Source organism: Vulpes vulpes, chromosome 15, assembly GCF_048418805.1.
Source record: "Vulpes vulpes isolate BD-2025 chromosome 15, VulVul3, whole genome shotgun sequence".
Lineage (NCBI taxonomy): Eukaryota > Metazoa > Chordata > Mammalia > Carnivora > Canidae > Vulpes > Vulpes vulpes.
This window is the reverse complement of record NC_132794.1, coordinates 72,306,493-72,592,886: the sequence shown is the minus strand read 5'-3', so window position 1 is coordinate 72,592,886 and position 286,394 is coordinate 72,306,493. Positions and strand designations below refer to the sequence as shown.

The 286,394-nt window shown below is 48.3% G+C and overlaps 3 protein-coding genes, 2 long non-coding RNA genes and 1 other non-coding gene across 16 annotated transcripts; 3 read left to right on the top strand and 3 right to left on the bottom strand.

The window, feature by feature from the left end:
* Window positions 1-41,822: 41,822 nt before the first annotated feature.
* Window positions 41,823-45,960, bottom strand: LOC140595662 (uncharacterized). The gene is made up of 2 exons (XR_011997448.1): window positions 45,874-45,960; window positions 41,823-43,459 (listed from the first exon to the last, which is right to left on the bottom strand). It is a non-coding gene; the product is annotated as an uncharacterized lncRNA (long non-coding RNA).
* On the top strand, window positions 45,931-46,037 carry LOC112918342 (U6 spliceosomal RNA). Its single transcript, XR_003234669.1, has one exon. It is a non-coding gene; the product is annotated as a U6 spliceosomal RNA (small nuclear RNA).
* A 2,317-nt stretch (window positions 46,038-48,354) lies between these two features.
* LOC140595661 (uncharacterized) lies at window positions 48,355-67,131 on the top strand. Its single transcript, XR_011997447.1, has 3 exons — window positions 48,355-48,467; window positions 48,965-49,024; window positions 67,061-67,131. It is a non-coding gene; the product is annotated as an uncharacterized lncRNA (long non-coding RNA).
* LOC140595660 (uncharacterized) lies at window positions 59,799-71,147 on the bottom strand. 4 transcript variants are annotated; one of them, XR_011997445.1, is made up of 3 exons: window positions 70,730-70,832; window positions 63,874-63,911; window positions 59,799-62,943 (listed from the first exon to the last, which is right to left on the bottom strand). XR_011997445.1 is itself a non-coding variant. In XM_072738970.1 (3 exons), the coding sequence occupies exons 1-3, from the start codon at window positions 71,145-71,147 to the stop codon at window positions 62,552-62,554; spliced, it is 777 nt and encodes a 258-aa protein (XP_072595071.1). In that variant the 3' UTR covers window positions 60,648-62,551. The 4 variants fall into 4 exon arrangements, 2 of the variants coding, with proteins under 2 accessions (XP_072595071.1, XP_072595070.1); XM_072738970.1 differs by having other exon boundaries at window positions 60,648-62,872; window positions 70,730-71,147; XM_072738969.1 differs by lacking the exons at window positions 59,799-62,943; window positions 63,874-63,911 and adding an exon at window positions 68,057-68,196 and having other exon boundaries at window positions 70,730-71,147.
* Window positions 68,142-105,991, top strand: ANP32A (acidic nuclear phosphoprotein 32 family member A). 3 transcript variants are annotated; one of them, XM_026013940.2, is made up of 7 exons: window positions 68,142-68,272; window positions 98,493-98,642; window positions 98,827-98,949; window positions 100,783-100,981; window positions 102,141-102,238; window positions 104,407-104,470; window positions 104,726-105,991. In XM_026013940.2, the coding sequence occupies exons 1-7, from the start codon at window positions 68,219-68,221 to the stop codon at window positions 104,785-104,787; spliced, it is 750 nt and encodes a 249-aa protein (XP_025869725.1). In that variant the 5' UTR covers window positions 68,142-68,218; the 3' UTR covers window positions 104,788-105,991. The 3 variants fall into 3 exon arrangements, with proteins under 3 accessions (XP_025869725.1, XP_025869644.1, XP_072595069.1); XM_026013859.2 differs by lacking the exon at window positions 68,142-68,272 and adding an exon at window positions 71,320-71,559; XM_072738968.1 differs by lacking the exon at window positions 68,142-68,272 and adding an exon at window positions 89,409-89,692.
* Window positions 105,992-143,730: 37,739 nt separating this feature from the next.
* On the bottom strand, window positions 143,731-276,676 carry CORO2B (coronin 2B). Of its 6 annotated transcripts, none has more exons than XM_072738965.1 (13): window positions 269,636-269,951; window positions 216,634-216,765; window positions 208,719-208,919; window positions 167,818-167,934; window positions 158,300-158,449; window positions 157,495-157,659; window positions 155,487-155,603; window positions 155,260-155,364; window positions 154,693-154,789; window positions 151,226-151,338; window positions 150,784-150,874; window positions 150,443-150,582; window positions 143,731-145,701 (listed from the first exon to the last, which is right to left on the bottom strand). In XM_072738965.1, the coding sequence occupies exons 3-13, from the start codon at window positions 208,917-208,919 to the stop codon at window positions 145,570-145,572; spliced, it is 1,428 nt and encodes a 475-aa protein (XP_072595066.1). In that variant the 5' UTR covers window positions 216,634-216,765; window positions 269,636-269,951; the 3' UTR covers window positions 143,731-145,569. The 6 variants fall into 6 exon arrangements, with proteins under 6 accessions (XP_072595066.1, XP_072595067.1, XP_072595068.1 ...); XM_072738966.1 differs by lacking the exon at window positions 216,634-216,765 and adding an exon at window positions 265,948-266,062 and having other exon boundaries at window positions 269,636-269,820; XM_072738967.1 differs by lacking the exons at window positions 216,634-216,765; window positions 269,636-269,951 and adding an exon at window positions 276,544-276,676.
* Between the last annotated feature and the right edge of the window lie 9,718 nt (window positions 276,677-286,394).

Sequence of the window (286,394 nt, the reverse complement as noted above, 5' to 3'; positions counted from 1 at the left end):
ACCATCACAGCTTGGAACTATATCTTTTTAGTATTTGTGCTTTATCTCAATTTATTTTGTGCTTCTGTTAACAAGATGTGTCCTAAGGTATCAGAGAAGCCTAAGAGAGGTTATTTTGGGGGGCACAGAAAACTCAAAAAATTTTCAGTATAAATGAATGGCAATTGCTTCTCTTTAGCCATTTGCATTTATGAAAGGTATCAGGAATACTCTACGTTTGGATAAATGGGGGCAACCTGTATTCCTTCTTTGGCATCAGTTAATATATTTAAACCCAGTGATGTATCTAGGAGCAGACAATGCTTTTGTTTGGGTTTTAAATATATTAAAAGACATATTCCAGCAGCACATGAGAATCCAGCCTTGCTGGGCTCTCATTAGATGCCATGGCTTCTCTGTGAAATGTCTGGTGAACCCAACTCTGATGCTCTCCCTCCAGTGAGTGGTCCTCTTCTCCCCTTCCACCCATGACAAAATCTACCTTGTCTTTATTTCTCCATCGTTCATTAGTTCTACAGACATGTGAGTGTCATTTACTTTTTCTGTTTGTGAATTGATTTTTTAAAATATTTTTGAACTTTAGAAGTACATTTTAAAAGTAAAATAAATAAATAAATAAATAAATAAATAATAAAAATAAAAGTAAAATCAGTCAGGACTTCACTTATAGTAATTTAAGAAATTGGCTTTCCTAGTTTTAGAATAGTGCATGTAACAGATATCAAAATATACTATTAGTGAAAATTAAGTGATATTAGCTTGCAAAATATGAGATAGGCAACATATTCACTAAATAAAATGCAAATGAGTCCATCTCTTATTTGTTAATCAGGAACATAGGGAAGAAAAACTAACATCTATTTTTACCTCAAAGAAAACAGCAAAATTGAGCAAACATATATCAAGACCAAAGGAATTCAAGTTTTGGCAAAATTGCTCTTTCTAGATCGGCAATAAAGAAGGAACTTCAGGTCTTGATAACATTATAACTTTACATACTAATAATTGTGTAATATAAGAATTATTCAATATAGTGCTCAAGCCACAGAGTTGTTATTTGGGGAAAAATAATTTAGATCTTATTTTTATACCTTATGCCAAAAAATGTCTAGGTAGAATGAAGAGTTGAATATATAAACATCAAACCGTAAATAGAAAAGAGAGTTGCATGTCTATCAGCTTCCATTTGTCAGGAGAATATCTCTCTAAATGGGGAATAATTTTCTAAGTTGAAGAGGAGTGTTAGAAACTCAAAGGAAAGTGGCAGCAGGTTGGGCAACATTAAAATTACACGAGACTATAAACATAATTAGAAAACTAACTAGAAGCTGGAAAAAAATTGCAACAAATATGATAAAGGGTAATATCTTTACCAAATAAAGATTCTACCCCAGGTGTAGAAACAAGAAAACCATCAAGGATCAAACAGAACAATGGCAAAAAGTATGAATACACAATTCTAAAAGAAGAAACAAAAATAGCTAATCAATAAGCAAAAAGTACTCTTAACCTCAATCGTATTTAAATTAATGCAATAACAAATACTATCCTGCCTAATTCAAATAGTGTACATGATTTAAAATGGATTATTACAAGCAATTCTGGTCGAAGTGCAGTAAGGCAAATTCTTGCTCACTATGGTGAGTGTACAAATACTTAGCTTTCTGGAACTAGTTCAATCATGTATATAAATAATCTAAAAAGGGATAATATTCTTTGGCGTAAAGACAACTTTAGGCTAATTGCATTCTTGATGGTGTTTAACATGTTGTTGGATCCAGTGGTTGATTAGATTCAGGATCAGTTGTTTTTTCTTTACTAGACAGGGGCACTGCATATATGGTTCACTCTGCATTCACCCAGAGGACATATCATAACTGCTTGACCCATCTTTAGTAATGATAAGTAACACAGAGTAAGCAACTCGGGCTTTATATCCAGGATGTAAGTCTATTTCTTTTTTATGAGTGTAAAATTATCAAACTCAGATAAAAATTATCTTAGAAAGAAGCTTTTTTTTTTTAAGAAAGAAGCTTTAAGTATAAGCTCCGTTAATAAAGTAAGGAGGGGAGGGGAATGTTTTTTTCTAAGGTATGTTGTAAAAAAAAATGTTTTTACTGCTAGGCATGTAGTTAGTTATATATACTTTTTGAATACTGCAACTTGCAATGTAGTTGATTCAGATTTGGTACTATTAGAGTGCCATCCAGAGAAGCCTTCTTTCAACTTTCTATGCCACATGCAAGAACCATCATTAAAATGAGTGAACTCAAGATGCTTCTAAAAACAGAACTGTAATACATTGGACTTTGGTCTGATTATTAGTCCAGGAATCTTCCAACACCAAACTCTGCCACTCAGTCTAAGGAAGAACTCCATCCATGTGTTCGGTTTATTCTCATTTACTGTCAGTAATAGGAGTAAATTTTTTGGCTCCTAGGTCACCCTCTCCAGTCTTTGTGCTACATGAAATGAGCTGTTTGCCTATGGTTAGGAATGCTGAATGAGAGATACCCATACAAAAGTTGGTAGGATTTTAATGCATCCTCTTCTGGGACCCACATCATATAAGCTGCATGGTCTTAGATGTAATTTTTAAAGTGTACTTGAAGATGTGTATTTACCATCAAAGAGAGTACAAGTATGAGACAATACCTCTAGGGTTACTGTGTTCCACAGATTCCACACACCATATTAAATTATGGCATTTGTGAGGGTCAACAAATCTCACCCTCTGGCTAGGCGACAAACAATGGATGGAATTTGGGGATAGTTAAATAATTTTAGGGCATAAGATGGCTAAAACGTTGCTAGAAATGCTTGGTTGTCTGATACAAACCTATTTTGAACTATTGACGTTGTAACTTCAGCCTTTAAAGTCCACTCCTTCCCCTTCCCCTACTAATGCCATATATTGAAGGAGCAGAAAGTCCCATGAGCATATTCATTAATATTTCACACAAGAGGGGTGCCTGGGTGGTTCAGTGGGTTGAGCATCTGACTTGATTTCCACTCAGGTCCTGATCTCAGGGTTGTGAGATCAAGCCCTAGTCGAGCTCCATGCTCAGCAGGGAGTCTGCTTGAGATCTTCTCCCTTTGCCTCTCTCCCTCTCTTAAGATAAATAAATGAAATCTTTAAAAAATATTTCACACAAGGAGTATTAGCCTTCTGCGTGGGTATAATGAAAACATCCTGAGTTTTTAAACAATTAAAATTTTTTTCTTACCTGAATAAAATTAACTTGAGTATGGTACTATTTATTGAAAATTTAAAAATTCTCCATTTGAAGTCATTAAAGTCTCATGACTTTTTAATAATAAGCTTAACTTGTTTTAATAAATTATATTTTTTGAAGCTTAAATTGTCACACCTTAACAATGGTGGTTCAGTGCAATATCAAAAATCTTATCTGAGTTTATTTATGAAAGTTGGTAAGCTGAGTCAAAAATGCAACAGGAGGGACGCCTGGGTGGCTCAGCAGTTGAGTACTTGCCCCTGGCTCAGGGCGTGATCTGCGGTCTAAGGATCGAGTCCCACTTCGGGCTCCCTGCCTGGAGCCTGCTTCTCCCTCTGCCTACGTCTCTGCCTTTCTCTCTGTGTGTCTTTCATGAATAAATAAATAAATAATCTTTTTAAAAAATGCAACAGGAATATCAAACGTACAAAAGTGTCCGGGAAATCTTTTTAAAGGCACTGAGGAGAGATTTGGCTTCCTAGAGAGCAGAGATACTATAAAAATAACAAAATTAAAATCACGGGGTACTTTAAGAGCAGTCAGAAAATAGAATGCTGGTTTTCATGGGCTGGGTGGAGGAAGAAATGCTGAATTATCCTTTAATGGATATAGAGTTTCAGTTTTGCAAGATGAAAAAAGTTCTGAGATGGTTGTGATGATTGCACAATATGAATGTATTAAATGAAACTGAACTGTATACTTAAAATGGTGAATTTTATGTTATCTATATTTTACACAATTAAAAAAATCTTTTTTTTTTTTAGTAAACTCTACCATCATTAGGGTGCTTGAACTCATGACCCCAAGATCCATAGTCCCATGTTCTACCAACTGAGCCAACAGGCAACTCCTACACAATTAAAATTAAAAAATATATATATTAACAACAAAAATCATGCAGTACTATCAAAAGGAAATTACAGTAATGGAAACATGTATATTAGGCCATGTATATAGTAGCCTTCATACTACCTTTAATGTTGAGGCTTGCCTTAAGCTCCACACAGCCTGATTTGTCACACACACTTTGAACACCACTGAATATTCTGGGTTAGAAAGGCTAGGGGCAGATTAGCCCCTAGAATAGCTTGAGAAGTGTTCTGCTTCTCTGGGCCTCACTCAAACCTGGCAAGCTTTTGCTTCTCCAAAGATGTCCTATAAAGTACCTTGTGTCTGTCAGGATTATGGGGGGGGGGGGCACAAGATAAAGAGACTTCTCCTTCATTCTGGAGCAAATATCCAACATGACTCAGATGACCGGACACCAAAAACTATACTGATGTGGTCATTCCCTGATTTTTCTTGGGATTTATCTTCCATCTTCAGCACACAAGTGTCTTACCAAGTCAGTCAGGGTGCTTGCTCTTTCCTGCTTATCAGGCCATCTTAGCACAATGACATCCTTGCAGAGACCAGGACTGTGTCCTATGGGTTGGTGAGATGATCGAGGTTTCTAAGTACATGACTGAAGAATGAAGCCATGGAGTTGATACTGAGAATGAGGCAAGATGTTGAGAACATTCTACAGTCCCCGCCATGTGAAAGCAAACTGCATCATTGTTTATTGGGATAGAGAAAGAGGCACTGGCCAAATTGATAATGACTTATCAGGGGTTACAAAAGAGACAACGTCTGTAAAAGCAGATGCAATGAAAGTCACTGTCATTCCATTCTCCAAGTTCTTCTAAACTATGCATCAGCCCACATTGTCAGGTAAATTGTAGATGTGATAAAAAATCATCACTCCTGAATCTCAAGTTTTTGATGTTGGCACTAATTGCTGCATTTCTTCCAGGGATGCAGTATTACTTTTTGGCTTGGTAAAAAGGGGGAAGTCTGGGTTTTCCCACCATAATAGCTTTCATTCTGGGGATTAGAGGTCCAGAATGAAGATTCTGTCGATTTCTAAGTGTATCATTTTCAACTGTACACTCAGGAACTTGGGAAGTAATTACTAGATAGGTTCAAAATACCTGATTCCAGAGGTTGATTCCATAATTTTAAGTAAAACAGAAGTTGACCAGCTTCTCTCACTCTCTGCTTTCTCTCTACATACATGTGAGAACAATTCTATGGGATGATTTCTAAAAGTAAGTTTGCTGGGTCAAAGGGCAAATACTGATTTCCATCCCATAAACATAGTAATAATTTACCACTCAGCTTGGTAAAATGGGTATCTTGTTTTGATCCTTATTTCTTTCATTTGTAGTGATGCAAAGAACTCTATGTAGTCTTCTCTTCCCCACCCCAGACATATTCAGAGTTCATGTCCCAGTGAGCCTCTATGAGATTGATTCATATCTAAGCTTGATTCATTCCCCTGACCACTAGGCTTCCCACCCTCACTGATGGACCACGGTGCTGGCAAGCTTTTTGTATTTCTCTTTTCTCAGTGTATAATTACTTAGCCAAAGACCACTCTCTTTGGGGAAGTCTTGGAATAAGATTCTCAGTTCACCTCGTAGTGCCGTTACTGAGTTCTTCTTCAAGGGTCCCAGCTTCCTTTCCCTTCTGGATCTGTGCATTGATTCAGATCTTGGAATCAGCAGTGGGATTATGACCCTCTATAGTGATGGTTCAAGGCAGGACCCCATTTACTAAACCCAGACTGAGGTTCGTTGTTGTTGTTGTACAAATTAGGTAGAACCTTAATGCCCATTTCATGGTTCATGGCACCAGATGGGAATAGTTAAGTAACTAAGATGCACCAACCATACTATGAAATACTAGCTAAAAATAATGAGGTGTATCTAAATAGACTGGCATGTAAAGTTCCATATTGGAGTGAAGAATAAGAGTTGAAGAAATGTTCAGAATCATTTATATAAAACACAGAGACCAAAAAAAAACCCCACTATATATTTGTGTATGTACCTATCTGTACATAAATGCATAGATAAGGTTCTGGGAAGATCCACACCAAACTGGAAATAGTAGCTCTATCTGGGGAAAGAGATGGGATTGGAGGGGAGTTGGAAGTGGTAAAGGGAGGCTTTGATTTTTTTTTTACTCTTTATGCCTGATTTTTTGCCAAAGTGTTTTCAGGTATGGTTCATATAGCATTAAGAAATAATAATACTTTTTAATCTAGAAAACTGAGGAAAGGGGCCCTCTCCCTTGGCCCCCAGTATGCTTCATTCCACGGTGCTGCAAATATTTTGGGCAATGATTCTGTCCCAGAGCCTGGATCCTGCTGATAAAATTGATACCTAATTACACAGTAATTTAACGTCATATATATATATATATATATATATATATTGTTCTTGTGATGTGTTTGTCTTGTTTTCATGGTGGAAAGTTCTCATACTTCTGTGTCCTACCCAGCACCTAGCAACATGATCAATACGTGCTCAGTAAAGGCATCAAATAAATAAAGCCTTGTGTAATTCTTTTCTGAAGGAGAAGGACCTCCCTTCCCCACCCCTATGCCAAATCTAAGAAAATCTAATTAATTCTTTAAAATTTGTTCAAATGGCATGTCTTCGGGGAATCTTCTTCACACAGTTCTCCAATTGCAATTTATTGTGCTCTTCCTTTCTTTTCATAACACTTTTAAACACATATTCTTATACCTATAATAAAATATTTAGTTCATTATAATCACTGTATTTGAATTTGTAACATGTCAGCCTGCCCTTCTAGACTGCACTCCCGGGGGCAGGGAGGCAGGTGTTACCATTCTCATTATAATGAAGTTCTTCATCCGTACCAAAGCCTTGGATCAGCAGGTACTCAGTAAGAATGTTGAATTCAACTGAATTAAAAGGATGGGAGAGGTTGTGATATTGAAATTTTTCTACACGCAAACCTGCTTTTACATAATCCCACCTGGAGTGATCAATGGTAACTCAGCCACTGACAACCTCCCACACAATACTTACTCTTCCTGCCTCAAAAAGAAACCTCTCCTCCAGAGGGGCTAGGATCCTATTGTTTAAGGGCAGCCATGCTTACTTTCTTTGCTGGACTTTCCACATTATCTATGCCCACAGTTCTCCAGGGTAACTTCTTAAGAGTGAATTTGCTGGATCAGAGAGAAAAATTTCCATTCTCGCCAGCACTGTGTATTATCTACCTTTGCCAATCAGCTTGATAAAATATGGCCCCTTTTTTAAAAAGTGTCATTTCTTTGATTTTTCCATGTTCCCTCTTGTCTTCCTCCTGTACTTTCCTCACTCACACTCCTTTGTCCCTAGGGTCAACACTTCGCTACGTTAATGTTTTCTCGATGAAATGAATAAGTAATCATCTTTGGTCATCCAAGGATATGCTTGTCCACTACCTAGAGAGGAGAGCAGAGTCAGATCTAGGAAAGCCTACGTGCAACGTCATGGGCCGTTTGCAATTAATTGGGCAGTTCAGTCCATCACCCTGACCTAGTTAACTCCAACTAACTCTTCAGATCTCATTTCAAACGTCCATTCCTCAAGTAATCCTTTGCTAACCCCCAGATGAGCTCAGGTTGCCCTGTTCTTAGCTGTTATAACTATCAGAGAACTGTGTACTTATTTTATTAATATCTGTCACATACATGAGGAATGAGGACAAGAGACTGACCTTTTTTCTGTCATCATCTCCTATCACGTGCTTAGCATCTAAGAGGAGCTCAGTAGAATTTTGTGAAGTGAATCAATCAAAAAAAAGCCCATCAATCAATAATTCTACATGAAATCTCCTTTGCACAATGGTTCTCAGCTGTGCTTAAAAGTAACCAGTGAAAATTTGTGGGGTTTTTTTTTTAAACAATTTTAGGGTCCATCACTACCACAGACTTTTTTATTTTTTATTTTTTATTTTTTTTTATTATTTTCTTTTCCACAGACTTTTTTTAAAATGGACTTTCTTTGGGCTGGGGGAAGCAGTTTTAGGTTCACAGCAAAATTTAGAGGATAGTACAGAGAGTCTCCATATACCATTTCACTTATATAAGTTAATATACACGAGCATTCATAGTCAAATACATTATTACTATTACTGTCTTGAACAAACTGTTATCTGTTAGATCAATTAAGAATAAGAACCAAGGTGTTTTGTCTTTACATGATACTTTGATGCACTTCTTTTCTTAATGTCGATCCAACTTTCTGACATATATTATTTTCATTCTCTCCAAATAACTTTTTAAACATTTCTTAGGGGCCCTGGGTGGCTCAGTCAGTTAAGCGTCTGACTCTTGATTTTGCCTCAGATAATGACCTCAGGGTTGTGAGATAGAGCGGGCATGGAGCTCCATGCTCAGTGGGGAGTCGGCTTTTCATCTGTTGCCTCTCCCCCAACTCTCTCTCTCTCTCAAATAAATAAATAAATATTTTAAAAATTTATTTTAAAAAAGTAAAAAATAAACATTTCTTGCCAGGTAAGTCTACTGGCAACAGATTCCCTCAATTTTTGTTTATCTGAGAAAGCCTTTATTTCTCCTTCTCTTCTGAAGCATGATTTCACAGGGAATAGGATTCTAGGTTGATGGTTTTCTTCTCTCAACACTTTAAATGTTTCTCTTGTTGCTTGTAAGCTTTCTGAAGAGAAGTTGGATGTGATTTTTATCTTTTATCCCCTGGTTTCTCTCAGGATTTTTTCTTTATCTTTGATTTTCTATAATTTGAAAATGATGTGGCTAGGTGTAGGGTTTTACTCCTCCTCCTCCTTCTGCATTTTTTCTGTTTCGTTGTTCTCTGAGCTTCTTGGATCTGTGGTTTGGTGTCTGACATTAATTTGGGGGGAATCCTCAGTCATTATTGTTTCAAATATTTCTTCTGTTTCTTTCTCTCCTTCATCTCCTCTGGTGTTCCCATTACATGTATGTTACTCTTTTTTAGTTACCCCACATCCTTGGCTATTCTGTTCAATTTCTCTGGTCTTTATTTTCTTTGCTTTTCAGTTGGAAGGTTTCTACTGAGATATTCTCAAGTTCAGAGATTCTTCCCTCAGATATGTCCATTCTGTTACGCATATCAAAGGCATTCTTCATTTCTATGTAGTGGGTTTTTTTTTTAACTTCTGGCATTTCTTTTTGATTCTTTATTAGGTTTTTTATTTCTCTGCTTACATTGTCCGTATGTTCTTGCATGCTGTCTACTTTATCCATTAGATCCCTTAGCATTTTATCATAGTTGTTTTGAATTCGCAGTCCAGTGATTCCAACATTCTTGTTATGTCTGGTTCTTCATATATATATATATATATATATATATATATATATATACTTGCTCTGTTTCCTTAAATTTTTGCATTTTGGTATACTTTGTAATTTTTTCTTGGTAGTCAGACATAAAGTACCAGATAAAAGGAACTGCTATAAATGAGCCTTTAGTAATACTGTGGTGAGGTGTGAGGCAGGGAAAGTGATCTATAGTCCTGCAATTAGGTCTCAATCTTTTAGTGAGCCCATGCCTCTGAGCTATGAACTTCACAAGAGTTTTAATTCCCTCCCTTCACGTTAGGTAAGAAAAAATAGCTGGAATGGTTTGGAGTTGGATGTTTCTGTTCTGGAGTTAGGTATCTCCCTTCTCCTAGGTCAGTTAGGCTCTGATACTATCCCAACAGGTTAGGTTCTGCTTAACTAGTTTCTCTTGAGGGCTGGTGTTAAGAAGAACAAGTGCTCTGGCATATTTCAAAATGACTCCTTTTCTCTCTACCCCTGCCAGAAGCACAAAAGGATTTCTCTCTGATGTTTACTATGGAAATCTGGTCAAGCTCATGAAGGTAAATCTCACCATATTGTAGGGTTACCCCTATGACTGGATCCTCTTAGAGTTTTAAATTCTAAGTTGAGCTTCCAGCAATTCATCCATTACACAGCTCAGGTTTTCCCACTCGGGACTGGTTCCCACAGCGCTTTCTGCTCATGAGGCTCTGCTCCATCAAGTTGTTATTCTATGTAATCACCTGTCAGTCTCTGACCTAGGGGGCTGAGGTAGCAATTTGCCCTGTCCTCACCTCTCTTAGGGATTCTAGAAAGGTGTTGGATTTTTCAGTCTACTCAGCTTTTTCCTGGTTATTAGATCAGTATGGTGGCTTCTAAGCTTCTTACATGAAGAACAGGAAACTGCAAGTCCCATAGACCTTTTAAATCAGAATCTCAGGGTGATTCTTAACACGAAGCCAGGGACAAGAAACTGATGGCCAGTGCCAATAACCTCTCTAAGAGGCCACCAGGCGGCACCCAAACAACACCAATGGATCCAGGAACATAATAGCTACCTACTTGGCACTTGGTAAGTTTATCTCTTGCTTGAAAAATTTAGAGAACAGCGGCCTGTTTTTCACGTTTTGTTTGGCACACACACACTAGTACTTTGAATAACAAATGCATCAAAGTTCATGTTGGCTATGTGAATAGTGATGCAAAAATAAAAAATAATAGAGAATAGTCCTCTCTCCAAGTGAGATTTGCTTCAGTCCAGAATATCTAAACAGACCTTTTCTGTTTGCCATTTTCTGTTCAAGCTCATCACCTGCAGTGAGGCTGAAGATGGGCCTTGAGCTGAAACTACTTTGTAATATAAAAAATTGGATGCAAACAGTGGACGCAGCTGTCTCTGGTGGCTGCTGCCCCTCCTGGGTGAGGGAACATTGAGGTTTTAATCCTCTATTATGGAATATTGAATGTGCTTTGTGGGCTGCATTGTTTAAAGATGTGGATGGTGGGAACGACTTGTTGTTGGGGTGGGTAGGGGTTACAGTGGACAAACACTAGCCTCAAATCTCTTAGGACAGGCCTAAGAGGCAGAAGCCATCTTTTCTTTGACTACCCCCAAGTCAAATTCCAGTGTTCAGTCTTAACAACTTGGTCTCAAAGTTTAAGGCAAGTCCCTCAATTTGTCACCTACAAGTGACAGCTCTACTCACAAAAGTCTGTGTCCCAAACATTAGATATTGCTTTGCTGGCAGAAGTATTGTGCCCAAATACCCAACTTTGTGTCTGAATAGTCAACCCTCATAGCTTCAGGGCCTTTTGTGGGCCAGGCCCCCTGCTAAGGATTTGAGTCTGTTTGCATACTAACTCCCAAGATTGTAAATACCATCCTGCTAAATAGTTAGCACTATCCTGTTTTACCAATGAGGAATATTGAGCTCAGAAAACTTAAGTAATTTCCCCAAGGGGGCATATGCATCTTCTAATTCTGAGGCCATGCATGTAGCCAAGTCAGACAGACCTGGGATCAAATCCCAACCACACAACTGATAGGCTGTACAAACATCAGCAAATCATCTTCCTGAGGTTCCATTTCCTTATCTGTAGGATGGATTGTTCTAGAAATCAAACAATGTGCAGGAAAGCAGCCAGTAATGTATCTGAATACAGTAGGCCCTTCATAAATTTGTCTGTCTCTTTTTCTCTCCTTTCTTATTCTTTCCAGCAGGAGTAAGGTGAGTAACCAGATATTAGTTCTAAATGGGAGCACTGCCCACAATTCCACTTCCTTTTAGAATACTTCGAGCTCTGGGCATTCACTGCTGGGTGCCACTACTCTGTTCCTGGGCAGATAATCAAGGCCTTAAGCATACCTTTACCTAGATTAAGTATAAAGGTGAGTATTAGGAGAATTTCCAGGTGGTAAATGCACAGAGATAATGAAACCTTTTACCAAAGGAGGAATGTTTTCCCAGGAAATCTACAGTTCCTCAAGTGTCTGGCAGGGCTGGAATGCCCACAGGCAGGAGATAGATTAGGACAGCAGGAGGTGAGGGGTCTTCACCAGTGTTCTGCTCATGTACACCCTAAAAGAATTTTACACTTTTTTAAAGTTGATCTCACAATGTTTTATCATGTTATTTATTGCACATCACAGGAATTTACACCTTTTAAAAAAGGTTCACATCATTCTTTTAAACCTACACCATGGAAAATAAATAGTATGCAATTTGATTCCCATTGCAGTCCTTTAAAATGGATATGAACGAGGTGCCTGGGTGGCTCAGTAGGTTAAGGGTCAAACTCTTGGTTTATCTCAGGTCATGATCTCAGGGTTGTGAGATCAAGCCAGATGTTGGGCTTTCCTCTGGGCACAGCATCTGTTTAACTTTCTCTCTCTCTCTCTCCCTCTGCCCCTCCCTACCTCTGCTTGCTCTTGCTTACTCTAGGGGAAAAAAAAGATAAAGTACATGAACTAACTCATTTAATAGCCATTTTACATCATTCTTTTTTTCTCCTTGAATTTTATATAAAAATATATCTTTACATAAAAGTATATCTTTATATTTCAAGGTTTCTTTATTGATTACCCTATCATCCTTATCTGCAACTAAAATATAGGAAAATTGATTTTCATTTTTTAATTTCATGTGATCATGAAGGTCTAAATGTGAAAAAGATTCTAGTTGTTATCATTGCAATTATTATTGGTATAAAATTAACTAAATCATAATTATTAATTTTTCTTTTTTTTAATTTAAGATTTTATTTATTTACTTGAGAGAGAGCAAGAGCTAGAGAAAGTACAGAGCAAGAGGGAGAAGCTGACTCCCCGCTGAGCAGATAGCCTGACACGGGGTTTGATCCTAGGACTCTGAGATCATGATCTGAACTGAAAGCAAACACTTAACTGACTGAGCCACCGAGGCACCCTTAATTTTTCATATTTCTTAAACATAAAATTTTGGATTATATTAAATATATTTAAATTAAATTGTGGATGTATTTCTTAATGAAATGGCTGGGGCTTTTGTTTTTCAGTTAGTTCATATATCTATGATAAATACTACTTATTGTTCAAATGAGATGTCTAACTAATGATAAACACAAAGCCTTGCCTTCTATTGATGGTGTCTTGATTAATATTAATGATTAGTATTTTGGAATACCTTTTGGTGCTCCAGAGGCAAATAAGCACTGTAGGAAGTGAAATGGATGAGATGCTCTCCTTTTGTAAAGGAAGAGAAACAGAATTATAAAGGGGGGTGAGGGATCCCTGGGTGGCGCAGCGGTTTGGCGCCTGCCTTTGGCCCAGGGCGCGATCCTGGAGAGGGATCGAATCCCACATCGGGCTCCCGGTGCATGGAGCCTGCTTCTCTCTCTGCCTGTGTCTCTGCCTCTCTCTCTCTCTCTCTGTGACTATCATAAAAAAAAAAAAAATTTATAAAGGGGGGTGAAAGGAAACACTTCATGATGCCTGGGCTTTAGGCCCATCACCAGGCAGCATTAGGGGCTCCCTATAACCTGTGATTGGAAGCTGGGTTGGTAATATGGACTTGTAATAAGTACAGCAAAAGTGGACAGAAATGGTCTTGTAGTATATAAAGCACAAGTGGACAGAATTTTAAGGATAACTAGACAAATCTGTAATTACAATGAAATATTTTAATATACTCATCTCAGTAATGAATAGGACAAGCAAACAAAAAATCAATAAGGCATACAGATTTGAACAGCATGAATAAAACATTTGACATAATGCACACACATAGACCTGCAACAACTCTCTGCAAAATGTACATTCTTCACATCACCCTTGGAATATTTACAAAAACTGATTGTACAGTAGTTCAAAAAAATCAAATCTCAACAATTTCAGAGGATTGGCCATAAGGCAATTAAGACAAAAATCAATAATAAAAACAATAGAAAATCCATTTTTCTCAGTGACATATTGAGAGAAGAAGCAGAGCTGACAACTTCAGAGATGTCAAAGCTATAACTTCTTCCCATTGGGTCATATTGGATCCCATTGGATTATACTAGGATTCCAGGGTATCTGTCCACTTAGAATTCCAGAATTCTTAAGTAATCCTCAATCCAAATCAGTAAGAAAAAGAAAAGTCAATAGAGAAATGGGAAAGTCTTGAGGAAGCATTTCTTAAAAGAAGAAATCCAAAAGGCCAATAGACATATAAAAAGGTTCTATATCAAGAAAATGCAAAGTAAAACCTAAGATACCACAAACCCTAGTCAGAGAGGCAAAAATTTTAATGTCCATCAACATTAATTGGAGAAGTCGGAATGACCACTTCAAACCCCTCTTTAATGCTTTCTGGTAAACTTGAAGTTACCTATAACCAATGATTTGACTCTTTTCAGCCCCAGAGAGCAACTCATGTACACATGCCCCTGGAGACACATATAAGGACCTTCCCAGCAGCATTGTTCACAATCACTCCATACAAGAAACAACTAAACGTTTATCACTAGTATAAGAGGTAAAAGAAAAAAATGTAGTGCAACAAACGATAAAATGCTGTGCTACATTCAAATCTGTAAATGCATCTTACAAACAGAAAGTTAAAATGAATCAAAATATTTTTCTGTAGACTCTGTAGAAGCTAACATACTATAGAGAAGGACACAAACTTTCATTGTACCGTATCCAAGAGTCTATTTTATTTTTGAAAAGGAAATATATTACTCCATTAGATGACGAGTTTCTCTAGAGCAGAGATAACTATGTCTTCTACTGCTTGTGTCCTGAACACAACGCTTGGCCAGGAGGTAAGCTCTATAGAGTTTGGTGAGTGAGATACAGAACTCTTTGAATTGGTGTCATTAAATCAAAAAGAAGATGACATTGGGTAGAGGGGACTTTACTATGGCTGCATTTTATTTCTCTTATCTGTTTAATAATAATCCCTTATATTTTCATCATCTTTTGACTGTACTAATATGTTCCACATCCCCTGTCTCATTTCATCCCCATAACAATCCTAGAGGTAGATCAAGCATGTATTATGTACCTCTCGGTCATACCTGTGGAAATTGAGACTCAAAAAAACTAAAAGTTGGGCAGCCCAGGTGGCTCAGCAGTTTAGCGCCGCCTTCAGCCCAGGGCATGGTCCTGGAGACCCGGGGTCAAGTCCCATATTGAGCTCTGCATGGAGCCTGCCTCTCCCTCTGTCTGGGCCCTGGCCTCTCTCTCTCTCTCTCTCTCTCTCTCTCTCTCTCTCTCTCTCTGCTTCTCATGAATAAATAAATTAAATATCTTAAAAAAAAAAAAAAGCTAAAAGTCTTGGCCAGGCACCTGGGTGCTGGATGGGTTGAGACGAGGATGCACAGGTGTCCTTGCTTTTTAAGGCAGCATTCTGTCTCCTACATGACACTGAACTGGGCAACTGGGCTGCAGGGGGCTTCTTCTAGCTTCAACATCCCAGGATGTTTTGGAGTCACAGACTCCACAAAGGAGTGTAAGAGGGCCTACTTGGGACCAGAGGAAGACAAATGAGGCAGGAATGGTATATAGCAGTCCTTGACTAAATTACACTCATGGGCTTGGGAAAACCTCCTGGCAGTCTTCTTTTTAGTGTCGATGTATTTTTCTGAACAAATTTTTTGACATTTTATTTTTTGAGTGAAAATGTATTAATTAGATACAGTTTATTATGTATACATTATACCTCAATAAAGTTGATTTTTTTAAAAAAATGGTGGATACTACTGGTGGCCCCTTGGGTGGCTCATACAGTCTGGGGCCCTCACATTGGCTCAGCAGTGGCCACACAATGGCAGACTTGAGCTCCAGGGCAAAAGCCAGGAAATGGGAACTTTATAATACCCCTGTAGGACACAAGAAATACTTGACCAAATGGAAATTTGCCACATGCATGAGAAGGATCAAGCAATATGTCAAATATGTGAATTTTCCTTAGGTTAACATGGTTTTTCTTTTTAATCATCTTTGTATGTGTATCTGGAGAGACTGGTTCTAATTTTTTTAAAATTTTTATTTTAAGTAGGCTCCAAGCCCAACCTGGGGCCTGAACATCCTGAAAGAGTCAATGATCTACCAATTAAGCCAGTCAGGTACCTCTCCAATTTTTTAACAGAGAGACAACAAAGAAGCAATAATAGAAGAATTCTGATAAAGATAATCAGTGGGGGAAAGATGTGTGAGTTAACAAATGGCCTTGCAACATCTGGGTAACCATCTGGGAAAAATAAAGTTACCACCCATGTCTCACAATTTGGATAAAGACAAATGGCAAGTGATTAAAATTTATGTGTAAAAAGTGCAGAGGCCATAGAAGTACTAGAATAAATAAGGGTGACAAAAAATCTCAATATTAAGAATCCTTTTCCATGACGAAAATCCAGTAGCAATGCAAAAAGGAGAAAAACTGTACACACACACACACACAATACTATGAGAAAAACCAGAAGACAAATGCCAGAAATATTCAAAGTGCATCCTAGGGGACATACAAATCCCAAAGAAGACAGATAACTCAATAGAAAAATGGGTAAAGCATTTGAATGAAAGGTTTACCAAAAAGAGAGAAAAATGCATCTTGGACATATGACAACATGTTCAGCTTCATTCTTATTAAGGAAAAACAAATGGAAAGCCCATCAAAATATCATTTTTAACCTAGAAGGCTAGTAGAACTCAAGAAGATTAATAATACACAAGGATGACAAAGATTCAAGAAAATAAGGCCTCTCACCCCATCCTTGTGGAACTGAAAATTGGTATATTTGCGGTGGGCAATTATCTATGAAAGCCATGAATATACCTTTGACCTAGGATTTTCTTCTCAGAATTAATCCTACAACCCTACATTCTCATATATGACAATTACATTGTACCAGGTCATTCTGTGCGACATTGTGTTATCAGAAGTTGGGAAAACAACTAAATATCCATCAACAGGTGGCTGGCTAAACAAGTTATGATACATGCATCCAGTGAGAAATCAGGCAGTTGTTAAAAATAAGAACAAAGCTCCTAATGAAGACATCTTCAAGACAAATTAGGGGAAAAAAGTACAAGACCATGTATATGGTATTTTTTATTAGTGTGTGACAGGTAGAAAAAGGAATCCATGCTTGCAGAGTGACACACACACGTATGTATGTAATAGAGATAGTACAAGGCTCTGACAGTAATAGTTGCTTCTGGAATGAAGGACTGAATGAAGGGTGGAAGGCGGGGAGTTTTCACTGTACATAACCTTTGCTTGCTTTTGAATTCTGGAATATGTCATTGTATTACCTGTTTATAAACATTCCTTTTTAATTTTTTAAAAATATTTTATTTATTCATGAGACACAGAGAGAGGTAGAGACACAGGCAGAGGGAGGAGCAGGCTCCCCACAGGGAGCCCAATGCGAGACTTGATCCCAGGACCCCAGGATCATGACCTGAGCCTAAGGCAGATGCTCAACCGCTGAGCCACCCAGGTGTTCCTGTTTATAAACATTTAAATACATAAAAATAAATAAAAGAGAACACAGGAGGTCAGTGGGCAGAACTGAATTAGCAAAGGCCCGACCAGGAGCCCCCACACTAGACTGAGGCTTGGTGGCAGACCACAGAGGGTCCTGTGCCAGGCTCGGGTGGGAGGGGGCTCTCCTGGTGAGTGGTTCAATGTCCCTGCTCTGCCACCAGACCCCTCAGCGGAGAAGACACAACTCACTGCCTCTGCCACCCACAATACAGGAAGCTGTGGGTCTGATCATCCCTCCCTCCACAGCACCTGCCACATTTAGGAGTGGCGGGCTCCCCGAGAAGGCCCCTGACATGCAGGTGGGCCCCTTCCCACCAGCTCTCTGGGCTTCTCCTGTACAACAAATGCCTCCAGGAAGATTCTGCATGGGAGGACTGCCCTTCTGGACCAGCCTCTATCATTATAGCCTCTGTCACTACCTCCTTCCCTGCTAAGGCCACCCATAAGGGAGGCCCATTTGTTTTTCATGGTGAGAACATTTAAGATCTAATCTTAGCCTCCTCCCAGCTGCACTTCTGCAATGGTCTCCAAGGAGCTGACACTTGGTGGGGCTCCAGCGTACCCAATCATCGAGCAGATGAGAGATGACTCAGTCTCAAAGGCTGTCTTGTTCAGGATAGATGCAGAACTGCCTCAGTTTACTTCCTTCAGGAGATAAAGCAAAATCAGATCACCTCTCAGGATAGCCCTGGCCTGACTCACGAGTCCCGGAGAGCTGCTGAAGAACGGGTTCTCCAACATCAAAAACGCTGCCCCCTCTACTAGAAACAACGGAGTCCATCTGTAGATGCTCTTAACAGATTTGGTCCTCAGATTTCATCTATGTCACCAGGCCCTAAATTTATTTTTCCCCTTTTTCTTTTCTTTTTTTAATGATTTTTTTTATTTATTTATTCATGAGAGACCTACAGAGAGAGGCAGAGACACAGGCAGAGGGAGAAGCAGGCTACCCACAGGGAGCCTGATGTGGGACTTGATCCCAGGACCCTGGGATCACACCCTGAATCAAAGGCAGATACTCAACCACTGGTCCACCCAGTACCCCTATTTTTTATTTAAGATTTTTTTTTTAAGAGAGAGAGTTTGTGCACATATGAGTGGGGATGGGGGGAGACAGGGAGAGGGAGGGAGAAACCCAAGCAGGCTCCATGCTCAGCGTGGAGCCCAACATGAGGCTCAATCCCATGACTCCAAGATCATGAGCTGAAATCAAAAGCCAGACACTCAACCAACCGAGCTATCTAGGCGCCCCTATCAGTGCATTTCTTAGCAGAAAACTTGCTGGCCAGGAGAGGGTCGGGTGATACATTCAAAGTGCTGAAAAGAAAAAGCTAGTCAAGAATACTTTATCCAGCAAAGTTATCCCTCAAAAATGGAGGAGAAATACTTTCCCAGACAGAAGCTGAGGGAGATGATCACCATTAGACCTGCCATAAGAAATGCTGCAAGAGGGAACCCTGGGTGGCGCAGCGGTTTAGCGCCTGCCTTTGGCCCAGGGCGCGATCCTGGAGACTCGGGATCGAATCCCACGTCGGGCTCCCGATGCATGGAGCCTGCTTCTCCCTCTGCCTATGTCTCTGCCTCTCTCTCTCTCTCTCTCTCTCTCTCTGTGACTATCATAAATAAATAAAAAAAAAAGAAATGCTGCAAGAGTTCTTTCAGCTGAAACAAAAGGATTCCAAATAGTAATATAGAAACATGAAAACACACTTTTAAAGGGAAGTAAATGACAATTTCAGAATTCTCTATTACACTAATATAGTGGTATGTTAGCCACTTAACTCCAGTATAAAGCTTAGTGGACAAGACTTAAAAATAACTACAGTGACAAAAACTATAGTGGTAATAATTTGTTAAAGAACGCACAACATAAAGGAAGTAAATTGTGACATCAAAAACTAAAAACGAAAAAAAAAAAACTAAAACTAAAAAAGTGCGGCACCTGGGTGGCTCAGTGGTTAAGCATTTGCCTTCAGCTCAGGCCGTGATCCCAGGATCCTGGGATTGGGTCGCACATTGGGCTCCCCGCAGGGAGCCTTCTTCTCCCTCTACCTATGTCTCTGCCTCTCTCTGTGTCTCTCATGAATAAATAAAATATTTTTAAAAATGGGGGGGGGGGGTGTAAAAGGATAGAGTTTTCATATGCGACTGAAATTAAATTATTAGCATAAAATAGACTTATATCTTATATAAGATGTTTTGCCCATCAAGCAAAAAACTTTATCTACTGATAAACAAAAGATAAAGAGAAGGAACCTAACAGACACACACAGAATATGTCATCCAACAGCAGCAGAACACATTCTTCTCCAGCGCCCATTGAGCATTCTCTAGGATAGATCATAGGATAGTTCACAAAACCACCTGAGCACATATAAGACTGAAATCATACCAAGTATCTCTTCTTCCCACAATTGTACAAAACTAGAAATCAGTAAGAGGAGGAAAGCTGGAAACTCCATAAATATGTAGAAATTAAACACAACCCGAGAAACCAACGAATAAAAGAAGAAATAAAAAGGGAAATAAAAAAATACCTCGAAAGCAGTGAAAACGGAAACAACATATCAAGACCTGTGACATACAGCAAAAACAATTCTAAGAGGGAAATTTATTGCAATAAATGCCCACATCATCAAGAACAAAGAAAGTGCTTAAATAGATAACCTAATTTATACTTCAAGGAACTAGGAAGAGAAGAATGAACAGAGCCCAAAGATAGCAGAAGGAAGGAAATAACAAAGATTAGAGCAGAAATCAATGAAGGAGATGCTGAAAAAACAGGAGGGCAGATAAAAAAAACTCAGAGTTGATTTTTTTTTAAAAAGATTTTATTTATTCATTCATGAGAGACAGAGGCAGAGACACAGGCAGAGGGAGAAGCAGGCTCCAATGCAGGGAGCCCGACATGGGACTTGATCCCAGGTCTCCAGAATCACGCCCTGGGCCGAAGGCAGGCGCCAAACCGCTGAGCCACCCAGGGATCCCTCAGAGTTGATTTTTTAAACACAGAAGCAAGACTGAAAACTTTGGCGAGACTGAAAAAAGAGAGAAGACTCGAATAAAATCAGAAATGACAGGAGAAGTACATTTGATACCTCGAAACATAAAAGATCGTAAGAGAATAGTATGAACCAAGACACCAACATATTAGACAATCTAAAAGAAATGATAAATTCCAGGAGGCAGACAACTTCCAAGACTGAATCATGAAGACACAAAATCTGAACAGACCAGTAGTGAATTAGGAGACTGAATCAGTAATCAAAAATTTCCCAATAAGAAAAGCCCAGGACCAGATGGTCTCCCTGGTGAATTATGCCAAACATTTAAAGAATTAACACCAAACCTTCTCAAACTCGTCCAAACAATAGAAGAGCACTGCCAAATTCATTTTACCAGGGCAGCATCACCCTGATACCAAAGCCAGATAAAGACACCAGGAGAGAAGAAAACTATACAGGCTAATAACTGAATGATGAATATAGAAGTGATGAATATAGAAGCAAAAACTCTCAAAAAAAAAAATACTAGAAAACCACCTTGAATAGCACATTAAAAGGATCATACACCATGACCAAATGGTGCAAAAAGTCAGACAGAAAAAGACAAAGACTGTTATCTAATATCTGATATACTGGTATCACTTATATGTGGAATCTAAAAATCCAAACTCATAGCAACAGAGTAGAATAGTGGTTGCCAGGGGCTGGGGGTGGGGGTAGGGGTAGGGGGAGATGTTGATCAAAGGGTACAAGCTTCCAGTTACCAGATGAATAAATCCTGGGGGTCTAATGCACAGCATGGTGATTCTAATTAACAATCGTGTGTTATATACTTGAGGGATACCGAGAGAGAAGCTCTTACATGTTCTCACCCCCAAAAAGCAATGGTCGTTACATGAGGTGATGGAGATAAGTAATGCTACAGTCCTAAACACTTCATCATACAGAAGTGCATCAAACGAACACACTGTACACCTTAAACTTACATAATATTATATGTCAAATATATCTCAATAAAGCCAGGGAAAACGTTGACTGTAAAGATTTATTAAAAGTGGTCATATATAAGGGGGTGCCTGGGTGGTGCAGGGGGTTCTGCAACAGGTTCTTGGTTTCTGCTCAGGTAGTGATCTCAGGCACAGGAGATCCGGCCAGGTGTGGGGCTCTGCGCTTGGGGGGGGGAGTCTGCTTGAGGATTCTTTTTCTCCCTTTCCTTCAGTCCCTCCCCCTACTCTCTAAAATAAATAAATCAATCTTGTAAAAATGTAGTTGCCTAAGGGGGGAAAGGGAATTGAAGAGGAGCTGAAGGGAGAGGTGAAAAAATGGAACAGACTAGGAGCTTTGCAAGAACAATGTGAAGAGTCATGAACTGAGAAGAGGAATTATCGGGATTTTGTGTAGTTGGGGTTAAAAAAAAGGTTTTAAATATAATATAGTGTAATGTGGCCCAAGCAGGCCTAAGAGATCTTATCGAGGTAAAATTCCTAGTATATAAGATTCTACTAGTTTCCCCACATTGCATTTTTTTTTTTAAATAAGAGTCATGTTCCTATGGAAAGGAAATTTTGATTCCCTTAAAATATCCCTTGTATTTCCTTGTTGGAATGTGTTTTAACAGAACACAAATCTCTTTCATTTCTCAAGTGGAGATATTTAAAATGCAAATAACCTTGAGATAGCCCACAAACTAAATTTGTAACAAGGAGTAAATGATTGATATTAGATTTCCTTGTTACATATGTGTTGAGCAGGAGGCTAAAGGAGCAGGATTTTAAGTTTCTTGATCTGGTGTGGGAACCCTCGGTGGGAACCAGGATCCCCTGGTTCCCACCGAGGGGATGGAGAAAGAGGAGCCCAGGCAGGTGCATTTAGTACCAAAGACGGATTGGATCCCTCATTATTTTGATTAAAATTCATGCTCATAACAAATTTTACTTTGTGGTTGAAACAAGAAAGCATTCACGTTGCATTTATGACAATTTAGTTCTCTTGAGTTCAAGGTACACCATAGAGAGAATCCCACCTGTTTAATTTTCACTGTGGTTAACAACTAAATAAACATTAATTTACTTCCTAAAACTATATGTATATTGAATAAGCATACATATTTATGTGATAGTCTATTAAAAATGCAAAAGGATGATAAATGTACAGTTGAGAATAATGGTTACCTGATGGGGAGGAAGGAGAGGAGCTTATAGGTAATGAAAAGTTACTGGTGAAATTCTAGTTGCTACGCGAATGCATGAATAAATACGAAAAAAATGGCCATGAGGGGACTGATGGTATTGGTGCCATATTAACTAAACATTATCGCTAAACAAATTCTGTACATCTGAAATTCAACAGAAAAAGGGAAAAATAGGGATGCCTGGGTGGCTCAGTGAATGAGCGTCTGCCTATGGCTCAGGGCGTGATCCCGGGGTCCTGGGATCGAGTCCCACACCAGGCTCCCCACAGGGAGTCTGCTTCTCCCTCTGCTTGTGTCTCTGCCTCTCCCTCTGAGTCTCTCATGAATAAATAAATAAAATCTTTAAAAAAATAAAAATAAAGGGATGCCTGGATGGCTCAGCGGTTGAGCATCTGCCTTTGGCTCAGGGCATGATCCCAGGATCTGAGATTGAGTCCTACATTGGGCTCCCTGCATGGAGCCTGCTTCTCCCTCTGCCTGTGTCTCTGCTTCTCTCTGTGTGTGTGTCTCTCATGAATAAATAAATAAATAAATCTTTAAAAAAATAATAAAATAGAAAATAAATCCACTGACAGCCTTATGGAAGTTCCCTTGTAAGTTACAAGATTCTCTTCTCTTGCTTCTTTTAAGATTGTCTATCTGCCTTTGATTTTTGTTTTGTTCACATGTGTCTTGAAGAGAATCTCTTTAGGCTGAGTTAGTTTGGTGGCCTATGAGCTTCATGAACCTGGATATCCAAATCTCTCCCCAGACTTGGGAGTTCTCAGCCACCATTTCTTTAAATAAGTTTTCTGACCTCTTCTCTCTTTTTCTTTTCCTTCTGGAACTTCAATAATTTGCAAATTGCTTCTTTTGATGGAATCCACAGTTTCTATAGGCTTGCTTCATTCTTTTTCTTTCTTTTTTCTTTGTTTTCCTGTGATTGAATAACCTCAAACTTCCCATCTTCCAACTCACAGATGTTTTTTCTGATCAATCCTTTCTGTTGGCGATGCTGTCTATTGCATTTTTTTTCCGTTTCACTCATTGTAATTTTCAGCTCCAAAATTTCTATTTGGTTTTTTGTTATGATTTTTATCTCTCTTAAATTTCCTATTTTGCTCATATATTGTTTTCTTGGTTTCATTTAATTGCTTTCTGTGCTTTCTTATAACTGATTGAGTTTCCTTAAAAACGGTTATTTTAAATTCTTTTTTATTTTATTTTGTTTTGTTTTATTTTATTTTTTAAAAAATTCTTTATTGGTTAGATCACCCATCTCTATGTCTTTGGGATTGCTTATGGAAGATTATTGTGACCCTTTGTGGGTGTCATGTTTCCCTAATTTTTCGTGTTCCTCGAAGCTTTGCATTGCTGTCTTCACATTTGAATGAGGAACCACCTCCTCCAATCTTATTAACTGCCTTTGGGACAGAAATACCTTCCATCAACCCTGCTGGGGATTTTGAGGCTTTCTCAGAACTTCTGTGGATACATTTGCTCCATGTTTCTTGCTCCCTCTTGTGGCAGAATTTTAAAGCTTGTATGACCTCTCTCTATTCTGAAATGCTCCAGGCTGAGCTCTGACAGCCTCTTTTTTGCTTTCCCAGAGGTGGTGCTAAAGCTCAAGTTTGTAATCTCTCCTTGGCTTGTAGATCAGGGAAGGCTTTTGGTAGGTGGTTGCTAAGCTGTCTGACAAACCTTGCTCTCACTGGCACCATCAGGAGCGCCCAGGAGCTGGCCATGGGGGGTGTGTGTGGGGTGTGTGTGTGTGACTGTGTCTGTGTCTGAGACATACAGAGTGCTGTGGGTGCCCATGGGTTAGTTGGGAGATTTTCGAGCAAGGTGTCCCCCAGTGGCTTGTATGCAGGTTTCATGACAGAGTCTACAACACAGTTGGTAAGATCCACATCCTCAAATGACCTTGAAGAGTCATATCTTCCATTCTCCCAGCCTCTTCCTGCCCACCCCCCACACACCCCCAGTCATGCAACTCATGATTCAATATGCTGGATGTGGTGAGAGAGAAATGAGCTTCTTTGGGAGCATCCTACACAGCTGAGGAAGCCAGGTGCTCATTCACATGCTTTTTCTTTTCCCATGAGAGAAATCACAGGCCAAGAAGATCTCTCCTGGCCCTAGGTTGTCACCTTGAGGCAGGGATGATTCAGGTAAAGTCAAACCGTTTCCTCTTGCGTCTCCAATGCATCCAAAACTTTTTTTTTTTCCTCTAGCAGTATACTAGAAATTATCCACTGGAAACCTGGACTTCCATCCGTGGGGGATTGTCTAAGAGGCTTCCATATCGTGGCCAGGGGGAGCTGGAGCCAGTTCACCGCCACTTCTAGGGTCTAAACTGGGACTGAGATCTATATGTCAATTATGCAATGAGACTCCTCCCAGGTCCCTTGGTGGATAGTGCTGGATCCCATAGACTCCACAAAGGCACTTTTGTCCGTGGATGGGTGCCAAATTGTTGTCGGGGGAGGGGACCCAGATGAGGGACGTCTTGTTCAGTCATGATGCTGATGTCATAATCTTTAATCTTTTTTTTTAAGATTTTATTTATTTAATCATGAGAGACACAGAGAGGCAGAGACAGAGGGAGAAGCAGGCTCTCTGCAGAGAGGCTGATGCAGAATTCGATCCCAGGACCCTGGGATCAGGACCTGAGCCAAAGGCAGACACTCAACCACTGAGCCACCCAGGTGCCCCACGCCTTGAATCTTTTAAACAGACATTATACTACTGTTGCAAAACTTATTTTTACTCCTTATTATGTTAATAAAATTTATCCATGTGGTTAATGTTACCATGGTACCTTCATTTTCTTCATTTTTTTGTGTTTTAAAAATTATTGAAGATTCTAAGAGTTATGAAAATTATATGAAAGTTATATGTATTGATACCGTATTAGAAATACAGTTTGTGGGCAGCCCAAGTGGCTCAGAGGTTTAGCTCTCCCTTCAGCCCAGGACCTGATCCTGGAGACCCAGGATCGAGTCCCACATCGGGCTCCTGCATGGAGCCTGCTTCTCCCTCTGCCTGTGTCTCTGCCTCTCTTTCTCCCTCTCTGTGTCTTGAATGAATGAATAAATAAATAAATATCTTAAAAAAAAAAGAAATAAAGTTTGTGAATTTAAAAATATTAATTGATTTTACAATAACAATAATAACCTATTGCATATTACCACAAACTATGTATTTTATGAAAAATAACTGTATTTTCAAAAACACAAAAAAGAATTAGTGAGAAAACTAAGCCCTTACTTAATTTTTACAAATCTCAAGATCCGGCCTAATAGAAGATCTTATTTCTCATTTCTTATTTTCTCAAGATCTCATTTCTGCTTTGGCATTTAATTTATTGTGATATGTTAGTTGGTAGAAATATTTGAAGATAGTCTGATTTCATATAGATTTGTAATTAGATAAAAGAGAAATATTTCAATAGCCTTTTCAAGTCATTGTGATTTTTTTAGGTTAATTGCAATGCAGAATTTGAAACCATAGCAATAAACCTTTAGTATGCTGTTACATTAAAATCCATTGGTCCTCCCTGCAATTTGAATGGATTTTTACCCATGCATGATTCTGTAATACAGGCTTACCTCAGAAACGTTGTGGGTTCAGTTCCAGACCACTACAATTTATTAGCTTTAGCTAATATCACAATAAAATGAATCAAGTGAATATTTTGGTTTACCAGTGAGTATAAAGGTTACGCTTAAGCTGTACTATAGCCTACTACATGTGCAATGGCATTACGTCAAAACATACAATGCACATGCCTTAATTTAAAAATACTTCATTGCTAAAAAATGCTAACCATCATCTGAGCTTTCAGTGAGTCATAATCAGTGATCACGGATCACCATAACAGGTATGATAAAGCAAAAGTTTGAAATATTGCGAGAATTACCAAAATGTGATAGAGCCATGAAGTGAGCAAATGCTGTTGGAGAAATGGCACCCATAGACTTGCTCCACACAAGGTTGCTCCACACAAGGTTTTTTACAAACCTTCAATTTGTAAAAAAGCACAATAGCTGCAAAGCACAGTAAAGCAAAACACAATAAAATGAAGTGCTTGTAATCAGACTGTCACTAGGGCCCTCACCTCAACGTAGGACAGGCACATTATCCAGGGGAAGCCCAGGGAGCTGCGTGATGAGAGGTGGCTCCATGACCCGGATCAGCTGACAATGGTGCCCTTGAGAGACTCCTCTGTTCTAGCTCACAGCAATGCACTGAAAGTTTACAGGCACGAGGTGACATGGATTTACAGACTATATTATCTCTTTTAACTTAACTAACCCTCCCAAAATGTTGGAAAAATTGGGCCTTTAAAGGGATCTTGGATCAAAGATAACACTAATAAAGCCAGCACAATCGAACAACTAAAAAGGGTAAACCTGATATATCTCCTGCCAATTTACAGTGTTGAAAAATAGCAGCCATTAAATGATCATGTCTGACAAAGTTAACCAAAAAGGCTTGAATTTATCAAGGAGACTATTAGAGATATATTATTTACACACACACTATTATGAACTACCAACACCATTCAGGTATACACTAAGCCTTAAGATATTAGGTATAACAGTATAAAACAAGACATTTAAATGACTCTATGTGTGTTAGTTTAGGAAAGAAGCATCAGGGCACCTGGGTGGCTCAGGGGTTGAGCATCTGCCTTCGGCCCAGGGCGTGATCCTGGGGTCCTGGGATCGAGTCCCGCATCAGGCTCCCTGCAGGGACCCTGCTTCTCCCTCTGCCTGTGTCTCTGTCTCTCTATGTGTCTCTCATGAAGAAATACATAAAATCTTTTAAAAAGAAAAAAGCATCAAAGAAAATTTTATTTTGTAAAGAAAGTTCAAAATATCTTTGCTATCAAAAGAAAATAGAAATTATTCAATTATTTTTTAAGTAGGCTCCATATGCAATGTGGAACCCAATGCAAGGCTTGAACTCACAACCCTGAGATCAAGATCTTAGCTGAGATCAAGAGCCCAGCGGTTAACCACCTGAGCCAGGCAGGCACCCCCATTCAAAATTGATCACATTTGACTTAAGTGTATACAAGGTGTCATATATAGATTGTTGATCCAAGTTACTGAATGTTTCCGAGAAAAGTTAGTCAACAAAACAAAACAAAACAAAACAAAAAACCATGCATGCGCACACACACACACGGTAGAAATAGTGAATGAGAATTAATACGAGGGTGTTCTGAGTATCTTGCATCTGCTTTATCATTAAGAGACAAAAGAAAGGCTGCATTCAACTCTCAAAATGTGGTGCCAATATTATTATGTCCAATCATATACTTAGAACACCCATTTAGCACATGATTTATAATAAGTGTATAGTTGTTTATTACTGTTCAACGCCAGGCCATGAGCAGAAAGTGGTAATGGTAAAGATTATATGGTTGTTGTTTTGAAGAGTAGTCAGAAATTATCTGAATTACTTTTTTTTTTTAAGATTTCACTTATTTATTCATGAGAAACACACACACACACACAGAGGCAAAGACACAGGCAGAGGGAGAAGCAGGCTCCATGCAGGGAGCTCGACGTGGGACTTGATCCCGGGTCTCCAGGATCATGCCCTGGGCCGAAGGCAGGCGCTCAACCGCTGAGCCACCCAGGCATCCCTGAATTACTTTTAATGTCTCCTTTTATAAAGGAAAAATAGAAATACAGTCTATTGCTATTTTTAGGATTTAAAACCAGAAAACAAATTTATCTGGTAGATAAATTATATATTTAGGAACAGCTTAAATCTCAGAGTTGTGAAATATCTTAACAACTTTCATATTTGGCCTGAATAAAATATTTTGTTGTTCATGGAGCTGATCAGCTCAGTTTAATACGACCAGATATTGCCTGCTCCTCCTATTCAGCCCGCCAAGGTAGGAATGATGACTCCTTCCTTGCATGCTCATAGCACTTCATACATAAATGCAGTATGGCACTGTCCACCAGAAGCCATAGTCATGGCTCATATTGATATGCAATTGACTACATGAAATTCCTCAAAGGGTGAATCCATTTTCATTTTTTCCCCTGCATCTCTCAGAGTGACTGACATAATGGACATTACTAAGTATCTATAAAATTAATATATTTTACTGAACCATGTGTATCATTCCTGAAGTTCTTTAGATTTCAGAGGCTATATATTCTATATTTGGGTGTGATGCTTCCACCCATCCACCAAGTAATCTATAAGACTGAGTTTTAAGTGAGGCTCTGAATAAGAGCAGATTATATAGTGAGTCTGGGCTGTGGCTCTGAGTCTGGGCTGTGGCTCTGGCCTGTGACCTAATAGAACCAATGGTACTCAAAGTTTTGTGGAACAAGAAAGTCCCAACAAGAGAATCACAGCAGAGTCCCACAGAGTTTTGAAGCAAAGCTGTGCCTTTCTGAGTGAATAGCTATTCTCCCTTTGAGAAGAAGGCTCTGGCATGCCTTGAGGACTTCATAGAGTCTGGATGCTTAACTGTATGTCTCGTTCCCCAGGGGCCAACTCTGAGATGGAGATTGATACACAGTGAACATACTAGGGACTGCACCTGGAAGCAACCACTGTGAGAGAGTCAGAATTGGGCAGAAAGAGACGTTGAACTGTGATCCAGTTGCAACAGCCTCAGCTGATTGTACAGAGAACTCTGGGGTTGGGATATCCCTATAGAGTTGTGTTGCCTTGAAGAGGAAAGGGAGCCAAGTATTGGCACATCAACCAGGTATTAGATGCAGGATTCCCCCAGGGAAGAGGCATAACTTTGAGCAATGCTGCTTCTATGGCCTTCGGAAATTTCCAGAGGGGGTTTAACTGTGATCATGCCCCTGGTAACTAGGGTAATGAGTGTCTCAGTCCTGGATTGGCAGATATAGGGAGGGGGCCACCGTATTCACTATCCCATGGACTATGAGTGACTATGTGGCTTGAGCTCCCCATCATGAATTGAGCACTTTCTGATCCACTAAACCACAAGGGTTGGTGTATGCAGAGATAATCTCTTATCCAATGGAAGCAGTATCCATGAGATCAGATTCAAGGAGATCTGGAAGGCACAAGGAAGTTACACCTATCACCTTCTTCTTCAATGCTGGTCCTCCTGCAACTCACACCTGTGCCCTGGTGAGGACCTCTCATTGCTGAGTTGACAGACAAAGAAAGAATTTATGCATGGTTTATAGATGGCTTAGCCAGAAGTGGATGCTGCTGTAGTACAGTCCCAATCAGGCATGGCCCTGATGGACAATGGTGAAGGAAATTCCAACCAGTAGACAGAGTTTGGAACAATTCGTATGGTTGCCCACTATACATGGAAGAAGAATGACCTGAGAAACAGATCCACACTGAGTTTTGGGCGGTGGCTAACACCTGGTTAGAGACTTGGAAAGAAGAAGATTGTAAGATTGGTGACAAGAAAGTCTGGATAAGAAGTATGAGGAGGAACATCTGAAATAAGCTGAAAGTGCCTCAAGTTAATGCTCACTCAAGGGCAACTATTACAGAGAAAGCTCTTAATACTAAGGGGCCACATCAACCAAATGCAATTATGAGTCTAGATTGGACCACCTAACAGCAGAAACCAAGGCTGGGTACTATTTCCTAAGAAGACCAGCCAATTACCCACTAGCAACTATGTTACCTTGGACTCATCCATTAGTCCCAAATAGGATAAACTCTTATTTTGGTACATCTGTTGGTCTTCCCTGTCTACGAGGCTTTTGCCAGTATACTATTTGTGGAGTTACAGAGAATCTGTCTTTTTTTAAAAAGATTAATTGATTGATTGATTGATTGGAGAGAGAGAGAGCAGAGGGAGAGGGAGGAAGAGTCCTAAGCAGACTCTGTGCTGAGGGTGGATCTCATGACCCTGACATCATGATCTGAGCTGAGACCAAGAATCAGATACTGAATCAACTAAGCCACCCAGGTGCCCCATCAGAAAATCTTATTTTATCAACATTAAATCCCAAACATTTATTTATTTATTTTTTATCAAAGCACTCACTTCATAGGAATCAAAAGGCACCAAAAGGCTCCTGCCTGTGAAATTCACTGGTTTCATCACATAGGCCATCACCCAGAAGCAGATATCCCGTTAAACAGACTTGCTGAAGACTTTTATTTTTTATTTTATTTTTTATTTTTAAATTTTTTTTCGTGTCTACCTAGAGGCAATACATGAGGTTAGAGTGCTGCCCTAAAGGGTCTGGGAACTAAGATGTAAACTATCAGTCACTCGAAGAATTCTGTTTCCCATTTCCAAACCTTGGGCTCTGCTCGTTTTGTCATCTAGGTCCTCAAGAAAAGTATTATTCCTTCAGGAGACACTATAATGGTTCTATTACACTTGAAGTTGAGTATGCCATCTGACCATTTAGGATCCCTCAGGGCACTGAATTGACAGGTTGAGAAAGAAGAACTGCACTTTCTAGGATTATTGGTATCAATTATAAGGGAAAACGACCTTGCTGCTACACATCTGCTGTGGGAAGAACCATATCTGTGACCAAAGGGAGCCACTGGGGTGCCACTTAGAATAGAGAAATAGTTCAAGAATAGTAATTGCATTCCAAAATTAAAGGTCAATTAAAGACTAAAGCAACCGAATAAAGCCATAGAATAACAAGGACTCAGATCATTCAGGTACAAAGGTATTTTTCACCAAGTAAATAATCCCAACTAGTGAAGCTATTAACCAAGGACCAGGGTAACATGGAATGGGTGGTGGAATAAAATATCAATGATAAAACAATATGTTATCATTGATAATATATCAATGATAGCCTTGTGACTGGTTATAGAAATGAGAACTGAAGGATCTATACATACTTTGTGTGTGTGTTAACCCTTGATATCTCCCCCCCCCCCTTCTTTCCCTGGTATTTTTATATGAGGAATGTTGTTGGGGCTTAGTTTCACAATGAGTTCACTAGACAATGAGATGCCACGTCTACACTAAATGGAGAGGACTGAAATTCACCTGGAAATCTTCGACCCAAAATGACTGTGATAGCTGGTGGGATTTGCAACTCCTCTTGTTAGAGGGAAGGAGAAAGTATTTGTAGGAAAGAGGTGTTTCAAGTCTGAAGTTGTTAAAATAGGTGGAAAGGTGAGAATGAATGCTTGAGTAGGAGTAAAGGAGTGGATTGTATTGGTCCTGGGTCGGTTTCCATCAAATCCATTCTATCCAGAACCTCTTCCCCAGTTCTGCTCTGTGTCTCAAAACTGATCCTTGAAGACTCTTCCCCATGGCCTTAGATGGATTTGGCCAAGGAGAGGGTCTGGAAAGAGATATAAGGTGGGAGAAAGGGAGAATCCAGTTTTCCCCCCACCCCTCTTCATCTCCAGTGGCATCTCCAGAAGTAGCTGAATTTCCTCCATGGTTCTAGCTCCCATAGGAAAGCTCTGCCATGACTCTGGCTTCTATTGGGTGACCCTGGCCCTGAGTTCTGGTTACATTGCCATTTCCCTCTTTCCTTACATCTAATGGTGGTAATGCCTTCTAGCTGTTGCTAAATAATTGGGTAACCTAATTCCCAATTAAAATAACTAAATAAACTTGATTTCTCAGTTTTCCTATCACCTTTGTAATCAATTCCCTGCATTAAATTCCTTCTGTTTTAAGTTCTCATGTGGTTTGTACTTCTTTATTAGACCCTGACAGGTTAACTGTCCAAAAAGAGGGAACTGGTTAAAGAATGATAATAATCACCATAGTTTACATTTATTAATACCTCACTAAGATCTAGGCCCTGTGCTTAGGATTTTGTATTCATTAACTCATTCAATCTTCATAATAATTCTAAAGGTAAATCCTCTATTTCCATCTTATAGAGAGGTGGCACAACTTACTTGAGGTTACACAGTCAATGGCTCAAGTCTGTGTAACACCAAATTCCTACTCCTTATAATCATTCATTACTGCAATGCATATTATACAAACATCAAAACAATATTTAACAAAATAAATATAGGGACGCCTAGGTGGCTCAACAGTTGAACGTCTGCCTTTGGCTCAGGGTGTGATCCTGAAGTCCCAGAATCGAGTCCCACATCGGGCTCCCAACAGGGAGCCTGCTTCTCCTTCTGCTTCTCTCTCTCCCTCTCTCCCTCTCTCTCTCTCTGTCTCTCATTAATAAATAAATAAAGTCTTTTAAAAAATAATAAATATATAGAAAATGCCCATGATATAATTTTTTTAAAAAAAAAAGATAGAGGCACACCTGGCTGGCTTAGTTGGAAGAGCACACAACTCTTGATCTCAGGGTTGTGAGTTCAAGCTGTATGATGGATGTAGAGATTCCCACCCCCCCCCCAAAAAAAATAAGATAGAAATCTCATCCTGTAGAATCCTAAGAGGTTTTAAAATTTAATATGTATCTATTTATCTCATAAATGATACTGGGTATGTCAAAACAATCTATTTCTGGGTGGTAGGATTACAATTCATGTTTATTCTCTTCTGTATGTGCCTATATGCTGTTCTGAATTTTTCCCACTTTTAAAAAATCATGTATCAATCAGAATTAGGTGTGACACCTCCAGGAATTCATCAAAGACTCAGACTTATGCTCTCTTTTGGCTCCATCAGGCATGGTGGACCACCTCAGGGTCTTTCCATTCCCATATCAGCAGCAGGAAACAGGAAAGGAGCTTCCATCCTGTTGGAGGGGACACCCCAGAAATGCCAAATACTCCTATTTCCATAGCATTGGTCAGAAATTAGTCACGGGGACACCGGAGGCTACACGGGAGGCAGTAAATTCAGCCATTGAACTGAGCACCAATGTAGGTTCTGTTAGTAAAGAATGGATAATCAGGCAGTTGGTATTCTCTTCCACAGACCATTACAATCAGTATAAAGTAAAAATAAATTATGTTGCTTTAATTGCTCAATTCTATTATACAGTATCTAACTAACTGGGACCACTTATATCCAGATAGAGATGTTTGACCTTCTGGCTTTTACATAGGGTATAATATATGGGGTAATGATTTTTTAAAAAATAAACTTTTAATTTTGAAGTAATTTTAGACTTAAAAAAGTTACAAATATAATGCAGAGAACTCCTTGTTTATCCAGTTTCAGTTTTCCCAAATATTATCTTCTTAATTACTATGGTACATTTGTGAGAACTAGAAAGACAACACTTGTACATCATCATTAAGAAAATACTAGATTTTATCAGCTTTCACCAGTTTTTCCATTAATATCTCTTTTTGGTTCCAGGATCCCACATCACATTTAGCTATCATGTCTCTTTAGTCTCTTCTGAGCTGGGATGGTTTCTCAAGTCTTTGTTTGTTTTTGAATGACCTTGGCAGTTTTGAGGAGTACAGTTCAGGTATTTATAGGATATTCCTCAATCTGGGTTGGTCAGATGTTTTCTCATGGTTAGACTGGGGTTATGGGTTTGGGGTGAAGCACAGATGTGAAGTGCCTTACTCATCACATCTTACCAGGGGGTACCTGATATCTACATGACATCACTGGTAATATTAACCTTCATTACTTGATTAAGGTGGTGTTGGCAAGGCTTCTATAATGTAAAGTTATTATATTTTCCCTTCCTGTACACTACTCTTTGGAAGTGAGTCACTAAATATAGGCCATAGTTGTAGTAGGAGGTAGGTTATCTACATATGTTAGTTGGGACTCTTCTGTAAATAAGTTGCCTATTCTCAATAGGGGGGTACATTTTTAAGTCTCAAAATGCATTGCTTTTTCTTCAAGACAATGAACAAGTGATGAGAACATTTTATAGGTACCTCCAGGAGGAAATTACCAATGAGTTTAAATTAAGTATAGTTTGTCTAGTTAAGTAAATATCTGGAGAGCTCATTAACAATTATCTTTTAAAAAGGATAAAAAGCTGGTTTGTAGACTATAGAACTCTCTCCGTGTTTGGTTTGCTGGGTTTGAAGTGGGAACACTTGGTAGACATTTGGATATTCTGATGTGGGTCCTGGGAAGAGGAAGGAACTTAAGAGACAGATTTGGAAATCTCTCGGGGTGAAGGTGGGGGGATCAGGGAGGCCTTAAGAGTGCTTAAGGTCTTTAAGCACTTTAAGAGAGCATGAAGAGTGGGGTGGCAAAAGGAAAAAAGGAAAGGATACAGGGTTCTCCCCAGACACAAACTCTAGTAGCAGATCAGGGCAGGCAAAGGCACGTACCTCCATTACACTATGATGCAAGACCACATTTACTGGCAGGAATGAAATATGGATGGATGGAAATCAGCCTGCACCCAATCTCAAAGCCAGTATGCTAAAGAAGGATTTCTGAATAACTTAATGGCTGTGCTGATGGATTATACAGAGCATGACTTCTTTCTATCTCCCTGAATCCTTGTGATAGGCTCTTCATGAAAGATTAAAACCAAGGAAAGATGGATGTCTTTTTCTTAACTTTAGAAAGTTCAGGTATATGTTTGTTCTTATTATATATTACACCTGTTCAACATAGAAAATAAATAAAATTAAGAAACAAGTAGTAAAAATTATTCATAATCCCACCTCACAAAATTAGCTAAAAGTTTTATATATGAATATACACACACACAAATAAATATCGTAATAGAATATATTTACATGGTGGAAAAATTAGAAATGATAAAAAAATTATATATAAAAATTAAAGCCAAAAAAAAAAATAAATAAAGCCAAATACATAGCCTCCTGAATTTTTTTTAATACCTATGTTTGCATACCTTTTTTTAAACCAAAAACGGGAATCACACTATACACTTTATTCTATTATTCTCCTCTGAAAATAAGTTATCATTAATTATCATTATTCGCATCATGAACTTTACTATTTATTGAAACACATACTTTTAGGGAGGTAACTATCCCCATTTACAGATTAAGAAATTGATAATGACGAACATTAAATAAATTGTGATCTGGAGCAGTTTTAACTGAGAATTGTAGAATCCAAACCTGTGTGTACCTGGGGGTCTATGTCAGTAAATCCTCAGAATATTTTTTTTAATTAATTGTTCAATTTATTAAAGTTACAAATATAAAATTCTGGTTCAGTGTACAATGTTAATCATTCTCTTATTTTCCTTATAAATGTAGAAAATTTAATAACTATTAATAAGGAGTTTTATGAATTTTGGCTCCACTTACAAATTTAATTAAATGCTTTAATTATTTCAAATTAAAATTTGAAATTTAATATAGTCAGCTTCCTTTTTAAGTATTCCAATATCTGATTTACAGAGAAATCTCTCCAAAGTATCTAAGTAATATTTGTAAATTCAGTCAATTAAACATAAACATGATGAGGCTAACATGCCTTTAATTGTTCCCATACCGTTTATAAAATAAGTCAGATTTAAACATTATATGACACATTTTAACCACTTATTCAATTACACATTATAAGTGAGAATTGCAAACCTAGCATGCTAAATTCTATTAAACAGTACAAACTCCTAAAGGGCCAAACAAATTCATTAAGACATAAGTATTAACACTGCTTGTTCTTCATCTTCATAGTTAATTCTAAATATTCTTGAATCAAAACATATTCAGTTCCAGTTGGTGTAACAGAGTAGCAGCCTGTATTAGATTAACCCTCTTGCCAATAAGAATTATAAATCCTGGACAAAACAGAAAAAACAACTCTGTGAAGGCACTGGAGAGCAACCCAAAGTAGGGAGGAATAGAAAGGATATTATCCTTGAAGAAAGGAAGCTGACTGTGTGAGGTCCACACTGAATTGGATTTTCCCCTGATGGCACTTCATAGTTTACTGCAGGGCCTGGGGAAATAAAGCTCAAGCAGAGAGTAACAGTCTTAATAGGCCGAAGAGACAGAGTCAGAGTTTTAGGAGTGATCCAGACATATTGGAAATGGGGGTGCGTAGGGGAGAATCCCAGAAAGAAAAAAGCCGCGAAAGAAGGAGATAAAAAATTTCCATATAAATTTCCCTTAAATCCTGACTGATTCCTAAATTATGTATGCATGGAAGAAACCCAGCAAAAAGAAGGAAGCTAAAGAACTGAACTGAGATTTTAGCAGCTGTCCAGGACTCATGAGTTCAAGTTTGGCATTTAAGTCCAACCAAAATAGAGGAGTTTGGTAAAAAGCTTGGGCTTTCCACTGACAATCCAGGAGGGCCACACTTTATGGGTAAAGACCACATCTGAGGACCAAGGACCAAACTGAATATAGCTTCTCTAACAAAGACCAAAAGTAATCCTCTAAGAATCAAGGTGGAATACGATATTCTTTACAAGAAGATCACTCAACCCAGAGTTTTTACAACATATTCCCAATGCCCAATATGCAATAAGAAAATTATTACATTAGCAAAGAAGCAAAGAATATGACTTGTAATTAAGAGGTCAGTAGAAGCAGATCCACAAGTGACTCATGTTAGAATTAGCTGAAAAGGACCTTAAAATTGCTGTAATAAATATGATAGAGAACCTACAGGAAAATTTGGGCAAATGGGTGAGCAGATAGCGAATTGGAGGGAAAAATAGGAACATTTTTTTTAAGCATCAGAAATTCTAGAAATTCTAGATGCATAACCTAAATGTAATCATGAGAAAATATCAAAATATCCTTCGGTAATGAAGGGGTAATCAAGACATTCTCAGATGCAGGAAGACTAAAAGAATTTGTTACCAAAGACTGACCCTAAGATAGTGGATAAAATTCTTCAACAAAAAGGAAATGTTAAAAGAAGCAAACTTGAAACATTAGGAATGAAGAAAAAATAACAACAATAACAAAAAATTAAAATGTGGGTAAGTATAAAAGATTTTCCTTCTTTTGAGTTTTTAAAAATACATTTGATGGTTGAAGAAAAAATTAAAATGCTGTGTGGTATGGTTCTCAAAGCCTGTGAGTAAATATTTAAGACAATTATATGGAGGAGGGTAGAGAGACCTAAATGTTTCTACATTTCACTCAGAACGGTAAAATGTTGATACCGGTTGTCTTAGTCTGCTTGGGCTGCCATAACAAAATACCATGGACTCTGTTTAAACAATAGAAATTTATTTTCCCACAGTTCTGGAGGCTAGGAGACTGAGATCAGGGTTCCAGTTGATTCAGTTCCTAGTGAGAGCTCTCTTCCTAACTTGTAGATGGCCTACCTTGCTGTGTGCTCACTTGACCTCTTATTTGTGCTTGTGTGGAAAAATAGGGAGATCTCACTTCTTTTTTATAGGACCACCAGTCCTATCCAATTAGGCCCCCTATGACCTCGTTTAGCTTTAATTACCTCCTACATAGCCTATGTCAAAAATATAGTTATATTGGGAGTTAGTGCTCCAACATTTGAATTTGGGAGGAACACAATTCAGTCCATAGCACTAGTGAGCTGTGATAAGTTTGAAAAATCTATAAAAGAAATGCCTTCAAAAACACTGTAGAGGGGGGCCTGGGTGGTTCAGTAGGTTAGGTATCTGCCTTCAGCTCAGGTCATGATCTTAGGGTTCTGGGATCGAGCCCCACATCAGGCTCCCTGCTCAGCTGGGAGTCTGCTTCTTCCTCTCCCTCAGCCCCTTCCCTCATGCTCTCTCTGGCTATCTCTCTCACTCTGTCTCTCAAATAAATAAATAAAATATTTTTTAATGCTATAGATACAAAGAAGACATACAAAAGTCTAAAGGTATATGAAAAGGTGACCTACATCATTAATAATGAGGGAAATGAAAATCAAAACAAGAGATCCCTTTGCACCTATTAGAATGGCTATTATCACCACACACACACACACACACACACACACACAACCTCCAAAACAAAAGATAACAAATATTGGTGAGGATGTGAAGAAATTGGAAACTTTATACACTGTTGTTGGCATGTAAAATGATGCAGCCACTGTGGAAAACAGTATGGAGGTTCCTCAAAAAATTAAAAATAGAACTACCATTAGATCCAGTAATCCCCTTCTGGGTATTTATCCAAAAGAACTGAAATAAGGATCTTTTTAAAAAACATTTATTTATTTACTTATTTGATAGAGAGAGAGTGAATGAGCACAGAGAAGGAGAGGGAGAAGAAGACTTCCCACTGAGCAGGGATTCCCAGGACCCTGGGATTATGACCTAAGCCAAAGGCAGACACTTAACTGACTGAACCACCCAGGTGCCCCTGAAATCAGGATCTTGAAGAGATATTTGCAGAGATACCATCTTGAAGGCATTATTCACAATAGCTGAGATATGAGAACAGCCTAATGTCCATTAACAGATGAATGAAGAAAATGTGGTATGTATGTGTAATGGAATATTATCCAGCCTTAAAAAAGAAAGAAATCCTGCCGTACATGACAATATAAACAAATTTGAAGAATACTAGGCTGAGATAAGCCAAGCCATGGAAGGACAAATACTGCCTGATTCCATTCATCTGAAGAATCTAAAGTAAACTAATACGAACAGAAAGCTGAATGGTGGGTCCCAGGGGCTGGGAGGAGGGGAATGGGGAGCTCTTAGTCAACAGACATGAAGTTTCAGTTAAGCAAGATGAATAAATTCTAGAAATCTGCCGTATAATGTCATGCCTATGACAATACTGCATAATACTCTTAAACTTTTGTTAAGAGAGTAGGTCTTAGGTTAAATGTTCTCACCCCAATAAAACAAAAAGTCATTACCATGAACAACAGCAACAAAGCTACAGTAAGAAGGCTGTACTCAGAAGCAGGGCCACTCAAAATAAAATAATCTAGTACTCTGGGGGGAAGACCCCAGAATAGATAAGAAATTCTAACATTCAAGGAAAAGCCAAGAGGCAGCACCTTGGGCAAGGTTCCAGGATACAAAATCAACACCCCAAAATCAATCGTATTTTGATATGCTAGCAACAAACGTGCAAGACAAAATTTAAAACTCGGTACCACTTATAATCACTCAAGAACAAATAAAATACCTAGATACGACTCTAACAAAATGCGTACAGGGTCTGTATCTGGTTATGCATCTTTGGCAGGAATATCACAAGTGACATTGTGTTCTTCTTGAATCTTCTTAGGTATCACAGGGTTTCCGTTGGCCCCATTATTGATGATTTTCACTTTGATTGGTTGATTAAAGTGTCGTCTCTCAGGCTTTTCCACTGTAAAGTTACTCCTTTTGAAATTGTTTAAATTACAGAAAATTAAAATATAAAAATTGTGTCCAGTAGAATTCACCTCTTCTTGGCGCACGGTTCTGTGAGTTTTGACAGGTACATAGAATCATGTAACCATCACCCTAGACTAGATGCAGAACAATCCTGTCACACCAGAAAACACCGCTTTGTGCTGTCCCTTCTTGGTCAAGCCCTCCCTCTCCTAACACTTGGCAACCACTGATCTGTGCTCCACTCTGCAGTCTCACCCTTTCTGTAATGTCGTGTAAACGGAATCATACCGTAGGTAACTAAAGTTGCTCTTTGTCCTTTGCAGTTAATATTTATGGGGAAGCAATTTTAAACTGTATAATATCCTGCTCCTCATCACACTTTCTACTTATTTATGTGTTTATTTATTTTAAAGATAGATTTATTCATTTATTTATTTATTTATTCATGAGAGACACAGAGGCAGAGACACAGGCAGAGGGAGAGGCAGGCTCCCTGCAGGGAACCTGGTGTGGGACTCAATCCCAGGACCCCAGGATCACGCCCTGAGCCCAAGGCAGATCTCAACCACTGAGCCACCCAGGCACCCCATCTTGGTGGATTTTAAACTCTCAAATTTGTCTCCACATAAACAAGAGATTGCCAACATCTGTGCTTAGCTTTTTAGCCCGTTAGCAACTTTCTGTTCATTATTCTTGGAAGCCCATAGGTTCAACTTAGGGTGTAAACAAATGTCTTGGGAGGGGATTATAAAGAGAATTTGAGGCTCACTTTGTATCTGACTTTTTTTTCTGGAATCTTCACTCCTCAACTCCAGTGTTTGCCTCCGTAGCCAGGAAACTGGCTGCCCCTTCTCTGCTCCTACTTCCCATTCTGTTGCCTGGACCATGAACTGAAAACTGCCACGAGGGAGCAAGTTACTGAAAATATAGATCACCATCAGCACGATTCTCTTGGCTTTAGGATTTTGGTCCTTTAAATCCTAGCTTACTCTCCACTGCAGTCAAAAAAGCAGCTTTTTAAAATCTAGTTTTCATAGTGGTTCTCAGCAGGAGGATAAATCTGATACCACCTACTCTGACCTAGCTAGAAGCAGACCTTTAGTTTTTTGTTTTGGCTTTCTGCTAAGTGTTCCTTTGACTTGGGAAGTCAGTGGTTCCCTTTATGATTTCAGCGGAGTGGGAGGATTGGACTGTGTGTAGACCACCATCCTTCCAGAATCATTGCCTACTTAGGTGCTAGAGGAAATCAGGTATGTATATTCTGTTCCTCTCTAGAAAGAACATGAAACCAGCCAGCCTATCAGGTTAGTGTTCTCTGTACCCTGAAGGGCTCACAGGTGACTGGAAACTGTTGTTTCTTAGTAGACAGCCCCTTTCTTCTTTTATCAAGTCTGTGTTATAAAATATGGAAATTTCAAACTAGAGTTCCAACACTTAGAGCATATTTTAAATGTTTATACATAATGAACGTGACCTTCCTAAAAATACAAAATGTGCAATTGTTTACCTTTTGTGACATATTAGATATCTAGAAGAATTATAAGGCTATAAATGAACAATGCACTATCAGCACTGGTGTCCAGTAAAGGGCCACAAGTTTAAAATTGTAAGAAAAATAGCTTTTCCTCTATTCTTGTCAGTGCACCTTATGAGCAGAGATATAATCTCATTAGGGCATAACATCCATGTTCTAAATGTGAATGATGTTCCGGGAAATGTGAGTCCCTGACCATGGGAAGCTCTGACCAGGGGAACTGCCCCAGAGAAGTGGAGGTTAAGGGGAAAGGCTTAACTGTGGATTTGCACCTAGGCATAAACACTGAGAGGAAAGGACGAAAGTATATATATATTTTTTTAAATTACCAGTTTTAAAAGTCTTTTACTAGATTGGGGGCACCTGGGTGGCTCAGTGTGTTAAGCATCCCACTCTTGATTTGGTTCAGGGCCTGATCTCAGTCAGGGTCATGGGATCCAGTCCAGGGTTGGGCTTTGCCCTGAGCTGACAGTCAGCTTGGGGTTCTCTCTCCCTCTCCCTCTGCTCCCCACCCTCCCATGCTCACGCAGGTGTGCACACTCTCTCCATCTCTCAAAAATGAATAAATAAATAAATACATAAAATCTTTAAGCGCGGTTAAGAAAAAAGTGTTTTACTAGATTGTCTTCACAACAAAATGCATGGAGTTAGTTACATTAGGTTCTGTGTCTCAAGGCAGTGCAGCCTGGCAGGCAGGGCATGGACTCTGGGTAGGACCAGGATCTAAATCTGGGCACCACCCACCATCCACTAACTGCCCGACCCCAGGTGGTTGTTTAACCTATGTGGTGATGTTTCCCCGGAAGTCACAAGAAATTGATATCCATCTTGCTCGTTTGGGAGAATGAGACGAGACAATGGTACATGAAAGCACTTGGCACATAGTAGTGACTAATTTTAGAGACTACTTTCAAAGATGGTTTAAGATTTCAGTGATTGCTAAGCCTGTGTAAACACATCTCGATTCTCTGCTCCACGTATGGGATACTCTCGGTTTCCCCAGTGGCTGGTACCAGTTCCGTGAGAACGCCTGTACATAATACATATGTGGAAATAGTTCTCATGCACGTGAAATGATAAAGATCTAGAAGACTCTTCAGCATTATCCTGGTTGAATCTCTTCATTTTGTAGAGGAGGAAACCAAGACGCAGGAGGTAAAGGGCCTCACCCTAGGGATCCTGCTGGGTTACTAGCAGAGCCAGACAGGCTTATGGGGGCCCAGACAGCCAACTCTCCTCTCTTCCCACTGTGTCCACACTGATCATGTTTACTTGGTGGCCTAGGGTCCTCACTGACCCTTTTGTCTCTTCTCATTCATTTTTTTAAAGATTGTATTTATGAGAGACACAGAGAGAGAGAGGCAGAGACAGAGGGAGAAGCAGGACTCGAAGTGGGACTCAATCCCAGGACCCGGGGATCATGACTTGTGCCAAAGGCAGACACTCAACCACTGAGCCACCCAGGTGACTCATGCGAATGGCCAGAGCAAGTGGTGTGGCCAGCTCAGATTCAAGGCTGGGGAAATGATGGTGTGGAGCTGCAGAGTCACATGGCACGAGGCGTGGACACAGAACAGGGTGAAGCTGAGAGTCTCCCAAAAGGCCAATGTCTTCCACGGCCCTGATCTTTGCTCTGTGCCAAAGTCACCATGAGTGCCACGCATACTTTTCTTAAGTTGAATTTAGAATTCAATTCTTAAGCAAGAATTATGCACGTCTTTGGACTTTGCAGGCATCTGCACGCTGTGGCAAAGACTTGGGGAGGCGGTTCTATGCCTGAGTGCCCACGGCAGCCCCAGCAGCCGAGGTGGGCAGGAGGCCGCAGTCCGCAGGACACCATGATCTCGCCCCTGCAGGCTCACAAGCAAGGTAAGATACACCTGGGGACAACCACCAGCTAGGTGAACGGCAGTGCACAAGCGACTCAGTCTGGGCACAAAGGGTGAGAGTAGCTGGCTGACCGCCAGGACAGCAAGCTTCCTTAGGGACGTGACATTTACAGCAGGCCAGGAAGGGCGGCTAGCACTTAGCTCCCCAGATGGACAGAGGGCAGGGGGTCTTACCTGCGGGAAACGACTGGATGGAAAGGGGACCATCGGGGCGAGCCTGAGTCGCTGGGAAGGCAGATAATAGCAGCCTTCCCTTCAGGATGGTTGAGACACAAGGAGGTGGCGTTGCTGCACCTACAGGTCTGTGAGGCAGGGACGCGGCAAAGCACGGATCTGGTGGTGTCCCTGAGGCAGGGCAGAGAAAAAGGGAGAGCCCCTATCAGCCCACCTGCTGGTGCCTTAGGGCCTGCGGCTGAGAATCTAAAAGGAAGAAAGCCAAGGCTTGCTCTGAAGGGAGAATTTGGGACATTTATCTCCCTTGCATCCAGACACTCATGGCAAACTGCGTTATAAGCTGGCTTAGTGTTTAATGATTTTGAACGTATATGTGTAAAAACTGGAGGTCTTTTCATCCCAACTGTTATTGCCACTCTTTTACCCTAAATGCAAAGATGTTGGTCATGTGGTATGTAAATAATATTTTTTCAGCTTATGTTGTTGGCCCCTGGGGGAAGAAAAATATCTAGTGCCAAAGCAAATGTATGTATTAGGAAAGTTCAGTTTTGAAAATTTTGTATTTGATACCAGTCATCTGTAGCACTTAAATCTTTTTTTAAAGGTGTTATTTATTTATCCTTGAGAGACACAGAGAGAGAGGTGGAGACACAGGCAGAGGGAGAAGCAGGCAGGGAGTCTGATGCAGGACTCGATCCAAGGACCCAGGGATCACGACCTGAGCCCAAGACAGAAGTTCAACCACTGAGCCACCCAGGTGTCCCATCGTCTGTAGCACTTAAAACCAACTCTATTTAGATTCAATAATTCAGCATTTATTACTTTAGACCTGCACTGTCCCACATGTAAGCCACTGGTTAAGTATATGCAGTGTGGCCAGTCCAAATTGAAATGAGCTAGAAGTATAAATTATGTACCAGACTTCAAAAACAGTACAATAAAAGAATGTAAAATGCCTTTTAATGACTTTTATATTGATGACTTATGGAAGTGATGTTTTGGATGTATTGTTTTAAATGAAATATATTATTAAAATTATTTTTACTTTTTAAAAAAACTATTAAAAATGTAAAATTGTATATGGGTTTACATTTGTGTCTCACATTACATTTCTTTGGGCAGTGCTATTTTAAAAGCTTCATTTGTCTAGAAATATTATGTTATGGAGTGGCCCATCCTGCAGCTAATGACATTAACAGGTGGAAGGGGTTTGCATGCCCAGTGAAATGAAAAATTGTTCCATACATTTCTATTTTCTTCCAGGCTGAATCTGTGATTTAGTGATAAATCATACAAAATTCTTGAAGTGCATGCTATATTATATGCTTTCAAGGACAGCCATTTCTGTGATTATGATTTCTTTTCCCATAGGGGGAGAATACGATAGAGAATTGCAATAAAACTTTCCATTCATTAACAAGTTTTAAAAATAAATATTTTAGTTTTATCACTAAAGCATGATAAATAATGTTGCCTGCATAATGTTAGCACCCATTTACAAAATCTACGTGCAGCCAGCAGTAGACCCTTACTGAACAAGTGTGATGTTTTGTTCTCTTTGCTATTATTTAATGAGGTTTCTTAAGTGTCTTTTAATCTACAGCAGTCCCTTGCTGTTGTTTCTTTCCCCTTTTCTGTGGCCTTGACTTTTTGAAGATTTGCGGTCAAGTACCTTGTAGAATATTCTACATGGTGCCCTTTAACTTGTCCCACTATCCCCTGAATCCCCAGAAAATGAAGAGGGGGTCTAGAGAAGGTTGATTACATTCAGGCCACACATTTTTAGTAAGATTCATTGTGTACTTACTATTGCATCATATTAGAAAGCACATAAGTCAGGTTTTTCTATGATTCATGGTGTTGAACTAATCACATGTTTAAAGTAGTAATTGCCAGGGACTCCTGGCTGGCTCAGTCGGTGGGGCAAGCGACTCTTGATCTCGGGGTTGTGAGTCTGAGCTCCACGTTGGATGCAGAGATTACTCTAACTAATTAATTAATTTTTAAAAAGTAGGAATTGCCAGATTTCTCCATTGCAAAGGCATAGGTTTCCATTTGCAATTAAAAGTAATACAGGAGATGATATGATACCAGTTCGTAATAATTGTTCACTTAATGGTTGTAGCATCTATTACCAAATCCTTGCTTGAACCAATTATTTCATTAGGAATTGCAAAATGGTGATTTCTAAATTCTCTAGTTCCTTTTACATTTATTAGCTAACACTCTTCTGTAAAGAATCACCACTTTCTCTCCTTTTTATTACCATGAATTCATGGATTGTTATTTATACAATATTTTACAAGTATAGTCATTACTAATTTTGATGCTCAAGTTGTCCCAAATTTGGCCAGTGACCTTTAGACACACCCCATCATTGAGCATTTCCTTGCTTTCTGGTACAATGAAATGTCCCAGGCTCACCTTGGAACTTTCTCCACCCCAAATTGGCTTTTTTTCTTTTCCTTTTTTTTTTTTTTAAGTGATGAAAGATGCTTAGAAACCAAGATCTGGACATCAGGTGTACTCAGTGCACAAGGGTCTCTCAATGAATAGTTTTTAAAATTGAGGTATAATTCACGTACCATATAATTCGCCCTTTAAGAGTGAGTAATTCAAAATGCAAATTGAAACCGCATTGAGTGCTCACTTCAGCAGCATATACACTGAAATTGGAACAATACAGAGAAGATTAGTATGGCCTCTGCACAAGGATGACATACAAATTCATGAGGTGTAAAAAAAAAATCCACAATGAGATACCATTTCACAAACATTAAGATGGCTATCATAAGGGACACCTCGGTGGCTTAGTCAGTTAAGCATCTACCCTTGGCTCAGGTTATGACCCCACAGTTCTGGGATCAGGCCCTGTATCAGGCTCCCTGCTCAGTGATCTGCTTTTCCCTCTCCCTCTGCCCGCCACTCCCCTTGCTTATGCTCTCTGTCAAATAAATTAATTTAATTAAATTAAAGAGATGTCTATCATAAGAAAAATAATTTAAACAGAAAATAACAAATGTAGATGAGGATGTGGAAAAACTAGGATCCTTGTGTATTGCTGGTGGGGATGAAAAATGGGATAGCTACTATGGGAAACAGCATGGCAGTTTCTCAAAAATTCAAAATAAAATTTCCATATGACCCAGCAATTCCATTCTTAGGTATATACCCCAAAGAATTGAAAGCAAAGTCTCAAAAAAAAAAAAAAAGGGTATTTGAACACCCATGTTCATAGCAGCATAATTCACAGTAGCCAAAAAATGGAAGAAACCTAAATGTTTGTCAACAGATGAATGTATAAATATCATGTGATATATATACAATGTTATGTATATTATACATAATATATATATAATAAAATATAATCTTGCCTGGAAAAAGAAGGAAATTTTGCACATGCTCCAGCATGGATGAAACTTGAGGATATTATGCTCAGTGAAATAAACCAGTCACGAAAAGATGAAGACAGCATGAGTCCATTTTTGTGAGGAGCCTAGAGAAGTCAAATTCATTCCTAGGAGAGGAGGGAATGGAGAGATATTATTTAATGGGATATGGAGTTTTGGTTTTGCAAAATGAAAACAATTCTGGAAAAGGATGGTAGTGATGGTTGTTCAACAATGTAAATATACTTAATGCTACTGAACCACACAATTAAATATTATTAAAATGATAAATTTTATGTATATTTTACCACAAGTTTTAAAAATTCAATGATTTTTTGTGTGTTCAGAGTCATATAGCCATCACCACTTCTAATTCTGGAACATTCTTTGTCACTCCCACAAGAAACCTGGTATTAGCAATTACTAACAATTACTGCCAGCAATCATTCCCCAGTCCCTGTTTCTCCTCTGTCCCAGATCTATTTTCTATCTCTATACATTTGCCTGTTGTGGACATTTTATATGAATGAAATAATAAAGTATGTGGCCTTTGTGTCTGCTATTTAGCATAGTATTTCCAATTGTTGTAACATGTACCAGTGTTTCACTTATTTTCATGGCCAAATAATATTCCACTGTGTGGATATATCACATTTGCTTATTCATTGGTTTGTTGGTGGATATTTGTATTGTTTCCATTTGTGACTTGTAAGAATAATGCTGCCATGAATGTTAGTGGACAAGTTTTTGTGCGAGCATACCTTTCTTGGATATATACCTAGGAGGGTAATTGCTGGGTTATACAGTCCCTCTATGATTGACTTTTAAAGATTTTAAAAAATTTTTAATTTTAAGCAATTGCTATAGCCAAAGTGGGACTCAAACCACAACCCTGAGATCAGGAGTCATGTGCTCTATGGATTGAACCAGGCAGGTACCTCTTTATTTTTTTTATTATTAATTTTTGAAATTTTTAAGTAACACGCTTAACTTTTTGGAGGCACTGCCTGCCTGTTTTCCCCAGTGGCCGCAGCATTATACATTGGTACCAGTGTATGAGGGGTTCCAACAGTTTTTTGAGTAGTTTTATTAATATTTTCCAATCTTTCTAAAAAGGATCTATAAATTGGCTTGAATCATACAGCTCCATAAAAAAAAAAAAGAGTCCTACAGCTCCATGCTGTGTTCTGCTTTGCAAAATTGTAATAAAATAAGCTGGAAGTGCCTCACACGTGCAAAAAAATGAGCTATTTTAATAATAAAATGTGTGCTACCAACCACCTCTGTCACCCCTAACCGGAGTGTCTTTCTGTTGGACCCTAACACCTGTGGCCTCCTGACTAGTCGCGGGGCTCGGACAGGTGAGTAGGAGGGAGGGTGATGCTGGAGAGGCTCCCGGAGCACCCCGCATCCTGTCCACCCCTTTTCCGCAATGCAGAGCAGCCGCGAACTACATTTCCCAGAATGCCCCGCACCTGGAGGTTGGGAGTTTGCAGGAGAGGAATTGCGGGGGGGGGGGGGGGGGGGAATCTGGAAGGTAGAGACGGGCGAGGGGCTCGGTGGTCCTGCAGAGGCGGTGGCGGCCGCGACAGTCGCCGAGGCTGCCCGGCTTCGGGCTGAGCGCGCCTGCGGCCCCCGAGCCCCGGCGGCGACTTCCCCCGCGCGGCTCCCTCCTCTGCTCCAGCCCCCGCGGGCGCTGCTGCAGGGTCGCACCCAGGACCCAGAAGACGCGGAGTGGCTTGTGTTCTGCGGCACAAACCTTGACTAATACATGTGTCTGTGGGGCAGAGGTACCATTTAACGTTTGATATATTTAAAATACAAGGGGGGCGTGGCGTGCGAGGGAGGGGGTGTGTCTAGAGGCGGTGTTTCTGCACCTGTGGGAAATTCTGTTTCTCGGAGGCAAACCGGAGCCAGCCCGGCTAGTCTTCATGCATCGTGGGCATTAAAAAAAAAAAAAAGTGTCATTAAAACCTCACTTATAAGCTCCATTTAATGGTAGAAGAGTAATCCATCGAACAGGTATCCTGTGATTTGACGAAGTGCAGTCCCATAATGTTGGCACTTAGGCTACCGTTTAAGACCGTCTTTTGGCAATTATGAATCATCCCGAAAAGAGCGATTCTTAACGATCACGTCCTTTAGGCAGCCTCGAAAAAGTGATATTTCTGGTTCAAAGAGTATACACATGGGAAAGGCTGTGAATACACGTTGCCAGGTTGGATTCCAGAAGTGTAGCAATTTGCACTCCTACAGGTAGTGACCCGGAATTTGTCTTCCCTGCCAGGACAGCCCATGACTGCCATCACATACCAGAATGTGACTCTGATGCTTGCTGATTTGCCAGGTAAAATTTCAGGCTTGGTCTTTATGCACTTGTTGATTAGCCAAGATTGTGCTCTTTCTCTGTCTCTTCCTTCCCATCCTAATTTCTGTCCTTCTCCTCCCCCTTCTTTTTCCTTCCCCCTCCCTTCTGCTCCTCTTCTCTCTCTTCCCTTACCCTCTTTTTTCCTTCTTTCCTTCCTTTTCCTCTTGCTCTCCCTCCTTCTTTCTACCTATTTTCCTTCCTTTCTAGAATTCACATGCTTTGCCTGTAAGTCTGTCAAATACCATGTTTTTATAAATTCTCCCAACGTCTTGTTGCATTTAATTTTGCTTGCATAGAGTCTTATTATACACCTTACTGCTTTTATGTAAGCAAACATCTATTCCTTTCGAATTCCTAACATTGCTTTCAATATTAGTTTATTTGCCATTCGGAAATAAGATAAATACTAACCTCTATTTTCTGTTATTTGTGGCTTGATTTAAAATTACGGCTTGATTTTATACATTACCTCTTTGACTTACCTGAGCTTTTTGGGGGGCATATATTAAAGGAAGATCTAACTTAATTTTCCCCTGAAACAACTAGTTGCTTGAGCATCCTTTGGACAAATCCTACCTTTATGTAATTAGATTTTTAGATTCTAGGGATGCCTGAGTGGCTCAGTGGTTGAGCATCTGCCTTCAGCTCAGGGCCTGATCCCAGAGTCCAGGAATTGAGTTCCACATTGGGCTCCTTGCGAGGAACCTGCTTCTCCCTCTGCCTATGTCTCTCTCTGTGTTCCTCATGAATAAATAAATAAAATCTTTAAAAAATTATTTTTAGATTTTTTTTTAAATTTTTTTTATTTATTTATGATAGTCACAGAGAGAGAGAGAGGCAGAGACACAGGCGGAGGGAGAAGCAAGCTCCATGCACCGGGAGCCTGATGTGGGATTCGATCCCGGGTCTCCAGGATCGCGCCCTGGGCCAAAGGCAGGCGCCAAACCGCTGCGCCACCCAGGGATCCCTATTTTTAAATTCTAAATGTGGCTCTTTAATTAAGACATGCATGTTGAAGAAAGTTCAAACACTTCAGAAATACATTTCCATATAATGTGGAAAATGAAAAAATCTTACCCCTTAAAGGTGACCGCTGCTGATGATTTAGTGAATTTTTTTTTAAATTTAGCTTTTTATTTTTTATCTTATTTTTTGAAGATTTATTTATTAGTGCACACCTGAGCATGGCAAGGAAGGGCAGAGGGAGATAGAGAATCTCAAGCAGACTCCTCGCTAAGCACTGAGCTTGGAGCTAGAAGCTGGGCTCCATCCCACAACCCTGAGACCATGACCTGAGCAGAAATCAAGAGTCTGATGCTGAACTGACTGAGCCACCCATGTGCCCCTTTTTAAATTGAGTTTACAAAAAATAATATGCATAGATTTTAAATGTACAGTTTGATGAGTTTTGACAAATATATATGCCCATATAACCATCAGCCAATCAAGCTACAAAATATTTCGGCACCCAAAAAGTTCTTTCTTGCCCCTTTCTGGTCAATCCCCATTTCCCCAAAGCAACAGCTATTCCAATTTCAATCTCTTTGGTCTTGTTTTGACTGTTCTTAAACTTCATATAAATGGAATCTTAGGGATCCCTGGGTGGCGCAGTGGTTTGGCGCCTGCCTTTGGCCCAGGGCGCGATCCTGGAGACCCAGGATCGAATCCCACGTCGGGCTCCCGGTGCATGGAGCCTGCTTCTCCCTCTGCCTGTGTCTCTGCCTCTCTCTCTCTCTCTGTGTGACTATCATAAATAAATAAAAAAAATTAAAAAAAAATGGAATCTTAAGTATAAACTCACTAAATGTCTGGCTTCTTTCACTCAACATAATTCTTTTGAGGGTCATCCATGTTATTCTGTGTATTAGCACTTCTATTTATTGCTGAATAGTTTTCCAGTGCATGGATAAATCACAGTTTATTTATCTGTTCACTTATGATGGATGTAGGAGTTCTTTCCAGTTTGAGGTTATATCAAATAAATCTACTAAGAACATTCTAGTACAAGATTTTTTGTAGGCATTTCTGGAGTGGAATTACTGGGGCATAGGGTAGGTGTAACTTTAATTTTATAAGAAACTGACATACAGTTTTTCAAACTAGTTGTACCATTTAACCATCCACGAGCAGTGTGGAATAGCTGCTTCACATTCTCACCAAAACTTGGTATTACCTTTTGTCTGTGATTATATTTCTAATATATTTTGTTAAAGTTTTAGCACAATCACACAACTGGCAAGTACAGTATAAAGAACATTTTCCTTCACCATTTTAGAATAAGTTGCCAACCTGATGCTCCATCCCTGCCTCCCTGCAATTCTTAAGTATGTATTTTATACATTCAAAGACATTCTCCTACATGATGATCAAAATTAGGAAGTTAATCTTGGTGCACAACAAACATAATCCTCAGACAGTATGCACTATTTAACAATTTTCCTAATATTATTTCTAGTAAAAGGATCCTGTTGCATTTAATTGTCAAATTTTTTTAGTCTCCATCAAAGTGGAGCTTATCTCAAGTTGCCTTTTTTATTTTTATTTTTTTAATTCTTTTAATTTTTATTTTTTATTTCTTGAGAGCAAAAGTAAGAGTGGGAATGGGCAGAGGGAGAAGGAGAGGGAGAATCCTAAGAAGGCTCCATGCTGAGTGAAGAGCCCAATGTGGGCTCAATCTCACAACCCTGAGATCATGACCTGAGCCATAAACCAAATGTCAGACATTTAACCAACTGAGCCAGTCAAGTACCTCAATAGGTTGCCTTTTTTAAAGATTTCAAGCCAATTTTATTGTAAAATGACCAAAAGTTTGGGGCCATTTGATGTTTCTTTGTAATTGTATCCAATGTACACAGCTTTGGCAAGATTATCATAGAAGGTATATGACTTTAATTTGTTCCCTTACTGATAATATTTACTTTGATCATTTGAATAAGGTGGTATCTGCATGGTTTCTCCAATATAAAGTTACTCTTTTCTCTTTGTAGTTAATATTTTTGTGGGGAAGTACTCTGATATTAGGTAACTATTTAATTGCTTCCAAATCTTTTAGTTTGTTCATTTACTAATTTATAGATATGGACTATGGTTTCCTATGTTCTTCAGGGGGCCAATAATCTATTACTATCGTTTATTTTGATACTCAAATTGTACCTATTTGGCCCTTGCTTATGCTCTAATAAGCTGGCTACTCTGTCCTTTTGAAATGTCCCATCATTCTTGAAACAGTTCTCTAATTTCTGGCACAAGAACATTCACTATTGCCTTGAACTGAGAATGAGCCATTCTCTGAAGAGCCTTAGTTTCTTTTAATGGAGGATGGTATTTAGAAACCAAGATTTAGGCACTTGGTGTGCTCATTGTTATTCGCATGTCACTACTCCTAGTGCCTGTCTCAGGAGAAAACTAGGGAATATGTGGATGGATACACACATACACCAAATGCACACATTTACATCTATGTTTATTTTTCCCTTTTTTTGAGAAAGCGTGCATGCATGTGTGCACAAGTAGGGGTGGGGTTGGGGAAAGGGCAGAGGGCGAGGAGAGAGAATTTTTAATATTTATTTATTTGTTTGTTTGTTTATTTATTTATTGAGAGAGAGAGAGAGAGAGAGAATCTTAAACAGGCTCCACAATCCTGAGATCATGACTTGAGCTGAAATCAAGAGTCAGACTCTCAACTGACTGGGCTACCCAGGCGCCCCAATCTATGCTTATTTCTATACCTCTTTATATTTTTGAAAACCATAAGTCTACATCAGTACTTCAATTCCAGCCCAACTCCTATGGTTCACTTTAGTTTTCCCACTTTCCATATTTGTAACTCTTTTCTCTGACGTGTGTTATCCTTATATTTATTTGATCAGCACACTGAATGTATCCAATCTCCCATGTCCACTGCTATCTCCTCCCCAGTGTGGTCACCCTCCTTACTATACTTACTCTCTGATACTCCACTCTAGATTACTCTTCTACCAGGACACCCTCCTCTACTTGCTCAGGTTCTGAAATCCTGCCTTGGTCCTCTTGTTCAAGTGGATGTTCTCCTTAGGTCACTTAGGCTCTGATTCTCTGGGCCACCTTCACATGTACACCTTCTCTTCTCACTCGTTCAGGCTCTAACTCCCCATGTTGGGCTATCTCCCATATGGACTCTCTGCTCTTCCTGTTCAGGCTCTGACATCTAACTCTGTGTGAGCACCTATCTTACCTTGCTTATGCTCTAATATGCCATACAGGACTGCCCTTAAACAGGCTTGCTCCCCTCACTCTGCTGGAGTTCTGATACACTGTTCTAACCCATTGTGGCTGCCTCTTCCCCCATATCTCCATCACGTGGCACCCACTTTGCTCTGCTCCACATAACGGCTTTAGGACTGAAGTCATTTGGGAAGCAAAGGGAAAGAGAAAGGGATATGGATCTATTGTCATTCCTTTAAATGTTAGTTATTCTAAAGGGTATGACATAGTGTCTCATTATGTTTCTAGAGTGCTATCTTTGATTAATAATGATTAAGAGCTTCTTTTATGTGCTTATTGGCTATTTGTACTTCTTTTCATAAATGTCTACTTGAGGGTTTTTTTTTCCCTTTGCCTTATTGATTTGTAAGGATTCTTCATATATTCTGGATTCAAGTCCTTTTAAAATGTATATATCGAGGGTGTATTTAACCACTCTATGGCTTGCCTCTTATTATCTTAATGGTAAAATTTTTACTTTTTATGAGGTTCAACTTATGAGTTTTAATTTTACGGCTAGCGTTTTGTGTCCTATCCGAAATCTGCCTACTGCAAATTCAGGAAAATCTTTTTCCGTTTTTTCTTTTAAAAGCTTTAAAGTTCAGCCTTTATAGTTAGGTCTCTGATCCTCAAATTAATTTTTCTTTATGCTGTGAGACCAAGGCCAAGGTTATTTTTTTCCATGCAGATATCCAGTTGTACCAGTACTTTCTGTTAAAAAAGGATTTTCATTTTCTGATGAATGACCTTGGATCTTTTTGTCAAGAATCAATCATTGTATACATGTGGATTTATTTCTGTAAACTCTATATGTGACACTTACATTTCTGTATTCTCTAATGTAATACTATTACATCGATTTGTCCTCTACTAATACATCAATACCCCCATTATACTTGATTACTGTACCATTATAATCAGGTAGTGTGAGTCCTCCACTTTTGTTCTTTTTCAAGTTGGTTTCTGCTAGATCTTTTGGGTTCCCATACAGATTTTATAGTTTTTCCTTCTTTAAGATTCATTCATTTATTTATTTATGATAGACAGAGAGAGAGAGAGAGAGAGAGAGAGAGAGAGAGAGGCAGAGACACAGGAGGAAGGAGAAGCAGGCTCCATGCTGGGAGCCCAACATGGGACTCGATCCCGGGACTCCAGGATTGCATCCTGGGCCAAAGGTAGGCACCAAACCGCTGAGCCACCCAGGAATCCCCTCCATACAGATTTTAGAATCAGCTTGTTGATTAGCTACAAAAAATGCTGCCTGGGAATTGGATTAGGAGGATGTTAAATATATAGACCAAACTGGGGCAAGTTGCCATTTCAATAAAATTGAGTTTTTTATTAAATGAATATTATATATTTCCATTTATTTAGGTCTTTCCTATATTTTTCCACAATGTTTATCATTTGCAGTATACAGGCATACCAGAGATGTTGTGGGTTTCATTTCAGACCACCACAATAAAGTGAAGAAAACAGTAGAGTTAAATGAATTGTTTGGTTTCCCAGTGCCTAGAAAAGCTATACTTACCCTATATTCTATTAAATGTGCAACAGAATTATGTCTAAAAAACAATGTACATACCTTAAGTAAAAAATGTTATTGCTAAAAAATGCTACCTAGCATCTGAGCTTTTAATGAGTCATTATCTTTTTGCTGGTGGAGGGTCTTGTTTGCTGTTGATGGCTGCTGTCAGATTTGGGTGGCAATTACTGAAGTTTGGGGTGGCTGTGGCAATTTCTTAAAATAAGACAACAGTGAAGTTGGCTGCATCAACGGACTCTTCCTTTCACGAACTATTTCTCCGTAGCACACAATGCTGCTTGATAGCATTTTCTGCATAGTCTTCCAAACTGGAGTCAATGGTCTCAAACCCTGATTCTGTTCTATCAACTAACTTGATGTCATATTCTAAATCTTTTGTTGTCATTTTAACAGTTTACACAGCATCTTCACAAGAGTAGATTCCAGCTCAAGAAACCACCTTCTTTGCTCACCCGTAAGAGGCAATTCCTGATCCTTTCAAGTTTGATCATGAGATGGCAGCAATTCAGTCTCACCTTCAGACTCCACTTGTAATTCCAGTTCCATTGCTGTTTACACCACATCTGCAGTGACTTCCTCCACTCAAGTCTTGAACATCTCAAAGTCCTCCATATGGACTGGAGCCTACTTCTTCCAAACTCCTGTTAACATTGGTATTTCATGGCCCTTAATCCCAGATGTGACCTCTCTGGGGTCTCTATTCATGCCTACATATCTATGAATGTTTATATGTTCTACACGAGGCTGGGCCTCACCTCTCATGTCTCCCATAATTGTGCAACCTCTGAAATCTGTTCAACTTTCAGCCTCCCAGAAACTTCCCTGTGGGGTCTCCTGCAGTCTTGCCCTGCTCATACACATCTTAACAGTGGGCCAAGTACCAAAGGGAAGTTTTCATGCAATTTTAGAGGGTTCTGTCTCTGCAGCCACCTCCTCTAAGGCACCTTGCCCTCTGAACCCATCTGTGTTAGCCGGCCTGTGCTCTGAGCTCTATTTCCTCTGCCCAGAGACATGCTGTTCCCTCTTTGGGCTCCATAGCCCCGTGATGAATGCAGGGTTGACCTCATGTGCTTCTTTTTTCTGAAGGATAAGAACCCTACCTTGGTTTCTGTTCAATGCCTGCAATTGTTGTCTGTTCAAATGCCCACATTTGTCTAGCTTTTATTGTTTACAGCAGAAGGTGAGTCCAATGTCAGGCACTCAATCATAACTAGAGCTGGAAGTCAATAGATTCATCTTTTAAAAGGAATTAATTTAAAGAAGCATTATGTTTATTCTCAGACTCTAGCTGTAGTGCCAGGCTAAACATAAAGAGCCTCTTACCAAATTTTCTTGGTCAAATTCAAATCCCAGATTGAAAGTCCTATATTTTTATAGGGTTCTGTTCTTTATTTCCACACCTTCCATAAAAGTGAAGAGCTTAATAAAATGTACTCATCCCAGTCTTTGCTAAATTTCCTTTTCATATAATTGGAGTAAACCTAAAACATTTATATCATATTGATTTTTATAGACTGTGAGAGGCAAAAGTTAGGTTTCTTTGGTCAAATATAGAGCATGGAAGTACAAGTGCTCAGATTTCCTTCAGTTGTTAGAGAGGAATGAAATGGGTGAGCTTTGTCATCTCATTCCTTCTTTTTAATTTTTTTAAGTTTTATTTATTTATTTTAGAGATAGAGAGCACATGAGCAGGAGGGGCAGAGGGAGAGGAAGAACCTCAAATGGACTTTCCATTGAGTGCAGAGCCAGAGCTAGGGCTCGATCTCATAACCCCAAGATCATGACCTGAGCCAAAATCAAGTCATGTGCTTAACTGACTAAGCCACCCAAGTACCCCTCATTCTTTCTTTTTTAAAAAAAATCTAAAAAAAAAAAAAATAGGGACACTCAGCAGGGAGTCTGCTTGGAGATTCCCTCCCTATGCCTCCTCCCCCAAGCTTGCGCTTATGTACACACATTCTCTCTCTCTCTCTCTCTCTCTGAAATAAATAAATCTTTTTAAAAAGCTAAAAAAAATATTTTTTACATCTAAACTTTTTGCCATTTGTACTGAGATATAATTAACATATGACATTGTATGAGTTTTAATAACATAGTTTTTTAAAAAGATTTTATTTATTTCAGAGAGAGTGAGAGAAAGAGAGCATGAGCAGGGGGAGGGGTAGAGGGAGAGAGAGAAGCAGACCCCCCACTGAGCAGGGAGCCTGATGTAGGGCTCCATCCCAGGACCCTGGAAGCATGATCTGAGCTGAAGGCAGACGCTCAACCGACTGAGCCACCCAGGTACCCCACTAACATGATAATTTGATATATGTACATATTGCAAAATGATTACTACAGTCAGTTTAGTTAGCATCCATCACCACAAATAGGTATAATTTATGTGTGTATGTGATAAGAACTTTCAAGATCCATTCTCTTAACAACTATTAAATATAGGATGCAGTAATAACTATAGTCACCATGGTGTACATTAAATCTCCAGAACTTATTTATTTTATAACTGGAAGTTTGTACTGTATGACCTTCACACACTGTGTCCAGCCCCCAACCCCCCTGCCTCTGACAAGCTCGGTAACTGTGAGTTTGGATTTTTAAAATTCCACATATAAGCGAGATCATGTAATATTTCTTTTTCTGACTTACTCCATTTAGCATAAGTTAGCATATCCTCAAGTTCTGTCCATGTTGTTGCAAACAGCAGAATTTCCTATTTTTTGTTATGACTGAGTCATAGGTAGATTCTCACATTTTTCTTTATCCATTCATTCATTGATGTATACTTAGGTCCAGTCTATTGTAAATAATGTTGCAACGGACATGGGGGTACAGATATCTTTTCAAAATAGTGATTTCATTTCGTTCAGACATATTCCAAAAGTGGAATTGTGGGATCATATGGTAGGTAGCTCCATTTTTAATTTTTTCTGGAAACTCCATACTGTTTTTCATAGCAGCTCAACCGGTCTACATTTCTGACACTGCACAAGGGTCCCTTTCCTCCACATCCTCACCAACACTTGTTATCTCTTGTCTTTTTGACGATAGCCATTCTAACAGGTGTGATGTGATAGCTTCTTGTCGTTTGGATTTGCATTTCCCTGATGATTAGTGATGTGGGGCACCATGTACCTGTCCGCCTTTTGTATGTCTTCTTTGGAAAATGTCTATTCAGATCTGGCTATTTTGTTTGTTTTTTGTTTTCAAGATTTTATTTTTAAGTAACCTCTATATGCAACGTGGGGCTTGGACCCCCAACACTGAGATCAAGAGTCACATGCTCCACCAATTGAGCCAGCCAGGAGCCCCCCTCTGCTCATTTTGTTGATCAGATTGCTTGTTACTGAGTTGTATGCATTCTTTATATATTTGGGATATTATCCCCTTCTTGGATATATGATTTACAAATATTTTCTTCCATTTTGTGCCTTTTCATTTTGTTGGTGGTTTCCTTTGCTGTGCAGAAGCTTTTTAGTTGATGTAATCCCACTTGTTTATTTTTGCTTTTGTTGCCTTTGCTTTTGGTGTCAAATCCAAAAAATCATTGCCAAGACCAATGTCAAGAAGTTTATGCCCTGTGTTTTCTTCTAGGAGTTTTATAGTTTCAGGTCTTTGAGCTTTGTCATCTCATTTCTTCTTGCTTTTTTTGCTGAACGCAAAATCCAAAGGAACAAAAGATGTGTACCCTCCCTAAAATTGGCATAGACGCAAAATCAGAGTTAGTGAGCTCTGTAATTCCCATCTCTCTTACAAATTGCCTGTAAGACAGTTCAATCCTGGGTAGGAACCTAAAATAAAAGGCAAGACAATTCCAGGGTAGAAGTCTAAAATAAAATTTTTATAGTAGGAAAGCTTCTGTGTTATGGTCATAGAAACAAGGATTTATTTTTGTTTCTCTCATGTTGGAAAGAATAAAGAAGTTACTTAGCAATCCCTGTTTCACCAATATCCTATTGCTATTTACTTGACACTGAAGAATAAAGTTATTTAAATGTGTCAAAGGGACTTTTTAAAAATAGGGTGTCCACCATGTTCAAAACATTTACTTATTCACAAAGTATGTATTGAATATTTGATGTTCAAATAAGCCAGGAGTAACAAAAACAGGTTAAACATTATTCTTATCTTCAAGGATTTATTTTGGGAGGGGTAAAAAAAAATAGCACCTGGAAGCACTGGCCTCCTGCTGCCCATTATAGTGTTATGGAAATCAAGGAGAGGAAAGATTTTGTTTGTTTGGGTGGATCAGAAAAGGTTTCATAAAAGCAGTGGCATCAAATTTGGTCTTAAATTTTGGGTAGAATTTTGACTGGTAGGGGGAAAAAAGAATACATAAGCTGGGAAAAAACACATAGTCAAAGATAGAAAAGAAGGGAATAGCGGAAGGTCCAGTTTGTCTGGAAACTAGAGGTAGCAATGGGAAGGTAATGTGGGGTCTTCTTGTTGGGAGTTTAAATGAAAGGCTGCGGGGGTGGGTGGGGGGGGTGGGTGGAGGGGAGCCACCAGAAACTGAGAGGCTGTTGTTGATCATAGGAGCACTGTTACTGGAGCTCAGAAACATTCCTCCAGCCACAAAAGGATGTTAGGACGAGTGCTAGCCCACAGAAGAGTTTCCAACTACTTGAGTAGAAAGTCTTGGACCCTGTAGTGAGTTTGCATAAAATTAAATATATGTAATGTAAATGACTCACCTATATTCTGAATCTGAGTCCTCCTTACATGACCATGTTTTTAAAAAGATTTTATTTATTTATGAGAGAGGGAGAGAGAGAGAGAGAGAGAGAGAGAGAGAGAATGAGCAGGAGGGGCAGCGGGAGAGGCAGACACCCTATTGAACAGGGTGCCCAATGCAGGGCTCCATTCCAGGATCCTGGGATCATGACCTGGCCGAAGTCAGACACTTAACCAACTGAGCCACCCAGGTGCCCTTATATATTACCATTTTTAAAACAGTCTATAAACAAATAAATGATAAATGCCCATGTTTATTGCAGCATTTTTTTACATTAGCCAAGACATGGAAACAACTTAAGTGTCCATCAACAGTAAATGGATAAAGAAAATGTAATATATCTCAATAGTCTATATATCTCAGCCATAAAAAAGTTTTTTACCTGGCAAAAGTAAAAGTTGGTGATGCTATGTTGGTCCTTAAAACACCTTTTTTTTGGAAATGTTACTGGTGAAAAAAAAAAAAAAAACCCAGAGGCCTGAGTACTACTGTCACATTGGGTCAATGTGGACGCGAGGGAGGTTAGAGCACTCTTAGAGCAGAGAAAGTGGGCTGAAGGGAGCAAAGATATTTGGGGAATAAAACTTAGAAGATGAGGTGACTCTTTGGCTATGTGAGTCAACAGAGAACAACTCCAAGGGTGCCACTGATAAGAATGGGAGAGGAGGAGCATGATGGTATTTTGGTGCAGCCAGAGCAGAGAGAGGCTGACAGAGATTAGTTTGGGGAATGTTCTGTGGATGTTCCTGAGGAGAGCTGTTTGGAACTGCCTCATGGGCAATGGAAATGTCAGCCTGGAGCTTGGGAGGGAGGCTCATTTATTGATGAGCCAACAGACATTTATTTCACGCCTACTATGAACCAAGCACTAACTGTGAGAGAAAGAGATATATTTGTGTGTCTCTTCTATAGACTCTCTTACAATTATCTTTTCTTCGTTAAGTCCTTGTGACTTCATATGATTCTTTTATGACTGTTTTATGGTGCTTCTGAGAACTTATAATTCAAAGATATACTGCAAATACAATAATAAATATTTGAAATATGCAATTCATCTACAAAATCATAAATGGATAGAAAACTAAGACTGGAAACACAACTTTATTAGTGTATTAGTTAGCATAGGTTGCAGTAATAAATCAAACAGGTATTGGCACTGTACCATCAAAGTTTCTCTCTTGGTCACCGGTTGTCTCTTGATTAGCAAGCGAACAGGTTGGTGGTCAGGTTCTCTTTGGACACTCAAGCTGAGGCAGGTTCCATCCTCAAGAATAACATGTGGTTCCTCAGGTTCTTTGTCACCTTCAACTCAGCAGGCCAATACATTGGAGGTTTAAGGCATCAAAGCAGCAAACGTCACTTCTAGGAACACTTCATGGCCTAAGAGTCATATGGCCTGACCTAACTACAGGGGCAGTAGGGAAGCGCAATCCAGCTTTGTGTCCAGGAAGAAGAGGAAATAGATCTTGTTGAATAATTAGTAGTCTGCCACAATTTGCATTCAGTCATCTGAGTACAAAGTTAAATTTAAATAAATTACTAAAACTGTCGGTCATGAAGAGCCTGCCTGCTTGTGTGTCAATGAACAGAATCTTTAGCACTGCATGTCTGGAGAGAAGTTATTGCCATTTGTAAGGAACTTCTATTCATGTAACAGTTTAATAGTTATACCAATCAAACTCACAAACAGTTGAATTCCTGTAACATTGTTCAGAGTCCTTGCAAGCATTTGCTTTTTCTAGCTGAAAAGCAATCTGCGCTAAGTGACCTGAGATGATGGGGGGCAAGAGGAAAGAGGATAGTACCCCAGGATTAATATGTTTTCTATAAGCAGATCCTTTATGGCCTTCCTCTCTGTTCCCAGGAATATGGGCCTCTTTGATGTGTTTGTGGTTTTGACATTTCTTTCGCCATCAGCATTTTTTCCTCAAAATTGTCCTTAAAGTGACTGCATCCTTTTATGATCCCTTACTTAGCCTGTGACCACTTGCCTACTCCCAATAAATTTTTACAACAAATCTCATCCACTTCAGCTTCGTCCTGCACTTGAGCCTGAACGTGTTCTCAGAGTGGCAGATGGAAACCCATCAGCAGTAATAAATACATCACTACTCAAGATCTTCTATTGCTTGATATCCAGAGATTGCTGCCTTTACTCACGAGCTGGAACAGATTATTAGATATAAGAGATTATTACTATCTTCAGTGTATGCCTCAGGACTAAATTCTTTGTGACTTAAAATCAGATATCGCTACTGGAGAGCCTTCTTCTCAAAGTCTTAAAGTTATGATCAGTTAAGTATTCCATTGACACCAACAATAATAGATTGTTTATTATGGCCTGGGATTTGGAGAGGGAATCATTTGAATTAAATTAAAGATTTCAGGTATTAGCTCTGTTTTAGGTTGATCCCAGGTAGATGATGCAGTCTTGTCTGGTTGGGCTGCTATGACAAAATACCAGATGGGGTGGTTTCTAAACAAACAAGGCATTTATTTTTTTTCACAGTTCTGGAGGCTGAAAGTCTGAGATCAGGGGCCACCCTCTTCTGAGTTGTACTTCTTGCTCTATCCTCATTGGTAGAAGGACAAGGGAGCCCTGAAGGTCCTCTTTAATAAAGGCATGAATCTCCATCCTGAGGGTCCAGCTTCATGATCCAGGCACCTCCTACTAGGAGGCCCCTACTAGTAACATCACCTTGGGGATTAGGATTTCAACATGTGAATCTGAGGGGTGGTAGGTGTGTGTGCAAATATTCAGACCATAGCGAGTCTCTTCCTGGTAAGTAGTAGGGAGGCAGAGAAGAGCTAAGAGGGGAGTAATTTGGATTACTAGGAAACCTTCACAGTATTGTTCAATCAGAATACTTTAGTGGATTTTACCTTTGGTCTCCTAGCATCTCTTTGGGCAGAATCCTAAAATAGATAGGCAACAGGGTCACACATTCCGCTGTAGAAACTAAAGAGGGCAGATAATCATTTTCCCTCACAGCTGGGGCATCTGCAAATGTTCCTGGCAAGAGCTTTGAACCTTGAAGGAGTGACACAAAAATGGAGGCTCCTGAGAGGTCGCTTGCAGCAGTGGAGGGGTGCAGCCACAGTCCAGAGATGACTTCTGAGGTTGGGGTTGCGGGAGGTGGTGTGCTGTCCTCTGCAGACCATACAAGGAACACCATCTTGGCAGCACCAGGTTGTCCAGCTTCCCCGGGTTCCTGCTTTTTTCCTGGGCCTTGTTCTTCTTAGGTTCTGTGATTGCCTTGTATGAAATTGCTTTCTGCTTGCATTGGTCAGGGAAAACTTCTGTTGTCTGCAACCAAGAATTCTAGCTGGCACAAACATCCCCCAAATCTGCTATACTTCTATTGCCATTTAAAAAAACTAAAAAAAAAAAAAAAAAACCTTAAAAATCTTATTGCAAAAATTATCAACTATATCAACTACTATTAATTTTTAAAAATCGCATGACTGTCTTCATCCAACAGTGCTTTTTCTCCATGTCCAACCCACTGAAAAACTTAGAAAATATAAGCAAAAAACACTGTAACACTCTAACCCAGAGAAACTTTGTAAAAAAAATTTTTTTGAAACATATTCTGGTGCAGACTCTCCCCAACTTTTTCCTGGGCATATGAATATATTGTTTCTTTCTTTAGGTATTACAGAAAGCTCTACCACACTGCAATCACATGCTTGCTATTTGCCTGGTATTATAATAGCTTCATCTATAGCATTTCTTCTTCATATGAACATTAACACAGGCATGAGGAGTTGGTCCAGCCTAGTAAAAAATATTTGTCACACTTACTCAAGTTTCTTTTGAATAAATATATGTAGAAGTGAAAGCATATAAAATGATTTCAGGTACATTCTTAGGGCAGAACTAATCCAGGAGAGCAAAGCCTGTGTTCTGTGCTGGGTAAAAGTCCTCCTGCACCTACCATGGCCACCTTAGTTTGGTCATGTGCAAATGGAGGCATCATTTTTATATTCAAGTTGCTAGGATTCAGGATTTCCATAGAAAATTTAGGCTATAGATATACTCTTCCGAGGACCACTATTTCAACTAGGAATTCACTTAAAAATTACTAATTTCTCAGAACGCATGAAATTGATCTCTAATTCAAGATGAGCTGTAGGATTTATATTTTAAAATTGTTACTTATGTGTACAAATAACTGCTGCCACAAAGTAGGTAACCAGGACCATTTTGGGCTTATAATTAGAAATACTACTTGCCAAATAGTAAATATATTAAAAGTTCTTGGAAAGTCTGTTTTCTATCTCTTATATTTTAATAGACTTTAGTACCTTTTTTTCTTCAGAGGCAAACTTCAACTGCAGGTAGACTAAAAAAAAAAAAAAAAAAAAAAAAAGAGCAGGTTCTAAATTAATTGCCTTTCTGTTTTTTCATCCTTGCTTGCCTTTAGCCAGTCTTGTTTCTACTGGCTCCTCGTTCCATTATTTGCCTTTAAGGTATCTATTTTTTAACCTTTATAAATCATATCTTAATTCTAGAAAGAAGAGCGTATAGCTCTGGTTTTCTTCTTGGTGAATGGTCATCAAACTTTCTTTTATCGCTACTCCCAGATTATTGTGAATAAATATATTTAAGAATTGGATTCAAAACATTTCTAGGGATTTCCAAACTAGTGTGCAGGTGATAGTTGTGGTTGGGTTTTTTTTTTTCTCCCCTTTTCAAAATAAACCATCTTTAAGCTGGTGTTAAGATTTTTTGCTATTTTTAAAAATTGCATGACTTTTCATCTAACAGTGCTTTTTCTCCACGTTCAACCCAATGAAAAGATAACTTCAATAACTAACTAACTAAATAAATCAAACCAAACCAAACCACCCAATGCTGTATTAGGTAAACGAATTAATAGTTAACTTTTTAGATCCTGGACCTCAAAGTTCCTTTGCTATTCAAATCAAAATGCAGTAGTCTTCACATTTGTTAGCAAGGATTTCAAAAGAATAATCTACATTTCTAAAAGCTATTTATATAGAAAGACAAAAGAGAACATAATTAAGCTGGAGCCTTTCCACAGCATTGTCTTTTGGGGTCCAGGCAGCAGAACCACGATGTAGGTGAAAAAGTACTATGGCCAGCTTCCAATGTATGTGATTCAAGCTGAAGAACAAAAAGTTGAACTGTGAATACATTAGCTCAACTCAAAAAATGAATGCTACCCAGAGGGTCTCCATCTTTGGAGACCAAACAAGGGCAAAGAGCTTAAATGGCAGCAGCAGCATCATGGTGGGTTATTTATGAAACAGTCCTTTGCAACCCATATCAAGAAGCTAAGACACCCATTGCTCGTGCTTCTTAGAGAACAAAATAGGACGCTTGTTTGTTTGGAATGGTTCTTGAAGGAAGATATTCTGGAATATCCTGGAAGGCAGGAAGAGAGCTTTCCTGACTTGAAGGCTTTCTCCCAGTGGGCTCAAGCCTTTGAATTGTATCTCATTTATTCTTCTCAGTGTGAATCCAATCCAGTTCCAGAAGTTACGGACTGCAGCTTTCATAACCTAACTCCCATTGTAGAACGGGCTTCTCTTCTTACTCTATCTTCTGATATTCGGACCCATTCAGAGCATTTATTTACTACTAGAATATGCAACGAAATTCTATTTAAGAAACAAATCTGCAAGATAAGGAATGTAAGAGCGGTTTGGTCTTTTTTTTTTTTTTTTTTTTTAACATTTGGTCAAGTAGCATGGGGAAAAAATGGCATCGCTTTAGCTGAATTCAATTCCGACTTCCTTTTGATCAGAAATAGTCAAAATTAATACAATTTTCTTAGAAAAAAACTACAAATATATTTGTAAGAGTGCGAGGAGCTCTGCTTTTTCAAAGTATTTTTGGAAAGATGCAAAGTATTCAATTGGTTATATGTACTTTTTGGATATTTCAACTTCTGTAAGATTGGAATCTAGTGAAGATTTCTTTCGGTTTTCTAACACCACTACAGAATGTTATCAAAATGTATAATAATGCTTCTAAAAACAACTGTTAAGTTTAATGCTTTTGGTTTAGTGGTCAAGCCATAGTTTTTTTCAATTCCAACCGTAATTTGTTCCTGTACACCCTCTTTAGTGGGGGTCTGGGCTTCCAAGTCATCCTCTTCAGATCTTTATAAGATGAGCTTTACTTGCTGCTGTTTAGCAGAGCTGGATCAGGAACATCTCTGCATTTGATTGGTTGGCTTTTAAAGGATTACTCCTCTTGAAAGGCACTGTTCTGTATCAGATTGCTAGCAGTGTGGACTTATTTGTGGTTGATAATTCAAATTGAAGACAAGTATTTGCCGTCAAAGAGAAGGTAAACTTCAGTACTCCTATGTTGCATAGTTCCTACACCTCATATTGACCTAATGTGTGTGTGATGAAGAGCTCTGTTTTAAAACAACCTTAAATGCCATATCCAGAAATAACAACCGACTCTGGCAAAGAGAGGTAATTTGGGGTCCCTGTATGTTCTATAACAAGGCCAATACAATTTAAAAATAAATGAATTCCAACTACACAAATTGAGTTCAATAAGATTAACAAAACCGAGGAGGGTAAATATGTCGGCTAAATCAACAAGTCCAATACATCATACTATTTATACCCAGATGAAATAAAACAATGACTTTCCATTTTTATTTGCATTTCCCAGCTACTCAGAGTAAACATTATCACTTTTCAAATCCCGCCTATCACTTTATGGGAAAGAAAAATTCACGGAGCAAAATGCTTAGCTGTAGGATTTTACGTTTACAATCCATCAGGTTACAATATGAAAGTTAACTTCGGTTTCTTCCCTTGCGTGAGCACTCTGTATGTGCGTTTTATTTACATTCTGTCACTTTATGTCTCCCACTAAACTTTATGTGCTCAAGAATGAAACACTGTATTGGTGTTATGTAACAATATTTCGAATTTGCAACATACATATACTGGTTTCCCTCTCCCTTGAACCCATGTACCTGAAAAACAAACACAATGTATCTCCCTCAATTAAAAAACAAAAAACCAAAAAACAAAAAAACACGGTGTGCATAAGGAAAGGTGTAGAAGCACTGAACAACAGTGTGGAAAGGTAAAGATGTATCTGTCCTTGTTGACAACAATCCCCAAGATTTATTAACAGCCCCAGGCAGCCAACTTAGTAAATGACAAGGTCCGAGGCCTGGCCTTAAGGAGTGGGTAACCCAGTGGGAATGCAGGCTTTTAGGTTTTACAACTAATGTGATTAAAAAAGGAAAAGAAAAGAAAAGAAAAAAAGAAAAGAAAAAAAAAGAGAGAGAGAAAGAAAGGAGAAAGAAAGAAAAAGAAAGAAAGAAAGAAAGAAAGAAAGAAAGAAAGAAAGAAAGAAAGAAAGAAAGAAAGAAAAAGACCCCAAAGCAAGCAAACCGTAACACCTGGAGAAAGTGCTCCAAATAGAGCCTCTTTGGCAACCCAAATTGAACCAAACCATTAGATTAAACTGTGCGCCGTTTTCTTTCCCTAGGTCTACAAAAACCCATAAAGGATGTCGGATCCAGAAAACCGGGAGTTCTTAATTGGCACCTTCCTTTCCCACTTTTTAATATTCGGTATATTCGGCAACCATCCTTAATCCGCGGTCTTCATTCATTTATTGACCCAGCAAGGTCCTGGGTGTCTCCTGGTGATCGCTCCTTCCAGGCTGACCTCATGTGACGGCAGATGGAAAAGCCCCTCCGTGGAGAGGGGGTCACGACCGCGGGGGGAGGGGGAGTCATCCAAAGGTGGACGCATCTTGCTTTCATGTGCTCGTTTATTAGAGGGGCGGCGATGGCCGCGGCTGGAGGAGGGAGGAGGGCGGAGGGCGCGGGGCGCGGGGCGCGGGGCGCAGCCCGGGGGTGGGAGGCCGCGCGGGAGGCGGAGGGCAGCAGCCGCGCTCCACCGGCTCGGCCCGCGGGACCCAGAAAATGACCAGCCCCTCCCCCGCTGCACCCTTGACCCCTCCCCCTCTTTGCAGGCCTCCCATCCGCCCGCCCGCCCGCCCGCCCGGCCGGCGGCGGCCCCACGGCCCCACGGCCCCACGGCCCCCCGCCCGCCGCCGCCCCCTCTGCAGCCCGGCCCCGCGAGGGACCCCGACCCCGACCCCGACCCCTCCGGCCGCGCCCCTCCCCCCCAGTAACGCACCTGCGGCCCCGCCCCCGGCCACACGCAGCGGCGGCAGCGGGCTGGCGGGGCCGAGCGGCTCGGCCCTCCAGGCGCAGTCACCTTCCCTTCCCCCGCCATCCTGCCCACCCCCCCAGCTCCGCCGCCGAGCAGCCGCCGCGCTCCTCAGCCGCCCCGAAATCTAAAGGGGTCCGTCTCCGGCACCACAACCAAATGGCTGAGCCTCCCTGGCCGGCTGCGCAGCCCGCCCATTGGTCCCTTCCCCCCCCGCCGCCGCCACCATTGGCTGTTGCCCGGAGACCCTGGGCGGCGATTGGCTCCCGCCGTTGCCGCTCATCCGCCGGGCCGCAGGTCCCGCCTCCACCGTGATCAGGTTAGTGTGCGCCGCGGGTGCTGGGGGCTCGAGAACCGAGCGGAGCTGGTTGAGCCTTCAAAGTCCTAAAACGCGCGGCCGTGGGTTCGGGGTTTATTGATTGAATTCCGCCGGCGCGGGAGCCTCTGCAGAGAGAGAGCGCGAGAGATGGACATGGACAAACGGATTCATTTAGAGCTGCGGAACAGGACGCCCTCTGATGTGAGCATTTGCCAAAAATATCTCTGTCGGTCCATTCTCCTACTTTGTGTGTGTGTGTGCGTCGGGGGGTGGAGGGGGGGCGGAAGGCACTTTTTTTTGAGGGGGGGCGCCCGGGAGGCGTGGGTTTGGGGGTCGGGACTGCAAATGAATTGCAAGGTTGGGGGGTTGCAGTGCCATCCGAGCCCGTTCCGGCTGCCGCCGCCGCTGCCCTTGGTGTGTGACTACCTGTGCGTGTGCTCCCGCGTGTGCGAGTGTGGGTGCGAGTGTGCACCCCGGGAGGCCGGCGGGCGCACGCGTTCGGGTCGGAGAGAGCGAGGCGGAATAAGCCCCCGAGCTCGCTGCTCCCGGACTCGCGTCTGCTGGGGGGTGGGGGGGGGGAGATTAGCGAGGGGGGAGGAGGAGGGGGGCTGCCTCCCGCATCTAACAACAACAACAAAAAAGGGTTTTTTTTTAATATTTCATAAATGAGTCCCCTTCCGCCCCCCTCCCTTTCTCCCCTCTCCTCGCTCGCTCGCGCACACACACGCACACACACACACACACACACACACACACACACAATAAGTTTTGGGCTCCGCGAGTCCGGTTTAGTTTCTGATAAATGTGGGCCGAGGCCCCCGGGGGGAGCGCGTGGGGAGGGGGCGCGGCGCAGTCGGGCAGGGCTCGAGTTTAAAGTGCGTCTTCGTTTCTTTGCAGTGATGAGGCGAGAGACGGGGGAGCCATATTTGTAACTTTGTAGTGTTCGTGAACGCGCCCTTTCTCTCCCTCCCTCCCTCCCTTTCTCTGCCTCCCTTCCTCTCCTCCTCTTTCCCCCTCACTCTTTCCACCCCACCTTCGGGCCAGATGCTGAGGTTCCTTCCTCTCCTTGGGAAGGGAGGATACGCGGGGGGGGGGGGGGGCGGGGAGGGATTTCGGAACGTGCAGAGGCACCGGCCGTCCCCGCGCCTCCCCGCGCCTCCCCGCCTCGAGCGATCGCTGTTGCAAGTTACCCAAAGGCGACGTCCCGGAGCCCCCTCGCCCCTGCCCCCCGGCCCCGCGCCCCCGGCCCGCCCCTCCGCAGGGCGGGCTCGCCGGCAGCCCCTGGGCGCCCGGGGGTCCGCGGGCACCGGAAACTTTGTCCGCGCCGGGTGTCGGCCGGGCGCGGAGTCGTGCGGGCCCGGGAGGCTCGCGGCCCCGGGATGGGACCGAGCCTCCGGCCGCCGTTCTGGATCGGGCAGCGGCGGGAGTGCGGCCGGAGGAAACTTGCACGGATGCGAGCCGGGAGGCTCGGGCGCAGAGCCCACCCCCGCGGAGGGCAAGGCCGGGCCGGGCTCCCGTCCCCCTCTCGCTTCCAAACAGTGTTTTATGGGAGTTGGCGGCTCCGCCGAGGAGACCCCGGCTCCGGGGCGGGGACCAGGGCGGCGCGGGCGGGAGGGACCCCCCAGCCCTTCCTCCTCCTCCTCCTCCTCCTCCCCCTCCCCCGACAGCCTGGGCAGCCGGGGTTCCACGGGGTTCCACGGAGTTGGGAGTTTGGGGAGCGCAGCGCGCAGCTGACCTGTCGCCCCTCCAGCCCGCGAAAGCCCGAAGAATCCCTGCCCGAAAGGCAGGCCTTGCTGCTTCCTCTTTCCTCTAGTTCCTCCCCCAAACCTGAGTGAGACTTTTGAAAACAAGATCCCTTTTTGTGGCCCCCCCCGCCCCCCGTCATAACGCAGCTGTGCACTGGAGACGTGCAGCGCCTTATGGCGCGCAGGGCGGGGAGGGCGGGGGAGGAGGGGAGGGGGCGCCCGCCGCCCGCCGCCCGCCGCCCGCCGCCCGCCGCCGGGCAGGACTTTCCGCGGACCCTGGCCGGCGGCCGGCCTTCCTCGACCCCAGCGGAGGGTTCGGGGGCTGGGTGTGGTGATGGGGGAGGGGGCCGGAGCCGCGGGCTTCCCGCGTACTTTCCGGAAGCCCCCGGTGCGGGGGGGGGGAGGGCGCGCGGCCGGGGAGCCCGGGGCCCGGGGGGCCCGGGGTCGGGGTCGGGGTCGGGGTCCCCCCGGCGCGGCGTGCGGGCGCGCCCCCCCGGCCCCGGCCGCGGCCCCGCGGGGCCGAGTGCGAGCGAGCCCGGGAGCGGGTCGAACCGGCTCTTTAAACTTCCCCGAGTGTGTCTGGGGGAGGGGCGCGGCGCGCCGAGCCGAGCCGAGCCGAGCCGGGAGCGGTTCTCACGCTTCGCCCCCTCGCCTCGGAGCGTCCCTGCCCACTCGCCGGCCCGCGGCCTCGAGGCGGGGTGGGGCGCGGGAGGGGACGGAGGGGGCCCGGGCGGCACCGCCGGCGACGCGCGGGAGCGAGAAAGCGAGCTAATGAGGGACAAAAGGGGTGGGGGAGGAGGAGCCACGGGGCCGGTGCGGCGTTTCTAAGCGCCCTTAAGACCAGCAGCTCCGGGAGGGCGCCCCGGCGCCCCTCCCCGCCGCGGCCGCCCCCCGGGGGCCCCCGCACACCCACCTTCGGAGCCTCTCCCAGCTCGGATCCGGGGGCTGCTGGCCACGCCGCGACGCCGAAATAGGACGAGCAGCCATGTTCCCGGGCTGCCGGCCCGCCCCGCCCCTCCCCCACGGCGCGGCGGGCGCGGGGCGCGGGGCTGCGAGTGCGGGCGCGGGGCGCGCGGGGCGGGGGGCGCGGGGCGCGGGGCGGGGGGGCGCGGGGGCCTCCGCTTCCCCGGCCGCTTCGGAGCTCCGGGGGTTTTGTTATCGGGATTTCCGTGCAGGCCAGGCCCGCCGCAGGCCGAGCCCGAGGGCGCCGAGGCGTTACCGGGGGGCCGGGGCCCTGCTCGCCGGTGGCACGACTGCCGGGCGCCGAGCTGCCATTTTGTCACCGTGGCTGTTGCCGCCGCGGGGGGTGGGGGTGCGGAGTCTTGCGCCATCGCCCCGACGGCCCCGGACGCGGAGCAGCGGGGGAGGCGGGCTCCGGGGACCCCCGGGGGTGCCCTGCGCGGCCCGAGGCTCTCCTGGGGGGCGACGGTCCCCCCGCGCGCTCCCCGCACCCCCCTGCGCGCTCCCCGCCCGCTCCCCGCCGGGGTCTCGCCCTTCCTCCCGCCGCCGCTTCAGACGTCGTGGAGTGTGGCCCTAAAGCGTCCTGGCCGCCCCGGTGCGCTCTTTCGGAGGAGCCGACTGGCGGGGAGGGGGGCGATGAGACAGGCAGGAGGCGTCTTGCTCGGGAGGGGCGCGCGCGCGCCTCTAGGGCCCGCCTGGAGCCGAGGACAGCGGCCGCCCGCCCGGGAGGGACGAGCTGTCGGTGCTGGGGAAACGCCCTCCGGGGCTGGGCTCTCCGGGAAGGTAGGTCGCGCCCCGGGCTCCAGGTGGGTGCTGCAGCGCCCTGCAGCCGGCTAGGGGCGCCCCTCCTGCCCCCAGCCCTATCATCTGCGCCTCCCCCTTTCACTTTTGCCTGGGGGAAGGCCGTGTACTGGAGTAGATGTGACCCCAAACCGACAAGAGAGTAAGGTTTCCTCTTTTTTTTTTTTTTTTTTTTAATTATCTTTTTTTTTTTTTAAGTAAATGATGTCTTTCTGCCGACCGCCTTTCTGCGTCACGTCTCTGGCTTCTCTCCGGGACTGTTTAAAAGCCGATGTCAGTGCTGGTTAAGCACCTCACTGGTTGGACTCTGGTGTCTGTAGGAGACTAGCTTTTGATGGCAGTGTCTGGCACAGGCCGCCCAGGAAGCCAGCTTTAACTTTGACCTTTGGAACACGTCGCGTGATGTTTTCCAGGCTGACTTACTGCCTAATTGGGTTCACGTAGCCTGATATTAACTGCGGTTGATGCAGGCCAACCAAGGGTCCACAGGCAGAGGACTGAGCTCCAGCTCCCTACGTAGGGTCCTGGCTCGTTGGGTTTTGTTAACGGGTTGCTGCTGGTGGTAGTTTTGAGTCTGGGGGCCTCCACGGTGAAGCTGAGGTTTGGAGCCCCACGGGCCTGAGTTTGAGTTCTCCCTCCTAGGAAGAGGCAGGATATGGTAGCCTCCTGGTTGCACCTTAGTCTCCTCACCTGGGGAAGGAGAATAGTGATCTAGTGTAATGAATAAGTGACAGAACCGGCTCAATGGACCTGGCCCTCAGGTACTCAGTGTGTGCTGGTGTTAGCTTTGGAGACCTAACTGGGGTGCGATGAGGCACAGCTCTGAGCTCCTCTCTGGTTCTGGACAACAATAACAACAATAATAATAGCAGATGCTCACCCGGGACCACACTGTGCCTGGCACAGTTCTAAGTGGATTAAACGGTTCAGTGACTCTAGTCCCCATAGCAGCACTGTGAGGTAGGTACTATTATTATCCTCCTATTACATACACACAGGGAAATTGAGGCATAGAGAGCTTCTCACAGCCAGTCTCTTACTCTCTGTGCCGTCCCCTGAAGCACCCTTTTCTTGTTGGACACTGAGGGGAAGAGCCTTTTCTTCTCTGGCTTTAAAACAGTGCCACCTTATGAGAGATTGAGTTTTCTGGTCATTGAAGGTACTGACATGAACCCCCTAAATGGCCTCAGGGTTGAAGATACTGAGGTGGGTAGTCAGGACCAGGGGCTCCGATAAGGGGGAAGCCATATACTTTCCGAGTTTGGTTTAGAACATCATAATCTGTTTAGGCTGACATAAGTCTGTCCTTTTAGGTGTTGGGGTACACATTTTGGGTAAGGTGAAGACTCTTAAGCAGTGGCTTATGGGATGTTGCATGTAACGCATCTTCCGTTTTTATTTGTCACCACCTACAGCCAAAAAACTGAAGAGAGTTGGTATGCCCTCTGTACCTAAAATGTGGTGTACTGGTAACAACTCATGGATCAGCTCCTTTAATCCGCCTTAACAACTTGTTCAGGGCATGCCAAGCAGTGTGATGATCCTCCATGTTGTGAGGGTGGTTGTGGCATGCAACAGAGTTAGGTTCTCCCACCGTGAAACCAGCGGCCCCCTTGGTTGGGCAGTAGGGACTTTGAGAGATTTAGTTTTCTGGTCATTGAAGGTACTGACGTAAACCCCCTAAATGGCCTAATGAGAGTATACAAGGTCCCAGACATGGCCCTTCATCAGAATCACCTGGGGAGTGTGTAAACTGCAGATTCTCCGCACCCCTGGACATTGGTTTAGCACAAGGGTCGTCAAATTCAGGATGAGTGGCCTGTTTCAGTATCATGAGCTAGGAAGAATCTGTACATAGAAACATTGCAATCAATTTGATGAAATGGAACACTTAACTTTGAATCTGAATTAAGAGAAATATTATCCCCCCAAAAGAATTCCACTCGTCTCATTAGATGGTTGTTACCCTTCCACCCCCCCCCCCCCCCACCAAACTGTATTTGTTAATACATTTTGAATTTTGTCAATAAAAGAATTGTGGTAATGTGTTTCCTTGTCATTATAAAAGTGCCTGTGTAGAATTGTTAGTTTTGTCTCTAAGTAAAGTTTAATATCTGGCTTTTATAGAGAAAGCTTGGTGTTCCTTGGTTTGGGGAGGGGGGATTCAGATGAGGATCTGGGTTTTTTGTTTTTAATTTGTAAATTTTTTTATTAAACACGTGGCAAGGCATTCATTTGGGTGGTGCTTTAGGAGTCTCTCCAAGTTCTTTTATGTGTGCCCCTTAACTAGTTGATGCCCAGTGGTAATCGGCCTTGATCCAAGATCGTCCATGAGAAGAGAAATTGTCCCTGTTACCAGCTTAGAATTGTGTGCCCCTTCTAGCTAGAAGTTCTTCCGTGTAACCAACCAAAATTCTTCAGTTTGCATACTCAGTATTTCAAAAGGTTTTTGCATATCTCATAGTTGAACGGTTATTCTTAAATTTCAGATGTCGTCTTAGGGCTTTGGGGCCTGCAGAAGGTACAGCAGCTGTGTCCTCCATGGCTGACATCAGACCCTCAGAACACAGATCATTGAAAGCCACAGATAATCCTGCAATCTCTGGTTCTGCCTTGCTGCTCTCCCACCATGCATGTTTCCTGGGGAACATACCAGCAACAAAGTGGCTTTGAGTTTCAGAGCCCTTCTTTCTTCTTCCAGCCTCTGGTGCCTGAGCTAATGAGCAGAGGGAATAGAAGTGAGATTGACCAGGCCAAGGACAGGAGGAGATAAATCCAAGGCGAAGAATCCCAGTCCCCATAAGGTTTGCCTGTACTTAAGAGGACAGCAGGCCGCAGACCCTGTTCCCTGTCTTGGCCGCTTGTGCTCCCTCGGCCTTTCCAGGTGACTTCCTCTGGACTCTCACAGTCCTTTGCATTTGTAATACAGGCACCTACGTGAGCTTTGGGGGCTGGTCATCCCAAAGCTTCAGTCTGAATTAATGATACCACATTGAAATAAGAAGCCTGGGGCTGCGGTTGATCCTTTACGGGTATTGTGTATGATACTGCTCAGCCGCGTCCTCACCACTGTGCCTGCCCTCTGCACCTTGCTGTAGTCGCTTGGGAGAGGAGCGCAGAGCTTGTTGCTGAGTGGTGATGAGCCCCGGTCCGATGAACTTGGCCCAATTGTTCGGCCTGAATTCTGAAGAGGAGGCTCATTACTCTGGTGTCCAGAGGGGGCCACTCCCTTAACGGATGAGTGCTACCGTGCCTGCCCACCCCCTGCTCTAGCTAGTAGTCTAGTTTCCTGGGAGGTCCACACCACCAGTCCCTCATCACCAATACCTTCTGCCCACAAATAAGGGACACAAGGACCTGACTTTGAATCTTACAATCTTATGTTATATTGAAATACAATTGTACAAATGATAAATACCCAACAATGATGTTTTCATTAAAGAGATGGAGTCTGGCAGGGATGGAGAATTGCGAAGGCATCTGTTATTCAGAACTTGTCATTTAATAAAATTTGTTGAAACAAGATGAGCAAAGCACCCGTGGCCCTGGGCCACCTGCCTGGACATGGAAACAGCCTCCTTATATAGAACCAGTTGTCCCAATGATATTTGTTAATACAAAGTCTGTAAACAAGATGAAATATCTTTCTCACACCAGTCCTTGTCTCGCACCCACTGAGCCACACCCGGCAACCCCCGTGTTTCCACTCAGATTTATTTTGTTGTAGTCCACAGCTGCCCTGGTGTACTCATCTCTCTTCTTTACCAGAACTTGCTCTAGGCAGCAGATCTAAAAGATCAGCTTACTTAGCCCACTATCACTTACCCTAATGTGGATTAAAGTCAAGACTGGCTTTCCCAGAGATGTTTGTGTTTGGAGATTCCGGTTTGGTGAGGAAATTAGCAGAGGACTATTAGAGACTTGTGTGCTGTTCTCAGTTTTGCTACTATTAACTGACTTGGACAACTGGCTGGGCTTCTTGGAGGCCTCTGTTTCCTCCGCTCTAAAATCAGAGTATTGAATTAGACTGGTGGCTTTCAAACTTTTTGATCCTGACAGTAAAAATACGTTTTACGCCACTACCCAGTGTATATATGCTTACCTGTTATACAGAACAATGATGAGCTGCTTTCTTACTACAGGTAAAACACTTCTGTTCATTTAAAAAAGTGTACTGGCCTTGATCGCTTTGCTGGTGATTCTTTTGAGAGACATTAAAAGGTGGCTATTAAGCTTCCTTCACATGCACATATTTTGTGGTTTGGTTTGAGAATGAGAGAATGCTGCGTGTAGCTTTGTGAAATTCCCCCCTCCCCCCCGAAAGTTAATAGTGATTCCTCTGGTTTTTAGTTAAGCCAGCTCTTCTCTGGGTCCCAGGTTCTCAAACGGCACCCCTTGCTTAGTTCTACCCCTAAACCTTCTCCTAGCATTAAAGAATCCTTACCCCAAATTCCTAACCTAGGTGGATGCCTTCCAAGGTTCCTGGTAGTGCCAGGGGCCCTCAGCCAACATCTCCTCCCATCCCTCTCCCCCCCCCCCCCACTCCCTGCCCAGTGCCCTCCATCCTTCCATGTGCCACACACTGTGCAGGTTGCCCTCGGGCTCCCACCTTTTCCAGCATGGAGGAGATTCTGTTGGAGAGAGGGGAGAGTGCCTTGGCTCCTCCCCCCCCCCAGACTGCCTGGGTGGTGCATCCTGTCTCCCCCACTTCTAGCCATGCGGCCCTTGTTGTCTCTATAACATGATGATAGAATAGTACCTACCACACAGTAAGTGCTCAGTAAACGGTAACTGTTATTGTTATTATGGTCTGTTCGGCTGGAAACACCATCCTTGGCTTTCATTTAAAAAAAACACGCCCATACGTACATTAACAACAGACACATTACATAAAAAAGTAACATTTGTCTCAGTGAGGAAAGAGGTTAGAAGCTAGACATTCTAACTTGGCAGAAGTCTTTTCCCCCACAAATGATTCAGTAGTAAATGTGTTGTTCCTAGATGTGAGTAGAGCTGTAGCATCTACGCCCCGCAGCACAGCCCCGGCACTGGACCCCAGGCAGTTTCTGCAGAGGGTCTGGTCGGGTCCTTGCTCACCCGCTCCTCGAATGTGCCTTTACTCCCTCACCTCCGGGGGCAGCTGCTTCAGACCCCCCTCCCCAGACTACTGCCCCTGACCCTGCCCCGGCCTTCCCCCCAGCACCCCCCCCCCCCTCACAGAAGATCACACCTGGTTTCTGAGGAAGTACCCTGCTCCTCTGGCCTTGGGGTCCTGCCCCACTCCTGCTCCCCTTTTGCCTCCGGGGCACCTGAGCCGCTCTGCTCCTTTGGTCCTTCTCCACCTGGGGTGTTTCTCCCACCTTTATTTGTCTTTTAAAGATTTTATTTATTTATTCATGAGAGAGAGAGGCAGAGACACAGGTAGAGGGAGAAGCAGGCTCCATGCAGGGAGCCTGAAGTGGGACTCGATCCCGGGTCTCCAGGATCACGCCCTGGGCCTCAGGTGGCGCTAAACCGCTGAGCCATCCGGGCTGCCCATCTCCCACCTTTAAACCAAACAGAAAACCTGGCTTGATCCTTCAAGCTTGATCCTGACAGCTGCCTGGCTCTCTCCCCTTTTGCAGCCAGACTTCTTGAATTGTCTAGAACCACCTTCTCTGTGCCCTCACTTCTCTGACACCTCAGCCCCCCTCCTCTGGTTTGCTCCCTCAACAGCTCCAAAAACACAACCCCCCTGTCTCGCCTTGCGTGATTCCTCAGCAGTGTTTGCACCCTTGACCTTCCTGAGATGCGTTCTCTCTTGCTCTCCCTTTCTCCAGTGAACGTCTCCTTCAGCCCTGGCCACTCCTCATTTCTGGTGTCCTTTGCCCTCCTCCGTGTGGCCTTCAGTATTGTGGCCAGGCAGGTCTGGGCCTTGGGCCCTTTCAGCCTGCATTCCCTCCGCATGATGATGCTGTGTCGTCCCGCCCAGACGGCTGAAGGGACCTGGAGCTGTCTGCGATCTGATGTGTGCCTCCCAGTCCCGAACTCCTGGCTGAGCTCGGGACCCACCCTATGTCTCCATCTGAATGTCCCCAGGTCACCCCACAAGCGAATGTCCAGGAAGAGCCCCTGGCCTCTGTCACTGTCACCTCCATCCTGCAGATGTACCCATGATCTTGTATTGGTCACAAGTCCTGTCTCTTCGAAATACCATCCTCTCCTGCCTGCCAGCTGGTGTCCTGGCATCGGCAGCCCCCTCGAGCCATGCTTCAGCCTTCAGCCAGCGTGCTCTCCCCAAAACACAGATGTAATTATGTCACCGTGCTTCAGACACAGAGCATTCTTAGGAGAGGGTCCAAAGGCCTTACCAGGACCTTCCTAAGGTCCTGCATGGACTGGCCACTGCTTGCCCTCATCTTTTCCCTCACCGCCTTTATTCCTCCAAAACTACTCCAGGCCATAACTGCCACTGTCACCGACTTAGCATCTAATTGTCTCCACCAGCTCCCTCACCCTCCACCCTCCTCAGCTCTGGGTCTGGTTCTTTTGTTATGAAACTCTTATAGAAATTTCCTTCGCAGTGCTTCAGTTGGTAATTATACATTCTTGAATGTGAGTGTTTTAATTAGCATTTCTGTCCCCCTGTGTAGCCGCGTGATTTAAAGGCCCTGTTTTTGGTTCACATCACCATGTACCCAGAGAGTACAGCACCGCACTTGGCACATGGTGGGCATTCTAGAAATGTTGCTTGAATGAAGAGACCAGGGTGCTTGCACGTTCCTGTCATTGTCATCATCCTCTGTCTGGAAAGCCAAGCACAAGCTCCAGAAACAAAGCATCAGAGATACTGCAGGGTTTGTTGTCTCCAGCCTCACCCTCCCCAACGCCCCACCTCTCCCCTGGGTGAGTGTGAGCTGCCTCTGGGTGGGCGATTCACACTTTCTTAGTGCCCTGTGCTCCTCCAGTTTTCCTGTTTTTTTTTTTTTTCCCCCACAGCCCTGGTGTAAAGAATTTGAACCTCAGCTGTAGTTTGTCTACCTTTTATTTAGTTAATGGATTGTTCAGACACACCACATACCTGTATGTACGTTGTAAAACGTTAACACCAAAATAAGTAAATAAGACCTCAGAAGTAGAAAATAAGAAAATATTTAACAGTCCTAATACTATCTTCTTGCACGTCAGTGGATTGTGTTGGCCGATCCACTTAGGAGGCAACTGCTCTAATCTGTGGTTTATTTTATTTTTAATTTGGTCATGAAGGTCCGTGCTGTGTAAGACATGCCCGCGCTTTACCCAGCACTCTTTCCTTACTCAGAACTTCCCAGCCCTGGCGTGTGCTGCGTTAGGGGTGGCCAGCATTCCTAACCCCTCTTTGATGAGCAGGAGAAGCACAGTGGTCTGCCTGAGATCCCCAGCGAGGGAACTGTCCATGGCTACATGTGCCCGGAGGTGCTCCCTGCGTAGGTTATGTGCACGTACCCACCAAAGCCCCCTCAGTCCGGAAGGCCGCCCCACAGGATCCAGCAAAGGCAAACCCCTGTGCTGCTCTGCAGATGGCTCGTGAGGCTCAGAAGTGTCTAAGGAGAGAGGGTTCCAGGAGCAGCAGACGGAGGCCAGTTGGGGTGAGGGAGGGAGGTTGCTCCTGCTTGTCCTCAGGCTGGGAGTAAGGGGGCTGCTGCAGGCTGGAAGACTGGAACGGAGGGCCAGAGCGAAATCTGCAGGAGAAGGGCCTGTTTCTGTGTGGGCATCTTTGAGCTGGGACTCTGTACTCAGAAGTGTCCAGAACGTCTTGGTCACTGGTTTCTGCTGCCTCCCTAGGAGTCATGAGAGAGAGAGAAGAGGGTGGTGAGGTTGAGACAAAAACCTGTAATAGTGAATGTAAAGGGATTACTTAGAGATTTCTTCAGGGGCATGTATCCTGGGGAGGCACTCGTCCCCCATTATGTAACCAACTTTCTTTGTAGCTCTGGCCTCACCAGCAGGCCCAAATGGTGTGGCTGTGAAGGGAAGGAGGGTGCGGGAGCCCACTTTCACTGACACGGCCTGTGTGCCCAGCATCCAGAATGATGCAGGGAGTTCCGTGAATGCTGCTTACAAATCTGAGATAGCAGCTTGAATTTACTGGATCCAGTTCCTGTGTTCTGGGTGGGTGGGGGTGGGGTGGTAGGTGGCAGAGGGTGGGGAGTGGGCTCTGGATGGATGGAATTGTGTCTCTGTGGTGGGGTTGGGGAGACAGAGCACAGGCCCGAGAAGGAGAGAAGGTATGCGGCTAGAAGGGCAGGTTTCAACCCCAGCTGTGTATTGGAGCCACCAGGGGAGCATTTTAAGAAATTCCCAGGCTCTACCCAGCTACAGAATCAGCCTCCGAGGGTGGTGCCCAGTGTCTGTATTTTTAGACTGCTCTAGGGGGGGCTCTAAACACAGTCGGGAGCCGCCACATTGAGGCAGGGTGCAGAACTTCCCAGCAGGTAGGAAGAAGTAAACTGGATGTCAAAGAAGAGGAAAAGAGGAAGGAAAGAGGGGTATGGGATCGCAGCCACTGGGGTGCCCGGCTCTGGTCCTTGGCCTTGTACCCCTACCAATCTCTCCTGGGGCTGCTATTGGAGCGCCCAGTGGGATTTCTCAAGGAAGCCTGGAGTTGGCCCTTATTCCAGCTCTTGGGGACCGAGAGGCCGGGCTGGAGCGGGGGTGTTTGTAGGAAGGAGGGGCCCCTCAGAGCCAAGAAGCTGGGTGTCCCAGGCAGTGGCCGCACCTCTTCACTGTTTGCTGTTGAGCCTCTGCTGCCTGGTCTGTAAAATGGTGACTAACAGGAATACCTGCTTTCCAGAGGTTGTGGTCAGGCCCGAAAGAAACGTTCCTGCCTGTGTGTGTCGTGGCTAGCCCCCGAAGGCTAGTAGATTCTAACCAGCCCGGGCTTGAAGGGGCCGTTTGAACGGGTTGGGGAGGTTTGGGGAAGGGGTGGCCCGTCTGAAGAAGGCCCTTGCTTGGTGTCTGAGCCTGTGTGTGGTGGGAGCAGTTTTGGGGAGAGCTGTCTTTGCCTGCCCCAGAAGAGGCCTCCCTTGGAGCTGCTGAGCCAGGTGGGAGGGGGCTGGAGGGGCCCCAGGCTAGAGGCAGCCCCATGTTCTGGTGGAGGTGGGGCTGGAGCAGGCCAAGGCCAGCCGCAGACAACCCCTGCCCCCCTGCCCCCCTGCCCCCCTGCCCCGGGGATCTCTGCCTGGCTTGTCTTTCCTGCGGTTGTTCTGCAGCCCGCAGACTCTCCTGCCTCTCAGCTCCCCTCCTGGCTGCAGAACTCTGGGCCTGCCCCACTTGGGCCTGTCTTCTTTCATGCGGACAGCTCCTGAGAAGCCTCCTCCAGGAAGTCTTCCTCCACTCACCAGAAGAAAGGATGTGACTTGTGTCCCTCCGAGGTGATGGCAAGATGTAGAGGTCCCCAGAACTTGGAGCTGTGCTCTCCTCTGAGCTAATACCCTTAGCACCTCACTGAGGCGTGCAATGTGGCTCGGGTCTCCATGGGGTCAGGTCAGTGTTTTGTTACCTGCCGGAGGGCAGTGCTGAGGGTTTGCAGAGCCAGGCACAGCTCCCCTGCAGCTGGGTGCATCAGGAAGGCTTTGTGATGACGTCATGTGTCTCCAGCCTCCCGCCTAGCTGCCTGTGGGAAGGATCTGTCTGTTCTGGCACAGGGGCCTGTTCCATATGGTCGGCCAGGAATTGGCCATCACATTCACCCAGGGCGTTCCTGCCACTTCTGTGCGTCTCCTCTTCCCCCTGAAGACTTGGGTGCACCCCGGGTGTGGCCCAGGAAGGGTGGGCAGGCATGCGCTTTGGTACAGCTCCCCAGCTGTGTCTGGGAGGCTTGAAGAATCCTATCTGCAGAGGTTGGCCTGCCGCCATAATGAGTGGTTCTGCTCCTTCTAGCCCCCGTTTGCTGCTCCGTTGCAGATATGCCTTTGTGTGTCTTGGTCAAGAGAGCTGGTGTCTGTACATTTAGGTGTGGTCTGTGAGTCTACGGAGGCTTCTCCTAGAGTGGGGCTCTCCACGGCTGCTGTTTGGGGTGGAGGTAAAGAAGCTGTGGTCATGGGAACAGAAATGGAATGCCGTCCTCTTAAAAGTGAAAGAGCACGTGGTTCAGGGCAGGCGTTTGGCCTCTGTAGGCACTTGGGAGCCTTCCCTCTGTTCCAGTGGCCAGTGTGGTCACTGCCAGGAATGGCCATGGAGAGGATCTGATGTGGAAGTGGAAACACACCTCTGAGTTGGACCCGTGGCCATAGACCTCAACAAGGTCTGGATCCTGGTCTGCAAGGTGCCCACTGTAGTGAGAAACCAGACTTGCATTGGATAAATGCTTTGCTAGCCCCAGGAGGCTTATGGTGGCCGCAGATGTCTCTGATGGTAAGCGGCACTTGGCCAGCTAGTGTCTGATGGCAACCAGAGTTACGAGGGTGATTTTTGCAGACGGAAAATACTGAGGAACGGTCATTCATTTTCTTTCTTTTTTTTTCATTCATTTTCATATATTGATTGAATGACCATTGTGTGCTGGGTGTTTCCTGGGCATTCTGGCTGCAGCAGTGGACTAGACAAGCTCATTGTCTGTGCTGCCTACCTGGGGCTCCTGTTCTGCCGAGGGAGATGCTAAGTAAACTAAAGGCAAGACTGCTGGTGTGCTAGGTCCCAGGAAGACAGAGCTCTGTTAGAGGAGATGCGTGATCCAGGAAGGCCTCTCTGAGGAGGTGGCTCCAGCAGTCACTGGAGTAACCTACACTGGACATCTGGCCCCCGTGAGCCAGAACCTTAGAACATCTGATCTCGAAGTACGTACGAATCATCGTGCTGATAAGCAAGCTGAGGCCAAGCGAGGTTAAGGTGCAGATTCATGAGGCGATAAATAGGAAAGATGTGGCTGAAGCAGAGGATAGAGCACCACTGGCCAGTACTCTGCTCACCAATGCCGGGCATTTCCCCAGGCCAGCTGACCCTCCGCCTTTTCATCCCAGAATGTCTTTTATTATCCTGCCAAGACTCAAGCTTTGAAAGATCTGTACTTGCACGTTTGCGCTTATTAGCAATAGCAGGCTTATTTTCTCATTTATGGCTGTGTGAGTTGGGGGGTGGAGGGCAGAAAGTTTAAACACATCTTGTGTCCACCAGTTGGCCCTCCAGGCAAGGGCTAACCACCTGGTGTTGGTCTTCTCCTGCCTAGGCAGAGATGTGGCCCAGTTTTGGTAAACACAGGCTGCCCATCTCCATGGGATTTCCATGGTTCTTTCTGAAAGAGCCAAATTTCTCAGAGGATCCCATTGTGACTTTTAGGATTCCATCTGGCCCTCCTAGCTTGGTTCAAGGGTCCAAGTGCCTTTGGGTGGGCTAGGGAGACCCTACCGATGCCTCTGACCAAAGCTGGTGAGGTATGACTCACAGGCCCCCTACCCAGGGCTTGTTTTCAGGGAGAACACAGTAAAATCAGGTCATAGAACCAGCCTGACCCACCTCTTCTCTCAAGGACCAGAAAGAGCCTTAATTGGCTGATAGTTTCCATCTAGAAGGTGTCCTGTATGAATTTGAAAGGAGCTTCTGGTGAAGTAAGACTTCATTAATTAGCCTGTTAGGGAAACGGCTTCCCATTATTATGGGGGCTGGATGAATTTGATGACCACTGTTCTGCTTTGGGCTTCTGAAGGGAAGGCACTAGATTTTCATCGTTTTACTAAATACTGAGAAAAATGTAATGTCTTTTCTAAGTATTTTGTTTGTTTTTAAGTGTCGAGAATCTATGTGCCAGATACCATATTTATTCTTATTTAATCTGTATGGAAATGCTATAAGTGGGATTATTCCCACTTTAACAGATGCGGGAACTGAGGCTCAGACAGCTAGTTAAGGAACTAGCTGAAGGTCACATCCTACTGAGGAGCTGTGCTTGGGTGCGAAGCCGGGTCATTGACTTCAGAGCCACGCACATGACCTCGGATCTTAACTGACTTCCCATGTCTCCCCAGCCACTTTAGGGGCTGCTGCTAATAATGAAAATGCTCTAGATTCCTGACTTTTATTTCTTTCTCTTCTCTACCAAAACTGCTGCATTTGTATTCCCTAGGAGGGTGAACAGATGACAGCAGCATTTCTGGTTTTTAGATAATATTTTATTGTGACAACAGGACACACTAGAGTAAATGAAAGAAGTGTGAGGTTTGATTATTTTTCTCCTTTGAATTGTACCCCTCCCCCCCGACCAAATGATTATTTTTACATTGTCAGGAAGTCCCAGCAAAATCAACCCTCGTGTATCTTCCCTGACCTGTGTGCACCGGGGTCTTATTTGTGCTTCCCCTCGTGGCACTGACATCCCTCAAACAGGAGGGCCTAGGCACGCAGGTGGGAAGCATAGCAAGGGTGCCTCAGAGGGTCTGAAAAGCAGGAGAAGACCAGATCCTTTTCCAGCTGCTGGAACTGATAAGGGTTTAAACGAAGCAGCAGTGGTTGTGGAAGGGGCACGGCAGCGTGTTTTGCTTGGAACACCACCGTTGCTGCCTTACCCTCAGCAGGACCCCTCCTGGTACAGGACTCAGGCTTGCCCTCCTTACGGAGCACCTACTGCAAGCCTTGGATCATGCCAGGGACTTGGCGAACAATACTTTTTTTTGATCCTCTAGAACATCCCTAAGGTATACATAATGGTCATCTATTACCAGATAGGGAGACTGGCCAGCAGAGGTTAGATGGCCCTTGGGGCACATCGAGCTGGCCTTGTGAGTTGTGTCAGTCCCTTCGGCTTGTCCCTCCAGACTGGATGACCCATGGGCAGAAGGCAAGGATACCTTTATCATTGGGTCCCCTGGTACCTGGTGCAGTGCCTGGCATTTGGCAGATTTTAAGCATTTATTGAATGAATGGAGGTAAGGTAACTTGTCCACCTAGGTACACTGGTAAACCCATTAAATTGTAGGACTCCGAGACCCTGGGGCAGGTTCTCTCTGGGCCACAAGTAGGATCTGCTTATTAAAAAAAAGAAAAAAAAAGATTTTATTTATTTATTCTTGAGAGACACAGATAGGCAGAGGGAGAAGCAGGCTCCCTACGGGGAGCCCCATGCAGGACTCAGTCTCAGGACACCAGGATCACCCACCGGAGCCGAAGGCAGTTGTTCAACCACTGAGCCACCCAGGCTGCCATAGGATCTGACTCTAGCTTCTTTGGTTAATAAGTTAGGTGAATGCAAAATGACATATGTGCCTGCTTATCTAAATTGCAACATGATTATAGCAAAAAATTGGAAGCAACCCAAATACTCATCAATAAGGGGCTAGTTAAGAAAAATGTTGGTACATCCACACAACGGGACACAATGGAAATAAGAAACAAGGAAGGTTCTCATGTACTGTATTACATGAACTTCATGAAAAAAGGCAAAGATCAGTATGTAATATGTGAGTTTTTGGGTAAAAGGGAGAAAAAATAAGGTTTTGAATTTGCTCGTATATGTGTCAGGAAAACTCCAGAAGGATACTTAGTGGGTGGGATGGTTAACTGGGCAGGATGGAATGGAGAATTAACTGTATATTTTAGGCTTTTTGGTTTTGAAGCCATGAGAATGGATGTTACTTATTCAAAAAATTAAAAAGAAAAAAAATAATGGAAGTGACTTTGGATCTGCTCTTCTGTCTCTCTGGGCTGTAGTCTCCCAGTCTGAACAATGAAGTGATTGGATTAGAACAAAGCTTCATCTGGAGGGGGATGTTGTATATATTGGGCATCTCTCTGGCTTTTGTGGGCTTTTCCGGGGGATGCTGACCCTGTCCTGGGGTGGTCTGCAGTCCCTTCTGTTGGCGGCCTGGCCCTGGTTCGGCTCAGGCTGTTGGAGAAAGGCCGGGGTGATGTCGAGAGAAAGGGGCCTTCTGCAGAGGTGTCGGCCTTGTTCTTGTCCCCATTCCTGGCAGTATGTCCTCTGAACACCCTGCCCTGGTGTGACTCAGTTGGTTCTTCCCCCAGTCAGGAGGATTACAGTGAAGAGAGACTGTTCTGGAGCTTTCTGGCAAAGTGCTGCAGTTTAATAGGAAGAAAAAAAAAATGGCAGAATGTTTTCCCAGGTTATTTTTAATGCTTTTCAGTTCAGCAAACATTAATTGAGAGCTAAGTGCAAGGCAATGTGGGGGAGTCAGAGCTACATAGCACCTCGTCTCTGCTCTCCAGGGCGCGAAGTCTTGGGTGAGAAACCTGAGTGTAAAATCCCTTCTCATACCCTCCAGGACTGCCCAGTTTACCTCATCTGGTTCCACAGAGACTTGTGGGATCGGAAGGGACTCTTCCCATTTTACAGATGAGGAAATAGTCTCAGTGAAGTCTTGCCCCAAAGCCACACAGTTCCTAAATGGTGAAGCCTGGAACCAAACCAGAATTTCTGTGACTGCTTTTCCTGAACCCAAACACGCCTAGTGAGAACATTCTGTCGCAGGATATTTCCTGGAGGTGTGTGGCTTAGGTCCATTTCTACCTGGAGACACCAGGTGAGCACAGCCCTAAAATAAACCTCCTTTGCGGGTTTCCTTTATGGAAGGGCAGTGAAAATCTCAGACTTACTGTCACGTGTTGACTCTTTTCCCCCCGTTGCTGTTGGTCCCAACAGTTCTGCCCTCCGTTGCGCGTGAAGCTCCCCACCTTAGCACCAGTTACGTGCAGAATGTCCCATATGTGTGTAAGGGTGCATGTGGCAGACAGCAGCTTTCTTCCCACCCCGTCCTCATGCCACCACTTCCCTTTCTTTCCTTCCCTTCTTCCACAAATTCTGTTGCTGCCACCTGTCATCCTAGCTATTTCCCAGAAGAGCCACACGTGCTCCCCTCTCGGGGTCTCTGCCCTGGCTGTTCCCTCTACCTAAAAAGCTCCTCCCTCGGACTTCACTTGGCCTCAGGTCCCTACTGGAAACTCACCTGGGTGGGTCTTCCCCCAGCCACCCTTCCTAGAGTTGTGTCCCTTCCCACTGTTGCTGTTTCCTCCCTGGATTTTTCTGTATGGTATTTGTATATGTTACATACAGCTCACATGTGTTGGTTTATTATCTCACTCCTCCCTAGGATGGAAGCCCGCAAAGCCTGGCTAGTTGACGCTCAGCACTGTGTCTCTAACGCCAGCCTGGCACGGGTGCCCAGCATCTAATAGAGACTCTGTAAATATTGTGGAATGAGTCCATTGCCCTGTGGCCTCAACAAGTAACACTTCTTTAAAGAGGAAAGAAGCAAATCATTGCAGTTTTTTCTTAAGAGGTGAAAAGACCCAAGGCCTCTCTCTTTGCAGAGCTTCATCATATAATCTTAATTCATTTAATAATCGCTCAGCACTGTGTCTGTGCAGAGCCCTCCTCAGATGTTCACTTAGCAGCCTCTAGCAGCCTCTGATTTGTTTGCTGAGAGAGACAGCTCACTGATTTTTCAGCACAGCCCATTCTTCTGTGGGACAGTCGTCATGATTTAAACACTCTCTTATAGTCTACATGGGGCTGAAAACTACCTCGATTGTAATTCCTGCACACCGATCTGAGTTCTTGAAGTGCTGGAGAACATAGAATGATCGGACTTCCATGTGCCTATGACACACCTTCAAATCATTGGAGAAGGATGGCTTATCATAAGGCTCCCCCACCCTCCACTAGGACATCACCGCTTCCTTTGATTGTCCTTCCAGTGCCACAGGTGTCAGGGGCCTTCCCACCTTGGTGCCGTCCTCAACTTTGTTCTGCTTCGAGGTTAAGAATTTAATGTTTAGTCCCGTCAGAAGGGAGGGTTCTAGGACCCTGACTGAGGAATTTTGGCCCCTGTGGATGTGGCTGTCAACACAGACTGGGGGTACCCTCGGCTGATGAAGATAGAACTCAGTATGTTCTTCACACTATCTCTTTACTTCAATATTTTTTAAAAAATGTATTTATTTGACAGAGCAAGCGTGCACACAAGCAGGGGGAAGCGGCAGGCAGAGGCAGAGGGAGAAGCAGAGTCCCTGCTGAGCAGGGAGCCCAATGTGGGGTTTGATCCCAGGACCCTGGGAATGCTTAACCAACGTAGCCACCCAGGCGCCCCTTCACACTCTTTCTTTTTTTTTTTCACACTCTTTCTTAAGTGGTTGAGCCCGTCCCCAACTCATCCAGAATCATAAAGGTTGTAAGGTCTTTGGTTTTGGCTTTTAGCATTTTGAGATTATAGCAGCTGAATTAGCTCCGTGAAGAACAGGGAACCTGACCTGGACCCAGTTTTAAAAGACAGTAAATACAGGTCCAGTTCTGTATCCAGAATCCTCGAGAAGAGGGTGGAACTCTAGAAGTAAAGCAAAATGTGCAGAGCCCTTAGCTCCATCATTTCTTCCCTCTTTCTGACTGCCTGTGGCTTTTTTTCAGTGTTTGTCTGTCTGTCCCTCTGCTTCCCCACCCCTTCCACGCTCTCCTGCCACTGCTTCCCATCCCCACCCCACCTGGAGGCAGACACTTGGAAGCAGCGATTCCCCAGCCTCTCCTGCGCATCCCTCCCTAATGTTTTTACCATAAGGCTTTCCTTTACAGACTTAGGCCAGGTGCACATGTCACATCTCTCTCAAGGAGAAAGAACTGGCATTAAATTGCTTCCCATGTGTGACCCTTAGGTAATTTGTTTTGAGGCCTCGGAGAGAGAAAACTTCCCCCACCAGCTTTAGGCTCTTCTGTGAGATTGGTTCCCGGTTTCTGCCCAAATCAGCGGTTTCCGATAGGTAGTTGGACATGAGGACCTCGGTGCTGTGCTGTTTCCTTGCTCCACTTCTGGCATTGCCAGCGCCGCTGTCATTTGGGGTTGAGGTGGCGGGGAAGGAGGCCAAGGTCAAGGGTTTCGAATCCGAGGCCATGGAGCCTTTCTCTGCCCCTTCTGCACTTCCAGACCTGCAAGGAGGGCAGTGGGAAAGACAGCAGGGCCGGGTTCAGGCTTGGGGCTCTTTTCCTCACAGTTGGTTTCCTTGTCCTCCTTTGCTTCCTCTTGCTTCCAGGAGTTCACCCCAGAGAGGCCCGTGACTTGGGTGTGGGCCCTGAATTGGGAGAAATGAGAACAGCCCAAGGACAGATTCTGTAATGGGCTGTGTGACCTTGGGTGAGTCACTGGGTTGGTTTCCATGGGGCTTCATCAATTGCTTAAGGAGCTGGATGGGATCCAGTGGTTCCCGAGAGATGGTGATGATAGGGTCCTTTGGCTCTTCAAAGCCAGCTGGAAATTCTGACAGAGGCAACAGCCAGGGGCTGTGGGAAGTGGCCCGGCCTCTGAGTCTGCGTAGTGCCGAGGCTTCTCGGATGGGTTATGCCGCTGGGCCAGGCTGGGCAGAGGCTGGACCTGCCAGCTCACGGATCGCCAAAGAGTGAAACTGAGAAAGTGAATTAACTTTTGTTTTGCAGACTGTTCTTCCACTCGGGGGGCCATGGGGAGTGGGAAGCAGTCAAGGGCAAGGTCCACGTTGGACCCAGGCAGAGACCCAGTACCCTCTCTTCAGACCCTGCTATTGAGGACTGCAGTGGCATTTCTACAGCATATGGCCCCTGCTGTCTGCAGGTGACCCGGGCTGGGCTAAAAATCCCCGAATCTAATATGAGAAGCCCAGATCAACCCCATCAGGCAGCTGGGACAGGACCCAGGAAGCCATGTTTGTTGATTTGCCTAAGAGTAGAACTAGTGGGATGCTTTGCTTCAGAAAAGTGAAGAAGTTGGTGAGCCTTTTAGAATCCAGAAGATTCTTTAGAGCCGTTGACTACCCCCACTCCATTCTTGGCTCTAGCTTGAGTGACCCAGTCTAGTTTGACCACTTAGCAAGTGTTTGCTGAAAGCCAGCCCCTCTGGCAGGGCACCAGCCGGGAACACTGGGACCTCAGACCTCGGGAAGGCAGTGTTTGGAGGAGGGACGGTGGGAGGAAGGATTGCCAGGGGCCCTGTGGCCACGCGCGGCTCCCGGAGGGCCCTGGTGCACCGGGGCTGTTCACCTATGAGAGGGATAGGCTGGGTAGAGCTCCAGTTGTCTGTCTGTGGATTCGACGAAGTGATACCTGGGGAAGCACTTTGTAAACTGTCACATGGGGAAGAAATGCCAGATGACGTCACCGTGTTTACTGCAGGGCAGGGAGGCTGGCAGAGAGGTGAGGTGGGGACAGACTTGCCTTGGGAAGAAGCACGGGGTTTTTGGTCCGGGAGCACTGATGGCTGGGAGGCTGGGAATTCTCTGGCTTTGCAATCCCTATGGCCATTAAAGGCTGTGGACCAGGAGTGATGGAACATGACAGGATCTGATCAAAGCAGTGTTTTAGGGATCCCTGGGTGGCGCAGCGGTTTGGCGCCTGCCTTTGGCCCAGGGCGCGATCCTGGAGACCCGGGATCGAATCCCACATCAGGCTCCCGGCGCATGGAGCCTGCTTCTCCCTCTGCCTGTGTCTCTGCCTCTCTCTTTCTCTCTGTATGACTATCATAAATAAATAAAATTAAAAAAAAAAAAAAAAAAACAAAGCAGTGTTTTAGGAAGATGGGCCAGGATTCACTCCTCTGCTCTCCGGGGCTTCCTTTTCTGTCTCATGGCTTTTCTGTTGCATGGGGCCTGTGCTGTGGCTCTTTAATAAGATCATCATGGACAGTGTGGTTTTTTTTTTTTTTTTTTTTTTTTTTTTTTTATGAACCACAGCATTGTTGAACAGGGAGTAGGTCCCCATGAGCTGAGCTGCTTGCTCCCTGCTGCCCTGGGAGATAGCAGACATCAGATGGGACGATGCCAGACTCCTGCATTTGGAACCCAACACCCTGGGCCTCTGGGGGCTGTTTTTGTGATCCTGGTGTGTTTTAAGAGACTACACAATTGATTTTTGTGTTTCATTAATTGCCTAGGGCCCCAAATGTCCTTTTCTGGCATCCCTCAGTGATGAATCCTGGGCTTTTTTGGTCCATACAATGTCCCACTTCCTTTTGGGGAATAGAGGCTGTGTTTGGATATGAGGTGAGATTAAAAGTGTATGGATTCGCAAATTTTGGAACGAGAAGGGATCTCCTCTCTGTGCCCAGGCTTCATTGTCCAGTGTGTGAATTAGGAGACTAGCAGAAGCCCAGAGAGGGATGTGATATTCCCCCCAAGGTACATAGCAAGTTACTGGCAAAGTGGGCACCAGGGTCCAGGTCATCAGACTGCCTGATGAGCATCCTTTGCACTTTACCTCCTGCTTCTTGTCCCCCTTCCTTCTCCACCATTCAGATACCATCTGCTGGGACCAGTGCCTTCACTGGACTCCACTTCAAACTGCTTCATCACACCCCCCAGTACTAAAGTGGGAAGGGACAGCCATGGAGAAGATGTAGCCTGCTAGATTGCCAGTTGAGCATGTCATCCACCAGTTCCAAAACTTCATCTCTCCCTGTTCCCACTATACCCTCTTCCACTAGCAAAGTCAGACTAAGACAACTCTTCCCCACTTCTTGGGCCCAAACAGTGTTCTGGACCTATTTTCTGTTGCTCTAGGAGGACTTTCCTTCACATACCTAAAGTAGGCAGGGCTAGGGCAGGGGCTGGGCAATCAAGGCAGGCTTCCTCCAGGAGGTGGAACTGACAAGGTCTTGAAGTGGAGCAGAATCTAGACCGGTCCAGAAGGGAGGAATGAGGTGTAAAGGGAGGAACTCCAGGGTGTAACATCCGGGAGGCGCCCAGCTCTGCTGGGGGCTTGCCAGCGAAACAGGCCCACTGGACAAGCCCAAAGCCCAGGCCCGGTAGCCACGCCTGCTGGCCTCCAGTAAATGCCGAGTGTGTCCTGGCTGGAGAAGGCACCTGCAGTGGAACCAGCTCCTGTCTCGGGGAGGCAGAAACCAAGACCTACCCACACCGTTGGAGGAGGTAGGAGGCCGCTTCTAGGCGGCCCAGGAGGCGGTCACCGGGTTTATGTTAATGCGGGTCCTCCCCCAGCCTGCGCTTAGCCTATTACCCGGGCCGACAGCTTAATTACGCTGCAGCGCGCCTCAGCTTGCGTTGCTCGGTTCCCTAAAATAATAAGGATGGCGTCACCGACTTCCCGCGGCCATGTGCTCCCACCCGTGCCTCCCGAGCTCTATTGTAGGAAACAAACAAAATCCAGACACTCAGATGCTTGCTTTCTTGGAGAGATTTTTTTTGTTTTTGTTTTTAATATTGGGACCCTGCCCCGTAGTTAAGATTTTCAGGGATCTTTTAAGTGCGGAGACCAGAGTCTTAGCTACCAGGCAGCTGCGGAATATCCTCCTGTTAGCAGAAATTCGAGAGCTGGATGGATGATTCCACAGTCTTCCACTGGGGACTGTGATTTCTGATCAGAGCAATGGTGTGGGGTGGCGTGGCAGGAGAATCTTCCAGCGCCTGGTTCCTGGGCTCTGGACCAGCTCTGGACCTGGCTTTTTCCTCTGGCTAAACTCGACCAGCATTTTACAAGCTGTGGATCACATTTAAGAAAGAAAAAAAAAATGTTTTAACGTAATAGATAAGAGCAATGGTAATAAGGTATGTTTTGTTTTGGTGTGTGTGCCTGTATACACAGAACATGTGTACACCGAGCCAGGGCATAAATATATTTTTTACTGTGGGTTGTGGTCAGAAAGCCACTGACCTAGATGATCCCGAAGGCCTTTCTAGCTTTTGAAATGTCCGACTTTTCTCCCACAGCCTGTCTTTCCCCTCGTGGAACCTGACTGGTTTTTGCAGGTTTTGTACCACAGACTATTAAGCAACCGTAGAGATTTTTAGGGTCAAAACAACAAAATCACTAGCATCTGTCACTCCTATTGAACACCTTGGGGAAGAAGCTCATTTCCCCTCAGCCTTGGTGACTCAAACAGTTTGGCCTTCTAGCTAGAAATGGGATCTGCAACAGGGGATGGCCCATTTAAAAACTGACCTATTTAAAACCCAAGAGCGCCAAAAAAACACGGGGTCAATTTGATTTGAGTCTCCTCTTCTGTGTAAGACTGGAACCTGAAAGCTAAATTGGTCAGGGACTGACAGGGTTGTAACCGAAGCTACGAATATTTATTGAACTCTTGCTCGGTGAAAGAAAAGAAAATCTCAAGGCTCGAGGGCAGTCGGGGGGTGGTGATGGGAGACACAAAACAAGGTGTAGATGTGAAGTCAGGAGGGGTATATTTTGGGTGTCACGATCTTAGCTCTCCAGAGTGTTGGGAGGCTTTGTGCGTTTGGTGAGAGCCAGCGTTGTGGCTCAGACCTGCTGGCCTGCCTCTGCTCCCATCTTGTGCCACGGCTGTGGACGCGGTGGTAAAGGTGGCTGTGGGTCAGGGAGAAGGCCAGTGGCTCTTCCCAAGCTGGAGATGCTCTAAGTGCATTATTCCACTTAATCCAGCTCTAGGTGATGGGCACCATTGTCACTGGAAGAAGCGGAAGCTCAGGGGAGGTGAGATGAGCTAGCAAGTGGAGAATGTGGACTTGAGCCAAGTCTGTCTGACTCCAGAGCCTCCTTCTGTCCACCTCTCCACGTTGCCTCCGGAAGTGCTGGAAAAATAAAGAGCTGTTCTCACTTGAGCTTCCTTCTCTCTGCTTCTGGCCTTTGGAGGGCTCTGTTGTAGGCCTAAGCTGCCCATTTAAATCAGGGCCCCCTGACCGTGGGCATGTGACCCATGCAGTCACACAGGGCCGTGGGCTTTGAAGGGCCCTCCCTCGGGTTTCATGCACCGCTGTTGCTGTTTTGGAATTCTTAACGATTTTTGAGCAGTGGGCCTTACATGTTCATTTTGAACTAAAGCCTTGCCAATTAACACAGCCAGTCCTGGCTTTGATACAGCTCATCCCCTTTCTGGGTTTTTCTGGGTCCCTCCTGTCTTGAGCATGCCTGTCCTCTCTGGGGAGGAGGCATTTGAAGAATGCACTCCGTCCCACACTCCAGCCTGCTACCTGGCACACTGCTCCAGTAGCTGTTTACCAGCCATTGGCCTCCTCCTCGCCGTCACCACACCTCTGGCTGGCAGGGACCCCCAACTGTGGCTCACCACCGCCTCTTGAGTCCCCTCAGCATTTACCCAGGTGAACCATGTCCTAGGAACACCCTTTACGGAGGGAGGGGCTTCTTCTAGGCAAGAGGTCAGTGTACCAAGCCCTGGGTCAGGGCAGGAGGAATGTGTGCAATTGGCCTGCCTCCTGGGGACACAAGACACCCTGCAAAACATTGTTTATAAGAGGTCAGGTTCCTTCAGTCTCTGTGGGGCCAGTGACACTGTAAGTTTCACGATGGTTTGACTCACTCTGTATGCCCGGCACCTAGTAGTGTGCCTGGCACGATAACCAGGACATTTGTTAAGCAGTTGCTCCGGTGTCCGCTCCCCGCTAGGCTGATTACGAGGAAGGACAGTCCCTGACCTCTAGGAGGATCGGATGCTTAATACACGATTAAATGATTCATGTGGCAGCTGCCCTCAGTGCCCTGGGATGCTCAGAGCTGGGTGGGGGAGGCTTCCCCGGGAGCGGGGCCTGAACTCCATTTGTGGTGCAGGGGTAAGATGTGGGGAGGGGTGGAGAGGGGAGGGCCGGTCCTCCTTAGGTCAGTTTAGGAACTCGGAGCACCCTCTCCCCACAAGCGGCAGGAAGCCAGGAGGAATGTTTCTTAGGCTGGAGTTTGCACTTTGTAGGTTAAACAGATACCGTCCTCCCCCTTCCACAGAGGCAGAGCCTCAGACCTCGGGGACAGAGTCAGGGTCATCAGCCAGCCGGGTCCTTGGCCTGTTCCAGTCTTCCAGTGTCCCCGCTGTCACAGAGACCCCTCTTTGGAGGCAGAAACAGACTCGGAGTGACTTCGATGATGACCGTGACCAAGACTGCAGTGTAGAGAATAGAGAGGAAATGATCAAATTTGAGAGAGCTGTGAAGACAAGATTTCACAGTTTTGAAACAAGCAACGGGTTGTTCCTTAGAGGAATAATGTGTTTGTGTTTATCACGGACGTTTCAGCTCCCATTGGTGAGAAATGATTGCTGTGTCCTTGCTCTGGGGACAAGTTTTTCAGGAAATGCTGGAGCCGGACAGTCTGATTTCTTGGGAAGCTTCACTGCCCCCCCCCCCCCACCTCTCGTGGGGGCCGAGGATGAACGTGCAGAGTCCTCGCAGGGCTGACACCTGAGGAGCGAAAGCAAAGAGTCCTGTGTCGTTCCATCCATGGGTGTTTGAAAAGCTTCTGACACCAGCGGAGTAAGCTAGTTGTTGGGCTAGAGAGAGAGTAACCACATTCAGATATTTTTAAAGGGCCAGTGGAGTTGGGAGAGAATTGAAACCCAAAGTACAAATTTTCAGTTTAATTTTAACTTTGCACTTAGCTCACACCCAGGATTTGGCACGGGGACGTGGACCTTAATTTTTTTTTTTCCTTTTTTTTTTCTTTTTTAAGCAGAACACACCCTGGATGTAAAAGGGGATACGCTCTTTGCCTGGAATGGCTTGGAGTGGCGGCCACCACACAGACAGGAGGAAGTGGGTTGGAATAGGAGCAGGAGTTCAGAGTGGCTTTGGGGAGCGTTGGGCTGGTTGGAGGTTTGGAAACATGTGAGCCTGTCCGGAACTCTAGGAATGGGTGGCCCTCCCCAGAGGCCGGGGGACCCAGAGGGTACATGTCACGACTCCAGGCCGCCTGTTGGGCTGGTATTTTTGTTTTTTTCCTATTTGGTCCATTCCAGACACTTCGTAGGCAGCCTCCCTGCCATCTCCAGAGTGACAGTCCCTCCCCAAAGCATCCCCTGCATGGTTTGGGCTTTCTGGTGATATCAGCAGCCTCCAGGCCTAAACCTCGACTCCCCCCACCCCCCATCTCTTTGGTCTCTTGCCCCACACAGTGCTGAAACCCCCTGGCAGGAAGGAAGTGCAGAACCCCGTTGAGGTCCCCAAGGCTCCACAGACCTGACCTGTGAGGGCCACCTGCTGGCGCTCCAAACAGCACAGGCTCCCCCAAGTAGCTGGGGCGTGACCTCTTCCTACTTGGCAGGAGCAGGGTCCGAGGTCTCCCAGCCCCTCTCCACATCCTTGCTCCCTAATAGCAGTGTCCTCTGAAGGAGGGCCGACTTGAGTTTGTTTTGTTTAACCAAGGAAGTATAACCAGGCTAGGGACTGCCAGGATGGCCCCCACCCTGCTGGTGGAACCATGAGAAAGAGGGGTGTCAGGGGAGCTCGTAGGGTTGCGTTGGGTCTGGGAGAGCCTACGGCTTACATTTGGGAACGTCTGAGAAGCTATCAGGAGCCAACACCGACCAGCTGGGTCCACTAGGCACCATCCTGTTCCATTCCTGGGACTTCAGGATTGGTGGTTCTGAGGTGGCTGTCACGTGGGAGGCGCCCCCCTACCCCCCGGGGAGCCCTAGTGAGGATTAAGCAAGCTGGTGCAGGCAAAGCATGTCGAGGGTGCCTGTGAGGGCTCAGGAAAGATCCGCCCGTTACTATTAATAAATACATTAGTGGTAGTGGCTTGTGTATTGTCCCCGAGAGGAACGGCCCCCAGTTGGTGGTGGTGCTGAGACTGGGACCCTGGGTCAGGCCGTAGAATTCCCAGGCAGCATCGTGCTTCTCTAGAAAAGAGGCCAACTTCCAGGAGGAGTTCCCCTGACTCCCAGCACCACCTCCCCCATCTCAAAGACCTTTTTTTCCTTGGCTGATGGCCGGAAGAGGAGAAGCCCTTGACCCGTCTAGAAAAACCACATGTCTGAAATCTTTGAGGCTGGACTGGAATCCCCTGTGTTTGTCTTTTCTCTGGTGGAGCTTCAAGAATTCCCGGCGCCTTCTGAAGACCACGGGCCCTTGGGCTCCAGTGTTAGGAGCCACCAGAGGAGGTGGTCCTCCCTCCCCCCGCACGGCAGCTCTCCTGCCATTTGCCCTGCTGCCCTAAGGCCTGGCTTCCTGGCTCTAGGCTGATTTCCTGCCCTGGGGCAGAAGGCCTCGCAGGATTTATTCCCAGGCACTCTTGCCAGTGACCTTGAGAAGGTGGCTTGACCTGGACATCTGGCCTCTCCTGGGGACTGAGGGAGTGGAAAAGGATTTAACTTCTCCCATCCCAGATCCAAGGGGAAGGCGGGCCTTGGCGGCCAGCGCCTCGGCCCGGAACTGTGAGCTCTGGGAAGGAGCTCCCGCGCCTGGCTTGGCCCCTTCTGGCGCGCTGCCGCTGCCCGGGGCTGAGCACACCACCTCCCTCCACCAACGACGAAGAAATCGGGGCAGCCGTGGGGCTCTGCAGCCCAGATGTGCCCCCGCGCTCCTCTGGCCCACCCACCCCCTGGGCACAGCAGTCCCACTGTGGACTCTGTTTCCCCCAGGCTTCCTGTTGGCCCCAAGAGGCTCAGGAAGGGGGAAGGACCAGAGAGACTGGCGAGCTGGTCATCCTAGAGCCAGCAGGAAGCTCTGGGCAAATCGCCGTGCTTATCCAGGAGAAGAAAAGGCTCCAAGTGTCTGGAATGACCCTTTGGACAATGTGGGAATGTGGGACTGCTGTGGAGAAGAACTAGCCATACTGTCTGACCCATCGGTGACAATAACCTGTGGGTGGAAGTCCCAGGGAGGCAGCCTACCATTGATGCATGCTTCTTGGGGGCTGCAGGAAGCGGGCAGGTGGGGACGTTGTGTCAAGCACCTGGTGCCGCCAGGAGGAGTCACCCTTATGGTGCCTGCCAGCCCTGAGTGGCCAGAGAGCAACCAGACTGCTGGGGCAGCAGTGGGTAACCAGGGGCATCTTCCTGGTGGGCAGGACACCCTGGCCTCCCTCGCTGACTCTCCAGGGTCATTCAGGCCCGAGACTCGATTACCCTCCTCGGCTTTTCTCCCCCTGTACGGGAGCCTGGATCACCTTCAGCCACACCGACCTTTTAGCAACCTAAGGAGAAGTAGCTTTTTATCAGTCTTTCTACAGTCTTGGAAATACAGGATTTGAACCCAAATGGGGGTAAGAGGAGAAACAAGGAGAATCTAAGAACTCTAGCAGCAAAATTGCCTCCAGGCAGTTTGAAAGAAGAGACAGGCAGGGTCACCGAGGTGCTTCCAAAGACCAACTTTTGTACTTTGACGGCCTCAGTGTGTCACTATGGGGCCATCCTCCATTTGTGGGGTTTCATTTTTTTCCCTTCACATCTAACTCAGGATCCTATGAAGAGCAGGGTCTAGAGAAACTCCCCTTAATATGGTAACTGTAAGTAGTAAGTATTTATGCTTAAAATGAGGAAAATGAAAACTCAGTCCCTCATTCTCACCAGCCGCGTTGCAGGTGCTCAGTGGCCACGCTTGGGAGGAGTCGGGGGCTCCTCTCACAGACTCAGCAGGTGTCCATCGTTGTGGGAAGTTCTATTGCACAAGGTTGGTGTACAGAATGGAGAGTGGGGGGCTCCCTAGTCTGGTGACCCTGGTGATGAGCACCAGACCTGGTGGGCAGGCTCTGGCTGGTGAGGCTGTGACAGCAGGTGTCCTGGTGTCTTGGGACCCATCCACACGCAGAGTCACAGACATGCAGAGGCAGAAAGGAAGGTGGGGCCCGAGGATGGGAAGTAAGGTAGCAGGTCAGGCTGCGGCCACATGGGCATGGGGTTGGAGGGATCTGATGGTGTAGCTGGTGCTGGCGGGAAGCTGGGGACAGTGGTGGCTTATTTTTTAACGGCAGTTTTGGAGGAGTGGGGCAGTGGGGTCAGAACGAGCCTGCGGGGCCTTGCCCACAGCAGCAGGGCTTCTGGAGTTTGTCACCTGCAGTCTGGCCCAGGCTCCTGTCCCAAGTGTGTGCTGCCGCCCGTCCCCTCCCCGCCGCGCTCCTCAGTTGGTGGTGCCATGTTCCCAAAGAGGCAGAGCAAATGTTGCCTTTAGTACGCGACGGACGGCTTTTTGGGCCTGTCTCTTGGTCCTCCCGAGGGGGCCGACCCCCTCCCCAGCCTCAGCCCCCGGTCCACGCCTCCATTCACATTGGCCTTCCTTTCCAGGTGAAAGAGCTTGTCCTGGACAACTGCCGGTCGATTGAAGGCAAAATCGAAGGCCTCACAGATGAATTTGAGGAACTGGAGTTCTTAAGTACAATCAACGTAGGCCTCACCTCAGTCGCAAACTTACCAAAGTTAAACAAACTTAAGAAGGTAAAATGGGTGGAGGAGTCTGTGTGCGTGGGGAGGAGGGGGTCCTTACTTTGTGATGAGGGAGCTTCCCTGGAGGTGAAGCCAGGCGAGCACCAACTCACCGTCTGCCCAGGGCCAGCGCGCTGGGCCCTCAGACGTCATTATAAGAGCTCTTTCTGCTTTTCCCCCTCCCTGCCCCGTTCAGCTTGAACTAAGCGATAACAGAATCTCAGGGGGCCTGGAAGTATTGGCAGAAAAGTGTCCGAACCTCACGCATCTAAATTTAAGTGGCAACAAAATTAAAGACCTCAGCACAATAGAGCCACTGGTGAGTCACTTGGGTCTTTCCCTCTGCATGGGATGGGAGGGGGGAGGGACTGGTATCAGGGAATACTACTCTTAGGTTTGTAGAATGGGTTTTTTTTTTTTTCTTTCCCACTTATCTTACTTTATTGGGCTCCCATTACGTGCCATGAGATCAAGTTGGAGCTACTGTTTCTGCTTGTCCACAGAAAGTGGAAGCCCAGAGACGTTCAGTGGTTTGAGCAAGGTCACACAGCCAGAGTGGGCAGTCGGGGGCAAGGACGGGGGGTCAGGTCAGACCCTTGCCTCAACTTCTGGTGGCTTGCTTTTCTTCTTCCACTTTCTGCTCAGCTTCAGAAACATGAGCTGTCATTTCTTAGAGCCTGATTCCTTGGCCCTTGTTGGGGAGGGAGGAGCCATCCAGGAGTGAAGCTGCCCCTGGAGTTTACCACCTATTTTCCTCCTTGGATAGCCGGCCTTCCTGTAAGGGGCACACAGGAAGAGTGGCTGACCTCTGGTCTCCAGGCCTTGCAGTGATGGTGACCAGGGCCTCATCTCCATATGGCTGCACGTACCCCACACTTTGTGGATTGTCTCACCAGCAAGGAACAGGGCATGGCCATAACAGCAATTTCTGCATTACCTGATGGATTGTGTTCCCTTGATTTGAGATATATCATCAATTAATAGCTTTCTCGAAATACAGAAATACTGTCACCTGAAATAAGCACATTTGCCATAAACGTACATATAAGAACCCTCCCAGAGGATCATGCACCTTAGGATTGGGGGAATGTCATAAGGATATTTTGCCAAGTTTGCCACATTTCCCGTTTTTTAAGTTTATAGAGGAGAGGTTGGGGCATCCCTCAGTTTGGGTTTGTAGGTTCTCATCCAAGAAGCACCCTTTGCCCTCTCTGGCCGCTGGAGAGGCAGATTGATGGGCAGGGCGGCAGAACCAGACGTTGGCCCTGCTTTCTTAAGCTCAGACTTCTCCCCTCTATGGCCTGGAGTCAACTATGAGATATATTTCCCGTAGATCTTCTTTTCAGGTCTTCCACTGACCTCCTAGGGCAAAGCAAAACTATTTTGATCTACCTGAAAGCCTTGATTTTATGATTTCATAAGAAAATCTTTGAAGTTCAGTATATGTGTATTTTGGGAGGCAGGTATGGAGACCAAGTGTACGTGTATATAAATCATTCTGATTCGGTTACCATTAAAGGTCAGACCTAGACACACACACACCCTGCTGCCCAGGCCACAGGTGCTTTTGTAGCTTCTCCTTCCCTGGTGACCAGTGTGATGGATGCGCTGTGCTCACCTCCCCAGGACAGGAAGGTGCTGGGCTCACCCACCCAGACCGCAGCCCAGACACCTTCCCTGCCCTTGACCTGCTGAGCATGACTTCTCACTCCTGTGATCTTGAGAGCAGCCAAACTGATCCCTTCTGCCTTAGCAGGGTTGTGAGGATAAACGGAGTTAACACCTGGTGTGCTGTGTCCATAGCCGGCACCCTCACTGACATTACTGATAGACCCCCCCAGGACTTTGCTAGCTCGTGCCACCTTCTTCGTTCCCCTCTGGCTCCTTAGCCACAGAGGCAGCAGCAGAGCTTCTGGCTGGAGCCCCAGAGGAGCCCAGGTTAATTTGAAGCCAGTCACTGATTGGGCCAGAGCTTACTTGCAGACTAAATGTGTTGGCATTGGATGAGGCTTTAGAGGTAGGCCCTAGAGTCCATCCTCCGTTTTCCAGATGAGGGACCTGAGGCCTACCAGCCAGGGACGGGCCAGAGCAGAGCCGATTCCTCTACCTGTTGTTTGCTCCCTCACTGTTGACTTCGTCTTTCCATTTGCAGAAAAAGTTAGAAAACCTCAAGAGCTTAGACCTTTTCAATTGTGAGGTAACCAACCTGAACGACTACCGAGAAAACGTGTTCAAGCTCCTCCCGCAGCTCACGTATCTCGATGGCTACGACCGGGACGACAAGGAGGCCCCCGACTCAGATGCCGAGGGCTACGTGGAGGGCCTGGATGACGATGAGGAGGACGAGGATGGTGGGTGTGGGGGTGAGGGTGGTGCGGGGGGGCGGGGGGGGGTGCTGCCAGGTGGCCTCTTCTTTCCGAAGCTGCTTCGGGAACCTCTGTCCCTTATCTTTCTCATGGGGGCTCAAACCCCCCAGAGAAGCACCCTGAGGTTCCCTGATTGCACAGTAACTCCTTAAAAGAGCATCTAACCGAACCCTCCCATCAGGTTTTTTCTCTTTTTTCCAGAGGCTCCCCCAGAATGAGATCCTACAGTGTCTCTGTGTTGTGGGGAAGGGGGGTGAGCACCTGGAGGAAGGTGGGGGTGGGGTGTGGCCTGAGGGTCCCATTCAGCTAGTGGAGCTGAGGTCGGGAGCCCCCTGGTGGCTGCAGGCCACAGGACCATGGGACTTGCAGGGTGTGCCCCAGGGGTCCCCCGGAGGTGGAAGAGGCTTGCAGGAGGTGCACTGGGCACCCTGGCAGTACAGGGGGGTGAGGGCGAGCCAGCAGGGCCTACAGGGAGGAAGGAAGGAAGAAAGGGAAGGACCACCTCCCACTGTCCCCTTCCTGTGCACCAGCACAGTGCAGCTTCCCTCGGGTCTTCATGGCCACAGGAACGGTGAGAGTTGAGACATCTGGCCCATGCATTCAGGCAGCAGATTTCTTGTTTTTCCTTCTTAGGTCAGAGTATTTTGCAAGATAGTCACCTACCCGTTTGCCTTAGTTTATTCTATCTTATATAGCAGGCCCCAAGGCCTGAGTCCTGAGACCCGGTTTCTAGGCCCACCTCCGTGGCTGACTTGATGTGTGACCTTGAAACAAGTCCCCTCTCCCCTCGAGGACTCAGATCTTTGCCTTTAAAGCAAGGAGTCTGGGCTAGATGCTGTTTGCAAAGAAATCGACCTCTTGGCTTTTGTAAGCCCTGTAACTTCTTCCTCTGATCCAGCAGTGTCTCTGTGATCTCAGCCTCTACATGATCTTTTGTTTTTGTAAAACTCGGGAGGAGGACTTATCTTTGGATTGCTTTAGGATGTGTTGAGTCACATTGGAGCATCCAGGCTTTGAGCCTGGGTGGCTGTGGGAGGGTCCTGGGGCCCCACAGGAGACCAGTGCCAGGCCCATGAGCCTGGGTTTGTGCTGTGAGGGAGGCCAGCTTACCACCAGTGCCCTTGTCCCCATTTCTGGTGCACAGAAGAAGAATATGATGAAGATGCTCAGGTAGTGGAAGACGAGGAGGATGAAGAGGAGGAGGAAGAAGGAGAAGAGGAGGATGTGAGCGGAGAAGAGGAGGTAGGAGGCACCATCTCCCCAGAGTCCCCCTTACTTAATGCCTATGAGTCGGTCCCACTCTGTGCCTCAGCCAGTGATCAATCTTTGGCAGCCCAGAAACCCCGGGTGGGGAAATGAGACTGTTTTAGGGCCTTTTATCCGACTGCCGGAGGGAATCAAGACTTGCGGCGTGTCCTGGGAGGGCAGGAGGGAGAGGATCCTGGAGGCAGGGCACACGGGACTTTTGTGCCATGTAATAAGCCTTGCCCTTGTTTCTACCAGAGAATAAGTTCTTAGGGAATCCACATCCCTATTTTCTGCCTTTTTGCATTCCTATGTTAATTCAGATATTTATTGAGCGCTTAGAGTTTGCTAGGGAAAACTGAAGACTACTTTGAACTCATGGGTGGTTGGGTAAGACCCAGCTGGCTGCAGATCAGAGTGACAAGGGTCCTTAGTACACATGGCAGTAGTACTATTATCCTAACACCTTCACTGGCTCCCAGTTTCTTAAAAAGGTCTGCATGTCTATGAGAGCGTGGATCCCAGTTCTGTCACTTGCTAGCTGTGTGTCCCTGGACAAATACTTAACCTTTCTGAGCCTATTTCTTTGTCTGTAAAATAAGTATTGTTTTATATCTGGGTTATTAATAGGGATCAACTTGGTGAATTCTTGAGAATGTAATTCCTAAGTTACAATTGAGGACAGTGTTTGATCACTTAGTATTTTAGGCTTTCACACCCTTCAAGGTTCATGGCTCTGTGTGCTGGGTTTTGAGTTTGGATGATCCGCGTCTCTCTATACCAGAGTCATTTTCCATAACTTGTTTGGAATTCTTAATCAGCTCTTCCTAATTACAAAAGTCAGACCTGGAAAGGCTTAAAATGACAACAGCATGGACAAGGTACCTGCTTTTCCTTCCTGACTTCCTGTCTCCATCCTTTAAGGGTGCAGACAGCTGTCTGTCACACAGACCCACATGGGCAGATCTCCGGCCCACCCCAAGCTGGGGAGAAACAGGTCGAGATGAACAGAAAAATCCAGTGGGATCGGCCTGGTTCCTGCCTAGTTCAGCTACTGGGTTTCCCTTCTCCCTAAGTGCAGGCTGGTACTAGGCTCAACTCTGAAGAATATTGCGAGTATTTTAAAAATAAAGACTTAGAAAAGTAGGTCCTCCTAGGACAGGGCAGTAAGTCATGTTGGCTAATGGATTTTTCATCTTGCACTTCCCGTCACAGGAGCCACAGCATGCAGGGTTTTTTGTTTTTTTGTTTTTTGCCTTTTTTTTTTTTTTTTTTTTTTTGTAATCTCATTGACCATCTGCAGAGTTCCAGCTTCCAGTGAAGGAGAGCTTATACACAGACCAAAAAAAAAAAAAAAGGAAGAAGAAGAAGAAGAAGTCTTAGCAAACAGACTGAAAAAACTATTTGGTAGCATTATAAAAGGATATTTCCCTTGACAAAAAGGAGTCTATCACCAAGTTCTTTTTAAACAATGGGTTGGTTGCCTGATGTTTTAGGAATGGTGTTAACATGCAGAGATTCAGCTAGCACAGGACTTCAGAAACAGCATGAAGCAGGAGTACTGGGTTGAGAGTGAATTCTTGCACCTTGCTGGGATCTCAAGCCTGGGAATGATGTTTTTAGGGGAGGCCTTCATCTTCCCCTCCAAGTGATCCAAGTGTGCGAAGTGTAGACGGACTGGGTGGAGTGAGGTTGGACTTGCCCACAGAATCTGGATGTGCTAAAACCAGGGTCCTCCCTTAAAGCCAAAACCATTTGGAAGACAAAGGAAAAAGGCTGGCTGGCTTTGCACGACAGTCAGCTTGGGGAGTGTTTTCTCCAGAGAGCACACAGATGGGAAAGCTTGCCTGAGTTACAGGGACTTTAGGTCGAAAAATCTGAACCTGGTTTAGAACCTGCCAGCCCCCAGACACTGCCTGCAGATCCTATGTGTGATGTGGGTATTTCCTGGAGAAGGGGTTTGAGGCTTTCTCAGATTCTTAAAGGGATCCTTGATGCAAAAGAACCTCTGCTTGGCATTCCGAGGTGGCAGGTTCTTGTCGGGGCTCTGGGAAGTGGGGCGGCCCCCATATTTTTGATCCAACTGTCTGGGGAAGGAGCTTTGTCAGCATGCCCTGGGCCGGAGAGGGGCACTCCTAATGTCTGGTGTCCATCTTCTCTCCTAGGAGGATGAAGAGGGTTATAACGACGGGGAAGTAGACGATGAGGAAGATGAAGAAGATGTTGGTGGTATGGCGGCATTTTTACTCTCCGCTGGTAGCAGCCTGGTGCCCTCAGTTGGCGGTAGATGGCCAGGCCCCGGGGACCCGACTGGGGGCAGACTGCACCTGTGCAAGGCCCACCCCCTTTGCCTCCCTGGCTTCACAGACTTCCCAGGGTTGGCAAAGCTTCCCAGAAGCGTGGTCCCATGGGTTCCGGGCAGGTGGGGTGAGTTAGAGACAGGATCAGTGCCTTAGCCTAAACACCTTTTCCTTACTCTTCCAGAAGAAGAAAGGGGTCAGAAGCGAAAACGAGAACCTGAAGATGAGGGAGAAGACGATGACTAAGTGGAATAACCCTATTTTGAAAAATTCCTATTGTGATTTGACTGTTTTTACCCATTACCCCCCCTGAAATCCCGCCCCCCGAAACTTATTTTTTCTGATTGTAACGTTGCTGTGGGAACGAGAGGGGAAAAGTGTACTGGGGGTTGTGGGGGGGAGGGAGGGCGGGAGGGGGTGGAATAAAATACTATTTTTACTGCCACTCTTTATTTTTTCCCCCTACTTTTTCTTTGTGTCTGGTTTTGTCCCTGTAAATGCGATAGCTGAGTACACACCAAGTGAGCATTTGTTCCTTACTCTCAAAGAGGACGGTTTAGAGGGCTCTTACAATCTCCTGGTATTTCCCTGAGTCTCTGCAGTTGGTTGGAAGGTCACGGCTGGCCTCCCTTTGGTTTCTCAAGAGCCTGGGAGGGGCTGAGCACCAGCCACATCTTACCTGGCCCCGGATCCCTTGATTTCTGCATTTCTTGGGCCTGCTCGAGGCATCCAACGCCCTGGTTTGTAAATAGCAACCTCAAGGCGTATTTTGGCACTGGTTGGGGGACATTCCCCGTCTCTCATTTCTTTCCTCCTTCACAGATGGTGGTGGGCTTTGCTCTACGGAGAAGACTCTGATGTCACTCTTAGAGCTGGAGCCAGAGGGCTGAGAACAGCAGGCTTAGGAGTTAATGAGTAAAATGGATTTGGTAATGATAATTAAAAGAGAAGAAGCAAACCCTCAAACTTCAACCTCTTTAAAAGATCAAAAACAACAACCACAACAACAAACTGTCCTATCTTGTTCTGTAAAATATTAGAACGCTTTGTTTTACGAAATGACAAGAGAATCCTTCCACACGTACTTCTGTGCTCAGACCATTTTTACAAACCTGAGCACAGGAGACGCTGCTGCATGTCGGCTGGGTTGGTTTTTTTCTTTTTCTTTTTTTTTTTTTCATACACCCGAGCACGGAAAAACTAACGCAAAATTGTATTTTCTTACCTAGTGGAAATCTGAAATGACTGCAAATTCCTAGTGAATGTACAGGTTTGCTCCCATGTCCCTCTTCTGGATTGCTTTAGAAGTGACGTGTTATTTCCTAGCCCGTGTTTCATCTGTATAAAAGAACATCTGCACCAGTTTTTCTCCTCCCCCTCAGAAGAGCCAAACTTTGAGTTTTATGTCTGTTTGTCATTGATAAATTTCAATAAATCTTTTTATACAATTTTTTTGGGGGTGGCTTCTTTGAGTCCAGCAGGCCATTGATCTTTCTAAGATCTTTCTAAGATGCATTCCAGATAAGCTGCTAGCTGATGGGGGCGGGGAAGCAAGGGGGGCCCCCCTGCTTAGCATTGTTATCTGATAAAATAGCTTCTTTTCAGGGTAGGTAACCTGACACCAAGTTTGGATGCTTTGGGTCTCAAAGCAAGGCTCGGTGGTGAGCTGTCTTCATCAAAAGCTTCGTCGTCAGCATAAAAACCCAAAAGATGGAAAGATACAGAGTTATTCTAATGCCAGAACTGTCACCAAAAATTTTGTTAGGCCGACTTTGGGGCCTTATTTTGAATTCTCTTTCACGGTTTTCTTGTTCAGACTCTCAAGGAAGAACACGTGCTCGAAGACCTCAGGAACGCATAAAACAAATCTGTTGCTTTTTTACTCATCGTGATGATGGTAAGAGTTCAAAAGCATGTATCGTCATGCCTCTGAAGAGTTCAAAAGCATGTATCGTCAGTGGCTGTGTAGTAGTCCATCAGCTCTCCTGACTTGCCAAGCTCTAACCGCACGGTCAGTTTGGACGGTCAGTTTGGACGTCTGTTTGGACTGTTTCCCTCTTCTAGCTACAGCAGATGTTCTGTTGTGATACTTTTTGTGGGTTTCTTAGTACAAATGCTTAAAAGTGGGGTGATTGAACCAAAAGTTGACATTTCTAAGGCTAATATGCAAGGAAGGTTCTATGTTTTCCTCAAGGGTTATACCAATGTGCTGTGTAATTAATGCATAGACGCATATGTTCATTCTCAGCCCTATAGCCTCGAACCCCACAGCGAGGCCTAGTTCTGTGCAATTCCAACAGAATGAGGTGCCTCTTGGGGAGAGACTGACACAACCTATCCCCTCAGTGGTGCCCTGGCACCGCTGTCCCTTTCTTTGGCACAGACATCCTCTGGCTCCAGGTATAGGATGGGGAGATAGCCTCTCAGAACCAGTGAAAGATTGTGGGAATGGGGTGAAACGCACTCAGACCTGGCCCAGGATTTTCGGGCCCTGACTCCCTCCATGGAGCCTTTAGGGGTTAGTTGACTCACATAGATAGGTACACAAATGCTCTAAAATGTCAGGTAAAATGGTTAGCAATGAATGGGTTAGTGCTGATGGGATTAAGGGAAGAGTAGGCAATCTGTACCAATCATACCAAGCTTTCACATCAACCCTCAAAGAAAGGTCTTACTGTGCCCATTTTACAGATGAGGGAAACAAGTCAAAGTGACGGGATGTAAGAAGAGATGGAGAGAGGATAAAATCCAGGTCTGTTGGGACTATTTCCATGTCACTGAACTCCGTTATGAATGGCAAGGAAGAAGGAAGCTCAGCCCAAGGCGGTGGAGAGGCAGTAAAAGCCTATCTACCGAACTTGCTATGTGCCAGGTACTGGGTTTTATTTACTGAGCCACCTCATTCATCTTACTGAATCCTCACAGCCACCCTAGGTAAATGCTGTTATCTTTGTTCTATGGGTGGCTCAGAGGGGTTGGCCCAAGGTCATGCAGCCAGAAAAGAGCAAAACTGGTAATAAGCTGAGGGGTGGGCAGGGGGGCGGGGTTTCCAGAACCAACTTTCTTTGTACACCAGACTGCCAGCAGCCTCCCCACCCTGAGCTGGGACTACCTATACAGGCCAACTGTGTTAAAGCACTTCCTCCCCCTTGCCAATCAGGGTCCTGGGGGCAGAGCTTTCCGTGCTGAGTGCTAGCAAATAGCGTAGCATGGACCCTTGAGAGGGGACAGCCCTTAGAAATCACCCAGTCATCCACTGTCCCATTAGACCAAAGAAGAAGCTGAAACCTGGGGTGGGAGGGTGGTGAGTGATGTGCCCAAAGTAGCACTGCAAGGCAGTGGCAGGGCCCAGCCTGGACCACAGGCCCCCGTTCCTGGGCTTCTCCTGCACCATATCTACCGCTTCACTGGGTTGCAGGGAGGCTGGCTATGTGGGAAGTGGGGGAGCATCTCCTGGAACAACACAGCCAAGGCTTCGGTGGACAGGATGTAGCAAGTGCCATGGCACATCCATGTGTTCTCTGTGGCTGTGGAGTGGATCCTATGTTTTAAATATCCACGGGGGTTTGGCTCCCCCATTGTGTCTGACATCGATGATGCCTGGAATCGGTGTGCATTTCCTGATAAAGGACCAGTCCCTGGAAAGAGTAACGATGATGATGATGATGCATCTAGATCATGAGCCACTCTGTGTCATGTGCTTTATATCCATTGCCTCCCTTAATCCTGGCACAGAATTCATAGAATCAAAGTTCAAAGAGAAGACAACTAGCCTGGCTTGTAAGTGGCAGGTAAGCCTCAACCCTACGTCCTGCCGGTAGAGACCTTGTTCTTAGCCAATGTGTTAAAAGAGGCAGGCAGATGGGGTGGGGGGAAGATGAGCAATTTCGTTTTTCTCATTTGCTGACTTGCAAAGGCTGTTTTTATCCTTGTTCAGAAACTCATTGTTCATGGCTGGAAGGATTCCCACAGTGGGTCCCTAATAAGCAGCTTTGCACAATGGTGGCCGAGTCCCTGGACCAGCCCTTGGACAGGCCCCTGTGGCAGGCTGGGCCCCAGGGTGAGTGAGCAGGGCCAAGAAGAGGGCTGGAGATGGTGGCATGGGGGAGAGTGGGTTGGGCTGAATCAAGGCAGGCCGTGGGTATGCCAGTAGGGGAGAGGTGAGAAAGATTCCAACCTGATGGGACATGCGGTAGTCTGCTGACTGACGGTGACAGGAAACTGATGCAGGGGACATCCATGGAATCAGTCTGGCAGCGACACTACAGGACCATCAGAGGAACTCACGTGGATACAGGACCACTCCTTCCTATTCCTGAGGTTCATCTCTGGTTCCTGGGATGAGTCAGTCCTGGTCAATCGGTGTATTCCAAACTGACTATAGGGACTAGTACAAGCAAGAGCCTGGAACCCAAACTTTAAATGAAGCTTGGTCCCTGGAATTTGGAAAATGAGAAACTTCCTGTTGTGGGGTTGGGGCTGGGAGGTTGGAGGCCTGGAGTTGTGGAGGCATACACATTCCCTGGAGAGAGCCTCTGGATCATTCCATCTCAGCCTGGAAACATCCTGACCACTAGGATGGAGAGAAGACACCAACATATATTTAAAACTTGTCTGCTGGACATTGTATGTCCTTTTGCTTGTTTCTCATCTGGGAGAGTCATTCTTATTCCCATTTCAAAGACTGAACACATAGAAGTGCTAGATAAATATTAGCTGCATGGTGCCAGATGCAACAATAAATGCCTTCTAGAAATCAACCTGGTGCTTTCCCAAACGCCCCTGATAAGAATCCCTGGGGCTTTTCTGATGACCAGGCCTCACCCCCTGGGAATTCTGGTTCAGTCACTCTGGATGGAGGCCTGGGAATGTGTGTGTTAACAAGTACCCAGAGGATTCTCATCACTGGCGACATTTGGGAAGTGCTGCGTCAAAGTCAGTGCCCACAAGGGCCTGGCAAGGACGGTGTGGCCATCCCCAGTTGAAGTTGAGAAAGTGAGGCTCAAGAACCAGATTAACTAACCTGCCCAAGCTACCACAGGCACATGATAGAACTGGGATTTGAACCCCAGTCTCCGCCACTTTCACGCTTGTTACAGAAAGAGGGTGATACTAGCTACTGTGTAGCTCATAGGTTGTGAGGCGACGGGAAAGATGAGAAAGAATATTGCAAAAGGGAAGGCAAACTGCTATTAAAAAGAGAAGGAGAGGGGCACCTGGCTGGTTCAGTTGGAAGAGCACACAACTCTTGATGCCTGGGGTCATGAGTGCGAGCCCCACGGTGAGTGTAGAGATCACTAAAAAAATAAACTTAAAAAAAAAAAAAAAGAGCGAGATGCCACTTTTATAAAAAGAGGCCCAAACAACCCAAATGCTTTCTGTAACAAGCAGAAAACAAAGTCCTAAAAGCCACTTGGTAGGACACCTGGGTGGTTCAGTTGGTTAAGCGTCTGCCTTTAGCTCAGGTCGTGATCCCAGGGTCCTGGAATCGAGTCCTGCGGCGGGCTCCCTGATCAGCGGGGAGCCTGATTCTCCCTCTGCCCCTCCCTCCTGCTCCTGTGTGCACACTCTCTCGCTCTCTTAAATAAATGAATAAAATCTTTAAAAAAAAATAAATAAAAGCCGCTTGGTAACTAAGATAATCTACAAGGAAGGTTCTTCTTCCCCCTCAAAAAATTTACATACAATAAAATTCACTCTTTGCATCAACTGTCACAGTCAGGGTTCAGTTTATGAAAGATCCTAGTTGTAAAAAAGAAATGGATTTGCGTTCCGGGGGTATCCTCAGTCTTGCTGACCACCCTCTGAGTGGTGACATGCACATCCTGCCCCGGGCTCAGGAGTTGGGGGGCCTGGACTCCCCATCCTAGCTCTGCTCCGAGACTAACGGGCTGGGTGATCACGGATGCGTGGCCCTTCCGAGCTCTGAGAAGAGCAGTGCGGATTAAGTGACGTCTGACAGCCTCGGTTGAGGGTTTGCTGTGATTGTCTTTCCCTCTTGCCCTGAGGCCCCCAGTCAGGCCTCTGCTGAAAGGGGGGCTTGGTGATGGGCCTGGGTGCCCACAGGGAGGGGCAAGGTGGGAGAAACAGCCTTCCTGGGGAGACAGGTGCACTCTGCTGAGGAATTAGCAGAATGAGTCTCTGAGGTCTCGCTGTGTAGACCGATAGCCCGGTCTATCCACACCCACAATTGCCTGGGTAACCCAGCTGAGCCAGTCAGGAAGCTGAGAGAAAACCCATCTGTATGGAGGGCTCACCGTGTGCCCAGAGCTTGCCATGTGTGATGTCACTTCAACCTCACAGCAAGACTGTCTTTGAGGTGTCCTTCCCGCTTTCCAGATGAAGAGACCAAGGTTCAGAGACATTCTGGAACTTGCTCAGGATCACACAGCCAGGAAGGCCCCAGCCGGTATGAGAACCCATGGCTTCCTGGCCTGGAGGCTGGAGAGGCTTCCTCGGTGCTCAGCCCCGCGTAGCTGCAGCGAGATTCGTCTGTTCCAAATCTTGGTTTGACTAATCTCACACCTTTTCTCAGGAATCTAGCTCTCAGGCCCAGCACGGTCCTCCCACTCCGCTCTGCGGTTCTCCAGACTCCTAAGCCTGTGACAAAACCAGTCTCTCCAGAGTCCCTGGGAACAGATATCTATAACAAAAACAATCTGGACCTCAGGAGCAAGGAGGCTTGATCTCTACCTCTGGGGTGAGGGACACTGGATGTTTTGAAGGAGCAACAGCAGCTCCTTCCAGTCCTCGCAAACATAGGAAGAGGCGACATCTCCGGGGACACCATCCTGGGCGAGAGCCGAGAGGCCCTGGGACCTGGGACAGGCCACCTCTTTGCAGGATCTACATCCCAGAGGCGTCGGGACGGGCACAGCATGTTTGTGTGTTGACAGGAATGGTCCAGGAGAGAAGGAGGTGTTGATGATGTGCACGAAATGCATATCATCCTGGAGGAAGTCAGAGGCAAGGGATCCTGTTTAGCTCTCAGTAAGAGGAAAAGCCACTTCCTCCTCTGTAGCAGGTGAGACGGGAGAGAAAGGCTGCAGATGCGGGAAGGTGGGTAGATTTGGTGGAGCGAAAGTGGCGGGCTTCCTGTCTGCTTTTGGAGGAAATAGGAAGCAAAGTGGTCCATGGAGTTTGGGGGGTAGAGAGGGGCAAAATGGGAGTGAGGGTTTGAAGAGAGATGAGAAGGCAGGAGAGAGTTGTTTGAGAGGGTGGGGAAACAGCCACCCCTCGGGAAGCCTGGGAAGAGCCCATGCCCACTTACCTGCAATTGGGGACCACAACTTTATTTTTTTTAAAGATTTTATTTATTTATTCATGAGAGACACAGAGAGGCAGAGACACACGCAGAGGGAGAAGCAGGCTCCCTGCGGGGAGCCCCATGTGGGACTCCATCCCAGGACCCCAGGATCATGACCTGAGCCAAAGGCAGACACTTAACCACTGAGCCATCTGGGTGCCCCAGAACCACACGACTTTAAAGGGAGACCAGTCAGCATGGCCCAGTGGCTTGAGTGTCCTCAGTGGGGTGGCAGACAGTTGGGTTTAAATAGCAGGGTGATTACACCGAGTAAGGCAGGGGACAGGGAAGACCGGATGTCTGGGAGATTGTCAGGGCAGCCTGGAAAGGAGTTCCAGGTTGGCTAAGGGGGGAAGCCAGTCCTGATTGATAGTGAGGAAGTGGGAGAAGGTCTGTAGACTGGAGAACTGCTAGGGTGGAAGGGCTTGTTGGGAGGGGACCATTGAGGCAGGTGAGCTGCAAGGGGGGAGGAGGCACCCCTCAGAGGGAAGGTCAAGGACAGGGCCGTGGGGTGGGTGTCCAAGTGGGATGGAAGAGTGGATCTTCACTGGAGGTGAGCCGTTGGCAGAACCGAGAGGCCAAGGCGTTGGATGGTTCATCTGCGAGGTCATTGCTGAGAATGATAACAGGAATTACAAGAGGAAAAGGGATGCTAACCCACTTCCCTAACGAGGAGGCACAAAAGCAACAAAGAGGTGGTCATAACTTTTTAAAAGAGTAGGAAGGAGACATAGAAGCCACGATGGGGAAGGAGCCCCTTGTGCCTCCTCATGCAGAGGCTGCAGGGGAAGGGAATCATCAGGTTCAGAGCAGGCTCAAGTTCGGACAAGGGAGGAGGCCCGTCCACTGTTCACTGGTGGACTGCACATGGTTACAGAAGGTGTGAGGAGGTGAAAGGGGGGAAGACGAGCCCTGGTTCCTCCTAATACAACTTCTGTGCATCTTCGACGTCGGAGGCAGGCGCATCTAAGGCAGGCAAAAGGACCAGGTCTTTTCCATTCTGGTACTTGCAGGTGTCCACTGAGGAAGCTCGTGCCTTCTGCTTGCTGTCTCAGACTCTTTGGAGCTTGCCAGCCTCTCCCCACAGGGGGCCAGCCCCCTGCAACCCCACACTCCCTGCCTCCTGTTCCAGCCAGGTACAGGTGCTAGTCTCTGACCATTGGCTTGAGCCCACTCCCCCTCCAGAACTGTTCCAGCAAGACTTCGTGATAGAGCATCTACTGGCCACATATCTAAGCCAGATCATACATGCCTTGGGCCAGCATTCCAGACTTCATCACTGGGATTCCAGTGGCAGGGAGGGACCATGGAGATGCCACCCCAGCCCACCCCCTCTGTGTCCTAGCCCCTCACATACTACATAATGAATATTCTGGAGGATTCCAGCAAAGACTTCTTTGTCACTCAGCTATAATGGCGGCTGCAGGGCCTCAGCCATTCAGTGGACTCTGCTGCTCTCTGCACATCTCGCCTGTCCTTCCCTAGGCAGAAGCTGGGGAGCTGACTAGTCACCAGCTGTCAGGACCCCCCACTATTAGGCAGGTTATGGCTTGGACACCAAGCCCTGCTTCAGTCATCTGGCCAGAGGGCTCTAACTCCAACTCACAAACCCTATCAACTGGGCAGAAAGAGCTTCCAGGGCCCCCTCTCTCAGGAGGGGCTGTTGGCAAGCTAAGCTCTTGAAGCTTCAAGGGTTGTCGAGGAATTAGTGTTTCTGAGTTTTGTTGCTCACGCTTTGTGCACCCCAGATCTTTTGTGGGCCTCTGTCACAGTCCCTGTCTTTGCCCACTTCCTTGAACTCTTTTCCAGATTCTGCGAGTTTTCTGCTGCCTTGATTGGCTCCTGGACATCTCCTTGATCTCCATAATTTAGGTTCCTGACAGTCCTTTTACTCCTGACTGCCTCCAGGCTGTGCCAGTCAATTCCTCAGAGGGCAAAGGAGAACAGAAACAAGGCCCTCAGAGCAAGAGGTCTTACATAGGAAAAACTGATGGTCCTGTTGATCCTGGGATTCAAATTCTCCCCCACAGATAAATATTTCGTGAAATGGACCACACACCACAGGAAATATTGAAAAAGCAGGTATTGACCACCATGGCAGCCATAGTGGAAGGTATTGGGTGGGACCACAAAGTTTAGGGAGGCTTATCTTCTCCCTAATTTCAAGATGGCAGACTGAAGTGTAATCTGAATGTGCGTCCCTTGAGATTTTATGGTGACAAATTAAATTTTTCCAGATTTGGTCAGTAGCCACCCACACTGATAATTCTTAAAACTGTATCAGCATGGAAAAAAGGCTTATGACAAATGGACCAAGCTTCCAGCTGTCCAGGAGGAAAAAAGGAGAAATGTTATATAATTGTTTTACAAAATTTTTGCAAAGATGAGAAAACAAATTAGCATGCATACAAATAAGAAAAATATGTAAAGTTTATTGCCATATGAAAAAGATAATGTGGTCTATAATTCAATAAGAACAAAAAAACCCAATTAAAAAAATGAGTCAAATGAAGAAATCTGAACAGACTGTTTCTCAAAGGAGGATACAAATAGCCAATAAGCACATGAAAAAGTACCCAACATCATTAGCTATCAGGGAAATGAGTTATCACTCACACCCCCTACAATAACTAAAATTAAAAAGACTAACAACAATAAAAGTTGGTGAGGACGTAGAGGAACCAGACACTCCTATGTGTTTGGTGGGTGTATAAAATGGTACAGCCCCTTGGGAAAAAGTTCTGCAACTTCTTTTAATTTTATAATTGTATACTTACCGTCTAATTCAGCAATTCCATGCCTAGATATTTACCCAGCAGACATGAAACATGCTCACGAGAAGACTTGTACAAGGATGTTTATAGCATCTTTGTCTGTAATCGCCCAAAACCGGAAACAACTCAAACGTCCAGCAGCAGGTGAGTAAAGAAACAAATTGTAGTATGCCCATATAATGGAGTACTTCCCACCAATAAATAGACTGATCAACACAATTCAGGAGATTATCAGAACTATTATGCTAACCCAAACCAAGCCAGACATCAAAGAGTGCAGACTGTATGATTCCACTTACATAAAATTTAATAACAAGCAAAATTGATCTATAGTGACAGAAAGCAAACACTGTTTTGCCTCTGGGCCCTGGAACTGGGGATTGATTCGAAAGGAGCATCAGGAACTAGCTGGGGTAATGGGATCGTTTTTTGTTTTTTGTTTTTTTTTAAAGATTTTATTTATTTATTCGTGAGAGACACAGAGACAGAGGCAGAGACACAGGCAGAGGGAGAAGCAGGCTCCATCCAGGGAGCCTGATGTGGGACTTGATCCCAGGACCCCAGGATCATGACCTGAGCCAAAGGCAGGCGCTAAACAGCTGAGCCACCCAGGCGTCCTGGATTATTCTATATCTTGATTAGAGTGTGGGTTTCAGAGGGGGTACATTCGTCAGAGATCATCAAACTCAAGACTGGTGCATTTCACTATGTGCAAATTTTAACTGAAAAAATTAAGAACTGTAAGTAAATATGGAACTTTAGCTAATGACATGCGTGCTGAAGTAATCTGAAATAAAGGGCACTGATTTCTGGAACTTATTTTTAAATGCATAAAAAATAAGATGGAGGGGGCATCGGGGTGGCTCAGTCCGTAGAGCACCTGCCCTTGGCTCAGGTCACAGTCCTGGCCTCTGGCTCTCTGCTCAGCAGGGACCCTGCTTCTCCCTCTCCTCCCTGCTCATGCTCTCTCTCACTATCTCTATTAACTCTGTCTCTCTCTCTCAAATAAATAAATAAAATCTCTAAAAACAAACCAAAAGAAACAAAGATTATGGATAATTTCTTAAATCACCTGAAAAATTAACTTTGTATTTTGTATTCAGCTTATTAAACTACTTTAACATAATTCTGTATTACCAGAGTAAAAAATAATAAAATAAATAAAATAAAATAAAATAAAATAAAATAAAATAAAATAAACTTTTCATAGAAAGTTTGGAATATGCAGAATAGAAACAAAAATTTCTTCTTTTTTTGAAACAAAGCTTAAAATCTGTAATCCCATGAGCCATAGAAAATTGTTTTTTATACATACATACCCATAGAAAACAATTTTCTATGGATCTAATACACAACCTATTAGTGTATTTTCTTAACAAACATATCTCGAACATTTCCCTGTCATTAAATATTCTTGCAAATGTGATTTTTAGATAGTAGTGCATTTCATTGTATGTATGTACTATATATAAATTGTTAATCATTCCCTATTGTTAAGTGTTGGCTTGTCTCCAAGTTTTTCTATTGCAAACAAAGCTATGGTACATACATCTTTGACCACATTTTGATTTTTCCGTACTATGGATCCCTTGCAGCTGGGTTACTAGGTCAAAAGTTAGGAACATTTTTGTACATTTAATACTAGAAAATTGCTTTCCAGAAGGGTTACCAATTTACATACAGCTAGTAGTATGTAAGAATGCCTTTTCCCCCCTGCAACTTAGTCACCTTTGAATATTTTTTAAATTTAGTTTTTCTTTTGCCAATTTCATAGGAGAGAGATTGTATCTTATTATAATTTTAATTTGTATTCTTTTGAATACTATTAAGCATTTTTAAAAATATTTTATTTATTTATTCATGAGAGACAGAGAGAGAGGCAGAGACATAGGCAGAGGGAGAAAGAAGCAGGCTCTCTGTAGTGAATTGGATGTGGTACTTGATCCCAGGACCCCAGGATCAAAACCTGACCCAAAGGCAGAGGTTCAACCATTGAGCCACCCAGGTGTCCCTACTATTAAACATTTCTTTCCCCAAATTTTTATTAGTGATTTGTATTGCTTCTCTGAATTAATGTCTGCGTCCTTTCCTTATTTTTCTGGGGGGATTTTTACTATATTTATATTGTTTTATTAAAGCTTTAAAAATATTGATATTAAAGCTTTTTGTAAAATGAATTTATTAATCCCATGTGTTTGCTAGATATTTTCCCCAGATTATTGAATATTTTTTAAAAATATTTTATTTATTCATTCATGAGAGACACAGAGAGAGAGAGGCAGAGACACAGGCAGAGGGAGAAGCAGGCTCCATGCAGGGAGCCCGATGCAGGACTCGATCCCGGGACTCCAGGATCACGCCCTGGACCGAAGGCAGGCCCTAAACCGCTGAGCCGCCCAGGGATCCCCTATTGAATATTTTTTAATTGAATTTACTAATTTGGAATAATTATAGATTTAAATGTAGTTGTAGAAAACAATGCAGAGAAATTCTGCACACACTTCATCCAACTTCCCCTTCACTCACCCTTCACCCAACTTGCAAATTATGGTATAATATCATCACCAAGATATTAACATTGACAATCTCCAGGACATTTCCATCACAACAAAGACTCCTCCTGTTACCTTTTATATAGCTACACCTACTTCCCTCCTGCCTTCAATCCCTCCTTAACCCCTGGCAACCAGGATTCTGTTCTCCATTTCTAGAATTTGTCATTTGAGGAATGTTATATGGATGAACTAATACAATATGTAACCCACTTGGGATTGTCTCTTTGCACTCAACCTAATTCTCTGGAGACCCATCTCAGTTGTTATCTGTATCAATAACTTGCTCCTTCTTATTGTTCAGTAGTGCTCCACGATACAAATGGATCACTTCGTTTCTCCGTTCCCTCCATTCTAGGTCATCTGGGTTGTTTCTAGTTTCTGGCTATTATGAATAAAGTGGCAATAAGCATTCACATATAGGTTTCTATTAGACATAAGTCCTCATTTCTTTGAGATACACGCCTCGGAGTGCATAACTGGATTATATGGTAGTTGCATGGTTGGTTTTCAGAGAAAGTACCAAACTCTTTCCCAGAGAGGCCATACCATTTTACATGCCCACCAGGAATATATAACAGCCAAATTTCTCAAACTCAAGACCCAGAGGTCAAGAGTCCCATGATCTACCAACTGAGCCAGCCAAGCGCCTTTGTTGTATCACTATTTTTTATTTTAGAAATTCTGATAGCTGTCAAGCAATATCTCCTGCTGGATTTAATTTGCTTTCTTCTAATAATTAATGATGTAAGTCATCTTCTCATGTGCTTATTTGCCATTGCTATATCCTCTGTGGTGAAGTATCTTTTCTAATTAGATTGCTTCTTTCTTTTTTTACTCTTAAATTTTGAGAGTTCTTTATTTATAATAGTTACTAGTCTCTGGTTGCATGTGTGGTTTACAAATATTTTCTCGCAGTCTGTGTTTTGTCTTTTCATCCTCTTAACATGGTCTTTTGCAGAGCAGAAGTTTTTAATTTGATGAAGTTCAATTCATTCTTCCACGGATAATGCTTTTGGTATCAAGACTAAGAACTCTGTTTAGCTCTGTATCTGGAAGATTTTATCTCATGTTTTTTCCTGAGATCTTAATAGTTTTACATTTTACATTTAAGTCTAAAGTTCTGTGTGTCCAATTGTTCCAACACCATATTTTCAAAAGGCTATCTTTCCTCCATTGAATTGTTTTCGCACATTTGTCAAAAACCAATTGGGCACATGTGTGGATTGCTTGATTGATTTCTGGGTATTCCATTCTTTCACTCTATGTGTTTATCCCTCCACCAATAGCACACAGTCATGATTACTGTAACTAATAAATCTTGAAATTAGGTAGACAGATTCCTCCCACATTATTCTTCTTATTCAAAATGGTTTTAGGTATTCTAGTCCCTTTTGCCTCTCCACATACATTTTATTTTATTTATTTTATTTTTTTTCCACATACATTTTAGAAAAACCTGATCTATATTTACAAAAAAATCTTTTTGGGGTATTGATATAAATTGCATTAGTCTTATACCTCGATTTAGAGAAAAGTAGCATTCTTACTGTGTTTCGAGTCTCTCAGTCCCTTAATGCCATCTGTCTCTCCATTTAGATATTGTTTCATTTTTTTCTTAGTGTTTTGTAGGTTTTAGCACACGAGTCTTTTTTTTTTTTTTAGTTTTTTTTTTTAATTAATTTTTATTGGTGTTCAATTTACCAACATACAGAAAAACACCCAGTGCTCATCCCGTCAAGTGTCCACCTCAGTGCCCGTCACCCATTCCCCTCCAACACCCGCCCTCCTCCCCTTCCACCACCCCTAGTTCGTTTCCCCGAGTTAGGAGTCTTTATGTTCTGTCTCCCTTCCTGATATTTCCCACACATTTCTTTTCCCTTCCTTTATATTCCCTTTCACTATTATTTATATTCCCCAAATGAATGAGAACATACACTGTTTGTCCTTCTCCGATTGACTTATTTCACTCAGCATAATACCCTCCAGTTCCATCCACGTTGAAGCAAATGGTGGGTATTTGTCATTTCTAATTGCTGAGTAATATTCCACTGTATACATAAACCACATCTTCTTTATCCATTCATCTTTCGATGGACACCGAGGCTCCTTCCACAGTTTGGCTATTGTGGCCATTAGCACACGAGTCTTGTACGTGTTTTGTTAGATTTATACTTAAGTATTTCAGGTTTTTAAAGCAATTTTAAATGGTACTTTATTTCATTTTATTTATTGTTACTTTTTTAAAAAAATATTTATTTATTCATGAGAAACACAGAGTGAGAGGCAGAGACACAAGTAGAGAGAGAAGCAGGTTCCCCACAGGAAGCCTGATGTGAGACTTGACCCTGGGACTCCAGGATCATGCCCTGAGCCACAGGCTGACACTCAACCACTGAGGCACCCAGGCGCCCCTGGTATTTTATTTTTAATTTTAGTGTCTGCGTGTTCATTACCAGGATGTAGAAATACAATTGATTTTTCTTATGTCGGACTTGTATCTTGCAATCTTGCTGAACTCACTTATTGGTCATGGGAGATTTTTTTTTATTTTGTTTTTTGTAGATTCCTCGGAGTTTCCTATCTAGAAAGAAAGTTCTCTGTGTAGATAATCATATCATTTGCAAATAGGAAGTTTCATTTCTTCCTTCTGATCTTTATGCCTTTCATTTCTTTTCTTGACTTAATGCTCTGACTAGAAAGAACTTCCTGCACTATGTTGGAGTAATGACAGTGAACATTCTTGCCTTGTTCCTGAAATTTGGGAGAATGCATCTAGTCTTTCTCCAATATGTATAATGCTACCTGTAGGTTTTTTGTATCAAATCTAGGAAATTCCTCTCTATTCCCTTTTTCCTAAGAGTCTTTATCAGGAATGCTAAATTCCATCAAATGCTTTTCCTGCAATGATAGATATGATCATTTTCCCTTTAGACTGTTCATGTGTATTAATTACATTATTGATTTTAAATGTTGAGCCAAACTCACAGGCTGGAAATAAACCCACTTTGCCATACTATATAATTATTTTTATATAATGCCAGATTCTGTTTGCTAGTATTTTGTTTAGCATTTTCACATTGTTATTTATGATGGATATCAGGTTCTAGTTTTCTTTTTTTAAATTCAGTTTTGGTTTCAGACTGATACTAGATTCATAAAATATTCAGTTTATTTATTTTTTATTTTTTAATTTAATTTATTTTTTTATATTCAGTTTTTAAAAATTCAGTTTTGGTATCATAGTGATACTAGTTCCATAAAATAAATTGGCAGGGGCTGCCTGGATGACTCAGTTAAGTGGTTAAGTGTTCGACTCCTGATTTCAGCTCAGGTCATGATCTCAGGATTACATGATTGAGCTCCACGTTGGGGGGCGGGTGTCCATGCTCAGTGAGAAGTCTGCTTGATGATTCTCTCTCTCCCTCTCCTTCCTGCCCCTCTCCCAACTAAGTGCTTTCTCTCTCTCTCTCAAATAAAATAAATAAAATCTCAAAAAAATAAATTGGTAAATATTCTTTCCTATTTTCTTTTTTTGAAAGATTTTCTTTATTTGAGAGGAGAGAGAGAGAGAGAGCATGCATGCACAAGCAGGAGGAGAGGTGGAGGTAGAGGAAGAGCGTGAGAAGCAGGCTCCCCACAGAGCAGGGAGCCTGACTTAGGGCTCAATTCCAGGACCCTGAGATGATGACCTGATCCAAAGACAGACGCTTAACCAACTGAGCCACCCAGGTACCCCTTCTCTCTTATTTTCTAAATAAGACTGTGTAGGACTGGTGTTAATTCTTTAATGTATGGATTCAATTTCCTTGTAGTTATAGGGCTACTCAACTTATCTATTCCACAGTAAGTGAATTGTAGCAGTTTGTGGGTTTTGAGGATTTTTTTTCCATCTAAGCTGTGAAATTTATGTGTGTAGAGTCATTCATAGTATCACCTCAGTTTCTTTTTAATCTCGGCAGGGTCGGTAGAAATGTCCTCACTTTCATTCCTGATATTGGTAATTCATGTGCTCTCTTCTTTTCTTCTTTTCTTTTTTCCGTTTTCCTAATTTTGGCAATTTCATTGATTTTTTTTCAAAGACCAAGTTCTTTGTTTCATTGCATTTCCTCTATTGTTTTTATGCTTCCAATTTCATTGATTTCTCTATTTGTTTTTATTATTTCCTTCTTGCTCTGAGTTTATTTTGCTCTTTTTCTAGGTCCTTGAAGTGAGGGTTTAGATAGCTCATCTGGGATTTTCCCTCTTTTCAAAAGTATGCATTGATGACTAAAATTTCCCTCTTGGTGCTGCTTTATCTGCATTCCACAAATTTGGGTATGTTTCGTTTTCATTTGGATTCAGTTCAATATATTTTTTTTTAATTTCTCTTGTATGATCTTCATTGACCCATGGATTTTTATAGTAGTGTGTTGTTTAGTTTCCAATTGTTTGAAAATTTCACCAGTAACTTTTAGCTATCTAATTTGATCACATTGTGTTCAAAGAACTAACTCTGAATGCCTTTAATTCTTAGATTTGTTGAGTCTTGTTTTATGGCGTAGTACGTGGCCTATCCTGGTGTATCTCGATATGTGTTCCATGAGTGCTTGAAAAGAACGTCTGCTCTGCTGGTGAGTGGAATGTTCTAAATATGTCAGTGAGGTCCCACTGCTTGTTGTGTTTTTCTCTATCCTTACTGATCTGTTGTCTCATTCTATCAATTGTTGAGAAAAACCATATTGATATCTTTAACATTAGGGTAAATGTGTCTATTTCTCCACTAGTTCTATCAGGTTTTGCTTCATATCTTTTGCAGTATCATTGTTGGTGAGTACACACTTGGGATTGCTATGCTTTCTTGGTAGATCCCACTATCATTGTGTAATGTCCTTGGTTAAATTCTTAGTTCTGAAGTCCGATTTATCTGATAATAATAATATAGCCCTTCCTGCTTTTTTTTTTTTTTTTGATTGGTACTTGCATGGGAGCTGTATTTTATTTTATTTATTTATTTTTTATTAAAACTTTTTAAGGATTTATTTATTTATTTTAGAGAGAGAGAACAAGCAAGCAGGGGATGGGGCAGAGGGAAAGGGAGAGAGAGAATCTCAAGCAGACTCCCGGCTGAGGGCAGAACCAGAGTTGGGGCTCAGTCTCATGACCTCAAGATCATGAGCCAAAGTCAAGTGTCAGATGCTTAACTGACCAAACCACCCAGGGGCCCCCTTTTTTTTAAATTAATTTTTAAATTTTAGTTCCAGTATAGTTAACATATAATATTATATAAGTTTCAGGTATATAGTATACTGATTCAACAATTCCATACAACACCCAGTGCTCATCCAACAAGTGCACTCCTTAATTCCCGTTATCTATTTCACCCATTCTCCCCACCCACCTCACTGATGGTAATCATCTGTTTTCTATAGTTAAGAGTCTGTTTCTTGGTTTATCTCTCTCTCTTTTTCCCCCTTTGCTCATTTGTGTTGTTTCTTAAATTCCACATACGAGTGAAATCATATGGCATTTATCTTTTTCCACCTGGCTTATTTCACTTAGCATTATACTCTCTAGTTGCACCCATGTTGTTGCAAATGGCAATATTTCATTTTTTATGGCTGAATAATATGCCATTGTATACATATACCCTATCTTCTGTACCCATTCCTTAGTCAATGGACACAGACTGCTTCCATAACTTGGCTATTGTAAACAATGCTGCTATAAGCATGTATCCCTTTGAATTAGTCTGTTTGTATTTTTTGGGTTAAATACCCAAGAGTGTGATTGCTGGACTGTAGTTTCATTTTTAACTTTCTGAGGAACCTCCATATATTTTCCACAGTGACTACACCAGCTTGCACTCCCACCAACAGTACACAAGGGTTCTTATTCCTCCACATCCTCTCCAACAGTTTTTGTTTCTCGTGGTTTTGATTTCAGTCATTCTGACTGAAGGTGTGAGGTGATTGTTCATTGTAGTTTTTGATTTGTGTTTCCCTGATGATCAGGGACATGGAGCATTTTTTCATGTGTCTGTTGGCCATCTGTATTTCTTCTTTGGAAAAATGTCAGTTCATATCTTCTGACCATTTTTTACATTGGATTATTTGTTTTGGGGGTGTTGAGTTTGTAAGTTCTTTATATAATCTGGATACTAGCCCTTTATCAGAGATGTCATTTGTAAATATCTTCTCCCATTAAGTAGGTTGTCTTTCCGTTTTGTTGACTGATTCTTCCACTGTGCAGAAGCTTTTAATTTTGATGTAGTTCTGGTAGTTCATTTTTGCTTTTGTTTCCCTTGCCACATGAGGCATACATAGAAAAAAGTTTCTGGAGCCAATGTCAATGTCAGGGAAATTACTGCCTGTGTTCTTTTCTAGGATTTTTATGGTTTCAGGTCTCACATTTAGGTCTTTAATCCATTTTGAATTTATCTTTGTATATGGTGTAAGCCAGTGGTCCAGTTCCATTCTTTTGCATGTAGCCATTGAATGAGAGCTATATTTTCTAAAGAGGTTCTTTCAAATGGGGGAATGGGTGATAAGAATTCTAATTAAATACTTGTAAAAAAAAAAATATATATATATATAGTGAACTCTTAGTTATCCATAATAAAAAGAATCTCAAAGTGCAAAGACCAAGTAGCATTGCTGACTTCACTTACTTTACTCCCTATATGCCTTCTTATGGGTGAACAAATTAATAAAAAAAATAGAAATGAATTCTAGTAACTTTAATATCCCCAATTCAAAGCTGGTTTATACCAACCCTTGCAGAACTTATGCCAAAGAGCAGAACCGTTGTCAGGACTCTTCTAATTTCTCTTTTTGGGAATAATTCTCCCCTGCCTCGAGAATTTTGCTGAATTCCCCCAGGCCTCACAGGAACAGACCATCTTAAATAAATAGAATTTTAATCTTATTTCCAAATGAGATTATACACATAACCACAGAAACACACCAACAATATCAAAAGAAGATGTTCATCCAGTGCCTTTAAACCTGTGGCCCGTCACTGGACCACACTGCTGATCTTGTGCTATGAATTCATGTTTTTATGAATTCTGAAATTATCTTCAAATTAGCAGAAATACAGTACATTGTGTCATTTTTGTTTTTTAATATTCAAAGGACTGACTTAAAAATGTGTATATTTCAAATATGCCATAATTTTGTGGCCCCATCTGGGTGTTTCTTCATTTTATAACCTCACCAAGAATTCTAAAATGTGGCATTCCCTGAGGTCTCTTCTGATGGCTTAGGGAATTTACAGCGAGTCCTGAGTCCTCTGACTACAGTATGCCCTGATCCAGGAATACTAGAATTGCATTAGCTGATTATTTAAGCCTTTATCTGGAAAGAAACAGAACCCAGGTATTTTCCCCTCGAGCTGGATTAGCATGTGGAAAAATCAACATTAGAAGGATGGCTGTTTTTTACACAGGCCCCTGTAGCATCAGAATGGGGTGCTGGGCTATCGGGTGCCCTTAAAATTCACTTTAAAGCTGATGCCACAACAGTGGAATACAAATACAAGGTAATCCAAGCCCCCATCCTTCAAGGTAGGATTTCTGGGGGAACCTAGGTACTCAAGAGATTCAGATTCTCTGAATTATGATGGGGGAAAATGTCAGGCGGGTCAATGGCTCTATAAATTGAACATTACAGAGAATTAAAAACTTTAAGAAATCAATACACAACACAACTAGTGTTCACGCTACTCCACTCTTCACATCCAGGGACAATAGCCATCAAAGAGAGGGGTGGGAGGCACCTGGGTGGCTCAGTGGTTGAGCATCTGCCTTTGGCTCAAGTCATGACCCTGGGGTCCTGGGATTGAGTCCCACGTTGGGCTCCCGCAGGAAGCCTCCTTCTCCCTCTGCTTATGTCTCTGCCTGTCTCTTTGTGTCTCTCATGAATAAGTAAATAAATAAAATCTTAAAAAAAACGAGAGAGAGAGAGAGAGAGAGAGGGGTGGAACTGTGCGTGGGTTTTACACTACCATCCTCGTAGTGGCATGGCTTGACAGAGCTACATATGCAGTGTGTTGATGAGACACAAGCCTTGGAATCATGGTATATGTGATCATGATTGATGGAGGGTTTCATCTCTTTTCCATTGCTATTTTAATAACAATAAAGCAAAAACCTTCTGAGGCTTAGAAGATAGATATTAAGAGAGCAGATGGATACAGAAATCTTATTGATACTTAGGACCACCACTGGTTTATTAATTTAAAGTTAAAATTTTCATTGTGCTTGGTTCAAACAGGTCATACACTGACAGGAGACAAAAATCAAATAAGAAAAAGGTGTACAATAGGAAGTTTTGTTTCCCAGCCCCTCCCCAGTTACTCAGCTCCCACCTATTACCCTAATGATACACTGCTTCTTTTGATAATGCTTCTTTTGATAAGCAATGATAATTGCTTCTTTTATTCCTTCTAAGATGCCATTTTGCAAATACGAATATATCATAACCCCCTCTTTTTATACCAAGGGCAGCATAAAGAGTATTACGAGCATGACCTCTGTAGCCAAATCCCAGTTCTTCCACCTGTTAGCTGTGTGGCTTCAAGCAAGTTTCATAACCTCTCAGTGCCTCAGTTTCCTCTTCTGTATAATGAAGACAATACTAGCATCTGTCTCATATGGTGATTGAGGATTAGATGAACACATACAGGTAGGAAGCATTTAGGGCAGGGCCTGGCACACGGGGAATCCTCTACATGAGGCACGTGGTGCTGTCATCACAGAGGTGCGGTGTCAGGATTCTAAGGGCATGGGCTCTGGAGTGAGACTGCCCAAGGTCAAATCCCATTTCCTTACCTGTAAAATGTAGAAAAGAATAGTACTTATCCTCCCAGGTATGTCGTGAGATTGAAACGAACGGTGCCTTGGGCTTGGTAAGCGCTATTGTATTTCATCAGATCCAAGATGCCACAGACTGTAAGACATCATTATTCCATGGGCTAGGAAAGAAAAACCATTCCAATTAAATTATGACATGTCTCTGACTATCACACATACTTATTTCAAAAATGTAACAAAGTGGGGAAAAAATGCACATCTCAGAATTGACGAAACGTGGGATCCAAGTGTTATCTATTATACTCTTATTTTCACCTAAAAATACATCTGGGATATTGTTCTGTATTGATACAAAACAGCTCAAAACAGCTTCTCTCTCTCTATAAAAAAAAAAAAAAGGCTGTATAGTAATCCATTGTGTGGATGAGCCATCAATTATTTAACCAGTCTCCTATTAGCTTCCCGCCTATTGCTGTTACAGACAATACCTCAATGAATAACCTTGTAGACACATCCTTTGGCAAGTCTGTTAGTCTATCTGTAGCATCAGTTCCCAGAATCAGCACTGCTGGATTAAAGAGTACAGGTATTTGAAATTTTGGCAGGTGTTCTAAGCTCAAGTTTACATTTCCAGGCCACTTCAAACCAGAATCATACTAAGGAAATCATGGATCAGGAATGTTTGAGGAGCACCAGGGTGGTTCAATGATTGAGCGTCTTACTTTGGCTCAGGTTGATATCCCCGGGTCCCGGGATCGAGTCCCACATCAGGCTCCCTGCAAGGAGCCTGCTTCTCCCTCTGCCTGTATCTCTGCCTCTCTCTCTGTGTGTCTCTCATGAATAAATAAATAAAATCTTTAAAAACAAACAAACAAACAAAAGGAATGTTTGAGAAGGTTAGGCCTGAAATCTGAGTCGGAGAACAGAATTAGAAAAGTCTCAGCACAGAGGTGAGGGAGAAGTGACATTCCTGTACCTGACTGGTGGCCGGGTAAATTAATCAGACTTCTCGAAAGGCATTTGGGCAAATCTCTTAAATTCTACTTCAGAATGCTAGCCCAGAAATAGTGGCCCAGGCTACAGAAATGCTAGCCCAGGCTACAAAGGCGTAGATGATACTCAGCAAGCACTTGGGATGTGGCAAATGCCCTACAAATTGCTTTACAGATACGAACCTGTCTGATGGGCGTAGCACTACGAGGTAGGGGCAGCTGTCCCAGGGTTACAGACACAGGGACTTGACACACTGGGTGGGTAATGCTAGCAGCAGAGTCCCTAGCAGCCTGGTACAAGTCTTGTGCTCTTAAGCCTGATACAAATACGCTTTTTCTTTTTTTTTTTCAAGATTTTATCTATCTATTCATGAGAGATACAGAGAGAGGCAGAGACACAAGCAGAGGGCGAAGCAGGTTCCCTGCAGGGAGCCCTATGCAGGACTGGATCCCGGGATCCCAGGATCACGACCTGAGCCAAAGGCAGATGCTCATCCACTGAGCCACCTAGGTGCCCCAAATACACTATTTTGAAGTAGTGGGAAAATATTTGAGAAGCCCAGAGTTCCCAGAGCAGTTAGTTTATATAGTTATAAACCCACACTATGGGAGGCAGTGTGACCATGATAATGAATGAGGTAAATCTTTATATAACAACCTCAGCGTACGCCCATAACATATTGTCTTGTTAAAAACAATTAGAAGGGTGCTGGGCAGTTTGCACAGCCGGAGTAAGTTTCGATATATGTGAGTATGCCATGTACCAAGCAGATGACAGATGGATAGACAGATAGATATTAAAAGGTCTGGAAGGATGATTAAACAGTTAAGGATATTCACTCTAAATACCCCTGGGTGTGGGAGAGCAGACGGGAACGGGGACTTCGCTTCATACACTTCCAAATTATTTGAATCTTTTTTCAGGATGTGTGTGTTCCTATACCAAGCGTGTTATTGGTGTAGAGAGGCATTTAATTTTCAGATTCCTGACATTTGACTTCATCCCTACACCAGCTTCATCAGAAACACCCAAAGTGACTGTATGTTAAAGCACATGTGGTCCCCGTGAGCAAAAATAAAAAAGAACCAACCAGGATTCAGGGATAAATAGCCCTGAGTGGCACTACTGTATTACCTGGGTGGCACTTCAACACAATTGCCTACTAAAGTCACTTACCAAATAAGAATGTTCTTTAAATGATTAAAATATAGGTTAAATATCATTTTGTTTTGTTTTTTAGCACTTTTTTTTAAAAAAAAGATTTTATTTATTTATTCATGAGAGACACAGAGAGAGAGAGAGAGAGAGAGGCAGAGACACAGGCAGAGGGAGAAGCAGGCTCCTCGCAAAGAGCTCAATGCAGGACTCGAACCCAGGACCCTGGGGTCACAACCTGAGCCAAAGGCAGATACTCAACGGCTGAGGACCCCAGGCGTCCCCCATCTTTAGCACTTTTAGAACTCTTTCCCCCATTTCTAAGTTTTTACTCTCTGGAATCTTCCCAAGCTGATCTGAAGCTCTCTGTAAACAGTTACAAATTAAAGGAAAATTAGATTATTTCTCATCAGGATGTGCAAGGTGTGTCTATGAGCGATCCTTTATAAAGGGAATCCCTTTTCTGAAAGGTGCGGTCCAGGCCTTGGTGGTGGAGAGGCCTGGGGGCAGGCTGGCGGGGGAGTCACTGTGGATGTCAGGAGGGCAAGAGGGAGGCAGTCCGGGTCCAGCAGCCCAGCGAGTGCAGGAGCCCTGCCTCGCCCCTGGGCACCTCTCTGAGGCTGGGAAGAGAGACGGGCTCTCGGGCTCTCAAGCTTTCCAGGGAGGGGGAGAGCCATGGGAAAACGACAGTTTGATTTTTGGAGAGAGAGCACTTGGAAGGGTGGAAGGGAATTTTTTTTTTTTTTGGAAGGGAATTTTTTAAGGAATCAGCTCTGTACCCGAAAGCTGAGAAAGAAAGTAAAGTTTCATCTTTTTATAAAGAAGTTTTCTCTGATGTCTCAGCAGGAGGCATGTTTCAGGACCTCTGACCCTCCAGCCTTATAAGTCAGCTGCTGGCTCTGGATGGAGCGCCCAGCAGGGGATCCTACTTTTGCAAGCTTCTTCTCCTTTCTGTCATGCTTTTCATACTTCTTGGGGCATGCAGCCTGCCTTCTTTCCTTCTTCTTTCCTTTGCCTCAGTCTTCTCTCTCTCTCTCTCTCTCTCTCTCTCTCATCCTTCTCCTGAGTTTTTCTGGAGTATTTGAAAAAAAAATTTTTAGGAGTAAAAATTTTACCTTCGCCTTTCCTGTTGATCTTTTTTTCTTTTTAATTTATTTTTTTTTCCTGTTGATCTTAAAAATGTGATGTTGCCTGTATCTTGGGGACCCTGTTTTACTGCCCTAAAACTCACTCTATCCTCTCTTGCAGGTGCCTGGAAGGGGTCCCTTGAACTGGAGTTATGGTTTATGGGTCCTAAACACATCCAGAAGCCAGATGAATCTGCAGTCTCTGGCCGTGCTCGGGATCCCAAAGCTGGAAGTCATACCCAGGGCTTTGTGACAAGAGCGGACAGTTTTTCATCTTCTTTGAGATTTTTTCCATCATCGCTCATCTTCACTGGTAGATGTTTGTTACTGGCCCCTTGGTGTTTGTGCTTCTTTTTCCTTTTTCCTCTCCTTTTCTTTATTTCCCTTACTTAACTAAAACAGTGTCTGTTCACAGAAGTACGTAAAATGTCTGTTCTTTGCAGCTGTTCTTCCCTTAGGATGAAAGTGGGCAAGTATGGGGCCTGGAAGAAGCCTACTTGCTGGTCCTGTGTCATCCCATTCATGTACATGCTGATAGAGTGCCCCCCCCCCACCTTACCACCTCTCTAGGGGTTGGTACATCCGCCCCATCTTCCTCCTCCACAGCCCCTGCACCTCCTGCCAAGTTTTGCCTCTTACCCTGAGCCCTTTGCTTTGGCAGATCCCTACGCAAGGTCTCAGCAAGGATGTTGGCCTCCTGCGCTTTCGACTGAAACTAAAACACCACTTCCTGGATTGCACCTTTCTGTGAAATATGTGACTTCCCGGATTACATCACTTCCTGGGGTCTAGCATCTCACTGGGCCCCGGGACCAACAACTTCCCTATTTGATTTTGTCCTTGTCACCGACATTTGGTCAATGGTCAGGATGCTAAGTGTTCTTATCAGAAACAAAGAAACAAACTAAGGGACATAAGGAAACTTAGGGAGGCGATGGATAGATCCGTTAACTTGTTTGTGATGCAGTGCGAGTGTTTACACATGTGTGCAAACTCATGAAATTGTACCTGTTAAATATGTGTAATCCTTTGATATCGATGATGCCTCGATGGAGCTGTTTTATTTATTTATTTATTTATCTATTTATCTATCTATCTATTTATTTATTTATTTATTTTTTGATAGAGCTGTTTTAAAATAAATAAAACCCCAGCGTGGTAAAAGATGCAAGCAAACTTGGCCAACCTTTGCCCTAGAGAGACAGATGCAAATGACTTTATTTATTTGTCAGGATAGCATTCTTTCTCCTTTCATTTTTTGCATTTCTCCACCACCTTGTCTTTTTTTGGATATTGCATGTGTGTGCATACACACTCTGGGCCAAATAAACAATCCCTATATTTTGTCAGTGCTTTTTTATCACCCTAAAAAAATTTGTTTTACTGTCTCCTAGTTCAGTGCTCTGTCCTGTCCTACACACCACAGTTGTCCCCTGGGATGGAGGAAGGAGCCATGGTTTGTCACTGATGTATCAGGCCAGCTGCCGAAGCTTATCCACTTGTCATTCAGGACCTAGCCTACCTCTTTCCTGACATCTCAAGCTATACTGCTTTCTTTTTTGTTTTCTTCTAAGTTCCCACAACATCCATTCGTTCATTCATTTTAACCCAATATACTCAACTACCTACGACACACGAGGCAGAATGGCCAGTGCTGGATATGATGGGGAGCAAGAGAGACATGCCCCACCTGTCTGTGAGTTACAGAGCTACCTTTGCTCTAGGAGAAGACAAGCATATAAGTCATTGTTAGGAAGGGGAAGCCAAAGACGCTGTGAAGGAGCAGGGTGTAGGTGCTAACACATGCTAGTGATGGGAAGGACCTCTCCTGGGAGGTGGCATCAAAGCAAGGCATGAAGGATGAAATGAGATTAGCCCGACCAGGAGTCTCGGTAGGAGTGATGCAAGCAGAAGGGATGACTTGTACAAAAGCCAGGAGGCAGAGGGCCTGGAAACATAGTTCAGGACACTGGGAAAGCAAAAGAAAACAAATATCTCTGGGATGTTTTCTGACACCAACCAATTCTCCAACACCAGCTGAGTGTTCAATTTGATTCTGAAACTAACTACTCAGAGTTAGCACAAACCCCACAGCTAAAGGGCCCCCAATTCAGATGCCACTTACCAAGTCTCAGATCACCCACACTTCTGACTAGCTGTGAATTGGGGGTTCCCACAACCTTGGGTCCAATAATTTGCTAGATCAGTACACAGAACTCAGGAAGGTTCCTTACTTACATTTGATAGTTTATTATAAAGGAGACAAATCAACAGCCAGATGAGGAGATACATAGGGAGACATCAGAAAGATGTCCCAAGCACAGGAACTTCTGTCTAAATGAACTTGAGGTCCACCACTCTCTCAATACCTATGTTCATCCAACACCACATCTCTCTTGTCCAAGTTTTTTTTTTTTTAATTTTATTTATCCATTCATGAGAGACACACAGAGAGAGGCAGAGACACAGGCAGAGGCAGAAGCAGGCTCCATGCAGGGAGCCCGATGTGGGACTTGATCTGGATCCCGGGACTACGGGATCACACCCTGAGCCAAAGGCAGATGTTCAACCGCTGAGCCACCCAAGTGTCCCATTGTCAAGGTTTTTATAGACTTTAACCTCTAGCCTCCCAGGAGGTTGTGGGTGGGGCTGGAGGTCCTGACCTTCTCATCCCGGGTCTCTCTGCTGACCAGCCCCATCCTGAGGCAATCTAGGGCCCCACCCTAGATCACTTCATTAGCATAAACGCAGGTGCAACAGGAAGGGACTTCTTATGAATAACAAAAGACACTCCTCTCACTCAGGAAATCCCAAATGTTTTAGGAACTTTGTTCCCGGAAAAGAGACAAAGACCAGATTTTTTTTTTTTTTGTTATACAGCAGTCTGTAAGGAGCAGAGGCTTTCAGGCAACTGCTGGCAAGGGATAGAGACTGATTTGTAGATGAAGCTGAAGAGTTCTACTTGAGTGTAGCGCCATGGGGAGCCACTAAAGGTTCAAGAAGGGGGAGTGAAGGGGTAATATTTGTATGTTATAAAAGTCACCCTGTTTGGAGACCTGATTAGAAAAATAAGCCTGGATGACTCAGTCGGTTAAGTGTCATCAGACTCTTGATTTTTGCCTCAGGTCATGATCTCAGGGTTGTGAGATCGAGTCCTGCACTGGGCTCTGTGCTGAGTGTGGAGCCCGCTTAATATTCTCCCTCTCTCTACCCTTCCCTGCCCCTTTGCTTGTTCTCTCTCTCTAAAAAAAAAAAAATAAAGAAAGAAATAAAAAATAAAAAGGGGAAAAAGTAAGGCTGAAGTCAGAGAGACTAGTGAGGAAGCTGTTATGGTAATCTTGGTGGAGACAATGATGGCCTTGGGAGGTCATGAAGGTGGAAAGAAGTGGGTGGGTGGGGTCATAAGAAGGTTGAGCTGGCCCTACTTTCATTTGGATGCATGGTGACCTCTACCATTCTTCTAGCAACTGTGTTCTTCCTTACAACTTTTTCTTTTTTTAGTTTTGGTTTTTTAAAAAAGATTTTATTTTATTTTTTTAAAGTAATCTCTACACTTGACATGGGGCTCAAACTCACAACCCTGAGATTGAGAGTCACATGCTCTACCTAGGGAGCCAGCCAATCACCCCTACAACATTTACTTTTATATTTATTCCTATTTCGTTTATGCTGTTATTTGACTTTTCATGCATTTATATTTTTTCAATCCAACATTCCTTAAGGTCTGAAATTTTTTTCTCATACCTAATCCAGTTTTATTTCTTTGATTCTTTGGGTCTCAATTTCCTCATTTTTTAAAAAAAGATTTGATTTATTCATGAAAGATAAAGAGAGAGGCAGAGACACAGGCAGAGGGAGAAGCAGGCTCCCTGCAAGGGAGCCCGATGGAACTCAGTCCCTGGACCCCAGGATCACGCCTGAGCCAATGGCAGACGCTCAACCACTGAGCCACCCAGGCACCCCAATTTCCTCATTGTTAACATGAATTTGGTAATTCATATCTTTCTGGCTTCATAGGGTTTTCGGAAGACCTGGTATTCAGTGAGCTAAGATGGTGAAGAATCTTAGATAGCATGTGGATGCAGTAGATTATTATCACAAAAGAATCACTTACCTGCATTGGATTAATACTACCCAGCACATATATTGTTCAGAAAAAAAGATAAAAGCCACTGTACTCTCTTGTGTGGTTGAATCTTAAATTATGACTGAAGTTCAATCGATACTAGCCAAATAATACTGACTTCAGCCGGAGAGGAGCCTGGAAAAATGGTTCTTGTGATAAGAATCAGATAGTTGATGGTTTCAGCTACCTACTGGGGTTATCCTAACACCTCCATTCTCCATGTGATTGCTCTGAAGTCTACCTCACAAGGTAGGGAAAAACCAGGCCTTCTCCAAGATTGCTGATAATTCCTTGGATTTAGATTTCACAGTGTCACCTCTGACTCTAAGTGTCTTTCTTGGGTGGCCTGGGTGGCTCTGTAGTTAAGTGCTGCCTTCAGCCCAGGGCGTGATCCTGGAGACCCGGGATTGAGTCCCATGTCAGGCTCCCTGCATGGGGCCTGCTTCTCCCTCTGCCTATGTCTCTGCCTCTCTGTGTCTCTCATGGATAAATAAACAAAATCTTAAAAAAAAAAAAAAAGTCATCCCAAAATGCCTGGGTGGCTCAGTGGTTGAGCATTTGCCTTTGGCTCAGGTCGTGATCCCAGGGTCCTGGAAGCATTGGGTTCTCCGCATGGAGCCTGCTTCTCCTCTGCCTGTGTTTCTGCCTCTCTCTCTCTGTGTCTCTCATGTATGAATTAATAAATTAAAAAAAAAAAAAAACTAAATTATAAAAAAAAAAAAGTTCTTTGCTGAATTGTGGCCACACCTTTATCTCTATCCTAGAATGGCCCCAAAAGTTGAACACAACCCCTTCTCTTACACACCCCCTAACCTTGCTCCCATGAGATAGCTCTGTGAATAGACATCCATTGGCGATTTGAAGATTACATTGGAGAGAGGGCTGAATTGCAGCCAGAGATCTCTCTTAAAAAGCAAACAAATAATATAATATTTAAAAAATATATATAATATATATTTTTAAATAATAATATAATATTGTAAATATATATATCACACTGAGCATCTGATGGCTCAGTCCGTTAAGCATTTGATTCTTAGTTTCTTGTTTGTTTGTTTGTTTGTTTTTAAAGGTGGCAGTATTTTTATTGCACTGTAGCAATGTCAGGTTGAGGGGGTGCCACCTGAAAGCTCCCATTTTCAAAGAAAATACTGAGGTCACTGGGAACTTGGCCTTGCTCTTCAAACCCACCAAAGGAGGTGTATACACCCTTTAGTCCGTGCTCCAGGCTGATGGCCCAGGTAAGGACCTCCTAACTCCTGTCAAGAACAGAGACTTGTCCAATGGCATCTGGTTCATGCTCTGTACCCACAGACATCTTATGGCCAGGCTCCTGAAGTGAGTGACCAAGGTAGGGACAATGGTCATCAGCCTTCCAGGGGGCTCTCTTCACCACTTCCCAAGGCCACAAAGAGCTTCTTGCACAGTCCCCAGGCACTGCTTGCTCCTGAGCTCCAGGACCCCCAGGGTCTTGGTCAGGGGCCTCCCACTTGCACTTGTGCCAGGAGGGCTCTCTTCACCCAGCTGACCCTCAGGGAGGCCGCGGCTCTGCAAACAGACGATGGCCATAGGCTGCTCCACCAACCTCTTAGACTTGTCCCACAAGGTAGACTGGTACTTTTGCTCAGCAATGATTCTTAGTTTCAGTTCAGGTCATGATCTCCGGGTTCTGGGATCCAGCCCTGAGTTGGGCTCCGAACTCAGCACAGAGTCTACTTGAGATTCTCTTTCCCTCTGCCTCTTCCATTTGTACTGTCTCTCTCTTTCTAAAATATATAAATAAATCATTTATCTATCTATCTATCTATCTATCTATCTATCTATCTATTTATTTGTTTGTTTGTTTATTTATTTATTTATTTTAGAGGCCAGTGGGAAAAGGGAGGAACAGAGGGAGAAAAAGAATAAAAGAATCTTGAATCTTCAGCAGGCTCCACACTAGTGTGTGGAGCTTGATTTCATGACACTGAAATCACGATCTGAGCTGGAATTAAGTGTCAGACGCTTAACTGACTGAGCCACCCATTGATCTCTTTTTAAAAAATGTCCACAGAGTGGCTCGGTTGGTTGAGTGTCCAACTTGACTTTAGCTCAGGTTATGATCTCAAGGTCCTGGGATCGAGCTCCACATTGGGCTCCACGCTCAGCTGGGAGTCTGCTTGAGGATTCTCTCTCTATCCCTATCCTTTTCCCCATCCCCTGTTCATGCACACAAGCTCACTCGCGCTCGTTCTCTCTCTCTCTCTCAAAAATAGATAAATCTTTAAAAAAAAACAGCTTCCCCAAGTTTCCACTTTTTGTCTTTGACCATTTTGCTTAGTTTTCCTTTTTTTCTCTTTGTTCTTCCTCAACCGCAAATTCTTGTTCTCGTCTTAGGCAGAGTTCTTTGTCTCTTTGTCTTTTCCCTCCCCACCCATGTCCTTAGGGCCTCACCTTCCACCTTCCCCCCCTCCCCCCAAGGGACCTATCAAGGTATTTTCCTAAACAAAGACATTTCCTTCCCTAAAAGGAACTCTGGTGCCAGCTGATAAAGTAATAGCTTCTCTTATCTGCTACAACAATGACAAGTTTGCCAAATCGTGTTTATTCCTTGGGAGATTTGACCTGAGGGTGGGCCTTCTGGCCAACAGGAAAAGTAATTGGTCTGCACTCGTGGTAATTTAGGTTTGATCCCATCATCATTCTGATCTGGTGCTCGCAGGTTTGGGAGAAGGGGTGTGTGGTGCTGGTGAGCTCATTTTTTGATGGGCAAAAATGGAGTTTAGAAACGGTCATTGACCAGATGGATGCATTTCTGAGCCAGAACTTGAACCCAAATCCCAGCTCATTCAGTTCACTTTCCCTGGAGAGTTTTCCTGACAATGGAAAATGTCCCTTGTTTGTTAGTCAAGTGAGCTGTTTTGAGAATGAACTTGATACTCCTGTGGAGGAGGTCAAAAGAGACATGGGTTATTTTGCAGATAGATTTTACAGAAGAGCTGGAGGAAAAGATGAGCTGTCAGCACATGCCTTTCTGTGTTGAGACTGAATTGTCATCCCCCTAAGATAACCATCTTGAGGCTGTTAGAAGGGGCTAAGGCTAGGGAAGGATCCAGTAGGACTGTTCCGGACCCACCTCTCAAGGCCCTCTCTCACCCTGATGCAGCTCCTTTCCCTCCCCCATCCTTCCCCTATTCTCCTTGGAGCCCCAATCCCCACTCCTGAACACCCTCTGGGGAGCCATCCCTGACAGCCACACACAGATTGAATCTCTCTCTCCTGGGAATCCCACTAGCAATTACTCTCTGCTTTGCACCATTAGCATGTTCTAGATCAGTGGCTCGAAAACGTGGTTGATTGCGACCCACAGAGAAAAGCACGTATTTTGCTTTGCATCTCAGGGTGCGTGCCACACCACCGTCTCCTGTCTCACGCACACGTAGAGCAGCACACGCATATATGCTACAGCACAAAGTTCCGCGCGCAGATACTTATCTTTATTTTGTGTGATGCATACCGCTATTTCTTTTCTAGTCTACTAAATTCTATTCTATTCTGCTAAAAAATGCTGGTTGCTACCCACTAAACTGATGTCATGACCCACTAAGAATAATACTTTATCTAACTCTCAGCATGGTATTTTATTACACACTGTAGCCCACCTCCCTCCCGACTGCTCCTGGTTCTCAGGTTCCTTTCCCCTTCATCACTCTCTCCCCTTCATCACTCTCGGAGAGCTCCCTGAAGCTTCTCACCAGCCTCCTTGCCTCTAGTCTTTCTCTTCCACCCTCCCCATTGCTTCTTCTTAAATGCAGATTTTATCTGACTGATCATTCTGATGCTTAAAAACCTTCTGAGGCTTTTTGTTGCTCAAAAGTGCACTTCAAATAAATAGCCCGAGAATAAGGCCCTCTGCAGACTATCTGCTCACCTTCCTTCTCCTTGGCTTCAGCAACTCAGGGCCCTTTGTAATTATCCGGCCAGATGCCAGCTGTTTCCCTTCGAAGACTTTGCACATGCTGTTCCCTGCCTGGAATGCCTCTTTCTCCTCTCTAGTGGAAACTGCTTTCACTTCAATAACTCAGGTTACTAGAAAGAAGGAAATCCTGCCATTTGCGACAATGTAGATGAACCATGAGGGCATGATGCTGAGTGAGAGAAACCAGAGAAAGACAGAAATTATATGACATCACTTCTATGTGGAATTTAAAAATGCTGAACTCATAGAAACGGAGAGTAGAAACGGTGGCTAGGTTGGAGGGTAGGGGGCTGTGGAGATGTTGGTCAAAGGGGTACAAACTTGCAATTAGAAGATAAATAAGTTCTGGAGATCTAATGCATGGTATTATGCAGTGTAATTGTGTACAATATTGTAGTGCAGCACATTGTACTATATACTGTATTACGTACTTCAAAATTGCTAATAGACTAAGATCTTAAATGTTCTCACCACAAAAAAGAACGGCAACCTTGTGACATGATGGAGGTGTTAGCTAACGCTATGCTGTGCATAACTTAAACTTACACAATGTTATATGTAAATCACACCTCCATAAATAAAAAATAGGACTCAGATTACCTATCACTGTGAAGCCTGTCTTCTAGGTTTTCTGGCTTTTTTTTTTTTTTTTTTTTTTTTGTCTTCTAGGTTTTGATTGCTCCCCTATACTGCCCTGAGATAGTGGTTATTACACTGAATTATGATCACTTGTGTACATGTCTGCATCCCTCAATAAACCCAAGGCCAGGGGGCTTGTGTATCTCAGTCCATTTTATATCACTGGCACCTAGTTTAATGTTATTGAAAATTAGCAAAAGAACACTGTTCTCCAGTTTCATGTCATGAATGACATTTCTCCCAGTCCTATATGATCTTAATCTTTCTGGCTGTTTTAATGATCCAGTTATATATATATATGTGTGTGTGTGTGTTTGCATGTGCATGTGCGGTGTAGGGGTGGAGAGAGTAGATTTGTTGATTTTGTAGTCCCAGATATGTGGGGTGCTCCAATCAGATGGTGGGGGGCCACCAAATGCGGGGCATCCCTATCAGGTAGGGGCTGTCAGCAAGGGCAGTGAAAAAATTCACCCAAGGCAGAACAAAAGAGATATCAAATCCACTGCAAGAGAGTAGTGGGCAGGACAGCAAAGGAGAGACTGCGATGAGGCGGTGGCAAGGGGCTATAGTTATAGGGCACAGTGGAGGAGTATGGGGATGTATAAAGTTTTCCTTTTTTTGGTAATCTTAGAAACTGTGCCTGGTCTAACTAGTTAGGGCCTCTGGTTATTTTGAGGTGGGTTGTTTATTTTATTTTTAAAGATTTTATTTATTTATTCATGAGAGACACAGAGAGAGAGGCAGAGGGAGAAGCAGACTCCTTGCAGGGAGCCTGATGCAGACTCGATCCCAGACCCTGGAATCACAGCCTGAGCCAAAGGCAGATGCTCAACCCCTGAGCCACCCAGGCGGCCCTTGAAGTGGATTGTTTAACGAGCCTGTTTGTCTTCAGCTCAGGTGTCCCTGTGGGCTCCTTTGCCTTGCTCCAGTCTCCATAGCTCAAGCCTGTTTCTTAAAGTGGCCTCTACTTGATGGACTTCCCGCCTCCCCCCCCAGGTATTCATTGCCCCAGGGAAGACCAGGATTCTGATAGCCACAATGCATAAATAAACAAATAGTCAATACTCTCAGCTTTTGGGTCTCCAAACAGATTTTCAAAAATTCATGGATGAAACAATAAATAGTCTCGAAAGCTAAGACTTTTGACTTTTGGCTTGAAGACAAAAGGGCTCAATGCCAGGTCATAGGGTTTATGCTACCAACAGGGAAGGAGTTGGGTGGAGAGCCAGTGTAGCCTGCTCCTTCACAGGCAAGATTAGGGATCAGGGGCACTTGGGGTCAAGTGGGAGGAGGTCAGTGGGTGGCACCAGACCTAGAAGGATCAAGAAAGTCAAGTCAGCATCCAGAGGATACAGGGAAGGCTGAGCCAGGGCCTGGGGAAAATCCGCTGCCACCCTAGCTTCTGCAGGCATCCATGGGAGCAGCGCATCCTGGGGCAGGGAGCTGGGAGCCTGTAAGGACCCTACCCGTCAAGTGTCCAACAGAGGTTACACCCGGCCAGACCTAGGTCTGCTCACCCTATCCAACTCCTCCTGTGAGCAGTCTCTGCCAGTCCGGAGAGGCAGTGGTGATACAGTAGGAAAAGCCCCAGCTCCCTTGAACATTACGAGCCTGAGGTTTCATTCCAAAGAAAACAGTTGGTGGCAAATCCTAAGCTTTTACATGTGTTTAAAATAACTAAACTAAAAAATACCTCCTCTTTTATTAAAAAAAAAAAAAAAAAACCACCCTGTTTATTGAGGAAAAATGCAGATATTAGAAAAAGAACTAAATTAATCCAAAGGACACTTGCTAAGCAGGGTGCAGCTATGCAGTCCTGGGTCCCCTGCTGGGTGGTGCTGGTTTAAGAGCCCTAGGAGGAGGGGACACCAGGGTGGCTCAGCGGTTTGGTCCCTGCCTTCTGCCTAGGACATGATCCTGGAGTCCCGGGATCGGGATCGAGTCCTGTGTTGGGCTCCCTGCATGGAGCCTGCTTCTCCCTCTCTCTGCCTCTCTTTCTGTTCGTGCCTCTGCCCCTCTCTCTATATCTCTCACGAATGAATGAATGAATAAATGAATGAATGAATAAATAAATAAATAAATAAATAAATAAATAAATAAATAAAATCTTAAAAAAAAAAAAGAGCCCTATGAGGCGCTGCACCCACCTCTGCAGAGTGGCCCGTCTGTTGGCAGAGGGTGGTTCATCTCTCACCCCAGCTCTGGTTCCATTCCTGGGGGGTCTTCTTACATGGCTCCCTCTCTAGCCCTTTTACCCCATCTCCCTCTCCCTCTCTCCTCCTGCCACCCCACCCCCACCACCAAAGGCCTGCCCTGACTGCTGCCTGTGACCCCCCTAGCCCCCTCCCCCACTAGCCCCCACCTGGCTCCCTGCTTCAGGGCTGCCCTCTGAGTCTTTCCCACAGCAGCAGGAGGGCCCGGGCCATTCCTACTGCCATTCCCTCCTTGGCTCCCAGGGGCAGCGAGTGGAGCCCCGGGCAAGGGCTTAGGGCTTCCTGGCCCTGCTGGCTGGACCCTCCTCCTGTGCCCCAGGCCGCCCCTGTGGCTCTCATCAGGAACTTCCTGGAGGCCGCAGGGCCTGGCCTGGACTAGGCCTGGCCGTGACCCCGGCGCAGAGGTGGGGCCCAGGCCCCTGCATTCCCACCCCGCCTTCCCTTCCCTACGCCTCCCGCTTCCAGCTCTGCCTTCGGCCACCTCCCCAGGCCCAGTCCTCCTGGAATGGCGGACTCTCCAGGCCTTCCCGGTCATTGTCCCTCAGGGAAGGGGGTGGGAGGAAAAGCAGCTCAAGGTCACAGAGCAGGTCGCGGGCTGGGCGGGGAATCCAGATGCAGCCTCTTCCCAGCTCCTCGGAGGAAGGGGGTGTGAGCGCCCTCCTCTGGCTGCTTCCTGGAGGCAGCTGGGCCAGGTTGGGGGGAGGCCAGAATGCCCTTGGGAGCCTCCCTTCTTCTGTACTTGGGGCATTTCGGATCCTGGCTCCTCCGTGGTCCGCTGTGCCGTGAAGTCCTGGTGCCTGTGGGTGGGTCATGGATTCTCGGGTGGCGTGGGTGGTGGCAGAAAGGACCCAGCTCCGGAAAAATGGGCTTGCTTGGAAGGCCATCAGCTGCCACCTGCTGGCTGGATTCAAGCTTCCAGCAAACTCTTCTGGTCTTTGAATCTTGCCTTAATTGCCCTGACCTTGAAATCCCTGGTCTCTGTCCTGTGTCCCCACCACCCTTCACCCTCTAGAGACCTGCCCTTTCTCACTGCCCCATGTTCTCCCCACTAGGTCTGTTAATCCTACTCCCACTAGCATCCCAACCCCAGGGGTGCATGGGTATATGAAGAGGGCTCCGGCAAGGGCAATGCTTACCCCAAAGGGGACCATGTACTGATGGGAAATAGCGGGCAGTGTGATGGCCAGGTATAAGGGAGGGGCTCAGAGCCAGGAGCTTCGTAGAACCGCCCCAACCTGGCCCTGTGGATGCTCACCTGTGCCAAGTAAGGCTGACCCATTTGTGTTTGTGACCGAATTCAAATTCCAAGGGAAGACAGGCTGTGGGTTGTTTCCAAATACAAACACACATGCACAGAGAACAAGGAGCTTCTGCCAACATTCCCAGCCAGGGCCCTCTCTCCCTCCCTGCTCCATACACCTGCTGGGGTGGAAAGGGATCTGGTGATGCTTCCCGTGGTCAAGGTAAGTGTCTGCTCCTGCTCGGGGCAGCCCCTCGTTAGTGCGTGTGGCCCTTCCAAACCATAAGGCTGGGAAGCAGGGGCTTGTGGTGGGGGTGTTTACAGTATGAAGTTATTTCCCACAGTGAAGAAGCAGCCATGTCCCTCACGGTCCACTGGCAACCTAGGATGTTTTCTCAGCACCAGGAGACAGTCTAAAAATGCCCTAAGCCCATCTCGGAATCTCAGGAATCTGGCTGGAAGAGAACCCAGGAGACAACAAATCCTGAAACAACCGCTTGCCCTGCATTGAACCCAGCAGAAGGTGAAGCTCATTCCAGCATCCAGGGGCTCTGTGTCCCACTGGGCGACTTAATGCTCATAGATTGACCCCAGGCTGATCCCCTCAAGGGCAGGCCTGGTTCTTCCCCTTTTCTGGGTTCCCAGCTCCCAGTACTGAGTAGATTCAGGTACTCAGTATGTGCTGGACTCTGTTGAAAATTCACGTAGGTGTCTGGGGTGCATGACAAGGAGTTCTAGGCATGCCCAGGAGGGACCTCTCCATAGAAGAGAAGGATCCAGAATTTAGCCTAAGATGCCCTCACCTGGAGAAAAGAAGGGAGCAGGCATGTGGTGGGGAACGTGGCAGTCGAAGGGGGTTCAAAGAGCCACAAAGGGGGTTGCTCTCCTACATTGTCACAACAACCAGAGTGATGTGGTGGGCTAGGCCGTAACCGGCAGAGGTATCAGCATCACAGATCAGGCATGGGATATTTTCTAGTATATGAGAACTAAAGGACCTAAAGACAGCCCAGGGAGGAACTGATGGGTTATTCAACAATGCAGTTGGGAACATGTGGAATATCACATTCGACCCTGACCTTGGACAATTTGCTATTATTTAAGTAACGATTAAAGAGCTGTCCAGAAGGGCTCAGGCTTGGGGATTCAGTGGAATAGAGGCACACAGGAGACAGGTCTCCCTGTCCATTCACCTGCCCCCCCAAACTCAGGGAGGTGGATGTCTTCATCAAGGTTGAATGTGCCTTCTCTCAACTGCTGGCATAAGGGAAACTGCAGTGTTAGACCAGGAAGAGACCCTAAAACTGTCCTAGTCCCTCATTTGATAGAAGGAGAAAGTGAGGTCCAGAGAGGAGCAGCGAATTACTCAGTGTCACACAGCCAGAAGCAGAACTGGGCTCGGACCACCCCTCCCATCTCCGGCGTCCTGCCCAATGCTCCTCTACAGCCCTTTGCCATTTCTTCTCCAGCCCTCTTTTCTAAGACTCTCCTTGCTTTCCTCTGGCTATTCTGAATTTCCTGTGGTGTCCACCTTGCTACACACCTGTCCACTTTGTAGCCTGACAAGTCTGCTCCATGACTACCCTGGCGTGGTAAGAGCGAGTGTCTCCCCAACATCCCTGGTCTCATGATGGGCCCCAGGCCTCTTCTCAGACCACACTCACCCAGCACTGATCCTGACCAGGGGACTGGGAGCATATACCTCCTCCAGCTCTGGGCTTGGAAGATCTACATCCTTATGTGTCTTCCCCACTACACCAGCTAAGTGACCTTGAGCATGTCGTTGCTCGGGATCTGACTGCTCTCCTTGAAAATGGAAATAATATTAACACATAGCATCTAGCGCTGCTCTAAAGATCAAAAGAGTCAAGTATGTGGAAACAACAAAGCATCACTCCAGTGTAAGACACTGGTGTCCCCCAGACCCACGCCAGGGCTGGATACAGAGCAGATGCTTACTGAACCCCTGAAGAACAGGGGTTCTCACTGGGGGCAATTTTCACATCCTAGGGGACACTGAGTGATACCTGGAGACATTTTTATTTATCACAACTGGGTAGGGGTTGCTATGGCATCTGATCGGCAGAGGACAGGACAGTCCTCAGAGCAAAGAATTATCTGGCCCCAAATGTCAGTGGTGCTGGTTCAGAAGCCTCGCCGTCGATGAACAGAGTGTGAAATTATGTCTATCGATACAGACACGGTTTGTTGTTCCAGAAAGGCAAGAGTTGTGTCTGGGAAGTTGACCATCAGGATACCGTGGTGACCAAGAGCAACAGCCACCGGGGTTAAATGAGATGGTCATGCCCAGGTTTGATAAGTTGAAAACGATTTTATTTCAATTCTATCCTTGGGAGGCAGCATAAATAATCACAGAAGACCACAACGGTCAATGGGGAAGAAAAAAAAGGTCAAGAAGTGTGAGGAGGAGATGAGAGCTGACACTGTCTAGCTGCAGGGGGTGGAGGGCCATGAGGCCCCACATTAGCTGACTGAGAGGGTGGAGGGCTCTTGGAGGAAAAGCCTGAGGGGTGGGGGCTTTCCCCACCCAGGTTACCTGGAGGGGCTTCAGGAGCCCCAGCCTCTGTGGATGGATGTGCTGCAGGGTGGCCACATGGGAAGAGCAGGTGTAGGGCATAATGCATCTAGTAGATCCTAGCTAATGAGAGAGGAGTGGACACCCATTTCTTGACCCCCAGGCCAGATCTCACCCCCGGACTGTGACTTTTCTGATAGCAGTGTTTATAGATTCTGTGTGTCATGGGGAATGAAGGAAACAAAAAAGAAAACGTGTAGAAGACCAAATGAAATATGGCGTCTTAAGAGTCCTGTGGCCTTGGGCCACTTCCGGTTTCCTGGTCTGCAAAATAGAGAGAGTGCTCCCTACCTCTTGGAGCAGATATGAGGCTCAAATGAGATCCTACGGGTCAAAGAACCATGTAAACTTTAAAGTGCTATACGGAGTGAGGGGCTGCGGTCGTTCTACAAGTAAGTGTAAGGCTGAAAGTGGCTGAGACGGAAGTGGCGAGAGACACGCACAGAGCATCCCTCGAAGCGATCAGACCCCGGCTCTGCCTTCCCCAGGGCCGGGCTCCACCCTCCTCAGCCTCTGCTTCCAGGAGGAAGGGGCCTCATCTGAGGGAGTCCCCCGGGGAGTGAGAGCAGAGGGTGGGGGCCAGGAGGGTACAGGGGCACTGAGTGGGAAGGGCCTCAACTGGGCAGTGTGACACGTTGGCACTACTGGTGTTGGGCAGATGGTTGCAGTGGCTTCCAGTTCTCATTCCCCACAGAGACTTGGGCACTGGGGAGGCCCCCCCTTCCCTGGTATTGGCATCTCCATGCAGTGGGAGGGGCCCTGGCCGGCAGTCTGGACACGCTGGGTCCTGGTCCTGGGTCAACTATTAACCTTCTGGGTGACTTAGTAAGTCACTTCCCCATTGCAACCCTTGGTTCTGTCCTTTGTAAAATGGGGACACTATTCCCTACCCTGCCTACCTCACAAATTAAACGGGGGATGGGGAGAGGGGGGAAGGGGTGTTCCAAGAGCTTTGAAGACAATCATGGGAAGGCAAGGGGTCATTATGGCCTTGGTGAGCAATCCTTTTAATTCCCTGAAGACAAGAGAGAGGGGGCAAGAGACAGGAGCTGGGCTGCTTGCAACCCTTGTCAGGTGAGTCAGGCTTGCGGAGCTGCCAGGGAAGGGGGGCGCTGAGGGGAGGGGAGCAGCCCAGGCCTGTGTCAGGCCTCACTGCCCGGTCCTGCAGGCCCGAGTGCCCGGATGCCCCCGCAGCCCCCTGGCAGGGGCAAGAGTTCAAGGTCTCCATCCGCTGGGGTCCTGGCTTCCCCTTCTGCTCCCTGGTCCCCTGAGGGCACTCGCTGGGGAGTCCGTGGTCTTTGTCCCTCCGAGGCTCCTCCGGGGTGGCAGGGAAAGAGGGGGGCCTTCAGCGGAGGGGGGTCTCCAGGAGAGGCTGGGGACTTTCTTAGCGTGAGGTCGAGAGGTCAAGGTCAGCTCCCAGTCCCCGAGGCGGCAGGTGGGGTCCCCAGGTGTCCCCCGCTCCAGTCCCGGCTCTGTCTCTGGGGGCGCCGGGGAGGGGGAAGTGAGGGGCGCGGAGGGACCGCGGAGAGATGGCACGGAGGCCCCGCGCCCCCAGCTAGCAGTTCTTGGGGTTGTTGCGCAGGTTCTTGAGCTCCAGCTGCAGCTGCCGAATGCGGATGTCCTTCTGGGCCAGCTCCTCTTTCAACCTCCGGATCTCGTCCTGCTGCCGGAAGAACATTCGGAGGAGCTGGGGAGGATGGAGAGCAGGTGAGACCGCGCCCCTGCGCACCCCTGACCGCCCCCCCCCCCCCAGCCCCCGGAGCGGCCTCCCTCTGCCTCCGCTTTATTTATTTATTTTTTGACTTTCAGAAACATTGATGCTTTTTATTTCTTTTTTTAGTTCTTTTTTTTTTGATAAATTTATTTTTTATTGGTGTTCAATTTGCCAACATACAGAATAACACCCAGTGCTCATCCCGTATTCCTTGACCTAGTAATATCACTCTGAAAATCCAATATAAGCAAAAATCTTCATGCATGAAGGTGTGCGCTGCCCCCCTCAGTGCCCTCCACCCAGTCACCCGCACCCCCCACCCTCCTCCCCTTCCACCACCCCTAGTTCGTTTCCCAGAGTTAGGAGTCTTTCATGTTCTGTCTCCCTTTCTGATATTTCCCACTTATTTTTTCTCCTTTTCCCTGCCTCCGCTTTAGTGTCCCCAGAGGCTTCTGTCCCTGCCGCGGGCCCTTCTGCAGACCCAGCTCGCGGCTCCTACTTGCCCTGGGAGGCAGGAGGAGTCCACACTGCCTCCGTCCCTAAATACCCCAAGATCACCCTTTTAAGGATGCAGACACAATGCTCTCATTTACCATTCGGAATGGGAACCTTTCTAAAATGTTCAGTTTCTTTCTTTCTTTCTTTCTTTCTTTCTTTCTTTCTTTCTTTCTTTCTTTCTTCTTTCTTTCTAGATTTTATTTGTTTTTTTTTTTAAAGATTTTATTTATTTATTCACGATAGACATAGAGAGAGAGAGAGAGAGGCAGAGACACAGGTAGAGGGAGAAGCAGGCTCCATGCCAGGAGCCCGACACGAGACTCGATCCCAGATCCCAGGACCACGCCCTGGACCAAAGGCAGGTGCCAAACCGCTAAGCCACCCAGGGATCCCCTAAAGATTATTTGTTTATTCATGAGAGAGAGAGAGGCAGAGACACAGGCAGAGGGAGAAGCAGGCTCCATGCAGGGAGCCTGATACGGGGCTCGATCCCAGGACCCCAGGATCATGCCCTGACCCAAAGGCAGATGCTCAACCGCTGAACCACCCAGGCGCCCCAGTATCTTTGTTTTTCTTAAGGAAGCTCAGGGTACGGAGTGGAAGCCAGCTTTTCTGCTGACAGGTGAGTATCCCAGGCCAAGGTCTGCGGTGCGCAGGGGCAAGGGCAGGTGTCTGGCAGCCCTTCCCTTACAGAGCAACCTGGATTAACCAGAAAGCAGACTGCAGGGGCCCACAAGACACTGAGCCCCGTGTGCCACGTGCAGCCCCGGCCACAAGGTTCCTGACACACACGTGTGTGTGTGAGCTGCATTTGTTCTTGTAATTGTATGATACAGGCGAGACATTGATGAAATAGTTCGAAAAGAGAGGTGCTGTTCCCATGAAAACTAAGGTGACTGCATCAGGTAAAGGTGATGCTAACCACGCTGCCCCTGAGTACATACATAAAAGATCGGGATCTTTATATGTTATATCTTGATTGTCCCATAGTGGTGATATGGCTGCTTTGGGTTTGTCAAAACTCATGGAACTGGACACTCCAAAGGATGAATTTTTACCACAGGGAAATTATACCTCAATACGCCTGTCTTTTTTTTTTTTTTTTTTAATATGCCTGTCTTAAATGAGAAAAAGCTGGGGAAAACTCTGAAAACACTCGAGGTTTGTTTTCCGATAGAAGTTCCTGTTCTACCTCGAAGAAACTGAAACTGCGATTTGCAGCGAAAACATGAGTTATTCGTGAAGGACACAGCAGATTCTCAACCAGGAATCTCCTCAAAGAAAAGTCTTGGTCCTGCATCAAAATAGGCTTGATTGATTTTATCTTGTCTTGTCTTATTTTATTTTATTTATTTGAGAGAGGGGGAGGAAGCACGAGCATGGGGAGGGGCGGAGGGAGAGTGAGAAGCAGACTGCCCACTGAGCAGTGAGCCCGATGTGGGGCTCGATCCTAGGACTCTGGGACCCTGATCTGAACTGAATGAAGGCAGATACTCAGCTGACTGAGCCACCCACATGCCCTTTAGTTATTCATTCATTTATTTAAATGTATTAGTGTATATGCTGCCAAAGCGAGCACTATTTACCTAATGGGTTAAGTGAAAATAAATGGCTTAAAGACTGTCTCTATCATTTTTATTATCCTCTCTTTAACTGACTTTTTTTTTTTTTTTTAACCAACAAATCAGGACTGGTTACACCTTTTTGGTGGGATAATGTGCTATTTGCCCCTGCACTAAATGATTCCACGCACTCCTGTGGCTTCCAGGTTCTTGAAATTCCTTTGCATGATCTTTTGGTCAGCTTTTGTTAAAAACACACCTCAACAAAGCTGCTTTTTTTTTTGTTGTTGTTGTTTTGTTTGTTTGTTTTTCACATACTATAAATTTCATTCATATTAAGTGCATAATGGACTGAGTTTTAGTAAAATTCAGAGTTGTGGAAGTCTCTTCTCTTGTGCCAAGCTGCCAGTTTCTCTTCACATTTAGACCAATGTGTCCACCATTTATTTATTTATTTATTTATTTATTTATTTATGGTTTTATTTATCAATTCCTGAGAGACACAGAGAGAGGCAGAGGCAGAAGCAGGCTCCTCATGGAGCCGGATGTGGGATTTGATCCCAGGACTCCAGGATCATGCCCTGAGCCAAAGGCAGACATTCAACCACTGAGCCACCCAGGCGCCCCATGTTCACCATTTATAGCCCAATTTCTAATTGGTTGCTCCCAATTGGGCAATGGTTAAAATTGTAGGTAAACCCAGAGTCAATAGGCTCTGAGTGGATTTCTTTGCAACAAGACAGGTGCAATCCTGTCTTTGCAATAAGACAGGATCTAAGTTTTATGGTGCAGACAGATTGTGTTGCCTGCTCAGAGACCCTTGAAAATTTCCCTCCGAGTCTTCAGTTGGTTCATATAAACAAGTTGTAACTAAATGTTACTTGATTTCACTACTGCTCAACCCTGCCTCCCCCACACTGGGTACTAGAACTGAGCTCAGGCTCTTTATATGGTGCACATGGGCGATCCCAGCAACTCAGTGCCTTATACTTTCTCAAGGTGCTTTTAACAAAAGCTTTTTTTTTTGAAAAATGGGAAAGGCTGAATATATACAAAAGTAGAAAGATGAGCACTATGAACCTTCAAGTACTCATCAACCAGCTTCAAGAAATAACACGACCATTCTTGCCTTTAGCTGTACTCCTCCTCACTTCACCTACACCACCTCTGTCAGGGATTATTTTGAAGCAAATCTCTTTTATTCCCTGATCCCACCCAATCCACGACATCTGAACATCCCTCTATAATGGTACTAAATATATCTTATAGCTATGGTCAGTTTACCATTCAAATTTCCCTTTAAGACTGGGAGGTCCCAGAGGTCAGGAATAGTCTTCTTTTTAGGACTGACAGTGACAAGGCTAAGTTGGTGTGACAAGAAAACTTTAAGGTGGCCCCTATGTTATTCCCTCCCCTCAGGTGGACTGGACCTAGTAACTTGCTTCAAATAAATACACTATGGCAGAACTGATGAGATGTCATTTCCAAGGTTAGGTTACAAAAAGACTGTGACTTCCATCCCAGACACCTTCTCTTGCTCCCTCTGAGGGGTGCCAGCTGCCGTGTTGGGAGCTGCCCTATGGAGAGGTCCATAGGGTAAGAAGGACCTGTGGGAGGCCTCCGGCTGATAGTCCATGAGTAACTGAGACCTCAGCCCAATAACCTGTGAGGAAAGGAGTCCTTCCAGCAACCACAGTGTAAGCAAATTTGGAAGCAGATCCTTCCCCGGGTGAGCCTTCAGATGTGGCTGCAGCCCAGCAGACAGTTTAACTACAAGGTCTCATGAGAAACTGTGAACCATGGGCATCCATTCTGAGACACTATGAGATATAAATATTTGGGGGTTTAAGTCACTAAGTTTGGGGAGATGTTTTACACAGTAATAGACAACTAATACAGTGAGCCTCACTGAGCACTTCCTATGGGCCAGGAAGGGTGCTAGATCCTCAGGAAATACCTTGTGTTATTCCCACATGTTATCTCCTATCCCCACTTTACCATGAGAAAGATCAGGAAGCTTGCCTGGGCATTGCTGGGAAATGGCAGAGCCAGGATTCAGATGCGGGTGGGTCCCTCTCTAGTGCTGCTGCATCCAGCCGGGCACAGGGCAGGCATCTGTGAACCCTGGCTGTGCTGAATCTCAGCCCCTGGTATTGGCACCAGGGCCTCGGGGTACAGTTGGAAGGGGAAGCCTCCGGGGGGCCTGGATATGATCCAGCTATGGTTGCCCCTGAATGAGCTGCTCCCATGGTGCAAAGCACTTTTGGAAACACAGCCTCTTCCCCCCAAACTGTCAGCCCCCGTGGCTGTCACAACACCAGGGAGGAAGGCAGCAGGCCAGGCTTTCCTCTGGCTAGCCGGGGATTTATAACTCCCATAGCAGCAAACGACAGGCACATTCGGAGATGGGGCACGGAACCGTGGGGACCAGTGAGTGCCACGGCGGGGGTGGGGGGGTCGATCTCGCTATCGCATCCCAGCCCCTATTTATTGGGATCAGAGGCAATGGAAGCCAATAGCAGGCTACTTAGGGTATTTGTCACAGAAAGAAAAATGCCCCAGATGGAGCCGGCTTACAGGCCCGAAGCCCATAATTGAAATGTGAAGGTCTCGCTCTTCCAGGACCCGTGGAGGTAATAACTTATATTCCTTACCTCGTTCTCTGTCCTGGGCGGGACGTTTTCTAATAAATCTATTCCATTGACCACAACGCTCTTCTTTTCTTTGATGGGAGCCTTAAATACCATTTTTGAGGACTTCTTGTAGCCTTCCTTCAAAGACATCAGCACGGGATCTAGGAAAGGCAAGGGAAACGTTCACGCGGATGGTCTGGTGGCGTGTCAAGTGGTGGCATCTTTCATTCACGCCACGCTTGACAGCTGGCTGAGTGGGGGGGCATCAGGCAGGAGGCTGTGCAAGGGGCAATGGGCGAACCAGAGTGAAGGCAAAAGCTGCGGTCTCGAAGCCTCTTCTGGGGAGCCCACCCCCGCGGTACCTCGGTTCATGCCCCCCAGCCATTCATCAGGGGTCAGAGCTGGCTCCGTGCCCGGCGTCATGGGGTAGATGTCTTCCTGGTAGGAATCCGACTGCAGTGGGGGGAGCAGAGGAGTGGACAGATGGGGGCCACTGAGGCGACCCCTGCTCTCACCGGCCCCTCCTTGCTGGCCTCCCCCCGTGCTCCCGCTGTCCTGTCTCTAAGCCTGAGCACTCAGGCATCTCCCGCGTGGGATCCCCACCCTGCATTCGTCAGCAAGCCAGACTGTCCTCCCCCAGAGTGGCCCCCATCTTCACAATCCCCTCCCCACACCCAAATTGGGCCTGAAGGCCCCAGTCCACAGGACCTTCTTCTTCTGGGCTCCTCCGGCTTACAGTCTGTGGTGAGCCCCCTAAGATTCAATACGGGGGGTCCCTTTGGAGCCCAGCGCAACCCCACTCACCCTCCGGGGCACGATCATGGAGATGGGCTCGATCAAGCCCTTGAGAGTCACCAGCTTATAGAAGCGGAACACCTCGCAGGCCGACACGTCCAGCCCGTGCTTGGGCATGACCCCTGTGGACAGGCACACGCAACTCCATGGGGTCCTGGATGCCCCCCGTCAGCGCCCCTCCTCCCCGATGTCCTTGGCCAAGCATGTCCTTGAGCACTTAGGAGGCAATGATCTATGCACAGGGCATCGCAGGGGCTTCTTGAGTTAGGCTCCGTCTCTGGGGAGCAGTGGCTCAGAGAAACCCCTTGAGCCAGACCCGCTTCACCAAGTGCAAGCTTTAGAACTGGGGCCTTTTGTAAGGGAAGGGGCTATTGAAATATTTGAGTCTCTTCCATTCTTTCGAGGGATGAGACTCCTGCTGGTTTAGGGGAAGGGGCTTGCCCCAGGTCACAGAGTATGGCTGGGGCAGGGCCACTGAGTCTTTCACTCTCTAAAATAAACAAGCTTCCCTAACCCTCTGTGTTTCTGGTTCTCAGAGAGGATGAAGGAGAGAGAAACATTTCTCCATGCACCCCGGAGCCTGAGATTGCCGTTCAGCCATATATCTGGCTGATATGCGTGCATGCATATGTGTGCGTGCATGCACTACCTACACGCATGCCCTAGCTACCATGTTTCTAATAGTGATGTCTAAGCCCCTATTGAGGAAAACGTGTGGGGTAGGGTTAGGAATGCAAACTTTGGGGTCAGATACACCTGCTTCTGAGTCTGACTCTGCCCCTCCTTCTGGCTGGGATGTCTGGGGCAAATCACTGCCTTTCTAAGCTTCAGCTTTCTGGCTGGTTAGAGGCAGACAGTATGACCCATTACAAGATGGTCGGTCAGGGCACTGAGCGAGAAGGTGCTCGTTGACTGCCTGGCATCATCTTGAGCACAGATAATGTTAGTTTTTTCTTTTTTTTTTTTCCAGGATGTGGATTTGAGTTAAAGTTCCAGCTCTCCTTGACTGGAGTGGAAGGCTGCTCTTCCAGATAAAGAAATTCTAGGAGCTGGAGGGAAGTACTGTAATGATACCCAAGTGGGATTTAGAGCTAGCACACCTGGTTTTGAATTCTGGCTCTGCCACTTAGGATCTATGTGACCTGCTTGGGGTGAGTGACTTAGCCACTCTGAACCTATGAAAAGTGCCTGGCTCATGGCAGATGCTCCACAGTGGCCACAGGTGAGGGGAAGAGGAGAAACAGCTCTTCTTGGTTCCTCCCTCTTCCTCAACACCTGGACTCATTTCGCCATCTTCCTGCCATTTCTTCTGTTACCATCCTTTTTTGGCTAGAAGCCCACAGTGGCCTCCAGACTGGTCCCTCAGCCTCCCTCCTGTTCTTTCAAACTCTGTTCTCCCTACAGAAGCCAGAGCAATCTTAGACTAACATTTCAGATCACACTACGCTGTCCCAGCTCCCACCCCCCTAAGACAAGGAAACCCTCCAGTGGGTTCCCAGTAAAACCCAAACTCCTTCCCTTGTGTGAAGGTTAACTGTGTCAGTGGGCTCAGGAAAGAAGGTAGCCCTCCCCAGTGTGGATGAGCATCATCCAATCTGTTGAGGGTCTGAACAGAACAAAAGGCAGAGGAAGGAGGAAGTCACTCCTTTTTTTTCCTGCCTCACTGTTTGAGGTAGGACAACTCATGTCATCTTCTGCCCTAAGACTGGGATTCACACCATCAGCTCCTCTGGTTCTCAGGTCTTTAGACTTGGGCTGACAATCAGCTTTCCTGGGTCTCCAGGAAGCCAGCAGATCAAGATCATGGGACTTCTCAGTCTCCACAATAGTGTGAGCCGGTTCCTTATAAATTGAGATATATATATATATACACACACACATATATATTTCTGTTTCTCTGGAGGCCTCTCACAAATATATCCTTCTAATCCATCCCATGGCATCTGGCCCCTGCCCTCAGCTCCAGATTCATGTCCTAATCCTCTCCCTATCTTCTGCTACATGACAGAGTCTATGCGTAGTCACACTACATCTGTTCTGTTTCTAGAACACGCCAGGCTCATTCTTGCCATGGGAACTTTGCACTGACTGTTCCTCCTGCTGGTCCTACTCTTCCCCCTTCCTGCCTTTCAGATCTTTCAGATCACCTCCACAGCGAGGACTTCCCTGACTCCTTGTCCCAAAGAGCCCCCAGCCGCTCTCTATTCTGTTGCTTTTTTTTTTTTAAGATTTTATTTATTTATGCATGAGAGACACAGAGAGAGAGGCAGAGACACAGGCAGAGGGAGAAGCAGGCTTCACACAAGGAGCCTGATGTAGGACTCGATCCCAGAACCCCGGGATCACGCCCTGAGCCGAAGGCAGATACTCAGTCGCTGAGCCACCCAGGTGTCCCTATTGCCTTATTTGATTCTCTGCCTAGAACTTACCACCATCCAATATTTTCCTTCCTTATTGTTTACTGTCTGTCTCCCTTTAGTGGAATGTGAGCCCCCCAAGGATAAAGCTTGGTTCTGTATTATTCACCACTGAGTCCAGGGGCTCAGTGTTTGTTGAATGACTATGTGACAGAGCAGGAGAACTGGGTGCTCTGCCAGGGGCTTTGTACACGCAGCCTCTAGCTAAGCTTTACAATAGATTTACCCAAAACTCGGTTTTGATTTTTCCCTATTTTACAGATGGGGAAACTGAGCTTCAGAAGGGTGAAGTATACATTTGAGTCAGAATGTAAACCTAGGTCTGCCCCTAAAGTCCAGGCTGCTTTTCATCCTACCCGATGACGAGGTGACAGTGAGGAGGAGATGCCAGAGTTCGGGATGGCTGAAGTCAATGGGATAGTCCTTGGGACCTCAGGCATAGCCCTGGGCCGCCATCCTGCTATGAGTCACTGAGGTGGGCTCTTGGGCCCTTCCAGCACTCTTGACCTGCAGGCTGGCTCTAAGGCCATACCCATAACGTCAATAACCAGGGGGAACAAGCCAGACTTGGGCTCCAAGGTAATGGGGAGTGGAGCCCCTGGAAGAAACTCCTTCCAAATGGGTGACTCTGACCCCAAGCAGGGATTGCTGAATGATAGGCAATCCCAGTGCCGGTTGTTTGGAACGAAAGTTTTGCTGGAAGACTTCAGTGGTGGTAGCATGTGGGGTGTGCAGAGCTCTCACCCTTGCCCTGACTCACTCTGCTCTATCAATCCTGGGCCCTCTGCAGGATTTGCCTAGAGGCTGGGGAGTCTGGGGGTCACGGGATGGCAGTCCATCTGGTGGGGGGTGACAGGCTGCTGAAGGCCTAGGTGACCCGCTCAGGTCCAGCAGCTGCTGGTTCTATTCTGATGGCCCAGGAGTCCAAGCCTGATTTTTCATGTAAAAGCAGGCAGGGGTGACCCATGAGCCAAATGCCCAGTCTCTCATTCTATAGCCTAACAGCCATGGAAACCTCTAGACCCCTCTGGAAGCCTCTGAACCCCCTCCCCCCCTTACCTAGGCCTTTCTGCGGAGCTGGGGAGCGGAACTCCATGAGGTAACTCAGGAAGGGCTTCTCAGTGCTGATCTCGTAGTACCGGATGTTTCCATCTCCCTGGGGGCAGGGGGAGAGGGAGGGAGGTAAGGAAAGTGGGAGGTGGTCCTGGGGGCCTGCAGAAGAAAGCCTCTGCTGTGCCTCGGGTGGAGACCTGGCCTCTAGACCCATGGCCGGCTGACTGGGGTGGGGGTGGTGGGAGGTGGGGGAGGTGGGGGTGGTCGGGGTGGTGTGTGTGTGTGTGTGTAGACAACATTTCTGATAAACAAGGCCATCTTTGCCAATTTTCCTTATTCAGGTGTAAACCCCGCCCCAGTGCACCTCGGAAGTAACTTTCAGACACTGGCACCTCAGCAGGAATGAATGTCAGAGTCGAGGGCAGGTTTTGATGGAAGAGAACGAGAGCCCGAGGGGAAGACCAGAGCCACTGGTCTGGTTCTTCTTCGGAGGGAGGGCAGGAGCAGGGACACGATGGAGGTGGGGGTCTCCCACAGGCTCCCCCAGTGCTTCCCACCCCCATCTTCTACTACCTTTCCAGCCAGGTAGAGCATGTGGGTGTCAGCGTCGTAGAAGGGGAACAGGAGGCCTGACAGCCCATCAATTTCCTCCTCGATCAGGGGCATGGACAGGTCCTCCTGCGGGCACAAGGCCGTATCAGCCTACGCCCAGGCAGGACGGCACCTTACCCTCCCCGACCCCAATAAAGCCCCAGAGCTACAACCCGTCCGTGTCACCACCTGGCCTCCCTGTGGCTGACCTGGTCCCAGAGGGCGATCTGTCTCGTGTTCCACCTGGAGACCCCCGTCGTGAGAAGCCGCTTCATGTTTCCCAGGAACACAACTCGGTTCACTCTGTGGTTTTTGCAGTTTGCCTCCTGGTGGGACAGATAGAGCCAGTAAGGCAGGGCCACCGGACGCTAGGGAAGTATAGTGGGCTGAATGGGGCCCCCCAAAGATAGGCCCATGCCTTAAACCCTGGAACCTGTGAAGGGGGGTCCTTAATTGCCCTGGATTATCCAAGTGGGCCTTAAAGGTCATCGTGAGCATCCCTGTAAGAGGTAAGAGAAAGGGAGGCTCTAGGGACACACAGAGGAGGTGACTCCAGAGGCAGAGACCAGAGTGATAATGGCCACAAGCAAGGGAACCAAGCAGCCATCAGAAGCTGGAAGAGGCGAGGAAGGTTCTCTCCCAGAGCCTCCAGAGGGAGTGCAGCCTTGATTTTGGACTTCCGGCCTCTGGAACTGTGAGAGAAGCTCTCTGGGTTGTTGTAAGCCACTGTTGGTGGTAATTCCTTGCAGCTGCCAGAGGAAACTAACTCAGGTGCCATGGAGCAATGGGGTCCCAGGGTCAGGAAAGTAGGCCTCTCCACCCGACCCTCGGGTGGCGGGGATCCGGAAAGGGAAGCTGACGTCAGGGGTGCCAGGTGCCAGGTGCCAGGTGCTCTCAGCAGGGCATCTCGTCTAAGTGTTGCCACAGTACCTCCTGGAGGGAATCTCTGAGGATGAGGATGAGGCTCAGGGGCATGGGGTGCTCACGCCTTGCTTCACCCCAGGGCTCCTTCTAACCTGCCTCCATCCTCCATCCTCCTTTCCCCTGCCTCTCGGCTCCTGACTCTTCCTTTTCCCTCTAGCACACCACAGTCCTTTGCCATTATGAGTTAGCATCAGGTCAGAAACCAGAGGCTGGTGGAGCAGCACAGAGACCCTGGCTGGCGTCACTTCTAGTCCTGCCCAGCAAGTGTAGCCCGAGGACTCCCAGCTCTCAGCCTGTGTCACGTCTGTGAGGTGGAGCTTGGGTTCTCTGCTCCTGCCCATCTCCTCTGCTCAACATGGGCTCTGGGGGCCGGCCGATTGGGTCTGAATTCTAGCCCTGCCCATAACTTCCATCTCGAACCCTCTCCAGGGCTCAGTTCCCCCCTGTGAGGTGGGAAGAGTAGCCCACCTTAGAAGGCTGGCAGGAGGATTCAGTGAGTGACAATGTAGAGCCCTGGGCACAGTGCGCACCACGCAGTGAGCTCTGAATAAATGCTGCTGGATCCTAATGATGCGAATAACTGTGAGCGTTATTATCGGTGATGGTAGTAGTTGATGACTTTCTGCTCTTGTAACATCAGACTCTTCCAAGATAAACACCACCAGGCCAAGCATCAATCCTTTCTTGTGTAGGAGGCAAACCTCACATTGCATCCGAATTTTCCATCCCACTTAGCTGGGTGGCTGGCACGCAGTGGGTGTTCATGAAGTGTCAATTTCTTACTCCCAAATGGCATCTGATCCCTTCCTCACAGTCAAGACCCAGGAGACTCAAAGACCTAGCTGGGACTAAATTCACCAGCAACCTCCCCACTTGGAGCTGTCCCTGGGACTGGTGCCCTGAGCCATTTCCTTCACGCTTGTCCCATGCTGGTGGCTGGGCAGACAGTCCGAAGCCCCCTCTCTTGTGCCCACGATGGGGCTTGGGCAACACCCAGGGATTTGTGTGCTAAAGGGTGTCACCATTTCTGTCCCCAGAGCAGGCCAGAAGAATCCCATCTGGGGAGAGGGGTACCGTGGGGATAAGAAGGATACCTAGGTCCCTCCCTGCCCAGACTAAGGCAGGGTCCCTGTGAGTGGAGAAGAACCCAGAAGGCGTGGGCTGGTGGATGGAGGTGCAGGCCAGGTGCGTGAGAGAAGGGGAGCTGGCCCCGCCTTTTCCTCTGAGCCTGATGGAAAGCCATGCCCCAGATCCTGACCTCTTTCCCTCCCCTCAAAAGCTGTGGGGCTTCACCTGCAGGACACGGCCAGAGCGGGGCTCGATCACTCGAAGCTTTTTGTCCTTGCACGTGGTGGTGAGCAGGCTGCCATCCGTGTTGAAGGACATGCAGAGGATCACATCCGAGTGGCAGTCTATCATCTTCACTGGCTCACCCACGTCCAGGTTCCAGATGAGGACCTGCGAGGGTGGGTGTGACGGAGGCAGGTCAGGCCTGTGGCTTGGCATGAGGCCTCTGTCCCTGGGCTGCGCCCCACGGCCCCGGAAGAGACGCCCCACGCAGGGTCGGGGTGTGCTGGCAGGCAGGATGGAGATTAAACTCTGTATCAAAGACTGACGCCCCCGTCGCACGAATCCGCCAGCCCTCGGCAGATCCCAGCCCTGGCCTGGGCTCAGTTTCTGCCCCTTGCAAGAAGGATTGATGTTCCTGACCGGGGTCCCCTAGCTGGCACACCTCTTTTGGGGGCATCCCGTTCTCTTCCCTCCAGCAACTCTGGTCGCTCCTTTCTCCTACCAGGGGGGTGGCAGCCACATCTGGATTTAAGAAGTGGCCCCGGGAGAGGGTGTGGGCATGGAGTGGACATTCTCTTCTAATCCTTAAGGGCCAGGGAAGCCGGAGAGGCAGCCTGTGTGGGCTCCAGGAATGACAGGGCGCACAGAAGATGCCCGGGCCTCGGTAGTGAATGAATGACTGAATGAATGAATGAGTGGACAGATAGAAGGGACAATGTGGGTGAACACGCTCAGGATCTAACGGTAAAGATCCCTCCCACCCCTGCCCTAAGCTGGCTGTGGCCGCAGGTGCGGCCGGGCTGCTCACCTTGTAGTCATAGCCCGCACTGAACAGGATGTTGTTGGTAGTGGGGTGCCACTCCACCAGCCCCACGCGCCGGCTGTGCCCGTGCAGCTCCAGGAGAGCCTCTGTCATGTTCCGCTTCAGGCCCCCCTCGGGGATCTCCCAGATGCGCACCTGCAGGGAGCGCCGAGGGTCGTGGCTGGGTGGGCAGGGTCTGGGGAGCCCCTGACGGCCCCCTCCCGTGGCCCCAGGCTTCCCCGGATCTGCACCTCCAGGCCGGTGCAGCGGGTGGGCCTGACCGAGGCTCGAGGCTCGGGGAGGCTCCGGGGTGCACTTCACACCATAAGCAGCTTGGGGCGAGTGATGCAGTAAAAGCCTGTCTCTGCTTCCCTTCACACACCCTTCTAAGAGCTCTGATCTCTGGGGCGCCTGGGTGGCTCAGCATTGAGCATCTGCCTGTGGCTCAGGGTGTGATCCCAGGGTCCTGGGATCGAGTCCCGCATCGGGCTCCTTGCGGGGAACCTGCTTCTCCCTCTGCCTGTGTCTCTGCCCCTCTCTCTGTGTCTCTCATGAATAAATAAATAAAATCGTTAAAAAAAAAAAAAGAGCTCTGATGTCAGCCTCAGCAGCTCTGTTGGTACCACACGGCCCTGTCTCTCACGCTGCCCTTCACCAAGGTGGACATGAGAGCAGAGGAAAACCCATCTGGGAGGCTGGGAGGCCCAGAGGCTCTGCTGGGAGGTGAGGCTCCAAGGGGCAGAGACTGATCAGATGTTGGGAGCCGATGTCAGGACAGGCAAAGCCTGGATGCAGCTGCTATTTGCAGCTTTGTGGATGCTGGTAAAGAAGCAGAGGAGAGCCTGGGTGGCTTAGTGGGTTAAGCTTAAGCATCTGCCTTCGGGCTCAGGTCGTGATCTCCAGGTCTTGAAGTCCCTGCTCAGTGGGGAGTCTGCTTCTCCCTCTCCCCCTCCCTCTGCCTCTCCCCTCTGCACTTGGTCTCTCTCTCAAATAAATAAAATCTTAAAAAAAAATAAAAAGAAAGAAGAAGAGGCAGAAAGAGATGATGGGCTGAGAGGAGGAGACACACGGAGGAGCAGAGAGCGTGTGGTCCATGGGGTCCCAGAGCGACAAAGTGCACAGTTTCTCTGCAATCTGTGAGTACCCTCCTGATTACTGCCATCTCGCCCTGGTGGGCTTCCATTTCTCAGGCCAAACATACTCTGCCTAGGTGCAACTGTTTCAGCCCCAAATGGGAGAAAAAAATTCTTTGCCCTGCCTTGCCTCCTTGGGAGAATAAAATGAGACGCTGTTTGCCCAAGTTTGTAAACTGTAAAGTGCTCGAAAGACCTAAGGAATTCTAATCCTTGTTATAATTGCTGTCATCATGAATGCTGTTGATTATGCTCTGACCTGAGAGGAAAGAACACAGGTCGTGACAACTTAGGGCACCTTTAAGGCAAATCTTTTGAAAATCGGAACTCCACCCTTGCCAGTAAGGAGAAAAACTGGAAAAACTGCTTTGAGATGCCATAATCTTCTAAAGGAGCCGACTGGGATGGGGGAGGGGGAAAGGAGGGGGGGGGGTCAGTGCTGGCAGGATCATATACTGGCACTGGTAGAGTGGATCGGTGTTGGTAGTGTTCTAAATCAGAGTAGCTCTTTGGGAAGCAATCTGGCAATCCTTAGCTGGAACCATAAAGACATCTATGCCGTATTCCTTGACCTAGTAATATCACTCGGATAATCCAATATAAGCAAAAATCTTCATGCATGAAGGTGTGCGTGGCAACGTGGAAAATTTAGACACTCGAAGTGACCAACATCAGGGGAACAATTTAATATATCAGGTTATTATGCAATATTAGCTATTTGATCAATAATTCTGAAGCCTACAAATAAACATGGAACTCCAAAGGCAGTCCTCGGGACAGGGGAGAAGGCTGGGAACTGGGGGTGCCCCCAAGGCGATTCCTGTGACAGTTTCCTTTCCCAGCGTGTCCCCGGAAGACCCTACACTGCACGTGTAGACGTGGGAGGCTTCACGGTGAGAAAGGAAGGTTCAATCAAAGGTTTGAGGCCACCTTTCAGTGTACCCTTCTCGGTTTAAAAAACAGACCTGAGAAGAAGTTTATAATTAAGGGACAGTCTAAAACAGTTTTCTAACATTGTCATCACCTGTGGTTGCTCCAGCTTTCCATGAAAAGCCCTGGATGGGTGGTGGAGGCTGGGGGGCTGAGGTGACAGAGAGCGGACCCAGTAGGACCCATGGTTTTTCCTAAGTGGGCCCTGCCTAAGGGCATTCAGAGATGAGGTCTGATCTGGAAAAGGATGGGAGGGTAGAGCAGAGACCAGTGTAGATGACTGCGTGGTCACCCCTAAGACCCAGTCTTCTTGTTCCCAGTGCACCAGAGGAAGGTGACCCTTGAAGAAAGGACACCAATGCTTGGTTTGGACACACATGAGCATGCACGCCTGCATGCACACACACACCACAAACCCCCACCCCCCACTTTTTTCTCTTCTACCCCAAAGGAGGCTGTTGCATGTGTTTTCTGCAACTTGTTCTTCTCCTGTAATAGGTAGTAAGCATCTTTCCACACCAGTACACATGGATTTACCTTCTCTTAGTAAGTGGCCAGAGGGACATCTGTTGCCTGACGGTGCCACAATGGATTTAATCAGTCTCCGTTAACGGACACCTGGGCTCTGCCCACTTTTGTCCCTATTACAAGTCACTCTATGAGGAACAGTCCCGTAATACAAGTTTGAGTGCAAATAGTCTTGTAGGGCACATGCCTACGGGTGTTTCATTTTTTAATAGTTACTGTAAAACTGTCCCCAAAAGCTGTCCCAGTTTTCGCCAACAGAGTCGGAGAGTGCTTCTTTATCTACGTCTCTAACTATACTTTCAGAAATAGACCTCTGCCCACCCAACAGGTCGAAAATGCCATCTCACCGTCTGGGTTTGCATTTCTGATTCTTAGAAATACTCTGTATCATTTTATGGGGTTTATTGTCGGCACTGGAGGAGGAAGCTCTAGAAACTTTCAGACTCTAAGGGATAAGACTTTGAGGGTCAGAATGACAGGCTGGGGGTGGGGGTCGCCTGGGAGGCTCAGTGTTGAGCGTCTGCCTCTGGCTGAGGTTGTGATCCTGGGGTCCTGGGATGGAGTCCCACATCGGGCTCCCCACAGAGAGCCTGCTTCTCCCTCTGCCTGTGTCTCTGCCTCTTTCTGTGTGTCTCTCATGAATAAATAAATAAAATCTTAAAACAAAACAAAAAAAAGCATTTTTTTTTTTTTTTTAAGGAGGCCGAGGATGTGGTCTCTGGACACCTTGCACTGTAGCTTGAGGATAACGGACAAGTAGGCACACACGGGAACACTGAGGCAGTCAGTGCCGAAGTGCTTACTGAGGCAGGAAAGTGGCCTCCGAACTTTGAGAGAGATCTCTGAAACAGAGACTACAGCCTTATTCACTCCACACACATCTCTATGAGCCAGACTCCTTTTAGTCAATGGGATTGTGCTGAGCTCCAGCTCTTGAATAGTACTTGGGGGGCAGAGAAGGGCAGAGAACCATGAGAACAGAGCTGGAGGGGCACTGATCCAGTCTTGGGGAGCGGTCAAGGGTGGGAGGGTCTGGGAAGAGCAAGGCTAGAAGACTGGATGTGGGCCCATGTTTGAAAGGAGAGGCTGGGGGGAGTGGGGAGGGCGGTGGGGGAAGGGGGTGGACAAAGGAGCAGCGAGCCGCGTGCATGGGATCATGGGCTCGGGCACAGCAGGCAGGGCAGGTGGGTCATCCTGACCCGAGTGGAGCAGGCTGGCAGGTGGCAGAGGAGGTGCCACGTGTGTCACACCTTTAAGTCACCAAGGTCTCGGGATGCTCTGCTTGCGTCTCAGGAAAAACCCTTTTCCCCATCAGCCTCACTCCTGAGTGTGGAGCTAACTGAGGTGCCTCCCTGGGTAGTGTCCCAAGCCAGGCGAAGGTGGAGGCCCGAGGGAAGCTGGGAAGGGAGGGTCCAGCCAGCCTCCAAACCCACTCACTCGCAGGATGACTGGGAAAGCCAGGTAACCGCTCTGAGGCTCAGGCTCCCGGTCTAGGATGAACAGAGACACGGGCACCACTCAGAGGTGCGTGGGTTGAACTAAACTCAGCTTCACGTCGTTGTGGGTCTCAGGCTTCCTAGCCAGATGAGCTGATTGGTTAGGATGACAGGTCTGCCTAGGAAGCCAGGGGTCAGCCGGGGGGATGGGGAGGGCCGGCTCTGCCTGTGCCCAGGTTCAGCCTCTGAACTAGGTCCAAGAGCCAGGGAGCCGAGACCTGCAGCAGGAGGCCCAGGGTGCTGTTTTCACCAATAACTGTGAGATGTAGGGTCCCAGGTGGGGCTTGGGGGACCGGATGAAAAATATCCTGCAGCAAGGGATAGGGGCACCTTCCCTTAACCCCATGTGATATGGCCACTTGTCCCAGTCTTCTCACCTGTGCATCGAGGCAATACTAGTTAATCTCCCGAAGTTCTCCACTTTTGACATCATTGAGTGTATCGTGGGGGAGGGGGGAGAGACTGGCTCTGCTTGATCTATGGCTACAGCTTGATCTACGGCTACAGCGAACAGTAGGCACCAGGCACCGAGTGTGGTAGGAGCTCAGAGGAGGAGCTGGAGGTCACAGTGGACCTGGGTAGCTGGAAAAGCAATTCCAACCTCTTGGCATTCAAGGGATTTGTCTAAAGCACAGAGAGGATGGGTGTGGGAGGAGCACTGTGGATCTGCTCAGAGGTTGCTTCAATAGGAAACCCGATAGGTCAGACAAACCAGATTTCTGGAAGGAAGAGGTGGAGAAATATGGCAAAATGCTCCCCCTAGCAAGCCAACTGTGCCCCTTCTTAGGTCCCCAGATTGGAGCCACGTTCAAGGCAGTTACATTCAACCCAACAAAATACGCTCAGTGTCTGCCTCTGTCACACATACCAGTCGCGGGGCCAGGGGAGGGTATCCTTGGTCTCAGCAGCTCATGGTTTTGCGGGGGAGACAGCAGACAGTGCAGACAAGGCTCAAGCAAGAAAGCTGATAAGGATGTTTAATAAAACTACAAAGCCGAGCGTCCTGTGCCTGGGGAGGGAGCAGCCGGCCAATAAAATGGGAGCTTTGCAGTCTCACAATCTCTATTCAAATCTGGGCCCTGACCTTACTGGCTGCCCAATGCCTACCTTCACCCCTGCATTGGTCTGACACCTTGGAGAGGTCACGGTTTGTCCTGCTTATCTGTCCCCAAACAGGCAACAGCCTGCCAGTGCCCATATGCAGACATCACCCTTCCGGGGGCACCGACAACGTGCCAGGCCATCCCGCTGGGTGGCCCACTCCTCCATTGGGCACCGGATCTCCTAAGGTCTGAGGACCTTTGCCTCCAGTGCAAGGAACAGTGTCTGGCACATAGTTTTGAATCCGTGAGCCAACGGAAGAATCCTAGAAGCCCAGAAGTCTTGCTGTCATGCCATCGGCAGGTTTAGCAGTGAGTGAGCCCCCGACTTGGCGGGAGCAGGCCCCCCGTCGCTCTGGCTGGTGGTGAGCTGCGGAGTCGAGAAATCACCCATCTGGCTCGGAAGGGGTCGGGGATTTCTCTCTCGGATATGAGATTCCCATGCAGCGTAGTCTTTTTTTGGAAACCAGTGATAGAAGGTCTACTTGGGGGCTCAATGAGCAAAGAGTGAGATGAAGTGGGGAGAGCCGTGGGTCTCTGACTCCAGCTCTCTGGCTGCCCCAGGGGCCGTGGGGTTCGCAGTAGACAATCAACGCGAAACTTCGTACATTCATCTTGTTCTGATGCAGAGTCCAACACGATCTCCAGTTTTACAGGAGGGCAACTTGTGCCCAGAGAGGTAAAGGTTCAAGGTCGCACGTCTGGAAAGTGGTGGACCCTAACCTATGGCCGCCTGAGCCTGGCTGCTTAAGGACAGAGCTGCGCTGCCCCTTGCTCTGCGGGGCCAGGTGTGTTGGTGGGGCCACTGTCCGGCAATCTCTGAAGGGGGCACCCTGTTCCCTTCCAGCTCCGAGAGGTAATGGTTCTAGAGTGTGTGCGTGTGTAGAAGGGCAGGGTGGTGGGTGGCTTCTGGCTGCTGCTGCAGGGCTGACATCCTGCCCCATCCCACTCCCGGCTCCTGGGGAGGGCCCTCCTCTCTGGGAGTGGGGGTGGGGTGGGAGGGCAGCCTTTGGATAAAGGAGCAGAGGAAATCGCTGAGCTCAGCCCACCAGGGAGAGGGCCCTGCCTCCCTCTTCCCCTCTCCTTGAGATGTCAGAAACCTCTCCGTTTCTCTGCAGCTGCTGGCCCTCTGGGAAGACTCGGAGCACAGGGCTGGAAGCCCACGGAGCCCTTCCCTGCCGCTGCCAGCCACCCTCCCTAGCTGCAGCAGAAGCTATAAAAAGCACAGCCGCTCAACAATAGGTGACATCACCCAGCGGCGGAAAGAACTGGATCCTACCAGATGCCAGGGAGAGTTATGGCCCTACAGCTCCCTTAGGACAGGAGTGCATTGGGAAGGGGTCTGGGTAGGTTCCCCTGGAGCCCTGGAGGGCTGGGTTCCCACTCTGAAGGCCCTCCTCATGCCCTGGTGGGGGCCGGGGACATAGGCATGGCTTTCCCTGGAGGTTTTTCAGGGGTGGGAGATATGGGAGAGGAGCTGGGGAGCAGGGGGGCTGTTTGGCTCCTTTCAGTGTCCCCAGACTGTCCAGAGAGAGAAGCAGAGGGCCCCGCCTGGAGACATGGGCCAGACCTGCTTCAAAGCCACTCTCCTCCCCCCGAGCCCCGTGAGTAGCACAGAGCCTGGCACTTAGGTCTCCTGCCTGACCCCCTAAGCCTGGTTCTGGGTGTCCCATGTGCAATAAGTTGACCATTTGGGCCTCCCACCCTGGAGGGAGAGTGTCTCAGTGGCTTCCCCTTGAGGCGCTTCGAGGGAGGCAGGAAGGTCAGCCTGCATGGCCCCGGCGGTGCGGACAGGCCTCCTGACCTGGCCTGCAGAGCTACGGGCTCCTTCCCCTTACCTGCCCCCCTCCCAGGACCTGCGGAGGATGCCTCCCGCCGTGCCCTCCGTGTGCCCCACATGTGCTCTCCTGCACGTCTGGCACGGGGCCCTGCTCAGAGAAGTCGCGGTGATGTACACATTGAGTGGTGGATCCCAACGGCCAGCCCTCAGTGGCCCTGGGCCTCAGTTTCCTCACCTGTAAACCTAGGAAGGCTGGTGAGGTGCTGAGGAGTGCCGGCCCTGCCTGTGCCCTGCCTGTGCTCCGCCTCCCTGCGTGACCGTGGGCCTTGGGGCCTTCTCCAGGGGGGTTACTGGGCCCTGGGGGCCTGTTAGCTCCAGTGGCCCTGAGGCCCAGGAGAGGTGGCGAACCAACCAGGCTAAGCTGCTGCTTATGGGCAGCTGGACTGGTGGCTGGAGCAGGAGCTTAGGTCCCCTCTGGATCAAAGACTTCATCTCCTTCTCTCTGGCTCATGCTCTGGGCCAGTCCTCCTCGCCGGGCCCCCAGGCCTGGTGTCCTTTCCTTCATCTCTCACCCCTGCCTGCCACGGTCCTCCCCTGGGTGCTCCCCTCCTCTTGGCTGAGCCACATCCCAGGGCTGGTGGCTCGAGGTGTGTGTGTGTCAAGGGGGGACACTCCTCCAGGGAGCCAGCTGTGACCGCCCCCCTCTGGCCTGAGAGCTCCCCTTCCCTGATCCCCGTGGTGCACAGGGTCCCCTACATATGTTGAAATCCTACCCTCTAAGCTGATGGTATTAGGAGGCAGGGCCCCTGGGTAGTGACTAGGTCATGAGGGTGGAACCCTCAGGAATGGGATTAGTGCCCTTATCACAGAGCCTCCAGAGACCCCAGCCCCTGCTACCCCGCGGGCATGCGACAAAAGGAAGGCCCTCCCAGACCATTCTGGCACCTGCTCCCGGACTTTAGCTTCCAGAACTGTGAGCAATAAATGCCTGCTGTTTATAAGCCCCCCAGCGTGGTGTTTTGTGACAGCAGCCTGGGGACTGAGACCCTCCCCGCAGGCCCGTGCCCTCTCCCCTGGGGCCTCCTCCAACGCCTCTCTGCACCAGTCCAGCTTCTCCAGAGTCCAGCCTTCTCTAACTCCTCGCCGATACTTCTGGCAACACGCATCTCCCCTCCCCGTGCACACAGCCCTCGGCCTGACCTCGGTGGCTACAGGGACTTCGTTCTGTGTGGCACATTGGTGAGCGGCGTATGCTCCTGCCCTTGTACTGCTGGTGGTTCCAGCGCAGGGCAGAGACCCGCAGGCACAGTGAGCGGCACAGACCCTCTTGCCCCCGCATAGCAACCGCCAAAGGCACATCTCAACACGGCCATTGCACAAAGGGAGCGACACTGAGGCCCAGGGAGGGTAAGTAATCTGCCCCTGGTCGCCCAGCTGGCCAGCGGTGCTGCTGAGATTCAGTCCCGGGCGGGGAGATGGCCCAGCTGAGCTCCGATGGCAGGCCAGTCCCCGGGAGCGGGGCAGGCACCCTGTGGTCCTGGGATCTCATGGCCCTAATGGAAGAGGGCCGCTCGGCTAGTGCGGTTGGTGCTGGGCCTCGTGCTTTTCCCGAATATCCCTGGTTTACTAGCCGGGCCCCTGGAGTAAGAGGCACCTGACTCACCCAGGTGGGGAACGAGGTGCTGCTGAGCCAGAAGCAGGCAGGCCCGGCTCTGTCAGTGACCCTTGCACCCTCGCCGCCGTCAGGTGGGAGTTAGTACCCGAGGCAGAAGCCCCGGCTCGTGTGTCCTTCCTGTCCCCAAGCTGGTCACTGCTCACCTGCTTCCCAGCTGGCTGCCCTGTGCATTTGTGGCGCGACGAGACCTGGCGTGTGGACCGTGCAGCTAGCAGCCCTCCCGAGCGGACTCCCTGCCTGTGACCCTTCCCGGGCCGCGGTCTGGGGGTGGCGGTGGCCTTCTCACACAGGGACCCCGAGGATGAACTACACTCCGGCTTAGAGAGAGCGGAGGAGCTCCAAGTTGCAGCCTGTCTGCTCCCTCGAGGTTGATGACAGTCGCCCAACACCTCGCAGGCAGAGCCACGCCGACCTTGGTCGCTGGCGCTCTTCGCTCCTCGGGAAGGACGCGGCCCCTCCACCTGCCCTCTCTCTCCCTGGTCACGCAGCCCCTGTGCTCTGACCACTGTGCTCCACAGCTGCCCCCAGTTCCAGCCGCATCCTCCCGGACCCAGGAAGGAAAATACGGACAGGGAGGAAGGTCTTCTTCTGAGACCACAGACGAGCGCTCAATCACCTCCCTAAGCTTCGTGTTTTAAGTCTCACCTACAAAATCAACACCTCCAAACGACATCACACTAGAGGCGCCAGATCTGCCAAATATTCCACGGATTCACTTTCTCAGTCCTTTTCCCTACTCCCTCCCCATCCTGGGGCTAGCTGGAAAGACAACAACAATGCTGGTAGAAGAAGGGCAAAGAAGGGAGGAAAAGAGGCGTTCAGGAAGGAAGGGCTCCAAGAGGAAGTGGGGAGGAGCCCCCAGGGAGCCCCCCTCCTGCTCACCGACGTGTCCTCTGAGCACGAGGCGATGATGTTGTCAATGAATGGGTTCCACTTGATGTCCAGCACGTTGCCCTGGTGACCACAGACCTTGGGGTAGTTGGGTTCAATCCTGCCCGTCTGCCAAGGAGAAAGAGAGAGAGAGAGAAATGGGGATTAGTTGGATGGTCCTAGGGTGGCCCTGAAGAAGAGACGTTATTCTGGGCTGGAAGGTCCCTGAGGACCTACCACTGTCGTATCCACCTTTGCATCCCTGCTTAGGCTGGTCCAAGTGTTCAGTGTGCATCTTAAACACCTGTGCACAGTGCCCCGTGGCTCAAAGCGTAGTCTCTGGAGGCACAGAGGCCTGCGTTTGAATCACAGCTCTGCTCCCTTTTAGCTCCGTGGTCATGTAAAAGTCAGTGAGGTTCGATGAGCTTCAATTTCTTGATCTCTGAAAGCAGGAGAGTAACACCTGCCTCTCAGCCTTTGGTGAAGACTGAATGAGCTAACACTTAGCAAAGTGCTTCGTGTGCAAATTATCATCACAGTGAACGCTCAGTGTACCACAGTAGTATTATTGTCATACAGACTAGATAATAACAGCTCCTCCAGGAGGTCTTCCCTGACCCCTCAAAGGGGTAAGAGCTCCTCCTCTGTGTGCTCCTAGCATTCTAGGCCTCCTTCTATGACAGGCACCATCAGGTGCAATGCGGCCTGTTTCTATCTGTGAGCAACCGAGGACGGGATCTGTCTCTTGTCTCTGATTATCCAGCTCCTTACAAGCCTGGCACATATGCTACGTGCTAAGTACATGACCTGAGAGACATCCTTCAAAGGGAATGGATTCCACAAAAGACGCAACAAGGAACACAGGGCAGGGAAGTCCATGTTTAATGAAGGGAAGGAAAATTATAGCCAGAAGCTGTGTTTCCGTCCTCAGGCCTTTTTAATATTAGATTTTGGGGGTATTGGAGGAAACAGGATTTTCCCAGTCACTGCACACGGGAATAGTGGTTAGGTCATCAGAGGCATCTCGGGCAGGCCATACCTCACCCCCCTCCCCCTTTAGGTCCTTCAACTGGTGAATAAAGAAGAGAATCAATTTTTGCAAAGCCTCTGCTTCATGTGCTTTACTCTTTGCCAGCATGATGGGGCCAGGGTGATTTCAGAGTCTGTGTCCTGCAGTAACCTCTCCCCACCCACTTCCTGCCCGCATCTCTAGCAGCTCATTTCCAGATCATCTGATTTTTTTTTTTTTTTTTTTTTTTTGTGACACAGCAATGGTGAGATGGGTAGCGAAGAAACAGACCCAAGAGCAAATGGTAATGGTACAGAGGGTGAGACATGAGGCAGAGGAGGAGGGAGAGGAAAACAGCATTGGAGGTGTACTCAGGAGAGCTTGGCTGACAACGTGCATCGTGGGAAAACTACAGAATGGAGGCAACGGAGATCTGGGGAACATCATCATCAGTTAGGAAGGGGTCCCCTTTGCCATTCTATGGGGGATGCAGTTAGAACTGGGATATCTGTTTATTTATTTTTTTAGATTTTATTTATTTATTCATGAGAGACACAGAGAGAGAGGCAGAGACATAGGCAGAGGGAGAAGCAGACGCCCTGAGGGGAGCCCGATGTGGGACTTGATCCCAGGATCCCCGGGATCACGCCCTGAGCCAAAGGCAGATGCTCAACCACTCACTGAGCCACCCAGGTGCCCCTGGGATATCTTTTCAATTACTTTTGGGCTGTTGGACTCTTTCTTTAAATCAGAGTCTAAGCAGATTGAGCCACATGTGACCATGGCATTTGTCAAGGTTACACATTATTTTCTCTGACTCTCACACACCCTGTGATTTAGGTATGAGGAACTTGAGGCCCAGAAAGCTTAAGCAACTTGCCCAAGTTTACCCAGCTGAAGGCAAATCAGGGGTTCCTGCCTAGGGGTGACCCTCAAGGCTGAGCTTTTGGAATCCCACAGCTCTTTGGGTCAAGTCCCCTCCTCTAGCCCTGACTTCTAAGGGCAGACAGCTCCCACAGCTCACGTACTCTCTGACAGCACCATATGATCCCGAAGGGTACATCTGAGTGATCCCTGAGCAAAGCTGCCTGCATTAAGCTTTTGGCACCCAGCCCAGCCCAGGCACATGTGAGGGGCACCGAAACAGTCAATAGGTGGCCATCAGCTAGCAGCAGCTTCTGGCTAGCAGCCTGTGTGGGTGATGCACTGGATGGACAGGTTAAGCAACATCCCTGGAACCTATTCAGAATGGGGTGAGGTCAGAGCCCTGCATTGGGAAGGGAATAGGTCTTTTTAAAGCTGAGAATGATCCCGATGTAATGTATACTCCCAGGTGGACCTCGCCTTACACAATGGATGCATTCCCCAATAGGGTGGGGAATTATGGTTGTCATGACTAAATCACATTGTTGCTCATGTGAATGGTGACCCCTACAGTTGTGCAGTGCACAACCTACTTGACTGTACATGGTAGCCCTCAAGGGAAGAACCCCCCTTTCAACCTGGCAGCTCTGCTTTTCCGATTTTATACCGTACGTTACCACATAACATTTGTTTGAAAGACAAGTTCCAGTACTAAGAAAAAAAAATATCAGAAAAACCACTGTTCTATGGAGAAATCAACTCAATTAAAAAAACGCCATGATTAACTCCAGGACAAAGGGTGTATAAAGAAAGCTAATGTAAATCATAGTGATAATGATTTATGTACAATATTTACATAGTTGTAATAATGTAAATCCTGAATATTTATTGAAATAAGAGTTATACTATAACATACCGGGAGCACAGAGGTAGGGAAAGTGCGCACGCGCGCGCGTGTGTGTGTGTGTGTGTGTGTGTGTAGCTTGAAGAGAGCCAGATCGTTATCTTCCATAATGGGAAGTCAACATACAATGTCTAAGATTTAAAAAAAAATCTAGACATGGCGGTGAAAGCATGCAATTAAGAAATCCGGGGATAAGTGCAAAAGGAAACAGCTAAAAGCAATGAACAGAGCTCCCTTTGGGGAGTGCAGTGAAGTGGGGGAGGGATTGACATTACAGGCAGTAGTGTGCTGATAACTGTTTAACTGGTTTTCCAGGAAAAAAAAAAGGCCCTCTTGGGAGCATTTGCCAATTTCAGTGGTGTAAATATTCCCACTACGCTCCTTTTTGATCTACCAGGGTGATGTCACCAAAAGTCGAGTCAGAAGAGGCTCCTGGCAGTCCACGGTCATGTGAGCTTTCCACCATGGAGAGAAGAGACACAAGTTATCTGGAGAACACAGAGCAGTAAAATAACTAGGGGATTTGTTAACCCTCAGCACCAAAAAAAAAACAAAAACAAAAACAAAAAAACAAAACAACAAAAAACAAAACAAAACAAAAAACCCTTAGCAGCTTTGTTTTGGATATAATTTATTTAATTGGAAGTTTGCATAACTTAAGTTTTGATAATGGCCATGTTTACTCATGGGTTTGCAGAACTCCTAAAAATGTAGCAACAGGCCCTCAAGAGCCTGCCTGAACAGACTGCAGCACATCACCCGTACTACAGGCTTTGCAGTGGCACCAGTGGTTATGAACTCTGGACCACTACTGCTTTGAGAGGCATACAGATTAAAGAACAAATAAATAAAATACAGGTACCAGATGTTCTAAAGGAAGCTAGTTCTATATATATATTTTAAAGATTTTACTTATTTATTCATGAGAGACACACAGAGAGAGGCAGAGACATAGGCAGAGGGAGAAGCAGGCTCCCTGTGGGGAGCCTGATGCAGGACTCGAGCCTGGGACCCTGGAATCATGACCCGGGCTGAAGGCAGATGCTCAACCACTAGCCACCCAGGCATTCTGTTCTGCATTTTTTAAAAAATGTGAACAATCCTCTCCCCAGACCCCCAAATGCCTCTCTTTTCTGTTCCAATTTCTGTAGGGGGCTGTGACTTGAGGCCGAATCCGGATCTGGTTCGTAACTGTCTTCTCTCACTTGCTCTCCTACTAATACCCACACCAACACTAACAGCTGTCATCAATGTAATAAGATTTAATCTTCATAACTTCATCTTACAGCAGAGGGAGCAGAGGTTTAGAAAGTGTCCGAGGAGCAGAGTCAAGGTTTTTCAATGTTTCAAGATGGTAGTGGAGATGGTCAGTTCACAGTGCCCCAGGGTAGGGTGTCAGGGGTCCCGGGGTCTAACCTGCCAGCTGGTCCTTGAACCTCAGAAAGCTTCAGCCTCAAAAGAAGATCTAGCTGCCTGGGGTGGGATGGGGTAAGCCTGTTCCTTGGTGTCTATAATCCCATGATTGCCATGGAAATCTTCATGCCGTTGGCATGGGCCTCATCCCGGAAGCCTCAAAGGACAAACGCAGCCCCCCCTTCAGTGAGACAAACCTTCAACATCAAATCTTGGGTGGTGGGTGTCACCTACCCTGAGCCTTGTCAAGGAGTTGCCGAGTGCTGGGGGGCCCATCACATCTCAAGTGTCCCTCGTCTACCAGAAGACCCAGTTGACAGAGGCTGGGACACGGGCCTCTCCATACCTTCCTGCAGGTGCATTTGACCTAGTGTCTCAAGGACTTTTCAAAGGTTCATAGCCTTTGGCCAGTAAATCAATAGAGAAGCACATGAGGACATTTGCTGCTTAGTGTTATTTATAATAGAGAACAAAATAATAAATGCCCAATAAGGGGGCATTGCCAAAATGAATTCCAGTACCCCAGTATTACAGAATATTATGAGGTCATTGAGAAGTGGTGTTTTCAAAGAATACTTAATGACTTGGGAATTGCTCAAGAGCCAATGGTTAGTGCAACAGTCAGAAGCAAGTTATGTACGTAAAATGATCCCTGTCTATTAAACACACACACACACACACACACACACACACACACACACACACACAGTCGGTAAGAAAATCCACCAAGATGTTAATAGTGGCAATCTCCCCGGCTTAGGTGGGTGTTCGTGGTTTTCAACTCTTCCACGACGAACATTTAAACTTTGAATCAAAAAGATAGATGTCGGGACACCTGGGTAGCTCAGCGGCTGAGCATCTGCCTTTGGCTAAGGGCCTGATCCCAGATTCCCAGGATCGAGTCTGACACCAGGCTCCCTGCAAGGAGCCTGCTTCTCCCTCAGCCTGTGTCTCTGCCTCTCTCTGTGTCTCTCATGAATAAATAAAATCTTAAAAAAAAAAAAAGGTCCTAAAGAAGTGAGGTGCAGACTCATGCCTACCAACTTACATGTTCCAGAAGCTTCTGGGGAGCACCAATACCTTTGCTCACACAGGCTTCTCTGCTTCCTTATTACCCCACAAATGGTTTTGGGGGAAACAACCTCCCTGAAATTGAATAACATTGTACAACTGATTGCAAGCAGGTTTCAGGGTGCGTGGCGTGCCCACGGGCGGCCAGGCCCTCCCTTGGAAAGGCTGCCCCCGGGAGCAGCGGGTGCTCGGGGCCTCCGGCCAGGCTCTACCTGAACCCCAGGAACTGATTGAGGACAAGATATTTTCAAAATAACCTGCCCTGGAGCTTCAGCTTCTTAGGATTTCCCGCCGCTGCTGCAAAGCTGAATTTTGTGCACAGAAGCAAGACGTTTCTAACCCGGGGAATCAGCTCAGGAAGGCTGCAAGGACGGACTCCAGACTTGGGAGGCGGCTCACCCCACACCCCGCCCAGCCGAGTGACCTTGAACGTGGCCCCCGGCCTCTCGGGGCTACCCAGATTCCTACACCCTGCTGCTTCTCTGCTTCTTCTTGGCGGCCCTCTTAGCTGTAGGAAGCAAGGCTAGGCTGCAGCCACAGGGCCTTGCCTCTGGGCCCAGGACAGAAGGTACAGAGTCACCCCAAGTCTGTTACCAGAAGGACACGGGATGGCAGTACTAAGGATGACAATGAAAAAGACAAGGATGGTAACATCAGGTCATTGGACAAATGCTTACAAAGCCCTAAGCCTCCGCTGAGCAATTTATGTACATTGTTCTATTTGATTCTTGTTAACCCTACAAAGCCTCACAAAATGCTTCTAACCCTCCAGTGACAATCCATCTTAGGGGTAAGAAAACTGAGCTCCTGGGTTGGCAGAGCTGAAGCCTCGGACCTGGGGGGCATGGAGTGGCAATTTGCACTTGGCACCGTCCGGCCGGAGGCACCCTTGCTCCGCCGCCTCCTGTCTCACACCGGAGGTGAGACCTGGGCTAATTTAATTAGGGAGAAAGTGGTCATAGATCAGAAGTAGGACCTCAGGGGTTCTCGTGAGCTTCTCCGGAGGGGTTGGCCCGCAACTCTGTTGTGAAGCCCCTTAGGGACACCCCCCAGGTGTCAGGTCATGATACCGGGCTCCTAGGATAGAGCCCCGCATTGGGCTCCATGCTCAGTGGGGGATCTGCTTCTCCCTCTGCCTGCCCCTGTTTGTGCTCTCTCTCTCTGACCAATAAATGAGTAAAATCTTAAAAAAAAAAAAAGGAGCCCCTTAAACTTGCTCACTCAGTGTCTTCCTCTAGTGATTCTTAAACTTGGCTGTATTTTAGAATCACCTGGGAAGTTTAAGAAAACCCCAGTGCCCAGGTTGCACCCCTACTGCTTTAGCTGCAATGTCTGGGGTGGGGGAGCCAGATATCAGTGTTTTTGCAAGATCCCCAAGTATTTCCAACAATGTTTGGAAAGCACTACCCTAGGGGCTCCCTAGGCTGCCGGGGCCTCACACAACTACTTACAGCACCCATGCAATCTGAGACAGGGTCAGAGTTACCTCATGTGGGTGCAGGGGTGTGGGGAGAAATCAGAGAACATCACTGCACGAAGCACAGATGAAGCAAGCAGGAAGGCAACAGTCGCCATCAGGTGACGTGCGATTTAAAGGAGGACCTGGGGTCACGTGAAATGCTGAACCAGGAGAGGGGAGGTCTAATGGCGAAATTCCAAGCTTTGGTGGGGGAGCAATTTTTGGACAGGTCCCCCAGTCATACTCCTGCCACCGTGCACTGTCCCATGCCTCCCAGACCCCCCTGCTAGGCTTCTTGCAGTCTTCTCTCCTCTCTCTCTCCTCCAGATGGAAGTTGATACTAAATGAGAGAGAGACAGAGTCAGCATAAGATGGGAAGCGTAGCCCTCATTGAGGCCCGCGGCATATGTCAGGCCCCCTGTGTCCCCACCCCGGGCCTGAAGGAAGCATCACCCCCACCTCACAGCCCGTGACACTTCACTAAAAGCACTTAAACATAGTTACTTAGTTAATGTTGCCCAGGGGAAGGTGTGACCGGACAAATGAGGAAAGTCGTCCCTGGTCACTGCACTGGCAAGTGACAGCCAGGACAAGTTTGTGCAGGTTTGGGTCTCTGGGTGTCACCATGGCCCTCTCAGCAGGGGTTAAAGGGGTGTCTCAAGCTCCTAAACACTGTGTGCTCTTCACCGAAAGCGGGGGTGCCTGCCTGAGGTATACCCAACTGACTAGTGACAGTCCCCAACACACGTGCGCATGGACACACATTTATACACACATGCACGTGCAACCCTCGTGGCCATTTCTGTCCAGGCCTCTGGCTCTGCTCCTTCCTTCTCTCTGTCCGGATCAGAATGCACTGGCCTCACGTCCCATTCTTCGGGGCCCTGATCTCTTCGACCAGTTAATCCAATAAACGAAAGCCTGCTAAGGAGGACACTGGGGGATAATGGGTCAGTCCGTTCCTCCTGCAGGTCATCTGTGCGGATGCCGGCAGGAGCCTTTAGCGAGAGTCTTTGGGCCTACAGGTGCACTCTCCTGGGTTTTCAGACTCTACGGCAGTCTGGCTGGAGATCTATTTTGGATGGAGACTTTATTCGCTCTTGAGCTTGCAGGATTGTTCTGTGGGTTTCCTGGAGTGGGCCCCCGATTTGCCTGCCTGCCTCTAGTGTCCTCCCTCTTCAATGCTCTCGCCAAGCCATCTTCTGTACTCTCACCTAAAGTCCACCTCTGCTGCAGTGACTCCCCTGCTCCATAAGATTCAATGGCTCCCTATTGCTTAGATTTGAAAAGCCGAACTCCTTGTTCAGACATCAGAGCCCTTGCAGCCCCAGCTCAGTCCTGCTTTGATAGAACCCCTCGCCCCACTGACGGTGCCACTTCATGACTGTACACATACCTCCGTGCCCCCGCCTCCGATGCTCCCACTCCCCAGGTGACTTTTGCTCCTGGTTGATCCCTGCCACCAGGCTGGGAACACCACGATGTCAGTGACCTTGATAAAGGCATGTCTGGAGCCTCATCCAGTGCCCAGCTCGCAGTAAGAACTCAAGCTGGGTGAATGCCACCCGATTTTCCTCCTCTGGGCCTTTGCTCCCACTGTTCCCCCAGCCCAGACTCCCCTTCCCATCCTCAGCACCTGGAAAATATCATCCAAGGAATAGACAAATGCTCTCTCCCGTCCCTCTGCTGGGACATGATTCTGGCTCCTGCTCTTGTGACCCTGAGAAACTCTGTGTCTGGGGCTGAGCCTCAGGGGTAGATTCAGAGTCAAAGGGCAGAGTGTGCGATAGGGGTTGTGAATGCTCTAAAGTTAGTCACCTGGACAGGCACAAGCTCATGGCGGGACCTCAGAAAGCCTCCTCACTTCAAGACTTCCTGTTTTGATTTTTCCTCCCATTCTTTTATCTTTGTGTTTTCAAGATGAAAAGGGTTTGCTGACTTTTCCAGTTAGATCCCTGGTGTGTTTGTATGTGTGTATGCCCGTATGGGCAGAGGAAGTGGGAAAAGGCTCAGCGGGGGTGGCCTGGTGGTGCAGGAGCGGTGTCGTTTGGGGAAAGCGGGAAGGAATCCTGGTTCTCCTGGAATTTCAGCTCAAGGAGACACACTCAGCTCTTCCAGGCTCCGGGAAGAACGGGTGATGGTGGGGCCACCTTGGTCCACTGTCCTAGGCAGTATCCTTTTGCAGATCCCATAAGAAGAGATAAGAGGCTCCCTGAGTCTGGGATAGGAAGATGTTGAGTGGCAGTGCGTGTGTGCATACATGTGCATGCGTGCATGCGTGTATTGGGCCTCAGGGCTCATGCTTGTGGCTGAAGTTTCCTGATTACTGGCCCCTTTTATAAGACCCTATGCTAAAATACATAAAGAAGATAAGAAAACCCCAAACCTACGGTGCCTGACAAATCTGATGGGATGTCCTGGGTATAGGTTTGGCTGCTATTAATCTACCAGGGGAGACAGACAAAAAGCCAGACAATTGGTGACTGGTGGGCTGTGCTTTGGTGGGTAAAATAGGGGGGAACGGTGGTTATGGGAACACAGAGGAGGGACAAGAACTGGAGACTCTGAAATCAGGAAGGGCTGCTCCCCAGAGTGGATGCTGAAGATCCAAAGGGTCGAGAGCTCACAGCCAGGGATAGCATGAGGAGTGCTTAAGACACAGAAGAAGGACCAGCACCTGCGAAGGCCCGAATACATTTGGGAAAGCCCAGTAAGTGGAGAGGGACAAGGCCGCAGAGGGAGGCCTAGACCAGATGGTTTAGGAAGTTGCTGGTCCTGAGAAGGAGGAGCCTGGACTCTCCCCCATGAGAGAGCCATTGGTGGTTTAACACAGGACAATGGGCTGCTGGGGGATCCAGATGTGCCAGGCAATTCCTGCAGAGCGAGAACTGTGTTATGTTCGGGGAGCCAAGGGGCTGAGGGAGGGACTCCCAGCCCAGGGGGCACATTTCCTGGTATTTCGGGTCTTAAGTGTGATGGGGACAGAGTGTGAGGGAGAGACCCCAGAGGGAAGGAGAGTCTCTAGCATCCCAGGCTCTCATTGCTTCCCAGGGTCCCCCAGTAGGGAAGGGGTGTGTGGGCAGAAACCCAGAAACCGTAAACTGTTGGAAATACAGAAGAGCTGGCAAAAACACAAGAAAAATACACAATACAAAAAAAAAATACAAAAGTACAAAATACAAGACAGCGTCTCTGCAAATCGTGGGGAAAGACTTAACTTTGCTTGTTTTACAATGTCTAGAAAAGCAAATTTCTAGGCAAAGGGTGCTCCCGCACCCCGTCAAGGCAGTCAGCAGGAGCCCCGAGCCCTGGCCTCCCCTCCTGCCACAGACCCTCGCTCTCGTGGAAGGAGGGGAGCCCTGGGGACACGAAGCCCGGGCCCCCATGGGGTCAATCAATCACAGGCTCTGCGGTGTCTCCCCGTTTCTGGGCCGCATGCAGGCCTCATCCTGCGTCCTCCCAGAGCCCAGTGGGTTCCTCTCCCTGGGAGGACCTGCCTCGGGGAGGGCCCTCGGGGAAACCCACCCCAGATGCCAGCAGCCTGGGGAGGGCTGGAGGCCTGGATGTGCCTGACGGGGAACCGAGTCAAGGTCAGGAGCAGCTCCCAGGTCAGCCTCTGCTTCTTGGCCCAGAGGCCACCCCAGCAGAGTCCCCACTGCCCCCAGGCCTTCTTGTGTTTTCCAGCCTCTGCTGCCAAGAGCACGAAAGGCCCTTGCACTCGCTGTCTGGGCCGTGGAGGGAGAAAGGGCCCCCCTCCGGCCTGAGGCTCTTGCTGTGACGTCCCTGCGTATGTCTCCTGCAGGGTGAAATGAAACTCCTTGGTGGCTCTCATTTTTGCCCAGTCCCCCCGGGGTCAGAAACACCACTGAGCCTCTGTCCCAGCCAAAAGGTCGGTGGCCTAGGAGTCCCGGCCCTCGGGCTTATGTCAGCCCTGCTGCTCGCGGGCTTGGGGCCTGGCACAAGTCCCGGCTCTCTGGGCTCTAGCCTCTCCTTCGGAACAGTGGAGGCATTCTGGGGGGGCCCAGATAACAAATGCGTGGTACACCTGCCACCCCCGGGGCTCTGTCTCTACAGCGGGCATCGCTAATGGCTCACTGCCTCCTGCCTGAGGCCTGCGGTCCTTCCTGGTGATTAGCAAGGGGACGGCTGAATGTCTGCCTGGGGCCATGTGACCCTCCAGAGCTCTGACAGCGGCTCCCCAGGCCCCCAGGACGTGGGGCAGCTCTCAGCATTCAGAGAGGACGCCCCAGGCCTCTGGTAAGTTAATCCCCACAAATGCCTTCATATCTGCCCCTTCTAGACTGTGCCCCCCCCCCCCCAGGGGTTCCAGCAGCCTTCCAGTTGGTCCGGGTGCTTGGCTCCTCTTGAACCCCACTGTGAGATCCGCATTCCATAATTATCACTCTCACCGTACAGCCCCTCCAGAACCTTCCATGGTTATAACCGTCTGTAGGCATGCTGGCAGTTGGATATCCAAGTCCCTTTCCTGATTTGGGGGGACTGATGGGCTGCAGCTCCTCACCTTCCATCATGAGAGCTGAAGGGGGGCTCCTCCCACTTCAGGGTCCTCTGCTGGCCAACGAGGGGAGCCTGACACGGGGCCAATCATACCTCCCACCCAGATGGCCAAACACTGACCCAACTTCCTGCTCTGGGTCCTCAGGGGCTCAATGGGTGCTTCCCTGTGTTCCCAGTCTGGCTCTTCACCAGCCTCAGCCCCTTGAATCGTGAATCCTCATCTCCTTACGGGGTCTGGTGTGACCTCTGTTGCTAGCAACCAGGAATCCTGGCCATCTGCCTTGACCTTACCTCAACAAGTGTATCTGCTTGGCCAAACCCTGATCCCACCTGCCCTCCCCTGACCTTACCCACCAGTATGTCCAGCTCGGTTGGGGTCATATTTCTCAGATCCGTCAAGAGACAGACCCTGTGTTAAATGTGATGTCTCGGGTCCTAATAAAATATAGAAATCTCCCTAAATCCCAGAATTTTGATGACCACACCTTTTCTCAGACTGCTTCTCATAGCTGGAAGAAACACAGAACTTCTTTGCTGGATCATGTATGTCCTGACCCTGGGTTTGGGAAAATATGGTATCAGGGGCCTCCCCACTGGCCGGTGACTGCCTCCCTCCCCATTCCCACGTTCCTCAGGACACTCATCCTTAGAAGGACCTGCTCCTCTGGCCCTCTGTAAGCCCTAACCATCCTCCAGGAGCCACCCTGGCTCCTGCTTTTGCTAAGGCATTTTGTCTGTCTCCTCTACGTCTTATGATTCCCCCATACCATCAGCTTCACATGCCTGTCCCTGCCCAAACCCACTATTGGTGATAATGCCAGCTGCCATTTACTGAGGGCCTTCCATGTGCCAGACCTGGAGCCAAGTGTTACTTCAATTATTTATCACAAGGACCTTATGAAGTACGTATCATCGTTGTGACCATTTTACAGATAAGGAAACCGAAGCTCAGGGAGATTAATTAATGCAGTGGCAAGACCAGGCCTCAGGCCTCAGTCTGTGTGACCTCTGGATTAGGATGTAAGCTACGCAACAGGTGGTGCTTGGTCTTGTTCTCTGCTGTGATCCGAATGTCTGGACTTGTGCCTGACTGATGGCAGGATCTTAGTAAATTTTTGTTGAGTGCCGTGAACTGAGTGAGAATAATGCTACAAACCCTGGACCTAATCAGATCCCCTGTATAGTTGCATGGGTGCTCTACTACACAACTCAAAGGGGGTACTGGTACTGTTCACGTGGGGCACAGTCTTCGGTGGTTTTCTCTCCATGATGCTGCCTTGCTTCTCGATTTAGCACCGCCTCGTATCGTTTGCTTTCCTTCGTGGATGTTGTTTGTCTTCCCTGAGAGATTATCAGCAGCCTCATTTTTTTAAAAAGGAGGCTCCATACCCAGCATGGAGCCCAACGCAGGGCTTGAACTCACGACACTGAGATCAAGACCTGAGCTGAGATCAAGAGTTGGAGGCTCAAACCACTGAGCCACCAGGGTGCCCCATCAGCACCTCTCTTAAGTGAGATAATCATGGAGGATTCTCAGCAGAATATGGGAAACCTACTATGAAACCTAAAAAGTATAAAACACGCTTCTTATGCCCTCTGGCCCTAAACACAATGTCAGTCTATACTCAGGATCAAATAATCCCCCAACCACATGCTGCCGCTTGCCCAGATGCTGCTACTGTCAGCAGTGGGGGTGGATCATAGGCCCCCCTTCACACCCTCCAGGGCTGGGCCACTCCTCTGCTTTGTCTCTTTGGAATTATCTTCAGAGAGAGCCCATCATCCATCGAGAGCATGCCGACCCCTGCAGGGATCCAATGCCCGGCATCCTCCTTGCCATGGCTCAGCCCTGGGCTGGCACTGCCCACACGGAAGCTGTGGAACCCGAGGCAGGGCAGGGGGCCTGTGCTCACCCCCTCAACCTTGGCCCCTCTGGGATATCTCAGAGGCCAGAGGAGGGGCTGCACTAGGTCAGAGACAATCAGAGACAATCACCCTTGACGACCATGACCTTGAAAGCCCCCTTTGAAAGGGAGGTGAGCAGCTCGCTTCTGAGATGCCCCGGCCCATCCCGAGCCTCCTCTCATCTGCTGAGGCCGGTGGTCCTCGGTGGCTGGGTGGTGGGTGAAGGGACCCACTGTGCACACTCTGAGCTCCTGGAGCCGGCATCTGGCTCTGTGCACACCGATGAGGGTGCCAGTCCCTCTCTCCTGGGGCTTCAGTTTCTTCGGGAGACAGTACATGTAAGCCCCTCAGCACAGTCCTGGCACCAAAGAAGCCCTCGATAAACCTCACTTATCATTATTATCTGCAAAATAAGGGTCTAGGTGCCCACCCTGCCCTTGTGTCCTGCACCCAGGACCACTGCGCCCCGGACTGAGCCCTGTGCCTCTAGGCTGCTCCCCATGGAGCTCCCCATGGGTGGGGCCGGTGCCTAAACCAACCTGTACCCTCAGACCCAGTGCCCCGGGCTCAGAAGTGTCTGCAGAACGGAGCTGAAAGAGCGGGGGACCCCTCCAGCTCCGAGCGGCTCTGGTTCCAAGTCGAACTTCCACCCATTTGCTCATCAAACACAGACAGGAGCCTCCCTGGGCTCGGCGCTGGCCACCTAGAAATGAAGTCCCTCCTGAGTGTGAGCCCCATGACATTCGGTCTGTTTTGGTCATGGCTATATCCCCAACACCCAGCACAGTGCCAGGATCCGGACAGACTCTCCATAAATATTTTTTGAATGGATGTACGAGTGAGAAGCAGGTGACATCTTGCAGAAGGTCCATACCCTCCCTCATCCACCCACTGGCTGAGGGCAGAGCCCGGCTCCTCCGTTGAGCAGAGCTGGGCTGCAGGCAGGGGGCGGGGAGGGGAGCACAGCCCCTGGTAGGCCTGCCACCTGGCCTCAAGCCAGATCCATTATCTGTCCAGTGACCTGGGGCTACTCTAATTCTCAGACAATAAATGGGACGTGAGGCCTAGTCTGTGTCGAACAGCAACAGATGGAGCCAGGAAGGCTGGAGGTTGGGGGTACCATGTCTGCATGTCTGGGGGTCCCCGCAGGAGGCTGTGCGGGCAGCTTCTCTGAGCTTGGCCTTGGCTGCCCACCTGCCCATCCCTGCCCATCTGTGGTTGCCCCCCGGCCCCCAGGCCACCTTCTGGGGGCTCTGGGTGAGAGAGGGAAGAGAGGGCTTCCTCACCCGTCAGAGCCCACACCCTGTGCCCTGGAGCCCTAGACCACACCTGGCTGGGACTCGGTGGGAAGGGGCCCTAAACCTACCCGGGGCTGCAGGATGAGCTAGCAGCCAGCAGCATGGACGCTAAGCAACTCTCCTGAGGATGCCACATGCACACGAAGCCTTAGTCAGGAAGGGACAGCGGCACTTGGGGTGCAAGGGAGCAATTATCCTTGCTATTCAAGGGCCTGCTTAACCTCTGTCTCCTGAATCCTGATAGCTGAAGAAGACCTTCAGCCAGCCAGCCAGAACTCGAAAGCCAAGGTGGGCCAGGAAGAGAAGGAGAAGGTTCTGCTTGAAATTCAGGGGTATCCCCTTGGAGTGTCTGTGCAGGTCACACCGCCTCCCTAACTATAGCCCCGAACCATAGATGGGGAGGCTTGCAGCCAAGTTCGCCAAGCCCCAAACACACACATGAAGCTGACTGGATCAGAAGGAACATTAATTAAAAGCGAGCCAATCAGATTCGGATTCACACCCATTGTAAGTACCCCCTTCGCCTCCCCCATTCCTGTTCCCTTTCCTAATTTCCCTTCCTCGCGTTATCTTCTATTTTATTCTACAGCTTGCTCTATGGTCTGTCTCCTGCCCTGGAATGTAGGCCCCAGGAAGGCCAGGATTTTTATCTGTTTTGTTTCCTGCTGGGTCCCTGGTGCTTCCAACAGTGCCTGGCCCATAGCAGGTGCCCAGCAGAAACTGGTTGGCTGAATGAATTCTTTCTTCCAGGAGACGTAGTAATAATAACTCACATCTACTGAGCACCTACTGGGTTCATATTTTCTAAGTACCTCATTACTTTGGTATTTCCAGTTTACAAATGACTTGCCTAAGGTGACATGGGGAGAGGTTGAGTTCAAAGCTGTCTTGCAGGGGCTGGGTGGGTCCAGGTGTGTTATTCTATGAGTGATACTGGTTTTATGGTTTGCAAACACATTTTAAAACATCCTGCCTGAGTTCTCACCACTCCCCTGGGGGAGATACTAGGTCCCTAATCTTAGAGATGAGAGAACTGAGGTTAATTGACTTGCTCAAGGCCATAGAGCAAAAATGTAGCAGGGCTGAAAATAGGACTTAGGACTTCACACCTTCCCCCTGAGCCCCTTTTCAGACACCAAGGCATCTCTCCTGTGCCTAGAAGATGCTGTTCCTGTCCTCAGAAACTTACGCTTTCCCTGGGAAAAGAAGCTAGACGAGCGGACAGATTTGCAGGCCCAAGCAGAGGTTGGAGGGACTGAGGAAGAATTAACACGAGCTTGTCCCCCCTCCCCCCCCCCCCCCCCCCCCGCAGGCACTGCAAAATCCTCATAAAAGAAGGACGGCAAAACAGAAGGCAGACACTGGAAAGGGAATCCAGAGCACATGCAAGGTGGGGGGTACAAACACTCCAGTTCCTGCTGGATCAGAAGTATTTCTGCCATCATGGCTGCCTTCTTCAGATTATCTTCTGCTCTATTTCCCAATTAAAGTATGGCTCATAGAGCTGAGAACAATAACGTACTTCCAGCCTGTGGTCTGACCAGCACAAAAGGAAGAGGAGAAGATTTCCTCGTTGACTCTAATAAAAAAATCTTGCTGGTTTATAAAAGGATAAGAATCTTCAGTTGACTCATACCCGAAACTCCACCATTAGGGATTCATTCCTTTGGTACTACATATTGCTGCTTTTAACATACAGATACTACTGAGGAGAGTGTGGTCGTGGGAGATGTTGTTGGTCACGGACTCATTCTGAGTGCGCTTTAGACAGTTTCCTTGAGGCTGATTTGAGGGGAAACAGCTAAGGGTACTGGTTGGAAGGGTGGAGGGGAAGATGACGATGAATGAAGTGGCGGGGGTCTGTGCAAACTCTAAACCTTAGACTTTGGCTGATGAGGTCGCTGGCCATGACCGGGTTTGGTGTTCTTCATGCTGTGTCCTACAGAAGAGCTCCTCCTGATAAGCCTCTCTGGGGGTCAGAACCCCTCTACCCCCCTGACCCCCCCCCCCCCATCAATGTGAAACCCAGAGAAGGGAGGGCACTCGCTCAAGTCACCAGGGGAATCCACGAACAATGGCTGTGCCCAGGGCCACACCCAGGTCTGCAGACCCTCAGGCCAGCGCCCATCCCCACCCCGTCAATCCTGGAGGCCCTGCTTGTAGGATGGGGGTGGGAAGGAAGGTCACCTGAGGGTGGCGGGAGGGCTTTGTTCCCAGGTTGCACTCTGCCTACTTCTCCTGCCTTCTGGCACCGAGGTGCCGGGGAGAACCTCCACCTCCTCTCTGGAAGCTCCAGCAGGAAGCGTTCAGATCCCAAAGGGTTGCCTCCTAGCTGGACAGCTGGTGTGGCCAGAGGACAGCGCGGTGGCCCGGGCGGGAGGCTGTGCTGCTGCCGTTCCACCAGCAGAGGGCGGTGGCTGCGCTGCTCTGGCCGCATCCCGAGCGCCAGATCTAGACCCTTCGGGGAGGAAATTTCACAGACCAGCTCTTCCTTCCTAAGACTGGGTTCCTGCTCACACTCTAGCCTCCCAGGCAACTGTAGCTCACTGTTGCGTTCAACTTGCTAGAAAATTCTTCTTATATTGAGATGAAAACCCACCTGCTTGCGTGTCCTGCCGTAAGTGTCGTGCTCTCCTTCTGCAGCCACACCAAGTCAGTGACTTTTTTACTTGCCAGTTCTTGGCAGTTGGAGTCTCTTTCCTAGCTGGGCATCCACAGTGTGTGTGACTTTGGGCAAGACACTCTCCTTCTCTGGGTCTTTATTCCTTACCCGTAAGACAAGGGCGTGGGCCCTGATAAATCCTCAGGCCCTTTCCAATTCTGACCTTCCCAATGACATCCCTTTCATAGTTACTGCTGAAGGGGAGAAGAGGGGACACCACATCCTCCTCCCCTTGGCTTGGGTTTCTCCACCCACAGCGGCTCCCAGGTACTCCTTAACCACCCTCCTGTTCTTAGTCCTTTTCCCTTGGAGTTTGGGTTCTCCTAGCTGCGACTCTCGTCCACCTCTACTTGAGTTCGTCAACCAGGCGACCCTGACACCCTCCACCAAGTGCATCTGACCCAAGTCGCAGGTCACTGAGCTCACATTCCACCGGTGGCCCCAGAATGCCTGGCCATGTGGTGGGGAGCAGGGAGGATGGGCTCGTGGGTGGCAGGTCTCCACCTCAGAACCGGGTTTGTTGCCTTGATCAATCGGATTCCCTTCCCGCCTCCCCCCAGGCCACTTTGTCCTGGACCAGCATTCCTTCTGGTTCTAGTGGTACCTTTTCTTCTCACTTCCAAAGCTGAGCCAAACTGCATCATTTGTGGCTTCTCTTGAGAGTCAGAAGGTTATACATACTCAAAGAAGACGACTTAAACACATTCAAAAAGTACACACACACACACCCCAACTCCAAATTACCAAGTTGTTCTGTTATCCCTGGGTATAACCCCATTATTTTGGGAGCAAGCCTTCCCCAGTGAATAAGCAGAGTGGGGTCCTTGCATCCCTCTCTATTTGCTATCCCTGTGGATCCCCCATCACATTTTCCTGGGCTTCTGAAAAACCCAGGCAGAGTCAGAATTCTGCGATTTGTTGCCCCTGCCCCCCACCCCGCCCCACCCCTGTGCCTTCTCAGAACACTACCTGTTTCTTTAAAACACTTTAACCCGGGGGTGTGTGGGAGGCAGCCCCTGAGGTGGCTCCTTGCAATCCCCACTTCCCGGTAGACACATCTCATGTAGTCCCCTCTCCAGTTTTACAGGGTTGGTCCGTGCTGCTAATGGAATGTGGTGAGAGCTATAAAAGCTGGTGGTTTCTGCCTCAGACCTTTCCTTTCTTGGATCACCACTCAAGCGAAGCCAGCTGCTAAGAGTGGGGACATTTAGCCTGTGGAGAGATCCAGATGGCAAGGAATGAGGGCCTCCCGCCAACAGCTATGTGAGTGAGCTTGGAAGCCTATGCATCCCCAGTCGAGCCTTCAGATGACTGCAGCTCAGCTGACAATCTAACTGCAACCTCATGAGAGATTCTGAGCCAGATCCCCCCAGCTAAGTTTTGGGGTAAATTCTTATGCAACAGTAGACCACTAAAACAAAAACTAATGATTCTAAACATTTCTACTTTACCTTCTTGGTCCCTATCCAGTTCCTTATAATGGGATGTTTATCTCTAATAAATACAACCTTTTTATTAGCAGGAAAGCTGTCAGGGACTTCTTTTCTGAGCCCTCAAACCACCCTGGAATGGTCTCTCCAGGAAGTTCATATTTATTTCTGGCCCAGGGGCATCAAATCATAGCTAGCTCAGAGACAGCCTTGTTCTTTGCTCTCACAGAAAGTGGGGCCATGCCATGCTATACCAAAAGTCAGGGGCAACCACAGGGCTGGATTTCTTTTTAGTGCTCCCGGCTCTGGCCTGTTCCCATGTTTATACAAAGCACTGCAATTTCTTTCAGGAACATATCCCACCCACTGGATGAGAAAAATCTACCACAGTCTTCACAGTCACACCCACTTTGCCCTGCCCGGAAAGAGGCCCTGTTGCTTGTTTGCAGATAGGCAAATATGCCAGCAATTACACCATGGTCCAAATGTGGACAAGATAACCTTGCTTCTCAAGGTCAAATCTTGTCTCAAGTTTTCTAGGGGATGTGTTATGATGTGTATTTCATTGCTTAGCTCAAGTAAGAGGTAACCTGAAACTTGAATGGCTTCCACTGCAGCTAGGTAAAAACTCAAACTTCCTATCATGATCGCCAGATTTTGGGTCATCTAGCTCCTGTTTACGTGCCCATCTCTCCCGCATCTCTGCTCTCCCGCTCACCCATAAGGCCCTCCCCTACATCAGTCTTATTTGCTGCCTTGGGCCTTAGCACATGCTGTTCCCTCTTGCTAAGACACTCTTCCCTGTGGTTTTTACATAACTGGCCCCTTCTCCAAGTTTTCAGAGAGGTCTTTCTTGACCATCCTATCTAATATATCCCTCCCAGGTCTCTATCCCATTACTGAGCTGGGCTTTCTCCACAGCACTTACTCTATGAAATCACCTAAATGACTAGAGTATTCCCTTGTTTATGGTTGGTCTCCTTGAGTGGCCAAGGAGAGAACGGAGCCTTGTGTGTATACCTATCTGTACTGTTTGCATGATCCAGAAGGTTCTCTGATCTCCAGTAGCTCCCTTTGCTGCTCTTCCTCCCTGTCCACACACATACCTGTGCCTGCAGATTGTCAAGTCTGGGTACTCAGTGGGGCAGAGGACCTAGGCCACGTCACCGAGGGAGGCATGGTACATACCAGGGACTGCTGACCTCTTGACCTACATCATCCCAGTTTCTTCTGGTTCTGCCACTTTCCAGCTACGTGACTTTGTATAAGTTACCAAACTTTCCTGTGACTCAGTTTCCTCATCTATAACATGGGACAGCCTCTATTTTTTTTTTTTTAAGATTTTATTTATTTGACAGGAGGGAGAGAGAAAGGGAGAGACAGAGAGAGAGGGGGGACAGAAGCAGGGGGAGCAGCAGGCAGAGGGAGAGGGAGAAGCAGATGCCCCACTGAACAGGGAGCCCAACACAGGCTGGATCCCAGGACCCTGAGACCATGACCAGAGCCGAAGGCAGACTGGTAATCGGCTAAGCCACCCAGGCGCTCTGAACAGCTCCTGTTTCATAGGGTTGCTGTGAGCGCTCCATTAAGACATGGAACAACCCCCGGCCCATTGTATGAGCTCAACAGGTGTGAGAAATTATTGTTCTCATAACAACCCTGCCAGATAGGATTTATTACCTCTAGTTTATAAATAAGAAAACCAAGGCTTTAGGGTCTAATAGCTTAGCTAGGAACTAGCTGAGTCAGGATTCTAAGCCCCAAAGCACATGACTTCAAGGCTGTATATTCCAATTCTTTTTATAGAGAAGGCACTAACGGGAGTGAATTCTCTCCTCCTTCCCAGCAACCGCATCCTAACACATACAGGACCAGCTCTTTCTGCGTTCCTCCAGCTTGGGGCAGTGCCAACACGGTCTCCAGTGTGCTCTTCCACTCATGGACGGAGCAAGCTGAGGCTGAGAAGGGGCATGTGGCTGAGCAGAGAAGCCCAGGACAAATCCGGTTTCATGATGCCAAGGTCACTGGATACTGGGATACTGCTCCCAGACACCCACTCAGGCTGCTCCTTCACATGGGGGGAATAGCTGTGGGTGGCTGGGCTGGGATCTCCCAGAAGTCTATGTCTCCATCACACCCCTCAGCCAGGGCCTTAAATTCAAAACTCGTAGTCCAGCAGATGTGGGGCTTTGGCCAAGACCTGTCACCATCCTGAGCCTCAAAATGTTTCCTGGCCCCAAAAGATCCTGGTCCAGGATTCCTATGGAACTCTGGGTGTTGGGAACAGAGGGATGGGTGGGCACCATCCCTAGCCTCCAGGAGCCAGGACCGGTGTGGGCTTAACCAGGCAAGGGAGGAGGACGCCTTGTGAACTTTCAGAATGGCAGAGGGCCCCATGCAAGTGACGGAGAGTCATGAAGGGCAAGGCTGGGGAGACGGACACCCCGTGCCCATCTGCCAAGGGCCTGCTTCTGGCAGGTGCAGACTGGCCCTGTCACTGGGACTGCAGGTGTTCTCACCACCCCGAGGGGGAGTGAGAATTGGAACTCGCCTGAGGTCACACAGCTAGTTTCTGGCAGTGCCAAGATTTGAATTCAAGTCTATCCAACTAGATAGCTGTGTGTGTATATATGTGTGTGTGTGTGTTTATATAGATAAATTACATATACATATTATGAACTTATACAAGTTATATATAAATTTATTATTTTTAGAAAAGATTTTATTTATTTATTCATGAGAGACACATAGAGAGAGGCAGAGAGACACAGGCAGGGGGAGAAGCAGGCTCCCGGTGGGGAGCCCGATATGGGATTCGATCCCAGGACCCTGGGATCACACCCTGAGCCAAAGGCAGATGCTCAACCACTGAGCCACCCAGGCATTCTGTAAATAAATGTAAATAAACTATATTAATTTATTTATTGAGTGATTGCTTTTAACTCAAGGAGAGGACTGCAATAGTATACCTAAAAATGACAGTGCAGAGGCCCCCCTGTCCACCATGTGGTTGAGAGAGGCACAAAATTCTCTTGGCCCCTTCCTTTATTCACCAGCTCCCAGACCCCCACCTCACTGCTCACTGCAGCTGTCCAGGAAGAGGTCATTCAGAGAAGGAGGGAAGTCCCTTCTTAGCCCACTTCCCTTTCTTTGTCTGGGGCTCTGCTAGGAGGGGGTCAGCGAGGTAGGAGCAGGAGACAGAGAAAGGAAGGAAGAAAGGAAACCTCCCCCCCGCCAGGTGTCAGGAAAGAGGGTGTCTCTTGGAAATGCTGTCTGTGCTCCCTGGGGCCTGTAGGGGCTCAGAATGCTGGCAGGTTGAGGGGGGCTGATGTCCTTTGCCTTCTTTCACCTGAGCACCACCTCACCCACTTCATGTCCTAACATCTGGGCTCCCTTCTACTTCTTCTTATTCTTCTTCTTTTTTATTTTTTAAGATTTATTTATTTTAGAGAGAGAGAGAGCAGGGGTAGGGGCAGAGGTAGAGGAAGGGGAGAGAATTTCAAGCAGACTCTCCCCTGAGCATGGAGCCCAGTGCAGGGCTTGATACCACAACTCTGAGATCATGAGTATTTGTGCATCGGAGCATCATCTGTTGGCACAGCATGTGCCAGGTCCTGTGCCAGCTACACAGAATGTCTCCAAAGAATTCTCTGTCTGAAGCCCCTTCCCTGCCTCAAACAAATAGGGCACCCAGCATTGGCAAGTATAGTATGCTATTGATAGAGAATCTGGGGGATGTTCTCTGCAAGAGTATTGAAACTTTAAGGTATGTTTGCAAAGTTTCATAATAAAATGTTGGTGGAAGAGAGCTATCTTTCTCAATTCCAAGTATTTAATGGGTAAACATGTGATGTAGGACCATCAACATTAAGAATAAGACACTACCATTGCTTAACACTTTCCTGGAGGTGCTATCCAATGCAATTAGAAAAGAAAAAGTACCAAAAAATTGTAAGTAAAGTGGTAAAACTATACTATTTGCAAATGATAAGATAGTATCCCTAGGACACCTAAAAGACTTAAAAAGTACTATAAGCAATTAGTGAATTCAGTACCACGGTGAGATAAAAAATTAACATAGAGCAACCGATGGCTTTCTTTCTTTCTTTCTTTTTTTTTTAAAGATTATTTATTTATTTATTTATTTATTTATTTATTTATTTATTTATGAGGGACACAGAGACAGAGGCAGAGGCACAGGCAGAGGGAGAAGCAGGCTCCCTGCGGGGAGTCCAATGTGGGACTTGATCCCAAGGACCCTGGGATCACGACCTAAGCCAAAGGTAGATGCTCAACCACTGAGCCACCCAGGCATCCCTACTGATGGCTTTCTAATATACAGTTGCCAATTCACAGATATAATAGAAAAGGGGGCCCTGTATATAATACCAACAGCAAAGTTGTAAATACAGATAACAAGAAATGCATAAGATCTACGTGGAGAAACTTTTAAACTAACTACAAAAGGGCATAAAGGACCAGAACAAGTAAACTACAATCAGAGACTCAACGTCATAGGGTTGTCCACTCTCTTTAATTTATCCTATGCATTTAACGTAATCTTAATAAAAACAAGAGGGTTTCATTTCATATCAATATAAGCAGATTCTAAAATTAAATATTAAAATAACAGGCAAGAAGAGGAAGCTAACGTTTGAGGAAATGGGAGTGACGACCAGGCTTATAGATATTAAAACACATTAAAAAGTCTTAGTAACACAGCATTGTGGTACTGGCATGTGGCTAGAGAGATCAGTAGGAAAGGTTGGATGGTCCATAAATAAACCCAAGTACATACAGAAATGCAGAATGTAGCAAAGAGTGCATTTCAAATCAGATGCTTTGAAAGATGGAGGACTCGCTAAGGTGTATTGAGACAACCAGATAGCCATACAGAAAAAAAATAAGATGAATCTATACCTCATACTTTATACTAAGGTAAATTTAAATGTGTCAAAGATTTGAATATAAAGATGGAATTATTATAAAAGTACAGGAAGGCATGGTGGGAAAGCTACTGTACAAACTCAGAAAAAGGAATGCTTTTCTAACCAAGGCCCAAGATCCAGAAGCCATAAAAGGAGATAAATTAGACTTCTTGAGATTTAAAAGAAGAAATCTCCATTGCAAAAACCATTTTAAAGGTATAGTTGCAACTCATATCCTAAATAAAGGGCTCGTTTCCCTAATATATAAAGAACTTATTTGATCAGTAAAAGAATCAATGACCCTGTAGAAAAACAGAGGAAGGAAATGGACAGATAATTCACACAAAATGGAAATGAAGATAGATTTTAAACATAAAAAGATAATCCAACTTCATTTTTAATAGAAATACAATGAAACCACTCTGAGAAAGTTTCCCGCACACCATCTTAGCAGAACATTTAAAAGTGTGCCAACATTCCTTTTTTAAGGGGGCGGGGAAACAGGCACCCTTACACTTTGCTGGTGAGAATGTAAGTCATTACAACCTCAATGGGAGACAATTGCCTCAATATCTACCAAAATTTCAAAAGCACATATCCTTTCCTCTTAATTTGTAAATTTTAACTATGGAATATTTATATCCAATAAAATACAGAGATCTTAGCTACACAGCTCATCGAATTTCTACATATGTAGACACTCATGCAACTACCACCAAGACCAATATCTAGAACACTTCCACCACCCTAAAAGTTTTCTCATGCCAATCCAAAATGCAACCACTATTCTCACTTCCATCATCACAAATCAATATTACCTGGTCCTGAACTTCCAATAAGCAGAATCATACAATGTGCACCATTTTGTGTCCGGCTTCTTCAGCTCAATGTGTTTTAAGAATCCATCATGCTGCTGTGGGGATCAGTAGTTACCCCTTTTCACTGCCGTGTACTATTCCATTTTATGAATCGACCACAATTTGTGTATCCTGCTGATGAACATTTGGGTTGCTTCTAGTTTGGAGCTATTCTAAATAGAGTTGCTAAGCATGTTCTTGTACGTCTTTTTTGTGGATTTACATAGTCATTTTTCTTGGGCATAAATCTATGAGTGGGATTCCTTGGGTAGACATTTGTTTCACTGTATTAGACACTCAGGACAGTTTTCTAAAGCGGCCGTAACATTTTACATTCCCACCAGCAAAGCAGGAAGAGTTCCCATGGCTCCTCATCCTCATCAACACTTGAGATTGTCAGTCTTTTATTTTTATTTTATTTTATTTTTATTTTTTGAGATTGTCAGTCTTTTAAATTTTGACTGTTCTAGTGAGTGTATAGTACTAACTCCTGTTTTAACTTGCATTTTCCTACTGAGTAATGACCCAGTGAAGTGCAAATAGGTCTTAAACATATAAAGGGATTTCCAGCCTCAGTCTTAATAAAAATGCTAATCGAAACAACCCTGAGAAAGTAGCACCTCTCCATAGGCTGATCGGCTTTTTGAATATTCAATTTTAGATGATGCTTATTTAAGTCTTGCCTCTTTTTTTTTCACCCGATTCGATCGTGGTCATATACTATGGACACCAATCATCTTTTGGGAATATGCACTGTACATATGGCCCCCATGCCTGTGGCCTGCATTTTTGCTTTCTTAATGGTATCTTTTGATGAACAGAAGATTTTAACCTCGATCGCCTCCAGTTGGTCAGTGGTTTTTATGATTATTGCTTTCCGGGCCCTGTTAAACAACCTCTGCCTTCTACAATGCCAGGAAGAAATTCCAGCGTGTGTCCGTGTGAACATGTGCTTGTGTGCATGTGTGTGCATGTGCGCCCATACGTGTGCATTTGCACGTGTGTGTGTATGTTTCCTAGGAGAAATCACACACTTCTTGAACCATCAATTCAATTCCTTGGCATTTATTCAGGAAAGACACCTGAAGAACTATTATACTAGTCGCTTCCTGGTAAAAGCACTGAAAATTGGAAGCGAGGGGTGCTGGGTGGCTCAGTCGGTGAAGCATCTGACTCTTGATCATGGCTCAGGTCGTGATCTCAGGGTCATGGTATCGAGCCCCACGTTGGGCTCCATGTGCTCAAGCTCGGAGTCTGCTTGAGATTCTCTTTCTCTGCCCCTCCCATCCCTGCTCCTGTGTGTGTGTGCATGCAGACACATACACACACACACACACACACACACTCTCTCTCTCTCTCAAATAAATAAATAAATCTTAAAAAAAAAAAAAGAAAACTGGAAGCAAGGTGTGAGGGAGAGGCAGACTCTTCCCTATATGTCCTTTGATTGCTTTTGAAGTTTAAACTATGTGAAGGTTTTACTACCTGAAAATACTTACCTGTAGATAGATGTTACTCTAAGTGGGTAGGACCTTCTGTTGGCAGACACTGGTGAGGGAGGACCGTCCAGAGGAGGGGAAGAGCCCGAGTGAAGGAGAAAGTGGGCTGCAAAGTCCCAAGTGTGTGGGGGCCATGAGTGTGTGTTGGAGACCCTTGCCGGGGGTGGGGGAGCTCCTCTTGGCCTCAGTGCAGCATTCCAGGTGCACGCACATTCACCGTGTCAGGTGTAAGTCCCCTCGTGATCCCTGCTGCACCGAGCCCAGAGCTGTGGCTGTCCTCACTAGGCTGGGGTACCTTACCTCTCCCATGGCATTTAAATCTCATTCAGATCCCAAGGGGCAGTTTTAGGAATGATGTCGATTTTTTTTTTTTAAGATTTTATTTATTTATTCATGACAGACACAGAGAGAGAAAGAGAGAGAGAGAGAGAGAGAGAGAGAGAGGCAGAGACACAGGCAGGGGGACAAGCAGGCTCCATGCAGGGAGCCCGATGCGGGACTCGACCCCAGGTCTCTAGGATCAGGCCCTGGGCTGAAGGTAGACACTCAACCGCTGAGCCACCCAGACGTCCCAGGAATGATGTCTGTTGGACAAGAAGCCGCCTGATGCTCAGAGACATCAAGTCACCTGTCAGAGGTCACGCAACCATGAAATAAACTAACTGGACGCAGGGCTGCGTACCTTCCCCTCTCCAGAACTCTCTCGAAGTCCAGGGTAGAAAAAGGGAGGGTGGAAAGAGTTAAGCACCCAACCATGAGCAACCAGGCTCTTTCCCTGGCTCTTTCTCAGGCTGCCCCTCCCCCTCCCACCCAGGTTGATGCCTGGCCTCGGGCCCCATCCGCACCCCCACCCCCCCACCCCCCCACCCCCCCGCTGGCGGACTACAGGAAGGAGGCACAGATGGCAGGCGAGGACGAGGCCCCCAGCCAGGCTCACCCAGCTGTCGCTTTGGAGAGCACCACGCATCTCCTCCTCCTCCTGCCTTGAACAATTGGGAGCTGGCCAGCCTGGCCCCAGCTGTTCCCTCTCTCTGGTCCAGGGCTCCTGCAGACCCACACTTCTGAGGCCTTTGTCTCTGGGGGGCCCAGGAGTGTGGGGGGGAAGCATGAGTCCCACAGCGTCAGAGCGGGACAAGATCTTAGAGGACAACGGGTCCAACATTTCATTTTACAGATGGGGAGACTGAGGCCCGGAAAGGCAGAGGGACTTGTCCAAGCTCACAAAGAGCCAGGCGGAGAAACCAGCAAAGCTTAGGATTTAGGGGTGAGGGGTGCTTGGGCAGGTCCCGTTTGGTCTCCTGACCAAGCTTCCACCAGAGCCGTTCTAACTTATCCCGATTTTATACAATGATCTTCCACCTGTGACCTTATCCTGGGACTCTTTTTTTTTTTTTTTAAGATTTTATTTATTTATTTATTCAGGAAAGACAGGGAGAAAGAGGCAGAGACACAGGCAGAGGGAGAAGCAGGCTCCATGCAGGGAGCCCGATGTGGGACTCGATCCAGCATGTCCAGGATCACGCCCTGGGCCAAAGGCAGGCGCTAAACCGCTGAGCCACCCAAGGATTCCCGTATCTTGGGACTCTTTTTTTTTTTTCTTTTTAATTTTTATTTTTTTTTCTTGGGACTCTTTAAATGGGTCTACAGACCATTTAGGTCTGCGAGCTTGGATAGAAGAAAATGTTACTAACTCCTGATTGAAATTTAATATTTCTTTTATTTATAAGTGTAGACAACAAATCCTTGTAAGATTAGCTGTGAACCTGTGACTTTTTTTTTTTTTTAAGATTTTTTCTTTATTCATGAGAGGCACAGAGAGAGAGGCAGAGATACAGGGAGAGGGAGAAGCAGGTTCCCTGTGGGGGAGCCTGAGGTGGGACTCTATCCCAGGACCCTGGGATTCCTGAGCCGAAGGGAGACAGACGCTCAACCACTGAGCCACCCAGGCACCCTGAACCTGTGACTTTTTCATCAATAATCGCAGGTATTTTCAGATCACATTATTCTGTAACTGCTGTCCCAAAATCATGTTTACACTCAGCACTTTGAAATTATATTTATAGGTCCTTCACTTTGATCATGTTATTTAACGTGTTAACATAAAAGCACAGATAATACTATATCACAATTCTGGTATACATTTTGATAACTAGATTTCAACATAATTGGTTTCTTTTCTAACCCTATTTATCTTATTTTGTGTAGTTAAAAATGTTATTCTCTGAAGGGGGCCATCGGCTTAGCCAGGTTGCCCCCCTTTACAGTTAAGAACCTGTTCTATTTGGGGCGCCTGGGTGGCTCCGTTGGCTAAGTGTCCGACGCTTGGTTTCAGCTCAGGTCATGATCTCATGGGTCGAGAGATCGAGCCCTGAGTTGGGCTCCACACTCAGAGTCTGCTTCCCCTCTCCCTCTGTCTCTCCTTTCATTTTCTCTCTCTCTCTCAAATAAATAAATTAGAGAAAAGAAAAGAAAGAAAAGAAAAGAACCTGTTTTCTATGAACAAAATATTCCAGTGTTAAAAACCAAACTTTGAAAACTTTTGTGTCCTATCTGTTACCTCAGAAGACCAAGATTGAGACTGAAGTCACTGAAGACAAAGGAGTAAGCAAGAGGCCAGGGGGCTGGTGCCCCAGGTGGGGGGCCCATGGGCATGCCTGTACCGGGCGCCCATTAGGCTTTATTTGACACCTCACTGAATCCTCACAATGGCCTTTGCATTGAGACTTAGCATTTCTTCCATTTTGCAGCTGGAGAACCCGAGGCAGAGAATATTAGGCATTAGCCCAAAGCACATGGCCAGTGAATGGTGAAGCTGGGATTGGAATCCAGGCGCACTGACGGCAGAGCTTTCCTATCTCATCACTGGGAATCTGCCTCCCTGTCTGGGTAGATGGAAGCTTCTCATAGAAAGTCCTGATGGTGTTGCTACTGCCTGGGTGCTTCTCTTGGTGAGGGGAGGGGCACGGGGAAATGAGATGTGGAAGGATTTGCAGGCCCAGTGGATCCTCTGACACATGGGACCTGCCAGCTGTGCAGCCTTGACCAAGTCCCTAGCCCTATCTGGGCCTTCAGGGTTTCCACCTATGAAGTGCAAGGTTCTGAGTAGGGCCGTCCCTACCTGCCCCCTCCCGTGTTCACCTCATGGTGACCCACTTGGAAACTTAGGCATAGGTTGCTTAGCAACTAAAATCAAGGTCTTGGCTGAGTGGAATAGAAAGGGGGAAGGACAGGCTAGCACCATGTGATGCTGAGGCTACAAAGCCATCTCTTGTTTTTTGGTTTTTGTTTTAAGATTTTATTTATTTATTTGAGAGAGAGAGAGCAAGTGCGTGCAAGCATGAGTCGGGGGAGGGGCAGAGGCAGAGAGAGAAGCAGACTCCCTGCCAAGCAGGGAGCCTGACGTGGGGCTCAATCCCAGGACCTGGGATCATGACCTGAGCCAAAGGCAGATGTGTAACCGATTGAGCCCCCCAGACGTCCCTATCTCTCACCTTAAAGAGGCTGAGTGCTGTGACCTATCCCTGCACCTTAAGGTGACCTGGCCCTTTAAGAGCCTTGGGATGGTGATGGGGACAGAGACTTCAGGAAGACCATCCTAAAATGAAGGCTTGCCTTAGGACTGAATCGGGCTTGGAGTTTCTCAGGCAAGGCAAACACACACTCATTGTTCTGGAAGCTGTCATGAGAGGGGCCAGTTGGTAGGGGTCTTGGCCAAGGCCTCAGGACCCCACTGGTCCCCAGGGAGATTCCCTGTTTCAAGCCAGGCCACCTCAGTTCCACTCCCTCCCACAGCCCTGGGGTACCCTCTACCATCACTTTGCTCCTGAAGTGTCTGGGGTTCATGGACCCTGGAGGAGGGAGCTCCAGGTGCTGCGGCCTCACAGCCCCAGACCTCAGAGAACAGGCAAGTTTTTCTCCTGCCCTTGGGGACGGCCACCCTGGGTGAGCAGATCTCATGGGCTGAAATTCTACTACTGGCTACACATCCCTTGGGGTCTCAGGGATTTGCTCCTTAAATCTTACCCTGACTTTAAGCAAATGCAAATTCCCTTGGCCACCACCAATACCTCAGTAGGTCTGCTTTGGGAATCTGGCAAGGGGCTGAGGGTGAGGAGCCCTGGGAAAGAGCCCTGGGGGTACCGAGGGGTGCCCTGCACCCTTGGGAAGACACTTCTCTTTGGGGCCAGGATTTTCCATGGGTGCAACTTGGTGCTTAGAACATGTGATCACTGGAGGCTCCTCCGACTCTGGCACTGTGTCAACGCACGGCCGGAATTGGGGTACTGGGGTGGTGGCTGGGGGTGGTGGTGGTAGGAGGACAAGGGCTATGAAGACTGTGAGGACCCAGGCCAGCTCAGAGCACAGAATCTCAAACTCATGCCCGCCTAGAGGTTCTGTGCCTCAGATCCGAGCCAGCTAGACTCCAGAAAGCCCCTGTCCCAGTCTCCAGCACCTCTTCTCCCCGTGATGTGAAGCGTGTTATGACAGTTATGACAGAACTATAAGTCGTGATAGAAGTGTATTATGGCAGTTATGATAGACGTTACGATAGCTCGGTTTATCGAGCCCTTGCTGTACCCCCGACCCCATGGTAAACCTCTCCATGCCTTATCTCATTTAACCCTGGCAGACAGGTGGACTCCAGATAAGCCGCCAGGCTGACTACAGAGGCACCCCGGCCCCTCCCCAAGCTCGCCTTCCTCTAAGCATTCCCATCAATCACATCCCCTGCATCACTGTCCCCATGCCCTTTGGGGCACCAATGACTGGGCTGCGAGTGCCTTCTCTCTACAGTGCTCACTGACTGTAGCAACCGAGACAGTTAGAAGGCCAGAGACAAGCCTCCTTCTTGCTGGCTGCAGGCCGGGGTGAGCCCCATGGGCTACTTCTGGGCCCAGGAGGACCAAAGAAGAGGAGGCAGTGGGCAAAAGCCCTTGTCACCACCGAGCTCCTACTTACGGAACAACACTCAGAGAGAAGAGAAAGCGAGGCACAGAGATGGAGCATGCCCAGGGGTTCACAGCTCAGGGCTGGAGCTGAGATTTCTAAAGCTGTGGGAGGCTCTAGGCCTGAGAAGGAAAGTGGAGAGCAGATCCAGCTATCTGGCAAACTGGTCTGGCGTCCAGGCTGGTGCCTCTGGTGTGAGGGAGGGGACGGCGGGGTTAGGCTCAGGGCCCAAGCTCACAAAGTCCTAGTGAACCAGGCCCTATTATTTCCAGCCTCACTGGCTGTGCTAGGAATGAAGCCAGGTAGACAGCTCAGCAGAGGCCCTGACCCGAGGCAGAGGGATGGATTCTTTGACCTCTCGGGATATCCACCAGTCGGGCTGCTTTCCTGGTCGGTCCCCCGTACCTCAAATCCAGAGGGTCTCAACCCACAACCTGAACTAAAATAAGCGAGCAACCCTTCCATGTCTGCCGAAGAGCATGCCTTCACTTTTCACAAAAATAAGCAGTCATTCTTCCAAAAAAGGGAAAAACACAAAGCCAGGCTGTCAATCTTGAGCCCTCAGACAAATGGAATGAAGTTGTGACTTCTCTCAGAGCACAATTCTCCCCCCTCCCCTTCCCCAAAGTCACTTACTGTACATTCAGGCTGTCACAGGCTTTGAGATGCAAATTGCACCAAGCGGAAGGCAGCTTGAAGAACAAAGAACGATTGAGGAAAGATCTGAAAAATGGATTTGGAAAAGACTCTCTGAATTCCCCCTCCACCTCCCAGAGGGGGAGACCGGCCTGCAGAGGGGAGCAGTGATGGAGATTTAGGGCTTTTCCATGGGAGCCAGCAGGGTTGAGGAGCTCAGTGCTGAGGCAGGGAGTGACAGGGAGACAGTGTTCCAGAAATCTGGAATGGCAGCAAAGGCTTTGGGGGAGCAAAAAGTCTGATTTTATTATAATCTTCAGCACTGAGCTGGGCACTCGTTTCTTGTCCTTCTTTTATTATCAGGCCTCAAACGTACTGTGAGTCATGGAGCTAACTGGTCTGCCAACTTCTGGGGTGATTCCAGAGTAAGAGCAGCTGGGCCTGCAATACTGTTCTAAGAGCTTTAAGGGGGGAATGCAGCCCCCTCTTGAGACTGGGAAGCCCCCGCAGGGGACAATGCTGTCACTAGGGCCTGCAGGAGTGGGGCTCCCAGGGCCAGCAAAGAGAATGGGGCACGGGATGGGGAGGTGGGGCACGGGAGCCTCAGCACCTGGCCTCAGGTCAGCCCAGTGCCCCCTTGCCTAGCACCTACTGTGTGCACGGAGGGCCTGTATAAGTCAGACACGTTTCCCACTCTCAGGGCCCTCAGGTCAATCAACGCAGCTAACTGAACTGCAAACTTCATGCTGACAAGCACTTGGTCTTGTTTACCGCTGTATCCCTGGTCTTGGAACTGGGACTGAAGCATGGTAGGAGCTCAATAAACATTTGTTGAATGGATGAGTGGGTGGGTGGATGGGTGGATGGGTGGGTGAGGAGGTGGATGGATGCATGGATGTATGGATGGGTGCGGGGATGGATAGATGGATAGATACACTAACCACTTAGGACATAAGGAAGCATTTAGGAAGTACCCTAAGAGCGACAGTCGCAGACTACCTCTGGGTGGGTATTGGGATGGGGAAAGCTTCATGGAACTGGCCTCATTGGAGTTGGGCGTCAGGGGCTGAGAAGGAGCCTTGTTCTGCATTGTCACCAGCACGCTGGTGAGGACATATTTGAACAAAATGGTGTTAGAGGGAAAGAGAACAGGAGAGAGTGTGTGGCCCAACCCCATCACTTTGTAGAAGGGAAAACTAAGGCACAGGACAGTTAAGCGTCTCACCTGAGGTCGCACAGCAACTAAGTGGCAAGGCGGAGATTCAAGCAAGGTCTGTTTGCTTCTAGAGCCTGATCGCTTGGCCCCCGTCCCGTGCTGCTCTCTTCCTCTTGGGCTCTGCCCTCCTCACTGAGATGCCTTGGGCAGCTCCCATTCTGGCTCAAGCTGGCCTCTCCCAACCACCCTTGCAGGGCTGGGGAGACGGGGAGCAAGTGCCCAGCCCCGGTTAGACCTCCTATCCTCGAACACCGAAGACAGGACCAAAAGCAAGAGAGGGCACACGGATGGGGTTGGAGGAAGAGAACACAGCACCCCAGAGCCAAGTCCAAGGGGGTCGTGTCCCATCACCAAGTCCCCGAGTCCTGGCAGGCATGGGGGGGAGGTGTGGGGGAGGCCACAGGGCTTGCACCAGGGGGTTGAAATGACCCCCACCTGGAGACCAAGCCTAGCATCCCAATCCCAGAATCAAGTTATTTGCACTATATGCAGCTGAATCTGAACACAAATTAACCGGGATTTCCAGAGAACCAGTTTCCAGAGAATGTAAGACTGCCCTGTCGTTCTGAACAGCTGACAGGGGGCAGTTAAGATAGGCACGTTCAAAAGCTTCCTGACACACTGCAGGGCGGGTTCAGTGTGCAAGGCGTCCATGGGCAGGATGCTCCCAGGGAACTCCCCCCTGCCTGGCCCACCCACAGATGACCCTCTTGGGGACCGGGCCTCCGGTAACCCAGGTCCCCAGTGCCCGGTAGCAGGCTGGGTGCTCAGTCCATGCCCGCTGACTGCAGGAAGGACACCTTCTTGTCTGGCTTCCTGCTCCAGGGACACCTCTCTCCATCCCTTCCTGCCGACGGAAACTGCTGCTTCAGGCCTTCAGAGACAAAGCCTGCCACAGAGTCTAGGGAATACCTGCTCTCCTGGCTTCCAGCAGGGACGGACACATGGTGTTGGCAAAGCAGAAGAGCTCACAACGTACTGGTTGAATTTATGTCCAAGGAAGTCCTTGGAGACCTTCAAACAACAGCAGTAACAGTACAAAGCACACCTCTAGACGTGCCTCTGCCTACGCACCCCCCTAAGGTGGGCAGGCCCGCTGCTGGGAGAGCTCTGTGTTTAAACTCTGCAGCTTGGGGCTGTGAAACCTTGAAGGAGTCAATTTACCTTCTCCGAGCCTCTGTTTCCTCATCTCTAAAATGGGGAGAATGACTATCTGTAAAATGGGGAGAGTAACTATAGTTTCATCATGGGACTTGAAATGAGATTCAGGAGCAGCAGGTGGGTTAGACTCTCAACATCTGTCCAGGTGATCCTAGGGTGCGGCCAGGACGGAGCACCACCGGGTTACGGGGACAACCCGGACTCCTGATGTCCAGGCCAGGTTCCATGCCTCTTCTAGCAGATGCTGGGGGCGCTACCACGGAGCTGTCAGCGTGCGAGACCCTCTGCTGCCAGCCTCGGCCTCCCTGCAGCCCGGATCTGGAGGCGGCAGGCAGCCCGGGTGGAGTGCAACAGGGAAGGGGCGGTGCACCTGGGGAGGCCCAAGTGGTTAATCAGGCCGCTGGGCACCATGCCTGGTCTCTGGAATATTCATAAGGCCCCTCCAGCTGTGCCAGGCAATCAGGGTGCTGATTGCTCCCCCATCTGCAGCTTAACATTCCACTCCAGAGAGGAGAGAGCTGGCGGCTGAATGTTAACTAGGAAAAAACAGGCTCTGGCCTTCACAGCGGCAGCCGAACAAGAGCCCCAGGGAAGACAAATGCGCGTCTTCAAGATCTGCCAGCCGGCCGCAACGTATCTGCTCACCAGAGTGGTGAGCAGTGCAGACAGCCGTGGGTTCAGGAAGAAGTAGGCTGGCTTTGGGGCCAGCTCTGGCGCTGACCAGCCTCAGTTTCCCCAACTATAAAATGCGGATGGCTCCACCCACCACCCAAGAGGACGGCGTTTCAGATTTTGTTGGACCCCACTGCTGTCGTTTGCAGTTGTTGGGGATGAGCCTCCTACCTAAGGGACAACTTTTCCATCGCAGATATTGAAATCTCAGGCAAGCCAGCTTTGAAGGAACACGAACAAAGGGACAGCTGGAGCCTCCCTCAGAAGGCTTGGTCTTTGGGGTACTGGTCTGGGGGGGCCTCAGGGAGCGTTATTCTCATGCCGCCCCGAACCTCTCAGAGAAGCAAGAAAGGAATGAGGACACCTGAGAGTAGATGGATAAAGTTCAGGAAAGAACTACAGGGAGGCCTGGGTGGCTCAGTGGTTGAGCATCTGCCTTTGGTTCAGGTCATGATCCCGGGGTCCTGGGATTGAGTCCCCCCTTAGGCTCCCCGCAGGGAGCCTGCTTCTCCCTCTGCCTGTGTCTCTGCCTCTCTCTCTCTGTGTGTCTCTTATGAGTAAATAAATAAAATCTTAAAAGAACTACAAAAGCAGACATGTTCTGTGGCCTTCCAGTTGCTGGAGAGGGAGGGTGGCGGGGGCGGGGAATAGCCTGGAGCCATTTGGTGTAGGGACAAAAGTGTGTCCCCATGAGTCCACAGCTCATAATTAACGCTCAAAACAATGATTAGAATCCACTAAGAAAGGGCCAAACTCCTCTCGGTGTTTGTACTGGAAAACACAGGAAACTGTATTTAGAGAGATTTCTATCAAACAGAGAAGAGAACCTGGTGCTTTTTTAGGTGCTATAACCTTCTTTCTAGAAATTGGCCAATATGGAACAGCTCATCTCTTCTGCTGACAGATAATGAGAGGGTTCTGAATTTGGCTTTCCTGTTAGAGCTGGTAAGCCCTGTCCCCAGGCCAGCCGGGCCATGCCTGTGGGCTCAGCGGGGTCACAGTGGGCAGGACACTGACAGCCTCGGCCCACGCAGCAGGACGGGTGGCAGGCATCTTGGCCTGGTTCCGAAGGAGCCACTTTTTGGGTGTAGAACCTTGGTCCACATGGTCTCAGATACTGGGTCCTGCCTCAACTAAGTGAACCCCCCAGATCAGGGTCGCCTCACTCACCCATCACACTGCCACCCTCATCCTCACTGTGGGTACCTCTGCCTTGTTACCCTTTTCTCCAGCAAGCCCTTAAGCATGTTTAACTCTGGGAGAAAACATTTGCAACCAACATAATGGAGGGCTGGACTGAGCTCTTCTCTACAGCCTCTCAAACCTCAGGGGCTCCTTCTTTATTCCAACAGAGCGCTTTTATTGTTTGTTTGTTTGTTTTTCTTAGACACAAAACACTAAATGTTCGCCTAAAAAAATTTAGAAGCTATAGCTATGGAAAAAGAAGAAAGTGAAAGAACCTTCATGATCCCAGTACTCAGAGATGACCGCTACTAACCTTAGGTGTACACTCACCTAGTCTTTTCTAGATAGGTAGATGGACAGATAGAAATTAGCTTTTTTTCCCCCCTTTTTAAAAGATTTTATTTTATTTATTTATTTTTGAGAGACACACAGAGAGAGGCAGAGACACGGGCAGAGGGAGAAGTGGGCTCCCTGCGGGGGAGCCCGAGGTGGGACTTGATCCCAGGATCCTGGGATCACCATCTGAGCCAAAGGCAAGACGCTCAACCATTGAACCACCCAGGTGCCCCTCTTTTTTTCTTATTAAGAGATTTATTTATTTATTTGAGAGAGAGAGAAAGAGTGAGAGAGCATGTGCACACGCGAGCAGGGGAAGGGCAGGAAAAGAATCTTAAGTGGACTCTAGGCTGAGTGTGGAGCCGGACTCTGGGCACCACCTCATGACCCTGAGATCATGAACTGAGCGGAAACCAAGAGTCCTGATGCTTAACCGACTGAGCCACCCAGGCGACCCAGATACAAGTTTTCTAATGGGATTAATGATATCTTGCTTTTTTGTTTCACTTAACAATACATCATAAAATTTTCTCTCATGAAATACTCTCTTGCATCAGTGGTTCTTAAAGTGTGTTTGGGGGATCCCTAGGGATTCCCAAGATTTTCAGGGATTCTGTTGGGTTGAAGCAATTTTAAAAATAATATGAGGACATTATTTGCCTTTTCACTGCCATTCTCTGAGGAGCGTACAGTGGAGTTTCCAGAAGCTGTGTGCACGGTATTTAGGATAGGCTGAATGCAAAAGTAAACACACAAATCTAATATATACATAGGTAACACACAAACCTTCTATTAAGCTAGACTAACTTAAAGAGATTTACAAAGGGGCAAAACAATGCCTTTCTCATTAATTCTTTGTATTTTGGAAAATAGTTATTTTTCATAAAAATATGTTTCTTGGGAGAACATGAAATGGGTTCATTAAAAAAACCATTTTATTTATTTATTCATGAGAGACACAGAGAGAGAGAGAGGCAGAGACACAAGCAGAGGGAGAAACAGGCTCCATGCAGGAAGCCTGATGTGGGACTCCATCTGGGAACCCCAGGATCATGCCCTGAGCTAAATGGAGACACTTAACTGCTGAGCCACCCAGGCGTTCAGAAATGGGTTCATTAATGTTATTTTTAAAAATATTTTATTTATTTTTTATTTATTTGAAAGAGAGAGAGAATCTCAAGTAGGACCTGAGCTGAGTGCGGCACCCAAAGTGGGGCTGGATCCCACGACCCCAAGATCATAACCTAAGGCAAATTCAAGAGTGGGATGACTGACTAAGCCACCTAGGCACCTCTAACCTTAACCTTAGGTGTATACCGCTTAGTCTTTTCTAGATGGGTAGATGGACAGATAGGAATTATCATTTTTTCTTTTTTCTTTTGTTTACTTTTTAAAAAGATTTTATTGTATTTATTTATTTTTGAGAGACACACGGAGAGAGGGAGAAGTGGGCTCCCTTGCAAGGGGGGAGGAATAAAAAAATTCATATTTTAAATGAATTAACAAATAGATATTTTTGAAATTCCTTCATTTTCATTTTGAATATACCAAATATTGATAGATAGGACCCATCTAAGTAGAAGCTCTTTGGTGTCCTCCATACTTTTATTTATTTATTTGTTTTTCCTCCATACTTTTAAAAAGTGTAAAGGGATTCTGAGCTGAGCACTTGGGAACAACTAGTTGTTCTACATCGTCAGTTTTTTTTTTTTTAAAGGTTTTATTTATTTATTCATGAGAGACACACAATGAGAGTCAGAGACATGGGCAGAGGGATAAGCAGGCTACCTGTGGCGAACTTGATGCAGGACTCAATCCTCGGACCCCGGGATCATGACCTGAGCCAAAGGCAGATGCTCAACCACTGAGCCACACAGGCATCCCTACATCATTAGTTTTGATGACTGCTTAGCTTCCCTTCATGTGGATGTCCCTAATTCATTCATTCACAAATTTCCTTATCAATAGACCTGCAGGTTGCTTCTAATTTTCGTTACTATAAAAGTGCTGCATGAACCATCATGTACTTATGTAAAGTGAAAACCTACTGAATTCAGAGAAAACAAGAGAAACCAACTGGTAGAGTGAGCCATCACTACAGTCCTTAGCAATCGAATTAAACACAATGTATCACAAGTCAGGAACAAATAAAGTTGAAAATCTCTGTATGCATTGAATATATATGAATGTGTCCACATACACATTATCTCTATGTAGCCTCACGCTCTGTAAAAGAGTATCTTTTTTCCTGTTGTCCATGAAGTGTTTACAAAATCTGATCATATTCTAGACTAGTGCTACCGACAATATAAAACTCTTTGGTACCATTACAGAAACTGAGAAGAAGAGTTTAGAAACTTTTAAGCCATTTGAGAGAGAAATTTTATCTCTGTAGAAATTTTAAAATTCTAAAAAAAAAAAAGGAGTACTAAGAAAATGTTGCAAACATCTTTTTGGGGGGTATACTCGATAATATTTCTGTTGGATAGATTCTAAGAAGTGGACATGCTAGGCCAGTGGACATGTGCATTTGCATGTTAACAGTTACTGCCAAGTTACCTGTAAATTTGATGTAAATACATCAAACACACCAACAATGTACTTGGGCACCTGCTCTCTCACACCCTGGACAATACCAAAGATAACTACTCTTTTAAATCTTTTTCTATTTTATTTTATTTTATTAAAATATTTTTATTTATTTGAAAGAGAGAGAATGTGTGATCACGAACAGGGGGTCAGGGAGGGAAGGAGCAGAGGGAAAGGGAGAAGCAGGCTCCGCAATGTGGGGCTCAATCCTAGAACCCTGGAATCATGACCTGAGCTGAAGGAAGATGCTTAACTGACAGCCACCCAGGCACCCACCCTCTTTTCTTTTTTTAAAAAAAGATTTTCTATTCTTATTTTAGTAGGCTAAAAGACTTATTTTCATATTCTGTGAACTGCTTATTCATATCCTTTACTGTTTTCTGTTTTTTTTTTTTCTTTTTCTAGAATCCTTATCTATTTTGGACATGGATCTTTTGTCTGTATCGGTTATGGGGTTTGTCTTTAAGTCTCCTTACATGTCTCACTCACTGTGGTATAGAAACTTTGCCTTTTAAAAAATTTGTTTTAACCTATTAATCACTTCCTTTATGGTTCTGGGATTCTTGTTTAGAAAGTCTTTCCTTGTTGCATGATTTTAAAAACACTCTCTTTTTCTGTAATATACTTGCAGCTTTTCTTCTCTCTCTTCTTCTCTCTTCCTTCTCTTTTCTTTTAGTGTTTAGATCTTTAACACGCCCAGAATGAATTGTTCTTTCAGCACAAGGTACTGACTACTGACCTTTGTAAGCCACACAGTGAAGTATCGCAGGGTGCCGGCAGTGGGCTTGAGCCTCTGTAAGGACCACCCCCCCCGCCCCCACGTGGCTAAGGACCTGCTGTGGCTGGAGCTTAGCTGGCCCCCAAGGTAGACAGATATCTGAACCCCTCTGGTTTGAGAGGGGGACAAGCTACATTTCAGAATCCTTCCAAATGTGTTAGAGCTGCTATGGGCATCTGTAGGCCAAGTCCATGAGCAGAGCTAATAGATTTTCCCAGGAAAATACCCAAACATCTTTAACATGCTACGTGGTTCATAAGGAGCTTCCCTGTCTACCATCCCACTCCATGCCGACATCGCACATGGAGACGGAGGAGGATTCAGCATCCTCATTTTACCATTATGGGAAGATAAGGTACAGTGGGGTTAAGGGGTATGCCTGAGATCACATGGCTGGCAGGTAGCAGAGCCAGCTAGAACCCAGACCTCCTGCCACCCAGGTCATGGCTCCTAAGACCTGACTGTGCATCGGGCTCTGTCTTCAGTATCTTGGGAAAGAAGATATGGCCCAAGGCTTTCCCAAATCTCTGTTCTCCCACCGTGGGTAGGAGAGACTGGAAAAATCCATCTTCCACCACCAACTGATGATAGATTTCAAAAACTAAGGCTTCCTTCCGCACGTACCTCCTCCTCCCCTGAGTGGTTTGGTGGAGGGTGGGAGTGGAGATGAGTCAGGCCGGGAAGGGAGAGCTCAGCCATAAACAAGCCAGACTGACAACGAGCACTTTCCCTGAGGCGCGTGACCTCCCACGGGCCTCCAGGGACTCTGCCTGAATGCAGAGCTTCAAAATTTCATGATCTAGGCTTTGCAGATTTAATTTGTTAGAGTCACAAAGGCAGCCACAGAAGGGGGAAAACCTTTAGCTAGGAAGTGGGGATGACAGAGAAGGTAAATTATTTCCAGCCTCTCAGTGGAGAGTTTGCAATTTTTTTTTTAATGAGTGTGTCATTTTTGCAGATGCCCCGTGTGCCTATGGCTGGGTCTTCATCCCTTCCAGCTCCAAACCAAAAGGACATCCAGGGGTGCCTGGGTGGCTCAGTCGGTTAAGCATCTGCGTTTGGCTCAGGTCAGCTCCAGGATCCAGCCCCTCATGGGGCTCCCTGCTCAGCGGGAGTCTGCTTCTCACTCTCCCCTTCCTCCTCCCCCCTGCTCATACGCTCTCTCTCCCTTGTCAGATCGATAAATAAAACCTTTAAAACAAAACAAAAGGACATCCAGGACACAGAATTCAGAGCTGGACCCGGTCCCGGAGATCACCTAGGGATAGGATGTTCCAATCCAGAGTGTTGACGGGAAAACCATGTAGACGAAGGGAAGTGACTTGTCCAAGCGCTTTAGGGAAGCAATCTTTGGGGAAGTTTTGGGAACGCATCTCAGGTCTCCTGGATCCTGGCCTGCATTTGTTCTGGTGAATCTCAGGAAAACCCTGGGGAGGGCATAGCCACCAGACACATGACGAACACAGTAAAAAGGCAAGGGGCACAGAGAGAAATGGGGGCAACAGTCTCAGCAGCGACCAGCCAGGGCTTCTCCTTGCTCGGGACGGCTGCCCGGCCAGAGCGGTGCAAGTCCTACCTGCTCCAGGGGGATGACCAGGAAGGAGCCGCCTCCTGCACTCTCAGTGACGATGGCCAGGAAGCGGGCGTTGACGGCACAGAAGTGGTTATCATGCACATTTTTGGTGATGGGGATACCATCGAAGCAGTGCTCCCGGTTGGCCACCTTCCCGTAGACGTTCCGGAACTTGGAGCTGCGGTATTGTGGGCGCCAGGACATCTGTAAGGGACCAGGAGAGACAAGGGTCAGGCAGGTCACTGCTTCGGGAAGGGCCTTGGCTGGGCACTGGGGGGGAAGAAAGTGGAGAGAGAGGAGGAAGCGCCCAACCTCTGTGCCCAGCCCTGGGCTAGAGGACTTCCTCTCCTAGTAAGTCCTATAAGAGCGTTGACGCGCATGAGGGCACTCATACATTTCCTGCCTTTGGTACACACTCCCATCCACCTTCCAGAAAAGATGTAAGGTCCTTTCACTTCCCAGGGATATGCCATGTGACAGAGCAGACCATCCGCCCAACAACATGTATGGGCTGCCTTCTGGGTATCAAAGACTGAGCTCAATTCAGTATGGAGGTCTGTACGTCCAGAGGCAGCTGGGTGTCTACAAGGACAAAGAACACTGCTGTTGGTGAGGGAGGGGGGACCTGTGCAAAGAGACAAATGACCATCCATTATCCTCCCCTCTTCTGGTTCTCTCTAGAGCTTCTAATCCACAAATGCACCCTCAGAAATCTCATAGTCCCATCTATCATCATCATCATCATCATCATCATCATCATCATCATCATCACTAGGCACAGAGGGTTCAAGTGACTGCTCCAAGGTCACACAGCTAATAAGTAGAGCCCTGAACACAGGTCCCCTGACTGGAAATCTGAGACTCTTTCCTGTGCCGGAAATACCCTTTGGAACAAGGTTTCTCAGTGTGGGGTTGAGGATTAATTACCTGGATCAAAATCATCTGAGCCTCTCACACTGTTGGTGAGAAATACAGATCCCTGGGTCCCAGTCCAGACCTACTGAACCCAGGATTTGGGGGATGGGACCAGAGACTAGCATTTTAATTCAGCTTTTCACCCACCTACAGGAAATGCTCAGTAAGACAGAAACGCACTAAATTTTGAGAGCCCACCCCCCTCTCAACCCGCCATTGATAACACGAGCTCTAACCAATTAACCAACCAACCAACCAACCAACTAACCAGCCAGCCAGCCAACCAGCCAACCAACCAACCAACCAGCCAACAACCAACCAACCAACCAGCCAACAACCAACCAACCAATCAACCAACAACCAACCAACCAGCCAGCCAACCAACCAACCAGCCAACAACCAACCAACCAACCAGCCAACCAACCAACCAACCAACCAACCAGCCAGCCAACCAGCCAGCCAGCTGGCCCCTGCTGCATGCGTGTCCTGTGCCCTGCAGCTGAGAACGCAGATATGCACGAGTGGGTGGCCGGAGCAGGTGGGCAGCACACAATGGAGTCCAGCTTCCCTACAGGATGGTGCCCCCTAGGGGGAAGCCCTACAAATGGTCATCCTCACAGATGGAACCCAAATCCGTGTTCTCCTGGTAGACATACCTCCAAGTACGGCAGGCCCCACGCAGGTACCAGGGCCTGGCATACAGCTAGAGCTCGATAGCCCTCTGTAAATGAGTATGCTCTTGGCCCAACTCTGCCGTTATCAATGCCTTCCTGCTCCTGCCAAATCTCCTGTTGTCTCCTGCCCCATCTCGGGACAGAAAGAGGCAAGGGTTATTTCCCTACAGGAAATTTCCACGGGAAGGAAAGACAAAAGGCAGCACAGAATCAGGACATTAACTCTGGGGATTTGAAAACAAAACTTTGCATTGGATTGAAATAAAGCTGGGAGCTCAGCTGCAAAGTTCTCCTCATTGAAGGAAGGAGTTCAGATCCAGTAAGGAGGTGCTCAGGGAGGGTTTCTCACCTGCAGGCAAATCCTCTTCCCACCTGCCCCCCAGGGGGACCCCCACCCGCACCTTCTCCACTCTCAGGGTGTCAACTCTGCATCAGGATTACACCAGCGATGCCCAGGGTGGGGCCCCAGGTGGTCACGGATGATCCCCTTACACGGTACAGAGATGAAGTGTTTAATTTGAGTCGCTACGTGTTTATTTTAATTTGCATTAGAAATAATATAACTTGCATGCTAAATCCACAATTTCACAGATACTACTGCTAATAAGGCTAAGTTAAAAAATAATGAATCAATTAAAAAAAATACAGTATGAAAAATATAGCATAGACATGGCAAAAATTCAGTCTGATATGGGAATGCTAGAAATTGTTCTGTCCCTTCCAGGTAGAACATTCTAGATTCCACAGCTCCCATGAAAGAGAAGGAAAGAAATTCCATCTCCTGTTCCTTGTTGCTGCATTCCCGGGCTGGAACACCTTCACGCCTCCTCCCTACCCAGGCCAGCCTGAGCCTTTGAGGGCCGGACTCAACGTGGGACTCCATAGCCCCAGACTCCTCGGAGCCCCTGGACAGCCAGCACCTCTCCCTCAGCGACTAGTCTCCACTGTGTCACCGGCTCTCTCTTCCCAGGAAGTTAGTCTCAGCTCCGTGATGGCAAGTGGTGACCCCAGGGCCTTTGAGCCTCACTGAAGACTGGTCTCTGTTCTTCCTGGGCAGCCCACATGTGTCCTGGATGCCCTGGGGACACCTGCTGGGCACCTAGCCCCTAACAGGCTCAGCCCCTCCCCTAAGAGACCTCTGGTGGAGAGACAGCTGGACACAGAACACAAGGCTCAGGGAGCCACTTTCTAGCCCACAGCTGGCAAGCAGGAAGACAAATTCTCTTCCCATTCCAAGCACAGCCCACGGCCTGGCACCTGGGGTGGGCTGAGCCCGGCCTGTTGATAAGGCCCCAGCACTACATTTTTGCCCAGTGCAGACTTCACCGGAGGATTTCATGAGTGGCTGTGCAGGGAAGGGGGACAAGAACAAGACTGGGAGCCACATAGCTCCAGAGGTGGTGCCACCTTTGGGGCTGCCTCGCTGCGTGACTTGGGCAAACCACTTAACCTCTCTGTGCTACCTCTGCTCTTATGTAAGGGAGGCTAATAAGCCTCACTACCTCCAGGGGTGCAGAGGAATCAATGCCAGGATGTGCACAGCACAGGTGCGGCACCCCCTGATGCTCACTTACCAGAGCAGAACACGAGGCAGGGGAAGAAGGGCTCTGTGCGGCCCCCCAACCTCCACCCCAGGTCCTCGGGGTCCCCAGCCTGTGTCTGGCATGGCCAGGGGGATCCACATGGGCCTCCTGAGAAATGCCTAGTTCCACAGCTCTGGTGACATACAGGTCAGCTGACCAGACAGGCTCTCCGGAACCCTCCCTGGGTGGAGCCCACAGGTGCTGGCTATACCTGGGATTATTTTCCCATCTGACTTCACCTCTTCCTCCTCCGTCTCTCCTCCACTCTTTCCCCCACAGTCCCCCTCCTCCTTTCTGCTCTGCCCCACTCTCTGCCTTTCCTTCCCTCCCCCCATTTCCCCACTGCCCCCTCTCCTCAGGGTGCATGTGGACAAAGAGGCATTTGTGGTCAAGGCTCCTAGTGGGCGCACCTGTATTCTTCTTGAACATATCCCATGGGTGCCTCTCCCAGCCCAGCTAGCATTTCTGAACTGGATGTGCATCCTGGGGCGCCCGAGCCCAGCTCTCAGGCATGGGGCCTACACTCAGCAGGCCTGTTCTTCCAATGAGCCTGCCTCCTCGGTTTGGGCCCCAGCAGACCCTAGAATGATGTAAGCCTGCTTCCTGGGGAAAGTGGAGAGCGTCTTTCCAAGGGCTTTCGAAGCCCCAGGTTGGTCTTCCCCACTGGCCAGTAGGCTGGGGCTGGATCGCTCAGCTAGGCCTTTGGAAGCACCCTTGGCAATCGTGGTCCTCATCACTGGGCCTGCAGCCTCACCCCATCTCTAGCCACAGCAAGTGCACGGCAGAGTGCTGGACCGGGAGCCTGTGGTCCTGGGTTTCCACTCCCCATTCCGACTCCTGCTAACCTTGGAAAAGACACTCTGCCTCTCTGAGCATCAGGCGCTCCATTTCTAAAATAAGATCCCTAATTTCTGATTTTATGTGGTTGTTTTTAGGATCAAGATGAGATAACGTGGGTGCAAGTCCCATTCAAGATACCACTGCTGCTCCCGTGGGTCCAGGCTATTGAGAGGTGTCCAGGAAAGTACCCACACAGATCCTGCTTTCAAGTGTGGAGGAGATGAAACCTGTACCTGACAAGTTCATAGTAATCGGACAGTCGCTCAGTGGCAAACAGACTGTGGAATGGAAGTGCTATGGGAAGGGGAGGTCAGGGAAGAGGGGGATCAGGGCGGGCCTCATGGGGTGGGGACCATCCACCTGTGCCAGGCGCAGAGAGAGCACGGGGCTGTGCACGATCCCAGTGGGTGAACTACAGCTCTCCTCGTACAGGGTGGGAGACAGACCCAGCCCAATGGGTTAGTGAGCACAGGGTTAGGGTTAGCACATGGGTTAGCGAGCACAGGGGCGACTTGAACCAGCTCTTTCTGACTCTACAGTCCAGATCACGTTTTCTCAAACCTTTTATTTTTTAAAAAGATTTTATTTATTTTTTAAAATAAATAAATTTATTTATTATTATTATTTTTTAAAAAGATTTATTCATGGGAGACAGAGAGAGAGGCAGAGACATAGGCAGAGGGAGAAGCAGGCTCCCTGCAGGGACCCTGATACAGGACTCGATCCCAGGACCCCGGGATCACGACCTGAGCCGAAAGTAGATGCTCAACCACTGAGCCACCCAGGTGTCCCTCAAAGCTTTTATTATGAAAGATTTCAATACATGTCGTTGGGAGAATGGTTCAATAACCACCCATCACTTAGTTAATTATCATGAACATTTTGCCATGTTTCTTTTTCTCTCTGTGCGTGCGCGTGCGTGCTTGCACGTGTCTGTCTTTTTTTTTTTTTCTTTTGTGGAATCAGTTGAAAGGAGATTGCAAACATGACTCTTGTCCCCTTGTTATGTCTGCATGCATTTCCTACAAATGAGGGCAATTTCCTACATGAGCACATTACCATTATCCCGTCTAAGAAAATTAACAACTCCACAATACCCTCCAAGACCCAGCCCCTACTCAAAATGCTCCAAAATGCCTTTTACAACGATTCCATATTGTGAGCAACCAGGCTAGGGAGCCACATTGCTCCCATGTGTGTCACTTAGTGGTGATCTCTCTTTTGCCTCCTTTTCATCTAAAGCATTCCCATCATCTTTTTTTTGTTTTCTTTCTTTCCTCTTTTTTTTTTTTTTTTTTTTAGTGGTATTGACTTTTTGAAGACACTAAGTCGGCTGTGTTATAAAACATTCCAGCGATCTGTCTCATGTTGCTTTGTGACAGCTTCAAAGTCATTCCTGGATTCCCTGTAAACTTGCGGAATCAGGTATAAAGCTTTGATTCGATTCAGGTTAAAGACAGCCCTGTTCTTCATCGCTTGGCTCTGGTGGGACAAGGATGGAGAGAAGGCAGAGGGAATGAGGGACGGGGACCTGGTCCGACTGGTGGCAGTGAGGGACTGGCTGGGTGTGCTGAGGGTTCGTTCTGGAGGGCAGCGGACAGGAGGCTGGAAGGCCTGGGAGGCCAGATGGGGCACCGAAACACTCTGCGGACCAAGGCAGGGTGACCGCAGGCCCCAGAGGGCTGACCTTCCACCCGCAGTCCTGAGGGCATGACTTCACTCTAAGGTCAGCTGCCTGCATGAAAACACTCCTCCCTCTTCTGCCAGAGGCTGGGATGGAGGAGCTGCCCAGACCTCAAAGGGAAGTCAGTGTGACAGCCAAGAGATGACCTAGAATCTGGCCCTTTGCCTTTTACCCCTTGCCCCCGAGCATAGCCTCGATCCTTGGATTCCCCCAGCTAATTCTAATGAGGGCAGGACACACATGCTATCTCTGAGCCTTTCAGGAGCAGTCCGCACAGATTGAGGCACATTGAGCTCTCGGAAAGGGAGGACTTTCTTAATCGTTAATGCTGCCTGAGGTGGGAAAGGAAGCTGCCTTGAGAGGTAATGAGCTTCCCATCCCTGGAGGGGTTCAAGGCTCTGGTGGGTGGCCTCTGATCAGGATGGTGTGGGATAATGGATGGGACTAGCTGGTCTTCCGGCCCCCAGATGAGATCACAGAGCTCCTCCATGAAAGGCATTGTGTTGTAATAGAAAGGGGTGCTGGGGTCAGAGTGCCCAGCAGGGGTCCTAGTCCTGTCACCATGGCCAGGACACTCCTTTTTCTGTAAAACGGGGAGTGCGATGCCATGCCGGCTGGGCTGCTGTGACCCTGAAGTCACCTGCTCTCGTGGCACCTGCATCTCCCCTAGGGAATCCGAGAGCTGATGAGTGCAACTTATTCTAAGCTTTAGGTTGTGTTTCCCCGCTCCTGTTCCTAGCTTATGAGTTACCTGACCATCCGGCCCCTTCGGCCCCCACACCACTGAACCCACGCCAGGCCTGGTCCTTACCCTCCCCCACTTGTGCATCTGGGTCCGCACCCTTCCTTGTAGTCATGTGTCCTCATGTCCTCTGGGCTCCTTGTCACTGGGAGCCCAAGGCCTTTGAATTCAGCACAGCTCTCAGGCTAGGGCTCAGTGCATCCCTGCTGCGGACAGTGTCAGCAAGGGGACCAGTGCCCGCAGAACCGCCCCAAGAAGCCCACCCATGTCATAGCCATGACCCACTCTGGATACCACCTTGTTCCCCTCCCTCCACCCCAGCAGACCAATGCACAGAGCTGGGCAGATACTGTAACCTCACTGAAAAGACATAGTATTTGTGTGACTAATCTGAGGCTCAGAGGTGTTAAGAGATTAGCCCCAAGTCACAAGCCACGAACATGGCCGAGCCAAGACCAGCCAAGAACTTTTGACTCTGAGTCTACTGTTCTTTCCAGTAGAACACACATCTTCTCTTCCTTTGGCCTCTCCCTAAACTTCTATCCCTTCACACTTGCTCCATCTAACACAGGGCACTATACAAAACTGCAAAGGACCTATACAGTAGGCAGAGTTAGGGAGTTAGAATCCAAAGGTTACCATCCTGTTATTTGTTAACTGTGTGACTTTAGACTAGTTACTCAACCTCCCGGAGCATTAGTTTATCTATCCATAAAATGCAAAGAATGTCACCCAGCTCACTGGATGCAATGAAGCGACCAAGTACAAAGTACCTGCCTGGCAAGGTGTCTGGCACAGGGTGGGTGCTTGCCAAACGCTAGTTCCACTCTCTCTTCTTCTCTTGTAAAGGAGAGGCTCTAACCTCAATTAAGTGTTTGCTTGGGCAGGCTAGGATCTGCCAGGAGGAGGTGGCGGCAGGGGGCGGCGGGGGGGCGGGGGGTGTGTGTGCTGGGCTGGGCTGAGGGTCAGGAGGAGGGAGGGTGAGGCTCTGGCCTCCAGATGTGCACAGCTGCTGGGCCTGCTCCCTGGCGGCCTCTCCCTGGGCCCCGCGCCATCCTGGTCTCCCTCCGAGAGGGGGAGGGCCCGGAAGGAAGAAACATTCATTTCGCAGCTGAATGGCCCTTATAGCCTCTTAAGAAATGGAGGCAGCCTTTATTCTCCTCTGAGATAATCACTATGTACACTCCACATGGAAGCAAATTGTATCCTGTCCTCCGATCCTAAAAATGATTTATTGTGGCCAGCGGGTGCATTTTCTAGATGATGATGACTAAAATTCAGTCCTTTAACTGGAACACAAAAATGTATGAGGGCAGTTTTTTTGTTTTTTTGCCTTGTCTCTGACTCAGGTGAGGGGGGAGCTCGTGGCTACGTCCTCGGGGGAGAGCTGTGAGCCAGGAGGCCCCCGGGACCCACGCTGGTGGCGGCTGGACAGCCAACCAGGATCCGTGGGAGAGCCCCTTTCTGTCCACAGGCTGACCTTTTCCGTCTTGTTGGAATCGCTGGCTCTGTGACGTGGGTCAAGCCACCTTCCTTTTTCGGGCTCTGGGTCCTCCTTGGTGCAAACATGGGCATCAACCGCACCTCGGTCCTGAATCTCTGAGGACGGGACCTGAAAACACAGGGGAGACGTGCTCTGCGAATGGCGTGCCACTGACCTATTATCAGTATCCTCATCTCGTTTGACCACAACATTCGGGGTCTCTGAGGGACTGCCGGTCACCTGGTCCTCCTCCTTCTCTGAACCAGCTCTGCTTTCCCGAACCCAGGGGGCTGGAACATGGGAGGGACACAGCGCATGCCCTCAAACGGGAGGGAGCAGAAGTGACTGTTGCTTGGCATCCTGAGAGGCGCACTAGGCCTGGCGGTGATACTGACCGACCCCACCCTCTGTTTCTTTCTCTGTGAAATGAAGGGCAATGGTCTCTTCCCTTTAGTGGGAGTCCCCTTTCTCACACAGAGCACTATTCAGACCTCCAAAGTATCAACAGGCCAAGCTGGAGATGCTTGTATTCAAGTCGAGAAGGCAGCTGGGAGCACATTTGTGCAATGGTCTGCGACAACCTTGTGGAACCCAGTTTGAGAACCTCTGATACGAGGAAGATGCCAGAAACCTGCATTCCAGGTGGTTCAACCTCTCAACTACTACAGGCCATCAAGCAATCCCTCCTTCTGCCACAAGACGTGTGTACGCCAAACGGCCCACTGCCCAGCTCTGCCATTTTGTGGTCTAGCCCAAAACACCGGGTTCTCATTGGCTTTCAGGATCCCTGAGAAGATTCTGTGGCCATGCAAGCAATCACCAGCATGGGCAAGCTGGGCCGTACGTGTTGTCTCTGACATGCTCTCTGACTGCTGCATCCGCTGGGTCCGGCTCTCCAGGGAGTTCCACAGGGCTTGCCCCTGAATCCTCTGCTCCCCGTGGCACACCCAATGTCAGCAGAGGCAGAGGCTGGGGGAGGCTGACTCACTGACCCTGTTCCCCCCTGAGGCTGGGGTTCACAGCTCAGCAGCATGGCAGTGCTCAGCAGGGAGGGCTCTGCTGCCAGGTGACCTACATTCGCACCTCGGCTCCGCCCCAGCCAGGCCAACCTGGGATGAGGCCCCGAACCCATTGGAGACTCAGCTCCCTTTGACTGTGACATGACCTGCTCATGAGGATGCTGTTCCCCCTTCTTGTAGAGCTTTTCTTACTTCCTGTAGGTCTTTCCTCAGCGGTGACCTCTCCATGAGACCTTCCTCAGGTGCGTGTCATTATCAACCACATGACGTATTTTTACGTATCCCGTTGTGCTCTTCTCTTCTAGAATGTCAGCTCCAGGAGGGCAGGGATTTCAGTCTCTCCTATTTACTGCGGTATCAGCAATGCCTAAAACAGTGCTTGGTATATGGTGAAGATTCAACGTACCTGCCAGTGGGTCTAGGGCAAGGGTGTGCTGGTAACTGGTTATCAGCCGGGGGGGGGGGGTGCCCCAGTTTGCAGCATTTACCAGTTTCCCTGCTGCAAATACTCCCACCATGACTGTGGCATCACTGAATGTATAGCTGGTGCAGAATCAAGCCACAGTGGAAATAAGATGACAGAAAAAGAGCTAAGAGGCCACAGGCAGACAGAGCAATGGATGGTGCGAGGCTACGCACACTGGGATATTTGCCTCTTCCCTTGGGACCGTATCTCTCAGACCCCTGGTCTGGTGATTCCCTAACCTGACTACACATTGGAACCCTCCAAGGAGCATGTCATGAGGGCACACATTTGTGGACACAAGCTTTTGCGAATATCTGCTCGAGCCCCTCCCTGCACCTAGGAGAAGGCCAAAGCTGCACTGATCCCCATGGCAGCTACTAACTACACGTGACTAATCAATTAACATGAAATCAAATTAAGAGTTCAGTTCCTTAGTTAGACCAAGCGCATTTTAGGTGCTCACTAGCCATGTGTGGCTAGTGGCTGCCATACTGCAGAGTACAGATTACAAAGCATTCTCATCACTGCCAAAAATTCGATTAGACAGCGCCAGTAGGATATCGACTAGCTCCCAAAAGTCACATCCTGGGAGAGACTAATCCAACTGAACCTCCACACCCGGTCGTTCCCGGCCAGGATGCAGGGGCACCGAGGAAGGCCATGATCTGGAGTCACCCCAGTGACTTTCTCTCCACCCCCAGCAAACGTGCAATGCCTGGGTTCCAGGCCAGCGCTCCCACCAACTCCCAAAGCCTCTTGTGTGCAAGCCTTTCTCCGCCATGAAATGGGATCCCTCCCAGCCCTGTCCTGTCTCTTTTATGTTATCAGAGCAGATCAAAGTGGGAGTGAGCATGGTTGGGATGCCACCTTCTCAACAGCCTGCAGATGGGAGGATCCAGCTCCCAGCTCCCAGGATGCTGTCTGCTGCCCATCACCCAACGCACGTCCAGCCAGACATGAAGTCTATTCCAGGAACAAGCTTCTGCCCCGAATCCCTGCAGTCTTTCCTGTTCTGCTGAGCAGGACTGGACATGTGAGGAGAAGGCTGCTGGCTGCGCTGCTTCAAGCTCTTCAGGAGCACTCCCCCCTCCCTCAAGATGGTTCCTGGGCTGGGAAGTCTTTTCTGAAGCCCCCAGGCTCTGTCCTGTCCTCTCCTTTGCCTGGCTCAGCACACTAATAACAGAAGCCAATGTTTAAGTGCTTGCTATGAGCCAAGCATTTAATGTCCATTATATCCCGTAATCCTTATAACGATCCTAGGAGAAGATACAAGAATCCCCACTGGCAGGTGCTCCTAGGTTGGCTAAGGTCACGTGAGTGGAGGAGCTGGATCTGAACTCAGGTCTGACACCAGGAGCTCTACATTACATCTTTGCTCCCCAATCACACTGGATGTTACTGAGGGTGGGGACTGAGTCTCACTCTTCCTCGTTTTTCCGGGGCTTACCATTAGACTTAAGACAGTATCGATAAGTGTTTTGTAAATGCACAAATGAGTGAGGGGATGAGGACAGGAATAAGGAAGAGTGACCTTGTCACTTCCCCTCAAAGCCTCCCAGAACCCCATTGGCCCTCCAGGATCACAAACCTTGCCCATCCCCTCATGGAGATCTGCAGGATCCAATCCCAACTTGTAAGGTTCGACCTGGGCAGAAAGCTGGGAGAAGCACCCTTGGGTCCACTAAAATCCAGTCTGTTTCATAGACTAAGGCCCAGAAAGGGAGAGGGATTTGTCCAAGATCACACAGCAAGGTGATGTGATGGCCGATCCACACCGCAAGACTCCCACTGATGAGGGGTGAGGAGGGGTGAAAAGATGGGGGTGTACAAAATGGGGCTGCTCATTTCCTCTAGAGGCAGACCCACTGGGAGGGTATGGGGTGGGCAGGCCCCGCCCAGAGGAGCACCCACTCACCACTGGGGTTCCGAGTTCTATATTCCTCTGCCCAGTGAGGGAGGAGCAGTGGAGCTCAAAGCACAGGCCCAGCAGATGGTTTCTATTTGCAGCCACTGAGCCTGGTCTGTGCCAGACTTCTGACCTATTTTGAGGAACCGAGGGCCCCACTGGCTCGGGGATGGCCTCCCACTCACACCCCTTAACCCACAGTTTGGCAAGGGATCAGATGGGTGGTTCAGGGCCAGTGGAGAGGTGGAGTGGAGGAGGAAAACCTTTGAAAAGGAGGCTGGGGTGGATGTCTGCAAGCCTGAGCTCCAGAGAAGGGATCCTCAGAGGATGAGCCCCAGGCCACCTGTCTCAGATTCACCGGGGTTATCTGCAGAAATTCATCTTGCAGGACTCTGCTGCACGCCTGTAGGGTCACACTCTCTGGGAGTGGACCAGGAAATCTGCATTTGAAGCAAGCATCCCCGGGCATTCCTGCTATTCAGTGTACTATGGGTGGTCCTCTGGGAGCTGATCAGAAATGCGGATTCCTGGGCCCCACTCAGGGCTGAAGCAGAACCCAGTTCTGCAAGATCCCGGTTGATCTGCAGATATGTTGAAATCGAGAACCAGTGCTCTAGATCTGTGCTTCCCAAACTCGAGTGAGGGCTGGCTAAAGCACAGACGGATGGGCCCCACCTCCAGTGTCTGATTCAAGAAATCCCTGAGCTGTGGTGCAAGGAGCGCTGTGCCCTCTGAGGCCCTAGTTCTGTGACCTTTCATAAATCTCTTTGCTTTTCCGAGTCTCAGCGTCTCCATCTGTGAAATGGATAGAATTCATACCTTTTCCCTAGGACAGTCGTGAGATCCCCGTGAAATAGTGACGTGTGTGGAGAGCTGTGTGAACTGTCATACAAAAGTTATTCTATAAATCCACTTGTTCCTTAAAAATTACTTGAGGTCATGTCATTGGTCCTTGACAGTCATCCTTCTGTAATGCGAGTCAATCCAAGAGCTGGCCTAACGTGTTCCTCGAGGGCTTTACTCCGAAAGGCCCAGCATGCAGTAAGTGCTTAATAAAGGCTCGCAGAAATCCACGCAAGACTTCTGGTTCTCAGCCCGATTTTCTTTTTCCCTGTAGTCTCTACTTCTCACACCTGCCTCCAAGGTCCTCTGGTCTCTTGCTAGGCGAGGCGAAGCAACTTTTTTTAAAGGTTGCTTGATAGTTGAGGCTAAAGGCCAGGCTGGGGAGACACCTCAGGCTCTTCACCTCTGAAACGCCCTGTCTGATACTTAGGATGATTTGTGATCCCAAGTGCAGCGAGCCCGGTCCAGTCCCTGGCACACAGTGGGCACACCCTCATTGCAGGGGTCCTTCCCCATGGCTGGTGGGATCTGCTCACCCAGGCGTCCCCGAGCCAGTGCACTTTAAGGCTCCTATGTGTGTGGTCAGACCTAGCACGGCAGATGCTGCTCCGGTCAAGGAAACGTCCTAAAACAATGTGCCATGTGCTTTCTGGAAGGGAGTCCCATGAGCTTTCCTTGTGTCCTGCTGAGGAGCTCTTCTATTTGTTGGTCCTGTGGCCAGGGGGCCTATGACCACCTCCCAGAACAAGACTTTGGCTCCCTGCCACCTGGCAGTGCAAAGATGGGCTGATAAAGTGTTGTGGGGGAGGGGGACCTGGTCACTTGGCTTGGGTGTCCCCCTTCCTGAGACTGCAATCAGCGGAGGCCATGGAAGAGCGGGATGGTCTGTATGCTACGTACTAGTGTCTCAGAGAGCAGAGGAAGCCGACCCATCTCTCAGTGCCCCAAGTGAGAAAGGGAAAGCTGAAGACCTTTCTTAAAGAAAGATTTTATTTATTTATTTGAGTGGGAAAGAGTGAGAATGTGAGCATGAGCAAGGGGAAGGGGCAGAGGGAGAGGGAGAAGCGGGCTTCCTGAAGCTCAGTCCTAGGATTGAGGCTGAGACTATGGCTTGAGCCAAAGTCAGGTGCTTAACTGACGGAGCCACCCAGATGCCCTGAAAGCTGAAGACTTTTTTGTCACTGTTAACCATCTTGGGCATAGACATCAGCTTGCCCACAGAGAAGCGGACACCAGGTCTCATGCACACAGCTTATTTGGAGATAAACTCTTTGTATTGTTCACTCTCCGCTATCCCCCTGGTGATGTGTGTGCGAGCATGTGCATACACGTGTGTGTGTAGGAGTCACCATTTCCTCCAAGACACTGGAAAAACTTCATCAGCTAAAGGTCTAGAAACTAGAGTGGAAACTTTTTGATTAAACTTAACGTCACCGAGAAAATAAAAAGGGTTTTGTTTCAAAAACCATCTGACTGATGACTGTCTCATGATGTTCTCTACCTTTCACTCACTGCCTCATATTAAAAAAAAAAAGATCTACTAATTATTTTAAGCACCGGCAAGGAAAGGGGAATCTTCCTGGATCTTTGGCCGACGATTCCTCTATGACAGCCATTGCTGCCCAAACTCACGAGCGACACAGCCTCATCAAGGTGGCCACGTGGGGTCCCACAGGGACCTCCAGCTCAGCTCCAGAGCTCTGCACAGTAGGGAAGACCCACACTCAATGGCAATTGGCTCAACTACTCAGCTCCTTCCTTGGAGGGTTTAAATGTGAGCTACTGGGAGCCAGCAGTTGGGGGCAGAGGCAGAAGCCATAAGCTCAGAGAAGGGTATGGAGAAGAGGGCAGAACGGAGCATAAAAAGGATCATTTTTACTTTTTAGATACGTAAGTGTGCTTCACTCCTCTGCATTTGCTAATTGTGACCTTCCCCTCTCCCTCTTATTGGCATCTATTTATCCAGAGAGGCTTAGGTTAAAGCAAGAATAATAATAAAAAAAAGCAGGTTCTGACATCCAGAATAGGATTTTGCAGCTACACAACAGTCTTAAGAGGCAGACTTAAGAGGCTTTTCTGGATCCCATCTCCTTGTTAGCAAGTGAAGAGTCTCCCTTGGCTGACTCCTCACAGATGGAGATGGAAAATGTGCAGGGAAACCAGAGGGGAAGTTCACGTTCAAGTATGTGTCCTGAAGCTCATACTTTGAGCCAAGGTCTCAGGAGCAATGTGCTTGGTGGTAGGTGGAGGGGTTTCCCTCCAATTTCTTGGTTAGGATTCTGGAAGGAGGGGCAGCTGGGTGGCTTAGTCGGTTGAGCGTCCAACTCTTGATCTCAGCTCAGGTCTTAATCACATGGTCATGACTTCCAGCCCTGTGTTAGGCTCCACACTAGGCATGGAGCCTACTTAAAAAGAAAAAGGGTTCTGGAAGAAGACCCCTATTCCAACAAGCTGTGGCCTCACAGGATTATGATGGTGAAGGGGAATGGCCAAACAGTGGTTGGGTGTGCAAACCTGAGCTCCCTGAGCTCCCTTCAGCTCTTGGCTGGCGGAGAGGATCCAGGAGTCGGTCCCGGCACACCGCTGAGGGAGGACATGGGAGGTCTAAGAGCCACAGGCCACCAAGAAGTTGCCACCATGAGGGACAAGCCAACTATATCAGAGGCTGGCGACAAGATGGATATGAGACAAAAAAGCTCAGCTGGGAATGGACCCTGCCATTAGGGCCAAGAAAAAAATGGACCCTGAGTGTCAGCTGCACAGTTCAGTAGAAGGTCCCCAAAGAATGCTCCAGGACAGGTCAGACCAGCCACACCTCGGTGGACATCAGCCAGGACATGTGTAAGGACCAGCACAGAGCCAGACGCCCTCCTTCCTCTGACACTTGAGGTCACATAAGCTTCGGCCACGGGTATCCACAGATGTTATTTTGAAAAAAGAGCCAGAGGGGGAGGAGCTCTGAAAGATGAGCCCTTTGGAATCCTTCAAACAGAAGCCAAATTACCCCCAAAGAGGCTGAGCCTTTACATCACCAGACTATTTGAATGACTGAGTCAGACTGACCCCACTGAACTGGGATGCGTGTTTTATCACCGTGACTCTGTGAGGTGGGGCTTCTGAATGACATCAGATCAGCTTTGGAGAAAAATAAAGCATCTGTCTCTTCTCTGCACATGCAAGTTGTCAGGGCCGCCATGGAAGGCCATGAAGGCTGTGCACTGCACACTTGGCCGTGTGACTAGCGCCCCCTGGGGTCACAGAGCGCCGGCTGGCGTCGGGGAAAGTGCTGCTGGTCCCTTCACAGTGAAGAGGAGGCTGCAGAGGCGGGGGGCAGAGTAAGAGAGCTCTCCTCACTAACCACAGGCCAGGCTTGAGCAGACAAGATAACCCAAGCGATCCCGTGCACTTGCAGATCGGAAACATCATTCCAGGCCTCCGAAGCCTGGTCATGGGGCGGCCCCTGGGAGACTGAGGCCTGCCTGCTGGTCACTCTCTTGCCTCCTACTACCGACAGCAACACAGTCTATTTCTAGCAATCAACAGAGAACCCACTCCGGCAACGAGAAGGGCCAACAGTCATCTTTGGCAGCTTAAGAGAAGGGGCTCTCCTCATGAAGGCGCGTCAGGACTTTCTCCACTGTGGGGTGCTGGCTTCAAGACGTTAATGAATTGGCCCCAGTGGGTCCCTGACCACCCAATCCCTGGGACTCAGCCTCCCTGAGCACCGGGAGCATTGCCTTGCTGCAGTCCCTATTTGGCTACCGGTCTTCTTCCCTCTAGGCCTCTTTTTTGATAAAACAGAAACATGCCTACAGCCTGAGTCATTCTTGGTTGATCTTTTTTGCTACTTGCAGCCCCAAGCATCCCAGCGGATAGAAGAAAGGGAAGGGGGTAACAGATGTCTGAGTCTTTGGGCACAGCCTAAGTCCTGTCTCCATGAGGTCTCTATGTCTCAGAGGCTCTGCTCCCATGGTCAAGAAACCCAGAGATTGAGGGGGCCTGGACATCACCCAGCCCAGGCCTCCGCTACAGGGCGAAGAGAACTAAGAGCCCCTCCATTCCCCTTCCAGGTTTTCTCTCCTCTCCCAGCAGAGTTCCTTGGGGTAGGCTGAGGCAGCTGCCTCTTCTTCCTGTGTGTTTGCTGGAAAAGTCACATGGATGGTGGTGGTGGTGAGGGGGATGGTAACAGCGATGATTGTGGTGGGGGGCGGGGAACAAGAGACTGATTCATGCTGCCTATTGCTATATAGCCAAACCCGCATGGCACGTCCAAAGTCCAGCAAGCTGTGAAGTCTTGAAAGGAGATCCCCTTCACCCCCCTTTTTTTTAAAATTCCACTGAAAGTTGTCATTGCTGCACAAATCATGAGGAAGAGGGGTGGAGGGGAAATGAGGTCATGTGTATAAAACATCTGGCACGGCCCTGGTGGGCGATGAGCAAACAAACACCAGCACCCTTCTGTCTCCCTTCTAACATTATGGCAAAGCAGGTGACAAAACATGGTCACCAGGCAGCTCCAAAAGGGTGGCAGTGCCTCTGGTAGATACCCTCCCACTGTCCGTTGGGATTTGTTCATTTTGAAGTACTCTTTTTCCTTTCTCTCATGGTAGTGACACACATGACACACACACACACACACACACACACACACACACACACACACACACTCGGCTCAAGAGAGCCTAACCTTCCTGACTCCGCAGTGAGTTGGGGTGAGCGTCACAGGGTTAGCATCTTCTTCAGTTGCACCCAAACCTTCCCGATCTGTTCCCACAGGGGCTGCTCTGGTCACTGACACTTCTGCTGGTCCCCATCCCCTTCATGAGCACGTCAGGAAGCCCTAGAAGTTGCTCGATGCTCAGCCTTCCATCAACATGGTCCCGGGCTCATCTCTGCAGATAAAATCTCTCTACTCACCCCTCCCATGGAGTCAAGACCATCCCAGTCCGTAGGACACTTTTGCAAAAATAGAAAACGATGCTCCTTCCTCTAGGCAGCTGCGGACCTAGATCAGAGCCCACAGCTTGGTGAGTGAAACATGAACTGGACCAGCTCCTCTGCCAGGTGCCCTTGTGCAAGGCACAACGTGCACAACTGTACATGGTGGCCATGCATGGAGCCTTTCCAATTACCTTCCTGTGTTTCTGACCTAAATGCTATTCTCAGACATTGACTACTCCAGAACTTCCGATGTGGGCCAGACCACCTCAGGAGGCAACAACTTCACAAAATGTCCAGACCTACTTAGTTAGTATTCCCCAGCACAATCCCACAGCTCACCCAGCACCTCCTGGTAGGTCTCACTCGCTGGGCTCTTACCTGCGAAGGCTAGTTAATGTCATAGCACCTCTGTGGCCCCCGATTACAATCCATGCCTCCCTGCCCCGATGGGAGGGGGACCACACAGCCCTCCTGGGAGACATGCGGGGTCCTACCCTCCCGTGTTGTCATCCCACCCCGGTTGGGGGTCTTTCTCTACCACTAACCGGCTACTGTCACAAGCTATCAGTGGTGCTTCCTCAAACCACAAGAGGTGGTTTGATGTGAGGATTAAGTGAGAAAATGCGTGTAGAATGCTCCTGACCTTACCCGGCATGCACTATGTGCTCAATACGCTTAGCTGCTATAAAGTCCCTTGATTCAGCTGTTCTTGGTTCTTTGTTTCCAACTTGGGCAAAGCAGCGGAACTCATGTGTAAGGTATTTGACACAGTGTCGTACCTGCTATGTGTTAGGCACCATTCTAAGAATTTTGCAAATATTAATTTAATCCTCATAGCAACTGAGGGCTGTGGTAGATGCCATAAACTTCCCCTCATTACAGGGGAGGAGACTGGAGCACAGAGGTTCGGTAACTTGCCCAAGGTCCCAGATGGGAGGAGGTGGAGTTGAGATTTGAACCCAAGCCTTCCAGCTCCACTGGGTGTATGCTCAACAAGCAGGTCATAGGGCTTGGTGGTGGCTGTCGTGGGAATTAAATAAGATACTGCATGCAACACGCTTGGTGCGCAGAAAGCCCTCAGTATTGGTCATCACGTTAATGTACTGCTATTGCGGAATGTTGACCACTGGTTAGTACGTGAAAGCGCCCACGGAAATCAAGAGGCCCCTTCTCGCCCTTTCTCCCTCCCTCCAGTGCTGATGTTGCTGCACTCTGCAGGTGGTGGGCAGGAGTCTCGGCACTCTTTCTAGAAGGTCACTTGCAGAGTTTCCAGTGTGGGGGCAGGGAGAGACACGGGTACCAAGGGGAGGCTGAATAAGGCCCAGAGCCCCCTAGAACCCGCAGTACATCCGACACACGGCGAATCAAGTTGGCTGCACTGCGGGGGAGGCTGAAGGTAAACAGCGCTAGGGAAGCAGATGAAGGGGACCAGGCTGCCCCTTCAAGGTTCAACTCAGCAAATGATAACTGAGCTGCCTAAAAAGATCCCAAGGCCACTTCCTCCTGGAAGCCTTTCTAGGTCATCTGGGCAGATCAACGCCTTCCTTGCCTGTGCCTTCAGAACACCTTATATTTCTAGCCCTGTCCTGCCCGCATTATGCCTACTTTGTGTTAGAGCCCCAGCCCAGCGAGGCCAGGGTCTCTCCGACTTAGGCTTCTGCAGAGCAAGGAGCAGGCCTGGAATGGTGGCATCCCCTGGTGGCCTTAGGGACCCTGGAAGCTTCACAAACACTTGCTGAGTGGTTAAGTGAACGAATGGCACACCGCTCCCGCCCACCTCAGGCCTCTCTTTGCTGTGATCTCGTCAGTACAGAGCAACCACTGAGATGCCAGAGTTGGCGGGACGTGAACCACGTGAGGGCCTAGGTGGACGTGGAGGGTGAGGGGGGACGGTGCCACTCCTTCCCCCCAGCCACAGAGGCTCTGTGTCACCTGGAGGAGGGCCGCCCTTCCTTCACCAGCACCCGTCATCCTCTGAGGCAGGGCCCCGCCGGGGTCTGACTAGGCCCCTCTCCCTCCTGCCCACTTCCTGCCCATGTCCCCCACAGCCCACACATGTCAGGGGAAGCCCAGGGTCGTGCTGCCTCACACCTGGCGCCAGAGCGGTCTCAGAATATGAATGTGAGGGCGCTGAGCGTTCTCCCGCCGTGTCTCCAACCTTAGGAGTTAGTGACATTGTTCCAACTCCCTGGCCACTGGCGCCATTTCTCAGCTATTTCTATTTTTGTGCAATTTGGTCTTCAGTCCCTCCTGGGAGCTGGCTTTGGGCCTCCAAGCACATCTGGAAGAAAGGGCCAGAAAGCCCCAGGGCCCCGGGCCTCTGAGGGAAAGGGGCGAGCTGTTGGACACGGCGCCACAACTTGTCCACCAAACGACGTGGCAAGACTTCCGGGACAGTGGACAGTCGGGTCTTTGGTGGAATGTGTTACAAAAGCAAAACAATCTGGGGCAGTGCCGACTTCCTGATTTGAAAAACCAATATTTCAGGGTCAAGTCCATGAAAGAAATTCAGAATAAATCAACCACTGTGCCCAAAGCGCTCACTCGCACCTGCTGACCTGCCATTCTCTGCAGGGTCGAGCTTCCTCTGCGCCCACAGCCCTGGCCCAGGCCGACCCTTCCAAATGGCATGTCCCCTCTATGGGCAAACTCCTACTCGTTCATCAAGGCCCACTTCAAGGTCACTTTGGCTGGGGAGTCTTTCCTGACAGTCCTGAGTACTGGGTACAAAATGCTATCTTCCCAAAAGATCTTTTTACATGGCTCAGGGGACCCTTATCCCAGTGTATGATTACCGCTCGGCAAGTCTGGGTTCTCCCACTGGCATATGATCAGCTCGGAGACAAAAATTCTTTCTCTTTGCATCCCTAGCCTTAGCACAAGCAAAAGCCACAGGCCACAAGACAGAGACCTACAGATTCAATCTGGCCTGCAGATGTGGGGCTTAAGGGCATAGCGATTAAAACCGTTCTGAATTACTTGCCAATATTTAAAAAAAAAAATCAAGATACTTCATATAAAAATTCAGACTCCTTTTCTTGAAAAAAAAAAAAAAAAAAAACAACCAGAAATCAGAAGATCTGGCCGACTCTAAGTCCTCATTCCCACTGCTGCTCCTTCAGAAGGGAAGCGGGGTGTACTAATTATTCCCCAGCCACCCCTCATTACGATTCTTGTAACTCTTGTACGCACTGGAACTATGTTCTCCGAAAGAGGCAGGTAGGAACTAATTTAAGAATGAGTCTACTTTGACTGTTGAAGCAGCCAGAGCAGAAAGGTCTGCATGTGAACCAAACAAATTGTATTTCTGGCTGGATAGCATTTCCGGACGAAAGCTAGGGACAATTAAGTTACCCCGGGAAGATGGATCGTGGCCCATCCGTACAATGGAGTCCTACCCGGCGATAAGAAGGGATGAATCTCAAATATGTGATGCTGAGCCAAGCAAGCCAGACACAAACACTGCATTTATATGATATTCTGGAAAAGGCAAAATGATAAAGATAGAACACAGATCCGTGGCAAGTGGGAAAAGGGGCTGACTACAAAGCAGCAGGACGGAGTTTGGGGGAGGGGGCGATGGAAATGTCCCATGTCATAGCTGCTAGCGGCCACACTCCGTATGACATTGTTGAAATACGTGGCACTGTACACTGTATAGGATGATTTTTATTGCATAGAAATTGTACCTTGATGCACCCAACTTTTATTCTTTTTTTTTTTCAAAAGATTATTTATTTATTTATTCATGAGAGACACAGAGAGGCAGAGACACAGGCAGAGGGAGAAGCAGGCTCCATGCAGGGAGCCCGATGTGGGACTCGATCCCGGGTCTCCAGGATCACACCCTGGGCTGAAGGCAGGTGCTAAACCGCTAAACCACCCAGGCGTCCCTGCACCCAACTTTTAAAAAGATTACTCGAAGACATTTCTGTCCTGCTTCTTGATACATTAAGTTGCACACAAGAAACTACAAAAACACTTCAAGTTTAGAGATTCCTAAGCCCTGGGTGGTGTACCGAAGAGACCCAGGTCCCTTTACACAAGCAGTGGCATGCTCTGGACTCTGGACACCCTTTGAGAGCAGCCTTGGTTAGTGTAGCACAGAGGAAGCGTCCTTAGGCATTGCCACTTGTCCTGTGGTGCCCCCCACTCTGGGTAGGTGTGACCTTCAACCACTAACACTGTAGGAGAAACAGAGACCCCCCCCCACCAGCCCTCCACCCCCCAGGTGCACTGAATTAGAATCTCTGGGGCAGACCCAGGAACCTACTAGTCTGATGTTTAAAAAAGCCCCTTGAGGGGCGCCTGGGTGGCTCAGTCATTTAAGTGTCTGCCTTCAGCTCAGGTCATGATCCCAGGGTCCTCAGATCGAGCCCCACATCATCAGGACTCCCTGCTCAGTGGGGAGCCTGCTTCCCCCTCTCCTTCTGCCTGCCACTCCCCCTGCCTGTATACTCTCGCTCTATCAAATAAATAAAATAAAATCTTTAAAAAAAAAGGCCTCTCGAGTGATTCCAATGTAACACTATATATTTGAGATATGCAGTCTATGGGCTCGGGCCCTGGAGACAGTGGTTCCTAAAGAGTCCGGGCTGGGGAAAACACTGCGAATGGTACCTTTGAAAGATTCTGATGATCTGTGCATCCCCATTACTATTCGTGTTGGTGATTGTGTTCATTGGTGATTCTGTGTAACCTTGGTACGGTGCTTCAGGCTTACAGAGCGCCGTGACAGGGATTACTTGATCTAAACCAGGCAGCTGGCTTCCTTAATCCCCATTTATCGGATGAGGTAACAGAGTCAGAGAGTGAAGGGAGGTCACCATCCAGGATGCAGCCAGGGCAGGACTGGAGACCAGGTCCATGGGTCCATCTCTCCTGCCTCACTGGAGGCTGAGCTGAGGAAGGGGGTGGGCACAGAGGGAGGAGTCATCGGCCACTGAGAAGCCCATTCACACTCCTTGTGCCCCACCGCAGAGGGGCTGTGCTCCAGGCTCCCAGGGCCTGGGATGGAGAAGCCCAAAGGGATTTCTGGAGCAAAGGAATCTGCAGGCTGCCCTTGGCATCCACCCCCACCCCTCGCCCCCATCCAGAGTCCATCCCACTGCCCGTGATGACTCTTGGACATCATGAGGAATGGCTTCAGTGCATATACACCACTGCTGGGAGAGGCTGATCTCATCACTTCTGTCCCCTTGGGGTGAAGCAGGGCGGGGGGAACACAGCAGTGGGTGGGGAGCTTGCTCACAGTGGAGGCTGCCAGCGTTCCTAAATGATCTTCCAATGGTGTGCAAAGGGCCTGGGGTCTCAGTCCAGCTGCTTCAGTTCGGGGTCTCAGCTCTGCTGCTCCAGCAAGTGTCAGGTCTTCTTTCCATAGGCAGGACAGGTGGGCCACCTCCTGGCTGTGTGACCCAGGGCATGTGGTTTCTAGCCTCAGCTTCTTTAAGCCCGTTTCTTTAAGTATGACATAGGGATGATATTAATAGTGCTCACCCCAGAAGGCTGATGTGAAGATTAGAGTCCATAAAGTATATAAAGCCCCTGACACATTCCAGACCTCTATCATCTTTGCTGTCTCCATTGCCACTGCCATCTTCAGTTTCCCCATCTGTTAAATGGGTACAATTCTAATCTCACCATTTCTAGGTCCAGAGATACTGGGACATAAGGTAAACAAAATTGTAAACTCCATGAGGACAAAGCCTATGTCTGCCTTGTTTCCCTGATGCCCTTCCAGGATTTAGAACAGTGCTTGGCAATAGTAGGTGCTCAGCAAATATCTATGAAAAAAGGAAGGAAGGAGGGGAAGAAGGAGAGAAAGATGGGGATGCATCTTGTGACTCGGCAGGTACTCCACAGGGGTGATGCTCTTGCTTCTAATGAATAGCCAGTGATGTCCCATGACAGAATGGATTATTTGCAAGGGGTGAGTTCCCCATCGCTGGAGGCAATTGATGAAATTGGAAGGCCCTTTGGCACAGGTGTCGGAGATGGGACTCCCACATGAGGGTCACGTCGAACTGGATGACACCTCAAGGGTCCTTTCCAACCCAGAGAGAATGACAGGCTCACTCATCCCATCCTTCCAGCCACCAGCAGCCTCAGCCAAATGTTGTCTACGTCTACTCACACCCAAGTGCGTGTAAAACCAGCGCTTGCATTCTCACACTGTGGTCCCGTGCTCCACCCAGATGGACCGTCTCAAAAACACACTCAAGTCCACACTTGGACACACTGTACATACACAGCCACCCACTGAGAGTCACGACCACCATCACTGGCCACGGTAGCACTTCACATACTGAGCACTCACTACAAGCCAGAGGAGGACTTACTTGGGGTCTCACTGAATTCTCCTAAAGGCTGCTTCCAGCCCAGCCATCTCCCACCCATGGCACATTCTCACCTCAACTGCGCTGGTGCTGGTCTCCAGGTCCATGCAAGTGAGTGGCGCTGGCCACTCATGGGTTCCTGCTTGGGCCTGAGCAGCATGGGGGCCCCAGCTTCCAAATGCTTCCAACTCCCCTTTGTCACTGGTCTCCACTACGGCCTCCCTCTGCAGGGTACCCCAGCCAAACAGGACCCTTCCCGGTCACCTCTGGGCCTTTGCTCAGGCTGGCCCCTGGTTGGGAGTGCCTTCTCCTCTGCTCCTGGCAAGCCCTGCCCAAGGGCATGGGTCGGTTTGGATGACTCCTGCTCTGCGGAGCCTCTCTGCTCCCGGGGAGGCAGGGCTGGGCCCCCCTCCGTAACACTTGGCGCACTCCTCCACTGCAGCACTTACTGCATTGTTCTCTGGCAATGTGCACATGTGCCTCCCTCCCGAGACTGAGTCTCCAGGGACCAGGGCAGTGTCTCATTCAACGTGAGCGTCCGTCTGTGAGCACAGGGCCTAGCAAGGCAAAGACGGCCAATGAATGCTGTGGTCTCGTTACTTGTGGCCAGGGGGGTCCTACACAGGGCGCGTGCCTGCGGTGGTCACAGCAGGGTGCACTCACTGCCCCTTGGTCATCTGTCCACACCGAGCAGAGCCACCAAGCCCACCAGTGAGCAAGCGGGGACATCCTCTGGAAAGCAGTACCTTCCCGTAAGTGGAGCAGGGTGGACTCTGCAGTGAGGTATGGCTCGGGCTGCTCCCGGGGGAGACAGGCCAGGGGACTGCTTGTCTTCATCCTGGTCGACTTTCTACCATTGGTTGGGGGATTTCAACACAGAAGCTGGCTCCCCACCCGGCCGTGCCTGACACACGGTGAGAAGGCCCAGAACTATTCTAACCCCAGTCCCCCCACAGCTGGCTGGGTGACGGCAGGCCCCTCCTCGTGCTGGGGCTCAGTTTGTTCATCCACAAAATGGGAGAAACTATAACTCCTGCTCTGTCTGCCCTGTAGGGCTGGGGTAAAAAGAGTAAGTAAGTAGAAGACAGAAGGCATTTTGGAAACATAAAAATGGCTCAACACACGGTGTAGGGCCTGATGAGAAGGGGAAGCCTCTCTTTACTCCTATAGGACCCCAGGATGAGGGTTTTCTGGGCTTCTGTTTGGTCATTTGTTACATGAGGGGTTAAAATGAATCCACGTTCACCAAACTTCCTGATTTTATGTCAAACTTCCTGATTTTATGTACCACTGCCAACGCTGTTTTGCCATCTCTAGAAATCACCTAAACCGTATTTATTTAAGAATTAAAAAAAAAAAAGATAATTTTGTTTAGGGGCGCCTGGCCTGCTCAGGCTTGATCTTGGGGTTGTGTGTTCAAGCCCCACGTTGGGTGTAGAGATCACTTAAAAAATTTTAAAAGATTAATAAAGAATATTGTTTACATTGACCCTTAAAGTTGAGAAATTTAAGTATCTGCTTAGCCTCATTCTAAGTCATTTTATTCATGATGGAAATGATTCGAGGTGTTTTTCTAATACACATTAAATAAATAGGTGATGATTAAACCAAACCACATTCATCAGGGCCCTAGTGGAAACATCTTGTACATCACTGGTGGTTCATGTCAGTACTTGAGAAACAGAGGGAGAAAGGCGCCTTTGGGCCCCTGTCACCTCTGAGAGCCTGAAGCGTACAGCAACCTGATGCACTCACCTGGCACCCAGCCCTGGGATCCAGGAGCTGGTAAGCCAGTCCCTACTCTCCAGAAGCTTCCAATCTTGTCTCAAAAACAAAAACCAAACCAAACCAAACCAAAAACCAAAAATCAAAACCAAAGACCAAAAAAACCAAAACCCCCCCCAAAACCAAAACACCTCTCTGATTACACCTGTGTTTTCTTTTTATTTCACTGAAGGACTGCTTTAAGGCATACCAAAATGCATACGTTACAGTGGGGTGAAAAATCAAGTGGTGATGAAAGTGAGAGTAAGAGAATTAAGACAAGGCAAAACGAATACATAAAAGGCTCACTGGAGCCCTTGGAATGCTCCATGGAAGAGCACCATGGACTGGAACTCTGAGCTTCCTAGCAGCCAAAGTAAAAAGGGAAACATGATTTATTCTCCTTTTCTGTGATATATGAGCCATGTCCTTAACTACACTGAGATAAATATGACATAATGGTCCCTGGGGCTGCTGACCTGAACAGGAAGATGCTGCTCCTGTCTCATGACCCATGTCCCTGTCTTTCCTTGAGCCCATCTCCTATGCTCGTGGTCTCCCACAAATAAAGCTTTGATCATGTCACTTTCCTTTTTGGAAAACGTATAATTTTTTTTCCTCTTACCTCTAGAATGAAATGAAACATTCTCAGGCTTGTATTCAAGCATCCCCATGAATTAGCCCCCATATATCTGCAGGGTCATATCTTTAGGAACTTCATATTTAGAACTGCCTGAGTTCAAAGCTGGGTTCAACTGCTTAGTAGCCCTGTGATCCTCGGCAAGTTACATTACTTATTTGAGTCTTAATTTCCTCATCCATGACATGAAGGTATAGAGAGTTCTTGTCTCCTAGACTTATTATGAAAACTGAGTGTGGTAAAGCCAGCCAAAGTGCCTGTCAGGTGCTTCAGTGTGAGCTCTGCACTGGTGCACTCCTGTCTCCTGGCCTGTGCTTGGGCTGTTGCTGCGGCCCAGCTGGCTTTCCCCTTTCTCTGTTGACTGAAATCCCATCATCCAGACCTCGCTCAAGTGCCATTCGAACTGGGGGCCTTCCTTGATTTTTCCAATCAAAAGAACCCATCCTTGTTCTCTTTTCCCACAGCACATAATTTACATGCAATACCATATATGCACTATACGCAACACTCAATCCATGTTTCTCACCCTGGAAGGTCACCTCCTACCAGGAGATCATGAAATCAAAGTGGTAGGATGTTACCAGCACTGAAAAAAAAAATGAGACAGAGTAGAAAAGATCAAAAAACATCAGAGTACATGGCCTGCCTCTTGCTTTGGTTTGGTAAATATAATATATATCTGTGTGTGCATGTGCGTGTGTGCACTCGTGGTCACAACATAAAGTGATTCTCCATCTAGGAGTCATAGCCCAAAAATGTCTGGATGCTACAGCACTCATTGTGGGTTCCCAGAGGCCAGGGAGCAAGCCAGGTTCACTCCTGTCCCCGTACTTAGCACAGAGCCTGGCACATAGTAGATACTAAATTAACATTATTTTGTTTGTTTTTCAATAAATATTATTATTATTTTAAAGATTTCATTTATTTATTTGAGAGAGAGAGAGAGAGAGAGAGAGCACAAGCAGGGGGAGTGGTAGAGGGAGAGGGAGAAGCAGGTTCCCCACTGAGCAGAAAGTCTCGATGTAGGGTCCCATCCTGGGACCCTGGGATCATGACCTGAGCCGAAGACAGACACTTAACCGACTGAACCACCCAGGTGCCTCTCAATAAAGATTACTGAAGTGAACTGAAAATCCAGTAATTCAGAATAGCATATTTACTAGGGCAACCCAGGTACCTGAGGTTCAAGTATAAACCCCTGCGTTCAGCCACAGGACCCACCAGCAGGACGGTGATCACCCCGGGATGGATTTCCGAATTGAAGCTGTCGGATGTGGGTGGAAAAGAACAGTATGGCTTAGTCCCCACTTACTGAGGATCCTCTCCCAAGACTCCACTATCATCTTCTAGAAGATGGGGGTGATGATGCCAGCATCGCCGACCCCATGGGGATGGAACACAGTGTGGAAAGGCCTAAAGTGCATCTGGTCCAGCTGAGAACGAACGCATGCAAGCGCACACTGACACCCATATACACGCAGCACCCCCCCCCCCCCCCCCCCCGCAGACATGCATGCACGCCGCTCTTCATTCCATAGGTGGCAACGTGGAGGCCCAGTGAGGGCAAGTGACTCGCTCAAGGTCACACAGCAGGCTAGTGACAGAACTAGGACTAGAACCAAGTCCCTTGGTTCCAAGACCAAGAGAGAAGAGAGGCCAAATACCCCATTAGACAGGAGAAAGGGTATGGAAAAGCATGAAAGGTCGCTTTCAAGACTGAGAGGTGGTGTTGGGCCCAGTTCCAGGACCTGCAGAGACAAGAGGTCACAGTGGCCAACATGCCTCTCCTCCCTCTCTGTCCCCATTTCTGATGCCACTTCCCCGGGGCCACCTGTGCTGGGATGGAGACCTGTCTTGCTTTGCAGAACGGGAGGGAGCTGATGTCGTGGGGAAGCACAGGCCAGATGTGACTCAGTCCCAATGATTCCTGGGCGGTTTTCCTAACCCCTCAGAGCCCTGGAGCCTCATCTGGTAACCATGGTTACAGCTCTCCACATCCAAACGAGAAGGTAAGTTAAGTAACTGTGTGCATACGCTCGTCCCTTCCCTTCCCCTCTCCCTGACACCCTTTATTTCACCCTTGGAGAGTTCTTCCAAGCAAAAACACAACACTTCTGACCATATCTTCTGCTCTGACACTTTCAATATCCCTCCACCAGGAGAATAACGTCCACCCTCCCCAGCCCAACACTCAAATCCCTCAAGGATTCGATCCTATTTCTTTATCTCTTCCATCTTTGTCCATCAACAAGATGGGCCAGTCATCTGCCATCTGGGATCACAGAATTTGCTGTGAATGAACACGCACGCATGCACACAGCACACACTTCTGCACATGTGCATGCACGCACACGCACGTGCACACATGCACACACATCTACAGATAAGCATACACACACTCACATGCACACACGCACGGCACTCTCCCCTCAGGCTGGCCTCTCCCGATCCTCCTTTCAAACCCCTGTCCTGAAAGCCTTCTCGGATACATGCAATTGGAAATAGCCAGCCTGTGTGTTTGGTTCCAGAACCCAATGCACGTCAGCAAACTGTAATTGTTCCCTGTGTGTGCCCATGACACCGCCACCAGTGCCCAGGAGACAAGACCCAGACCTTGGGCCCTGGGTAGTGCCAGGCCCTGACACACGGGAATCGCATAGACGCCGGAGCATGGGCTTCCCTGCGTGTGTTCTGGCCCACGTGCTGACTGGCCACGCTTGCAGCTCATCACAATCATCCCAACCACGGCCTGGGAGACTCACCCAATTGCCCATGGCTTCCAGCTGGAGGTTTGAATCTGGATCCAGGGCAACACCTGCTTCTAAGGGAGTGAGGCATAGCAGAGAGGCCAGCGGGCCAGGCAGCAAGCCCCCCTTGGGGGCTGGGTGACCTTGAGCAAAAGCCTTGTTCTTTTGTTGGAGTCACAGTCAAATTCGAAAATCTATAAATAACACTAAAAATAAGGCTAAATACCTGTCTGAGGAGGAACTAGGACAAAAGGGAAGCTTTTTCAAGCTTTATACATCCTGCCCAAGATTTGTAACCCTCCTCCCCCTTATAAATGTACATCAGCATCTGGGTGGTAGAGAAGAGGGGCATGTCTTATTTTGAAAAGACTTCTGAGCTCATTCTGATTAGTCACGTCCCCAGCAGCAACCCAGGTATGCCCATCATGGCACTGTGTGCTACCAATGCGCAAGTTGTAGAGTCGCCCTTGAGCAGTCTCGGCCAGGGGACGGTCCCTAACCAAGCCCAGTTCAACCGGTCTGAGGCACAAGGCGATGCACTGCAGTCAGAGCTGTGGGCAGCGGATGAGGGGTCCTTCCAGCACAGAATGGAGAACAGGTCTCTCTGGACAGGGCCCACAGGAGGGAGCGAACCCTGTGTGTTAACCCCCCGGCGGGTCTGGCTCTCAGTGGTGCAGGCGGTGAAGCATCTGCCTCTTGGTTGCGGCTCAGGTCCTGATCCCAGGGTCGTGAGACTGAGCCCCCGTCGGGCTCCGTGCTCAGCGCAGAGTCTGCTTAAGACTCTCTCCCTTGCCCTCTGCCCCTACGCTTCTCAAATAAATAAGTAAATCTGTAAAAAGAAAGAAAATGCCATCTCCCTCCTCATCTAGGTCGGGTTTATGTCTTCCATCAGGCTAGGTCAGCATATAAAGGAGGGCTACGCATCTTCCCTCTGCTTTTCCTCTGAGCCTGAGCCCTTGAGTCCACCACGAAAGCTCAAAAACCCTTTCTTAGTCCACAAACACCTACTGCATTGTTGCCATGCACCAGGGCCCCAAGTTAATGATACGGAGAGGAGCGAAACCTGCCTGACCCCCTCAAGAAGGCTCCCCACCCAGGGGGAATGACTGATTCTCTAGCCGCCCTGATTAAGAAGGTTGGCATTAGTCCTGCCTCCTGGATGCTGATGCCCTCAGGCCACACCACAGGTACCCCAGGAAATTACTGGCTAGCTAGGGCCAGGGTTAGCCAGACCACCTCTGTTAATGACCTAGCAGTGTATACACAGCAAGCCTGGGAGCCCTGGAGGTAGAGGGATGGTTTCCCTGCTGGCCTGAACTAGAAGGAGGCCATCCCTCCTGCTGCAGCCAGGAAGGCCTGCACTGCCATCCATGATGCCACACCTCTCTCCTCTCTGCAGATCCCACCTCCTGTACACAGCACCCACCACCATCCCACCCTCTGGGCATTCAGTGCCTGGTAAACAGGACTCTGTGGGGGGCCAAGCCCCCACCCTACTGGGCTCCCACACACAGAAGCTTTGTCTGAGCTGTTGATGCATAATACATGGGCGCAGGCCCGGACCAGCCGCGGGCCCATCTTGGACAACAGGCCGGTCACTAAGAGGCTGTGAGGGACACAGCCAGGACACAATGCCCCAGTCAGAGCTGAGGGCAGCGGATAAAGGGCCTGCTGGGGCCTGCTGGGGCCCTGGAAGCAGCCCTTCCCCCAACAGTCAGTGCAAGGGTGGAGAGGAAGGCAGTCCCCAGACAGCCCCGGGAGTCCTGAAATCCTCCCAATTGCCTTCAAGTGCAGCCTCCAGCCCCATCTTAACTCACAGGCTTAGCCACTTCTCCTTTGTGACCTACGAAGAACCATCTAGCACCCCTCTTTGTCCTGGCCCTCATGTTTTCTTCTTTAAAAGAGTTTCTCCATCAGGTGTTACCATCCATCAGGGTTCACTGTGCTTCTTGGGGTCTTTCTCAGGCAATGGTTTCTGATTTTGGCTGGCACAGAGGCCCCTCACATTAACATGCCCACATATCAGTGGAAGAGCAAAGTGGGGATAACAGAAAATAAGAGAGGGGAGTTATGAATCATCTACACTTAAAAGAAGCACAATTTTATGTGCTAAAACAGCACCCTTTCTGTTGCAAAGTACTTCAGTGGATAAATCCACATGCAGCCCAACTCATATAAGCAGAATTGGGCAATTTACATGTATAGATGCTTTAACAATAAGGGTCCGTGAGATTCGTCGTTGAACCATCAAAGAAACACATTCAAAATGTGTTCAGAGGCTCTCACCAGCATGGAGATGTTTATTCTGGGGCCTGTTCCCAGAGATGCTGATTCAGGATGTCTGGGTGAGAGCCCAGAAGTCTGCATTTTATAACATGTAACTAAAAGATCCCAACACTGGTGGTCCACAGGTGACACTTTAAGACACAGCAATTAATGAAAAATTCTAGGTTTCAAATATGCAAATAAGTACCACTCCCGGATAGTTCACTACACAACCCGCCACAAACTAAATCAATAGTGATGACGCTAAACTTATAGCAATTGATCATTAAAAAGCAGGGAAAGCAACAATTGGACACTGGGGCCAGGTCAAGATGACACTGATGCTAAAAGACCTTACTGAGATTTCTGGGAGTTCCAGCTATTGACAGGTGTACACCTGTCAAGACCTTGCCAAGGTCTTGGTAGGATGCTGATTTCAAGGCCCCAATAAACTGCAAATGTAACAATATGGGTTTACAAATACCATGGTTTGATCATCCTTGTTTGATACAGGAGGATATTTGGTTGGGTTTTTAAAAGATTTTATTTATTTATTCATGACGGACACAGAGAAAGAGACACAGGCAGAGGGAGAACCAGGATCCCTGTGGGGAGCCCGATGTGGGACTCGATCCCAGGGCCCCAGGATCACGGCCTGAGGCAAAGACAGACACCCAACCACTGAGCCACCCAGGTGCCCCGCATACAGGGGGATATTTGTAAGCAGTCTTTGGTTGTGTGTTAAAATAAAAATCTGTGGAATTGGGCTTCCCTGGTTCTTAAGAATCCAAGAAAAAGCTGGCAATTCTGAATCCATTCTCAACCCGTTCAGGGAGCGCCTTGCCACTCACCAGTGGACTGAAGACTAGTCCTCCAAGATTTGCTGCATAGAGATAAAGGAGGGAAGGAGTGTGGAGGTTGAGAAGGGGAAGAGCCAGTTTCAATCTATTTTGATAAATCTCAATTTGGTAAGCCATTTTAATAAGCTGCTGCTGCTGCCATCGTGCAGCTATTTGGAGCCCCTGAAGCTCCAGGCTTTAAGATCTGTTTTTTTCCCCAGAGCTTGCACACCACCCCCCCACCCGCACCCCCACCCCCACCCCAGTTCTGTCCTATTCTTATAGTAAGAGAGTCTCAATTTTTACCAGGGAAAAAGACTACATTTCCCAGCCATCTTTGCAGCCAAATGTGTAATCATGTGATGAAAGTTCTGGTCAATAGGATATGAGCAATAGTGCCACAGTGGCTACTCCAGGTACCTTCCTGTAAAGGAAGGGGGAGTCCTTCCCCTCCTTCCCCCTCCCCCTAGGTAGAAACAGGGACATGGGGTGAGCCATGTTAGATGACAGAGCTAAAAGACAGAAGGAACCTGGGCCCCGAGCCCTCTGGAAAGGAGAGCCGCTTTAACAGCCCAGATTCTTCTATCTAGATGCAATGTGAGAGAGAAATCAACTTCAATTTTGTTTATGCCACTTTATGCCATGTTTATGGCCTTTAAAGACCAGCCTGAACCGAAATCCTGTTTCTGATCCCATTTCTCACTCTTTCATGACTCCAGGGGTGCTGGTGGGGGTCGGGGGGTGTCTGTCTTGTGCTTCAGAGAAGCCAGGGAAGACACAGCACACGAGCCAGGACTAGAGTCTTGTCAATCCCATGGCCTCTCCTGGAAATTCTGGGCAAGAAGAGAAGATGATGGGTTTCTCTGAGGAGTCATCAGTGTTGGTGCATTTAGGGAGGGGAGTCCCATGTCGTGCTCAGCCCGGCCATGCCAATTCCCTGTGCACGCCTGGGGGTGGTTAATGGCTCTGTTGTTCTGCCTTGGTAAGAGATGCCACGGAAGTTGTTCTAGGCCCCAAGGAACAAGTGGGTCACCACAGGGGTGGGGAGGGCCGACGTGGGTTATAAACCAGGCGCTGCCATCTGTCTCTCCCCACATGTTGGGCACTCCCAAGCTATCGATCTACACACTGGAGGAATCCCTGAATCATCCAATCCCACTCCCTCATTTATGGAGGGGGAAATAAGTCATGTGTGTTCAAGGTCAGCAGCTAGAGAGCAAGTTACCAGCAGGTCACGGCTGGAACCCGGGTTTCCTGGCCCCACTCCATTAATGGGCTTTCTAGATGTTGTGCTCCAGCTAGTGGGAGAGCCTGGCTCCCAGAAATTAGCAGTATGCAAAATCCGACCAAACGACCTCCCCTCATCCCCACAGCTCTCCTGCCCACCCCAGACCTCAGATCAGAGCACTCCCTCCTCCATCATCCATTCCAGGATTTGAGGGCTCCCCTGCAGTGCTGGGCATTTCTCAGTCTCCTAGGTTCTCTCCCATTCTCTCTTCCTCCTCCTTGCACACTACCCCCATAAATAAGTGGAGTTACTGCTGATTTGGCCTTACGATCATCATTTCGATGTCTGCACACAAAGAACTGCATAGAAAATAAGAACTTGCTAAATTCAATGCCCATCTTTCCCCTTCTATATTCACTTTTGGTCCTTGTCAACATGTATATGGAAAAGACATCAAGAGCCTTTAAAATCTTCATTCATTTTGTCTCACTGTATCTATTCTTAAGAATCCACCCCAATAAACAACGATCAATGGGATGCATTTCACATATTGGATATTTCTTAAAAGTCGAAAATTGGACCCACCTAAATGTCCAATAATAAGAGGTTGATAAAATCAACTATGTTGGGGCGCCTGGGTGGCTCAGTCCATTAAGTGTCTGCATTCGGCTCAGGTCATGATCTCATGACCTGGGATCGAGCCCCACATCGGGGTCCGTGCTCGGCGGGGGGGTGGGCGGTGGGGGGGGAGGTCTGCTCCTCCCTCTTCCTCTGCCCCTCCCCTCCTGCTCATGCTCTCTTTTGCTCTCTCTCAAATGATAAATAAAAAATCTTAAAAAAAATCAAGTATGTTTATAGGATAGACTGTTCCACAAACATAAAAAGGATATACCACATTTCATCAAATCTAAATCAACCACTTCTAGGACTGACCATTACTTTATATTCTTCAGAGGAAAAAAAAATGAAGTCATTAACTGCAACATGCTATCAATTAAAAATACAATTGCAATTTCAGGGATCACAAAATGTAAAAAAAATTATAATCAATGAAATACGGTGTAAATAATACCATGGAGGAATGCTCTCGATACAATATCATAATAATAAATGCACAGGGTAGGATAAGCTCACATACACTCAGAGGAAAAAAAAATCTAAGTGAAAGGAGAAGGCCTAAAATACAAAGGGTAGTACCCTGAGAGAGTAGGCTAAAGGGTGATATTTTATTTCCATCTTTACGGTGTTCTGATTTTCCAAATTTCCAGAATGAGCAAATGTCACTTGTATAATCTAAAAAAGATATTATAATTTTAAAAGTCAATGTAGAAATGAATACAGTGGAACAGATAGAACCATGGTGAGCACACACACGTCTACACAGAGACTGTTCCCACGAGTCGTACTCAGTGCCTGGGGTACATATCCTTGTGTTGAAGAACCACAGTTGGTTTAGCTTGGTGGTTGTTCATGAAATGTTCATGGATGTACGTGGAATATTTCCCAATTTTTTTGCCAACACAAACAAAGCCTTGTGCAAAATGCTTCTTTTGTGCCCCCTCTCGGGGTTTTTCCTTGGCCCCTTCCAGGGTGTCGAATGAAAGGTGCTACCTGACATGTCTGGGTGTTGGTTGGTATCTCTGTTGGAGTCAAGGGACAGGATGGTCTAAAGTCCATTTTCACTCTGACACTCTGTTTCTAGATGTGAACATTCTGGTCTAGCCTGATGCCACGTTGGCCTCCCAAAGCTGCCTCATAGGAGCTGGAATCCTTCTACTGGGGAGTAGAGTATCATACTCTGCAAGGTGATGAGCCATTTGAATAAAGAAAATGAAAAGTTCCCTGAGAAATGGGACTCCGGGAGAGACGTACTCTCGGGTATAGAAGATGGACATAGGATTAGCCTGAGGCCAGGTTTCTTTCAACAGAACTTAAAGGCACAGGGTGCTTTGGGAGGGGGCAAAGGGATAGGGAGGGATGGGCAAGTAAGGGAGATGTATGTGAGGAGGGGACATAAAGGAAAATGAAGAAGGGATGTGAGACCAAAGCAAAGGGCACAAGTTTTCCCAGAGGAATCAGCAAGCTAGAGCAAACCTGCATCCCTGCAGAGCCAGGGAAAGCCGGGTCTCTACCATCTTTGGATGTTGTGCCAAACCTCCTAGAGGTATTTGGATGAGTAGGACAAAAGGGTGGGGCGGGGAAGAGCAGAGGAGCATGAAGATGCAGGATTATAACAAAGGATCCACATCTCTCTCGGGATGTCTCCTGGTAGTGCCCATGCTCAGTGGCCCCAAGGGACCAGCCAAATGTCAGGAATGGTCAGAGTCTTGGACGAGGACCAGGAGACTAAGATTCACATTGCGACTCTTTAAAGTGACCTTCAGTACATCATCATGTGCTCTCCAGTGGTCAGTTTCAGGAAATATGAATGGAGAGCAGAACCCAAGTGATCTTTAAGGTCCCTTCTGACTTGGACATCTTATGGTTCCGAAACAGATGCAACTCAATCAAGTAGCTCATTAAAGAAAATTATTTTATTTTTAAATAATAGTTGTATATGTTTAAGGTGTGCAACATAATGATTTTGTGTGTGTGAGTGTGTATGTGTAGTGAAATGGTCACCAAAGCCAAGCTAATTAACATCTTTCTACAGTTACCGTGTGTGTGCATGTGTGTGTGTGCACTCTCGCATATGGGGAGAGCACCTGAAATCTACTCTTAGCAAATTTCCAGGTTTTAATACAATATGATTAACTATAGTCACCATGCTATCTCTAGACTTATTCATCCCATAGAACTGCCACTTTGGACCCTTTGACCAACATCTCCCCATTACCTGCCCCCCACCCCATCCCATCCCTACCCGTCGTAACCACTATTCCACTCTCTGCCTTTATGAATTTGGCTCTTTAGACTCTACATGTAAGTGAGATCATGCATTTTTTTTTTTCATCCTGTGCCTGGCTTATTTCACATAGTGCAAGGCCCTCCAGGTTCATCTGTGTTGTCACAAATGGCAGGATCTCCTTCTTTAAGGTGGAGTCTTGGTCTGGTTCCATACACACACACACACGCACACACATATCAAACATGTCACAATTTCTGTATCCCTTCACCCCTGCTGGAAACTTAGGTGGCTTCCATATCTTGGTTATTGTATATAGTGATGTGAACATGGGGGTGCAGATATCTATTCAAAGTACTGACTTCATTTCCTTTGGCTGTATACCCAGAAGAGGAATTGCTGGATCATATGGGATTTCTATTTTTAGTTTTTTGAGGAACTTCCATGCTATTTTTCATAGTGGCTGGACCCATTTACATTCCCACCAACATGCCCGAGTGTTTCCTCTTCTCTCCATCCAAGCCAACACATGTTATCTTTTTTGTTTTGTTTTGTTATCTTTTATTTTATTATCTGACACTAGCCATCTGAACAGGTGTGAGGTGATATCTCATTATGGTTCTGATTTGCATTCCTCTGATGATGAGTCATGGTGAGCACCTTTTCATGTACCTGTTGGCCATTTGTAGATTGCTCTTGGAAAAGACGTCTCTTCAAATTCTTCGCTCAATTTTTAAAATGAGGCTGTTTGTCTTTTTGCTATTGAGTTGTATGAGTCCCTTGTATATTTTTGCACACTAACCTCTTATTAGATATATGGTTTGAAAGTTTTTTCTCCCAGTCTATAGACTGCCTTTTCATTTTGTAGATGATTTCCTTTGCTTTGCAGGATTTTTTAGTTTGATGTAATCCCAATTGTTTATTTTTGCTTTGGTTGTCTGAGCTTTGGTGTCATATCCAAAAACATCACTCCCAAGGCCAACGTAAAGGAGCTTTCTCCCTCTTCTTTTTTTTTCCAGCATGTTTACAGTTTCATGTCTTACATTTAAGTCTTTAAATCCATTTTGAGTTGATTTTTATGTGTGCTTCAAGATAAGGGTCCAATTTCATTGTTTGGCATGTGGATACCCAGTTTTCCCAACACCACTGAAGAGACTGTCTTTCCCACTGTGTACATTCTTGGCGTCCTTATCAAAAATTAGCTGACTGTATATGCTTTGGGGTTTTTTTCTGGGCTCAAGCCACTCATTTTATTCATCAAACGATTACTGAACATATTATCTATGCAAGGCACAGCATTAGGACCAAAGGACTGCAAAGCAGAATGGGAGGGGGGACACACCTACAGAACATACAATAACTCATCAGGCACCAAGCTGCCCTGATCATTAGTGACAATCCTAGGAGGCAGGTACTATACTGTCCCCATTCTACAGACAACAGAACTGAGTTTCAGGCTTATTAGGTCATCTGCACAAGGGCATAAGTTAGTAAGTAGTTGAGTTGAGAGCCTAACTCAGGTTAACCCACTATGTCTCATCTTCCCTCTTAAAAAAAAAAAAGAAAAGAAAAGAAAAAAAAAAAAAAGAAAAAAAAAAGCACTACTTTTGCTCACAATCCAGTAAGTGCCTGAGCTGGACAACTAACTGCCATGCTGGGCAGGAGGCGGGACAATGACTGATTAATTCCAATAGAAAGATGGGGAAGGATTCGAGGAAAAGTGGGCATGGGAATCTGCCTGAAGCTTAACTCAGATTCCAGATTCGGAATACAGAACCAGGGGCAAGGGAGGGGTGGCATTTGGCGTAGAGGAGCAAAGGCATGAGTGGACAGCGGGTGAAGTTCATGGGCCATTTGGGAACGAGCAGGGAGCTTGTTGCTGGAACAGGGCATCTGGAGATCAGGGCAGGGGACCAGCCTGGGAAGACGGGGTCAGGCAGCGACTGGTCTGGGATGTCAAATCTAGGGTAGGCAGTGAAGGGGTGCACCCAGGATCTGAGCCTGCCTCCAGCTCATGCCCCACGGGGTCAGGGAGTGGCTCAGCGCCTGCTTCCTAAGCCGGGCACTGGAGACCATGTGCTTTCCTGCGGGGCCCTAGCTCCTCTTCTGGTCTCTACTCGTTTACATTTACTGAGCGCAGCTGGCTTCCTGAGGACAAGGTCCATTTCTGACACATCTCCAAGGCTCACCTTGTAGGGGGTGCTCAGTAAATAGCCACCTAGTTAATTTTGACTAACAAATGGAATAATCACCACATCCGATTTTCTCTCTGTGCCTGAGTCTCTGGCCGGGTTTCCACTAAGAAAACTGGTGGGTGGAGGGGAGAGGCTGGTTGCACAATGATGGGGCCCCTCAGGGATGAGCTAGGGGGCCAATGTGGATGACTCATGTGGATTCCAGGTCAAGCCAGTGTACCGAGTGGGATCTCTGGGCTCCCCCGCCCCATTCCATCCCGTCTGCCATCACAGCCAGTGATGAGGCCCAGAAGGCCCATCCACACCGCGTGCGGTGCAAAGCAGCTCTCAATCCCACGTCCTCACCAACTGACCCCAGCTCACCCCAGGGCAGCTCGAGCAGCAGCCTTCTACCGGTAGCTCTTAGACCTTTGGTTAAGTCACACAGGACACTCCCGGTAAAGAATGGGAGTGACGAGGCCAAGGGCCAGCAGCACCTGAGTGTTAGGCCAGGCATGGGAAGGAGCTGGGGGCGGCCAGCAGCCGGGAGAAGCTGGAGCCCTGGATACTCCCCGACTCCGCACACACTTCTTTCCATTGACCCCACGATGGTTCAGATGCCTATTACCACCTACTAGATGCTCATTGTGGGGATCCCCTCATCCCGGAGCTCACACAGCCAGTGCCTCCTTAAACATAGACCCCCGCCAGGAGAGGGATGAAAGCCCATTCCTACCGCCCAGTGTGTGTGAGCCAGGTCACCAAACCCTCTTCCCCTCTGCTAGGAAAGGCTCAAGACCGGAATGCTGGCGGGTGAGGGCTAATTCTCTCCATGGAGCAAATGTGCCTCTGCAGGGTGCCTGCACCCTGGACCTGGCCCCACACTCAGGTCACTCCAGTCACCCATAGCTTCCTCCCCCTCTCCGTTCCCCATCTGCTGGGACCACATCCCAGCCCCTGCGCCCCCCCACCCCCTGCCCTCTAAGGGCACAGGTCAACACTGCTCTTCTGTGACCCCTTCCCTGCTCCCCAGGCACACTGTGCTAGCACCCATGCCCTCGGCCCTTTCCACTGCTGCCACCTGAGGACAGCTGGACTGGACTTCTTGCTCCCGCAGCTTTAGTAAATACTGCTGCAACACTTGAATGGATGGGTGGGGGGCTGGAATTGTGCACCCAGGAGGTGGCGAGTAACGATGGCGATGATGATGATGACAAGAGGAAGAACTCCAAGTCCCCTCCTGCAGCCCCCTCACTCCTGAGAAAGGGCCACCAGGAGTCTGGCAGGGGAGGGGTAGAGAACGAAGCCTGGAGGCCCCAACTACTCAGGGTTTGGGGTTCTGGTTCAGGGGGGTGGTTCCTCTCTAGGCTAGAAGGAAGGGGGAAGAAGTTGGGGGGCATTTCTCTGACTTGGGTCTTCATGTCATTCTCCAAAAATTCATTCCCTTCCAAATCCTTGAAAACCGGAAGTGCGCCCCGCCATGTGCACACGCACACACACCTGAGAAGGTGGAGAGAGCCAGGCTCCCTGCCAGCGAGAAGGTCAGCCTGCTCGGATTGGCCGGCCAGGGGAGCAGAGCATGGGGACGGAGAGCCGGCCTTGCTGGCTATTTCCCCAGGAGGCCTGGAGACTGTGACCACCACCACTGGGGTCTGGCTGTGGTAGCTGCCATAGGAGACCGACCCTGGGGACTGCACAGCTCAGGTCACAGGACAGCCTCTGGCTTCTGGCTCTGGACCCGCAGGCACCCCTGGGGAGGCCACCAGGTTTGGGGGTGGCTGCAGAGAGAGGAGAGGTTTGCCCAGAGGCAGAGCCTGACTTTTGACTGGAAGATGATAAAGGCTGTGGGCTTTCAGAAAAGCCAGTCACATGAACACGGGATGGTGCCCATTCCTAGAGATTTAGTCTGACCCATCTTCAAGAGAGCCAGAGAAGTACCACTTTATTTTTTTTATTTATTTATTTTTTTTTAGAAGTACCACTTTAAAGAAGACTCGGAGGTGGGTTCCATGTCCGGTCCCCTTGAATCCAGGTGTGGAAGTGACACTAGGTCATAAGAAGCCGTGCCTCTTCTATCTTGTTTGCTGCAATGCTTGCTGTATTCCAGCAAACAAGTCATGATGTTAAAAAAAAAAAAAAAAATCTGACTACTCTAGGCCACCATGTCATGAGGAAGCCCAAGCCGCACAGCGCTGTCACGTATAGATGCTCCAGCCCCCAGTCCCAGATGAGCCTGCTATCAGTCACGTCACCTTAGTTTAGGCACCAGACAAGGGAGCGAAGAAACTTCCAGATGATTCAAGCCCCTTAGCTCTTCAAGTCACCCCTCATAATTTGCATTATCCTACCTAGGACCCCAGGCATTGTGGAAGAGGGACAAGCTATTGTCTTTGTGCTGCGTCTGACCCACAGAACCCATGATTGTCTGACCACAGAACCCATGAGACTCCTTGCTAACCCCTCCATCGACTCCAAAAGACCGACCCCAATGTCTGTCTTTATCCTGGTGAGCCAGAGAGAAAGCCGGAAGACACTCAGAACATGAGAGAAGGCTCCTTTTTGTAGTGTCCCCCCGCCTCCCCAGTATGGGACACCCTTTCCTCGGCTCTGAATCATCCAGATTTAATGAAGACTGTATCAAACACCTACAAAGTGCCAGTCCTGTGCCAGCAGCTCCAGGGGATGCCGAAAATGTCTTCCATGCCCACCGCTCTGCTCAAGAAACCAGCCCCTATCTGGATCCATCAGACGCTGACCAGAGATACTGGGGCATATGCAACTCTGTGCTAAGTTATGTTCCAGATTTTTCTGTCTGTCCCAGTTTCAAATACTCTGCCCTGCTATACCCATGAGCTAGCAAAACATCCCCATCAGTTCAACGTTTCTGTATCCAAACCGCACTTTCCACATGGCCTCTTCCACCCAGAAGCAGCTCAAAACTCTTGCAGTTGGGTGCTAGTTGGTAAGGATGACCATTCCCCCTCCTTGACGTTCTCTTGGCCACACCTCCTCAGTCACCTCTGGGGGCTTTTCCTGTCCTTAATCTCAGCAAGGTTCAAGCCCAGCCACCCCCTTCTCTCACCTTGACCCAGCTGCCCCCATCCCTGGGTTACCTGGGAGCTCTGAACAAACACTGATACGATCTACCCAGGGATTCTGATTCAACGCCCGGAGGGACCTCCGTTGGTGCTGTGTCATGGCTGAGACCCACTGCCCTGCCTCGGGTCATCCACACTCGGGGATCTCACACCATCTACAAGCTGACGGCTCTGCAATTTCCACCCTGGGCCTGGGCCTCATTCCTGAGCGTTCATCCTATCCATTTGGATTTTCCCATGCATGCTTGGCTTAACACGTGGGCACAGATTACTGATCCTCTCCCCACCCCTAGCTGCTCCTCTTTGGCCACCGTGACTCCCAGTAAGTGGGACTTCCATCCACCGAGCGGATCAACCCTCAAACCTCAGAGCATCTGTGAATCCCCCATCCCTTCTCCCCCGGCCCATCTCTAGGTCCTGTCCACTTTCCCTCCATTTGGTTTTACACAGCGATAATCACGGTGTGCAGAAAAACTCCGCATCCTTTCCTTTTCACTCAGCATGAACATTTTTCCACATTGCCATATCATTTTGGTATTAGAATTTTTAACGGCTGCAAAATGTTCTATTGAATAAATGCTGCCTAATTTACTTAGCCAGTCTCATATTGCGAGGCCTTTATTTTGCTTCCCATCTTTTGTTGTTATAAATAATGCCATGATGAGCATTTTGATGCATAGAGCCTTTCTGCGCCTTTGGATTATTTCTTTTGGACAGATTCCCAGAAGCGGGATTACTACTAGGTCACAGGATATGGACATTTTTGTGGCTTGTGATGCATGTTGCCAAACTGCTTTGCAAAAGGCTGATACTCCTTTACTTTTATGTGTCCTTGATAACGGCTCCTACAGCATTGGAACACACTGCCACAGGACCGAGGACAACCCGGGGCAGCTGGAAGTTTGGAGTTTCTTTCTTTTTTAGAAGGCTTCTTAAAAGTTTGCTTAATTTTCTCCAAACGATCAAGACAATAAATAACAGAGAAAGGCGAAAGACATATAACCAAATATAACGAAGGCACCTACAATCTCACTTTTGCACAGGTTCCCAGGACCTCTGATTGTTGGGATGCTAGCACAAAGAACTCACTGGATTTACACAGAAGTGAAATGGTTGTTTTAAGTTAGGCCTGATACATACAGAGAGCTGGCCTTCCGGGGAGTAGCCCCCTGGGAAGGACATGCACATATTCTAACCACATCGTGGAGAGCAAATCAACACTAGTTTGTTTTTTTTTTTTTCTTTAAACAGACACCAAAAAATTACTTTTTAAATTCCCAGAGTGAAATCCCACTTAGGACTGGCTAGGGATGGCCTCAGTGAGGGCATAGCTTTGCCCCTCACTAATAGGGTTCCTCTCCTTAGCCACAAGCGGAGTTATGTAGACACAAGCTTGGTCTTTTCAAGGTGGGGATGACGGGTTGGGGGGGTGGGTTGCGGGGAGGCTGGCCACGAAGCTCCAAATGATTTCCTGACCTTACTTAGAAGCTGGTGTTGAAAGGTGCTCCCGAGTAGGTCTCAACACATTCTGAGCAATGGCTGGAGCCCCTGGAATTCGTGTGACAGAGGGGACATCTAAGTGACATCGTGGGCCAGCAAACACAGTGGAGATGAAGAGGGGCGGGTATGTTTCCGGGGGGGGGGGGAGCTTACTGTGCACCCGGCTCTGTGTTCACTCTTTTTGTAGGTGAGGAAACTTGATGCTCACGATGCTACTTGTACAAGGGGGTGACCGAAGTGACTACTCTTACTATCCCCATTTACAGATGGGGAAACTGAAGGTTTAAAACCCATCCTGGACCTCATAGCTGGAGGGTGGAAGAGGCCGGGATCTGGGCCCCACCAGTCTGACCCCACAGCCGGCCTCTTGTTCAGAATCTCCAGGGTTGTGCACGTTCTAGAATGAGTCTCCGAAGGAGACCAGCTGCCCTTCTGAATTCCTGCCCCCCCCCCCCCCCATGCTCTGTCCACCTTGACCTCCTAGCTGAGTTCCAGCGTCTCCATGCGCGCTCCTCTGTTAGGGCTGCCGTGACAGGGCACCACAGGCTGGCTGCCTTAACCCCCCCCACAGTTCCAATGAGATCAAGGTGCTGGCAGGATTGGTTTCCGGGGAGCCCTCCCTTTCCTGGTGCTCACATGGCTTTTCCTCTGCGTACCGCACACTCCTGTGTCTCTTGCTTCTCTTCATAAGGACTTCAGTCCTACAGGATTAAGGCTCCACCTTTCTTCCCTGGTTCAATCTGAATCATCTCCTCAAAGACCCCATCTCCAAATACAGTCACCACTGGGGGTTAAGGCTTCAACATATGAATGGGGAGGGAGGCGGGGGACAACCACTTCAAGACACCGGGTGCACCTGGCTCTGCTCTGGGAGATGCAGACTGCTGGCATCTACTGGGTGACCTCGCACTGTCCCCGTGGTTCATCCTCCATGAAGGCCCTTCTGTCACCATGCCTCGCCTTAGCATCCTTGTGTCTACTGGATCATGATTACTTAGAGGTTCCAGGCCAACATCCCCTCCTCTGTGCTATCTTCCCATTCATTCATTCAACTCAGTCATTGCTTTGGTCAGCCACTCAGCCACCCAGCACCTAGTTTAGTAAACCAGTCACCTGCTAGAAGCCGGGCACTTGCCAGGCCTGGGACTTTGATGGTGCATGAGTGCACAGGACAGGGACAATTCTGTATCTGAAAGCAGCCGACCTGGCTACTCTCTCCCTAAGCCCAGGCCACCTGATATCTGTCACCTGCCCTCCCAAACCCAAACTGGGCAGGGGGCTCTCTAGCACCTTCCTGCTCAGGGGGAAACAGGTGTTAATCCCAACAAGAGAAATAACTATGTGTGTGTGCATGACTCGTACAAGCAGTCCCTCTTTGCCCACAAAACAGATCTGCTTCCATGAAATACTTCTATCAGAAGAGCAGAATGGAATTACTTCAAGACACCTGGGTGGCTCAGTGGTTGAGCATCTGGCCTTCCGCTCAGGGTGTGATCCCGGGTCCTGGGATCGAGTCCCACATTGGGCTCCCCTTGAGGAGCCTGCTTCTCCCTCTGCCTGCGTCTCTGACTTTCTCTCTCTGTGTCTCTCATGAATAAATAAATAAAATCTTTTTAAAAAAGAAAGAAAGGAAGGAATTACTTCTTTGTGTTCTTAGTGGGAAAGAAAGTGGGCTTTGCTCATCTCGCTGAACTTCCCTTCACTGGGGTGGAGAGCTATGAAACTCACAGCTACCATCCTTCCCCCACAAGGGGCAATAAAAGAGGAGACGCCCCAAAGCAGGCAAACTACGGGACCCTCACCAACCAGGGCAATAAGAGCCCCGGGAACCATGGAGATGATCGCTGGATCCTGTTTAACTTGGGGACACAACAGAGACAGACAGGAGTTGAAGACACATGTTAGAAAACCAGCGAGAGCCCTTGTGCTCCTCTTTCTCTTTAGTGGCCTGAAATGTCTGTATCAAGGTGAATGAAAACGTCTACGTAAAGTATGCGTGTGTCAGAGTCAGACCCTAACGTGGGCCAAATATCCCAATCGCTGTGATACCCTCCTTGCCTCTCGCTAGCTTCCTTTCATGGCACCAAGAGTGATCCTCCATGAAAAATTGGGAATCTGGGACTCCTGGGTGGCTGAGGTGGGTTGAGCGCCCACCTTCAGCTCAGGGCGTGGTCCCGGGGTCCTGGGATCGAGTCCCACATCGGGCTCCCTGCATGGAGCCTGCTTCTCCCTCTGCCTGTGTCTCTGCCTCTCTCTGTATCTCTCATGAATAAATAAATAAAATCTTAAAAAAAAAACCCTGGGAATCTTTTAATTTTTTCATCACAAAAGAATACACACTCGAGTGACCCTTTTAAGCCTAAATCCAGTGTTATTCCCCTGTGTAAAGCCAGTAAACAGCCCCCTCCCCTGCCCTCAGGAACAAGTCTGTGGTCCTTGCACATTGGATACTGGAGGCCCCCTCTTCGGCCTGCACCCGGCACGGCACATGGAAGCCCTGAATGCACTCAGCTTCTTCCTGGCCCACGGAGTCTGTTGCTCTTCTCCGGACCTTTGCACATGCTAGTTTCCTCTCTCTCAGCCACGTTTCCTAACTTGGTCAAATCCTCCTCCTCCTTTGGGTTTCTGCTCCAGGGCCACTTCCTCAGGCGAGCCTTCCGATTCCCCTCGACTATGTTAGCTGCTCCTGCCCCAGACCTCCTTGTACTTCCCTCTGCCTTGGGTTCCTCACCCAGCGCTGTGAGCATCAGGCCCCACACCCTGCACTTCCTTGCACCTGTCCTTGACCGTCAAGCTGCCAGGTCCCTCACTTTATCCTCAGTGCTTACAAAAAGGCAGCACTCGGGGGATGTCGGGTGAAGGAAGGCCCAGTGACACGTGGGTCCCAACACCCTTCCCGCCCTCCCCGCTGCCCTGGTGGCCAGGGAGGCATCTCATCCATCACTGCATCCCCAGGGCCCGGCCCAGAGCTTGGCACACAGCAGGTGCTCAAGGACAGTTGGTGGCCTTAAAGGGGAGAGGGCATGGGGGAGCAAGAAGACGACTCCACTTTCTGGATGGCTTTTCAAATCTCTCCTCTCTGTCAGCCGTTCACACACCCAGAAACTCGCCCACCACCCCATCCCTTAAGGGAGACACACACATTGCAGGGTGCCACTGCCCAAAAGGCTGGCTGGGAGGTATCCTGTCTCTTTTAATTAAAAGCCAGACAGGCGGCCTCCTCCCCTCTCATTCCTCTGTCTCCAGGTCACTTCTAGAGACCAAGAGTCAGCAGGACAGATGAGAAGGAAGTGCGGTGGATGTGGAGAAATCGCTGGGTTTGCATCTCTCTTCCCCCACCCCCGACCCTCCTCCCACACTCGTCTTCCCCTGTGGGGGACCAGGCGCAGGGCTGAAGGGCCCAGCAGCCAGGAGGCTGGGCCCTGGGCCAGGGCTGCCCCCGCTTGCTGCCTTCATTTCTTCTAGTCTCTTTTTCGTTCCCACTCTTTCCCCCAAAAGCCTGGGCATCCCTTCTTCCTCAGGGATGGGAAAGACAGAGAGCTATCGCCTGGTCATCATGCAGTCGTGGGAGGAAGAGAGTCTCCAGAGGCCCTGGGGGCCACACCCACAGAGAAGCTCCCAGGCCTGGGCCTTAGGGTAGGACCGAGTGCCGAGAGAGGCTTCTAGCAAAGACCCCTTTTCTCCTTCTGAGCCCTATGAGGCCACCACATCTGAGGCTCCGGAGAGGTAGGCAGGGAGTTACCTATCTTGGAGGAGCTTGTTACCTGGTATGCAATGAACCTGGTGTACACTTGGCAAAGTCCACTTCTGGGCAACGGCGCTGAACAACAATCGTGAAGCACAGACCACAGTGGCAAAGGGGGCTGGGAGAAAGAGAGATTCCAGGAGGGCTTCCTGGAGGAGGTGGCATTTGAGCCAGACCTTCAAGGAGGAGGGCAACTTCCACAGAGAGATGGCACTCAAAGCAATGGAATTTGGAGTATGTGCGTGTTATAGATGAAAGGGTATTTGTTTAGTTGTTTGTGGAGGAAGGGAAACTCCCTGACCTGCAATGAGGCTGAGATTGAGATCATCAGAGTGTTTTTTATCCCTTGCGGCACAGTGTTGGGGCGGATTGTGGATCCCCCGCCCCGGGGGGGGGGGGCGGTCTGCTGAGGTTGCCCGCATCCCCTCTTCCCAGCCCCAGGCCCCGTGTGGAGGAGGGCCCCCAGTCCAGCAGCACCAACAGTCTATGCGGAGGGACAGGCAAGGGTCCCCCTAGCCCGTCTCCAAGGATGCAGTTCATTAGAACACCTCCCTCGTTGCCATGGAAACTCCGGGCCCACAGAGGCTGGGTGAGAGTTCCTGAATTCACTCAGGCCTCAAGCACAATTAGCCAAGATGAATTTTTGAGCTGGAGCATAATGAGACCCGGACGTCCGGAGAGCATATGGCAGCCGCCCAGGGGACGGGAGAGCCCCAGCAGAGCCCACTGCTGTTAGGAGGTCACCAGGCCACCGCCTCTCTTGGGCGGGAGGTCTGGGAGGCACTGGGGAACACTTCCCCCCCTTTAGAATTCTTCAAGGGCAGCACAGCCGATAGCAGTGTTGGGGGGGGGGGAGCGGGAGAAAGAAGAATAGGCTCCCTATATCTGTCCCAGGCCCTTCCAGGGTCAGGGCTGGGGAGCTCTATCCTGCACCCTTTGATAGATTTGCCGACAAATGCATCTCACATGGCTGAAACCATGCTGCAGGCACAGAATAGCTTCTTCTGTCCGTGCAAAAGACAAATACGTCATTCAAACATCTCTACTCGAACATATACGGGGCCAGGCACGAGAAATGCATCACGGGATCCGTGGCATCGCACGCTCCCTCCCACTCAGGACGCGGGGCTTGCCTTCTGGCAGGGGAGGTAGGGCATCTTCAGCTATAACCCTCCTAGCACAGTAGTGACAGGAGAAGGACAGAGTTGGGACTTGAGGAGAGATCAGAGGAGGCTCCGTGGAGGCGGTGGCATTTTGGCTGGACCCTGAAAGCAGGGGGCAGGAGGCCTCTTGAAAAGCACACGTTGAATCTGGGGGCAGCAAGCACACCAGTGTGGCTAGAGGGCGGGGTGTGGGCAGGAGCCATGGAGGTAAACGTGGTAGGAGAGGGAAGGCTTTGAACATCTAGCGAAGTGGCCTGGGCAGGGGGAAGCCAAAGAATATTGCTGCCCAGGTGGACAACGGACTCCAGGTGCACAGGCTGGTAGGCCTTCCTTCCTGCCCCCTCCCCTAATCCGGGGCAGCCCAGGCCAGCTTAGGCCTAAAGCCAGGACAGGCTCAGAGCAGGGCAGCCCAGCTCGTGTCCCCCTAGCTCCCGACCCCCAGCTTCCCTCAAGCAGCATCACCCTTGCGAGACTTCCAGAATTTCCAGGCAGAATGGGCGCTTTTTCCTGGCAAGGTTTCTGCACCAAACCCCCAGCGCCCCAGACACAGACCAGGTGATGGATGAGCCCCTTGCTGCCCAGAGAAGAGCCCGGCATAGAGAGAGGAAGGGAGCAGGGAGGGCTAAGGTTGGCTGCAGAGCCACGAGTGGGAAGTAAGGAGTTGGGGAGAGAAGGCAGAGAGGCCCCCCGCATCTGGTGGGCTGGGCGGGGCAGAGGGGGTGTGTGAAAAGGGGGGGGGGGACACTTGCCAGGGACTTGCCTTCCCCTGGCTTCTCTGAGGTCCAGACTTTTTTAGAAAGCAGGCTTCCTATCCTGAGAAAATGGGATCAATTTTTTCCAGGAGGTTGCTATTAGCAAAATCACTGACCCTGCAAGACAGAGCAGCAGAGATGGCAAAACTTCCTGTTTGTTCTCTCTCTCCCCCCACCCAGCCCCCGCCCCCAGCCCCCTCTCTGGCCAGCAACCAAGCTCAGGGGCCCGGGAGCCAGGACACCCCAATTCTGGCCAGCCGTCAACCCTCTCCTCCTGAGCTTCAGCCTCTGGGGGAGCTGATTTTCTGAAAGTTGGAAATGCTCTCAGAGCCAAGCCTGTGGAAAAGGTAGATGGTTCGGTTGAGGGGGGCTTGGATCTGGGACACGGCCGCTGACCGGAGCCAGCCCCTCCTTTGTGCCCCAGGAACCCCAGTGCCCCACTGACTGCTTTCTCTTACATGTCCCCACCAGACCCCTTGCCTCCAAAACATCAGCCCGTGTCCTGTTTCCTCGACAGCCCTCACCGTTTCCACCTGGCCGGCTCAGGCCTCCTGCCCCAAACACCAGGATGGCCCCTGACAGGCCTGCTGCCCCCCGGCCCACCAAGAGCAATGGGTGTAACTGCAGGCCCCAGGGAGAGGGGCAGGGCCAGCCCCATAGCCTGGACCAGAGGTTGGCTGAGCCCCCTCTCTGTCCTGTGCGCCTCAATAACTCCACTAAAGCCTCCGTGTGCCAGCCCAGCGAGAGCTTTTTATTTGTTTGGCCCATTTTCCCCCTTGATGAGAGGGCAACAGAAATTAGAGGGAAGCTATGGGTTAAATGCAATACTTTTGAGGGACATTTCAAAAATGGCCAGGTAGCTAAAGGGCATGGGCTCCACAGTGCATCGGGCATGGGCTAGGACCCTGGCTCCACCAGCTTACCAGCTGTGGGACCCGGGACACGCTACTTAACTCTCTGAGCCTCAGTTTTCTCAATCATAAAATGGACACAACACACCCCGTGCCACCCACCCTCTTTCCTCACAGGCTGTTGAAAGAATGAGATGCGTGTAGAACAGTTAGCATAGTCCCTGGCACACGCTCAGCGCCAGGTAAACGTTGATCATTAGTATTTTGTTACTGGCGAATTCAAATCCTACAGCACCTCCCTCCTGGCCACCCAAACCCTGGCCAACCCGGAACAGAGGTGGGTGCCCAGCAGCCTGCAACGTAGCAACATCACTTCCCTCCTCCCTTCTTCTCCTTGACCCGAGAAGGCTGGGCCTCTTCTTAATTGCTCTTTGGTTTTACTCCATTTGAAATGAGCAGGGCACCAATTCCCCGCAGGAAAAAATAAATATGCTTCTGCTCAAAATACTAATGAGGTTGGATGCCAGGTGAGGCTGGCGGGGGAGGCCGCCCCCGAGGACTTCTGCCGAGCCCAGCCGGCCCTGCGGGAGCACGCAGCCCAGTTTGGAGCATCCTCAAAAGGACAAGTGGGGTGGGAAGCTCTGGTTTTGCTCCACGGGTACGGGCCAGGGGCTGGGCTGGCTCAGGTGACTGGTTGCGGCGGGGGGTGTGGTAATGCCCCACGGATCTGTGGATCCAGCTCCGGGAATACCTGGCTGCCATCTGCCTCTCCTCCCACCCAGTCACCGGGCCTGGAGAATCCTCTTCCCTGTGCCCCAGCCTCTGCCCTGGGTCAGCGCCTCATCAGCTCAACGTGGCTGCTGGGCGCTCGACCTCCAGTCTCTTCTGCCTCCTCTCCCCACTGCTCTGAGCCGCCGTTCTCAAGCAGTCAGTCAACAAACAGTAGCGAGCAGAAAGCAGGTGCCAGCCTGTGGGAAGGAGGAGGACTCAGCCTCCTTTCTGACCCTCTGCCCTCACACTGCCCTGGACCAGGGCCTCTGGCTGCGCCTTCAGGGACAGGCGGCCTCCCCCACTCGGAGACTTGAGCTTGCTGCTCTCGGCCCGCAAGGGCTTCCCAGACTCCACGTGGCTCCATCCCTCCCCTCATTCCACTCTGGGCCTCCACATCCCCCTTCCAGAGCCACCTTATCTAAAATAGCCCGGCCCTTTGCTCGCCTATTGCCCCACCCCCAGCCCCAATGCACTTTTCCTTTTCTTTTTCTTTTAAAGATTTAATTTATTTATTCATGAGAGACACAGAGACAGAGGAGAGGGAGAAGCAGCCTCCATGCTGGGAGCCCAATGTGGGACTTGATCCCAGGACCCCGGGATCACACCCTGAGCCAAAGGCAGACGCTCAACCGCTGAGCCACCCAGGCGCCCCTATGCATTTGTCTCAACAGCCTTTACCACCCAGTGACACCCTGACATCCTAATATTTATGTATTTCTCTTCTCTCCTGTCTCCTGAGCCTCCAGAGCCAGTCCCTTGAGGGCAGGGGGGATCTTTTGTTCAGCGATGTTGCTGTGCCCTGTCACCTAGAACGGTGGCCGGCGGAGTATGTGCTTGATGAATATTTATCGTCATGGGATCTATTGACTCCATCATCTTTCTTCTCTATGAAAAGCTCTGGACTGGCTGATCCGCTACTGGCCCCAGCCTCAATCTGCACTTCTCTGGCTCCTCCCGTGGCCCCCGCCCCAGCTCCCAGCCCCTGCCCCCCACACTTGATCCTCTCTGGGCCAGTATCAGTATCAGTGTCAGCCTCCCAGGCAGAACTCAGCTTCCTCAATGGTGGGGGACCCCTGTCCCCTCTGTCCCCTCTCTGAGCAGTGCCTGGCTTGGAGCTGGTGCTTCCTGGATCAGGGCTCAGGTGCTTCTGACACTCACACCGTTATTGACCTTCACCTCTTACAAGGCCCACCGTGGATCCGGGAACAGTGAGCCAGTGATGTCGCTGGGAACCGAACCTTGGCCCCTGGAGAAGCCTCTGCAGCCCTGCCCCAGAGGCCAAACAGGACGGGGCACAGCGTGGCCTGCCGGGACGCTCGGGGCCCAGAGCGCAGACTTTCACATCTGAAGACAAGGCCAGCCCCGCAGCCATGCTCCTTGGTGCCTGCGACTCCCGGGGGGTCTAAACCGGACAGCCGTGTCCCCTTCCTGGGAGGAAATCCTGCCCGAGTTCTCAGGGACACATGCAGCAGGACTCAGCTGGAGGAGGAAGGAGGGAAGGGGTCCCGGGGGGGGGGGGGCCTCGGGCCTGGGAGCCTTCCCTCTGGCCTGACCCTGCAGGCCGCAGCTGAGGCTGCCGGCTGGCTGGCCATCCAGTCCTGCCTCCGGTCAGTTCTCTGGCCTGGAGCACTGCACAGCGGGGACTTCTGCGTGGTATAATGCTCCCTGCATCCCTTCCTCCCCCTCCACTGCTCCCCATCCCACAGCCCCCCTGACTCTCCAAACACTGGCAAGAGACAGACAGAACTGGACTGATACCTCTCTCTTTTCAGAGCTGGAAACAAAGACCCAGAGAAGTCAAGTAACTTGTCCAAGGTCACACAGCACAGTAGAGGCAGAGCCCAGAACAGAGCTAGGCTGAGATTTCAGTTATTATTTGGAGTCACTAGGAAAGCCTGTGCCTAAAGGCTTTCCTGGGACCGGAGGCAGGGGGTTGAGAGGGCTTTCGGTCCCCTCCAGAAATCCTATCTCCCCCCCTTCCTTCTGCAAGCACACAGGCTCTGGCTGGCTTTAAATCCAAAGAAATTCCTTCTCTGCTCATTGGCTCTCAGACACGGGAAGCAGCCCGTTCCCTGTGGCTTCTTCCCTGGAGGATGCGTTCAATAAACAGAACCCCTTTCTCATCTTCCTGCATACATATTTCAGGAGGCTGAGAAACAAACAGATCTGCGTTTGCTCTGCTGCCGGCTACTCAGAAATGGGGGCTCCTGTGACTCCGGCAGGACCCTCACCTACCCCCCGCCCCCCGCAGTGTCCCCCAGGCCATGGGAAATACGGGATGGCAGGGACAGCTGCCTTCCTGCGGGGGGTGGCCCACCGGGGCGGGGGAACCCGGTAGGAGTGGGAGAGTACAGCCCCGCTTTTTACCAGAGGCACCCCCCGGCCCTCCCACCTACCACTTGCCGTTCCTAGAAATGGGAGCACAGGGCCTGTTCAGTGTCTGTTGTTCTTGGGGATGCGTCAGTCGCTGCTGCCCAGGACCACAGGGGAGGGGACATGGGGTTCCTGCACAGACAGGCACCTCCTACAGGGAGGGGATGCAGAGCCACCAAGGGCAGGTGGACCACAGCTCTGGCTGGAAACCTTGGCAATTTAGCGGGCCAGCCCCCCCCACCCATGGTTCCCCCACACCCTCTTTTTGTTTATTCATTGTCGTTCACAGAGCACATTACTCTTGGGCCAAGAACATTCATCGGCTCCCCATTGCCAACCGGATTTTGACTTCTCAGACTGTCATTTCCTGTGCTTCCCAATCCCGCCCCACTCCGGCTTCCCAGCCACAACTCCCTCCACTCAGTCACACCGCACACCACGGTTAGCCTGTTTGCTCCCTTCCCCGAGATGAGTCCTTCCCTCTCCTAAATGCTGCCTCTTCCCCTCTCTCATTCTTTGCTCTCACCATTTTCAGGATGGCGAATGAGCCACCTCCTCCCTGAAGCCTTCCTTGACCATTCCTACCCCACGAGGATCCCCCCTGCCTCCCCGAGCTTCCTCACGGATCGCCGTCTCCGCTGCCACCTGGGACCTGCTCCTGTGACACCCTCACGTGTGAGGTCTTATCATTCCGACTCAGTTACAAGTGTCTAGAGAGCCAGGTGCCAGCTTCTGCTTCAGTCAGCTATCTGGAGGATGAGGGCTGGCCCTGGACATGAGTCCAGAAGGAAATTCAGCTTTAAAGAGATCTTCATGCCTGGACTCTACTTCCCAGAGAATCTGATTCTATGGTTCTGGCTGAAGGGGGCAGAGAGGACCAACTACATCAACTGTAGAGGCCCTTGATCAAAAATTATAAAGAATTTCAAGATAGTATCCGCAGAACATCAAGCATCACACAGGTCACAATCCCACGAAGCTGGTCCTGGGGGCAACTATTTAAACTTCCCCAGGGGATGTGCACCAGCCTTGAGAGCCACCAGTCATGACAATGTGGGGCCACTGAGGGCTCTGCACCTCTGAGCTCCCACGGCAGTAACGCGCCTCTGCATGCCTGGGTTGCCCAGAGCACAAATATTTGTCGAAGGAATGAATATATGAACGGATGGAGGGAAATGAAGCTTGAACTAGAAAGCTGGGAAGGATCTTTTTCCCACTTGCTTTAAAAAAATCAAATATATTAAATATTAATACTATATTATTAACAAGTCAATATAATAAGTCAATAATTGTTTTGTATAAAAAATAAAATATTCATAGTTTAATATTAATATACTAAAACACATTCAACATGCCCATAGTGCACAGGTCTTAAGTGTTCAGCTTGAAAAATTTTTACACATGCTAACAATCACCTGACTCCCATCCCTCCAGAAGGTTCTCTTGTGCCCTATCCCAGTTAATACTATACCCCACCTCACCCTGGGTCACCAATAAAAAGTGAATAGAATGTTCATCAGAGAAGGGCTCTCTGGCTGGAGGAGGCTGTATGGAAAAGATGCAGAAAAGGCTGACTGATAGAGTTCCTGGTGCGGGAAGGGCTGGTGTTTATACGGAATGAGAGGGAATAAGCACAAAGTTTTGGACCGGCTCAGCCACTTGCTCAAAGTCACGGGGCAAGTTGTGTCAGAGCCAGGACTCAAACTCTGATCCTCAACCCCCAAGTTTTGTTAGCTTTTCACGACCTTGGCAGTCCGGAGTGTGTGTGCACACGCGTGTGCACGGGGGCGCATGTGTGTGCACGCCCTAGAGGATGTGGCTCAGAGGGAGGCGAATGGGGCAGGGTCTGAGGCTGGGCAGCAACGGGGAGTAAGTATATCCGTAAGCTCCTCCCGCACCCAGCCTTGGACCAGGTGATTTTATCCTAAGATAGCTAGAATGGCCTATTTAGTAAATGGAAGAGTCATATGAACAAAAAATGATAAGTCTCTATTTTACACGATATACAAAAATAAAATCTAGCAAGACTGAAGATCAGAACATAAAAAGCAAATGTCTAAAACTACGATGAAAATAAACTAGATTTATTACTTTAGAGTAACAGGATCGCTCTGAGAACACAAATATGAAACAGTCACTTCTATTTTGGTGTATTGCCTTCAGAGGCATGCACCTGTGGGCACACAGATACACATCTCTATGTTCATCACTGCCTTGAGGTTTGTATGACACTAAATTGGACATACATACTATATTTTCATCAGTAGAAGGATAGATTAAGACCGTGTAATTGCTATGATAGGAATACAGTATTTAGGAAGAAGGTACAAATTTGACGTATAGTTACATAGATCACAATATATAATACTGAGAGGAGAAAAGCAAAATGTACAATGAAAAGATGTAACATTTGTCTAAGTTTAATAAAAATAATGCAAAGAAAAAAAAGTCCCAACCAGAGGGGGAAATGACTGAGCCAAGGTCACCCAGCATCAGAGCTGGGGTTGAGGCTCAAGCTGCCAGAAGCCCCCTGCACTGGTCTTCTCTCCACGCCACAACCCCATCTTCCCAGCAGGAGACTAATGGCCCTCTGGGCCCTGCTTCTGTTTTCTCAACTCCCAGGACCAGCCTTTCTGGTAGCCCCAGGCAGGTGGAAAGCCCAGTACCAGGAATGCCACCGAGGGGGTATCTCCCTGGGGGGCGGGGGCTGTACCGGCTGTGCTCACTCCTAGGAGCAGGGAGATACCAGCAGGGAATCCGGGCTGGGGGCCCGAAACCCCTGCCCCCACCTGGCAGCACGGGGGCTTTGGGATGTCCACTCACTCTCTGCCTGTAGGTCGGGTTGGAGCAGACCCCCTAAAGGGCAAGTCGGATCGTATCACTCTGTTAAAACCCTGCCAGGGCACCTTGTGCCTCCCCAAGGTGCAGCCAAAGCCCCGGCACCTGCTCCCAGCTGCCCCTCCAGCATTGACTCACCACTCCCTACCTTACCTACCCAGCCACACCCGACTCCTGCGCCCCCCTCCATGGTGTGGTTCATGCTGTTCCCTCTCCCCAGAATGCCCTTCCCTCCACCTGCCTCTGCCTTCTCATCCTTGGAGACGGCTATGATCTCTCCCTCCAGAGACCCTGCCTGGCCTCCCTGCTCTGTGCCCTGGGCTTCAAAGCTCTGTGCACACCACTGTTCACCAGCCCCCCTGTGCCACATCCCTGCAGTGTGTGTTCTGGGCAGCCTGTCTGCCCCACTGGATGGGGATCCCTTGACAAGAGGGCTGCGTGGGTGCATCCCTGCATGCTTGGTGCATGAGCCTTGGGCCTAGCACTCAAGGGCAAATGCTTTTTGAACTTAGCTAGGGCCTCATTTTATTTAGGGGCGAGGGGAGGGAGGGTGGTCAGTGGTCAGGATAGCAGGGCAGCCAGGGCGGACAGGTACACAGAACAACGGCCATCCCCCGGGATGTCTGGCTCACCAGCCCCCACTGCTGCCTCACTTTCCTCCTCTGCAACCTCTCCCCAGCTGGAATCTCATTATCCGCGGGTCTCCTTATCTGCAGGCTGGGCGCAGTCAGTGACAGCCACTTAAGTCAGGTATTACTCCTCCTAGGGGAATTTATATTTTAATAACATTTAAAAGGTCCAAAGGAACTGAGTCTTGGACATGGTGCTGGGAGGGTGAGCTTAGAAAGACAATCACACAGCACGACCAACGCCCCCCACCCCCCCATCTGGCCCGCAGGCCACTTAGTTTCTGCACGTCCACGGGGCAGTGCAATCGGGCACATAGGGGCCAGGTCCCCCCCTCCCCGCGGTGGGAGCCAGGGTGTGTGCCACCCTCTCTGAGGCTTGCTCTACCCCTCTGTAAAGTGGGGGTAATGCTAGAGTCGTGGGGTACATAAGATAATGGATGTGACATCCTTGGCATGGAGCGCAGGCTCAGGGGAGACCATTGCTCCTGCTGCTTTTCTAAAGCAAAGGCCCACAGAGGATGCTGTCCAGCACTGGGGTTCTCCGGGGCGCAGAGGGGTGGCTTTGTGTGAGGTTCCTGAGCCCCCCTCTTCCCTCCGCCCACTCTCCCTCCCACCCTCCCTCCAAGCCAGAGATCCAGGGAAAACTTTGCCGGGAGGCTTCTCAAGCCCTGATAAGGTCTGGCCAGAGGAAAGCTCTTAGCAACCCAGGCTCCCAACCCAGAGGCCCTTCTAATGGTTTCAGAGAAACAAAGGAGGGAACGATTGCCTGCAGCCCAGCGTGCCAGAAGGGCTGGCTTCCAGGAGGGAGAGTGGGGTTCATGGGCCCCCCTTTGGCAGCCAGGGTGGCAGCCCGGCAGATAGGGCACCTGGCTGCCAGATCTCAGAAATCACAGCCCCGTGGCCAAGCAGAAGGAGTCTCAGAACTCTCTCCTCCCACCTCGGCCAGGGCCAGGGCCACGACTGGGGGGGGGGGGGGGGGGGTGTGCTCCTGGCTGGCTACCTGGGGAGCTCAGCCTCTCCATTCGGGTGCCCCCTGCCATCTAGGCGAAGTTCTCGAAGTCTCCTTTCTAGAACATCCCCCACCACCTACTCTGAATCAGTCCTTAACCTGATTTCTACCAAAAACCTAGAAAAACCCACTGAACTGAAACTCACCCAACTAGAGCCTGCCATCAACCAGAGGGATCCCTGCTTCCTGCTCGGCCACGTGTGCCCCCCCGCCCCCCCTTGACAAACCTTCCAGGGCCTGGATTTTCTCCTTTGCAACATAGGCGATCCTATCCCATCTCTTTAGAGTTCCATCCAGCTCTCGCAGTCCATGCATGTAGGGGAGCAAGGATTTATTTAGCCCAGGCAGCAACATACAGGGACTAGCTCCGGCTTCCTCAAAATCCCGCCCAACCTTGTGCTTCACACCGAGTACCCCCAAAGTCTACACCACACCTTTGACAAGTGCTGGGAAAGATACCCCCCAAATCAGATATTATCCCTGGCCTCAGTGAGCTCACAATCAAGTCAAGGAGTCAAAGTTCAAGCTCCTAAAACAATCCCCATACAACATAATGCGGTGGACCTTTACCTGTGGCTGGCGTGGTGGAGACCGGGCAGGACAGGAGCTCCCAGAACAGGGAATTAACTCAGATCGGGACCCTGGAAAGGCCAATTTCACAGGACGATCGGGGCCCTGAAATAGCCTGCGACCAAAACAACCTGAGTTTGTTCTCACACTCTAATGACTATGGCAGGAAAGCAGCCCTGGGGTCTGTAGAGGACACATGTGAGATTATGAAAAGTTATCAGATGGACCCTCAGGTACACAGAAATCCCCTTTCCCAGAATTCCAAACTTCTCGGAATCCCAAATTTCCCCCAGGCATTCCTGCAAAGTGACCTTTCACCTGGGGGTCAGCAGGGCAGGCACCAACAGCATTTTCTTCACGAAGCCTGAAGCCCAGCAGAAATGAAATCCTCTTGTCCCCTTCCCCCAACACCTTCCTTTCCATCAGCTGTTTGACGTCCTGGAAACTCTCCTGGAAACTCCCGCAGAGCCCTGATCACAACCCCGGGAGCTCTGAAGTCATACTCAAGGTGTTTATTAAGTGGCTTGCTGCAAATCCCTCAAGCTAGTAGAGGATATTCCCTTCCATAAACTCAAAGGAAAAGTGGGTCTGAGCCTCAGGGGTGCCAGGGTGTATCTGGAGCAAAGGTCAAGGTCCTTAGCCAGTGGGGGCTGGGTCTCTCTGCCAGGAGACTTTGGGCAAGACTGTGCTTTGGGATCAAGCTTCCCCCACGTCCTGCAGGGAGCTCAGGCCTGTGGGGATCCAGGATGATACAGATCAACGTTTAGATGCTTTATTTGTCTCACTTTTCAGACGAAAGCAGGACATGCGATTCATATAGCCAGATCATTTGTCCCAAGCATCCTAAAGCAGCCGAAATAGAACAGGAAGAGGGAAAAGCAACTTTTCATCTGGCCCAAACCAGCCTGACAGAGTACAAGCAGATGGAGGCTGGTCTCTTCTGCCCAGTGTGAGACAGCTCTACAGTCAGGACAACCGCAGGGGAGAAGAGGGTTAGCTGTCCTTGGATGCGCTGCCCAACTCCCAGGGCCGTGGGACCCCGGTGGTGGCAGGAGACATAAGGGACTAGCTCAAGGTCACACAGGGAGGCGCAAAGCCAAGAGCAGAGCCTGAGTCTTTTGCCTCCGGATCCCCCGCTCTGGCCATAGGTCTCAGGGTCATTCCTACCAGCCTGACCAGGTGGCAAGAAAGGCTGGAAGGCAGGCTCAGCTGCTCACCGGCTTTGTGGTCTTGGGAAGTTAGCTCCCTTCCCTCCCCAGGCCTCTGTTTCTGCACTGAGGGGCAGGGAAACGGTAAGAGGACATGAAGAGCGGATGAGGAAATAAGTATGAAATACTTTGTGGGAGCCTCGTATCAATGAAGACTCTAGAAAGGTCAGCTCCTTCTGCGGTCAGCTTCCTGAAAGCAGGGATCTAACACCTGGTGAAAGGCTAGGCTCTGCCTTCTAACAAACCAGTATTTATTAAACAGATCTAAATTAAGATCAGGAGTCATTCTCGTGTTCCTAGAAAGTGTGGAGGGCCACGGAGACAGGGGGCTGGACCAGAGGGCCTCAGACAGCTCCAAAGTTGAACCTTGAGTGCATGTGAGCACCCACCCGGAGAGCATCCCTACTTCGCCCGTCTGGGCAGCTAGAGCCACCACGGGTGTTCTCCTCTCTCTCACCAGGGAACCAGGAAGTTCACTCTATCCCTAGAGTTTTATTTTATTTTAGTTTTTTTTTTTCATTTTTTATTTTTTTTTTTAAAGATTTTATTTATTTATTCATGAGAGAGGGAGAGAGGAGAGAGGCAGAGACACAGGCGGAGGGAAAAGCAGGCTCCATGCAGGGAGCCCAACGTGGGACTCGATCCTGGGACTACAGGATCATGCCCTGGACCAAAGGCAGGTGCTAAACCGCTGAGCCACCCAGGGATCCCTAGTTTAGTTTTTTTAAATATTTATTATTATTATTTTTTTCATGAGAGACACTGAGAGAGAGGCAGAGACACAGGCAGAGGGAGAAACAGGCTCCCTGCGGGGAACCCGATGCGGGACTCGATCCAAGGACCCCTGCAATCACGTCCTGAACCAAAGGCGGACACTCAACCACTGAGCCAGCCAGGCATCCCCCTCCCCCTAGAGTTTTATTTTAAAGACCAAAGCCCAATCCAGGTCATTGGAAAGATTTAAGGACTAAAAATCATTATAATTGGGCCCGGTAAAAATATAAGGTGGAAATTTCCCTGCCAGGGCAAAGTTTCCTTTTGGAAAAAATAAATGACCCTTCCCTGGCGCTGCCTGCCAACCAGGAGAGGCCCTGCCTTCCTGAACGCAGCCCAGGGAGGCTCCGCGAGGGGCGGCAGAGGCTGGACAACAGAACGTGGCACTTCCATAGCCCCCTTGCCCAGGTCAGATAGAAAAAGCGGCCCACGAAGGGCCAACCTCCCACCATCAGGAAGCCGCAGAGAGGAGGAGAAAAACAGTGCCAGAGTCCGGAGGCCCGGGGCTGGACCAGCCTCTACTGTGCCTCTTGGGACAACGTCTTGCAGCATCCTCGGCCTCTCTGTGCCCATTTCCTCCTTCCTGAAGTGGGAATGACACCATGGAGTCACTCCGGAGCATAAAATGAGTGCATACCCGTGCCAAGCTCTCAGACCCTGGCACGCAGGAAGTGCTCCTGCTGAACTGCCTCTGACTCAGGCGGCATCGGCATCGGCCTTCGCTCCTCTCTCTGCCTCCTCCCCTCACCTGAGCTCCTCTCCTTTTACCTGCTACCTCCTACTCACCCTCCCATGAATCAGCTTAAAAGTCCCCTCCCCACCCCTCTGACTAGGTCAGGTCCTCTGCTCTTATCCTCAGAGTTCCCTGTACTCCTCATTTCACGAGCCCCAGGACGCTCATTGTAAGCATTTGTTTAATTTTCTGTCTTCCCGACGTTAATAGCCAACACTAACTGCCAGGCGTGTGGTAAGTGCTTCACACGGATCAGCTCATTTAATCTTTATAATAATCCTTCTAAGTGCTACTATTACCAATCCCAATTAATGGATGGGGAAACAGATGTTCAGAGAGGTTAGGCAACTTGCCCAAGAACAAACAGCAAGTAAATGATACGGGGCCATCTGTCTGACTCTAAAGCTGGCATTCTAAGCCACGAGCACCCTCTGGGAAACGGGGGCCATCTCGAGAGGGCCACCCACCGGGGCACAGAGCGAGTGTAAACATTCAAAAGGGTGAGGCCTGCAGGGCTGGACTGCAGACCTGTGTTCCCTACACAAAGCTTGCTTCGTGGACATGGAGAAGGTGTGCTTCCGTTACACCTGTTCTCGCACCTGGGGGCCGGTTGCCCTGTCTGATGGCACACACCCTGTGCAGGATGCCTTCCTTCTCACTCACCTCACACTGTTCCCCCCACCCCTTGAATTAATACGTGGTGCTCGACTCCAGCAAAGGCCACAGGAAGCCGAAGCAGAACACATCCACGGGTGTCATCACCCTCAGGGCAAGGGCGAGCACACGTTGGGTGCCAGGGCCCCAGACGCAGAGAGAGAGCCCTCTCTGGGGGTGGGGGTGGGGGTCAGAATAGGGCCCTGCAAGTTAGACGACCCACCGACCCACCGAGCGCTCGGGGTCTGACAGCCTGGGTACGGATCCCCACCCACACTCCCCCATCCACTAAACCTGCAACCCAGAGCAGTCCACTTACCCTCACTGAGCCTCTGGAAAGCGGGATGGTCTGCTAACAGAATCCACCTCATGGCTGCGCAGAGTCAGTGCGAGCGTGTGTGCCCAGTGCCCACTTAATAACTGTTATTCTTGAGGGGATGGTGATTAATCTTCACAGGATGCGGACCATTAGCGACTGGATTGAGAAGGTTCTGGCTCCCAGTCAGAAGATCTGGGTGTGCATCCCAGCTCTGACCCACATTAGCTCTGGGATTAGGGTGTGGCCATGTTTTCACTCAGAGACTCTGTTTATTCGGCTGTAAATAGGGGGATCCCTCCTCACTGTGGGACCCTCCAAAGGATTCGTGTTTGTTTTCTGTAAAAGGGACTGTCCTGAGCCGACCTGGGTGCCTCCCATTGCTGGGTTAATTAATTGGAAGGAGGGTGCCAGCCAGAAACCAATTAGGCAGTCCTCTAGGGGCCTCTTGGGGGAGGGGAGGGGGTGGGCAAGGAAGGGCAGGGGGAGGGGCAGCTCCTCCTCCATTGTCCCCAACCCACTGCCTGGTGCCTCCTCTGCAGCTGGTCCCCCACTCCAAGCCCACAAAGGAGAGGCTCATTCTCAACAGCTTCTTTTCATGTGGAAGCCACTGGATTTGCATCTGGCCTGGCCTGGCAGGGCCTGCTCCGCGCCAGCTGCTCCAAGCTTCCCAGGCTGCGGGCTGCAAGGGGCCTGAGCCTAAAAGGGCCCACGGACAGGGAAGGCAGGACACGGAACAAGCCGATCAGGAGAAGAGGGAAGGCGAGGGGGCTGGGCGCCCAGGGAATCTGCACATTCTCTCATCTCCTGGACACCAGACAAATTCTGTGGCTAGCATATACAAATCAGAATCTGCCCCAGTGCCAGGAGCCGGCGGTGGCTGAGGCCATGTCTGCTCCAGGCTAGCCAACCCGGGAGAGAGATGGAAAAACTCACTCCATCCCTGAGCTGCCAGGGACCGAGGCTGCCAGGCCGTTGGTCTAGCCAGTGTCCACACTCCCAAACCCGCCAAGCTCAAGTCTATGCTGATTCCGCAGGGCCAGCTTCTGGGGCCCCGGGGAGCCTCGCAGTCCTTCCCAGATGCCTCTGCACGCTGCCATAGGCACTTAGGTGGCAAGGGCCCCCAGGCCAAGAGAACACAGGGCAGCGGGGGCACATCTGGGAAGAAAGTAACTCATCAGAGCTCTTCTGAGAGGGAGAGACAGTATGGAAGGATCTCGAAGTTTTGAGCACTTACAGTGTGGAGAAGACAGACCTTTCCTGGCTTGTGCCCCCTGGACCTTGAGACTCTTAACTCAGGACTTTGGCACATCTCCTCCCTCATCTGGACAGCAGGGGCTGGGGCTTTGGCGTTCTGTGGCCCTAATGCCCAACACGTGGCCTGGCCCTGAGTAGGAGCTCGGAGGGCGCTGGCCCTAGAGTCCATGAATTTTAGCCACATACCTTCTGCATGAGAATGCTGGGTATCTGGAGGAAGAACGGAGTGGAGGGAGGAGGTAGAAAGGGTGCACACAGCAGAGAAGGCAGCAGAAGCACCCCCCCCCCTTCAGGTTTCTGGAAGTTGGGTCTGTGTGGTAACGTCTCCGCCCTTGAACTGGCTCTGTCATAGGCTTGCTCGCTCATCTCTTCTCTCAGTAAGAGCCAGACAGGAAAGAGGTGCTGGGAAGTGGAATGTCTGGGAGTCCAGGCATCTCCTGGGTGGGCCAGGTCCTGGGTCCCGGAGTTGGAGCCAGAAGGGCTTCGTACCCCTTCCCTTCCTATCCCGACTCTGGGTGTAGCAAGGGCTCCTCTAGGCCTTGGCCCTGTGCTTTTTCTTTTCTTTTCTTTTCTTTTTTTTAAGATTTTATTTATTTATTCATGAAGGACACACACAGAGAGGCAGGGACACAGGCAGAGGGAGATGCAGGGTCCCTGTAAGGAGCCTGATGTGGGACATGATCCCAGGGGATCATGACCTGAAAGAAGGCAGATGCTCAACCGCTGAGCCACCCAGGTGCCCCCCCACTCCTCCGCCGATGCTTTTTCAATAAGAGAAGAGGGCTGCCCAGCAGAGGGCAACTCTGACACCAGGGGTCCAGTAGGGTAACTGGAGTGGACCCCAAACCCCTGTCCTTGCGCAGGCTGCCTGAGGTCCCCCTTGCAGGACAGCCAGGTGGCAGGAGCACTGCCTGGGAGTGAGGAGGACCCAGGTTCTGGACCCTCTGGCGTCAAACTTGCTGAGGGACTTTTGGTAAGTCATGGCTCATTTCCTGGGTCTCAGATCCATTATTTGTCAAGAGAGAGATCTGGATTTTTTTACTCAAACGTCTTATTCCCTGAGGCCACTCTTCGGTGACCTCGCCAAGCGAAAGCCTGTTAGTGACGACCTGGACAAGGCAACGCTGTCCTCTGTCCCATCACACTTAGCAGGAGCCAGAGGCTCCTATGCGATGAGCGGGGCTCTGCTGGGCCAGGGGCAGGAGAGCAAAGGTTGATGCACAGTGGGAGGTGCCAGGGCGCATCTGATGATGCCACTTGTGAATCTGGAACTGGAGGCCTGGAGGGCGAGTATTCTCTTTGCCCACACTTCATCTCTTAAGACCTGAGGCGCCGCGGGCATTCCCACAGGTTGCTCAGGGTACTGTTCCTGGGCTGCTGACCCCCTGAGCTGGCCTTGGGACCACGGAAAGCGCTCAGCTGGCATCTAATGTAACAAAGCACACCTGAGAACAAGGCAGCCCAGTCACTAAAAGCCATCACCTTCCTTACCTACGAGCCCCACCTCTGGTCCCCACCTCTGGTCGCATCCAGACAAAAGTCAGGGTGAAGTCACCCTGAAGGACCTCAAAGCAGCAAAAGGAGTTTGCAGATGCCTGCAGTCCTGCATTATAGCGGGCAGACTTTTCTTATAGCCTATTGACTTATACTCTACACACAATTCTAATGAATTTTGTTCTGTTTTCGCAGCTCATGGCAGTTTAGAAACATATTCAGAAGAGAGAAGTGCTGGTAGTCTGGCATATGGCTGAAATGGTGTAGAGAGAGAGAGAGAGAAGACGTGTGGATAGCGAGCAGAAGGGCTCAAAGAATCAAAGCACCCTGTTCCTGAGAAAGCAGCCTTTGCTCCCTCAGCCCTCACTTGCCCTCTGGACGGATACTGGACTGAAACTGGGAGGAGGTGGTGGGGCCTTAACCTCCTGTGGATGTGTACGGTCTGGGCAGCTGCATCCCTTCTTCTCTCTTTCTTCTCCTCCTCGTTACATAAAGAAACTAAGACAGCTTATGAAATTAGACACAATAAAGCAAGAGTTTAAAGCGTCACACCCAGGAGTCATGGCATCTGGCTGGAAGGTTCCACTCCAGGAAGAGACCTGCACTGCTCTTTATCTCCAGTGCTGTTGAGCCCAGGCTTTATGTGGGACTTGAGCAGCTGCGCCTCACAAGGAAGGGGGCTGGGGTACGTGCACGAGAGACGGAGGATGGTAAATAGAAACTGAAGACCCATGTATTCTCAGGAAGTGCTACTGAAGATCTAGCAGCTTGTCATCGGATTTCCTCTTCTCCACTTTCCAGGCCCTCTGAGCTAACAAGAACCTCCGTGCAACCCACAATGGACCCTGGCCCAGAGGACCCTAAGGGGGCAGGCAGCTGGGGGTCACCAGAAAGGGGTGACCTTTGCCTTGAGGAGCAGCAGCAAGGACTGGGGTCTCACCCTCTAACCCTGCTCTCCACTACCTGTCACTCCACCTCCCAGTTCCCCCTTCAGGGCTCCCCTTCATATCTGTCTTGTAACTAGACCAACCCCCACTCCAGAATAGAAAGTTCTGTCTCCATCAGAGCCAACTTCCTTGCAGAGCTGAGCCAAGGCCCAACAGAAGGGACCCAACACATCAAGGAAACCAATTGCTGCACCTCACAGATGGGAAAACAGAGGATGGAAGTGACTAGTCCAAGGTCACACAACCTATTCCTGGCTGGTTGAGGACCAGAGGCCTGGCCTTCAGACTCCCAGACCACTGTGGTTCTCCTTAGGACTCATAGAGAAGCCTTTTCCAGCCGGCTTGCAGGCAGCGGGAGGGCCCCCAGGCCCTCTCCTGCATTTCTTTTGCTCTTCTAGGCCTCCCCATGATGCACACTACCGGTCTGTGAAGGCCTGGCAAGGGGAGAGAGGCTAGGGTTAAGGTGGGGATTTTATATAATCCTCTGAGCTGGCTTAAACTGATGCCACATTGGTTAGGACAGGCGGGACATACAGAAGGGCTTGGTGGGGGATGGGGGCCAAGGGGAGGGCATTAGGGAGTAATCACTAGATATCAAGAGGCTAGCCTGTCAATGTAGTAGATGAGTACTGACCCTCGTGGGCGCTCCCCACCCAGGGCCTGAGCCTCCAAGCAGTGACCCCCTCTCATGGGAATAACCCAGTTGCTGGGGTACTCCATAGTGCAGAGCACTGCAAAGATCACAGGCCATAGGTTGAGACAGATCTGGGGGCAAACTCCAGCTCTGCTACTTACTTGCTGTGTGACCTTAGGCAAGTCCCTCTACCTCTCTGAGCCTCAGCTTCCTCCTCTTTTAAGGGGGACCGAACACACCTTCCTTGCAGGCCTTCTGGGAAGCAAGGCTGCCTGAGCTCATGTGCATAAAGAGACACAGGGGAGACATTGAGTCAAACCTCAGTGCTATTACTACAAATCTCGTATGCTTTATCTCTCATCCAGGCCCATCCATTACTCTTCTGCCTCGGCCTGCTTGCGTCTTTGACGTTAATAACCTTAACGATAATAATCCTCCCCAGCCAAAGAGCATTTGCATCATTTCAAAACACTGAGCATCCTCCCCACTGTGGGCCACAGCAGCCCTGCCAGTAGTAGTTAAAACTGAGGCAGACCCTCAGCCTCATTCTCCCAAAACGGCTCTAAGTCCCAATTCTGGCATTGAGCCCAAGACCACGGTCAGACACATTGTCTGATGGCAGGCAAATCTCCCGGGGGGGACTGGTAGCCCCTGGCTTCTCACGAGGAACCAGAACCACCCCTCCCATCACCTCCATAGCTGACCCTTCATCTGGTCCACTGCTCTGACCACAAGCAAGCTGTCCTCTCCCCACCAGCCTCCAACTCTCCAGTCCTGAGAGCCAGGTGGGCAGCTGTTGGAATCTGGCCTTGGGTGCCTGGACCCCCAAGGATCACGGACCAGGCCGTGAACTCCTTACCCTAACAGAGCTCTCTGAAAAGTGTGGGTTCACCACCTTGGATCTTCTTACTGGTTCTCCAACTGCCTGTCACCATCCCCAGGACCCATGTTCTCATCCTCATATTCCACGAGAGGAAGGGCCCAGCCAAGGTCACCCGCGGGGTTTGGGGTAGAGCTGGGGAGTGAACTCAGGTCTCCTAACGCCCGTGCACTTTGCGCAGCTACCTCGGTCTGCTTTCCATAGCAGAGAGTGTTCCCCCAAAGTGTCTCCAATAAACCCGGCCCCCGTGCCAGAGCCCAAGAACTCTGGCTGCCGGAATGCGCATCTCCCCCTTCCCTGTCACATTCCCTCCCCATATCTCGGAGCAGGTCACCACGGGAGCTGTCCTATCCCCGGTGGCAGCAGCTCCTGGGCTGGGGGAGCGCCTCTCCCGGGGAGCAGCTCCGGAGCGGGGCCGGAGTTCGTGGGGTGGGCGGCGGAGGCCGGCAGGTGCGGCGGCTCCCGGGGCGACCAGCCCGTTCCCCCGTCCACTGTGCTGCGGGCGGCGCTCCCCGCGGCGCGCTCCGACGGGGGACACCGCGCAGCTGCCCCACTCTGCTCTCCAGGGGTTAAAAATGCAGCACCCCCAAACAAGGGTTAAAAATGCAGGCGCGGGGCGGGCCGGCGCGGAGGGATGTGGGCCAATCCTCCCCCTTCCCTCCGCAGTCCCGGGGCGCGAGCGACCCGAGGGCCCGGGGGCGCCCAGGAGGCGCGCGCCGCCCCTCCCCGGGCCCGGGCCCCCTCCCCGCGCCCACACCCCCGCGCCCCCCGCCGCCCAGCCCGGGGGCTGCAGGCGCCGGCGGGGCCGGGTCCCGGGGGCCGGGGGCCGGGGGCCGGGTCCCGGGCGCGGCGGCGGGCGAGCGGCGCTTACCTTTGTGACAGTCATGCAGGAAGTCCGGGGCGGTGCGGGGGCGGCGGCGGGAGGCGGCCGGGCGCGGCGCGGGCAGCTCTGGGCGCGCTCCCCGTGCCCCGCGCCCCAGCCCCGCGGGCCGCTCGGCTGAGCCTGGGGGCCGCGCTCCGGGCGGGCAGCGCGCAGGGACCGCTCGTCGGCGCTCGCCCGCCGCTCCGCTGATGTCAGCCCCGAATGTGCATTTATAATAGATGAGCCTCCTTCGCCGCAGGAAGGCGAGGCAGGAAGAAAGGGAGAGGGGGAGAGGGCCCAGGCTGGGGGGCGGGGGGAGGAAGGGGGGCCGGGAACTCGCTACAAAGGAGGAGGCGGAGGGAGGAGGAGGAGGAGGAGGGGGAGGGGGAGGAGGAGGAGGAGGGGGAGGAAGAGGAGGAGGAAGAGGAGGAGGAGGAGGGGGAGGAGGGGGAGGAAGACGGGGAGGAGGAGGAGAGGGAGGAGGAAGAGGAAGAGGAGGAGGAGGGGGAGGAGGGGAAGGAAGAGCAGGAGGAGGGGGAGGAGGAGGAGGGGGAGGAAAACGGGGGAGGAGGGGGAGGAAGAAGAGGAGGAGGAGGAGAGGGAGGAGGAGGAGGAAGAGGAGGAGGAGGGGGAGAAGGGGAAGGAAGAGGAGGAGGAGGGGGAGGAGGAGGAGGGGGAAGCGCGCGCCCGCCGGCTGCCCTGCCCCGCGCCCCGGGCTCGCTAGCCCTTCGCCAGGCACCGCAGCTCCCGGAGCCCCGGCCCGGCGCCCAGGCCCGCGGCCTTAACCCCCTCGCGCCCGCGGATGCCCCGCGTCCCGGCGAGGCCCTGTCCTGGCACCTGCCGGCTGCGGGCGCGCGTCCACCGCGGCGCTCGGGGGCCGGGGACGCGGCTGAAGTCCCGCGCTGGACGGCCGGGGCGCCGCGTGGGCCGAGGAGCCCGCCGGGCTCGCCCCCTGGAGGTTGGCGACGTGGGTCCGGGCCGGAGAGGGGCGTGGCGGCCTCAGGCCCTGCCTAGTCCGACCCGGCGCGGGGTCGCGGGTGGGGGGGTGGGCTGCGCCTGCAGTCCCGGAGCCTAACTCCCGCCGCGGGGGGCTGGGCCCGCGGGCTCCGTGGCCAATTCACAGGGAAAGACCCTGAGGCCCCGCGCGCCAAGCGACTTGGGCGAGCGCACCCAGCCGGGCCGGGCGGTTCTCCTGGCGCCCGCTCCGTCCACGTCGCCTCGCGCTCTCTGCAGAGCCCCTTGGTGCAAAAGCGGCCGATCCGTGCCCTAGGTGTGCACACTGCGCTTGGGTGCAGCGCTGCCTGGAGGAGCATGGGTGTGACCCGTTGGTGCACGACTCCTGACCCGGGTCACATCGTGTGTGTGTGTGTGTGTGTGTGTGTGTGTGTGTGTGTGTACACACGGGAGCTGCTCCCGGACTTGAGAGGCAACCACCTGAAGGTGACCCCGCAGGTCTCCTCCTTCCCGAGCACCTGAGCAGAACCGGTTTTGGCAGATACTGAACCGCTGAGACTCAGAAGAGGAGGGATTAGTGGAAACCGAGGCTGAGGGATCTTTGGGGAGGGGGGCACCCCCTCTGCAAGCCCGGAAGTGCTGGCTTCCTGCTCCACCGCGACTGCACAAAGCAGTGAACTAGACCAAGTGGACCAGGTGGTGTGTGGACACCTGCTCTGTGGGAGGTGCTGGAGGAAGAGGGGAGATCAGTTACCTGCCTTCAGGAAGCGCGCAGAGTCCCCTGCGCCAAGTAATCAGCATCTGTAGAGCGCTTTGTGGATCCACCTGCTATTTTTATTTTCACTTTTTTCTGGTATTCCCACATGCAAGAGTATGAGGCAGGAATTACCATCTTCATTTTGCTGATGAGTGAACACACTCAGAGAGGGGAGGGGACCTGTCGAAGATCACAGGGTGACAGAGCCAGGACTTTAACAGAAGTCATATATATATATATAGGATTTATTTATTCATGAGAGAGAGAGAGAGAGAGAGGCAAAGACATAGGTAGAGGGAGAAGCAGGCTCCCCACCGGGAAGCCCAATGTGGGATTCGATCCCAGGACCATAGGATCAGGCCCTGAGCCCAAGACAGACACTCAACTGCTGAGCCACCCAGGCACTGGAACAGAGGTCTTTTTAAATGGAGCACAGCGCTGTGCCTTGGCTCTGTGGATTCCAGGGTGTACTCATACCTGCTGCCTTATTTTTTTTTAAGATTTTATTTATTTATTCATGAGAGATGGGGAGAGAGAGAGAGAGAGAGAGGCAGAGACACAGGCAGAGGGAGAAGCAGGCTCCATGCAGGGAGCCTGATGTGGGACTCGATCCTGGGTCTCCAGGATCAGGCCCTGGGCTGGAGGCAGCGCTAAACTGCTGAGCCACCCGGGCTGCCCAACCTGCTGCCTTATTTGAGCTTCACCCTTGTTCTGGGAGATGGATGGACAGCTAAGCTGCCAGCCCCGCTTCCACACATGAGGAGTTTGGATGGCTTACTGTTTCTCCTGGGGAGCAAATGTCGATGCTGTTCTCCATCTTTTCCGTACACACTCTTCCCGTTCCCAGGTTGGACCTCATGCCTTTGACCACACCGCTCCCCTGCCTAGAATGCTCTCTTCATGTTAATGCACTAACCCAAACACTCCCCCACCTCTCAGGGGCCCTATCTCCTTGCTGTATCCATCCCTGACAAGTCCAGCCCCGCTGCTCCCCCTGTTGCATTTGGGTCCGGGTGCCTGGTCTTGTCTTCATGAGCTTCTGTTGGCATAGATGGTGAGCTGTCAAGTGTCTGGAGCACAAGGGCATGGTTTCTCTTGCCGTATACCCCTGGGCAAACAGTAGGTGCTCAGTGAATATTTAATGCCATTAACAATGAATCAAGCAAATAAACCTTGGATGTGCAGCAGCAGAAATTTAAATTAGACTCACAAAAGCATTTCCCCTCAGCGAGCTGTCCTGCATCAGAAGTGGGTCACATTCCCAGTCTGGATTGTCTGGGTAGGTCAGTCTTGGAGACAGGAGGATGGACCTCAAGACCTTTCTGGGGCCCCTCCAGCCCTTCTTGGAAGACGTTAAAGGACAACCCCAAAACACCAATCACCCTTCCCCCATGGCTGTACTTGTCCACTTTTATCTCTCATGGATATTTAAAATCCCAGATTGTTAGCCTCAGCTCGCCAGCATGGCTCTTGGCACCTTCCCCACCATCCGCTGGCATTGTGGGCTCTGGGAATGAGACAAATACTTAATATCAGCTTGAGCCAAATGTAATTAGGAACATCAATCTGCTGCCCACAACCCACGTGACATGCTCCAAAGGCAGACAGAGAACGTTTCTGATCCCTCACAAGCTGGTGGCTCACCCCTCTTGTCTCATCTCCCCGCCAGGACGGAGGTCTGGGAGAGCGCGGACCCTCTCAGAGAACTCTGCATCCCTTTGTCAAGTCAAGGGTTTGGCCCATCGAAGATATTCAGAAATGCATCTTCTGTGGTGCAGTTGTCTATACCCCAACTCCTCCTGCCCTGGGCTCCAGCAACGTCCTGGGCTCCTGGGCTCATCTTAGTTTGCATTCTCCGCAAAGCAGAGCCTGAGAAAGGAGTTGGGTGCAGGTGGTTTACTTGGAAAGTGATCCCAGCAAGTAGGAGTGGGACAGAGGGGACGGGGGTGAGTAGTGAGTCTGGGAAGGAAAGATATGCCAATATAAGATCGGTATTATGGTGCACCTGGGTGGCTCAGCGGTTGAGCATCTGCCTTCGGCTCAGGGCGTGATCCCGGGGTTCTGGGATCGAGTCCCGCATTGGGCTCCTTGTGTGGAGGCTGCTTCTCCCTCTGCCTGTGTCTCTGCCTCTCTCTCTGCGTCTCTCATGAATAAATAAATAAAATCTTAAAAAAAAAAAAGGTTACTTTTATATTGTGTGTTCTCAAGGTCACTGCTGGCTTCCAGGGGGCCCCATTTCCCCAGGGTCCTCTGGGATGTGTCCTGCATTGCTTGCTAGGAGTCAATCAGCAGGCCTTTACAGACAGGGAGGCTGAGGGAATGTGCTACAATCCGTGGAGTAGGGGATCCCTGGGTGGCTCAGCGGTTGAGCACCTGACTTCAGCCCAGGGCCTGATCCTAGAGTCCTGGGATCAAGTCCCACGTCAGGTTCCCTGCATGGAGCCTGCTTCTCCCTCTGCCTATGTCTCTACCTCTCTCTCTCTCTGTGTCTCTCATGAATAAATAAATAAAATCTTTAAAAAAAAACCCCAAAACAAAAACAATCCGTGGAGTAGAGTGTACAGTAGCGGCTCTGGTCTCCGCTAGACGCTTTCATGCCTCGGTGCTTTGCTCTATGCTCTCTCCTTGGCCTCGGATGCCTCTACCACCTCTTTCACTGCATGGCAAACTCCTGTTCACCCTTCAAAGCCCAGCTCAAATGGCCTCTCCTCTATGCGGCTCTCCTGACACCACCTCCACGGTGGCCTGATTCGAACTGCCTGATAATAATCCTAACTAAGTAGATTTGACCTGTCTCTTTGGATGGGCTATGACCATGTGTTCTCTTTCTCATCACAAGGAGTAGCTGGCACGCAGATGCTGGGTAACTGGTCAGCCGATCCAGTAAACCGGCACGTTTAGCTTCCGCCTTAGTGACCCCCTGGCTCCAGTCCCAGCACCCTGGAGGGAGGCATCGGTGCTCTCAACTGCAGGCTGTGCCCTGCCTAGTGGGTTCATGCGCCCCGGCACCGTGCTGGGTGCCACCTGCCCAGACGTGGGGACACGTCCGAGACCAGGCATGAGCGCTACCCAGTATCAGGGTATCAGGGCAGATGGCCAAAGCCATGGAGCCCCAGAGGAGGGAGGTGCTCCTCCTATGCTCCCTGGCTGCCTCATTCATGCCATCCCAGGACACATGCACACCTGCCCTGGGTATTGAGTCCACAGGGCCTGCAGGCCTCACTGCCCGTCAGTCCTTCCCCTCCTCTCTACCTCCACTATTATTGCCCTAACACAGCCTTCTGCTTCGCTTGGGCTGCTCCACCTGGTCCTCCCACCTCCTGTCTTTTGCCCACCAATCCTTTCTCTACCCAGCAGCCCATGCCCTCCTGAACAAACACACACAGATCTGCCTCCCTGAAACTTATCAGGGGCTCCCCGGGGCCTTCCGGATGAAGCCCGAACAGGATTCCCCAAGACCTGCTCCAGCCCCTTTAATCTTCAGGCCTCCTGTCTCATCATACTCTTGCCCATCTCTCCCCCTCAGTACTTATCAGAGTCTTCCTCATGCTCTCCTTAGATGTTGCCTCCCCCAGGAAGCCTTCCTGGACTATGTATGAGCAGGACGGTAGCCGCCCAGCCTCAGTTCCTTTCCATACTCCCTGAGTTTCCTTCTGTGCTTGTGCATTGTTTTGTCGCTTCCTGTTTGTGTGTTTGGCACGTGCAGTAGGACACGCTTGAGGACAGGAGCTGCTCCTTGCTTCGGTGATTCCAGCACACAGCAACTCCAGCACCCTGCTTCATCCCCTTCCCTCTGTACAATTCTCATGGGTTCCATTTCTCCGTTCCTGTCTATTTTTCCCTGTTGCCCCAATCTCTCTCCCCGGCTACATGCCTCAGTTCCCGGGTGCTCTCCACCCCGTGTCTCTGCTGCCCCCGCCCTCCTGGCTTCCAATCTGCATGACTGTGTCCTCTCCACACTTCTTCACCGACGCACACCCCTCATGTCTGCATTTCCCACTCTGCCCTCCACCTCCTCAGGCCCTCCACTGCTCTTCATGCCCGGGTAGGGGCTCTCCTCTCTCCTCCCCTCCGCTGGACGTTCATGCCCTCTCTCTGTCTCCTCTCTCTCCTCCAGCTCCACTCTCTTGCCCTCTCATCTCTGTTTTTATCTCCATGTCCCTGTCTCTGTCTTGCTCTTTCTCTCACCCACTCTCTCTCCTTGTCCCTCACCCTTTTTCTCCATGGCCCCTATAGAACACACATAATGCTGATTTGGGGAGGGAGGGGTGCTGTTCTGGGGTGTCATCCTTCACCCCATATCAGAGGGGTAGTGGTCAGTGAGCCTCCTGAAAGCAGACACATCTGCGTCCTTGGCTGGGGACGCCATCAGCTGGGCTACAGGCTGTTCATCCGTGACCCACTCTGTGCCTCTGTGAGCTCGTGTGTGTGAGTATGGGCGTGTGTGTCCATATGCATGTCGTGTATATGTGGGATGTACGGAGACGGATGAAGGAGGAGGAGCTGCATAACGGGGCGCAGTGAGGGAAGCCGGGGTCAGCTCCCCCTAGCCCTGTCTGCTCCCGCAGCTCTCCCTCGGGCCCTGGTGGCCAACAGGTACATTCAGCCACAGGCGGGGAGGATGGCTTGCCCTGCAGGGCTCCCTCTCAGGCATTGCACATGCAGCCCAGAGACAGATGTGCTCCAGAAACAGCGCAGTGCTTGGGTGCTGTGCTCGAGAGCCGCAGTGCCTGGACTCAAATTCTGCACTGCCCACCCCCCACCCCCACCGCCTCCACTATCTGTGTGATCAGGACACTAGTTTGACCTCCTCGTACCCCATCTCCTCCTCTCCAACGTGGAGGTAATAACGTTGGCCCAGAGAGCTGGCACGGGATCTCAGTGAGAGAGCACTGGGGGCCGTGTATCTGCCCGAGCAGCCTGTGGATTAGGACTCCTCCAGGGCACCGGGAAGGGAATCAGGAGATCTGAGTTCTAGCTCAAGCTTTGCCACCCGTGACCCTGTGGTTTATCAAAGCACCATAGCCTCGCCAGGCACGGCGTACTCCTTTGTAGAATGAGATAACAGAACCCATCTACTCTAGAACTATCCATTGGCAAACATTTATTAAAGATGAAAAATAAGGTGCTTGGGGGACTCAGTGGGTTGGGGGTCTGCCTTCGGCTCAGGTCATGATTCCGGGGTCCTGGGATGGAGCCGAGCGTGGGGCTCTCTGCTCAGCGGGGAGCCTGCTTCTCCCTCTCCTCCCTGCTCGTGCTCTCTCTCGCTATCTCTGTTACTCTCTCTGTCTCTCTTTCTCTAAATAAATAGAATCTTAAAAAAGAAAAAATGAGAAATGTTCAAAAGAGAAAAGAAAGGGGAAGAAAAGCCCGCCATGCCGCCAACCACCAACAGAGGGTGTGAGCAGTCGCTGGTACAGAGCCACCTGGGACGCGGAACCAGATTCCCAGCCTTGAGCTCCTTTTGCATCTCAACTTTGGTAACACCTTACATGGGTGGTTCTCGAAGCCTGGGTCCCAGAGCAGCAGCAGCTTCACCTGGGAGCTGCTCTAAACATAGGTTCTTGGGCCTCATACCAGGCTTACTGACACAGAGATTCTGGAGGTAGGTCCAGGGTATGTTTAAATAAGTCCTCCTGGGATTCTGAGAAGCACCGGTTTTCTGCAGAGTCCGGTGGGCACCCAGTGGGCCAGCTGATGGGAAGGTGCTTTACAAACCACGCAGAACCAGTAGGAAGGGGCTGTTTTACCTCCCATCCCTCAGGCAGTGGTGCTGCATTTTAACCTGGCCTTCAAATTCATAGCTGGAAGCTTTTAAGATCTTTCCACTGAAGACATGGAGATTACAGGCTTGATAGGGAGCAGGAAGGGGTGAGGTGAGTCAGCCTGCTGCAGCTCCAGAGAGGGGGCCATGGCTCTGGATTTTTGTGCTTTAGCTTGAAATAACATGTGCAGACTCAGTGGCCCCGGGTACTGCCCAGAGTTAGCCCCCCTTAGCTCCCGTAGGCTGATCCTGAAGACGCCCCCAGGAGTAGGAATGGCAAGTGTCCTGATTGCCTCATGGGAGAGAAGCTTCTCAAGTTGGAAGGCAGGAGTGAGGCCTCAGAGACTTGGTCTTAGAGATACACTCACAGCTGGGCTGCCCTTCCCAGATGCCCTTCAGCCAGCCCAGTCCCTGACAGTGGCCCTCCTCCCCCCAGGTCTTGCTCCCTTTGCCCCTCGGTGCCTGGTTCCCCCTTTGGCACCCAAGGAATGCTCCATGCATTCTCCTCCGGGCTGGCTCAGCATAAAGCCCTTTCATTCCAAGGATACCCCTGACACCCAGTCACCACCCAGAAGTTTCCTCCAATGTCTTACAATTTCATGATTAAGACCCTCAATAGCCCCTAACTCATTCTATGGGGCCAGAATTGCCCTGACACCAAATCCAGACAATGACATCACAAGAAAAGAAGATATAGAGCAATATCATTGCTGAATATAGATGGTCTAAGGTCTAAGTAATTGGTGTGTTACCTGTCAGCACTTTACCTGCACAGTCTGCTCTGACCCTACCAACAACCCCACGGAGTGGCACTCCTTTTTCAGGTGGGAGGACAGGTGACTTGAACACACAGCTGCACAGCTACTGAGAGGCAGAATTGGGATACAGACTCATTTGCAACTGTAAGCAAGACAGCTCTTCCTGCAGCACCTCCCGGCCATCCACAGAGGGAAAGAGAAACAGCCCACCCAGCAGGTCTGCCTTTTGCACAGGATCGCCTCTGCAGGGATGCTCACTCAGGTGACTCACCAAAGTAGTTTCTCCCTGCAGGTGAGACTCTCCCCTCTGCAGCCTGCTGGGAAGGGCACAGAGCCCACTAGAAAATGACTCCTTAGCCAAAGAACATGCAGCAGCCTACACACCGTGAGAGCTATGTGCACAGGGAGAAGGTGGAGTGGGAGGACAATCTGTCACTGCCGGGGCGAAGCCTTTACCTCTCTGCACCTCAGTCCCCCCACCTGCAAAATGGGGCAAATTTCCCAAACACTGATGACAGCAAATGCTGGTCAGGATGTGGCGCGACAGGGCATCTCGTTCATTGCTAGTGGGAACACAAGGTGGCACAGCCACTTTGGAAGACAGTTTGGCAGTGTCTTACAAAACTAAACATACTCGTACCATACAATCCAGCAACTGTGCTCCTTGGCATTTACCCAAAGGGGTTGAAAGCTTGAGTCTATACAAGACCTGCGTGTGGTGTTTACAGCAGTAAACAGCCTTATTCATCATTGCCCAAACTTGGAAGCCACCGTGACGTCATTCAGCAGGTGAACGGATAAACCATGGAATAGTGTTCGGCACTAAAAGGACGTGAGCCTTGAAGCCATGAAAAGTCATGGAGGAAACTTAAGTGCATATTATGAAGTGAAAGAAGCCACTCTACAAAGGCCACATACAGTATGATTCCAACCACAGGACATTCTGGAAAAGGCAAAACTGTGTTGACAGTAACAAGATCAGAAGTTGCCAGGGGTTAAGGGGGAGAAGGGATGCCTTAATAGGCAGACAGAGGATTTCAGAGCAGTGAAACCATCCTGTATGCTCCTGTAACGGTGGACACACAACATCACACATTTGTCAAAACCCACACCAAGCAGGAACCTTAAATGTAAACTATGGACTTTGGGTGACAACCCTGTGTCAATGCAGGTTCGTGGATGGTAACAAATGTCCCACTCTGGTGCATGCAGGATGCTGATAGAGACAGAGGCTCTGTCTATAGAAGGGGTGAGGGGTGTGCGGGAATTCTATATTTTCTGCTCAGTTTTGCTGTGAACCTAAAGCTGCCCTAAAGAATAAAAATCTATCTTAAAAACCAGAAGCAAAATGACCCAGGTCTGAGACTAGGATAAACACGCTTGTGACCATGGAGATCGTTTGTAGACAGCAAGTTGGTTCATTGGTATGAGGGATCGGTGATATTATGTTATTAAATCCCAGCTGCACCAGAAATTGGCGGTGGAGTTCAGGTCGGTCATTTTGACTTTTTGGGTCCCAATATCCTTCATTACAAACCAAGAAAAAGAATACTTGTTCTTTTGTTCCCATCCCCATGACAACCCCTCAGAGAGTGAGTAGTGATAATGATGATAATAGGCACCATTTATGTCTAGGCACTGTGTTAAGCACTCTGTACACACGATTTCATTTAATTCTTACTCCCATCCTGACTTTATAGATGAGAAACAAAAGCATGGGCTTGGCAGAGGAGGGGTAGCAGCAGGTGGAGTAGGGAACAGGCAACTTGCCCTGGGTTGCCCAGCCGGTCAGTGGCAAAGAAGTTTCTAGAAGGCCTAATGCTTATATTCAACCTCCTGTTTTATCCCCATGCTTTTCAGGCTGACCAAGCCCCAGGGGTTGGTCCCAATGCCTGATCACTGGGGACTGGCTTCATAATAACATATGATGATCATAGCCAACATTTCTGCAGGACTTAGTGTGAGCCCAGACCAACCTCAGGCACATGACACACACCGTTTCATTTATTTCTTACAATAACTCTGTGGAATAGGTAGTTTTAATGCCTACTTTAAGATAAGAAATTTGAAGCATAGACGTCAAAGAGCAGAAAATGTCAGACCCAAGAAGGAGTGTGGGGAGCAGCTGGTCCGAGTTTTTTATTGCACATTTTGCACTGACCCCCTCAGGTCCCTGAGCTGCTGTGAGGTCAGTTGAGTTAGGCATGAGTGAGCAAGTGTGTGTGTGTGTGTGTGTGTGTGTGTGTGTGTCTGTGCTGTTGCTGTAATCCTTCCTTTTGGGACCCACCAAATCAATAGCCAAGAGAGGCCAAACCTGGGCCTCCAAAGCCTTGACTCCTGCCACATTCCCCCCAGGAGCACCTGGTGATACAGGCCCATTTGCCCTTTTGACTTCTGACCCCATATTTCAGGCCAGCAGAGGAAAGCTTTAAACACCGAGGAGACCCTTGGAGCA

Coding starts and splice junctions, on each gene's coding strand:
- LOC140595660 (XM_072738970.1), bottom strand. CDS start 71,147: ATGGCGCAAGACTCCGCACCCCCACCCCCCGCGGCGGCAACAGCCACG. Junction 63,912..70,729: donor AGCTGGGAGAGGCTCCGAAG/GTGGGTGTGCGG, acceptor TTTTTTTTTTAG/TCTACCTGCAGTTGAAGTTT. Junction 62,873..63,873: donor TTGCCTCTGAAGAAAAAAAG/GTACTAAAGTCT, acceptor TCTTGGTTGCAG/ACAACAGAAGTTTTCCCTGA.
- ANP32A (XM_026013859.2), top strand. CDS start 71,413: ATGAGACAGGCAGGAGGCGTCTTGCTCGGGAGGGGCGCGCGCGCGCCT. Junction 71,560..98,492: donor GGGCTGGGCTCTCCGGGAAG/GTAGGTCGCGCC, acceptor CTTCCTTTCCAG/GTGAAAGAGCTTGTCCTGGA. Junction 102,239..104,406: donor ATGTGAGCGGAGAAGAGGAG/GTAGGAGGCACC, acceptor CTTCTCTCCTAG/GAGGATGAAGAGGGTTATAA.
- CORO2B (XM_072738962.1), bottom strand. CDS start 232,253: ATGGACCTGGAGACCAGCACCAGCGCAGTTGAG. Junction 151,339..154,692: donor AGCTCCGCAGAAAGGCCTAG/GTAAGGGGGGGA, acceptor GCCTGTCCACAG/GGGTCATGCCCAAGCACGGG. Junction 145,702..150,442: donor CGCCCAGGACAGAGAACGAG/GTAAGGAATATA, acceptor CATCCTCCCCAG/CTCCTCCGAATGTTCTTCCG.